This window comes from Harpegnathos saltator, unplaced genomic scaffold, assembly GCF_003227715.2.
Source record: "Harpegnathos saltator strain DR-91 unplaced genomic scaffold, Hsal_v8.6 scaffold845, whole genome shotgun sequence".
Lineage (NCBI taxonomy): Eukaryota > Metazoa > Arthropoda > Insecta > Hymenoptera > Formicidae > Harpegnathos > Harpegnathos saltator.
The window spans coordinates 182501-389565 of NW_020230699.1; the positions used below are offsets into that span (position 1 = coordinate 182501).

A 207065-nucleotide genomic window follows, 5' to 3' on the forward strand; every position below is an offset into this window, starting at 1 on the left:
ACTTTGCACGCGTTAACGTGAATTGTCGGCCGAAGGAGGATCGACATTCAGCACGGTTGCGCACTTTGAATTCAACGACGCAACGGCTAACCAGCCGAGTCATCCTGACGAATTTGTGATTTACGAAAGTGTAATTTAAGTTGCAATCGAAAATCGAGGCCTTACACGTTTTACAATTGGAGAGCACGGCGCGGCGAGATGAGCCAAGCCGAGCCGAGCCGAGCCGAGCCTTTCCTCGCGCGGGAGCGTCAGCGGCGATGTAATTCGGATATTCAGAAATAAACAGACCATCACACACGATGCAACAATGCGATTAAACGGCAATGACGCATGATACATTTTTCAGTTAGAAAGGGAAACGAATTATCGCGAACGCGGCGCGGTTTCGCGCTCGCGCGCTTGGAAAGCGCCAGGGTTGCGCATTGGCTCGCGATTTCTTCTTCAAAAGGTACACGATAGTACCCTAGACGCGTATTTTGCAATTAGAAAAGGAGGAAAAAGTATAAATTACATCCGAGCGCAAAGGGTTAATGGGATACGCCAGTGTCAAGAATAAAGAGGAAAACGAGGAAAGCGGAGAAAAGAGAACAAAGAAAGAGACTCCGGAGACTCGTTAAGAGTTTCGAATCCGTCGGGGATGACCCACGGATGAGATAAATATCCGGCAAAGAGAGAGAAGAGAGGGAGGGGGAAAGAGAGAGAGAGAGAGAGAGAGAGAGAGAGAGAGAGAGAGAGAGAGAGAGAGAGAGAGAGAGAGAGAGAGAGAGAGAGAGAGAGATGTAGAGGGAACAGCAGGTCGATAGGAAGGGAAGGGTGGGTGGAATAAAACAGAGCGAGAAGTACGAAAAGACAAGCTTTTTAGACAGCGCGCGGCCGCGAGTCGCGCGAGCGTACACGATTGTCGATTTAGGAAGGGTTTGCGAGGAGGACGCGGCGCGACAAACATTATTCGGTGTATTCATAGCTCGTTAATTTTTGTAATTAGCCGTTAAGAGGCGGATTCGTTACCGGCCGTGATCCACCGGCGCGACGAGTCGTTAGATTGAATTTTAAAGTGCTTTACAAGTGAACTAACACATATCAGTAGGCAGTACGCTATTACATATTATATATATATATATGTATATATACATATATACATACATATACGTATATATATACACATATATATATATATATATAGAGTGGTATTCATGTAAGGATATTAGAAATTAATATATATAAAATATGAAGAAGTATATATATATATATACACACACACACACATATATCTACAGATAGATAGATATATATGAAGAAAAAAAAATATATATATATATAAATCGCGTGACGTCGTTGCAAGAAAAAAAAAAAGAAGCGGGGCGAGAAGTACATGTCAATCAGATATTTTGTACCGTCTCTAGGGGGTTATTCTAGCGGGTCCGTTTGATTTCCTCTTTTTATATACGTATTATATATATATATATATACATTATACGTGTGCGGGCTTATACGCGGCTTCATGGAGGCCAATCGTGCGCGCATTTGTTCCTTCTTGCCGAAGGAGGGAAACGGATCAGCGAGTGGCGGTCTCGAGGAAGAGTCGTGTACAGTCGGCGTTCACGACAAACAAACGACGACATCCACTGTTGTGTATTGTTTTTAGCTTTTACTTATTGCAGCCCAGAGTTCATAATAATACGGATGATAATTTCGACGCTGATCAATCAGATACGTGCATAAAACGACACATATATCACAGACACAAGTATACTTGGGTTTTCCCGCCATATTTATGAACGTGGAGTTTACGGAACGACGAATTGGCGACTTGTCGGGAGTTTCGGCGCGAAATTTTCCAAAGTTCGGCCGCGTGTCGAAGAGCTTCGAGTCACAGGACTTTTCCTCCGAGGAAGCCGCTGTAACGACATCTCTCGAACCGCCGGCGCGCACGATTGATATCACCGTACGCTCCGGCAAACTACGAACCCGAACGGTGTATATGCGTAACCGGAAACAGGAGAAAATGTCACATTCACGAGCAGCGAGAGCTTCGCGCGCCGCTCGAAGCTTACCGAGTAGTAGACAGAGAGCACGACAGAGGCAGAACGGAAAACGAGATCGGAGAACGCGAAATCACCAAAGATATCAAAGACTATCGATCCAAAGACTACCACCAAGAGACCTCACGAGGAGACTACGTTCGCTGTGAAAGGAGAATGTACGCTGTTGAACAACGCGCGCCATTAACTCGACCGGCTCGCGGCAGTTCGCGATCACCGATGTCGGCCGGAAACACGACGCTACACAACATGGCAGAGAGAAAGAGAGAGAGAGAGAGAGAGAGAGAGAGGGGGGGGGACCGGAAGCGGGCGATGCGAATTGAATGGCGCGTGCGGTGACGCGCGATCTGCCTCTTGCTGTTCGCAAAAGAATTTCCTCTCGTAGACCCCGATTCCGTCCTGGAGGATCCTCGGGATCCTGGACTCCTCGCGCGTCGTCGCCAGACACTGTTCCAAAGTCCACACGAAATCGTTCAGCGTTCCACCTCGCTCGTTAGCCGGCATCGCGTTCGATCAATCGAATGAACCACTTATCCGGCGCTCCCAATTAACGCGCGCGCGCGCGCGATTTACGATCGAACCGGCCCAATCGCGGCAGCCATTAGTCTTTCCGGTGCGACGGGAACAAGAGGGATACCGGACGATCAGAATCAGTCCGCGCAATTCGGCGAACGCGAAGAGGGAGAGATTCGACGAGTCGCTTCTTGCTCGCGGTTTGCCGTCGGACTCGCCGGCACCGAAAGGGCTAAAGGACACGTGTACCACTTACATGCGTACGTACTTGCGAGCATGTGAGGCGGCCAGGATCAATACGAGCCTCCGAAAGTACAAGGATCATCGTGGGGACGAGACAAGAGCGAGAAGCGCGAGAGGGAGAGACAGATCGCGAGAGCGAGAGCGAGGGAGGAGGAGTGAGAGAGCACGAGGGTGTTCGTCGCGCGATGCGCTCGAGACAACGGCGGAGATCCCCGTCGCAACGATACATATCAATTTTCTAACGCGCGAGGTGCGAAGCGGATTTGCCGCGGCGGCGATGCACCGGGTGGTCGACGGGACCCGGCGAATCGTTCGCACCGCCCAGTGATAAGCGGTCGAGGGGAGTTTATACATTCCGCAGGAAGAAGAGCCTCCACACGAGAGAAGGGGAGCAGAGCGGTAGAAACAGAGCATGTGGAGAGGTGGAGGAGTACGTTAGTCTGAAAGGAAGAGAGGTGACGTTTTCCTATTATTTCAATACGATTTTGTCGACGAACTTAATTATATTAGTGGCCACCGGTCGGAACGGTCAGAGCGCGCTTTCTCGTATCCCAACGACGACGGCGCGAGCCCGAGCGCGCAGACGTCACACGGGGCGACACGTTCTTTCGGGGATTTTGTAAGAATTTGCGAAAGTACATAGGCTAATTCACACCGTAACCGTAGGACTGTTCTAACATAGCTGTTATAATTGTAATCGTCAGGCGCGCGCTTTCTGTGGTATTTTAGTTGATCTTCGTCGGTGTTTCACACGATCCGTCTGATACGATGACGACGCGCTACGTAATGATGCAGAGACGAGCGGAAAGGTTTAGAGGCCGAATGAGAAAGGGCAGGAGAGGGAGAAAGAGGAAGAATTTCGACTTTGATACTCGGTGTCGCGAGGAGCGCGCGCGCGAGAGAGAGAGAGAGAGAGAGAGAGAGAGATTGAACATTCGTATATTTTCGTCTCTCTTCGATTCGCGAGGACGATGCGCGTCGCTCTCTGCTAGGAAATTATCGCTACCGTTATCGTAATATTTTTTCTAGTTACAAGGGAGAGAGCGAGAGCGAGAGAGAGAGAGAGCGGAAGAGATGGAGGGGAGAGGAAGAAAGTACTACACGCGTAAGAGTATAATAAATATATACCTTAGGTAGATGTTCAGCTAAGAATATAAAGATACACGATGCGATGCGCGTCTACTCGAGGCCGGCGACCGAGATGATCGAGGATGGTCTCTGCGGTATCTCATAATCCGCGAGTAAATCGAGTGATCGGTCGCAAACACGCACGCGGAACGCGTGCCCAGGTCGAGAAGGTATAATAGGTCAATTTGTATATTTGCTATTGTCGCCTCGGCCGATGGCGAGTCTCATTCATTATTTAGCAAAGGAGCTATATATACATATATATATATATATATATGTATGTATGTATATATACGTATATACATACGGGGCGGCTTGCGAGTTTTTATTGAAAGCCGGCCGTGGTGAACTCCCGGGTGATCCAAGGTGTGTGTGCGCGCGCTTCGAGTGATATCGCGAGCGTGCCGTTCTTTTCGCCGCTCGAGCGCACCGCTCGTGTTAGTTTATTATTAATATACGCGAGATATTAACGACACCACACTTTCTCCGAGTGACGCGCGCCAGAGTGGTCGTAAAGATCGAGAGAGAGGGAGGGGGAGAAAGAGAGAGAGAGAGAGAGAGAGAGAGAGAGAGAGAGAGAGAGAGAGAGAGAGAGAATGAGAGAGAGCATGTGTGAGACAGGAAGGGAGGGAGGGGGGGGGGAGGAAGAGAAAAACAAATTATTAACGCGATCGGAATTCTAAAGACGAAGAGTAAAATTTTATCAAGTCCGGAGTTAATCGCGCGGGCGTGTAATCAGCACGAACGTGCTTTCTAAAACGCGCTGTAGAAAAGTCGGGAGAGGGGATGAGAAGCTGTAATCGCGTTCTACCGCGTGAAGTATTATCGTATTGCGAAGGGAAGTAAAGTAATATTATTTAACGCGCGAGCCAGAGAGTTATACGAGACGCGCGAGACAGCGTGGGTGTACGCATAATCTCCACTCCGCTCGATTCTTTTTGCCAGGGCATTGATTGATTTTTCTTCGTGATATCGTGACGATTGTAATCGCGTATGCTTGCCAGAAGGGGAAAAAAGGGGGAGGAGGAAAAAGGAGAGAAATTCTGCGGACGGCGAATCGATATTATACTACCCACGCGTCGCTTTTTGCCTTACGATCGACCTTTCGTGCGAATTCGAAACTAATTTCCGTAGAATACTCGAGAGTGGTGTGTGTGCGTGTGTATATGTGTGTGTATGTGTGTGCGCGCGCTTTTTGGGAGAAGAAAGGAATCGCGTCTCGCGTCTCGATCGTACAACGTCCTCGCGTTCGTCCTCCCTGAATTTCGAAAGTCCGCGCAGTATTTCGATGCATTCCCTCGAGACGAATATTCTTTGAGGTATAAGTACCTGAGGCAGTAAAGAGAGAGAGAGAGAGAGAGAGAGAGAGAGAGAGAGAGAGAGAGAGAGAGAGAGAGAGAGAGAGAGAGAGAGAAAGAGTGAAGTCCAACTATTTATTATTTACGCGCGAGCAATCCCAAAGAGCGAAAGATGCTGTACCCTTTATGCGCCTTCATACGAAAGTATCTCGCGAATATCGCGATTACCGTAACTTATCGTCCGAGGAGAAGAAAGGCAGGAAGGGGGAGAAGGAGAAAGAGAGACGAGAATCGGCGACCAGTGGTGAGGTACGGCCGCTTACATCAAGTCAATTGCTAATCTTACTTCTCTTTTCGCGCGTCCCGCCGCACAACTCGCACGCGACTCACCGGATAATCTTGCGCGATCTCATCGCGACGTTGTACTCGTCGTCGAGGTGGGATCGCGCAGCGGGTGATCCGAGAACGTCCCCCGTCAAGTCCGACACAATCATCGATAAGAAGGGAACACTGTCACGCGAATCTCAATAATTCGATGATGTCGATGGTCCCCGACACGCGTGAGGAGGATCCTCGTCGTCCGTCACGACGCCGCGGAGTGCACAGCGATTGCCGTGGAGAAAAGGAGAGGAGACAAGCAATCGCGAGACTCAACGATGATATACCTTACATATCCGACACGCAGCAGGCGCGTCGAGCGCTTTTGCTCTCCGTACACGCTGATATTCCGAGTAGGAGGGAAAAGAGAGATTAGGAAAAAAAATAAACTGTAGAAGAAGAACGACAATTGGACGAATCGCGCGCCACGTATGCCCGACTGCGTGCGAACCAGCTTGTGTTCGTGGTTTTTGCGAAACGAAGAAACCTCCTATAAGTTAGTATTCCGCCGATTTTATCGCGAGATCTTACAGAGTATCACGTCTCGTTCCCTTTTTTACCCGTCACAACTTCTTTCCCACTAAATCTAACTTCTCATTCAATTCGCAAAATTTAATTTGTAAAGTTTCATCAATTTTATTAATTAAATCTCCTGACTTTGTTAGTTTCATTTAATTAAACGCCAGGAAATTTTTCATCGTTTAGCGTTTAACGCAGGGCGCAGGAAGAGCCTCGGCGGCTTTGCTCGCGGCTTCGTCCACCGTGGCGCGATTTTCGTCAGTTGTCGACGGCAGCCTTTACACCCGTCCAAGCCGCGATCGCAAGATCGATTCACAACGACGACTACGTATTGAGACCGTAAATTCGAGGGGTCTAGGAGGGAAGGGTTGTGCACGCGAGTGAGGGGCCCGATTGAACAGAAGAGAAATATAAGAACGATAGTGGAGAGAGAGAGAGACAGAGAGAGAGAGAGAGAGAGAGAGAGAGAGAGAGAGAGAGAGAGAGAGAGAGAGAGAGAGAAATAATTCGGAGAACAGATATCGAAGTACTTATCTAGAGGATCGTTCGAGACGAGAAGAGTCGGGACTTATAGTTGCTTAGTTAATTTCTTGCGCGTCTGCGTATGCGTGTGTACGTGTGTCTGTGCGGCGTGCGTGTATGCGTGCGTGCGTGTATGCCTGCTGTGAATGAGGATGTCCGCGAGGTAAAGGTGTTTTTCCGCGCATGGTGGTAAAATACGCGAACGGATGTCTACGCGACGAACTGTGGTACTCCGTATATCCGGAATACCGTTCGCGACTTCCGGCCGTTCGCGCGGCCGGATATTCTCTCGACGGGAAATCACGCGAACGAGATCTAGTATGTACACACATACACGTGGCGAGAGTTCCTTTACCTTTATTTTGATCTTGAAGAGATGATAATATGTAATAAAAATATCTATATATATATATATATAATATATATAAATAATATCTCCCCACACACATTTTAAGAGAGCGTCGTAAGATCAAAGTAAACGCGAAGATCTCGTTTCTTTTCTCGACGGGAACGAACGAACGACCGTCAGTTCGCTCGCGTCTGTCTCTGTCTGTGTAAAAAAGAAAGAACGCAAAGACCTTCTTATCTATCTACCCGAACAAAAAGAGCAGAAGAATTCCGCTGATATTCTTGATGATCCTGTAAATCGATAAACAGACGGAACGGTTTATACGAGACACACATGCGAAAGTTTCTAGGATTATAAGCTTACTAATAGAGCGTGTTCATAGAGTGTGATCCGTGGAATCTCATGCTGTTGTTAGACCTCGCCGATTATTCGCGTATTCTGGGTAAATTCGCGAGCGAGAGAGATGGGGAAGAGCGGTGGAGGGGGGGTGGGGAGGGGGGGGGGTGGTGGTGAAAGACAGAGAGTTTGTCCACTTGTATGGTTTGTACCGAATTGCATTGCTGCGGGCGTCCCGGTTGCGTTCGGATCCGCGGAGGCGCGAGGTGTCTCGCGATTGTCTCGTTGCGCCCGGCGATCAGGCTCGCTGAAAGTCGTGGACATTTGTTGTTGGCTGTATGAGAAGTCGTCGGGGGAGCCGTGCGCCCTGTGGATCCGAATTTAGTCCACTCAGGTGGAAAAACACGCATCGCATGCGTGCTCGAAGCTTGCGTCTTTGCGGACACTTCGAACACGCGGAGTCGTGGGTGAAAGCGAGAGAGAGAGAGAGAGAGAGAGAGAGAGAGAGAGAGAGAGGACGAGATCGCGGAGATTCGCGTCGACGGGGTCATCGCTGAGCGGAAATATCGAGGGAATCGGCAGTTCAGACGCGATAAAGTGCGCTCGGCGTCCGGCCGCTCCGTCGGCCGGCTCCGGATTTTACCGTATCCGACGTGTACCGTAACATTCCACGTAGCCGAGGAATCACCGCAGGATGATATTCACAGTCTGTTCTCGGATTGAAGATCGTCTCAGGTTCAGCTACGGGCGCTGAGAGGCTTCCATCGGCCACGAGACGTCCCAAGGTGGACTTTGAAGAACGATCTTAAATGGCTCAGCTCAGATCCGATATAATGCGAGACATGAGAGATCTTGTGTGAAGTCATATCTCGTCTTAAATCAGACCTCACCCTAAATCAGACCTTACTTAAAATCCTTAGAAGTGATTTAAAATGATTAAAAATCAGCTAGATTTTATTTGATAGCTGAGGTCGGATCTTAAATGCAAGACCGGACTGCGAATGTTGTCTTTAAAATCAGCTGTGGCCGCGATCGACGCGATGAATTCGTACATCCCGAGAGGGCTCGATCGGAACACTTTCGGGGTGCGTGTCGCGCGATGCGGCTCCGATGCGTGCGTGAAGTTGCGTTTCTGCGATCGCGGGCACTTCAGCGCGTCATCGCGAATATGCCAAAGACGAGCCCGTGTGCGTGTGCGTGTGCGTGTGTGCGTGTGTGTGTGTGTGTGTGTGCAATCGACGGCGCAGCGGCACGCGCGATTAAACTCGGTCGGAACGGAAGGCAAGCGGCTAGCGAGGGGAAGGAACAAAGAGGAAAAAAAGACACGACAATCACACGAGTCACGAGATCGAACGGTAACTCGATTAACTAGGATCGTTTCGGCGTCGCTCAATTCCGCAGTGAGAATTCCCCGTGGGAACGCACGTAATTGCTTTTGATACTTATACACCGTGTACAGCGATGTACGGCGATTTTGAGAGTGATGAAGAAAAACAAAAAGAAAAAGAGAAAAAAGAACTAGAAGCAGAACGAACGCGCCCATAGACGTATCTCGACATATCAAGAACCCGCGAAACATCGAGTCTCGATCATTCGCCGCTCACTCACGCTGAGACGTGTCGTTTCTCGCGACGGATCATTTTCTTTCTTTCGTCCCGCTTTTACTTCGTTGACTCACCCAGCCGCTTGAATATTGGCGGAACGCAACGGAGGATACGGTGTTTCGCTCCGAGCGATCGCGCGCACGGAACATACACGCGTGGAAGTTGTTCGCAGCTCCTCCGCGAAATCCTGCGCAAAATCGTCCGCAGGATCAAGCGGACAGGCGCGCAGGCAAGCGTACGCGACGAATGATCGAGAGTGTTTCGCCGGGCGTGTAGCATCATCGCGCGCGACTATGAGGGCACACGCGTTGGACCACATTCGTCGTTCGTAGACAACCGCGAGCGTTCTGTGGCGATTTATTAATCGATAGATACACCCGTGTCTTACATTTGTATCCGTCTGTATGTATGTAAGGACGTCTCTTTGTGTAGCTATGTTGTCCGTGTATTTATTTGCGTGTTGTCTCTAGACTCATCTCGAGCGCGCGCGCGCGCGCGCGCGTGGGTGCGTGCATGCGTGTGTGCGTGAGCTTCGCTTGCGATCTGTCGCCGATTGTCGCATGGTCCGGCTGGAGAACGGACGGGGGTGTACCGGGCAGAGGGGGGGGGGGGGGAGAAAACGCGACAGGAAGCGGTACATGATGGGTCTGTTCTTATTCGAACAACTTTTCAACTAGTGCACACTGGTGCGATAAGTTAGAGCGAGAGAAAATATGTCTGTTTCACTCCAACTTGTTGCACTGGTTGCAGAAATTCTTCGGTTGCAGAACAGGCCTGATATCGCGTGCCGACGACGGAGAACCGGACCCGATGTCTTATACCGCGTGCGTCACACGCGTGCGTACGCGTGCGTGTGGCTTTCTTCTTTACATGTACATGTAGACACGCTCTATCGCGATTTATCGACCGGAGCGTGCTGCGGAGATTGTCCGGGTCTGATGCCTCACGTTTACGTGGAACGGACTCGATTTCATGGCCTGGAATTTTTCCATCCTCGGAAGCGCAGATATTTGTCGCTCTCGGGAATGGAGAACTTTTCGATTTTAATTTCCACGGAGTTTCTCATTTTGCGGTCTCGGTGCTCATGGGATTGTGAAATTTGGAAGTTGCTTCGTTCCGATTCGCTTCGTTTTTGTTACAGATTTTGTTACAGATTTTGTTACAGATACGAAACGAAATGTCGCTCGGCTCGGCGGCGAAAGTGCGCCGGGAAATTGCGAATTGTGATAATGCGCGTAGCGTGTGTTTAGCCGAGTTAATTACGACGGAGTATTTTCCAAGGATGACATTAATGTTTGCGGTAATAAATTCAGCCAGAAAAACTCGCCCCCTTGGCGTCGCGAAAAAATGATGATTATTAATAACTCGTTAGACTGGAAAACGCGCTAACGTCTAAATGCCATCTTTATATTTAACGCAAACTCGCCGGGGTTTTTGCTCTGGATTCTCTATCGATTCACGTGGTTTATGCAGAAAAATATATCGCCACCGAATTTCTTTTTCCTCGAAGCCACCAATCGCCTGCCTAGCCGCAACGGAACGTTACACACTCCGATCGGGACGAGCTGCATAAGCTTCCAGCTTTGCTTAACCCGAGCTTTGCGGTAAAAATCTGACGAATTGATTTTTTCACAACTAAAGTAGATCGGTGAGAAGACCAAGCAATCGTGAAAGTGAATTAAAAAATTATAGCAATATACGTGTTGTATTAAGTTAAATGCGTTGATTAAGTTAAATGATTTGATTCTATTGGAAAGCTTGAATATTTATTCGGACTTTTAATAGTGTTATATATTTTCCGAATTTGTGGAAAAATTCTTCTTTATAATATTTTTTTCAGGAGCGACTGAGATAGCACGACGACACGGCAGTTTAGCTTCGTTTCTCCATTGGCAGTTTAGCTTTTAGAGAAAAGTCCAGGATTAAGAGCGCATATCTAACAAGCAGACACTTGATATCAAGTACCGATTCTTAATGATGTCGGCAACAATTTTCGTAATATTGCACGAAGACTGCGATTGTCGCAAATTGGGCAAAACCCGCCCGATCCAGTTTATCGTCGGCGAATCTCCCTGAGGTCTGGCTTTCAGCTTTTACTCGTGATTACCCGCAGTCAGCCCCCTCGGGCGTGTAACGATACATGTACATGTGAGAAATCCGCGCGAGTGCACTTGCTGACTCGTTCGCGCGCGCGAGGAGAATTCCGCGCAGCCCGGCGGCGGCGCGCGTTTTCTCGGCGCTCCCGACTCGAGCCGGGGTTCCCGCGCGGCGGGACCTCGTAATCAGCCGTTACTTGTTCTTCACACTTGGTTATCGTACACTCGTTAGCCGCACGGATGGATGATCGGTCGGGAACGCGCGAGCGCTCGCCTCGTCCCGGCAATTCTCGCGCGGGCGTCCCGCTGGAGAGAACCGGTTGTCTCGTGATTACCGTAGCGACGTGATGACGGTAATCGCGGCCGCTCCCGTGCGCGATTATGGGACATCGCTTTCTTCTCCGACCTGCCTCGAGCGGTTCTTCCCCGTCGAACGCGTACGACGTTGCTGTACCGGTTCCCCGCGCGTGAAAATTGCTGTCGCGGAAATTGATCGATCGTTCAATCAGAAGAACGAGAGAGAGAGAGAGAGAGAGAGAGAGGGGGGGAGAGGGAGGATTCGAGCGAAATTCAGGACGACCGAAGGGCGGTTCTCGGACTGACGCTTTGCGGACGAAAGATGTGCGAATTGACGTCCTATACTTGGTCCGCTTCGGAGGAGGATAGGTGAATATTATTTTTAGCGACTGAGTACGACCACACATACACGTTCGCTTAGATATATATAATATATATAAATAAATAAATAAATAATTGCCGCTCTCTCTCTCTCTCTCTCTCTCTCTCTTTGTCGCTCTGTTGAGACCATAATTTTGTATCAATCTCTGGGATATCAAGCGCGTACAGCTGCAGAAACTAGTCCGTCCCCTGCGCACGCTAACGTATATATTCAAGCCACGGTCCGTCCGCAAAGTGTCGTCGCACGAGCTCTCCGGTGGAATTTCGCTCGAAGGAACGAAGGGGGTCACACGTCGATTCGACAGCGAACTCTCGATTTTACGCGATCGCCGCGGCAACTTGAGAACCTTGCGGAGCTTCACGCCCACCTCGGTGAATCCTCGTTCGATTAGTTCGCGCGCGAGGATTACCTCGAATTATCTCGATGTCTTCGGAACTCTCTCGTTAGATCCCTCCGACGAAAGAGCGCGATTTTCCAAGCACAGCTTGAACGTTCCACCGCTTAGGCGTGGTGCGCCGTGTGCACGCACGTACACGTGGCCACGTGATCGTAAATTTTATACAGCGAGCCGGAAATTTACGAGCGAACGGCGCGATCGCTCATTACGGTCGAATAGTTATTCTTAACGTATCCGCCGCGCGCTAGAAAACAGCTCGCGGAGGTTGCGCGAGCGCGCGCTGCTCGAAAAGCCGGGTATCTCTCGAAATAGACGTTTCGCGGTAAAACGCTCGGGACCGAGCCGATCGCGCGATCGTATCCAGAAATAATCCCGACTTAATGACCGTTTGCATAACGACTCCGCGATTGCTTTTTCTCTCCTCCGTGTGGCGGGCACACAAGGTTGCAACATCCTTTCACTCCGGCGGACGCGTCCGTCGGGAAGGAATATTTCAGTTCGCGCGCGCGCGGAAGCTCTCGGAGCTCTCGAGACCGCTCCAACTGCGGTGTTAACTTCGTGAAGAAACGACCATGTTGTAACCGTTCGCATTATTATCTTCCCCGCTTCAAAGCGTATTAATGGTACCGCAACGGGCAATTGTTTACAGCAATTATTTTATTCGCGCCAATTTTTCAATTCGTTACAAGTGAGAGCTGGCTGGCTCCTTCTTCCCGATCAGAGATCGCTCGGAAACAGCCACGGTCCATGAAGCAATGATACGCCGATTCTCGTTTTCTGGAAATATAACACTTGGAAGAGACAATTTTCCTGGCGGGTAAATATGGACGCGCGTCGTGGGGAACTCGTTGGGAAAAAAGAGAAAATGAAAAAATGTTCGCAACCTTTGCGCCGCGGACATTCGATAAAGTCGAGGGTTCGCCACTCCATAGCGGGGCGGGGGGGGGGGGCACTAAGGTAGAGAGCGTGTAATTGGCAATTCCGTATCAACGTTGTTTAATAATGATCGACTAACGCGCGCGGGGCGCACAGTAAAAGTAAGAAGATTGAGGGGGGGGGAATTGCGCACATACGCGTACGTTATCGACATTACGCATTACGATTTTCGTCTATCAATCGCGTGTTGCAAACACTAGCGCGAAATCGGTGTTCACGCACGCACACGCGCATATACGCACGCACGCACGCACGCACGCACGCACGCACGCACGCACGCACGACGACGATCAACTTGTGCGGCAGGAGGGATCGTGCGTGCGATAGAAGATAATAGAAAAAAAAAAAAGAAAAGAAAACAGCGACACTTTGATGAAGATAGTAATAATGATACTTTCGTATTCTCGTTGCAAAGAGGGGGGGAGGGGGGTGGGGCAAGGGGAAAGAGGACTACAATAGCCCGACGTATTATTTAATTAAGAGGATAAAGTTCGCGAGGTAAATTCGTAGATAACGACAACAATACCGATAGTAATAATAACGGATAATGATGAATAGTAATAATAATAATAATGATAATGATAACGATAATGATAAAATTAGCTGCAGCTTTCTGTGTAAGGTTATTGTGATATTTAAAGAATAATAACTTTACCGTAGCGAACATTAAACTATGTTCAGAGGTAAGAATCTGATATTTATAGTGAGCGAATAATAATAATAATAATAATGATATTATTATTATTATTAATATATTAATAATGAGATAATAGTAATAATAATGATAGTAATAATACTAATAATTATATATAATCAGTATGTCGACGGGGCTTGAGTGGACACGCCTCTCCGAGGATCGATCCACGGCGAGGTACAAAATCGGAGCCGTGGGCGGCCGCGACTCTCTCTCTCTCTCTCTCTCTCTCTCTCGTTTTCTCTGCTCCTTCTCTTTCCTTCTCCTTCTTCTGTGCTTTCCTCTTTTTATTCTTTTCTTATTCCATTTTTTTTTTTTTTTTAATGAAAGGCTATGCTACTTCTGTGTAGGAGCGCTCTACTTCTATTTCTATTAATATGCTACTGCTATTACTATTACTATTACTTCCTCTCTTCTTCTTCTTCTTCTTCTTCTTCTTCTTCTTCTTCTTCTTCTTCTTCTTCTTCTTCTTCTTCTTCTTCTTCTTCTTCTTCTTCTTCTTTTCTCATCATTACGGACGAGGTTTGAAACGACAATCTGAGGCCTCGTCAAGTACTGCCGGATGCGTAAGGGACGTTCCGAAAAATCGATCACGAGATATCTTCCTTTTTAGACGCGCACGTCGGGTATCACAAGGGAGGGGGGGGGGAAGTTGGGGAGAAAGAACTGACTACCAGCCACCGGGGTCTGTCAGGGAGATAGATTGAATTTGGCGCGGGGAATGATCAATTCGAGGGTTCGGAACGTCTATTTCGTGATCTGGATCAATCCGTCCATAACGTGTCTCACGCCGGAGACATTTGCACAAACGTGTGCGTATTAATCATTGGGACTACAAAAACATATCATTGTATGTAATAATACTATATATATATATATGTATATATACACGCATACAGGTATACATATATATATGTAATATATGTATTAACAAGAAAATATTAAGCAATAAGAATTTATTTATATGCCCGTAAAAAAGGTGGAGTAGGAGAAATGAAAAAGAAAGAAAAAACCAAGTAACACATTAAACATTGCATATCAATTCGTGTGTCTGGGCAAGGATTAGCTTATATATATATATATATATAAATATAAATATATATATCTATAATCTTTACTTCGTCGTTGTCAGGCGTTAATGTTAAACTTAATTATCATTAATTAATTATTAGATTGTGAAAGAATTTCTTCAGGTTCTAAGCAAGATTTGGAAATAATAAAATGAGCAAAATATATGTAAAGCTTGGTATTGAATTGCACCTGCCAAACATTTCTTCCTTCATTCCAAATTTCCTACCTTCAGATCTCGGCTTTTCACATTCATTTTCTCAGTTTGTCTAAAAAAGATCCCTCGATTCGGTTTCGAATCGAAATTACACGCTGAGTCGCGATATACAAATTTTTGTGCATGAAAATAGACGAGCGATAAGCTTCTACTGATAATCGATAAATGTTTTACATGCACTGCTTGATTCGTTTTAATCGTTATCATGGCGACATGGTTATTAATAATAATCGAAATATCGTGTCGGAAAAATTTATCAAAATGCCCGAATGATAAGGCCAGTAATTCTCCGCACGTGTCTCCTGCGTTGTAAATAAAGTAGCTACACCGCGTCCGCTGCGTAAGATCTTACACTGACTTTATACAGATGGCGCCGAGAGTGGTGAATGTGAGATAAATTTTCGTACAGAATGAAATATTGCAGCGATAGAGTCGCAAAATCTCGGACTCGAAAAATTTACGACTCCGTATCATACAAAGACGTAAGAAAAAGAATGACCACGTGAATCTCACGATGAAACACCGATTTCATTGTCCGCAATTTCACTACGATGGGAGAATGTATTGTTTATTACTTTCGGGCAGAATGGTCGAGTCAGTCTTCAAATCATTACCTGTCAAATGTTATCTTCTCGAGTAATATGTCTATAAAATTATTATGTCATACAGAAATAGAACCATACATTCTCCCTTCTCCCTCCCTCCCTCCCTCCCCCCTTCTTGCAGCAATGTTCGCCGACCGCAAATGACATGCTATAAAAATATACACGCGCTATGAAGCAAAATCTACTCATTTTTTTATTATTATTATATATACAATATACAATATCAAATATTGAGACTACAATCACGACGATATTATATATTGATATATCGCGATTTAACGCGATTTAATTTCGATTAAAACGGGCCGTGGAATATTTCCCAAACGTACTGATTGTGAGAAATTCGCGCGCACATTATTGTTATACAACAGAAACGAAAGGTCATTCTTCAAAGCGGCTGATGAAAACCAGATATTTTCGCGACTGTACAAAACTACAAACAGTACCTGCAGTACTTTTAATTTACTTTTAATCTTGAAGCGCCCGTGTTATCTCTCAGCGATCCAATATTTTAATCAGTTATCTCGCCGCGAGAAAGGGCTGTGGCGAACACAACTCGACGCGTTTCACCCCGGGCGCGTTTATTTGTGCATTAACTCTCTCATCTTGTATCGGCCGCATATGTGCACTCAAAATCGCCTACCCCCCTGTCGTCTGCATGAGGCATTATGTTTCTAATGTACGCGATAGCGCTGCTCTGCGGCCGCGGTTATCAATCGCTCTCACGAAATTGCATTTGATGCGATATCAGGTGCATATTTACCTTGCAAACAAGCGCGTTCCAATCCTCCATTAAGCTCGGGCATGTTGCACGTTCCGTAACCTTTCCCTTAATGCGATCGTTCGCGGCGCTACTTGAGACGCGTTTATACGATACGACGGTTTACGTATGTTGTTTAAGAAAACGAACGACCGGTGGTCGAAGCGCGAGACAGCGCGCTCCCCGTTTCTCAACGTTGGCGGAAACGTCACGAGGAAGTATATAAAACGAAGAGAGAGAGAGAGAGAGAGAGGAATTTAATACGCGACATTTTCACTACCACAGGGATCACTCGTCACTGCATTCTCATATATATTTTTATTTTTCGTTGACCTTTCGTTGCTCATCATCGTACAAGACGTGTATGTACGTGTGTGTGTGTGTGACCAAAATTGCATACCACTTAGAATTATATATGAATCCACTTGCATACGGCCAAAGAAACGAGCCGTATACTACACATTTATGTGAAACTGCATCGATCTCTGGCTATTGGAGCCTTAATTAAGCTTTGGAATAATTAGTGGAAATCAGTGCGACAGTTGACGTTTTAAAAGGTTAATTAGTTGTAACTAGTACACCGACGTTCGTCGAAATACGAATTCACGAGTCGTGCTTGACAAATTTGTATTTTGCTTGTGTAATAATAATAATAATAATAATAATACTAATAACATTCTATACGATAATCATCCCCGTAATAACAAACATCTACAGTTTCGCGATTCCAGGCCTCCCGGCCAAATGGCGGATTCTCGCGGATTTCCAGATCAGCAGATCTCGCAGTTTCTTGCGTACACGGAAAGATAAATTTCGATTTTACGTAGTGTAGCAGCCTCGAGTGGATTATCCGAGTAATCGTTAACATCGCGAAAAGAGAATGAACGGAGAGCCGTATCTCCGTGTCCCTAAACCCCCAAAGTATCTCTGCACCCCCATCGGCTCCACTACGTGATAGATAGGGGCGCGCACGTGTCATATCTCGCGTTTCAACGGGATTACAACGAGATTGGCAGGGGCACTGGCTATCCGCGAAAATTACCGGCTGTCTTTCCCGTACGAGAAGAAAAGCTGCCTACCGCAGCGCGATGATAAATGAGAGATTTCTGACACAGCGATAGCTTCGACATCGACCGCCGCCGCCGTCGTTGAAGCGGCCGTGTGTGAGCGCGTATTGCTTTTTCAGCGGGAGAATAAGAGAGGTCGCGCGGCTAATAATTAGCTAATAATCAGCGCGGAAAAGCGGCGATGAATTCTATCCGTCGTCGCCAGACAGCTCGCCGATTGATCTTTTAATTGAGAAAAAAGACGGGAATATCGATTCTCGCGATCGCCCGATGGAATGAATCTTATCGGCCGGCGATTCGTCGGCAGCATGTATGTATTGTTTCGTGAAACAAAACTTAATGAAATTATAAAAGTGGGGCAATTCCCCGGAATATTGGAATCTTGAATTCCGAGTACCGAGCGGACAACTTTCCCGTAATACTGGAAGCGGAAGTCTCGGAAAGTTGCGTTATTGAAAGTGATATAACGAGATTGAGAACCTATTGTTATTATATGACCATTAATGAAGAGAAATAATTGTAAAATAAACAGGTAAATAATTTTTATTATTTCCAAAAAGCTATATATTTCGATATCTTTCATTTCCGGTTTTACAGCATTTGTTTCTCTCTCTTTGGTTTTACTTACATTTCTATTTGGTGTATTGTATCAAAGGGATGATCTTCGTAAATCAATAAATAAAGAAATGAATAAGTGAGAAGTTAATAATTAATAATAATTTTCCGCGATGGTTGAGTATTCTCAACATCCCGGAAAAGGTGTTTCGCGAGATCTGTCTAGACACTGAAATTTCAAGATTATAAATTATCGAGAAATTCTCTCGCTTTTCGAATCTTGAAACTCGGATTTTCCGGGCGGATTATGCATGTCCGTTCACCGAACGGTTTCGCGTGGACGGGAATTCGACGTCGCGGTAGATCCTCGACTTGCGAAAATTCGACCGCGTCGTCTCGGCTCGCCGTTTTAAATCAGGGCGCGATCGAACGCGCGCGAATCTCGGAATTTACGGCGTTTGCCGTTATAATTTTAGCGCGGCGCATAGCGGGGCATATGCGGCCGCGCTGGTGTTCAGCTAGAGCTCATAGCGAAGTAAGCAATTCGAAGCGAACCGCAACGCGACGAATGGCATTTGCAATTAGTACCGTCTAATCCCAAATGTGGCGCACCACGATTGGATCGTGCGTGTCGAGTCTCTCGTACGTCACGCGTATGCAGATTATATTCCGCGCTGTGACCCGCAAAGGTCGGTCTTAGCCGAGGTCATGTGGGCCACGTGGGCCACCTACAGACTTTTAACAATTAATTAGACCGCTAACTTTCTACATAACGTATTCTAAGCGGAGAGGGTGCCATTTTGAGTCTGCTCATCTCTTGATTATTGATAAGGAGAGACGTGCCTGTCTCTCGAAATTTTTCTTACGGCAAGGATACGGCAAAGGGCCTTCGAATTCAAGAAGAAGAAGAAGAAACAGAAGAAGAGGAGAAAATAGGGTTCTTTTATTTTGGGAGCTTCTTTCGGAGCTCGTTGAAATGTTCGCATTATGGCGAATAAATATGCAAGACGAATGCAGCATGCCGAACGATGTAGCGTCCCATCGTTCAGCGAGTCAACAGCCGAGAGTCAGCGTACAGAAATCTGTGGGACCTTTGTGTGCACATGCACCCTCGCCACGCGTCTTCCCGCGCGGTTAGCGCGAACTTCTTCCCACGAATCTTATTTATATTCCCGCGGGTCACTCGCGGCTGATCCGCGAGCTGAACCGTAAGCTCGTGTTCCTTTCTTCCCGCCTTTCTTCCTTCCGCGCTTCGAAGTTTATTTCCGTGCGGAATTATTCGCGCAAAGCGCGGATATAGTCAGCAGCATCGAGAATCATCGTCGCTGCGGGAAAAAGCGTTTCCCGCGACGGAAAAGGAGAAAACCGCGGTGGAGAGGAGCCGCGGGGAAGGTGAGAGAGCAAGGAACCGGGGCCGCGCGCGGAAGGTTGATGCTTCTCGTCTTGAAATAGCTTTAAACCGCCACAAGTCAAAAATATACCGTGCGCCGTTTAGTCTAACGTCGGGCGGAACGGAGCGGCACGGGGTGAGACGGAGCAGAGAGAAAAAGAGAAGGAGAGATAACTAATGCGCGTTCCGCATTACGGACGAGTTTTATAGATTATTAGAAAGAAATCGCGGGACGGCAGCGCGGAACGCCTTCGTATTTCACGTCCGAGCGATCGCACTTTTACCGATGTTTTCCCACGTTTTCGCGACGTGCCGTCTCTCTCCCACGGTGTTTGATCAGTGCCGACGACTGTCAGTGTCGTTGACAAAGGACGCGGTTTGAGGACGCCCGACGTCTCGGATTGGTGTTGGCATTCGAGTATTCTGCTCGCGGTGAGTCGGAAATCGATTATTGCGGATAGCAACATGATGGTCTTAACGAATTCGGCGACAAGCCGAGTTAATTATTTGCATTTGGAGTGTGAGAGGTACAGCAACTCTTACGTGATTGCAATGATCATATATATATAATTATATATAATTATACATATTTATTATATATGACCCACATGTGAAGTTTATTGCTATATTGGATGAGTGCAAAAGTTTTGACGGCTCTCTCAAAGGCGTCGTGACTAATCTAGTTTTATGGCAGTTGCAAATATGTAAATGTACAATATACCGATGGATAACAAAAGAAAAGAATAATGGTTGTTATCAGGCGGAATGAATAAATCGTTTCGAACAGAATTACTTCGACCCATTTCTCTATCACGAAATCCATTTTTAAATTTTCACACTCATCCATTCGTACAATCGTACGTAATTATAGCACATTTTATCACAATTATATCAAGCTACATGTCGCTCTCACAGATTCGAGTTCCTAACTACTTGCGAAAACATTCACGCTGCTGAAGCTAATCCAAAGTGAACCGAAACGCTCGGTATTCCTGAAATTGTACTCGTCGGTCCGAGCGTTCGCGTGGTCGCACCTGCGTTCTAGCTTTCGTTAACTGTTCTCTTGCAATTTACTCCGAGATATTTTCCGTTATTTCTATCCGATTATCAAGATTCAGCGGAGAAGATAGAATTGATCAAAGAAAATACTGTGTGCGATCATTTGAGCGAACATGACGTCTCGCAGCATACCGAGCGCGAGTTCGGAGAGACCGATGATCGTAAAAATGCGCGGCGGATTTATTGAGACAAAATCTAGGAAGCGCTGCGATAGCGGTAGTAGGCTCACACATTTTTTTCCGGATCGTCGGAACACAGCCGATTCTGACGAAAAATTACGAAAGCGAATTCGCGCGAAGCTCGAAATCTTCAACCCATCGCCTGGGAAGATACGAACCAACCGATAATCGACGTCGTAGTTTGAAATTCTATTCTTATCTGCACGCGCCGAGGAAATCTTCCGAGAATCTTCTCGTTATGCCATCGCGAAACAATATAAGGTAAGGAGTCAAGCCACTCCCGTAACTCTCGCGAAATCTTCGGGAATTCTTTATTTCCTCGTTCGAGGTATTTTTTCCGCATTGAAAATATTCGTCAGTTAACGCGAATTGTCAACGGAACTTGCATTCAATCAGACATTAATGTGTTAAAATCGTAGTTGTCCAAAATAATCGGCGTGTCAATAGCCAAAACTGAACCGAATCATCACAATATCACTAATAAATAATTATGTAATCACTAATAATTAAATTGTTTGACAGAATTAATCAATATATAATCAGATCAATCTAACGGGATGAAATGTCCGTTATACGCAATCACGATTTACTTAATATGAATTTTTATTATTTTAGCAAAATCTCAACCGATCAACATCACCCAACGCCGTCGATTTTGCTTGATTGAATGGTGCGAAAAGAGGACGCAAGAGAGATAACCTACGAGCCATTTTCGCTCGGGAGAATCGATGAAAAATAAAGTAGCAATCTCCTTGCTTCGTGCTTAACACGTGTCGCAACATTCTAACGTGCGAGCTTCGAAATTGTTACGAAGTCGGCCAAAGTTTCCGTCTCACGGAGGACGCTGACTCATTACGTCTCGGAACAGTGACGCGTGGCGGCTTTTTATAATTAAGCGCGATGAGAGCGTGAAATAAACCGCCAACCACCGCGAGCCACGCGCGCGCAGGCTTAATTTGCAACGCGGACGGTTTGTTTGCACGCGCGGCCTGGCCGATAGATTTCCGCGGACAAGATACAGCGGCCGCAGCCAGGTGCGGCAAAGTGTGCCAGCGGGATGACGACTTTTCCCGAAACGTTTTAAAACTGTAATACGCCGCAACAGCCTTCCCGCGAACGGACATGAGCCACCCTTCCCCGTCGATGCGCTCGTCTATCGCTGGAATTTAAACAGGTTGCCGCTCAGCACGGACGTCATCGTAGCTTAGGCTTACCCCGCGAACGATGATGTTGCAAGTCCTGACGATGAGATCATCGCAGCTTTCCTCGACAGAGTCGGCTATCGATCGGTGAAAGAATCTCAGTCGACTGATCGTAATTGGCAAAACGATCGATAATTAAGAATTTGTCCTCTCTCGCGTTATTGAAATTTGCATTTTGTCACTCTCATGCGCATTCAGAGAGTGTTTCTTTTCAAATATAAAAAATGGATTGCTAATCGGTCTAGCAATGCAGTCGATTGAAACGATCATTGTGTGCGCTCGTGATTTACTCCATGTAAATTTTGATTATGACAGTTGAGCAAGATTTCAATCGACTAATAAATTCGACACTGCTCCGTACACAGAGAGAACGATTTAGCTGAATTTAACAAATGCTTATTTGGAATAGTCCAAATAAATTTTTTGATTGATCGAACGAAGTTCCGTTTGACGCAACAAAAATATTTTGTTGCAGCTTAGTTCCAACGAAATGTTTCTGTTGCCTCAAGCAAAATTTTGTTCGATCAATCAAAAAATTCGTTTCGACTATTCCAAATGAGCATTTGTTAGATTCGACTAAATCGTTCTCTCTGTGTACACGGCAGCGCGCGAGGTTACATTTCGCGTAAGTGAAAAATTGAGCGGAGCGTCGCGAGTCGATCGATGCTGACATCGAGGGCTCCCTGAACAATCCCGATAAGATAATCATTTTAACTAACGCGAGATAAGATAGATTCCGGGTAAGATAGCGAAGTAACGCGTAACGGTAGGTTACGCATCCTGATCGAGAACCGTGATTTACCGGGCCGATAGCTTTATTAAATTTCGGGGAATTGCGCGCGACACGCAGTACACACAGACGTGCGGCTTTGATAACAATGTTTCTCAGTTTCCACCCTCTCGGTAATTTCTCTCGAGTTCATTAGAAAGCGCTCAAGCCTCGCTGCGAGTATCTCTAGCATATCGTAGCGCGAGCTTGGTTGTAAACGCAAATGGCGTGCAAATATCATTTCAAATGTATTTGTGGGGCGCCGAAGAAGTTTCACGGCGACGAGAGATCATTTCATCGGCCGGAGGAAAGTGAAAAGTCGTGTAAAGGATTCAATGCGGCCGACTCGACGGAGATGAAATTCTCGCAAAGTCCGTCGCAACTCGCGTCACTCGCGACTTCATCATTTTCCGGCGCGTGGTAGTGTTCTCGGGTTGATAATTAACTCTTGCAATCTGGGGACAGTGGCACCATAGTGGCACGGTTGGGGTCTCATATTTTTCATCAGTCTACCGTTTGATGTATACAGCAAAGTCGTAGCTCAAAGACTGTAAAAGTCGCCCAGAGGATCGCCCAGATTGTAAGGATAAAATATTTTCCTGCCCCCGGGAAATTGAACCTTCGTCCGTCTCCCGCACGTGCACGCGCGCGTAAAAATCGTATTAATATTACACTTCTTTTCGCAACTTTTCTATAAAGCTAGATTTTATCTTGATATTATAGGAGAAATTCTTATGAAAATAATCAACACATGAGAACCAACAAGGTAATTGCATTCTTATGTAGCGAAAAACTTAATATGATCATCTTTTCCGACAAATATAAGTATTATATAATAGAAATTATTACGTAATATATAATAAAAAATGTGTCGGTCATACTCTTCCGCATGACCTCAGGATGACAACAATTTTTTGCAATTCTCGCTGCAATATTCTCCTCCACATACGCTCGTCCATCGCGACTTCATTCGCGTCGCGACTTCGCGAGATTGCCGGATTGCATCGCGAAGTCCCCGAGGTCCGAAAGTCCGGGGAAACACAGTGACTCTGTAGACCTCGTTATCGACGTCGGGGTTGCCGAGTGTAATCAAGATACCGGCCAGTTTCGCGGACGGTTTCCCTGGCGGAGTCCGAAGCTTACAATTTCCGATGATCCCCTCGCGCGAAGCGTGCGTACCTCTCGCGCTCGCGTTCGCGGCGGATCGCTGAAAAGCCGGGGAGCGCGCGCTGACTTGGAGGCGCGCCAACATCCTCACCGTCGACGTCGACGACGTCGTCGTCGGTGGCGGTGGCGGTGGCGGTGGCGGTGGCGGTGGCGGCGGTGGCGACGGCGGCGACGACGACGAGGACGAGGGTGTGCGAGAAGCTGACGCCGCCGACGCCTGGCGTCGCAGCGTCGCTTCACGCCAGCGGCCGCCGCGACGCCGGGATTGCCTTCAGTGTGCCGCACAACGTCGGACGTGCATCGTGTCGTACAGTCGCGCTCGTGTGCGAGCTGATCGAGACATGTGATTCGAGTTCGCCGAGTTTGCCGATCGCCGAGAGGGCAAGCGACAAAGAGATTTACGGGCTGGTAGAACATGAGGGGAGATCCCACGGTCGCCCCCACGGCCTAAAGCGGTAAGGATTGATCGTCGCCGTTTGAGCGCGCGCGGCCTATCGATCTCGAGGGATCCACAGCTCCGCAGGAGCAGCGGGTCCTGAGGACGCGCGATCGCGAAGGGGCAAGACAGCTTTCGAGATCCCCCGATGACGATCTGGCGAATCGTCTCGTCTCAAAGGTCAAGGGTCGCGGAGTATCAAAAAAGAGGAATAATTACGGCCGCGGCGGACGAGCTCTGTCGGGAGTGAGACTGACGGTTAAGCGGAGAGGGACACGGCTGAAGGGGGGTGGAATCGGAGAGAGATGTTTATACTTATCTTTATCTCTCCCTCCCCCCCCTCTCTCTCTCTCTCTCTCTCTCTTTCGCTCTCGCTCTCGCTCTTTCTCCTTTGGAAGATTTATGCTCTATAATTAGTCGACGGGAAAAATAAGTCGTCGAGGAGGTGGAAGAGATGAGCGGAGTGATGAGCGCGCGGGGGAGAAAAGCCGATGCTACGACTTTGAAATTCTCCAAGGGCGTGAGGGTGTCTCGTCACTTTGTCCCTTTGTGCCCTTAACCCTTCCGTGGTGAGTTGAAGAATATCGTGTGAGTTGGTCGGGCAAAATTGGCGTTATTAGTCGTGCGATGACTAATATCTCGGTTGTGTGGTGCGAATTTCGAGAATTATCGAGGGATGAAATATCGCTGAATGTACCAACTGCTCGGCAACGAGTATCACAGTAGCCATCGACGCGGTAATTTAATCACGAGATTGCCTTTGCCACGGTGAAACTTGTGCCGAAGGTAAAACCGAAAACTGACCGGACTTTTTGCAAAGCACGAGAGAAATGACGTCACTTGTTTCAAAAGTATAAATGTACTTCCGAAAATTTTGTTTCTCGCGCGGGCGATATATCGCGGACACGTTCGTGTCTAGCAGAATGTGTTCTCAGAGAGACTGAAACCGGTATCAGCTCCAAAATAAATGGCTTATTCATTGTGCAGAAACGAGATCTCTTTGATATTTGGAAGTAAAGAAACGGCTAAAAATACTTGAGACGAAAGGAGTTAAACTCCGCCACGGAAGTGTTAATAGAAAGCAGGTCGCCAATTATAGAGCGATATTTTGGGCACGCCGAGACATAATTCGCGCGCGGGATTTATTCTCTGACCGCCGTGTCCAAATTAGACTCGAATATGCGACAATTAAAGAAAATTACAGGGCTGAATAGGGCCGGACTCTGAAAGCGTCGAGCGATCCAATTAACGTTTCATGGCGCTACGCGTACGGATATAAAATGATTACCGCCAAATAATATGTACACATAGCTGAGTAAAGAGAGAGAGAGAGAGAGAGAGAGAGAGAGAGAGAGGAGAAGAACGAATGGGAGGTATGAGACAGTTATCATGAGTAATCAAGAAGACTCGTCACATGATGAAAACCTCCTCGAAGATCTATTTGGTTATCCAATACGCGGGATGATCCACTTATCTTCGCCGACATAAAACATCCCCTCGTTGCTCCATGGAGTGAAATAAAACATCGGAAAATTATTCAACATGTTACGCAATTACGCGCCCTTTCGAAACGGATGACAATCCCGTCGTCGGGTATCTCGTTCTATTCTTACAGATTATGGGGATATTTCAGGCTGCAAAGACAAATGGGCCGTCCTATCGCACGAAAAATAGCCAGTTAAATTATTTACGTTGTTTGCGTCTCACTATTTATGCCGAGGAGAAACCCTGTTGGATTATTTATGCCGTTTACTTAAGCGCGAGGCGAACGAAGTGGCGCATAACCGAGCCGATTTTTGCGCTAACTTTCTCGTGACGTCGACTCCGCGTAGTACTGCCGTTTACGCCGATAGTAATAAAACGGTTAAAGCAACAATAAAATAAGGACGATGAGATCTCTCATCGGAGTTTTATGAAGGTGAGCGAGCATGTCTTCGCGACGTTGCATTTTACCGCGGCTTTGCGGCTTCCGCGTTACTACGTGCAGGGTATTAACGTTACAGGTTACGTTAATACGCTGCACGAAGCACGAGCTATCATCGCCTTAACGCACAATATCGATAAGAGACTCATAAAAGCCGCTCCCTCTCTTTCTGTCTCTCTTTCTCCCCCTTTTCCCAGTAAGAAGAGGCAAAGCTCCAGCTCATCCTCTTAATCCCGCAATCTGCCTACGATAAACGCGTCCTTGCGTGCATACGTTATTTCACATAGAGGAGAAATACCTCTCATGAGGGAAGTACTTTAAATAGAGTCTTTTACAACATCACACGCACGTACTCGTTGAAGATGTTTCTTTGTCAGTTTTATTTTGTGCTTTGTGGTTGTGTGAGAGCTCGCGAGACTTGCGTCGTGTCGTGCGTCGTCGGAGGTCGCCGTCGTCGTCGTCGTCGTTGCCATCGCGATAATGGCATACGTGAAATTATCTTTTGCGTGTGGAATTTTTGCTTTTTCTCTCCGTAATAATTTATATCGGCGCAGTTGGCAAAAAAAAAAAAAAAACGCGCGTTGTGAGTTCTTCCGTCGAAGCTGAGCGGGCGAATCGCGACGGCGGAGTAACGGCGAATCGATCGCGTGTAATTTTTGTCGGGGTCTTCTCACGGTGATACGCAGCAAATTGTTATGTGCGACAGTCGTGGGCTGCACCGAGTGGAGAGAGGGGAAAGAGAAAGAGAGAGAAAGAGAAAGCGAGGGAGTACGTCAGTAAGACGGAGTTATATTGCTACACAGACTGAGTTTACGTTTGTCGATATTCGATTATAGCTGGTGAAACGTCTTCGCGTAACCGGTATCGCTCGTCCTGATGTATCGCGTTCAGCGCGCACCAACTTCGACAGCTTCGACAACCCACGCGTTGACTGCGCCGAGCTGTGCCGAGAAACTTCGGATGCTGCCAGCTACAGCGACTTGGCATTGTCATCGATCTCTATCCCGCTTAATCGCGCGCGCGCCAGTAGGCGAGGCGCGTTCGACTTCGATTGCTTCGACTTCGTGAAATCGGTCTCACTCCGATCAAATAATTGACCGAGTTCGCGCGCACTCAACCTTTTCGCTACTGTGGGAAACGCAGTGATGTCCCGGAGAAATTCCGAATCTACCGCTGAAGAATTAATTGAGATGAATTGTTCCTAATACCGTTGCCTTAGTCGTGAGGAGAATCGATGAGAAATTATTTCCAATTGTCATATATAATATTAGAAAAATATAATGAATAAAATATACTCAGGGTTGAAAGGGTTAAACGAGCGCGCTTAGCCGCGGGAGAAAGGCCGCGAGTGAGCGACGTTACAATTATCCAGCGCTTCTGATTTTTCCGAGGTAAATTCGTGTCGTTGTATGGTGTGTATCGTTTTATCGGAGAACGAAATCGTTCGGACGAAACGAGGTTCATTTCTTTCAGCCGCGAGATTCCTCGGGACGCGTACGATTTTTAATTTTAATAATATTTGCAGTGGATTTTCCTTTAAGAGCATTATTGCCGGATTTCGCGCTGAAGACGATTGAAAACGACGGGCTTTTCGCGAGTTAAGCTGCCGGCTGTTTTATTGAATAATAAATGACGCGATATTAAGTAACAAAACCTTCGCGTATTTCCTATTTAGATTCGAGTAGACTTCTATTCTTGTTTTCGTCATTTTAATTCAACACGCTTAAACTTCGAACACATCGAGGGACCGTGAATAGTTAACTACGAGAAACATGCCCCCCGAATAATCTCGGGGCGGAAGGGAAATCACAACGCGAGTCCGTTAATTGTGAAATATCACGTCATAACTTGTGTCGCGGGTAGTGAATATTCGAATCTGGCTTAAAGAAATGACGCGATATTTGCGCATTCGCACCTTTCAGAGTTACGATCGTGCGACGCGCGGAATAATTGAAGCGTTATTCGACGACGTTAAATTAACACCCAAGTTCACTTCTGGCGGAGGCAAAGAACGAGAGACGGAGAGTCTCACAACTATTTGCCGGAATAGAGAATATAAAAAGGGAAGAAAGAGAAAGAGGCGTCGTCGGTCTCAGCCGTTTTAGGGGAGGCACAATTCGTCGCGGCCGTAATTACTCCGACGGCCATTTGTGTGCTCACGAAAGAAGGGGGAAAGGAAAAGGGAGCAGAAGTATCAGACTCAAGGGAGGTAGAGAAAGAGAGAGATCAAACTTTCTATTTTATTTGTAGAATCGAGGAGGAAGAGCGCGAGATTTCTTCCGGGGCGAGGCAGGATACGTCGACGTGAGTGACGTCCTCACGTGTATCCTTCGGAGGACAAGATACGCGAGACTCTTCCCGAGCACGCGTTGCAGCTCCGAAGACTATCGAGTTTCACAAGCGGGAAAGAATCCCGCGTTCGCAGAGAGACATATTCCGCAGATCACGTGCGGTGTGTGACGATCCTTGCGCCATAAAAGAGAAGGAAAAAGGAGACGGACTCGGCGAGGAAAGTCTCGCGAGAGCACAAAACGTATCGCAGAAACGGTCGCGTCTGACTGTGCGTAGACCAGACTACGAGGCGGAAACAGTGGTCGTGACACACGCACCAACACACACACACACACACACACAAATCACACACACACACAGAGAGAGAGAGAGAGAGAGAGAGACGTCGAATAACACGAGAACATCGCGTTTGTGATCGATAAGTGAAACAAGGGGAGAAAGTCCGTCTTCGTAACCCGCGACAAAAGTAAAGCTCACCCGATCGGTTTGGCTTTTCTCTTCCGGGCTAGATAGACCAGAAGGGGAGACGAGAATCGCACATCACGGTAGGGTAGCGAGCCTTCGAATCGCGTTCCGTGAGGAAGAACAGCCGCGGTAATATCCGAAGGAATGGCGGACGACTCGCTTCGCCGGAAGACCAGATCGGCATCGATTTGCGCCCCGGGATTTTCCAGCATGGAGCAAATGTTGGAGGCTATGCCACCCTCGGGAGCCCGCGAGAGGGAGCGGGGCGAGCGGGAACGGGACAGCGGCAGCGGAACACCGGATAGCAGCACACCCACGAGAAGACGAAGGCCGGCCACGAGATCCCAGAGCGCTCGTGTCTCCGGTGGAAATAAGAGCATCCGTCGTCGTGCCGCCGCTCAAGGTAACGATAATAATGCCGACGAGACGTTAAGAGAGAGAGTCGCCCGAGTGACGTCTCTCTCGTGGAATCTCTCTCGCCGTCAATTAAGAATTTCGTCGCGAAACCGGACGGCGGGGGGTTCGACGGTCCGGAGATTCGGCGATTCGTCTATTAAACAGCTCTGAGGATGACTCTCAGCGGATCCTGATCAGACTGATCGACGATTAGCCGGAGCCGGAGCCGGAGCTGCCAAAGTGAAAGACGATTTGTGGTCGAAACGAGTGTGAGAAATCCCCGTGTTCTCTTTTTATGACGCGTACTTGAAATTATCGGTCACAAGTATGAGCTCTGCTCTATCTTTTGCTGACGCGCACATGGAATACATCGTTTGAGTATTGTCAGCCGGCTAATTACATAGTTAAAGATTGTTTTTTACCGGTAATTTTGCCGGGGTCAATCGTCGATACCAATTTTATCTGAAGTTTTGTGCAAGTCACCTTTACGCTTGGATTCTCACTGGTCGTTTAGGCGGCAGGCAGAGAATTACGTCAACCCTCCGTCGAAACATTCTTCAATGCTACTCGCTTCGCCATATTCCTAGCTTCCGTCGTTAACGATAATTAATACTACTGCACGAGATTCCGAGACCGTTCCGAGATTTTTTAGTCGTCATAGAAGCTCAAAGAAAATTCACCGGCTCGCTCAATCATATTTCTCACTCGGGGGTTGTTTTAATACGAGGATCCGTAGCCTCCTCGTGTACCCGAGGGGAATCCACGTACTCAACACTCCGGGATTGTCAAACGATCGTTTTGCGTGCTCGGCTCTTTTCGACGGTTAAGACACGAACATTGCCGGGGGAGAGATAAAATCTACAGGAACGTAAGGGTCTCTATTTTACGCGGCGGGGTTACGTGAACTAGCCACGGGCATAATTTCGACGGAGCCCGATAAACTCGTGAAAACGTCAACGTCGGTGACGTACGATCCTGCCGAGAAAGAGCAAAGTGTACTCCCGCGGCTTACGATATTGCACCGGGGGCGGCGAGGCGCGCTCTAATCTCGCGGGAGTTCTTGAAATCATTGCGGCTGCTATTCTCGTTCTCCGTGGGTTTGGCTAGTAGGTCACTGACAGCCCGAAACACGTCCCGCGTACCGCCGTTGCCGCCACCGCGCCGCGGAGTTTAGAAATCAGTTACGTCTGATAAATACTCCCTCGCGCCGTGCGGAACACGTCGATGTGTATTAACGAAAAACGGGAATATTTGGATTCGTAATTCGCGTTATTTATACGTGCAGACGCGATGCGCCAGCGAATCCGCCTCGATCGCGAGGAATAAACAGTTGCACAGACTCGGTGTGCGTTTACATGTACGCGTGTGTGTGTGTGTGTGTGTGTGTGTGTGTACGCGTATTTCGGTGTTGCAGAAATCAGCGGGCGTTAATTAGCAGATCGATAGAATAACGCGGATAAATAACGCGATCCCTCATTGAGTACCACAAACCATTTCGATGTTTGAGAAAGAGGAAAAAAATAATTTTGCACAACGACCGATGTACGACGGCGAAGAAATTATTTAAAATTTTCATTCAGATTGTTTTTTATATTAGCGTAATAGCGTGTTATTGAGTGCGATTTTGTGCCAAAGGGCGTGTCGCGGCGGAATTTCAGCGAGTGAATTTTTCCGATCAGCTGTCCTTGCCGGTATTATTTTGCTATGTAAAACTATTTGCTATATTGTAGTCCAACTATATTGACAATCTGTTATTATGTATTATAGTACAACTACATTGATAATTTGTTATAAACATATACTATCTTCCTGGCCGTATGTAAAATCAGTTTTGACCCGAAAGAATCGAACCGCGACAACGTCGGCACGATGACGGATTCGGATTTCTCTCGAATATCCGGCAGTATGATGGATTATCCGCTCGCCCGGATGAATTTCGCGATCAAATGAAGCAAACATTTCGTACATCTCGCGCGCGCTATTGTGTCCTCCACCCCTTTCTTCCGCGCGTTCTTTAATTTCGTTCCCCGCGACTCTCGAGAACCGTACTATATCACCCGGTACTCTCCACGCGCCGGCTTCGAGATGTAATAGATGTAGTACCTTTGAAAAATGCTGCGTCCTTTGCTTTGCTCTCGAGCGTTTTGTCGGAAAACCCGATTGGCGCGCGCAGTCGGAAAAAGGACGCATTCATTCCGTCCCATTGACCGCCGGTTGTTCCTCTCTTTCTTTTTTTAACCAGCCTTTTCAGCCGTTTAAACATCCGGGTCCTTTCGATCATAAAATTCGCACGCTCTCGCGGTCTCTCGCGTCGCGAATATATCGAAAATGCACTCTGCGCGCGAAGATGAAATCCTCTCTCCTCGGAGCGAGGTCCAAATCCGCATATTCCGCAAATATCATTGACATTATGTGCGATAAAACATACGTCGCGTTCCTTATTTCCAACGAAATCTGTGTAAATAAGATTTCAAAGTCGCGGACGGGTGTCGCGAGTTCGGACGTGCTCGTGAACGGCTAATGAGATTACACGCGAATTCATCGAGAGTTCGAGGAAGAGAGGAAACGAGAGAACGAGACCGAGAGAGAACTCGGGGTAGCTTTATAAATTGCCCGCGAATTAAATAGCGCCTTCTGCCCCGATATTCTCGTTTTTGCGGGAAGCGAGCCCTCATTAGCAATCGAACTTCGATACTCATTACACATCGCTCCGGCGCTCTGTGGACATTTAACGCGTCATTTAATTCCGTGCAAAGGCCGACGTGTTGTGAAGAGTCACCCACACGCGCTCACTCACGCGTCCACACGGCGGATTCATGTCTATCGCCATGAATATACATGGCTTTCCGGTCCGTATGTGCGAGATGCACACGTATTGTGCGCGATATACACGCGGCGTATCGTTATCGTAATTTACCGAAGACGACGGCCGAGAGCCGCTCGCCGGATATCGAACGTGACGTTAAACGGTAATCCCCGTCCACGTGTGTGTATGCGTGTTTGTGTCGGTTTCAGCCGCCGCCCATCATCATCATCATCATGAAGGCACCATGAAGTCGGCCCACTGCAGCAGTGAGCCCAGACTGACCGAGAATGACGTCAGTCCGGGCATCAGGAGAAGAGGGAGCCGCAGGGGGCAGAGTATGCATCATGCGCATCAGAGGAAGAGCAACGCCTTCCTGGACGTGCCCGACACCTCGTCGCAGATGCCGCCGCGGGAGGACGGCGAGGACGAAGATAGTTACAGGCTCCGTAGCTTCAGTCTCACCAGCAAAGGTCAGAAATAACTCTAACTCTCTCTCTCTCTCTCTCTCTCTTCTCGAACTCGCGTGAATTAGCAGCGCGAATGCGCGAGTCGGCGATTCACCGAATTCGATTTTATCGACTCTTCTCTTACACATCCTTAACACGTTAACGAGCCACGCTGGATCCTCGCTGATCATATCAACGCTCAATTCGCGAGTTTCAATCGCGCAACATTGCGGAGTAAAAGCGAAATATTCAACAGATTATCAAGACTCTAGCAGATTCTAAGAAGCGTTAAGATCCCACGCAAGATATCAGAGTTTCGCGGATAAAATAAGAAACGATGTATCAACCCTCAGGGAATCAACTGTATTTATTTAATTCCCCGAGGCTCTCCACGGCTCATTTCTTATTTTATTCGTGGCATTTGCAATTTATATATCTCGCGTGGATTCTTAGGAGCTTTTGGAACTCACTGTTGCAGTGAAAGTAATAAATTCACGAGGTATATACGTTCGCTCGGCTGGTTTCATTCGCTCTCTCCGTCAGCCGCATGTTTCATTTGTTACACGCAGTTGGTTACGTTTGTCACGTAAATCAATGAGACGTGGCGATAACACCGGTTACCGGTGACCATCGTGGCAGTCAACGTGTTAAACGACTATCTGTGTTTTAAAAGGAATATTTTATAATTCCTTTTTTGCTAGTCCTCTAACAATGTACATGGTCACATGGCCAATGTTGTGGACCCTCGGGTCTCAACTTGACCCGGTCTTCCTTCATGTTAAAATTCCGAAATCGCGGGACACACTGGCGGAGAGTCGCGGATACTTTTGGAGGTGGCGTTTTCAGGGAGCCGGGAACGCTCTCGGAAGTGGCCGTCTCCGAGAACCACTTCGGGTTTCTGAAATTTCGAGTAGGCGGCTTCTACGAGACGGACTTCGTCGAGTCTACGGGATCCCAGCTTGTTAGATGTACGCGCCACCTGGCACCCCCAGAGCATATTTTAGGCTTGTGTAATATTCAACGTTGCGAATTCATCGCGGCTTGTTAAATGAGTTATCCTTAAATGTTTGCCGGCGCGCTCGCACCGTTATCGGTGAGCGCGCTACACCGGTTCTCTCTCGCGTTTCACAAAACCATCGACATTTCGCGCTTGATATGACGGGCGGGGAAAAAAAGTTTTTCAGCATTTTGCGCTGTTCCAGAGCGCTCGCTTCGCTCTTTCGCGACGCGCAGCGCGGCGCGGCGCGAATTATTGACAGCTCGCGGCATTGTGCAAACATTCTCGATTTACCTCGAAAGTATCGGTAATTATGTAGGCGAGGTAGCTGTTGAATTTCTCGATAGTTCCGTAAAACGGTGTACGTACAATTTCGGACAAACCGATCGAATAGTTCTCGCGGCATCCGCGATTCGTCGGAACATGATCGGAGGAGCGTGTTTCTATTTTAAATTCCGATTCAGGTGCAATTCACCTGACTTTCGCGAGTGTCATACTATCGAGACGGATCGATGTTTACGTAACAAAAATTTACGACGCGATGATTATTATCATTTGATGATTATTATTTGCTGAGTATTACCTAAGGATTATTATTTGATAAGTATTATTTGAAGGGGCGACGTAATTGGACGCAAACAGCTCCCGGCAAAACGTCTAGAGCGAGATGTCTGAGAAATTGTGCATTTTCGCGGGTCTGCTTCGGAACTTTCGTATAATTGAAATCGGGATCGAGCCATCATCTTCGCTTCGCATAGTTTCGAAACTTCGAACGTTAACCAACCCCCCTCAAATTTTTGCTTTGTTTGAGTTGATTGATTTTTGAGTTGTTTGTGATTTCGACGAGATAAGGTCGCAATTTTCCCAAATCTAAAGATTGACCGAAGGTCTCGAGATTTTCCTGCCTGATGGTGGGGTGAGAAACCACCCTTACTATTTTTCTCGTTGGAGATCATCGCGATTCGCAACTACGCTTGCACTACGGATAATATAATGACGCTCTGTGGTCGTCTAGATTTCACACTCACCACTACGCCGAAATCCGACGTCCAATAGGGATTGATCGATGATCGCAGTCGTATCCCCTACTGCGTCGTTCCGGAGATTCGCAGCCTTCGTCCTCGATGTTCCGCTTAACCCCATGTTGCGATTGCAGCACTTCATTTCATTTCACTTCACTTCGCGACGACATTAAACGTTCACGTTTTCGGCGCGAGTGACGACCGCCTATCGGCGGAAAGTCCCGTGTCTCATTGTCTGTGAAATTAGCATTTTTTCAATATCGATCTTTTGATATTAAGAATACGGAACCTTTTTTTTATTTTTATCAGAAACTGTAGAACTATAAAAAATGCTACTAAAACTAACATTGCTTTTTAATCATTTTTAAAACGTCGTGCTAATTTCACAGACACCGTCTCATCGCGAAATCCGCGAATTTGTCCGAAGAATGATGAAATTGAAATCGACGAATTCGTTTTCGACGAACATATCCATTTCGCGCGCGGTACGATAAATCTCGTCCCGGTACGCTTTCCGGGCACATTCGTGATACGCGGAATTCGGCGAAATCCGACAGCGTATAAACTTGCGGGTTGAAAAAAAAGGCAACATCGCGAAGACCGAACGCGCCGAATGCGAGAGTATTTCCATTAGCCCCGGACGAAAGTACGCGGTGAACGAAATAATCATGGATGGCGTGAAATTGTGTCGCGAAAGCTCGTTGCGATATCCTCGCGAAAGCTTCAAATCCGTGCAGCCGTGTTTTTGCGCAGGCCGTATTACGTTTCGTGTGGATTTGATTTTCGCGGCACGATCCGCGGATTTAATTCGCCGAGACGCTCGCGTCTTACCTGAAAAAAAAAAAAAAGAAAAATGTAAATACCACATGAAAAAGGGAACAAGCATGAAAATTTGAAATCATAGTGAAAACATAATGGTAAAATCTATTTCAACGCGTTCTTTCTCTTTTTCATCTTTTTCACGAGTCGCGGTGCAAAAAAAGCTTTTCACGGAAAAGAACGTATATGTCGATGGCAGTACTTCTCGCGCGCGCGAAGTAATCTGTGCGTAAAATTGAAAAGCAATGTCGCAAAATCGACGTTAAATCGCAATCGCAAAGGCGAGCAAAGAATTGCTATAGGCGTGAGAGCTTGTCCCGTGCGACTGCTCCGTGAGCAGGTGCAGAGGCGCACCTCTGCAATGCTTTCGCGCAAATTTGATTTTAACAAATTTGTATCTACTTGCGAAATATAAGCGTGACGTGTAATATGTGAGCGAAATCTGAAGAATTAACGACGTTTACACACACGTACGAGTGGACTAACGCGTTGGCCACCGCCATCCAGCTAGAAAATTCAGCTCTTTTTTTTTATCATCTGTGTGTGAAAGTGTAAACAGACTTCATTTATTCATGTGAACGTAAAGTAAAAGATTATCGTTGCCACACATACGCGCGAAACATGGTGGTAAACGCGTTAGCTCTTTGATGTAATTCCGCAGTTATTCCAACGGCACCGCTTGCGACCGTAAGGTTAAACGGAAGAGAGAGAGAGAGAAAGAGAGATTGTACAAGGATTTTGCGAACTTACCTATGAGCCGACTTTGCTCAGCCCGAATCGGATCCTCCGATACGCGGTGTCCTCCGTGGAAACTGCACCCCCTCCGGGACTGTATTCGCTGTAGCAGCATTTGTTGCCACGAGCCCTGTTCGAAAGAAAACAAGAACGTTCTAAATTCATGACAATTCCGAATAAATTCAAGTTCGACTGCTTTCTCGAATTTGATAGAAAGAAAGTTGAAAGTTAACGGATTAAAGGTAAGAGACAATTGAAAGATAACAGATTCTTTATAATCCCGAAGTAAAACAATACAACGTTGAAAGACAACAGATTTGATAATACCGAAGAAAGCGTGAACTTTCTTCGAACGTTGCGATCTCGCCAATGTTAACCTCAAAAAATCCCCCCCGAGGGTCAGTCGTGATTAAATTTTACAGTGTACTTGTCAAAACGATCAGCAAATCGTGAAGTAAAGTTTTACTAGACAGTCACACATATTGACTCGAAAGATAGGCACAAAGATATAAAGATTGATATCGAATATAAAGACAGACCAAAATATCCTGCTCGAATAAACGTGGTCGCGGAAGATTGAAAGGTTATGTTCGTATACTCGCAACATTTCAGATATCTATCGAGTATTACTCGCGCGTTTGATCATCTTGTCATTCGCACAGTGTATTATTAGTTTGTTAGAATTTGGACGGCAATACTAACCATCACACTCGGCTCCGATCATGCTGGAGAAATCGAGAGAACGACGTGTCGATGCGTGCGTCTGCCGCCACGCCAAGGACTGTTATGAATTTCGAGAGCTCGCCGCGGCTCTGTGCGCGACTCTTTACCACTTCACCTTCGACTGACAAGGACGCTCGACCTTCGTTGTTTTGTTTACGTCGCTGTGATCTAATCGACACGACGCTCCTACCTCGGGCATATTTTACAGCATTTAACATGTATTATACGACGTGATAATATTGCACAATTTAATGGGAGCTTCGGCGGCAGTGTATTTCCACACACGCTGAGCGGCAATCGATTGTCAGAAAATACTAATTATTTCGCATAATTTATTAGCGTCAATTTGTTGGAAAATTATTATTAAATATTGCTTAAACGCGCGGCATGTAATATTATTGTCGGTGAGAATCATTAAAATATGTTTCCCATGTTGAAAACTGCTGGTGAAAAATATCCTCTTCATAGTTACAGTGTTTGTAGGACAAATTTTTCGAGCTCCTCGCATTAAAAATTGACGAGAAGTCTTCGTTTCTCAAGCGGGGAATATTAATTTTTAATTAATTTCCAAAAACGCCTCTCGATATATCGCCGATGAAGCAAGGTACGTCTCATTCGGTCCATCTTCTCGTGTTTATCGACGACGTAATAAACTGGGGAGCTGCTCGGAAGCCTGAGAACTCTCGCGGAAACCGTCCGTCGCGAGATTAATCAACGTACAATCGCGAGCTGCTTCGTGGAACCGCGGACAATCTTTGGGCGCGGGAAACGCGCGAAAGCGAAAATAAATTAAATCGAAGTACCGGCTTGCGCACGCACGTGAAAGAGAGAGAGAGAGAGAGAGAGAGAGAGAGAGAGAGAGAGAGAGAGAGAGAAGCCGTTCTTCGCAGTTCGGTCTCGCGCTCGTGTGCGTATGTGTACTTTGCGCGAGAAGTCGGGCCAGAAATACACGGGAAAAGAGAAAGGGAGTGCGCGATCGAAAGCTGGGAGAGGAAGAAGAACAGCCGGAGTCGAGATAAGCGAAAATAGAGCGGCTTACACGCTCGTGACGTCGACGCGACTCTCTACGACTCGTGGAAGCCGGCCTCTCGCCGACGAGCCAACGAACGCGCATACGAAGTCATCCGCGCTTCGTTCGTCTGGGGGTCCGTTCGTTTGACAATGGCGCGATTTGACGTGAATAGAGGGCGGATGCGCGGGAATCTCCGATCGCTACACAGCAGCAGCTCGAGCGGCTCGACCTGGTTACTACACGCCTCCTGGAAAAATCGATCGTTGACTTAACGAGCGCCGCTAACGAATTTTACCTCGAGGCTACTCGACGCCACCGTCGCCGCCGTCGCCGCCGCCGTCGCGTTACCGTAATAGAGCGATATCGATTAAGCGTCGATTAAACGCGAGTAATTAACCTTTCCGGTGCGAGCGTCGATTATAGTCAACAGTTGCCAAACGCCGTGTAACACAGCCGATCGTCGACTATACTCGATCGCCATCCAGCGCTCAGTTTTCTTTATCTTATTATGTTTTTATGTTTTACTGTATTAATAAAGCTCGAATAATACTCGAACTTTATATTTTATCGGACGTACGAATTTCGAATAAAATTAAAACTCGCGGAAGAACTGTTGGGACATCATAATTTGATACAAGCGCACAGCTGACAGCGGTAGTTTGAGCATTTATGATATTTCATGGCGCCGCCATGTTGGAAGTTGATAATTACTACCAGTTGTCTAGTCGTTAGGTGCTTCTAATATTCTAATATTTCATATTCTATTAAATGCATGCGTGCTAGCTATCGCATTCACCGATTTCCGTGTTTTCACGCCCACCACTTTCCCTCTGTCTCTCCTCTCTTCCGCTCGCTCTTGGGACACAAAGTGGAGCGCGCTGCGCACAAAGTTTGAATCTATACGTTAAAGCGAGACGTCGAAAGTTCCTCGGTACGGTCGGATCGAATCGGCCGCTCACTTGTTAATCATCCCTGAAAGTTCGAGTTACCGTTTAAACGTGGAGCGTGCTTTCCCGACGAAGACGGGCGTGTTCGGACGATTCAAGGCGTGTGTATCCGCGGCTCGAGATCGCCGATTGACCTGTGCGGCGCGCGGCGGGAAAACGCCCACGAAATTTGATAATTCCCACGCCGGATGCACACCGCGAGAAGTCGACTGCGTTGAATTTGCGTTGCATTCGTCGTGAACCAGGAATAGCTCGATAGGAAAGCGAACTTTGTATAATCCGACCGGTGCAATCGGCTAACGTTAACGAGTCGTTGGTCTGGACCGCCATAATTGGAAGCGGAGTTCCGTTAAACTGCGTCAGTATTTGAAACCTTCCTCCCTCTCTCTTTCTCTCCTCTTTGGTATCGCTGCTTCTCTCAACTCTTTCTCCGCGCGCGATTCCAGTCACTGTATTGACAAATTGCTAATTAAATTCCGAGCGTATTAAATTGCTCATTCGCTCACACTCGCTCATCGCAAAATATACATATCGATTCCTCGCTGATAAACCCTTTGTAAAATCGCGTTTACACCTTCTAATTATAAACCGCGCATCCCTTGCCTCGGTGACGATTATAATTTTTGAATATATAATGCGAACGTCGTCGAGAGATCAATTACGTGAGTGTATTTCCTAATGGGACGTTTGCGTTTTTCTTCACACGAAGCAGGGGGAGAGGAGTGAGAGCTTCAGTATTCACGCAAGACGATAATATAGCTGCTCCTCCTACGACTTGACGAATGCTAATTGAGTTTGTTTAATTGAGTTTCCGACTTTTGACAAAGCATACTCTCCGTTTTCGTGGAAATTATTCCACGAGAGAGAACACAACACACACACACACACACACATGAGAGCAGGGCAAAGAATGCTATTTCTGTTCGCGCGCGCGCGAATTCGAGAGCAACTTTGAGCAAGCGATCGAATTCGTCTCTTGTGTCAACCACATCTTCCGCAGACTCGTTTGTCTTTGTCTAATCAGAGGACGACCGCCGTCCCTCGTAAATCGAATTCGACCACCTGTTACATTCGCCTCGCGAAACGTTGATTTCTTGCCAGTTTTAATCACGGGCTCGAGACACCGGGAAATAGTCCCGGACTCTCGGGCGGAAGAATACTCGAGAATCACTACTCATTTCGCGTGCACGTTCCCGTCGTGCCAAATCCCGTGAGTCAAACGTGAAACATTGAAACTTGCCCGCTTTACCGGTGAAAAGTGACTGGGACATTTGCGGCTCGTGTCGAAGTCATTGAAAAATTAGGATACACGACAGCCTCCGACTTAATTAAAAAATATCAATGTTTTAATTTATTTTATAAAATAACTTCTTACTAAAATAACTACAGACATTTCTACCGTTCCATTTCGTGCGAAACATTTTTCGCATCTTTACTTTTCGATAATAATAATGTCAACTTAATTTTGTTAAATAGAAAGCCCAATTTTTTATTATGTCTTCCTTTTCTACCAATTAATTTGAACAACTTTTGTCTGAAACATTGTTTTATTTGCCTAATATTTTTTGAAATATTTAAGGAAAACTTGGTAATTTTTTCAACATTTAACTTACGATATCTCGCTAACTATTCGTCGAAAGAAAAAATAGTATTAGACTTTTTTTTTTACTTTATTTACTATCAAGAATATACTATAATAAATATCAAGAATTACTGTAATAGTGCCCTAACTTTTGTTAACTTATCGTTATATAACTTTGGAAATTTAAACATTATTAAATTAACAAAAGTTAGAGCACTATTATAGTAATATATTCTTGATAGTAAATAAAGTAAAAAGTCTAATACTATTTTTTCTTTCGACGAATAGTTAGCGAGATATCGTAAGTTAAATGTTGAAAAAGTTAGCAAGTTTTCCTTAAATATTCTAAAAAATATTGTGCAAATAAAAAAATATTTCAGACAAAAGTTGTTAAAATTAATTGGTAGAGGAAAAAAGATATAATAAAAAATTGGGCTTTTTATTTAAAAAAATTAAATTGACCTTCCACTGACCTTGAGAATGCCCTCCAAATAAAAAAACTGATAATGCCATCCTTTTTCCCCTTCGAAATCGTGCAACACATGTTTTAGCTTTTTTTAATATCTTTCATAATTTTCGGGATTTTTTACCTGTTACGTTTGAAATTTAGCACCCTGTATATTTCTTAATAGTAGCTAAATTTATTTATTTTTTTTAATTCGCACGTTAAATATTAAGATAACAGAACCCGCATATTTTACGTACTTTGTTGCATCACGAGGGACGGAAGTCTTTTCGTGAAAAGACGGAGTCACAAGACTCCCCGTGTCAACGAGCGGGACCTTAATTTAGGACACGAACGGAGGGAGCGAAAATAGACGGACGCGCGCGCGATTATGAGAATTAAAAAAATGACGTGCGATTATAAGAGCGCAAAGGCGTCAAGCTCGGCGGTGGCGGCGACGGCGGCGGCTGGCCGGCCGCCCTCGAAATGGCACGCACGCAAATACGAGCTCGGAAATACAAAAGAAGATGAAAAGGCTTCTCTCAGTGAAAATAAGCAGAACTTTCTTCGCCGTTTCGTTCGAGATGCGTAAATCCGAAACCGAGAAGCCGGTAACGCGATCTGGCACCGTGCTTCTTCTTCTTCTTCTTCTTCTTCTTCTTCTTCTTCTTCTTCTTCTTCTTCTTCTTCTTCTTCGATCGGTTACACAGTCCACGAGAGCCGTCGCGCTCGTCCTCGCGAGACCTTTCTTAAACGGATTCTCGGAAGGTTATTTGAGTTCTTATTGTTGTCGCGAAAGAGCACGGTTCGCGATAATGCTCGACGCTCGATGTACGGGAAGATTCCGATATGACGGCCCCATTTTATAAATGAGCAACTAAACGCAAATATCTCCTAAATAGTTGAGCTCAGGTAAGCAGAAGAGAAAAGTAGCTTTATTAGACATTTATTTAATTCTTAAATATAGTTAAAATTTACGTTAGGCTGACAATTTAAGTTAGGTGCATCAATTCGGTACGATTATATTCTGTATTTAAAATATTTCCAACACCTTAAGCGTCGAAGAAATTTCGATAAGCGATCTGTCGATTGTTTTGAGCGGCGTATCAATTTGATACGCGCACTTGTCCGCACAAGGACCGTACTATATTCGTGCTTTCGTGAATTAACACTCTCGACTAAAATTGGCAGAAAATCAATATTGCGACGCGCCCGGCGATTTCGCGAGTCAGTAGTCTCACATGCGCCGACGATCTCGCTCGACTCGTCTCGCCCACGAATTCATGTGGACACGTCGAATGAAAGACGGACGACACGCTTGCGGCTTCGTGAACCCCAGGATCCGAGGATCCGTGAGAATTCAGGCCATCAGGCACGGCGACTCGATGCACCTGTTGCCGCGGCGATCCGAGCCGAAGGATCGCTCGAATTACGAGTTTCCGTATCTGTCGATTTAACTGCCCGTTGTGTCGCCGGATTCCTATCAATACGCGACGCGTATTGCTTCGGTGACATTGCGGCTGGTAGAACGAGACACGTTTCAACGAGGATATCAATTGTGCATCACAGTCGTGTGACAGTCGTAGAAGGTCTCGAATTTATACCCGAAGCTTTCGACGAGCGAAATAAGAAGTTATGAAGACAACAGCAGTGTGTGTTCGATAATGTTATTTATCCATGACAGAGATACAAATTTCAGTTGGTTAACCGCGCAATAACAAGGCTAGACGCGTTACGTAAAAGAGAAAACATTGACAAATGAGGACAAAATCGTCCTTCGGTGACCTACGATCTCCGTCCTGGCACTTATGTACGTATAGATACGAGGGCGGTCTGAAAAGTTCTCGGCCTAACAATGAAAGAAAATCTTTCTTTTGCCGTGAAATATGTTTTATTTTTCCATATAATCTCCTGAAACTTCAATACATTTATTCCAACGTCTTTCCAATAATTCGCTACCATCGAATAAAATTTTACGTGGGTTTATGTCAGGGATGCCACTTTCCAATACAATCATAGTTTGACAGTTTCTAATGCTATGTATGTGTCAGGTCAGGAGAACTTTTCAGACTGCCTGCGTACGTCGATTTGGTCGGAAAAATATAGATTAAACAGAATAACACGGAGCATTCTTCAATTCGTTTGTACTGCAATATTCACAATACCCATCACATTTAAGTTATTTCAATTAAAAGAACAAAAAGAAGAAAATGACGAGGGACGAGCTGCTCGAATTCTGCTACCGAAAACGAAACTACCGTCAGCCACAATCCGATCCTAGTTATTTTTTCCCATGGGCACTTGAAACACTTTATCTTGTCGGTATCGAGTAATTTAACACGCGTTTCTCTGATCAAATCATATCCACGCGGTTGGCAGCGAGATCATAGAGTATCCGAATTAGTCGGAAACAGGATGCTACAACAGAAGATCTGGAGGGAAGAGCAAGACATTGGACACAGGCGGAGATGTATCGTATCTTTCCAGAAATGAGCGAGCTAATTTATTATTGAGCAAGTTCTCCATTGTTATGAATATTTGACGAGTTTATCGAGGGTAACGAAATACCTGAATCGAAATTTTTCCAATACTCATGTATTGGGATATTTACACAACATCTGTCACCGTCGCATTTTTCTTATTTCTATAGAAAAAATTTGAAGAAGGCTTGACGGGTTCCTGTCCGGGCAATAAAAGTCCAGCTTTAACGTGAAGTCTCTTGCCTCAGATTCTTCTCCGGAACGCAATATTGCTGTTTTCTCTCTCTTTCTCTCTCTCTCTCTCTCTCTCTCTCTCTCTTTCTGTTTTCACTAACGACTGTCGTTTGTTGCGACAATTCGCTCGCATTTCCGCGTTAAATCCGACGCTCGTCGCGTCGGATGCGCGAGGTTTGTTCGATCGCGCGTCGAGATTAATGAACGGTGAGCAGATGGACTTCCTTACTCGCGCGCACAGCAACAGGCATCTCGTAACTCTTCTCGGTGGGGACGCTTATTTCGCCCGTAAACTGCGCGATATTCGAGCGAGTGCGAATTTATGGGTACAATGCGAATTCGATTCGCGCTGGCAGGGGCGCATTATCCGACGCTCGCGCTTCGGAGACCGTCACGCGTTGCTGAGGCATATATAAGTCGCAGGCGTATTAACATCGTCGCCGATATTAACTACCCGCCGACCCATTATTCTTGTTTGCCGCTCATCCTTTTTTTCCCGAGGCACATCGCGCCGGGCTCTGTGTACGTTAACCCCCACTTGGGGGGAAAAAATGATCGATGCCGGAAAGAGGGGAAAATAACGCTGGGAAAAGCAGAGTGGTCGTCAAAAATATAACGTACCGGTATCGAGGATTAAAGGCTGATTCTCACTGCCTGTTGCCTGCCTAGGCTGCAGCAGACGAAGTCTGTCGTCAATTGATATGTTCTTCGGTATTTTTTCGTATCGGAATATTCACGGTCCTCGTTACCGTTAGTTCTCATTCGTTCGAATCCAAAAATATTGGAGAATATTTCGACGAAAGACCGACGGATTCCTGTATGTATGTAGCCGTCGGAATGGATCATGGGAATCAATTTTAACATGAAGCTCCTACTTTACTCGAGGCTTGACTTTGCGGATTTCCCGAATCTATTCCCGGATCTTGTCTGTTGCGCCGAAGCCTCGCCTATTGTTGGATCTTTCGTCCGTCGTCTCTCGAAGCCTCGAAGTATCTCCTTTTCTTTTTTCAAGCGGAAGCTAAAGGGCGAATTTTGTTTGTCGACTTTGTGGTAGATGTTGCTCGAAGATGAAGCTTCGATTTTTGCTCGCCAAAATAACCATCTTGAAGTTTATCTTTTCATCTTTTCTTTATTCTTATTATTATCTCTTCAGATAATTCTGACCTATTGCTTCAAAGTCTCCGGATCCTCAAGATAAATCGACCTTTCGGTTTATCTTGGAAACTTGACATTTTCTCAACAACTTCTTATTACTCCGAATTACCCGCTCAAAATGAAAGTCGGAAAATAAACTTCACTCACTGACTTGGCGATTTTATGTATCTCGTACATTCTAAACTTCTCGCGTCTGCGAATTGTCCGCTTGAATAAACACTCAGATACTCAAGCTTTTATAATTTCACACGTATGGAGAAGCAATTCCACCTTTTGTAAAAGCAGCAATACGACGAGCATAGGACGCGGCGCATACGCGTTCCGCTCATTTCTCTCACGTTGACCGTCTAACTTTTATCGAGGCTTTCTACTGGTTATAACCCTCGACATTTCGGCCAGCATCAACGACCTCACGTATAACACCGTTATACTTTTATCCGGAGGCGTTTTTCCTGAGACCCGTTTGCCTAGCCTTTATCGATGCCGTCCGTCAGGTTCTCACAGTCTCACGATTCCTTATCGGCAAACACATCACGGTATTTTTATGAAAAAGAATTAACCGCGGTGGAGCCGAAAATATCTTTGCCCGTATCGCAAAAGTGTGCCCTTTTCCTCTCTCTCTCTCTCTCTCTCTCTCTCGCGCTCTCTCTTTTTCTCTCATCCGTTCTTAACTAATTTAATTAAAAAAACACCACCGCGCGCGACACGTATTTACGTTAGCGTTTGCGGCGAAACGGCAGCGAGAGCAAATTAAACAAGAGAGCGCCACTCGCTCGAAACGCTCCGCGACGCGGTGTTCCCTTTAACGAGGGTTTGCAAATACCTTTTGAAGCCGTTCTGGATCTCTCCCCTTTCTGATGATACGGCTAATACCCGGCGCGATGAGCCGGCCGTCGGCGTAATTCGACACGAAACGAAGAAAGCCTCGAAGTTTTCCGTACACTTTCGGTTTTTAAGTAATGCCCTTCGTTTGGAGGACGCGTAACTTTCTCGTTCGTCGTAGCACGCGATGTATATCGTGCGTGCGCATTTTTATATAATATATATACGCCGTAAATTTTACGTATACATATAAACGCGAAGTGTTCTGCATGTCGTCGGCACTCATTAGTGTCGTTGAGACCCTTTATTGCGCAAGCGCATCCGCAATGTTATGAAATCCCTCGGGGTGTAATTCTTTTTATAAAGAGCCTCGCGCGAAGGATAATTCGGAGCATTCTGAGTTAATATTGGCAGCTTACAAAGGGCGCGCCGCCTGCCTTGCGATAAACATTGGCGGGTACAGCTGCTGCGATTTATTTATAAGCGCCTCGGATACCTCTCTCTATCTCGTTCTCTCTCTCTCTCTCTCTCTCTCCCCCTCCCTCCCTCTCTCTCTCTCTCCGTCCGTCCCTCTCTCTCTCTCTCTCTCTCTCTCTCTCTCTCTCCGGAGTGGCTATAAATAATTCCATCGGCGCTCCACCTTTCCACGATATTAGGCGCGCCGTTCCTGTCATCGCCGAAGGGGGAAAAGTTCGTTGTTGTGCTTTTGTTGCAGACCTTAACCCTCCGCTGCGGACGATTTTCCCTCGTATCTGCCACAGCCCCTCTCGTTCGACGGAGGAGATAAAACCGCCCTGATTTCTATCCCGAGCTCGCGTATTTCCGAGCACTGGGGGAATAATTACTTCGTGGAAAGTAGATTGCGCGACATTGTTGATTGTTACGCGTCAGTATATCTTTATTTGTCCAATTAAATCGGAGATTGAACTACTTCCCTCACTCTCTCTCTCTCTCTCTCTCTCTCTCTCTCGCGACGTCTTCTTACTACGTATATAAATGTACACAGACACACACACACACACACACACATAGGTATAAGTCCTGTGTTTACTAATTACAATTATGCTGGAGGACGTATCGACGTTCCGTCGGCACAGCGAGGCAGTTTTGACGAATTTCTCCTCAAGGTCTCAAATAGGTACACAGATAAAAATTGAGAAATTCGAGGGATCGTATTTTATTTTATATCCCTTTTCTTACAATGCGCAACGGCGCTCGACAGGAATTTAATGGGCAGGGAAAACAGACAGAGCTCGGCTCGCGCGCATTTTATTTCATCTAAGCGAGATGTGCTCGAACAATTGAGACACGCACATATACGCGCTAAACGTGCCGATCCTAACGTGCCGCCGACGGATTAGATACGATGAAACAGAAACATTATGGTATATCGCCGTTCACGTCATCATCGATCACTTCCGGTAACTTTCACGTTGCGTCCACTTTCACCCACGTCATTACGTCAGCTTCACCCCACGCCCAGCTTCACATTATGATGTCACATCTTTATGGCGCCCTATTATCGCTCTATTTGCCGCGTGGCGGTGTTAAAAAACTGGCAGTCCAGCGCCATTACTATTTTCCCGCGGAACTACAGCGTCACTTTGATCATCACGCCCAGGGTGATCGATACGCAGAGTTTCATGACGTGCCGCGTGAGAGTGCATAAACAAGTGCGGCTTTGTGCCCGGCAAAATGTCGTTTATTTTAAGATTTTTCTTGAGGAGACTTCCTGGGAAGTTTGTTTGATGGGATATTCACATCTCTCTCTTTTTGTGCTAACGAGCACCGTAGGGAACACGGGTGACGGTCTCCGACACGGAAAGTTATTAATTACAAGCTTGAGCGGACGCGAGAGTGCACGTCCACACACACACAAGCGAGAGAGAGAGAGAGAGGGAGAAAGAGATCCGATGAAAATTTCTTTCAAGGTTCAACAAGCATTTTGTCGTGCGACGTGCGTGGGCGTTTCTGTGCGTATTTACGCGTACGCGAGCTGCAGGATCGCGTATCCATCTGCCGATGTCTCTTCGCGATCCTGCAACTCTCACTTCCTCCCACTTTTCGTTTTCAGCCACTTCCGCTTCCCTTGCGCTTCCTCCAGAGCAGAGATTAAAAACCGTCTCGAAATATGCACGCGATATGCGCGGCTCGCGCGTTTCGCGTCGGCGCCGTCGCTCGCAAAATGAGTGTCGCCTGCAATTGAGGCCATTAAACGCAGATTAGCGCGGAAGGGCCGAGATCCGAAAATCCGGTTTGTATTTCGCGACGTGGCTGACGTGCCGTAAATATCCCCGTCGCTTTTTCCGCTATTCTCGTCGCGAAAATGAAAGAGGCGATTTTGCCCCGGCGCATATAATAAATTTAATGCTCCGTCGTCATTAATGACCGAACAGGCGCAAGAAGCGCGAGATAATGAGGCACAAGGCATTATCGAGGGATCGTCTTGCTCGCCGCCGCCGCCGCCGCCTCGTCATTCAATTCCGTCATGTGTCCACCCTTGTTCCATCAAGGACCGTCGCGCGCTCGTCCTCGCAGTAGATATAGCCGTCACTGGTCAGCCGTTCTATTGTGCCGACAGGCCGTGCGCGCGCTTGTATCACTCGCCGGGCAGATTTGCGGAATAAAGAGCTGTGTGACGTCATTAGGTGACAGGCGGAAAGTCGCGTGCGAACGGGAGATTTACCTTTCGCCGGTCAAATGAACCGCTAATTAAACAATCTCTAATGGAAGATGTGGGGCGAGCGATCGTGTCGGACGGAGGAAGGTGCAGTTACACGCAAACGTACGGGATATACACGAGTCGCTAACTTCAAAGGTCTCGAAAAATCGACGTACATTAACGGAAGAGATCCCTCAGCTCAGGAACCTCGCGATTCGAACGTATCTTGAGCGTATCGGGAGAATACTTTACTTTGAGTAGAATTTAAATTTATGAGATTTTTCGCGAGTACTTTTCTAGATGTATTCGCGGTTAAACTATGAAATATATGAGGAAGTTCAGAATGTCACCTTGATATATTTTATGTTTAATGTGCAGTTTAATATGCAGCCTCAATTTCATCTGATAGTTCAAGCTCTCTCGAGCTCTGAAACTTCGCGACATTATATTCGAACAACGAAATTCCGAAGACGTGAATATTCCGACGATAAGTAATTGCCTGCAAACATTATTGCACTCCCGAAAATTAGTTTCGTCAACAGCTTCGCGACAGACCTTTCGGACGCTTTGAATATACCAAAAACAACACTATCTCTAATTTAATAATCAAAACCTGGCCAGTGCATGCGCCTAACTATGTCGGGGGTTTAATATCTCGAAAGTCAAAGTGCACGAGTGGAGAGTCCGAATTCTCAGCGCGAGAATTCAACAGCTCGAACGCGAGTATCCGAAGAATTTCATCTCAAGAGGAATATAAGACAGACAAGAGGAAGATATTCACTGTTAAGAATACAAGTACACAACGAGGAGAGTCCAATATCACTTTCTACATAACCGGCGTGTATCTGAGAACTCATCGATGAACGCGCCTGAATTCTCAAAGCCGTGCTAAATCAATCGTCCGGACGCGCGGCCAGGACCTCGAAAACGGCTCATATCGAGCAACACGAAGCTGCGCGAAGTAGAGCGCGACAGGTGAGGTGACCTTGCGCGAACCTAGCCCGTGAAATCGAGGAACGCTGTTTGCCGTTTGCCGATCGTTCCGTGCCGGGCCAGTTTCGAAAATCGATCTCGCCTTCCTCCCCCCTCCCCCCCCCCGGTCGCTCGTAAAACGTGGGAAGCTCGCGTATGACGAGACGACGATGACGACGAATGCTCATAATATTTTACGATCTGTCGCCCCGCCTCGTTTCACCTAGCTTCGCCTTGCCTCGTCTTGTTTCATCACGCGCACGCGAGACGCTCTCTCAGCTTTGCCGTCGCGCGTGCAATTTTGCATAAATACATATCCGCCTTGCGACGTGCCTCGCCGTCGTCGTCGACGTTCTCGTCACGACCACAGCAACCTGAGTCGATTTCAGGTCGAAAATTTACGGGCGGCTTGATCCCTCGTCTTCGATGTAATCCGCTTCCCGAGGCGGATATCACCGCTGGTGGCTTAACGACCGACGCGAATAAGCCTCGGCCGACGGGCTCGCAATTTCTTCGTGGCGGCGTAATCATTAATCGATGTCTAGGAAAGTACTATTTATGGTGAACGTCGTGCAACTTTCTTATTCTGGGAATAAGAGGGCGCGCGATTAATTTTAAACGCCCTGTGCTTTCTTCGCGCGCGTGTGTGTGTGTGTTTGTGTAATCGCTACCTTCAAGTGCACCGCACGTGTCCTTTTGGAGGGCAAGTGAATAATCGCATTTCTTCCGTAAAACAATATCATAATTCCTGCGCTCTGTAGTAGCAAGTGTAATGAGGAAATTAATACAAAATTATTTCGTCGTAATCAAGCCGTCGGCTCTCGTAGACCCGCCGACGTTCCTCGTGATTGGAAATCAGAGTCTTGAAGTGATTCATATTGAAGAGCACAGTTGCAATCTCGGACGAACGAAGCGAGTAACAGACTTAAATTCGCGCCGGCGAGTAAATTACGACGTAAAACGAGCGTACACTAGCGCTACACTTTGCGTACACTTTGCGTCTAGATATCATGCGCAAGAGTGAGGCAAGATGTAAAACTGCTCCTAACCGTAAGAAATGATGATGATGCACTCTCTTCTTGTAAAAGGGGGATCATCGCAGTCGCTCCCGAGCTTGCGGAGAGTCGACAATCGGCGCAGAATTCGCAGCACGGCTGAAGCCCACGAGGGAGAAAGTCGCGAGACGCGAGAGACGCGGGCAAAGCTTGATTGCGAGAGAGAGAGAGCTCCAGTTAGCCTTTCAAAACCGCGGCTTTTCCTTCCTCGTCGCGAAACAACGGCCGAATGATTGGCGCTAAGCCGGTCAAGCCGCGAGGTAAATCAGCCTCGTCGCGCGCTCCGCTTCAAAGTGCGGCTCTATTTTTGAAGGGACCGCAAGCGGAGCGAGCAAGAAAGCGAAGAGGAGAGACACGCTTCGGCTTCAGCGCGGCGTGAAATATTAAACTGGTCTAACGAAGTGTTGTTAGCGGCCGGCTTTGCGCGCGCCCGCGGCTCCGTTTATCACCGGTAACCGTCGTAAACCGCTGTAACCTCGGAATGATTTGTTCGCACGTCGATCGATACGCAGACATTCCGCTGGTCGACGACGTCGACGGTGGTCGGAGCGGTGATGCTGTCGGTGGTTGCCGCTGCTGAGTCTCTCCGCGCTTCTGTTCTGTCTCTCCCATCTTCTCTAGAATATCTCTCCCGCGTATCGGCTGGCACTGAGCGGAGCGGTGATTATGCAATTGAGGGGAATCTACTATCTGACACGTGAAATGTTCAACGCATTTGAATAATTCGAATAGCTTAAGGAAATAAATAACGCGCTAAAACGAGGGCAGCGTTCACCTGCCTTGAGTTAAATTGTTTCAGCAGCCATGAAGACGCGTCACTTGACGTATGCAATTATCTGTCAGATTTATTGATATTGCGCTTGTCGACCTTTCGAGCGCCGGAGGGAGTAGAAGGCGTTTATTAAATGATGCTCTCTCTCTCTCTCTCTCTCTCTCTCTCTCTCTCTCTCTCTCTCTCTCTCTCTCTCTCTCTCTCTCTCTCTCTCTCTCTCTCTTTCTCTCTTTCTCTCACACTGAGAGAAAAGTATATGATATTTGGAACTATAAAACTATTAAAATTATAGTCCGAAATATCATATTTATAGTAAGTATTACCATATTATATTTATAGTAAGTATTACCATAATATCGGTAATAATTACGATATAGGCATAGTATAACCAACCATATAATATTTTTACTAAGAATTATAGTAAGTTAAACTAAAATTATTGTATGGATGCAAATATAAAATGATTGGTAAAAGTAACTCTTTCATATAGTCAATATTACCGGAATATTTGCTGAATGATGACAGATGTAACTATATGAAATGATTAAATCTCACTAAATTTGTGAATGAGAAATTACCGTATATGTGGTAAAAGTAACTAAACAATTATTTGAGAAAATCATTGACTATATATATATATATATATATATTTGTATTTATTCTACTATATTTCGCAGGTTTCCATCAACTATAAAAATATAGTTGACGCCAAAATGAACTATAATAATAAAATATAATGAGATTATAGTTAATTCAACTATATTTCTCTATCAGTGCAATCTTGTTTTCCAATGCGCATAATTCCGCATAGCCGACGCGCCGTGGGCAAATCCGCGTTGCGGTGCACCCCGGTGCCCTCGCACCTTCGCGTCTCCTCGTCCTCGCGGCACCCACACTGATAGAAAGATATAGTTGAATTAACTATAATCTCACTATATTTTGTAGTTCATTTTGGCAAATCCGCGTTGCGGTGCACCCCGGTGCCCTCGCACCTTCGCGTCTCCTCGTCCTCGCGGCACCCACACTGATAGAAAGATATAGTTGAATTAACTATAATCTCACTATATTTTATAGTTCATTTTGGCGTCAACCATATTTTTATAGTTCGTGGAACCTGCAAAATATAGTAGAATAAACACAAACATATAGTCAATGATTGTCTTAAATAATTGTTTAGTTACTTTCACCACATATATGGTAATTTCTCATTCACAAATATAGTGAGATTTAATATTCATATAGTTACGTCTGTCATCATTTAGCAAATATTCCGGTAACATTGACTAAATAAAAGAGTTACTTTACCTACCATTTTATATTTGTATCCATACAATAATTTTAGTTTACCTTACTATAGTTCTTAGTAAAAATATTATATGGTTGGTTATATTATGCCTCTATCGTAATTATTACCGATATTATGGTAATACTTACTATAAACATGATATTTCGGACTATAATTTAGTTACTATATCATTATAGTTCCAAATATCATATACTTTTCTCTCAGTGCACGCGGTCGCACATCTGTCCTCACGCAGCAGTCGCCACGCCTCGCCGTCGGGGACAACCGCGCGCGCGACTTGCGGTGCACGTAGATTGCGAAGCCCGCGGAGGCCTTCACATGCGCTTTCGCCGGCTCGCCGCGGCCGCTTAATGGAGTTTCACCGCGACGACGTCGTAGAAATTCCGCGTCGTGTCGCATCGGCGACGACGACGGCGGCGGCGGCGGCGGCGGTGGTGTGACTTGGAGCGAGCGGATTTCGGCTGAACAACCAGAGCGTGAGCGCGACGTAAATTGGGTGTCCTCGCGCGTGGTGATTGCGCGCGCGGAGGAAGTTTCCCGCTAATCGCGCGTGTGGCGGTCGGTTTTTCCGGTCCCGAGAGCGCCGGCGAGGCGAGCGCTCTCGGGATGAGAGCTGAAAGCTTCTAAAAATATATGCCACTTTGGGCCGGCAGAGGCTACGATGCGCTCGACGACGTCGACGTAGTGGACGTCGGAAGTGGAGTTCACGGTAAACGTTACGGTGGACGAGCGTTAAACGGTAACGAGAGCGGCTCGTTTCCCGATAGAGCTTCCCGAATCCAAACGATCGGGCGACGGAGAGAGAAAGGTCGCGCGCGCGCGCGCCTCTCTCGAGGAAGCCGTTCGGGGGGAAGCTTTTAGCCTTATGTGCCACGAAGGTTCCATCTGCGCTGGAACAGGATCTAAGAAGCGATGAAAGCCACGTGCAAGGCACGGGAGAAAGGTGTACACGTGTGTCTCACTCCCGAATCTCACTCTAGAATCCCGCTCGAGAAACTGCCTTGGCGAGAATACGGAGGACGTTTCCTTCGTGTTAATCTGGAAGTCCATCGAGCAATTTTTGTGCTAATTTTTGTGTTAACCTTTGCTCGGCTGTTATTATTATTATTATTATTAAAATTCCCCGCGGAGTTAAATATCGCAACGGAGCAACGGGCGCAATGTGTGCGGGAAGTGGACAACGCGGCGCGCTGGCGTGCGTCGGATGTGAAAACGCGCGCTGTCCCTTTGGCGGCATTACGACACAAAGAATATCAGAAATTCAATTTCACTATATTGTGCCCGTTATAAAATCGCGTAGTTCTCATATCTCGTATTTCGTACTTCACTGTGAGCGACTGCGACGACGGCGACTCGCGCGATTTCTCACGCGTGCCGAACGTGCCCCGCGCGTTCGGAGTCGCGCGAAAATATCGCTTGCGTATGCGCGTCACAAATGCCACCCGCAGAGTGCGTCGAAAAATGCGAGATGCGAGTCTCTGCGAGCGCGTTATTAGTTTTGCCGACCAAGACGGAGCGTTTCCGCTCGGCCGCGAGCGGACGGTCGGTCCCTCGTCGTCTCGGCGAATCGACCGGTCGTCGTCGTTTCATTGTGGAGGATATTTCAGAACATCCCTCTCTCTCTCTCTCTCTCTCTCTCTCTCATTTTCCTTCTTATTTTCATTATTTTCATTTTTATATTATTTTTTTCTTATATTTTTCTCCGATATCATTTAATTGTCAATCGCTTACGTTATTTGAAGTCCGTAAATGAATTTGTTTCTACAAGGTTTGCTTGTTAGGACTAAAATAAATGCTTTTTCTTCTTTTTTTCCCTCTCTCTCTCTCTCTCTCTCTCTCTCTTCCTTTGTCTTGCTCTATTGTCCAATTTCTCCTCGGCGGCAAGTACGTCGGAGACAAGTGAAGCGAAAGATTTTCCACCATTGAGGTTGGAGAAAAGAGGCCGGCTGTCACCGACCACCCTTCTCGCTTTCCACCGTATTCTTTCATCGTATTCCCTCCCCCTCCTCTCGTATTTCTCTCATCACGCAGAAACGATCTCTCTATTCAGCTAACCTCGTGTGTATGCGAGATATGGCAGATATTTTTCAATCTTCCAAATTACCTGTGCATTTTCCTGCGAAACGTCAGAACGCCGCAACGGGTCGCTGCGAACAATTTCGGAAACGCGATTTCCGCCGGGATGTTTCGAAAGGCGGGAAACAGGAAAGGAACAGATCGATACTCGCGGAGAGTAATTGCCTCCTTTGCTGAAGCACGAGGCTATTACTTTATTCGCCGCTCGTAAACATCTTTCATTATTGCTTTGTTGAATCCTCGGACGCGGACGCGTTTGATGAACGCGTCCTTTATGTTGCGTCTGTCGATGCGAAACATAGCCATCCACTTTCCTCCTGCAGGAGAGTGAACCTTCTTCATCTTAATAGAGCCATTTGGTTAATAAATATTTCTCGGAAATCTCGATTTACGTGGTAAAAGGCAGCTCCTTCCGCACGGTGCACGAAACTCCTGCAACTCGTTGCGTCAGCCTACTCGGATGTTAAGGTGCGAACGACAATAATCATTTGAGTATGTAGCTGTTAACAAAATTTGATATCAATTAAATTGCTCGTTAAGTCGACGTTGAATGTAACGTCGAATGAATTCTGAGACGAGCGACTCGAGCGACCGGTATCGTGTGAGGCTGAAGTCTTTTCGCTCTTTTACTTTCGCTCTCGCTTCGGCCGTGGGCATCCAAATTATTAATAGCGATATGCATGAGGAAAGGAGAGCAGGCCCTCTCGTGTCCCTTCCTTTTATTTACTCGAATCGAGATCGATCAGAGTGTAATTCGATTTTGTGAGCACGGGAGTGTGTAAAGGTACAGGGAGAGAGGAAGAGAGAGAGAGAGAGAGTTTTCCATAACACGCTCCATCTGCCGCAAAACTGACTTCAGCCTCTCTCTGCTCAGGCCGATAACCCAGTAGATAACCGACATCACAGAGGAGGAGCAGGTGAAGGCAGAAATGACGGGAGATTATCAGCGTTTACGATCGCCCGTCTAGCCACTGCCAAATGTGCGTCACCGGGAATTTCGGGACACGTCGCGCACAGAATCCAGATATAATCGAAACGGCAGTTGTACACCGCTATGATTAGAAACCGACAAGTTCCAGTCAAACCTTCCGGTTACGCCTGGATGAGAACACGTATTCGCGAACTTACAAATTCTTGAAGAAATAAATTTCAGAAAAATCAGGGAGAAGATTAAAGTATGCACGCACTCTCTCTCTCTCTCTCTCTCTCTCTCTCTCTCTCTCTCTCTCACTTTGGTGAAAGATTTCTGAAAATTTACGAAATTCGGACAGTCATCTTGCTCTTAAAAATTTCTCGCTACTTCACGATTACACGAGTCGTGAACTGGCCATCTTGACGGCGCAACAATGTTGACGAGATATTTTCCGATAATTCAAACTCCAGGTTCCTGCGATAAAGAGATTCTTCCACACTTTGTGACTTTGAAGTTACCGAAGCGTCCGAGAAACCGTCGAGAGACGTCGAGACGGCGCCCACAGACATCTCGGATCAATGAGCGTCGTGGTCCAAAAGCAACATAGGCCCAAACAAACACTTATACGTTGCAATAACACCAAATGGCGTCGCGATCAAGACGATGGAATTAATCGTGCCGCGAAATCTCCCCCTTCCTCTCCCTCGCTCTTCCGCGTCAATCATTTCCAACCGGCGAAACTAGCGCGGGCGCGTGTAAGTACGCGCAAAAAGCGATTTGGCAGCCGTTGTTGATCGCACACGTCGAACATTTAAGCCTTTATTAATAGAATCCACCTCACCTATTCCGATGGTCGAATCGGTGCACCTGTACCGCGTTTGTCGTCCGCGCCGGCCGTTTCCTCGTCCACGGGGAACTTGCTTGCCGCTTCGCCGCGGCGGAAGAGCTCCCGAGGATCCACGGAAAGATGATTCGTCCACTTTCTTCGCCGCGGTGGGATCGTTCATTTCTCTTTTCGGGAACGCGACGCGTCGCGTAGAAGATGTCTCCGTCGAGTGCGGTGTTTTCACCGAAAGCGCATGTCAATTGACGTGTGCGCTTTACGGTAACCGAGCCGCTGCGCTGCACCCGCCACGACGTTCCTAATCGGCGCTCATGTGATTATTTACATTAATAACAATGTGCGATTTGTACTTAGAAATTCGTGCTAGCGTGCTAGAATTATGTATGCGTCCCGGTAATCTGGTCGCGCGAGACAGCGGCGGGATAATATTGGCGCTTGAGTGTTCTCGTTGAATTTTTCCGGGTCGAAATGACAATCGAAATGTACACGGAAAAACAAGATCGGTTGGAACGACGTGACAACGTCTCGAGCCAAACGCGTTTTGCTGGCGAGAGAAACGGAATTTCCGGTTTTCGTGCGCTGAAAAGTTTCGATCGTGCAAGTCGGTGATTCTGTTACCCGTAAGTTCATTTCGTTTATTATTTGTTCCGCAAATTCAACCGATCTTTTTCTTCGCTGTTTCTCGTGTTTTTGGTTAATTTCTGAGGGGGGCGCCGTTGCGACAACTTCTCCCCCTTCATTTCTTATTTTGCTTGTGGATTTACTGGGTTTCGCTTTGCGTGGCTTCTTAACGGCTCTTCCATATTTTACTTGTTGAATATCATACTTTTCCTTCTTTCTTTTTTTCTCTATCTCTCTTTCGTTCTCCCGTGCAATCGTCGTAACAAACGGCACCGAGTCGCGATGTTGCAGCGCGCCGCAGTTTTCTGTCGTTTTTCTCGAGAAAATCGCGTCGCCGGGGTGATCAATCAAGCGCGAAAGCTCCGAGGGCCGCCGCGCGTTTTAGCGCTCGTAACTCCCTCACCGTCGCCGCTTGCATTCCATCCGCGACGATCGCGATTGCACTTTTCCCTTCGGCACACACACGTACTTCGGTCCGTGTACACACACACACACACACACACGTGTGCCCAGGGAATACCTCCCCGCCCTTGCTACGCGTTCCCTTATACCCCTCATTTATTTTTAAATAATCCTGATCATCACTCCGCGCGTAATCTCAGACTTTCACCAACGCCGTCGCATCGGTAAAAATAAGCGATGACACCCAAGAAGAGAGAGAAAGGGAGGAGAGACACAGGGCGGTGCCGCCATCGTCTGATCTAGCATTTGCCCGGCTAATGTTCGAATGTGACACGAGGAAGTCTCGGATTTCGCCAAGCCGGAACGAAAATCGGATTGTCCTTAGAGTCGCTCGACAATGTGCAATTCTCCCTCCCTCCCCCTCTCTCTCTTTCTCTCTCTCTCTCACTATCCCTTCGCCTCGTCCCTCTTTCTCTCTCTTCCTCTTCGGCACGATCGATTCTCCGGGCTTTCATTCATTCCGTATGTACGAGTATGCGCGCAAGTAGCGCACGTCGGGCTAAACTTCGCGCCAACAAAGCTGCGGAGACAAAGGGAGGGAACGGACAGACGAACGAACGGGCGGACGGACGGACGGATGGACGGAGGGACGGGATATCGGTGTTCTGAGTCGCTGAACAGGACGTGCGTTGTTCTCTCTCCCTCAACGGTTGACAGCCGCAACGTTGACATCGGCGCACGTGTGCGCCGCGTTCATGTGCACGCGGATGCGTCGGTATGCGTTATCGAGCGCGAGATTCGCACGTGTGCGCGTCATGTCGCGTCGCCGCTCTATCGCGGACGCGCGTGCCAACTTTTTGGCAGAGCAGAAACTCTCTCGTCGCGAGGCTTTAACGCGACGAGCTTCATCGCGTCTCTCTAACGACCGATCGTCCTCCTTCCGTGGCGGGTGGACGTCCTCTTTTCTCCTCTGTTCTTCTGTTCTCTTTCTTAGTCCTCTTCTTCAATCTCGCGATTGATCGTAGACAATAGGAGCAGTCGATTCTTCTATTCGCTCGCCGGGCGAGGAGGGATTTGGAGACTCTCGCAAGACGCGCGAATCGCGTTATTCGTGAGTCATCCGGAACGATGCGGAATGGATTCATGCGTCATCTCTGGCGGATGATTCGAAGTGGCCACTGTGAATCATCGTCTCGACGAGGTCCGTGAACTTCTGGATTTGTGAGCGTTGCTTGCGCGAATTTTTAGCTCCCACTTTCGCATACAACGAATCGCTCATCTCCGGAAATCGTCGATTTCATTGACACGTTGAGCGCCGTAATGGATACCGCTGGCCGGCCGCATAATGGTCCGATAATATTGCGTTACATTAAGTTACATGTAAAGAAGAATTAATTTCATCTGAAAAAATAGGTTGTTCGGCCGATAGAGAGGGAGAGAGGGAGAGAGAGAGAGAGAGAGAGAGAGAGAGAGAGAGAGAGAGCGAGCATTGAAGGGTACGTGCGTATCTCGAATTACGGTCATTAACTGTGTCGCACCGACAATTCAATTATCAATGAGGCAACTTTGTACAATCAACGGTAATTGATGCAGTCATTAGCCTGTTATTTCGTTCGCGGAATTTCACCGAAATAAAACGCGATAATGTGGCGTACGAAATATCGTGCAAGTGAAGAAGGAGAAGGAAGACGCCTTCTTTCGTTAACCCCGTTTTATTATCTCCGATTAGTCCTCGTATGATCCATTTCTTGAGTCAATATTCGCGCCGCGCGCTTTACGTAGGACAGATAATTCCCGGCGCGTGCACATCCAAGTTTAATGCATAAACAGCCAACGTCGAACGCACACAGGTGCGCGCGACTTTCGCGCCGTTGACTCTCTCTCTCTCTCTCTCTCTCTCTCTCTCTCTCTCGGTCCGACCTGACGTGCAATTACTAATGCAGCGCAAATGCATTAGCGCGACTGGTGGCGGCGGCGGTCGGGAGAGTTTACCTTTGAGGCGTCTAAGGATTATTTACATGTCGCTCGTGCACGCGTTGCCCATCCAATTTCCGGCCGCGGCCACCTGCGCTCGTCGACGACGACGTTCCCTAACGACGCGCGAATCGAATCCATTATTCCAACGGCCGTCCTATCTTCAACAACGCCGAATGTCCGCGCCTATTTAGGAGCAGACAGTGCTGATCGCTGTGGCTAGTACGGCGCGCCATCATTGTTTGGACCGTGCGCCGGTGAATGTTTGCACATGAAATCTGCAGTTTGGCTGATAAATCAATTGCTGCCGAAACGCATTCGCCGGCGAAGACTTTTCGCGGGCGGAATGATTAACAAATCATTCGCTTCTCTCCCACGCGTTTGCGCGTTCTTCTCATTTTGCCGGGGAACAACACGAATTGATCCCGCGAGGAGACAAATTCGCTCGTGTAAAATTCTACTTTTGCGGAGAAAGATACGTTCGTGAAGTGAGAACCTTTCTGTGGAGAATTTTACTCTCGCGTGTAAGTTTGCATTCGTGAAGAAAATTTTATGAACAATTCTGCCTGCGTGAGGAACCGTTTCCGTGAAAAAGATTTCCGTGAAAAAATTTGCTTCTATGAAGGTGTACCTTCGTGAAAAAAGTTTTCAAACAATGTTTACTTATGAAGTGATCGTTTAAGCGTAGATCCGCGTTTCTCTCGCGTGTTTAGGCGTGTTTATTCGAAAGAACGATAACCCGTGGAGAATTACTTCCGTGAAGAAAATTCCGTGAAAAACTTCACTCTTATGAAAATGTACCTTCGCGAGAAAAGCTTCCGAACAATATTTATTTATGAAGTGATCGTTTAAGAGTAGATCTACTTTCTCTCTCGCGTATATAAACGATATTTAAAAAACGATAACCCGTCTCTCGCGTTGATCGCGCCTGCGATAGATAGATATATATATATATATATATATATATCACGATCGCTTCAAATGAGTTTACGTACAACGTGCGTCGTGCTAGCGCGTTATCCTCTCGGGAGTGAAGGAAAGAGAGAGACAGGGAGATAGATAGAGAGAGAGAGACAGAGAGAGAGAGAGAGAGAGAGAGAGAGAGAGAGAGAGAGAGAGAGAGAGAGAGTGAGAGTGAGAAGACGGGAGAAAGAGAGGGGAAGGAGGGCAGGGAACCGCGGAAATTTCATATTTCATATTTCACGGGAATCGCTTCATTAGCCGGGAAATGAAATTCTACTGAGAATTCCGACCCATTCGTCCCATCTACACGCGCGTATCTCTTGCCAATCTAAAGCGCGCATTATAATGGTGCCCACGTAAAGGACGGTATTAGCGATATACCGCATCGACAGGGTCAGCGCGCTGTTATAAAGGACGCGGCGACATTCAGAATATTTATTTGATGCGTTTTAAATATCGACGGCGAACAATATGCAGGAATAAATGTACGTTTGACCGATGCGTGAGCGGCATGTGCCGCGTCCCCTGTATGAATATCGAGCGATAGGCATGGATCGTGAAATGTAAAACATGGAATCTCCCTCCCTCCCGCCGAGAGGATTCACACTTTTTCACGACGGGCGGCGTCGACGCGATTTCTTGGCGACGTGCCCGTAAAATTGTTTCTGTCGCTTTTATGCTGTTCAATCGATACTTCGTACGAATCCTCGTTGTTTTCCCGATAATTTACGTGAAAAGTTTAATCTCACAAATTCAATTGTACTTAATATTTCAGGACGGTCTTTTTAAACACGGCAGTTGCTGTATTCCTCTCCCATAACTCCTCCCATAATTCTTCCCGCTAAGATCCAATTGTGTCAGTTTCAGCCTTTATTGTATTCGGGCGATTTAAATTACGATAATTCGCCGCAGTATTCTTGCGAATGGGACATTTAGATGACTGTTTTATGTGCGACAGGCGTCGTCAACCGAGGAGATTCCTTCCGGAGAAGGAGATCGAGATCGAACTCCTTGGCGCCGGCCGAGCAGGAAAACGAGGTGCGGCGAGCGCCGCCCAAGGAAGTCGTCTCGCACAACGTCGCCATGTTGGGCTCCAGGGGAGTCGGAAAAACAGCCCTTATCAGCCAGTTTATGACCAGCGAGTGTATAAACGCCTACGACAGACAAAGAGGTGAGTTCCCGTAGATGTCGTTCTCGCACTATCGCATTTCACGATCGATGCGATAAGACCGCGAACAGGATACGGAGACAAAGAGTATGACTTCCGGCAGGATATTTTGTATCTTTTCCTTATCTTCGGTTAGCCGACGTCTTCAGGATACTCCAACGGATACTATCACGACCTACTCCTGACGGGATCTTTGCAAGTTCCACAAAATGAAAGCCACCTTCTTTTTCTCTCGTTTTCTTTCTCTCTCTCTCTCTCTCTCTCTCTCTCTCTCTCTCTCTCTCTCTCTCTCTCTCTCTGTCGCCATTCTACTTGACGAAGCTCTTGGATTATGAGCGAGCGGTGGAATATCTGGATTCGCACGAATCGAAACGTGAATAAACAGCAAAATCCCATTCTTAACGCTTAACACGAGATAAAATACTTCGCGCTTTAAACAAAGTGCCGTTTGCCTCGACAGAATGCGCTGACCAAGTACCGCGTTTACTTCGGCAAAGTTCCCACTGTTGATCACCGCGATTTTCCGACTCGCGTACATCGAAATGTCGTCTCGTCGGCAAGTTATTATTCAATGAAGATCGCGAAAAGATTGATTTCCAAATCGCGCGGCCGGCGGAAAATCGGCGAAATGTCAGGCTCGCTGAAACGGGGCCGGGCTTCTCTCCGTCGTCATCAGACTTTCTACGCGGGTTGGATACCTGAGCTCGCTAAATAAGTAAAGACGTAGCGCGATAAGAGGATTCGCAGACACAATTTGCTATTCACAAAGAGGCGAGGAATCTCCCGGAATGTTTCGCGCGTCTTTCGCGACCGGGCCTAGCAGGACGTCGCTCGCGATCAATTTTGAGGCGAATAATCCTCGCGGCTGTCCTCACGACGGTTTGCGCCTTGCATCGACGACACCCGCTATATCGGACACGAGTTCACGTGATGGCCTCCTGTGTATTTCGATTGCGGTCCGACTGGAAGACGACGCGTCTCGTGCTTCACTCCGATACGTAAAGCGCACTTTCCGGGCTCCCGTTGGGATACGCACCGCCGCCGTTAATGAGTCAAATTGAGCGACGGCGAAGTTAAGTCAATATCTACGAATCTAATCACTGTCACTTTACTTGACTTGGCGTTAACAAAATAACGCGAGGTTATTCTGCACGTCCGTTGTTAACGACTCTCGTCCTTCGCGTTCCTCCGAGTCCGTCCGAGTCGACGTTTCCTCTCGGCGATGCTGTTGCCGTTGTCGTCGTCGTCGTGCTTTACGACTTTTTCATTTTTATTATCTCATTATTCATTATCTGGACCATCTGAACGTGGGGAATATCTTTATCCGTTAAATTTCGCTTACGTTTCGACGCGGAAATAATTGCATTTTCCTCGTTGATTCCACAACGGTGCCTCTCAGACGATTAATCTCGTCAAGTCACTTGAACGATATTGTTCACTTCATTCGTTTACCTTATTCTCTTTCATCTTATTTGATGAACGCGACAAACATTTCGCAGCAACGTAACGCTCGCCGCAGCCGCGAGTCGATGCAAGGGGAATCTCTCCATCTGCTAAACCCCACGTAACGGAGGAATAATTGCCGCGCTTTTGCCGCTAATTCAACAACGCCGGTCTCTGAAACAATTAATCTTGCGGAGGCATCTGTTAAACGATCGGGGAATTTTCGCGATAGCACGCGATGCGCACGCCTCGCATGCGAGCGCGAAAGTCTCACCCGTCCGTCCGGCGCGCAACAATTGTCGCATTGTCGCAGCAATCGATCTGAAACTCGCATCATTATTTCACGCAACAGTGAGCGTGATTTAACGGGACATTAGCGTTTTATCGTGTTCGCGGCGCGCAATTATGGGCGAGGAGTTTCCCAGCCGAGTCGCGACGAGCGGCGAGGAAGATCCCGCGAGAGCGACGCCGCAGGCTCGGTTCTGTGAAAACGTCCGCCGCCCAATGTCGATTACCAAAGTGTCAGCGGTGGCTCGCGTAATATAGAAGTCGCGTGGGTATCTGGGTCGAGGCACCGTGCACCGTCTCGGCGATGTGAATTATCATCGTCCGGCTGCTAAAACATGCGCGCGAGGTTACTTTTGTGCCCGCTCCATCGCGTCGATCTCGATTGTTGTATATATATATATATATTTTTTTTTTTTTTTCATTAAATTCGCGGAGAAAGTCCATGTGTCTGTCTCACTTTGCTTGGATGTTACGGACTAGCGAGACGATTCTTGCCGAACTCGTTCGATTGGAAAAAAGGAGCTGATTCAATTATGGCTTGCCAGACACTTGAAGACTGAACGATATTTCACGACGAGACCATGAAGGATTTTCTCATTGTCAGAAAGGGACTCGACTGTTGCTTATGAACCATCTGACTCCCAAATGTGACAATTTGCCATTGCGAAGGTCTCTATGAAGAAGAAGAAGAAGAATATCATAATATCAAATGTGTCGTTAGAAAGTCCAATTAGGAATAATTACTTTTGCGCTTAACCGCTCGAAATGAGCGGCTTCAATTATCGAAATTGATCGAGCGCCTCCGTCGGCCGCGTTTCCACAGTTTGTTCCGGCGAGAGCTTCGCTGTTACTTCATCTCTTATAACCGCGTTACATCGAATATCGTCAGGACGAACCCGCTGACATCAACCACGACCACCGACTCGCACCACGTCTCGTGCCCCCTCCTTCTCATCTTCCCCCTTCACCGCCGAGAAAGAATAACACTTTCTCATTCGATTTAACATCGAGCGCTACTAATCGTAATTAATCACGCAATTCTCTCGACTCCGCGGTAGTTCCTCGCTGTTCCGCGTATCGCGGCGAAGAAAGAAAAGGGGCCGAAGAAAAGGAGAGGGAGAGCCTCCTCTCTCGTACTCTCATTGGCGCTGACATATGATAAGCGAGACGGGTGAGGTTTTGTTTTTCCAGTCGGACACATCCGCGACGTTCGGCGACGTCACTCGCCGCTATTAGGATCGATATTCTCGCGAGCTATCAGACAATGGGCCGTATTCGCGCACGTGTCGACCAGAGAAAAAAATCCGCGCCCTCTATTCTCTCTCTCTCTCTCTCGTGACTTCATCGTGTGTCCTCTCTTTTGATTCTTCCCGCTGCAAATATAACGGGGATATCGCATTTATATCTGCTGCTCGCCGGCGAACGACACATCGAAACGGAAATAACGCTTTTGAAACGGTATTATCGGGCGTTAGTTCCCGACACGGTAACTCGCGCGGTAATCGCGCTCTCGCTGCCAAACGTTGTAAAGTTCGGATATGAAGAGGCCCGCGTGGCAATGGCGGCGACGGCGGCGGTTTAATTACGGCGCGATAACAGACTTTCCGATTAGAGTTAGTGGGCCGAGAATTTTCCATGTATCGCGAAATCGCGAACGAGCTGCCGCAAATGCAAGTTTGATGATATTTTTCGGGATAGGCCGCAGCGGCAAAAGACGACGAGTGCAGGAAGAGCCACCGGCAGGCAAACGTGAGCCCGATGCCCTGCTTTGCAAAATTATTAACAATTTTAGGGCCTGATGCTCGGAAATATATCGCGTACGATATTCTACGAAAGCCTACACTTCATATATTTTATAGATTTTCATGAAATATCGTTCTTTTTCGGGAATCCGAGACTTTTGACCGCTTCCTCGCCTGATTCTGCCGGCGTCGATGACTTTTCGGTGACGCTCTTTCTTCTCTCGTACCTTCTTGCAACCTGATCTTCTTGTGCATTCGTTTGCGAAACGGCTCGAACGTGTCTTTTTTTGATCAAGAGACAAGCGCATCGAAGAGCTTGCGCGGTACGACGAAACCAACTTTGTGCACTTAGCTGAACATATACTTCGTCAATTTATGTTCACGGTAGAGTTACGTGGTCACTGAAATTGGGAATTAAAGATTGTGATACTTTCTTCCGGCGAGTTTCGTAATGCATTTCGTGATGCGGAGAATTTGCTCTGTAATAATTCTCAGGAGACGCATTTTTCTACCGGATACGAAATACGTTCCGAAACTCATCGGACGAAAGCTTCTTTAATCTTTAATCAGCGGACGTACTTATCTATTCTACATTCTCTTTCATTCGTGGATCTTTTGTGGTGAACTTTGCGCTTCAAGTCTCGAGAGAACGAATAACGTCTGTGATAAAACAAATCCTGAATTCTTCAACGCTCATTTCTACACCGCAAGGAAAGAAAAATATAATTACTTTATTTATCTGACGTTCGCCTTCTGTCTCCTATGTTTTTCTTTCATTTATTACGTATATAAAACTTTTGTTATACCTCGATTGGAAAAATAGTTGCGACGATATTTGTATCATGACACGAAGCGGCCGCTCGTTGAGGACCGATCAATAACGAACAAAAGCAATTGTGTACCCCGCTTATTTATTTATTCCTTTTTATTTGCTATACGGACAAAGCGAGAGTAGAGAAAAGACTTCGAGTGAAAAAAAAATGCATCGGCTGCGAAAAGTCAACGATCGATCTACCCGTCATTAATTACCATCGCGTGTACCAGCATTCATTCCATTAGCGTTCTTTAGTTGATTACTCTTGTGCACAATATACTTATATGCACACGTATACATATATGCAACGACGCTCCCGTAATTTAATTAATAATTTAATCAGAGCGCTCAATTATTTCCACATGACAGCGCATATTTATCGAATTCTATTAGAGCCTGCAACCGATTCTCGCTCGTCGACGCGACCTTCTCCTTAACAACACTCTCCTTCGGCGGTGCGTTTCTTCCGACCGCAAATTGACCAGCGAAAATGCGCTCTTCTTTTATCACCGAAGGAACGGCGTGTTCGCGCAGCTGATAAATCGAGCTTATCTCGCGCGCGTTTCGGAGCTCTCGAGTTTATTTTAATTACGGAGCTTATAATCGCATTCGAAGCGGCGAACCGTATCAGCGCGCGGATTAGGTTCGCATTATTATGGCATAGCTGCATAATAGCGACATAATGTACAGCCGGATGGACGCTCATCAGGTAGTCGCGCGCAATTAAACAGCAACATTTCAGTTAATCCTGCGCGGGCCATGCCATCAATCAAGACACTTCACGCACCGTCCGTCGCGAAGTCTCATGTTTGCCACGACATATTTTTAACAAAATCATCGATCTGTCTCTGATAATTACGCATCGATGTTTCTGAAATCTTATCAACGACGACAGCGGATTTTTCTATTTTTATTATAGGTAACGGGACAGTGAGGAAGATTTTTTCACGCAAACGCAATTCTCAAGCGACATTTAAAGTGTTGTATTATATGCGCGTCGATTTGATATTTTTCCTTTTTTTTCAGATTAGAGATTAACTTCTGTTGCTTGGAAATTATGTTCGCGTGAATGAATCTTCTTTATCATGCCATTATCGAAAATATGATAATTCGCCAATCGCTAGAGAGATTGTAGGAAAGAGCGATCCTCGAGTCGCTCTCGGGAGTCTATCGTGAACGAGCTTCGCTCTTGCTATTTTATCACCGCAGATTCGGTAATCCGAGAGGCCGAATGTGTTATCATTGTAGGCAGATGTGCACGAGAACTAATCAATTAGCAGTCTAATTGCTCACGGTGTTTACGCATGGCTTTCGATGTCGCGTGTTTGCGAGAGTAAACATGACCAGGGTCAAGTCATAGAAAGCTCGAGAGAACGCAAAAGCGAGACCGTGCAACATCGCGAGTGAAGATCCGCTCCATCGTTAGTTGTTGCAACAATTCCGAGTTGACGCGAAGGATTCGTCAACAGCGCGAAAGATTAATTGTACGGCTTAGTACATCGCTTGGCTAAGTGCCATAATCAATCTCTCGTAAAAGTCTCGTGAAAAAAATTTAATTTTTCTCAACACTGTTAATCTTCTCTTCCTAACTAAATAATGTCGAATTTAGCTGGAAAGTGGTTCAAACGTTAAATACACGAAAGAAAAAACGAACACTGGCAGTGAAAGGAATTAAATTTGATTTTTATACGAGAAATTAATTTAACAGGTCATGACGCGTTTGGTCGCGAGTAGCGTAGGAAAACATGTCGCTCGATTAATTTATCATTGTAATATTTGTGCGATTGCGTGCGACAATTGTGTCGAAGATACATTTGGTAAGCAAGTCGTGCTTACTCGAGGAAGAACGTCTTCGGCGGAAACGAACTTTGCAGACTTCGCGGGGAGAGAAAGTGACTTCGGTCGGAAACATCGTCGGAACGACTCGATCGGAATTATTCGCGAACGAATAATTTCAGAAGTCTCCGAAAATAACGCGTAATTGCAGGGCAGGCTGCCGGCGACTTTGAATCACAATGGCTGAATCACGGACTCGCCGATTTGCATTCGAGCAATCGGTTTTCGCGGTAAAATCGCGTGTTTCCCCTCTCTCCCTCTCTTTCTTTCGCTGAATTTACCCTGCAATTTTCGCGTCCCTCTGCGCATCTGCATATCGTTTTTGTGCCGTGTAAAGGCCATGTGAAGTTGACGAAGCGAGCTGAATTTCACGAGGCGCAGGAAGGATACCATTTTTCCGGAGAACCTTGGGAAGGTACGTGATATTCAGTACCAGAGCATACACTGGATATGCATATACGTGTAAACTTTCGGTCGGGCGATGTGCGACTCACACTTCGACACGACACGACGCGGTGCGACCACCGTAGGAGCCCTTTCGACGCTACAGTCGTGAGTTTTTAATCGCGTGGTATCCCGTTGTCCTCGTGGAAACGGTCGCGCGCGAGGCGACTCTCTCTCTCTCTCTCTCTCTCTCTCTCTCTGTTTTCCGAAATGAAACGGGCGGGAAACAGGCGGCGGGGGAGGCCGACGCGATTAAAGCGATAAATAACGGGGCGAAAATAGCGGCAAAAATAGTCCGCGAGACCGCCTACAGCCCGACGCCGAAGATTTCCGTACGGTATACGCGATCGCTATTCCAACCGCCACGTTCCATATCGCCGCGTCTCGCGCGAATTCAGATCAGTCGCGATCGAAATTATACATCGGAGGCCCGACCGACCGACCGACCGACCGATCGGCTGGCCGGCCGGCCGACGCGAGCAAAAAGAATTTAGGCTGATGTCAAGTTTCGCGCGATAATTCTGCTGCAAATCGGGATCGAGGCCAAGACGCCCAACGCCACCGTCACGGCCGGAAGGGAGCGGCAGAGGACGGATTCACAGAGCGGACGTTGTGCTCCGAAAGCGCGCGATCCTAATTGGCCGGAACCTCTCGGACGATTTTTCTCGCACGTCACGTTAATTATCCGCTCGGACGAATTGGCCGCGACACGGTGTGAAATTGACGCTGCGAGGGAGCCGCCTGTCGAGAGGAGTCACACATCTGTCAGCGGCATTTTCTCTGCGTCTCTTTCCTCGTTTCAGCTGCTGCTCCCAAAATTGTATTATTTTGTCATGTCCGAGAATGTGAATTTGAACTCGAACACGCACGAAGAAGTTGCGCAGATCCGATACATGTTGCTGCTATCAATAGAATCGCGATCGACAAACGTCAATTTTGACGACTAATTGACGAGAGAGAAGTTCGCTCGCACATTTGTCAGGACGATCTCGTTTCACTTCAGCTACTTGTCTGGGATTTGTATTATTTTTCTTATATTTAGAGGTATTTAAATATGTTCAACAATAGTCGCGCGAATTTGAGACATGTTGTCGCTTGTAATAACATTACGATTCAAGTGACGAACGTCAATTTTTCGAGACGGTAACGCGAGACAGAAGCTGACAGCTTTCAATCATCCAGAGAAATTATATTTCGAAAGGTTAGCTCCGTATTGAAAAATCGGGAAATCGCCTCACTTTTCAATCTCCAAATTCGATTTTTTTAATCGACGCGTGAAACGCGACCATCAGACACACTCGTCGCCGCGACGAGAAACTTCACGGCCGCGCAGATTCTCCAACGAATCTCGTTACTTCCCCTTGAAACCTCTTTGATCCACCTTCGCATCATTCGCAGCTTCCTCGCGGCTCCACTGCGTCATCCGGATTTACGATTCGCTACGTAGACACAAAGGACCCAGCGCGTTGCGTTTCGCGACGATGGCGACGGTTTTGCGACTTAGCGCGGAAAAGGGAGCAACGTGCTCGCGCGAGCGAGTCCGATGGAGTGCGTCCGCGTGTGGAAAGCGAGCGAGACGATTTCCACGAAGATATAAAAAAGAAAAGCGCAGGAACAAGCCGTTCGGAAATAGCCGCGGTTAATTTTGCGCCCGCTCCGCGCTATAAGCGTACATCATAGAGGCTTCGCGTCTGTTCATCGTCTGTTCTCCTTCTCGCTTTTCGTCGAGCTTCTCCTCTCCGTTTCTCACTTTCTTTCCTCTCTCTCTCTCTCTCTCTCTCTCTCTCTCCCCCCCCTCTCTCTCTTTCTCGGCTCTCCACCTTGCCAAAAAAAACATCCCTTCCGAGAGATTACGGCCGAGAAATTATAGATATCGCGATGCATCCATAAATAATAGCGAGAATGACGATTGTTTGGTAAATCGCGCGGTGCATTCGATGTTAAATTAAATTACCGCGTGCACGCATTGGTAAGTCACATCGATATATTTGCCGCCGATGCAGGCTGATCGAGCCTAAAATAGGCTCGTAACAATTGTTATTAATTAGATAGGGCACGTATGATTAAGCACGAATGAGCAACCCTCTGGAAAGCGGGTGTCTCAGATCGTTCGTACTCGGTGAAGTGGCAAGAAGCTGCCAAAGTTAATTGTTGAGGCGGGTAACTTTTGCGGGTAAATGCATCCTTGAATGATTTGAGGTTCGATCACCTGCGAGCGACGTTAATTGATGAGACTCGCCGCCGAGGCGAGGATAATTTTGTACCGGAGAAAAAATCGCGTAAGAAGAATCAAGTTTCAGAATTATGCAAATTTCGTTGCACAAACTGCAGTCGAGCGAGAGTGAAGAAAATTTAAGTCAACAATTCTAGCCTTGCCTGACACAAAGAGTTTGTCAGCTGGAAAATTTCCTCGGCGGTGTAAAAGTCCGTAAAACCGAATGGGGTCGCCTCAGTGAAGTAAATTTTTAACCTGTTTCACGCACAAACAGGAGATTCGAGGGACACGGAAAAATGCCTCGCTGACAAAAATTGGAGCAATTAGCTCGCCTCATTCAACCCTGCGATTGAGTCCGCTCAACTTTTGATCCGAGCTGTTTCGACCGATCGTTTTTTATGGCACGCGCACGTGCACGTCAAAACGCGTCGAGAAATCGGCAAGCTCAAAACCGCTTCCCGTGTGAAATTTCATGTAGCATTCCGAAAGCTCGCTCGCGTTCGCTATCAAATAGTTATTGTCTGTGAGAATTGCGGATGCACGAGCGGATACGCCAGATGTTACCGTCGATCGGCGCGCGCTCGTCTCGTGCGGAAACCCATAATAATTTAAAAAGCGAATATAAATCCCCGGCGGGAGCGGCGGAAAAATCAATAATCCGCTTGCGCCATTTCTCCGATTTCCGCCGATATTTATTCGCGCTATGGCGCTCATCTTGCAACCCCACAATGTCAGCATAACCCCTCTTGGCGGCGCGCGGCCGCCTGTCAATCGAACCTGTCTCCGACCTGCTGTTAATCTCCCGTTGTACCCCGTTAGCGCGCGCTCGTTTGCTCGCTTGCATCGAAATAATTATTTCGTATAAAATACACGGAAAATACCGCGTCCCGAAAACGATCAGCGGTGGCCTTTGAAATCGCGGCCACCGCGCTGTACCCTGCTGTAAAATATCTCGTTCACCGAGACGCGCGACAACACCACCCCGCTCGCGTTTCGTCGCGGCGGCCCCAGCGCCATTTTCGCGCTGGGGCCGCCGCGATTTCTCGTTAATTGTCCGCCTGGAATCGTCGCTGAATTCGCGGCCGCTGCGTATTTCACTTCCCGAGGCCACACTGACAGGAAAAAGAATGGATAATCCCGCCCCAAAGTTACGACTATATATTTTCGGCTTCAACTATATTTTCTTTGCTGTTCTAATAATAAAGAAAAAGAGAAATAAATTACAACAGCAACATGCGCGTAAAATTATTGTTTCTCTGAAACATATAATAGTGTGTAAGAGTAATGTATAGGATGTATAAATAATACGGGAGCGAGTCCCTATAGACATGACCTTCCCTCTTTTGTTTATTCGCCTTATGTATACACACTAAGAGCCGAATGAATAAACGAGCAGTTCGAGCTAGTAAACACAAAAGAAACAATAGATAGCATAACGATAATATAATTCAGACGCCCGTCGGTGGAGATCGAGCGGGATACGAAGACGCACCGAGTGCCAGGATACCTTGGAGTCAGGCTTTCGCGCAATTACCTCACGCGATAATTGATTAAAAATGGCGGTCACCCGATGAACATTAGAAAACAATGATTTGATTAACACTCACCAACCTTCTGCACGAGTGGCGATGGCACGTCTATTTCGGGCGTCCAACAGCGACTAACTGCCTATCTCTGTCGCGACATCGTTTTTATGATCCGCGTGTCTATCTTCCAAACGTAAACACATCGTTTTCCCCACCATTGACCTCACTGTGATCGTTATTGTTTTTCAACGCTCCGAATGCCCATTTCGGATTTTCACATGCAATACTCACACCTCGTACGATATAAATGGTTAGGTATTAGAAGTAAGAATAAATTCAATATTTTTATTATTGCTATATATTTATATTATTACTGTCATGTGTCAGTGGTAGCTTTATATTGTTACATCTTATATTACCTTTCGTTATTGTTAGTATTATTATTATATGCATATTGTTACTGCTACACTCTTATTAGAACAACAAGAAAATACAGTTGGTCCGCCAAAAATAATATCATCATTTTAGCAACCTTGCCAAATTGCAAATGGAATTTAATTCACTGCTGTTTACAATCCCGCGACAACGTCTTCTTTTTCTTCCGGGGTTCCTTCGCGGCTCGACGACGAAGGAGCAGCCGACGGCTTGTTTCGCATATCGTACCCTTCTTGTTCGTTGAGTCTCATCATTGTTCTTCTGTGCTCGGGCGAGCAATCGAAAGATATATCACACGGACGGCTGCTGCTGCTGCTGCTGCTGCTGCTACCGCCATTCTTTCTTGCGCGTTTCCGCGTGATATCGTCGCATACACATCCGTCGCGCCAGCCGCGTCTGACCGTTGACCTCTATTTTCTGGCAACCGCCGACCACACGAGACTCCGCGTCGCGAATTTACATCGGCGATTCGGGAAATATCTCTCGCGGCTGTCGACATTTATCGCGGGACACCGCGGGACGACAGAGTGTTGTCGTCTGCTAACGGCACTCTGATGCGATAACTCACAATTTCTCGCCGCAACACTGGAAACCTTGGATCGTTGACAATATAATAGGATTATTTTTGACAAGTGTAAAACCTCCATGTATTGTCGCGAACGTGTACCGCGCGGGAAATCGATACATAACGAATTGACGGGAGAGAGACGATTCCCCCTCTTGACGACAAGTCGTCAGGAAACAACAATGGATAACAAAAGAGTGGCACACGAGCCAGAGAGATCGACCTTTTAATACACCCCTTTATGTACTTTTTAATAAAGATGTAAAATTTTGTCATTCTCTTTTCCTGTCCTCTTTGTTTCCCATTTGCGCGATGGAAATACGTTGCTTTGCCGACGCGTGAACGCAACATTTTGATATGCGTGCTACTTCGGCATTCCCGTGCTATTTGCAAACTCGGAACCGTACGCGTTCTCGTCCCTTTATCCCGGGCGAACTTCCAAAATGATGCGCTCGCTCGTTAGTAAAAGCAACATGTTTTCAAGAGTTAAACTATGAACGTTTAATTAGAACTCGACTGTTACAAATGACGTAATGTTCATTTCGTTTGTGCAAACTCGCGCTCTCGATGCAAGATGCAACACGTCAGCCTGATCCGCCGGCTTGTGTGTGAAACTCTCTTGTTATCCGCTGTTATTTTTGACAGCTCGTTGTCAAGGGAGAATCATTCTTTTTCTGTCAACTCGTTATATATCGATTTTCCGCTGTGCATGGTCGCAACGATATTATTACTGGAATTTTTCTTCAATATGGTGTTGTGTCCTTTTCGATCTTTTTCTTCCTACAAGCCGACTCGAGCTTATCTCATTCGTTATTAATATATCTTCTCTTATATCTCTCAATAAAGATGTAAAATCTTCTTTTTCGTACTTTTGTTTCCTATTTATTCACAGAAAAAGGATTTCAGTTCGCGCAACTGTAGAGGGACTAGACGGTGAATTTGATGACTGGCAACGATATTTTTTTGTTATCGCGATCGAAAAAAATTCTCCCAAACGACTGACTGATCAGAAACTTCCTACAGGAATCTTTCCATTCCTACAATGAATTTTCCACTCGGTCCTTATTCTCTCCGGGCAACGGAAAATTCAATTATACCAGCGGATTTGTTTCTCCCCGGAGTGTATCGTCTCTCCAAAAATTACAAAGCAGCCGAAAGGAGAGGAAGGAACAGAATTCACCAAAATTCATGGCGGTGCAAGATACAACGATTTACAATTGTCAAGGTCTAGTTAAAGCTCTCTCGTTGTTTAAAATATTCCTCTTGTTATCTCAGGCAAGATGCTCGTTGCAATTTCGTGTCGTTAGCGGGAGGCTAAATTGTCTTGAGTTTTTCGTCTAATTCCGCGCACCGTAACATATACACTTCCGCCTCAGTTCATGCTGTATATTACGAGCGAGCGTATATTCCAGTTAATGCTCGAGGTGAGAATAAAAACGAAGCGGAATGGCGGTAGCTCAAAAGAACGAATAATGCACGGCTGGGGTGCGTGTCTCGCGCGCGAAATGCAGAGAAGCGCGCGGGTAACTATTGAAACTGAAGGGAACTAAGGGGCTCCCTTCAAGAGTGACCTTTTCAGGCTTGATTCTCGTTTTTCGCAATTAATTTACTCGTTTATCGTAATTAATTACATACCTTACAGCGTGAGAGACGACCGTTTGCGAGATTACTGTTTGTACATGAGAAGTAAAGAAAGAGGTTGTAATTAAAACTACCGTTTAAACGCGTTTTTATACAGAAAATTTATCAAATTGTTATTATCTATTTGTTAAGAGAAGATTTTTCCGCGATGTAAACTGCTAATACAAATAAAAGAGAACCTTTCTCGCCAATTTTCATAAAACCAGTTGTAAGATCGACTTCATATTTTTAACAGAGGATTTTACGCGTTCTACTCTTGACTGTATTTTGCGCTTAACTTCAATAATTTACTTTTAAATCAGCATCGTTGTCTCTAGAGGAGAAAAAAATTGAAATATGGCAGCGCTCGCTTGTTGCTTGAGCCATGCGTTCCGGCATGCACGCTCGAGACATTCATTATTCATGACAGCCGCAGTTGGCAACCGCGAAATTGCATCTCCGTCAGAAACGGCAGCCGTCTGGCGGAAAAAGATCCGTTAGGACAACGACACCCGGTCGAATATCTGACGTCACCAACGGCGTTTCGTCAGTGGCCAAAATCAATCGGCGATGCTCTTGACAGCTGTGCGGCGGTCTGCGCGACGCATTTAGACGCACGGGATTACGTCGGCCGGTTCTCCCTCCTCTCTTTCTCTCTCTCTCTCTCTCTCTCTCTCTCTCTCTCTCAGATTTTTTTCTCTTTCTCTCCCTCTATCTCTTTCAAGGAGGACTGCCCCGGTAGTTTCCCTTGAAACGCATTTTATTTGCGGCTTTGATTATTTTTCCACCATCCCGTTCTTTTCGCCGACGGGAGAGAAATAGAGAACAAAAAGAGAGAGAGAGAGAGAGAGAGAGAGAGAGAGAGAGAGAAAGAAGATAAAATAAATGAGTCGGTAAATCGTGGCGGTGTCTGTCCCATTCTTTTTTCGCCTCTGCCTATCTTTCTTTCGTCCGGAAGAAAAAGCGCAAGGTGCGAAGAGGGTAATGGCTAAGCGTAAGCCGTCACTCTGAAAGTGAAAAAAATGGGTCGGAAGAACGTTGACATCCGGTTAAAAGCGCGTATGAAAAACAAATGGAATCGAGTGTTTGCGAATAAAAAGCGTCCTGCGTGCTGATCCTCCATTGAAAAGTTGTGCGGCGAGAAAAGCGAAAAAGAATTAATTATTTTGTGGAAATGAAATATTTGTTGTTTGACTTGTTCGATGGAGAAGTTTTTTTGTTTTTTTTTTTACAAACGAGTGTCAGTGATTTATCATTTAATTCGAATTCGGATATGTATGTATTTTTATTTTGCCTGGAAATCGGTCCGAATGTTTTCAATAATAATTCCGTCAATAAAACTGGAACGAATTTAATTGATCATCTGTTTGCAGACGCGATAAACTCCCTTCGTTGAATCATTTATTTGCACTGTAAGAATTAATGTTGTTGCACACGAATATTTTTTTTCTTGGAATGCATGGCGCAGCGAGTTTGTGACGTGAGGAGATTTTCAGGGAATATATTCCGATATTTTTGTAACGATTTTTATATTCGCACACGTGCTGTGTGCCTATGTTATCTTTATTTCCCCTTAGACTTTTTACGATATTAAGTCGGCCATAAAAAGTTCCTTCGTGAAGGACGAGAGGATCGTCCGTAGAATTTACCGTCTTTTATTCTTATTGCAGATGTGCCGAGCGAGCAATCCGTTTTTGTGATGCTGAACGGAGAAGAGAGCGAGCTTAGATTTTTAAATATCGCCAACCCAAAGGTGAGAGCAATTATCGGAAAAATTACGAACATTGCGGCTTGTTGCGTATTAAATAGCAAGAGAAAAAGTCGAATTTTAAGATACAATGCGAGAAGATATACTATTATCGTACAAAACGTTCGATGTATTTTGCACAGAGTACTTCATCGAAAAAAGAAAAGCTATTTCGTAGGACAAATGTTGGAGCTAATTACAAAAAATTAATATAAATTATCAGCTATAATCGTGCACCATGAGTACAAACGGGCGTCCGAAAGAATTAGCATACACTGGATTAATTAGAGAGCGGAGTAATGAAGAGCAGGAAAGAATTAAATCTCGAAGTGACGGGGAAATTAAATCAAAATGATAAGAGAGGCCGCGGGGAGTTATTACAGGTTGTTTCATGTAATTTCCTCTCTCTCTCTCTCTCTCTCTCTCTCTCTGTCTCTCTCTTCAATCTCTTCTTAATTTTCAATTCAAATACGATTTCGAGGGACTTCGTTTGCTTATCCATTCCGCCGGGATAGGCAAACGAAGACGGAGGAGAAAGGAGCTTACGCTTCGCCTCCTCTCGAGCCGGCGAATGAATTTCGGAGTACTACGAGCGAATGAGAGAGCTGTTGAATCACAAACGTGAAACGTTCGCATTCGTGCAGAGCGAATTGGACAAGATGCCGCTGCCGGACGCCTTCGTTGTGATGTACTCGGTGATCGACAAGGCGTCCTTTCAAAGGGCTGAGGAATATCTCGCCCGGCTACACGATCAAGATCTTCTTCGTGGTAGACCGGCTATTCTGGTCGGCAACAAGGTCGATTTGGTTCGCTCGAGAGTGGTCTCGCCCCAAGGTAAGTGCCAGACCTTCCTTTCTTTTTCACGTGTACCTATATCTCTTTATGGTTAGGCGGTTTTATGACACTCTACGGAATCGATCGCTCGATTGAGACGATAGGGTGTATCTCGCAGGCGCTTCCCCGGATAAAAATAAATCCGCCGTATTTGATCTTCATCTTACGTCGAGTAACGTAAAATTCCCACGAATTCGCCGGAGAACGCCAAAATTCCGACCTCGGGTTATTTTTTCACATTTTACCAAAGGTTGCTCTTTATCGTACACGTCCGTCACACGCGCATGCGGAAAATCGCCACGAGAGTACTCGAGATTCTTTTTGTTAACTCTCTGTACAAATAACAACGGTGTTGTAATTTATAATTATTTCATTGTAATTTATTTAAAGAGAATTAATAGTTATTATATGAACAGACTGTTTCGTAGTATTATTTCACAATCACGAAATAGCGCACTGAAATGGTGCAGCGAAAAAGAAATGAAACCAGATTTAAAAATTGGATTTAAAAATACATACGTATATATGGAGCGCGTAACTTTAAAGTTACACGGTGCTTGAAATTTATGGAGGGTTGAAACACGGCTTTGAGTACCGAGTGGAGAGTTACGAAATACGGTTTCGAATATCCATATATTCCAAGCTTGGCCGCTTGTTATCGCGCTTTGCTGAACCCTGCGTTGCAGACGGGAAATGCCTGGCCTGCACGTATCGCGCCAAGTTCGTCGAGGTGTCGGTGGGCATCAACCACAACGTGGACGATCTCCTGGTCGGCATACTGAATCAGATCCGCCTGAAGGTGGTCCAGGGCCAGCTGGACAACCGGAACAGCGGTAGCGGCAGCGAGGGCAGCGGTCATTGGTACAAATCCAGAGGCGTGGTGCGCGCCAGCATGAAGGCCAGGCAGATGTTGACCTGGCTCTTCGGCAAGGAGGACAGCAAGTTCAAGAACTGCGAGAACCTTCACGTACTTTAAGTCGAAGGTCACCGACCACCGAGACCGGAAGTCTGTCGGGTGGTCTCCGACCTCTGTTCTTCTAAGTACGACTCGAGGAGCCTTCTCGCCCCCGTCGGAGGGAGCTCCGTCGTAAGACGTCTCCGGAGGAAGGAGGGAGGAAGGAACAAAGACATTTTCGCGTGTCGGTCAAGCAGGATCAGTCACACGGAAGGGAAAATCTCAGTTCGTGCAACTGAATAGGGACCAGTGGAAAATTCGGTAACGAGAAGTGACGCTTCTATCACCACCGAGAACATTCGTCTGTGAAACACTCGGCTGTATCGAGACTCGCTTGAGACGACCAAGAACAATCGACTAACAAAGAAAGCTCCTTTCCGCTCTTACGATCAAGTTTTCCACTTGGTTCTTATTATCCTATTCTTGCCGGTCCACGAAAAATTCAGTTACACTAACGGAATCGTCAGTTTCGTGAGTCATGAGGATGTAAAGGTTGGTTCTTACTATCCATCCAGATAGACATCCGTCGATCCTCTGTCGAGACATTCTCCAACGCTTTCGTATTGGAATATTCACAGTCTCCGTTACCGTCACGTCTCGATCATTCCAATCCAAGAGGAAAAATCCAACAGAAGATCCACGAACTCCTGTTTGTCATCGTCTGGACAGACGGTGAGAGTCAGCCTTAATTCGCAATCGGTTGCGCGACGGATAAGTCCGACGAGTGGACGAGTAGCATGTCAAGTCGAACCGGCGACCGAGTTATCGTAATCGAAGTCGTTTAAGGCTCAACGAGGATATCTCGTTATCCTGTCTGGAGGACGAGAACGGTCCGAGGACCAAAACGGACCACAAGTAGCGGCGTCGGGCAAACGAAGTGCCAATTAGTAAAAAACGCCGGTTAACGGGAGTCTAGGCGTGGAGAAAGAGCGAGAGAGAAAGAGAGAGAGAGAGAGAGAGAGAGAGAGAGAGGGAGAGCGAGAGAAGATATCAGGAATTCGATTCCACGCGCTTGTCCACCGAGGCTGGAATAATTACCCGGAGATAAACGAGAGTGATTAACTCCTTCGGCCCCGGAGCGCCATTTATCAGTAACTTCTTTCCGACGTAATTTTCCCGCGCGCGAAAGCGCCCAATTTTCCTCCCTCGTTTAGCACCTGAACTATAGCGTCGTTAAATTGTTCATTAAAATATTTGCCGACACGACATTGAATGTCCGTCGGAGACGTCGTGTTCGAACAACTTGACCTGTTGATTTTCCTTTCTCAAGCTACTCGAATCCGAAGCAATCGAGGAAGTTCTGATAAATCGGCGAATTTTATCCACCAACAGAGATCGGCGACGAGGTGTCGTCGTGCGTGTCTCTCTTCCTCTCTCTCTCTCTCTCTCTCTCTCTCTCTCTCTCTCTCTCTCTCGCCGATATTTCATATATGTTAAATCAAGAAACCCGAGTTCTCGGCGAAACGTCCGGCGTTTCATACGTCACTTCTTCACACACACGGCGCTGAATAATGCAATCAAAAAGTTCAAATTGATCGTGACGATAAGGGGGGGAATCAAACTGGACCATGGCATGAACCTAGTCGCCATTAAGCTGTATGACCTTATTATTGTATAATAAGACCAATTACTTAATCTTTTTATCTAGTATGTACATGTACATATATATACGCGAAAGAAGAAAAGAAAAAAAAAAAAGAAAAAAAAGAAACTTACGTGTAAGAGCGTGTTATTACTCACGTGCAATGCATGATCTATACACGTACGTACGCATATACACACACACACACGCACAAACATACTCACTTTCATATACAACCACTTATACATACATACAAACATATACATGTGTATTCCTCTAATCTTCGTTGACGAGTGTCGATTCCACCACGTGGCGGCATTATGCTGTCGCAAACAAAATACCGCCGCCATCCCGGTAAATTGGCTCGTAATCGCGAAACGCCATCAATTTCTCCCGCGTTCCAATGAACTTGTAGTGCGTTATTGCGTTACGGCCCGACTGCCGTGCCTGCAATAACGCCAGTGCTTACCTGTGACGTGAAGTTTCTCTCGTTCGTACGGGGAAAATCGCGTCACTCTGCCATTTATAACAGTCGTCACTCTTGAAATTCTGTGTCGCACGTGAGATACAAAGTACTTGAGTTCAAAGTCTTGGATGCGAGTTCCCCGGTTGGATCGCGATTGCGGACACAATGTCACGCGCGTTGTGCGATTCAACCGAAGAAATCAGATCAGACTCTATTAATAGTCGTTGCTCGAAGCTTGTCTCAGGCGAGAGATACTCAGATTTTAATGCAGAGTCAGATCGACGAGTCTCTCAGTTGAATCGCCCCTCACAAGTACAACGCCACGTGTCTCACACGTGTGTGTGTGTGTGTGTGATTCGACTGGAAAATTCAGGAATTCTTAACTCAGGAACCCTCACAACTCGGAAACTCTTAACCCTAAATTCCAAAGCGTGAATATTTCACGTGACACGAGTTTCGTGTAGCGGCCGTTAACAGAGGCCTAAATTCAGGTCTGGAAATCTCACGTGAGACAAGTTGAAGGTGACGACCGCGTAAATACGGGTCACTCGGGGACTTGCGCTAAAATCCAGTCTTTGAATACCGGAATACGTAGAAAGTTCTCGAGATTACTTTCCACCTGTACTCGGCGGTCCCGTTTTTTCTTTTTCTTACGTTAATCAAGCGTCGCTAGCGAGCAACGCGCGATTAATCGATGCGGCATTTTGTGTGCAACATCCCGCCGCAACGGAAATGAGACCCATCGCGTTTCGCGTGTTTCCGCGGCGCGAGCGAACGGACACCGTGCTGGATGACGTATGTGTCTAAAACTATAGTCTCTCGCGCAGAGATATATCCTTTTCGAGTCTTTAAGGAGAGTGTCTAGATAGAAAATTGTCTATTTTCTGCGATCTCTATGCCTGTGTACATCTCTCGTCGAATTATATATACACACATTACGGTTAGCGCAGTGAAATGGAACCTGAAGTATTGATAACCCGCGTACGTCCATGCGAACAGGAACACAACGCGCCGATGACATGCGACGACTCTGTCATTCCCTCCCTCGCGCGAGTATATCTTCGTTCTTCGACGAAGGAACTGTACACGTGTGTACGAGGGTAACGAAGTTGCACGAGATTTCCTAGCCTTTCTCGCTCGACGCCGACGCTCTGACTGAAAGGTGTCTCTCGGATCCTCCTGCGAGTCGGATAAGGGAGAGCAGGAGAAACGGAAAAGGAACACGGAGAAAAGGGACTCGGAGGTCTCTTCCCCATCCTTCGGCAGTCTTCGTGGTCGTTACCATGATCATGATCGACGATCAGCGTCGGAGCGCGAGGACCTCCGACTAGACAGCTGCGATCTTCTCTTTTGAGTTCCTCACGATTTATTCCCATATGAGAATGTCTCTCTCTCTCTCTCTCTCTCTCTCTCTCTCAACGAGAAATTCGAGGTTGTTACCAAGTGCCTTTGCGTATTTTTGTAATTTAAGGTAACTCGGTGTAGGAGTATCCTCTCTTATATGAGTATCGCACTCTGTAAAATAACCTATTACCATACATATATTATATTACCGACACACACGTTTGTATTCGTTATTGATTTCCGTCATGTTGACCCGCGAGATCGCCGCGTCGTCGTGTCATACACACGCACACACGCACACGCACACACACATACACACGCATATGCACGCATATACTCGCGGTGGCGTAACTTACGAGCAGGAAATCGCACGTGCTCTTCCGCTTCCCGAGCTCCATTAGAGAAAGAACAAGAGAGGGAAGAGAGAAAGAGAAAGAGGAGGAAAGGCGAGACGAGTAATGCGAGAGAGGTGTTGTAAGTATACATTTCCTCTGTGTCTGAGAAATTCGAGCCCCGAGGACTGTAAGTTTTCGCGAAGACTGTAATAAGAGTTACGCCGCCGATGAACCCACGGCCGTTCCATCCGTGTCGTTAGCGTCTCCCGAAAGAGAAAACAGCTGTGGATGTAACTTAGTGTTAAAGTGTCATTGTGTCTGCTCGCTGTAATACGTGACGTGACGATACTGCCAGTCCTTTGGTTAATAAAATGCTGAGAAAAATGCCTGCTGCTGCAATCCGACATCATCGACGATATCTTTGCGACGGCAGGTCTCGGCGTATCACGGGAGAAGAGAGGAGAGAAGAAGACAAGGAGGACGACGTCTTGTTTTGCGGCGAATCGCGAATTTCGCTCGCGAGGCCTCCGACGATCCGTGCAGCTCGTCGATGCGCGGATTTACGGGCCCGACGGGCTTGCTGATTTACACGTCTCCGCGGTTTGATTGATGAAGGAAGCATGATCAATCTCCTTCTCGTTTCTCCGAGCAAAACACGGTGGCGCCCCCGGAAAGGAACGAAGACACGGCCACGTGTTCCGCGATAAGCGTTCTTCTTCGAAACAGTCCTTCCGTCTATCTTCAGAAGTTTCATTCCTACTTTAGTCACTTTAATTATTTTAACTCCTATTTTAATCACAGATTCGCGCTAGATCGGCGTTGGGAAATTGGCGGGCACGTGCGGGCAGATTCTCTGGATTCTGTTTTTCAAGGGAAGATCGACTTGGACCGACTGCGTCCCAACGTCGACGGTTCCGCTGCGCTCTGTTTGCACGGGAGCTGTAGCATGCTGTATACACACACACACACACACACACACACACACACAAGTTATACACAAAGTAAAAATCAATCGCGTGCGCAGATTTGCCGCGGCCGCTTCCGCATTAATCACCGCTCGGATCGTCGCTCTCACGGCCGCTTCCGGCCACGGCCGGATAGAATTAGACATTAACACGCGTCATCGCTCATCGATCGCGCGCGCACGTGTGTAATTTTTCTCAGGGGGTTCTTTCTTGTTTCTCCCTCCTTTCCTGCTCTCCCTTCAGCTCCCCTTCCGAGCCGATATTCATCGTAAATCTATCATCGCCCGTCCGTTCATCCATCCACCCATCTATCGTTCGGCTCGGCTAATAAATATCCGCGTCGAACGCATGCGCTTTGCAAATCGATTATTTCGCCGGCTACCAGATATCGCCGGTCTTTCTCTTTCTCTTCGGTCGTGTGGCAGTTTGCCATGCGACCGAGCAAAACAGTCCGGCGCCGCCGGTCCTGGTAACCCCGGAGAGTGCGTGGCAACCACGAACACACGTGAACCTGGACGATCCTGCGGCGCTGTTCGGGGCTGCGACAAAAGATGCACCACCTGGAAGGTGTGCTCGATCCTGTTGTTCGGGCTTGCCGACTCGAGGATACGTAACATCGCAACGAAGCGCCACGCTGCATTAATGTGAAAGGAAGAAGAGGCGAAGCTGACCGTTGAGCGTTGTTTATACTTGTGATATACAAGGTGATTATATACAGAGAGTGAGCCAGTAACTATTACCGCCTTGCGTATCTCACTTCAGAGAGAAAAAGATGGCTGTCACGTGTTCGAAGACACATCACCTAGAAAAAGATCGCCGCAAGACGAGCGTTTTCTGTTTCGTATAATTTGTTACGTATCATTATTCTCTTGGCAGTTTTCTCTCTTTTAAAAATAATTATTATTTTAATATTAAAAGTAAAATAATTAAAAGTAATGTAATATAAAGATATATTTTTTCTCTTCAATCACATCTCGAAGATATCCTAACTGCACGGAGGAAAACATATTTACGATTTTTAATATTAAAATGTAGAGTAATCATTATTGTCTCACCTTATATAATATATATATATATATATATATATATGTATATATAATTTAAATATTTATACATATATAACGACATAACGCACACACGTGGCACGGAGGCGCACGTGTCGCTAGCCGCTTTTGAAACGCAGTTTTCGCGCTTCTTGAAGTCTCGCCAACGCGTTACGTAACGCGTTGCTCAATGCGACGTATAAAACATATTTAATTTTGCTAATTGCTGCGCACACGAGCGGCCGCGGAGCCTCGAGGGAAAATACTCTCTGAAATTGAGAGTACCGTTTTCGTTAATTGTTATCACAATCAGCGTCGCGATGCGTGCCACTTTGACCATCGATGCGCTCGACTAACGAAGCTTCCGGCGGTTATTAATTATGATACCGATTTTGCAGCTATCCGAATGCCTACCGAATAATGCCGAGATATTGGCGGCGAATCGTCCATACTTCTCTTTCACATCCATGCGAACGTTATCCATGTGCATGCAATAAAATATTCCCGATAATTTTCGGAGGTCTCTTTCCGATGTCGCGTGGAGAAACGTCGTCGTTGCGATCCGTCCATGTCGACTAAACCGACCACTTGCAAGGAAGCTGTTCGACGATGGGAGGAGGAGAATGAGCAGGAAGCAGCCAAGGCGACGGAGGTGATCCTGAGCTTCCAATGGCCGCCGGTCGAAAAGATGGACAATGCGTTGGCCACGTTGGCGAACTGCGAGAAGCTGTCTTTGTCGACGAACATGATCGAGAAAATCGCAGGTAGAAATTCGCGCATTACGGTTCCCTCCTCGCCGACAAGCTCGCGCTTCTTCAACGAGTGAACGCACACAGAGAAAATAATATCCTCTGCTGTCAAAATAAGCGATTGTTCGGTCACTCTCCTTTATTTGAGCGGGTTATTTTCAACAAAGAATGTTTTCTTGGTAGTAGACTTGAAGCAAACTCATTGCAAATTTTAGAAAAGCTCATTGTCATGTACTCACGATGGAAAATAATTTATTCTCTCTTCAAGATTGTTATTAACTTTTTGCTCTACGCAGCAGGATTAAACCGAATTTTCTGTAATTTAATATTCTTATTTTAACTTAATATTCCCGATTAAAATGTTGATCTTACTAGAATTCAGAACGTCTTTTAGATAAATTTGATGTTTACGACGAACCTGTGATAGATTTATGGATAAAAGATGCAGTATGTATTTTTCATCAAGCGCCGCGTTAATCGCCGCCAATCGAAACAGCGGAAGAAAACAACTAGTTTGCGTCATTACACTCGATTAAAGATTAATTATTTCCCCGCGTAGAGAACTCTCGTCTTCCGATGTAATCTGCATTTATCATCGCGAGTGTAAATCGGTTCTCCGATACATTTTATTTTAACACGCATGCATGTCGCCCATAAATGTCGCTCGTGTAATTTTCACTCCATCGTTGAACGATGTTAATTATGCTAATTGTAACTTTTTCGCATTAACGAAGGCGCGCTCGTGTAATTTCCCCTCGCAAAATTCAATCGCATTATTAATCGCAATCGCGGCGATCTCCTTCGTACCGTGTTTCCTCTCTTTTTCCTTTTTCTTTCTTTCTTTTCTCTCTTCCTGTCCCCACCGGCCTCGCGTCGATTAATCAGCGGTCACTCGCGAATCGATCGATTTATGCAAATTGCGCGATGTTTTAGACTGTGGCGTATCGGAACTACTGTACATTCGGCCTCGTGTCAACTGCTGGATGTATAATGCATATCGGGGCTGCTGGTTGTCTCAGCAACGCGGTGCAACCGCAGTGTGAATATGATTATAAATTTCACGTCATTACGAATGCATCGCGCTAGGGTACTAATGTCTTCAATTATTGTCGTCGATTTAGCTAGCGACTATTAATGTCGTTCGCTACAACGCTCGAGTAGTAGCATGTAATTTCGAATGGCTATTATTGGATTACTCACGTCGTGTTGTTGCTTGATAAATTCCACTCTGGTGCCAATACATTAAGATTCTCTGCAGACGTAATGTAATATTTGTTATGTAAATAATCGTACATCTAATTATAATGAGAAACGCTTGATCCGCTTCATCTGGAGAAAAACAGATTTGTTGAATTAATCTGACGATGAATGAACTAAACACATTTTGTTATTAATTATTATCTATCTACTTATGTACTTTTGAGGAAACATTTCTTTTTCAGAATAATACATTACTTTTAAACTTATATCATGTAGAAAAAAAGATCAAATATAAGAACAAAATTAATGAAACGAAAAGTTACCAAAATATTTACTAAGTAAATATAGCGAAAACATATTAAGAAAGATTATTATTGTTAATATCACACTATACCAGACTATATCAAGATTATTGAGTTGCTATAGTAAAATTATCATTATTACACTATACCTTATAGACTTGAGTTAATCTTCGGTCTAAAGAGCCTCTCTCCCCACAGGTATCGGGTCTCTGAAAAATTTGAAGATCCTGTCACTAGGTCGAAATTTAATCAAGGGCTTCACCGGGCTCGAGCCACTGGGTGACACTCTCGAGGAACTCTGGATCTCCTACAATTGCATCGAGAAGCTGAAGGGCGTCCAGGCAATGAGGAATCTCCGCGTGCTGTACATGTCGAACAACCTGGTGCGGGAGTGGAACGAATTAATGAGGCTGCAGGAGCTGCCGAATATCAGGGATCTGCTATTCGTCGGTAACCCGCTCTACGAGAATCTCGAGGTACCGAGTCGCGCGCGATCATCATCGATGGTCCTCTATAGAGACTTCGACGGACATTTAGGATGATGGAACTTGCAGGTGGAGCAATGGAGGAGCGAGGTCGCGCGACGTTTGCCGGCTTTAGAGAAGCTCGATGGTGAGCCCATCATACGGACGGAGGAGAATCCAGTCGCCATGCAAATGTCCAAGATCAACAATCCGTCGCACGATTCGCTCGAACAAGAACACGGCTGACCGACAGCGCGCGTATCTTACATATCTCAGCATTATAATTCTTATACGTCAAGTTTCCCTGTACTCTCGTCGTAGAGACATTCTGAATTCCCCCCGACGGAAGAAACATCGATCAAGATTTCTCTGTAAGAAAATTGAAGATAGTTACTTCAACCGCTCGGTTCAATAAATACCTGAATTAGGTGGGTGCCTGGAATTGACAGAAGCGCCTCAATCTTTTGCGTCTAATTGATTTTCTAGCCGTGACACATTTGCATCTCATAAGAAATTCGCGTTTCTCAATATGCTCATCTTCTCGAGAAAACTCGTTACATAATATAAATAAGTCATCGAATAGAGTGAAATTATAATATTTTTGGTCAACATATTGCATTATATTGTTACATCGCAATTTAACGAGCACAAGGCTTGACGATGAATGTTAGCACTGTTACCGGATAATAGAAGAAACATCTTCATTGACACGATTAACTTTCCTTCATCGACAGTCCATTGTTATTCTCCGTATATTGTTCAACTTCATCAACTGACTTGCGTTTCTCCACGCAACGATACGCCGGCGGCGGCCGGTTGGGCTTAAAGTTGGTAAAGACCGTTCGATAGTACATTTATATTAATTTATTCGTCTCACGATACAAGATAGATCGTACATACGTTTTGATGGTTGAAAAAGGTTGAAAAAGCAAATACAGTAGAGTTCGATTGGATTCGATGCACGAGATATATCGAGAATCGGACAGACGAATCTTCGAGGGTTGCTCCATCGTTAGTCGCTCGCTTCGTTTTCTTGCCTGCTCGCTACCTTCCTTCCGTCGTACAAGGCGTGCGAAATATAAAGGTGTGTTTCACGCCGGGCGCTCGTTTGTATAATTACCGTCTACATATACCTCCCCCTTGTAATTACGCAACGAAGTGCTCGCTCGCGCGCGCGCGCGTGTGATACGTGCATTAGAAAAATTGACATGTGTACGTTCGATCGCGCCTTTGTCTGTTTGCCTGCTCCGTCTGCTTCGTATTTTCTCCCCTTGATTTGTCTAGGTTGCCAATTTTCTTCCACATCGATTACAATTAATCGATATAATTAATTGTCTAATTAATCCGCGACCGCCCTGTCAATCGGGCGTAATGCGTCATCTACTTGACCATTTTCAATTATTCATGTAAATTACTACGAACGAACGAACGAACGAACGAATGAACGCAAAGATCTCGTTAAATTTAACAAGGTGGGAACGTTACTTTTTGCCGTCACCGGTTTGCCCCCTCGCGTGCCGAATCGCGATCGAAACGTGGCCCGAGATGGAGCCGATTAAAGGAATTGCACTTTGCGGAACGTCAGTTTCGCTCCTCAGCAGCGCTCGATTCTTCGATCAATCGTCACTTGGCCCGGACGACGTCAATTTCTTGACGTCAGTAGCGAAGAATTCGTCAGCGTCGCGCCGAAAAGTCGGAAAGTCTACACAGAACATCGCACACTGCGAGTAGTAGTACGAGCAAATAAAACTAATAGAAAAGTCGTGCGCCGAGGACGATATACAGAGGTACGCTCTCGTCGAGAGGGGGAGAGAGAGAGAGAGAGAGAGAGAGTGTGTGTGTGTGTGTGTGTATGTATGTGTGTGTGTGGGTGTGTGTGTAAGAGTGAAAGTGAAAATGAGAGTGAGAGCGCGAGAAATGAGAAACACCTGTCTGCGACTTCGCGGGATCGCAAAGATTGGCGAAAGACCCGAAAGACCGGACTACGGCCTGACGACGTTTCTGTTTCCTTATCGATGCTTCCAAAGAGATCACAGAACAGAGAGCATCCGGGAGGCCCGCGGCGCGAGGAGAGTCGCGCGCGAGTACGTCCAAGCGAGAAGAGACGCGCACGTCGATTATTCCGCAGCCTCCCGAGTAGCAGCGATAGTAGAACGTGATATCGGGTGGTGTTGAGAGATAGAAAGAGGCTTTAGCCGATCACGAGTAAGAAAAATATCATATATCCACCCTCTCGGCTCGACCTGTGCCGTCGAAGCGACGCCGGAGCGGCGCGGCGGCTCGCTCCTCGGGGAAGAACAGCGTTTTCTTTTATTTGGGTTATCAAGAAATATATATATATATATATGTATGTATATATATATATATATATTGCATTGCGGGGCATGTGATTAAAAAAATACGCGGTGAAAGTAATCTCGAGGATTCACCGTGAGCGACACTCCAATGAGAGAACGATTTTGCATAATCGTAAACGGAAAGACCGTCCGCTATTTTTTGCGTAAGTGTCTTGGAACGGATCCATTTTGACCAGTGAGGAAATTTGTCTTTCAGTAGGAGAATTCTCTCGAGAACTTACGTAAAAAATAGCGGATACGATTTCCGTACACGATTGTACCGTTGAGTCGATGCATCTTTATTTTCTCGTCGAACGGTTCGACTTGCCATCGTCACCTGAGTTTACTGCCTTGTTCATTAATAACATTTACTTGTTCGTTGTGCGTTGTATTTGCCCGACACGGAGAAAAAAAAAGATTGCTTGAGCAAACGCGACAATGAACGAGCCGAATGTACTTTGGGGTTGAAGGGAACGGGATTTCCGGTTTACTTCTCGCGCATAAATTCGCCCTAGCTTTTTAATTCGGGTTTTTCACGAACCAGATTCGCCTCCAAAGAGCAAAAGTTCTGTTTCCATCAACTCCAAAACTCGTTTGGCACGTTCACATTAATTCAGGCCCAGTTTTGTTCTCCGCAGAGGGAAACAGGAATTCGAATTATTCAAGTGCTGCGAACGTTGCATCGTCCGATGAGTGTTTCTCGCGAAGAACGATTGCTAATTTAGCTCAAACTAATTCAGTTCTGAAGAGACTCGTCTCTCCCTCTCCCATGTACCGCTGCGTGAATCTATTTCACGCGACCGAGGCGGGAGTCTCCTCGCGATGACTCGCTTTCCCACGGCTGCTACTCGTGATGAAAATAATTCGGCTCATGACGAAGAGAGCCATCGCGTATATATATAATCGTGTCTCACGCGAAGATCCTCCAATTTTTCCGTTCGCGACGGATGCTCCGCGAGAGAAGTGCTTCCACGATGAGAAGCTCAGGCTTTCTCCCGCAAAAGTCTCAAATGCCCATCTGCGACTTTCCCGTATAAAACGCAGAGCGAACAAATTTTTCTCGCGGTCGCTCCGGCGTCGCTTCGAGCATAGCGAGATGGCTCTTAGACATTTATCCTTAGCTACGTCACACACCGTAGATAGATTTTACTGTTTTTTTTTTCTTTGCATAGTTGCATCGCATCACACCTTCTTCTTCGACACAAAAATAGTTCTGATATATATATATATATATATATGTATGTATATATATATATATGTATGTATATATATATATATATATATATCTTCCTTGACCCTTTTTCTCTACGCCGTGCTTACCACTTTTTTCTCTTTTTTTTTCTTATTTTTTTTTTTAACCAACACCGATTATATTCAACACAATTTACATTGAAATAGATCTGACGGATCTTTGGGATGAAGGCTGGCAGAAGGATTGGCAGGATAGAGTGTGTGAGACAGAAAGAGAAAGAGAGAGAGAGGGAGAGACAGAGAGAGAAAGAGAGTGACAGTGAGAGAGGGAAGGGGAGGAAAGGGGAGGGAGAGAGTGAGATTCGACGATATATCGCAGGGATGGAATTCCTCCTCTTTCTCCTCCTCTTCTTCAGTTTCCATTGACTCTTAAAGTTTAGTGTGCAAGTCTTGATGGCGAACGCGATGTACCGTCGCGGCTTTTTTCTTCTACTTTTTCTTCTTCTTCTTCTTCTTTTTCATCTTCTTTTCTTTCGTCGGCGCCAGGTGCGTTTACGTCGTGGCGAATCGTTGTTTTTGCTTCTTCACAAAGTCGAGAGCCATTTTGTCGCCGATTCGAGTTTCCAAGATCTGAAGGATCGGTTGGTCTGCAAAGGATACGGTTGGAGTTACGAGATCGCTCGGATATCTTCTCAAATGTCGCGTTCAAAATTAATCAAATGTTGTGAATGTCTTTTGTAATCGTTAAATAATGAAAAATACAAATCTTTATCGATGAGGCGATTTAATTTCAAAGAGTTAAATTAAAATGTACCTTAGAACAGAAAACGTAGAAGCAATTTAGAACGCTTTCGTAAACTTGAATCTTTCTCCTAAGATGTGCAAGTTGCGACATCAAATTTAAATTCCTCGATCTCCATATTCATACTCGCGGATCCGCGAACTGGAAGATTTACGAAGACCGCGACGTTCTACCGTTTCGTGTAAAATTCGATCTGTTACTCACTCCGATTCTTCTGGTGCATAAGCGGTAACTCCTGATGTTTGAGGCCATGAAAATTATCTATGCTAGTGTTCGTGTCAGCGACGCCGGGTATGGTACTGAGTCCTAGGAAAGCCTCGCCGGCGAAGTCATTCGCCGTGAGAACGTCGTGATCCATCACCGTGAAGAGTACCATCGCGTTGACATCACGACACTGCTCCACGCTCACCGAGCTTCAAATAAAGGGAACGTACATACGTATTGTATATAAATATCTTTAACTCCAAATAAATTATCAAGGCTCTACAGGTGCGCGATCAACAATTGATCACAAAAGCCAATTGCGGAACCCGCTAAATCTACAAGTAAAGTAAAATCTAAAGTAAATGACAATGTGCTGCAATGATATATTAGATGATACAATAGACGATATACTGCGTGGACGCGCGTGTATAATATATATTTATTAAGATAGATATATTTCGTTGATTATGAATACATTAATATCGAATTAACTACAAAAATACTTCCCGAGTGTTACTTTTGACCAATGAAGGAATATCGCGGTAGCGCTAGAGGACATACTCACAATTCGAAACATTCGTCAAACATTGGATTCAAAGTCCTCTTCTTCACGTTTGTCTGTTGTTCAGCACAGTGCTCGAATACTCGCCGCGGCAACAATTCGATTATCACGAAAGGATCGCTGAACCCGTTTGGGTCCAGCGGTATGACGTCTCTGGCGTTTATCACCTCGAGGCAGAGAGAATCATGGTTCAAATAAGCCCGTACTGTCAGGACACCGTATTCGTAGGAAACTGTGTTCAACTGATCCTGAAAGACAGGGCGTAGAGACACTCTACTCCGTGGTTCTCTTCGACGTAAATTCAATTGATTAAACCGAGGAAATAATCGCGCGTGCTTTACATACCAGAAGGCGTTGCTGGTAATATCGATCGATCAAGAAGGTCGTGTCCATTTTATGATACTGAAGACGTTCCTCCGCGTTCATGAAGCTCTGCCGACGCAGCACTTCCATGGGTAAACCCCTGTCGTCGGCGTGGAAGAACTTCACCAGCAAGTCGAGCGCCTCATGAAGTCTCTCGTAAAACATCTTTGGTTTGTCCTGCGAAGAACAAGAATTTTTTTGTCTTTCTTCATCGTATGATTGTGTTTTGTGTCTCTTTTATAACTTTGATTATTCGCATACTCAAATATCATAATATGTTGAAAATTATTGAAAATTGTATTATAATATGGTGAAAATTATTTCATGCACGCATTTGAGGGGTCTAATAATTTCTCATTATCGGGGAGAGAATTAATATTCGCGTGTGATTGAAAGGGCTGTGCAATTACCTCGGCGTTACCGTCCATCTGGTTGCTCAATTCGCTGAGGACCACCTCCCAGATCTCGTGCAGAACGCGATTGAAACTCGCGGACAGCAAATCTCTATTGAGTGCCACCAAGTGAACGTCCAGGTATTCAATAAGAGGCGCAATAGCCTCCGTGGTCGGTAAGCTATCGGGCGACCAAGCCAAGTGGAACATTGCCTTCTTCAAAGGCGGTCTCATCTACAAAGAGCAAGGTGTTGGGTATATTGCCGACAAAATTATCGGCTACTTTTATCCCTCACAAGGCTTACGTTGCGATATAAATTATAGTCGCGGGGAGTTACATATGACAGAAAACATAAAATGAACTGAAGGAAGGACATAACATGAAAGAGAAAATATGAATATGGGAGAGAAAGTAAATAAGTAAATTTTGATATAAAGATAAAGAAATAAGACACAAACGTTTAGATACTGAACAATGCTACTAACAACATTAATAACAACAATATGAAAAATAATATGGAAATTAATATGATAAATGGACAAATGTGTAGGGAAAGTCATGAATGGCATTTGAAAATAGATTATGCATTTTGGAATATAAATGAAATTTCGTCGACGGTGGAATTCCCACTCAACTGTCAAAAAACCGAGACAGAGAGAGAGAGAGAGAGAGAGAGAGAGAGAGAGAGAAGGAAAGGGAAAAGGAGGGATTTTGCGAAGAGAAAAGTAGAAGAAAAAAGTAAATTACGCCGATTTAGTGAGAAGAATATCAAGGGGTGCCGTTTTGCAGCATAACAATAAAGAAATGAAATATCTACGAGCATTGTTGCAAATTACGAAACGAGAAGAATCGCATTATTGCGAAGATCCAATTTGAAAGTTGCGCAAGTAATCTCATATATCTCCCATCGCTTAGATCTGCGTTCTCATCTTCGTCGTCATATTTTATCTCGACTTCCGTACCTTCGCTCCGATTCTCGAGATTATCTGATTGATGTAGTGCATCATCTGTGCGGGAGTTTGCTCCAGCGGTGTCAGCAGAGCGTTTCGCCACTGCATTCGCACGGACTCGCCCGCTTGATTCTCCAGAGCAGCTAGGATCTGCTCCACGCGTAGCTCGTCCCCCAGATCCAACAGCCACCTTCGCACGTACTCGAGGCCGTTAATGGCCACGCACATCTGAAAGCGGCACGAGTCAAGTACGAGACGGCCATCGCTCTCTCTTCGCAAAAGAAGAAACGCGCTCTACTGCGTTTGCGTTCGGAATCGGGATGTATTATGTATTTAAAGCCGTTCGCAAAACGCTTACGTTACGTTAATAATATGCAATAATAAAATACTATGTAACACGATGCATCTTTATGTATAGAATATTATTATTGTTATTATTATTATTTCTTCTATCTCCAAACGCAATTACCTCGTCGGTGGTCTTGTATGGCGCATGGTCTTCGTAATATCCGCTGTCCGCCAACTTCTGGTGAGTTATCTCCGCGTAGTACGACGCGGAGCTGCAAATCGCCTGCGACGAAATTGCAAAGTTCCGTGTATTGTGTCTCGTTGTGCAATCGCGCGACAAGGTTATCGGTCGAGCAGAATTTTTTCACCGATTTGACGAAACGCCGTGTTATTACCACGTCGTGCAATCGCGATAAGTTAAGCGGAATCCTCCGCACAAGGCGGGCAGCTATATTCCGGCGAATTCACGTGAATACTTCCGCGGTGCGGAAGCGGTAAATTGAAAAACTTTCATTGGTAATTTTGCACGCGCATTTTTCCCGAGCAACTTTTCGCGATATGTCGCGACTGTCGGTGCGCTTAAGCGAACGATCTCACTTACATCGATGACCTTCAGTACGAAGTTATTAGATCCCAGCAAATCCGGCCACGCCAGTTTCTTCCAGAATTCCTTGATCTGCGCAAACGATCGCAGGAAAATGTGAGACATTATTGTCGTCGCAATTCCCGCAGTGTATTAATTAATCGCGGTTACTCGTGGCTCGCGACACATACACACATACATGCACACGAGTCGCCTGACTTAAGCTAATAAGGGTAGTCTCGGTAAAGTTACCTGATAAAAGCACACGGTGACGTCGTTCGCCGATGTGCCGTGCTTGACAATGTAGCTGAACGACGCAGGATCCCCGCTGCAGACCCGATCGAGCTCGCCCGCCCTCCGCACCCTCAGAACCGCCTTGAGCTTCGCCAGATCCAGCCATTTGTCGACAGCTGGTCTAAACCACTCGTAATACTTGCAGATCGCCAAAGTTTTATGATCCGATTGCGGCAGATTCTCCTTCATGCTGAAAGCGACGAGTTTTATGTGCGAGACATCACCCGCCATATCGCCTCTCGACGATATAATTTGCGTAATACGCCGGCAATTTTATCGCGCGATCGCGCGTTATATATCACGTTACAGTGCTGCCGATATAATCCGGGTATTTCTCCGACCGGATATTCTCGAATTCGAGAATATTGCCTAGTTATTACCCGAAAATATAATAAATGTTTAAATGGTTACGGTTCTACACACAACAAACGAGTGCACTCGTTTATTATTCGCTATCGTTAGAAACATTAATAATTTGCCATGTTTGAAATTAACTCGGTACACTGGGTTATTCCGTTGTTCAGATAACAAGGAGGATGTGGCTATCTGAGAACCCGGATATAGTCGAGATTTGTTTCTGCGCGAGGAGCTACTCGTCGCTAAGCGCGAGTAACCACAACAAGAGGTGTTTATACTTCACGAAATCTTGAAGCGCTAGGTAAAGCTCGAAGATCGGTGTTCCTATCTCGGCGCCCGGCGGCAAAACGTATTCTTCATCCCTGTCTTGGCCGTGCAGCTGCAGACAGGCGGTGGTGACCCTCGCGCCGAGCTCGTTGTGCATCTGCGAAAACGATCGTTTCAGTTACACGTGATGTTTGCCGATTGCAGATGCAGCCAAATGCACAAGCGGAGGAAATGTTGCTCCCTGCGTCAACACGTGTTGACATCTTTATCATCCTTCTCGCGGTAATATTCGCTAAATGTCCCGTCGGAATTTCTCGACAGACTTCTGACACTCAATCGGACACTAATTACGGAATCACCGTAATGCAAATTGAATTCTTGCTGAGGAGAGGGGATGGATAGCGAATATAAAAAAAGAATACTATAAGTATTTGTGCGAAATGGAGTGTAGTATTTTAAGTATTTACAAAATGGTACTCTTCATCGATGTCGCGGACTGTATCTCGCCATAAAATATTTTATTTATCGCCGGAATATTAGACTCTCGATTAATCAATACCTTCGTCGCGTGAAAAAGTTGCTTATCGTTTGTTTTCGCAGCTGACGCTTTCACGACTAGAGAATACTTGTAACGAAAGTTACATCAACAGCGAGTATAAAATCTAATATCACTCGCAATTTCTGAAAACATCACGCGCTTCATTATAATTCTCGTCGGATATCGGTCGAATTTTGCATCAGACTTTCATACAAGATAAATTACGGACACCCAAACCCGGGTAATTCAAAGTTACTGCACGAGCAGAAAACCCTGCCTCTCATGACATGATTCGCGTGTTCTTCGCTTCATAAAGGTGCGTTTACTTCATCGTAGGGCAAAGCTAATTTTCCAAGTCGCCGCGCGCGCATAGCCGGCGTTTGTCGTGCAACTTGTCGGATCATGCATGCTTCGTTTGAACATCACGGCGTAAACTCGAGCGGATTTACGCGTCTGCCCTTTCGCCGAAAATTCGCCAAGTTACGCCAAGTTATTAAAGTTCAATCCTGCGTGTTCGCGATAAATTGTCGCGCGTGTACGCCGATCGTTGTCGACTAACACGTTGAGACTATGCGTCGAGAACGGAGCTCGACAGGAAGAAAGAGAGAGAGAGAGAGAGAAGGAGAGGGAGAGAGAGAGAGAGAGAGAGAGAGAGAGAGAGAGAGAGAGAGAGAGAGAGAGAGAGAGAGAGAGACTGATGAGCTGTCGGATGTTAGAGTCGGCGATGTAGTTATCAGGAATAAATGGGAGTTGCAGCGAGCGGCTTGACGGCAATGCGAAACTTGTTGGGAGCGCTTCTCCACGGCGAAACTGCCTGGAGCTGGAGAAGCTAGCCGGACGAGATACGCACCGGACGCACGAGAAGTTTCGAGCATCTGTGCCGGTGTTGTTGTGTCGGTGCAATAACAACCAACTCGGTGTGGTTGTCACGATCAGCTTCCGGTTTCCATACGGCGGCGTGTTCGCTGACGAGACGACCACATGCGGACGAACGAAGTCGCGATTGTGGTGTCGGTAGCTCTCGGACGAATTTATATACGCTTGATTTCAGTTCCGCTTGATTCGGCTCGGACGTCAACTCGGCCCGGATGGAGTTTCAGTCTACGTTCGCGCGATCGGACGCCATCGGATCGGCAGGCATCAAGCCCTTTTTTCAAGCTTGAAATTTGTCGCGATGAGAAAAGAACAAGTTCGACTCCCCTTTCCCCTTTCCTCCCTATCGTTGTAAAATTTTCGCGGAGAAGAGAGTCGGGTTTTATGAGTTCTGTGAAAGAAATTTAATCAGAGTTCTCTCTCTCTCTCTCTCTCTCTCTCTCTCTCTCTCTCTCAAAGTTCGTCGAAATTGGGGCTACGCGAGAGAATTCTTACAAGTGCAAAAAATGCAAATCGCGCGTCTTTGATGTCATCATTCACCTTAGGAGATCAAGAAATGTAGATGGATTTAATGAGAAAATCGATTTTATAAAGAAGTCTTTTTATAAAAAATTTCCTCTCTTACAGAGAGAGAGAGAGAGAGAGAGAGAGAGAGAGAGAAAGAAATTAACGCTTAATGTTCGGAGCATAGGGAGACGGATTATGCAGTCGTTGAATGCCTTTTCACTTCTTCGCTTTCTATTTTATATTTTCTTCTTAACCTTTGTGAGAAATTATCAGGAAAGACGCGAGTCTCTCTCATTTATAATTATACACAGGACGTTCCATAGAATTATAAATGAAGGCTCAATTTGTTAATGGAGTTGAAGAAAGGCGGAGACAAGCTTAATCAGTATAAATCTGATTGTTTTCAAATCGCAATTTCTCATTCTATATTCTTCATACGATTACTGCGAGACAATTGATATTTCAGAGACTTCGGAGTGTAGACAACTTATACGCGACATAGATACGTGTTAATCTCATTTATATTGTTAACAATAGCACTCCGGATTCATTCATTGTGCGTTCCAAATGGTTGTAATATCAGGTGACCATTTGTCCTTTCCCACCGCTACCTCTGCGAATTAATTTCACTAACGGTCTCATACATTTTCTCTGTAAATCTTGCTGTTAATTTAAAGTGTTTCGCACATGTATTCAAATACGGAAACAATGGACGTTTATTTAACGTACAGATACACCAAGAACGGTTCTGTCTCGGGTAAGAGCACGCGCGGATTGCGTCCCGATTTTAATCATTATTTTTGCGACGTTTGGCCACGGCTGTGGCCTTGAATTAACGTACAAATTAATTGTGACGTACATAGGCGATGTTAATTGCAACGTACGAATTAATCGCACAGAAGGTCGAGTTTTCCCTGATATATCTCTGCATTAATTCTCTCTCCGATCGTTTAAAGTTTCGACCGCTCGGTACCGGCGAACGCTGCACGGGCGCAACGTGACTCACGCCACGTGTAGGGTAGTGGGAGCGGAGGGGAGAATGTCAACACGGCCCGCAGTGATCTGAGCGAGGAGTGGGGGCAAGGCCGCGATCGCGCGAATGGGTATCGACATACGATCTTTCGCGTTGCTACGTTACTACGACTGTGGAATGCGGTCAAGCTAGCCCCACGCGTGAGGTAGGTCAAGCGCGCCCCAGTACCTCCGCACGAGCCGACTGCGCCGAGCGGCCGAGAGAGGGCGGCTTGTTCCACTCTCATCGATATCTTTGCTTCTGGGCGTCGTAGCGATTTCAAGCGAAGACCTTCGGAACGTTGAAATCGCCGCGCTGCCGATGGACTTTCTCGGTCCTGCGGATGTTCATCCTCGAAACAAGGCTCGATTAGAAAGATTGGGTTATCAAGATAAAGAAATATTGTTTGTTTATAGATCAAAGGGGAAGTTGGCCCGCGATGGGAATGAGGAAGTCTCGGCTTACTGCGTTAATTATGAGACTTTGATTTTCTGGTTTTTAGTACATGTAAGATACGACTAGACGAACGAGCCAATGATGAAACTTGTTTTCTGGTTTTAATGTCTCTGCAAATTGATGTAATCCTTTTTGTGTATTACCTGTAAGTTGGGCAAGAATGTTGGTATAATTCTCCGAAATATCAGTCATGGCGTAATCACGTAAAAATAAACGAAATGGAAAGTTTGAAAAGAATTTGCTTGTAGACTTGTTGTATCTTATCAGTATCCAATTTGAGTTTTATCAGTCAAATAAACCTTCACCTATAATTTTCAAACATCTGTGTATATTAAAATGAGTATCTTTCCAGTCCAAGATGGGCATTTAGCTGTTTCGTTAAACGATATAATACCATAAAATCTCTTTAATCCTCTGAGGTTTATTTTAGTTCATCCATTTTGTACTATGCGGCGAACAAGTCCAGATGTGTTCCTCATAATACGCGATTACACACGACGTACAGAACATGTGTTACAAAATACGATATGTGCGTATAGTTCGATTAATTTTTACATTGTCTAAATTTGACGCGATCGATTTACCATGAAAACAAAAGATGCGAAATACTTGATGGATTGTGAGATATTAGAATTCGCAAATAGCCAAAAATATTCAATATCTCAAACTTCCTTAATTTTGCCGACACTTCAACTCGTTAAATTTATAACCCGTTAATACATTTCACTTTTCTATCGTGAGAACTTTTCTAGATTGAAGCAAGCTCACTAAAAGTATGAAAGCAATCTCAATCTTTCTAACCTTCCAAGCTGATTATACGCAAATCCTCCTGCGAGGCCGAAGAAAGTCTCTGGAGCCTCTGCTCGTCGAGCTCGCTTTCCGCGGCTCCGTGTAATCTATTGTTTCCGAGTAATCGCGTTTAATAAGGAATTCATCTGTATCTGCACGCGCCGTAGCTAAAAGGTAAGTGCACAAAGGCAAGTGGTGCGTCATTTGCTGAACTGGCGAGCGCATGCAATCGGTACGCGTCAAGTGCAGCTGTGTTCCACTAACGATCTGGGCGGCCGCATGCAACGTGCGATAGTTTTTACTCACGAGAATTAGTGTCGCGTAGAGGAGATGTGCGCTAACGAGTGGGAAATAAACTACTATTACTACCACTACGACAACTACTACAACTATTATGACTATTGCTGTTACTGCTACTTCTATTGTTACCACGAAGCAGTAGTGTGCGTTTACGTTTTATCCGGCAATAACGCGCGAGAGAACTCGATGTCGACTCGCGCACAATGAGCGGCGCAACAATAGAGAGAGAAGAGAGATAGATAGAGATGTGTATATATATATATATATATATATATATATACAGGGTGCTAAATTGTAAATGTAACAGATAAAAAATCTCGAAAACTATGAAAGATATTAAAAAAAGCTAAAACACGTGTTCCATGATTTCGAAGGGGAAAGAGAATGGCATTATCAGTTTTTTATTTGGAGGGCATTTTCAAGGTCAGTTGAAGGTCAACTTAATTTTTTAAAATAGAAAGCTCAATTTTTTATTGTATCTTTTTTTTCTACCAATTAATTTTAACAACTTTTGTCTGAAGCATTTTTTTATTTATCTAATATTTTTTGAAATATTTAAAGAAAACTTGGTAAGTCGTTAATTTAATAATTTAAAAATTTCTAAAGGTCCATAAGTTAACAAAAGTTAGGGCTATTATAATAATACATTCTTGATAGTAAATGAAGTAAAAAAGTCTGATACTATTTTTTCTTTCGACAAATAGTTAGTGAGATATCGTAAGTTAAATGTTGAAAAAGTTACCAAGTTTTCCTTAAATATTTCAAAAAAATATTAAGCAAATGTTTGAAATTTAGCACCCTGTATATATATATATATATATATATATATATAGAGAGAGAGAGAGAGAGAGAGAGAGAGACAAAGAGAAGCAGTAACGCAATTATCCGACGGCACAACGACTCGCTGGAACACGCGTGTCGCTCGTAACCGCTAACATCGAAACGAAATCGTGCGTGACAAATATTTGAGCATTCGAAGTGTCACGAGATATGCATTTTTCACATTCGCACACGCCGCTCACGTGCGGTAATGCGCGCGTCAACCGGATTGCTCACTCCGCTCGGCACACTATTGCTCGCTTCGGGTGCAGCTTGCGAGTATACTTTCTTGCTGTTGATATGTATGTTGAGCGAGTATGCTTCCCTGCGTCGAGAAATGATCGCTACATATATTTACATGGGAATCTCGGATCTCGTTACAAAGTGTCGCGCGAGCGTGTCACGCTCGATCGAAACGACGGGCTGCTCAGCTCAGAACTCACGTGTGTTTTAACGTACGTATAATTAAATGTACTCAGCGATTACTAAGTCGACCACGTCTGTTTAACTGCATACTCGCGCAGCTTCCTTTAGCGCATACTGTCGTCATTGTACTAATCTGGGTTCAATCGATAATAAGAAGAGAGATCTCGTGCGTTTGGTCAATAGCTTGACTTGCAGTTCGCCAAGTATGCAGGTAAAAATGCGACGTACACGACAATTTTGACAATTTTACATTATACAGGGAAATCGAAACAAAGAAAGAAAGGGAGAAAGAGAGCGAGAGAGTGATAGAGAGAGAGAGAGGTCAATAATAAAGAGAGAGAAAGAGTGAAGGAGAGAAAGAGAGAGAGAGAGAGAGAGAGGGGGAGAGAGAGAGAGAGAGAGGGGGAGAGAGAGAGAGAGAGAGAGAGAGAGAGAGAGAGAGAGGGAGAGAGAAAGAGAGAGAGAGAGAGAGGGTTTAATATCTTGTGGTGGCGTTTGAAAAAGTACCTCGGAAGTGTTCTCCATGTGTTTCGCCACGTGTTCCGCCAGCTATGGACAAACATCTCGTGTACAGTAAAATCGCGCTGACCTGATGGACATTTGTAATTCTCGTCGTCAAGCCCTTTCTCAACCTGGCCTTCAGGTCACTGCGACTCGTTTATTTACAGGGTGTCCGGCGCAACATTAAAACAGGCTTTGCAGCTTATCTGCGACAACTCGATTCACCTCTTTCCTCACTTGCTTTTTCTTCTCCATTTCTCCTTTGCAAATCATATCTTTTTTCTCTCTTTACATACGATACTTGTACAATCGATCTTTAGCCGCCCCGTACGTCTTTTTGCAAGGCTACACACGGTAAATATTTGGGACACCTTATATATAAACTGTAATATGTATTGTTATTTCGATGCAAGGACGTCGATCGGACTCATTGAAGTCAGTGGGTTCTGATATTTTCTCGAATCAAGTTACAGGATCGGACTTTGAAATTCGGCCGAATTTGAATCTCTTCGAAACGCATCTCGCGGTTAATATTCTCACGCTCTCCGACTCGGGCGGCTTACGGTGGCAATAATCGAAATGACTTTTGGACTCGAATCTCTCTGCTCTCGCAGACACGATCGACGTTTCGAATAAAGCGTTTAAGCCAAACATAGCACATCCAGCTCGACGACACAGTGAATAAAAAATAATGATGTGTTATGTGACAGTGTGTCTTTGACGCGACATCTCGTTGCCAGATATCACAAGTGGAAACCTATTTATGTATATATATATATATATATATATGTATATATAATATAAATATCACTTATTTGTCCGTTCACGAGGAACGTTTCCCTCACTTGCATCCTTACCAGCTTCTCCAGTTGCTTGTAAACTGCCGAAAAATATGGCACACCGTTCGTGCTGAAACACACAGATTTAACGTCCTGTGATCATGCAAATTGCTCATTATCCGAATATTGATGCGTCTATCTGACTTAATTAATGCACAAGTTACAAACATTGTTCGTATTAACTCTCGGCGGTACACCAACGATATATTAATTGCAAAACAGAAGAAGATAATTATTTATTTATTTATTTGGTTAAACAAGATACTCTTGTAATATGCAAGAAATTACGTATATTTTATTAAGAGACAAATTTTTGCTTTGATTAAAAGAAAAATCTCCGGAAATATAAAAAGATGTAAAATACAAATTTTCTCAGAGATAATTAGATTTGTTCAAAAATTCAAGAAATAAAAATGTGTCTATCAGACTTTGCCAGATGGTCGACAAAAAGAGAAAGCATTGTGCAAATACGCAAATTCACGAAGCAAACGTAACTGCTAATACCGCTCGCGTCTTTTAACGCGAAAATCCTCGCCGGAGCTCTTATTTTCTCAATAAGTTCCACGTTTCCCAACTTAAATTTTTGTTCCGTCTTCCAAAGCAAATTCGCGAGAGAAACTTACCTTTCAAAGAGACTGTTATAACATTCAAGTCCCTGCTCCAGATCGACCAATAATGCGGTTACCAAGTTCGTGAAGTCTTGCAGGACCCGGTCTGCGTCCTGATCGGGTTCCTGATCGTGGCACATTGTCTGCTGCCTGGTGTCTTCATACCTGTGAAATTAGAATTGAACTCGGTGAAAGTTTCGACGTGTCTCGTGCTACTATTTCCGTCTTTACTCCGCATTTCCTGGAATCGTACAGTCGCTCGTTTCTCCAGAGAGTTTCAACGACGACATTTTACACACACGCGCGTGTGAAATTAATTTCACATGTTATAATTGGACGGTTTTATTTTGCAAGAAGCAATTTACCATTCAAGTGTTCCCTTCCTGAGAGCGGTAATGATTTCTCCTCGAATTTCCTTGTTGAAGGGACAACAAGTGCGGAAAGCCTTCATGTTCGAGAGAAGTCCCAGGCACCTGGAAGACAAGCAGAACGACGATTCTTCGTATTACTGCACAGATCGCCAATTGCAACGTACAAAATCGTGAAAATTGGAGTCGGTAAAAGTCAGAGATTCGATTTTCTTCCTTCTTGCGCGCGTAGAAAAAAGATTGGTTGCAACGTGAGCGAATTCAGCGCTCGTTTTAATTGAGGAGAAACAAATTTCTAGTTCTTAGAATAGTCGCTTCAGAATCAAGCTTGACTCATAATTACAAACTTATTAGATTTCGAGATTAGAAATTTTATTTTCTTCAATCAAAATGAATTCAATCCATCTCTTTTTTCCATGCAGTTTGGTGTTATTCATGTATCTCGTTAAAGCTCACCTGAGCAGGTACTCCAGTTTCACTAACGTCGGTTCGTGCTGAGGCGGGTATAGCACTCGGTGTTGCCTGACCTTCTTCAGGGACACCTCCAAGAAATCGTTGAAGGAATCTGCCAGGCACTGCTCCGCGTCACGTGACAAGGTCTCCGTGTGCCATCGGTTGTTGAGCTCCTGAGTTCGCGGGACAATTAAAATCCGCAAACGTTACATCAGCTCAAAAATTAATCCCGACATTCGCCGTGCAACACGAAACACAAGTCGGCTCGCGCAACGCTCCTTACCTGGAGTAACCGATGAAGCGTTCGCGGATCCACGGCGGGCTGTCGAGAACTCGCCACCCACCTTATTAAAGCCTGCTGTAACTCGGTCACGTCACCTTGCACCGCATGTTGATGCAGGATCGTCAGCGCAGTTTGCGGCAGTTCTCCGGTGAAGTCTGCCTGAAGAACACGTATCAATCAATCGCGTATAAACACGCGTCCGGCCAACGATCCGTGGATCATGAATATGTGATGAAGAAAATACCCTTGCGACTTGTTCCGTTTTATTCCATTATTTCTTATTTTCCCTAGATAGACTTTCACGACGTGAAACAATCGGAGACGGAGAAAAATTTTACAATTTTTCAAATTTCACTTATAGAGCAAATATAATATGCTACATTTTTATTTTTTGAATTAATCGTCAAATCACATTGACAACGATGTGTATCTCTTATATTGCAGCGCGCAATAAATTTATTACAAATTTCTGTCAAATTTCCATAATATATTATTACTTTGATATTAATAATGATTATTAATATTCGCAGTAAATCTTTAATATATTTAAATTTTGTTGTTCCACATGATAGAGACACGAATGCCGTGTGAAGCGTTTGTAAGAGATATAGCCTTTGTTCATCGCGTGACCCAAGGGACGAGTGAAGCTGTTGTCAGCAGATTTACATCACATCTATTTTCGGCTGGTAGATAAAATCGGCGCGATGAAAAACAAATCACTCGCGATAAGAAAAGGATCTCCCGCGCGAGAACGTACGCGTTTTCGCGTTTGTTCATCTCGTTCATATTCCCTCGTTGCTTCCAAATAACCGGCTGAAATATTACGACTACACGCACATGTGGGTCGATTTATAACGCGATGATTCCATATTGCACGTCTAACAACGTAGGTGCACACGGCTTTACCGTGGCACAGTATTTCCAGAGGAAAATATACGACGCTGTTATGCGGAATATGTGATATAAACAACATTTTCCGCGCGGCGAATGCGCGCGAGCGTGTGCGTTATACGGTTATACGTACCCCTTGTTTGTTCATCTCGTGATTGAGGAATACTGTGTAGAGCCTTTCCTGTTGCCTCAGTTCGCCCCAATTATCCTCCTCGGACGTTCCCCGGTCCTCTCGCGTCGACAGCCATAATTTCAGTCTGATTCTGCCTTGGATATTACTCCTTTGTGTTCGTGCCTCAAGTTTGTACCATTGGTCGAGCCCGGTGCTCGGAATATCCTGCACAAAGAACGCGCGTATGTTCATGTACGTGCTCGGTCTGCAATTTTATTTTCGACACGAGTCATTAGAATGCACTTTAATATGGGGCATGCAAACGAGAGTCGCCGGAAAATAATCTGGAAATAATAATTTAGAATTTCGCGAACTTAATAACTATGTTTAATCGGCTCCTTTGTGCCAGAGACGTATTATTTTTTGAAATTAATATTTGAAATTTATATCTTGAAATTAATATTTAGTCCTATTGAAAGTGTTTCAGAACGGTTTAATCGTACGGTTTACGATGTATTAAGTAAGAAAGAAGTGAACTGATTAGATAATCACTTGTAAGGGAATGTTCACGCAACCCAAGAAGTCGTCCTGACTTCCAGATCTGGCGCTCTGCGCGATCTGCTTGAAGAACCGTCCGAGCCCTTTCACACCCCGCACTTCATTGAGTTTAATTACCGCGTCGAACACCGAGGACTCGTCGTCGTGGTCCCTGAAATCATTATTGCGATTCTAAGGTCTCGCTCGATCGAGAACTTTCGGTGTAATTCGCAGGAGACGTTCGTATCAAGATTGTATTAAAGTCATACAATTACATCGCAATTAATCATCTCTCATTGTCATATCGCTATTACTATCTCACTCATCTCCTCGACTCCAACGAATAAATTTTTCAAACTTTTTTCTAAATTCCAAGAGAGAGGTACACACACACACACGCACACACACAGAGTGCTCCATAATTCTTGCTCACTATTTACACATTGCTATTTTTCCTGAAAATTTGTCCTTTCTCGGGAAGAATTTCCAAGCTTTATTGCCGTCTGTGAAAATTGTCAAAACTTTTCATGGCAAGTAGCGCTGTGCAAATGATGAGCGCGGATCAGGGACATCCTGTACACACGAGGAACATGGCTCTGACTTTTGCAATGCCTTTAAGAGAAAAGATGCACACGCGAACTCACCATATGTCCAGATGGAGGTTGTCCGTGCTGACGTCGTCGATGTCGCTGAAAGAGGAATCGGAGCGCACGGTTATGCATGTACACGAATTACCGCTGCTTAAACTAATACAGAGAATCGCCATTGCGCGCCAATTTACGAGGGGACCAGGCCCCGAAGTTTTCGCTTACAAACGGAACTTCTCGTTCCATCGCGGGCTCAGCGTGTGCGGCTTCACCGAGGTGGCTCGAATAAACTTCGCGGGTAAAGCGCTGCTCAAGGACTCGCGGTGCTCCCGCCTGCTGCTGTGCTCCTTGCGCTTAAACGAGAGCCTGAAACTGATTTCGAATGGGACAGTTTACTAACCGCCAACACTCGTCGCTCCGACCGCTCGTCCTAATCTCCAAACGTTCGCCTCTCATCGCGCACTGTTCCCGACTTCCCGTTTCGATTTCTCGCCGCCCGACCGCAGTCTCGTTGAAGCGACTCGCCGGCGACTTACCCACTCGCCGTCGTCGCGGGACGGAAGTGCCTAGCGTTAAAATTCCAAAATCCCGAAACGCGGAAACAACGTCTGAACTTATCGTCCGATACCCGTAAATACTGCGTGACATCGAATCCTAATTCCTTCGAAGAGCGACATCGCGCAAGTTCTGTTCTGTGCTGACAACTTTTCAACTATGTCGCAATTATATGCTGCGCTGCGTCTCTCTCACGATTGTTCTCCTCTTAATTAGGTATTCGACAGTGCACGAGCACGGCGCGCTCGCTGCGCTAATTTCCGAAACTGGAATTTTGATGCTAATTGGCAAACTGTGTCGTCCTCGTTCTCCTCCTCGTCTCCGTCGTTCTTGTCGCCGTCGCCGTCGGCGCAGGACGTGTATCGTGTGTATATATATATATATATTCATACACGATATATATATATATATATTCCAAGTTTTTCTCACATGGCTTCCATCTCCTCTATGCCAAGATGCAGCATGGTATCGTCGGTTGTCGGCGCTGTCCAGCTGGGATTTCGTGCGGAAACGACGAAGAAGCGCAACGACGACTCGACGCTCGGCGCGTCGCGCGTCTCGCTGCGGCAGAGCTCGCGATGCACTGTTCCGCTTTCGTATTAATCACCTTATTTATACCGCTAGGTGGCGAACGGAACAATGCGCGGAAGATACACAGCAAAATGGACCTTGCTCTCTATGTGTGTTCCTCGCCTCTCCTCCTCCACCGTTCTTTGACCGAACGACAGGGAACGACGCTCGCCGTCAGAACTTGCCGCATCCGACGCGTCCATTGTGCGTCTCGCCGCATTGTCGCAAATGTCGGAGTTAACACGCGGTAAATGCGTGGCTATCACCGGCCGATGTGTGGATTCGTAACGCGCTAGCCGAGATTCGCCGGCCTATCCGATTGCGTGGCTCCGATCCTTCGTTCCTTGATTATACGATGCGCGCAACGTTGTGTACAGGGTGGTCTGAAAGTCGGTCGCAGATTTGGTAAAGTCATCGTTTTTGCCGGTGAGTAACGCAAGGGTGAAATTCCTTTGTTACGGTCGAGCAATTTTACCCTCCCGCCAAGATCTGAATGATCATCCAGCAACAGTTCCTATCCTAGCCCTCCACTCTTATCGACTATATTCACCTTCACTTTGATATCCCTGCTCGTTGGGATTTCTTTCTGCAGATCCTAGTGAAACCCTAGGAAACTGACTTGATCGAGCCACCCTGTATTTGCGGTCGCGATTCAACTGAGAAACTCGTGGCGAATTCTAAAGCTCGTGTTAAATAGACGTCACACGAAACTTGTCTTGTGCGACACACTCAGATGCTGATCGAGCGTCAGATCAGAGTTTTTAGGTCTGAATTATTTGATGTTTCTGATCTCAAAGCCTGAGTATCTCACTCGAGACGGCTGTAACGGCTGTTCAAATAACGGCTTTGGGTCCACAAAGTCTCACGAGGTTTGAGCTGCCACCAAGCCGAGCCGTGGATCGCGCTGGATTTCTCGCCAAAGGAATCGCGCGAATCGATACTTTTTAATCCTTTGAATGTGAGCGAGTCTCAGTTATGCATCATTTCCCACGCGATATTAATCGCCACGCTCAGGTGTGCACTTATCTTAAGTAGCGCGCGCTGCCATTGTCCCATCTCAGTCGCCGATAATGGTAGACGCGCCGCAATATTTCACAGCGAACAACGTTTTCGAAAATACAGTACCAACGCGATCGCGATCGCGTTGTCCTCGCGCCGTTAGCATCGACAATCGATAGCGGATTATTCGCGATTGTCCGAGGGGGAGGCGGAAGACAAATCGCCGCAGAGGGGAGAGAAAGTTTCACGTCTACGTCTACGGCTCTCGCGGCCTGTCCTGCGAGAAATAAAGAATGGAGCCTTTGGTGTGTCGTGGGCAGAAACAGCTTTATTGACGAATGCTTGACACAACATCTGTCGCCGGGCTAAATAGGGAATTCTGCCGGATGCTTTAATCTAGCAGATACTACACACACACACATATATGCATACGCACGCAATAGGGTTCAACCCTTTCGCTACGGCCACCCTTTGGCTGCGAACGCAGCCAGTTACTATGTAATTTAGTTCGTACGTCAAGGAAGAAAAAAGATAGCGAAAGAAAAAGAAAATTCAACTTCCATGGATTATTAAAGGAGAAAGAGTTCTGCTGTTGGATGTGCGCGAAACTCAGCGAGGAGTAATTGTCGCAACTTTGACTATATCTACGTCAGTTTAAAGTAAATTAATGACTAATGAGTGAAAGTTGTATCTGGGGCATCGAAGGTGTTGAGGAAATCGCTGCTCAACAACAACGCTGGCTACTCGTTGGCTCTCGATGCAAGTCATGGGCGGAGAAAAACGACGGAGGAAATTTCTCACGAATCGTATTCGCCTCTAAGAGCCAGAAATCCCGCTTTTCTTCAAAACAAAAACGCGTTCGGTCCATCCATCGTCACGTTGTTACAAGCAATCTTTTTTCTCCGCGTAGAAGAGAGTCACTGTGACGGTGTATCGTCCTAAAAAGTCGTTTAACGGGAAACCGCTGCAGCGACGCAAAATGGTAGCGAAAAGGTTAATCTCATGACCCATCAGTTCGCGTTGCGCAGTGGATCGAACTCTGTGGAAAAATGCGAATACGAGCAAACGTATATTCTCTCTCGATATTGAATCGCAGTTATTAAATTTATGTTGCCGTGGTGGATTGTGGGCGATCATAAATGATTTTTGCCGAAAATCACTCGAAAATCACTCCACGTCAAACGTTACTTTGAGCGTACAATCTGGAGGGACGCTTATTTTTCTCTTTCTCCCTTTTGGATCAACCCTTTCCGGGCGAATTTTTCCTTAACTCCAATCCCCAGCAAGTCGAGCCATACAAAACAAAATTATACACAAAGACTTAAATATTGGAGTAAAAAGATAAAGAAAAATATATATTGCTTTATGAAAATCTTCGCGAATAACTTCGCGATGCCTTAAAGCATCACACGGCTTTCTGAGGAGTACATGTAGCGACGACTACAGTCATCTCACGGACCTAGAAGGTTAATGATAAACAATTATTCCGACTACAATGATTCTATTACTTTTATATATCCCGAGAATTCCTTTCTCCGACAGCAGACACATGCGTCATTTTCGGTCTTTCCCATCTCGCGAGTTTCATGTTGCGCCGCTCCTGGCTTGTCCGACGAAAGCGTTCCTTCTTTTTTCTCCTTCGTACGTTCTCCTCGCGCGCGAATTAAACCAACCTCGCCCTGCCTGCTTTCGCGCATCGCCTGCCGGCTTACCTGTGATGCTTGCGGAGCTTCTCGTGATGCGAATTCTCGTTCTCGCCGCCATCAGACAAGGCGCGAGTCGTTTGCCGCGGGGATGCCGGGGGTGTGTGCGGCGAGTGCGCCGTTAAGTTCGTTTGCGGGCTCAACGGCGCACCTGCGTTGCCGGGCTGTATTCCCAGCATGCAGTAAGGATCGCTGAATCCTGGGGAAGGTAAGTGACAGCGTTCTTACGGTGAAAGCGACCTCGCGTATATACCTGCCTACGCGAATCGCGTGTCTGCGATGCCGCTCGCGCCCCATTTTCCTACTCCCCCAATCATTCTCGAATCCACCCTCTCGAACTCGCGAATTACGACGTATCTACGGCGTAAGAGAAAACGGCGAAACACCGGATAATTAAAGCATCTAATCTCGAAATCAATCACCGTTAGTCGATCGCGAATGTCTCTGGCTGGCTGCTTCGCCGGCGTCAGAGTGTTTCAGCCGACGAAAGCTTCCAGGAGAGAGCCGACACGCGAGTTTATCGCGGGGCGCTTTGAAATTTTCAGGATTAAACATTTCCCACGTAACTCAATTAGCCTGAAGTTGAAGTTAAAGCGCGGCTCGTTAAATTAACCAAAGAATACGATCTCGTCATGTATTCATTCGCGGTCGGAATTTGCTTTCGCCGGAGGACTCTTCTTTCTTCCCCGTCATCTTTCTCTTGTTTCTCTTTTTGGATTGTTCTTTCTCGGAATCATTTAGCAGTCGCGAGAGAGTTAAGCTCGGCGCGTTGCGACGCGACGGAATCCACTCACCGTTGACGTCCTTCGCCTCGAGCCCGTCGGCTTCGATCACCACCACGCTCAGCACGACGATAGGTGGCTGCAACAACGATAGATAAGTTACGTGCCGTTTATTTTCGCCAAGTCGCCGATAACGACCGAGAACGTCCAACGGCAACACATTTTTCGTCCGTGTTGCCGCCGCCTCCGCGAGAAAAGTCAATAAGCTGCCCGGCATACCTTCTCCTCCGAGGCAATATTGAGATATCGTCGGTGCTGATCCTGCGGGACGCCGAACGCTTCTTGCGCGTACCGATACAGATCCTCCTTGTAATGTGCGTATTGGCCCGTGCTGGCGCCCACTGTGTTCGCGATCGTGTAAAGGACTTCTATGTACAATTGCTCCATCTGGAAAAGGCGCGGTGCAATCTTTGATTTTGTTGTTTTTAATAATACACTTTGCTTTGCTTATTTCTTTCAGATGAGGCTTCGAAACAGTTCCTCCCTTCGTCTGTTGCTTGCAATAAGTTTAATGTAAGTAAAACACTAAATAAATGAATGAATGAATCAATTAATATTTGGCAGGTAGTAATTTCATTTTCTTGAAGAGAGGTGCAAGAATAAGGAAGGGAGAAAAGTGTGACATCGGAAAGAAATGATAAACTGAACGTAAGAATTCCTCAAAAAAAAAAAAAGTCTGATCGCAATTTGTTAAAATCTATTCGGTTATAAGATGATTCAAACAAAAATATGGTTTTATTTAAAAAATAATCTTAACCTTGAGATTTTTGACAAGAAAATAACTTTGAAAGAAAAAAAAGGTTCCTATCATCATAATTATCTCCTTGAATAGTGCAACTTTTTGTTTATATATTTTTTCATAACATCAAACACAATAGAAGTATTTTAGGTAATTAGGATAGACAAAACATTTATATAATTCTACTTATACATGAGGAATACGACGTCGTGCACGCTATTAAAAAAATGCGTCGGATTCTCTCTCTGCGAAAATTATATATATATATATATATATATCGACAGTCCCACTGAAAGACGATTAAATTGCGACTTAAGGATTTCCTTTGTCTCGTTGAACTTCCTCTCCGCTCCTTTTCGCAGGAATTTCAAGCAATACAGTGTTCATTATAGCTGCTAGATTACAAACTCATTTCATGGGAGATAGAGCGTAAAACCGATCCAAGAGGCTTCGCGCTTTCGCAACTTGGACGCAAGTTTGCGCTTTTCAACTCGTGAGGATATATACAAGCGCTTTCCTCGTTATTATATTTTTTATCGACGTGACGCACTCACAAAAGCAGGTGAATTTAACGAAGCGACAGCACATAAAGTTTGGAGAAATTTTCAGAAAAATAATTATACTTAAACATGGTAAAAGGTATGCCAATGCCAGGACATTAAATATTTTAAATACTTACATATGTTCCATGTTGAAAGTTTAAATATTCGAATTTAGAAACCGAACGAAAAAAAATGTCCAGAATAAAATACATGTCCCGACATTGGTATTTTTATTTCAAATCTCTCGTTGATAAGAAGCTACGGGGGTTGTGTCATGGTTACTTTGCGCCTTGTGCTGAATATTATTTCATATTCAAGGAAGTAAGAAGAAGCTTGTTTATTGGTTCGTCGGCATGATCATTGCAAATAAGTCGCAGGAGCGTAATCCTCGTTTCTCGTCGTCATTCCCCAATGCTGCGGAAAGAATTTCCTTCTCCTATCCCCTTCTCCTTTTAACAAAGAAACAACCCCGGCTTTTCGCCCATTATTCTCCCTCGAAGCGCGGCGCATTGCAACTTTCGCGCTACATCGAGGGTATCCCAGACAGGGGGCATGGATGAGCATTAAAGAGAGCCGCGACCGAGACGACTCAGCACGACGAAGGAGAATGCAAACGAGGAAAGGAAACATCGAAGCGCGCGAATACTCGCTGCGCTTGGTGCGAGCAAGCGCGAGAAAACTTCGTAGAAAGCCTCCGCGAACTCTCGCCTGAAACGCTATTTACTTAAAAGTGTTTTCCCGCGCGGTGGATATTTATTTTCTGCGCGACTCTCCCTCCTGCGCTCTTTATCTCTCTGCGAAGAGAGAGGGAAAGAGGGAGGCAAAGGAAAAGACAAGCGCGACAGAAACGCGAAAAATCGCACGCAGGCGCGCGCACACACGGAAAAAGAATACACAACTCTCTTCATCCATGACGGATGGATCTATAAATCTACGTGAACGCGCAAACGTGCACGGATCCGCAGAGATCCATATTAGATTTGCGGGTGCTCGCGTGCGCGAATGGCGAAATTCATTCGAATTTATACACGTCCGATCTGGCGGAGCGACGGAAATACGTGAGACGTGACTCTCGTCCTCTCTTTCTCTGCGCAGGCGGAGAGAGAGAGAGGGAGAGAGAGAGAGAGAGAGGGGGAGAGAGAGAGAGAGAGAGAGAGAGAGAGAGAGAGAGAGAGAGAGAGTCGGGCCGTAGATTTGTACACTTGGCGTTACGCACTCTGCGTTACATTTACGCGGGCGAATTTGCATTTTAGATTCGCGCCTCCACGGAAAATACGCGAGTTCTACGTCGCGCGAAAACGAAACGGCGCGGCGCGGCGCCTCGCATCCAGACAAACCGTCGCGTCGCGTTGTTAAGAAGCCGGTGTGAGATGTTGAAATCCAAGAAAATTCTCGTCTTCCGAATCGGACGCGGCAGTGAGAGCCGGGAATACGACGAGTTATTCTCCTCGTCCTCGTGCGAGCCGTACATGAAGACAACGGGTGCGATATAGCGTACTTTCATTACGCGTTCGCTGTTATTTCGATCCACGAGCGAGCGCGCCCGTCTGACCCTACTACGTGCGGTCGACTTTATCTACTTAAGATAATACTTCAAACTCGCCGTGCATGCGTGTGTGTGTGTGTGTGTGTGTGTGTGTGTGTGTGTTTGTGTGGGGAACAGACGTAACTACTCGTCCGCATGCAAGCCCTCGTCGCGAGCAGGATGACGCGTGCTGAATGTAGCGGCCTAGAGCTGCACGCGATTCGCCGTCGCGAAAGGCGCGGCGAGCTCGTCGACGTTCGTTATAACAGCGGCCGCGAAAATTTCACTTCGGCTACCGAACCAGCAGAAAGTAACGAGCGAGATGAGTTTCAATCCGCGGCTGTGAGCGCGCTGCGGGCACGAAAGGGGGAAAAAGGGGGAAAGGAAGTACACTCAAGAGCGTCCAAGCGCGCAAAACTTTCGTGATAAAAGAGTATATATCGCGCGTATTCGTTTGCGGAAGGGCATAGAGCTAAAGTCGTGGGGACAAGGTGAGGGTTAAGAAGCAAGAGGGAGAAGAAGAGGAAGAAGAAACTACAAAGAATCGCACGCTCAGTTCGCACAACGGAGACGGAGAGAGGCTGCATATACCGACCTCCTTTTTGCTAAGCCGATACGGTTGCGAAATCAAAGTCGAGTTTCTGGACGGCGGTTGCGGTTCCATCGCTCTCGCTTCCGCTTCCTGCAGGACAGCGCGCCTCCGATTCTCCTGCTTCCAGGATAACGCGGTGAAGCTCTCGAAGAAGGATCCATCTGTCTCTTGAACACTGTAATTAGAGTTCAGTTAGACACAACGATAGCATCGCGACTTTGGGACAGCCGGCCGGCTATGGATCCCTCCGTCTCGCCGCAGCGGCGGGGGTGAGACCGGGGGGTGAGGGGGTGGAATATCTCGACGATGTCGCGACTCAGCGACTTCGTCGATGCGCCATTCGTGCACCGACTTATTAGACCCGGCGATGTTTTTTACTTTCCTTTGCATCGCGTGCATGTGCGCTCGGCTTCGCAATCTCGCAAAACTATTGATCGTTATCGACGCTCGCCGCGTTGGAATTTTCGCGTGGCGTGACGTATGTGTGTTCGTACGTGCGCCACGAACGAGAGTGGCGAGCGAACGCGAGCGGACTCTCGAGTGACAAGCTCGATATCTCGCAAGATCACTTAATCGCCCGTCAATTAATCGTTATTATCATTTGTCTCTCGCGTGATCATTGTCCGCTCTCTCTCTCTCTCTCTCTCTCTCTCTCTCTCTCTCTCTCTCTCTCTCTCTCTCTCTCTCTTCAAACTGTCCCTGTTTCTTTTTGTGTGACGAGTATGACGATCGATGTATGTGACAAATATTTCACTTCGGTACGCGCGCGGCGCTGGGAAATTATCCACCTGCGGATCTTTTTGCTGGACGTTGCGCTTGTAGTTTTTCACAAACAGCGAGACGCACTATATTTTAAACACACACCTCCCGCAAATCGATACTTTTATACGTGCAGTAAGTAATCCCTGCAGCTTTGTTAACAACCCGCTCAATTTTTCGCTCAATTATTGCCCCGAGAAAAATACAAGGCTCTCGCTGTCTAATATGTTATTCGATGTCGAGATATCGCAGGTAAATATGATCTGAATCTTTGTAGGATACTGTGTAATATGTGCGAGAAGAGATTTAAGACCAAAGCGCGATTGACGGGAATGATAATTCCGCGTGACGCCAAGGAGATTCCGGAGTGCGCACGGGAATAGAGTAATTAGCGCGATCAGTTTATGACGTCACTTTGGCCGCCAGCCAGTCATGTCTTCAGGCTTTGTCGGGAAATAGCGTTCCCTATTAACGCGAGCACGATCGTTGGAATCAAGATTGGCCGGGCAGCCACGAAAACGCGCGCGGCATGGCGTTAACGGTGAGAGGCTGTTACGCAACGTGATGGTTCAAACCTATAATTGTTCCAAGGTGATAGCATCTCTCCCGTTGCCTCGATATCGCAAAAACATATTCCACGCGCGGTCGTTCGAATTAACTTGCGGAGTGGCGGCGACGGCGCGAAGCGCCGATTTCGTCGTAGCTTGCTGTCTCTCGCAGCTCGTAAAGCAGAACGTCGCGAATTTCGCGTCTCACGAGACAAACGCGCGAGGTACCGTCGATCTGCCTCCTTTAGCGCAGTTTAGCATCACGTTGGAATCTCTGATTGGAAATACGTTCCCGTTTTAAGCGCCGCGACGATGCAATTCTCCGTTTTAAGAGGTCGTACTTGAAAACTTCGCCGACCGAATACTTGCTTTCTTCCGCTAAGTTTACGTCGTTATTGGTCACACAAAATTACAGACATCACTCACGATTTTCTTTTCTTTTCTTTCTTTTCTTCTCTTTCTTTTCTTTTCTTTTTAATCGAATGATTCGTCCTTGCATCGAGTTCTCGGTAGTGTCTGTTAAAACGGATGCAGAATGGTAATAATTATTGCCTCTCCCTGTGTATTATTATTATTGCATTTACATAAAATAAAGGGAAGTAACGAGATCACATACACACACATGACGATAATAACAATAAAATTAATAATAATTATATGTAGCAGCGTATTAATATATATATATATATATTTTATAAAATACGGATCTTTCGCAACGGACCGCATATTGTGATTAGCGTTTAAATATATATTCAAATCTATTTTGTAATAAATATTTTATTCCGTGGACTGTTATTAACGTTACGCTGATTATGTTATTAACTATTACGCTGATTAGCGCAGCTAATCTCGATGCGAATCGTTTCATCGTTCCATTACCCATTAAAAGGAATCGCTCGAATGTCGCTGAATATCATGAGGGACGACCTTACTTAGAGCCGCGGAGCACGCAGCGAGCACGCCCGTCGAAGCATTTTCCTAACATCCAATTCTAACATTATCCGAACTAATCCGATAATGTTCTCGTTTCCCTCGCGTTCGCCTCGCGCCCTCCGCATGTGTGCCTGGCAGTCATCCAATTCGCAGACCTCTCGCTGCTCCTCCGCGCCGCAACAAGTCACGTTTTAAATCTCGTCACGGCGAAAAACGGCGCGACGATGTGAGAGAACCGAGAACGCGCAGGACACGTTCCCAGGATATTCCCTCATGTATGTGACGCGAGCTTAGGGCAAGTTTCTTAACTTGAGCCACGATCGTTATTCGCGAATAATGCAGAAAATTGGACACGTTCATCATATTATGCACAATATGGCGCGTACGTGGCGCCATATTGTGCATAATATGATAAATTAATGGATGAATTAATAAATTCGAACGATTTTAACGATTTACGTCTTAACTGTGTCTGTATAATTGAGGAGCGGCTTCGTCGGCGCCGACGGCTTGCCGGTTAATTCAATATTTGGTTAAGCAGACGTTTCCGCGTGACGTATCTAGGCGGCTCGCTTCACCTCGCCTCGCCTCGCCTTGCCTCGCCTCGCCTCGCGGTGCGAACTTAATTGCGACGTTAAAAAGTGTGCACTTTTAGTTCCATTTCTGTAATCATCGCGGTGAAACGCGCGGCGAGGAGAAATTACGTCCATACGTTAATAATTAACGCATGCGCGACTCGATCGCGGTAATTTGGTCTCGTTAGCTTTCCGCGGAAAAGTGTTCTCCACAAAAGTGTCGCACGACTTGAGCCGAGAACAGCGAATGCATGCGTTAACGAGGGAATTTTTTTCCATTTTCGTTCGTCGGAATCGCGGCGATACGTCCGATTTTCCGGATTTGATTCTCTCAACGCGGGAGATTCAGTCGAGTTACACGACAATTTACTGCAAAATAAAAATTGCACAATAATATAATAATAAAATTACAATCGCTTGTTGAAAGGACGTTTGAGATTTTTATATTCTCCGCCGATCGTAACGGCCGACTCTTTACAAAAATGAAAGATTAATCGTGATAACAATCCCGTGAGTTTTCCAGACACCTTCTTTGCTGAAACTGCCTCTCAGATGAAAGTTCCGTTCGAGTGAAGGGGATTTGCGAAGCGAGTCGACAAACAGCATTCTCGCTTTTCTATAACTTCCAGTGCTCAATAATTCCAATCGCTGCCTCGGCGTTGAGACGAAATCTGCCGGTTGGAATGATTTGTATCGTCCAACCCGATCGAAATCGTAACCGATTGTCTCCAAACGAGGTTCGGCACGAGAAGAAGCGCGATGTATCTCAGCAATTGCACGAGGACTTTCCGCTGCTCACGCGTGATTGTCGCGGAAATTCGTACTGGAAGCGCACAAACGACTTGGCAAAATTGAGAAACATTTACAACTCTGGAAGTGTTGATTCTTCGGCCCACGTTCACCGAGCACTTTTTGGTGCAATGAGTGTCAGACTGCTCTGTAAGTCTGGAATCTGTTTCTTCTGGACACCCTATGTACCTACACGACTTCAGGACAAGCCCAGAGGAGCGGGCTGAAGCGGCGGGTGTGGGACTAAATCAGGTAGACAAAGGCACGTCGTTGGGAAGACGCGGAAAGGACAATAATGCCGTCACCGTGGCTTTTTACAGGGACTGTTAAGCGAACGTAAAAAAGAACCGTCGGCGACGAGAGGGAGAAAATGCCGCGGAAGAACGCAACGAGCCGCGGGCATCCACGGTAATGGAAACCGAAAGCACACGACATTCTTCTCGTCGCGTCATTCTGACGCTGAGAGCACGTTCCTGCCCCACCGTGAATCGTAATTCGATCAGTGTGGACTTGCCTCTTAGGCCCGCGGCACTCAACTTTCAAAGCTCGTGCCACTCCTCCGCCCTACCCTGCGTCCGCCCTTCGTAGCTTATAATCCTCTAATTAAGGACAAAAAGGTAAACAATCTTAGTCACATAGTGCCTTCTTGCACATCTGCCTCTGCACCTTGACGAAGAAAGAGCCAATTTCTTCCCGAGCTTTTTCATCTCGCGTAAAGCTGGTCGCGCCGAAAACTTCCGTCAAGGGAGGCACTTTTTTTAAATCATTTTTAATAAGAATATTTAATTTAGACATGCACGACACGTGGACATCGATCTTTGCGAATGAACGAATCGAATAGAATTTCTGGCTCTTATGAGCCCAATTGAGTTCCTGAGAACCGGAAATTCCCTCTGTTCCTTCGGAAAAACATTTTTCAGAAACCGTTCACCGTTCATCGTCGCGTTCCAATCAACCGATCGTCGATCTCTCTCCCTCAGTTTCAAGCTTTGTATTTTTCATTTCATTTCCGGGATGATACCCACGTAAATTTAACGATTCTTCGTCTAGGAAAGATCAGTTCATTTATTGTCACATCCGTGTACCTTTCTATTCATTTATTTTTCATTCGTACACTCCTCGACATCCCTCGTGGAAGGTCGCCCGAGACTCACGACATCCCGCAAGTTTTCGACTCACCGATGAAACGGCAAACGACATTTCTTATCGTTCCGTATTTTCTATAGGTTTGTAAGCGGTCGGCTGTGCGTGATGGCCGATAAGGCATCCATTTGGAAAGTCTCCTCTCGCGCATTCGCCCCTCGCCGCCGGGCTCGCGCTTAGAATCGTACGCGGTAATTGGAGCTTACGTGTCGCACGGTATTATCCAAGGCTAACGTGATGCATCTGATTACCGACTTGTAACTTGTTTAATTGTTATTTAATGACTTCCTTGCCGCGGAGTTGCGTCGGTGGCCGCCAAGCCCCGGCCGTTTTTCCTCGGATTAGTCGCGCGCGGCGCGGGCGAGGGGATGCAACGAGAGCGGGCGATAAGATTCTCGCAGGTTCGCTGCAGAACTGTCGACGGGCGCGTTTGAAAGGAGAACGGACATCTCGTGCGAATAAACGTTTCCGCGCGCGTCGTTGGCGCACGATGATTTGTATTCCGGCGGAATACACGCGCGAACAAAACGCGCTGCGGCCGGTGAGCGCCTCCAAACGCGCAATCTCGCTTGATTGTGACACGCGCGCGTCGCTCGTACCTGCGGATTTGTCGTTTATTATTTCATAAATTTCGCGCGAGAATGTGTGCGCCAGAGGAATCCCGCGCGAGAAAGAGCGACGCGCCGCTCCTCTTTCCGCCGCGACAGCCGAGATGCGAGTATTTTCCGCGAGCGGCGGATCGGAGAAAATTATTCAATGCGCAGTTTATGCGAATAATTAACGAATTGATTATTAACGCGCCCGTACACGCGTACGCATGCCGTGCGCATTTATCGCGCACAATTTTAGAGTTGGATTTAACAAATATATGCAAATCGAACGCAGCGGGCGCTGCACGTTGCGCGAATCTCTCTGCCTTTCGACGGGATATTTCGCGCTCGAGGTGAATTTTCGCAAGTTATCGTTGTAATTTACTTCTGACTGGCGTCACTCCTCCCGCCGTCAGCCTGAGAAAAGTCAGTCGGTTCGTCCTCCTCGCAATTCTCTTCGATCGGGAGCCATTAAGTGTCAATGAAGCGGACCCTCTTCCTTAGCATCTTTATTATGTTAAATAAGGATTTCCTTAATGAATCTATACGAAGACGACGCTTCTCCTCCTCCTCGCTGTCCCTCTTTCTTTCCTTGACATCGGCGTAAGACGTTGAAGCGGTTCGCTTAAGCGAGATGCCGTCCCCGGGGACTCGTTTCGTAAACGAGAGCGTGAATATTTCACAAGTCTCTACAAGGGATTTTCCCAAAGCTTCGGAGTCGTACATTCGAGTGAATTGTATTGTTCTTGGCTTATCCTTGTGGTCCTTTTTCATTCGAATTTCAGAATTCGTTTGAACGAGCGAGCGAGTTTCACGCGTCGGTTCTCTCTTCAGCGGAGGAACCGAAATTTTTCGCTCGGAGGAGATATCAACCGTAGCGATCCGTAGCGCGGAAAACGAGAGTGTCTTATAAGAAGACCACTTAAAACTTTCACAAGAAGCCGCATTCTACGTGCACATATTCTCTTTGTCTAAAAGTCTAAATTAATAGTACATGCTGTGTCAGATATTTTTATGTGGATATTCGCCGGTTTTGCACCTCATTTTCATCTCAGGCTTCGCTCATTCTCGGAGAGGTTCGCGTATCCAAAACAATGACGAGCTCGCGTAATTGGAACGAACCGCAAAGCAGAATAGACGAGACCATCCGCCCGAAAGGCGGCTGGCTGACGACTAGCGCTCTTCCGTCCTGTTTGATATTCGCGCAATGGAATCTCCCGAGGTTGCGAGGTCTCTAAATTTCCGCGTTCATACCTTCGTGAAGTGAGATTCGGAGTGATTTATAAATCTAACAAAATCCTACGCGAAATGCTTGACCTTCTAGACTCATGAAACTTAAATGCACTTTGAGACAGTTTTCATAGAACAACTTATGGTAAAATTTTTCCTTCACGTAGCCTTGCACGCTCTCTTAGAACGGCCTTGGTGGAGTCGCGAAACTTTGTATAATCGCCGATTGCTCGCTTTAGACTAGACCCACGTAGTGTCTACATATAATAATCGCGACTGAATTCGAGTTTATAATTTTACGTTCCGCATAATATTAGAACTACTTGACGATTTATAGACATGCGAATTTGTGAATAAAATCCTGATCCTTAAATTTGGAAGTATTTTCTTACAAGTAACATTCCACTCCCAATTCGATTATTTCTTTCTTCACAAGATAAACTTTTTGGCAATAAAAGAGTAAAGTACATACGTATATATACATGAAATAATAGAATAAAATAATAAAAAAAATCAATACTAATACGTAAAAAGAAAGAGAAATAAAAGGAGAGAAAGGAAAGAAAATTTCACAGAAATGCTCGTACGTTTCCTTGCTGCAAGGAGCTGCAAGCAAATCTCAGTCTGAGAAAGTCTCAAAAAAGGAATCCTTATGCGAAAGATACGATCGACGACTAATCGATAGATCGTTTGAAGCAATCTTCAGTTCATCCCAGTAGTATTATTTGTTGCTTCTATCGTTCCATCTCTGATTCTATTACTTTTTTACATATATACATTATATTTTTGATATATACAGCCATACGTCCGTTGTCCCTTTTATTAAGCCGCGATCTATCGCGTCCATTTGAAGTCCTCTCCGGCGCCGGGCAAACGGATCCGACGGGATGTCGCTAATGCAGCGTACACCATCCCTCAACGCCTCCGAGGGAGTCTTGACCTTGTCCGCGCCGAGTCGGATCCGAGTCGACGAGAGGAAATAAGCGAGCACACGTCCTCGTTACAGCGGACGGTCAGCCTGATATCGTATTTCAGGAGCACGCTTCGTCCAGCTTGTTAAGCGCGCCCCACTGCGCTAATTTATACAAAGCGGCAGGGCCGTATATCCCGACGGTTACGGTATTAATAAACGGCTCCTGCGTATCTCGAGAGGCCATCGGGCAGGCGGCTTTAAATCGCCCGGTTGCCGGCGGCGTGCATGTGCGTCGCCGTAGATGACGTTCCTCGATGTCGTGGCGGATGTGGTGTCGGACTTAATCCCCGGCTATGTCCCCTTGAAATTAGCTCGCGGAGACCCGCGCGCGGATACGTTCTCAGCGACGTCGTTGAGAAAAATCAAAATTCTATCAGGTGACGTCCCGTTGGAAGCCGCGCAAGTTGATTTTTCCTCCTCCTTGCGGGTTTGGTGATTCAATTTATAATCGATAGATTTTGCGCCCCGTAAAATATTGTCCTTAGATAAAATCGTCTCTCTCGCTCGCTCTTTTGTTTCTTTCGCGACGATCATATGCATTTTGTTCGAGTTTTCTTCCTAAGTGATCATTTCTATTCAAAGCTGAGCATTGAGCGCTGCATTAGCGCTGAACATTTCGGTATTCTCTCGCGAATTAAGCGAAAATGTAGAACGGACGATATAATTTCGCATTACTGCGAGCGGACTCGACAAACACGCCATGTATTAAACGTTCGAGGGATTCTTCATGAGAGTGAAGACTGCAAACTATTATAATTGCTACTAATTTATTGAAGCCAAATCGTTTTGAATCGCGTCACGTTATTTAAGCTACTGCCGCAGCTGTCGACGGGAGCTATTTCCAGGATATTTTCAAGAGTGTCTGGCCGGCGGGCGTGTAAAGAGAAGAGAGCGAAAAGAAAGCCGATAATACCTATTAAGATAACGCGCGAAATAAAGCGCGTGTAATCCGCGCGCGTGCTTGTCGCTCGCTCTCGCTCGCGAAAAACGACACTCGCGTCGACATCCACTTCTCGGAGGGCAGTGGCAAGTGAAAGAATGAAGCGACAGCAAACAGGCAATTAACACTTCAATCTTTGGCGGATTATCGGAGAAAATATTATTGTCGATTCGTATCGGCATGTCGTATTATTCAACGGAAAGAACGGAGGTCGCCTCGAAATAATAAAACGCGCGTTGGATTAATCTCTCTCTCTCTCTCTCTCTCTCTCTCTCTCTCTCCCGCAATCTCTCTCTTGCGCGCGTGAACGATGGAAAATGGTGGAAGGTACGAAAATCCGTGTTAGCCGAGCGTGAGTACGGACGCGGGGATGTGAGAATTCTTGATTCTCATCTGATTCGTTGGGCAAACATTTGCTTGCTGCGCGAGAAAATGTTGTGGAACCGGAGACGGCACCTATCTGCTGCGTTTACATTTCCCCCAGTGCTCGCAGTTTTGAATTTACACGTTTTATGCATTACACTCCGGCCTTGGTGAAACGCATTAGCGATCGAGTGACGTCACATGAACATTCCGATCTGGCTCGCGAATGTCCGCGGGAGGCCTCTTCGTGTCGCGCCTCGTCGCTTTCAGAATCAAATAAAGTCGCGGCGCCGCCGGCGACAAGTGTTACGCGGGGAGATATTCCGCTCCTTTGAATGGCATTCTTCCTTTAATCCGAACTCTCTTATGGAATCGAAGACGCGGATCGTTATCGGGACATTCACGAAGGAGCTCTTCTATGCGTATATACAGCGCGAGCAAGATTAAAAGCTGCGACCGCATCGTTCGCACTTTAATTCCCCCGAGGATCCGACCGCGCGTCGCATCGAGGTTGCATGAGCTTGAGACTAATTCACGAGGATAATTGCACCGTTGAATTCCTCGTTTCGTCGTTGTGAATTTCACGAGAGACACTTCGCGCGGTTTCGATCTCTCGCTTACCTCTTTGCACCGTTATCGTTTCGCTTTCCCACGGTAAAGAAAGAAACAATGAAACTTTTATGTAATCACCCTTACGTGTCGCGGGGTCGTTAATGAACTGCGGAGATAAATTGCGAAATCGTGCGGGCACATCACAATCGCTCAAATTCAACTTCTACCGATATTGTTGCTGACTCGAATTCCTCTTGGGAATTCGACGCGTTTATCAGCAGTCCGTTTAATTAACGCTGCAATAAAGACAATACGTTAGACGTAAAGAGGATAATTTGTATAAACAGTAAATTGGGCGACTTCGTTCGGGCGGAATGGAGGGAGATTAAAACGAGCGGTTTAGCACCACGCGACCGAACGCGACCCGCCCTCGCGGCGAAAACCAGCGATAGCCGGTTCGCATCGCGCCGCACACCCCGGAGTTTCCGGAGTTCTATTAATAAATCGACCCCGCGCGGCGCTTTCTTTCCTTCTCTCTCGCTCCATCGCCGAAAACAGACGCCTTTAACGCCGCGTCTCTTTCACACATTCTTTATATATTTTATTCGCTCTCCTCGCAGCTAATCTGGTCGCCTCCGTTTTTCCCACCCACCCACCCACCCATCTACCTACCCTCCACTACCACCACCGCTACCGCCACCACCACCCCTTCTCCCTAGCCCTCCTCCCTCTCTCACCAGTTGTGATCGATCTAATATCCGCTCTCGCACCTGCCCGCGCTTCCTCCCTCCGTCACGCAGCGAATTTTCCGAACCCAATTTTCCGCCCTTCGCTTCGGGATACCGGGGAGAACAAGAAAGAAAAAGAGAAAGAAGGAGTAGTAGTATGAGGGTGAAGAAAGGACGAAATTTCACGTGACCGCGACCAACTATCCTCGCCAAGATATTAAAAGTATCACGGGGAAGCTACCTGGACGAATTCTGGAGATCGAGCTGTCGGAATGACGTCGGCGAAAAGTTTGTGCGCGCGACTTTTGTATGGAGCCTAACTACTTATCCCTCATCCGGAGAGAGCAAAAGTCTCGTCTTGAAATCGCGGAGAGCGAGTTTCCCCCGCCGGCGACACAATAAAGATGACATTTGTATCCCCCTGGGAATGATGGGGGATCACGAAATTTCATCCGCGAGGACCTGACAATGACTGAGATGGCGAGCGAACGTCTTCGTTTACTCCGCGAAAGTGTAGCTTCAGGATACGGTCGCTGATACGGTTGGGAGAATAACTCGTCGCGACGAGGACGGTTTTGTGCCGTCGTGAGAAATATTCGCGGCGGTTTCTCGCGGATAGATCGCAACGAATGACGATGAGTCGGATATAGATGCGCCCCGAGAACAAGAATTGAACAGGATCGCTGGCTATGCATACGTTGCTTCTTGGAGGATATTCGTGCGCGAATCGCAAATTCCAGCTGGAAGGTTCGAGAGTGCCGGGGGCCCGGAGTACTTTCCTCAGAGAGTGACCGTTTTCCTTTTTCACCTGGAAATCTCGTTATACGGAAGAGCCGTCTTCTTCCGCCATACGATTCCGAACATCCGTTCGCAAACTTTCCCCGAGGAAATCCCCTCGAGTCGGATAATCCACCGTGATACCGTCGATAAAGGACTGTTTTTTTCAACAGGATTTCATCCCGAAAATGGAAATTCACGAGATAGGGAGAGAGAGAGAGAGAGAGAGAGAGAGAGAGAGAGAGAGAGGAGAGAGAGAGAGAGAGAGAGAGGGAGAGAGACAGAGAGAGAGAGAGAGAGAGAGAAAGAGAGAGGGGGAGAGACAAGTATACATGTACACGCGCGGTCGAGAGGTCGAAGGGTCACGTTCATCGGATGTTGCCTTTCATACCGGTCCTTTTATCTCGGCCCGGACGTGCCGCCATATTTCTTAGGACCACCCTCGTCCACGTACCATTACCTCCATTAAGGTAGCTACATTCTCGTTTCCATCCCTCGTCCCTCGTCTCACTCGGGGTGGTCGGACGACATCGATCGAGAGTGATGTGTATCGTTGATGAACAATGAGGGGGGAGAGAACGGGGAGAGGGGATGATGGCAGGCGTAGATGCGTCATATCGGCGTCGACCGCTGGCTCTCTGCGACGAGAACTATACGACCTGGCGAACCTGTTAACGCAACTTCTCTCGTTCGTTCGTTCGCTCGCAGGACATTATACATGTACAGTACTCGTAGTAGTCAGACAGAGCCGACGTTGTCGGCTGCTGAAGCAAGAACTCTCGTCATCTAATACTGAGCTCCTGCTGAAAGATAATTAAATGTCCGTTCAAGCGACGTGGTCCGTAATTTTCAAAACTTATTTCTATCCGCGCGACAACTGGCCCGAAATTTATTCGGTAGGGCATCATCGTCGAGGACTCCTCTGCCATCATCGACACATTTTACAATCGCGCACAATTGTGTACGAAGCCTTGTGAGATGTATTTCATTAAATAGCTTTTTCAAACAATGAATATATAATGCTTTTCTTCCAGGCGTCACCATTTTCAATTTGCACCTCGAAGTTTAACGTTCTTCCAATTCACCGAAGTAAGCACGATAATAAAAAAGAATTTCATTCGGGAGCTCATTATACCGACAGACGGGAAATGAAAGAAAAAATATGCTTTATTGTGCAGTCTTTCAGATATATTTCTGCTTCTGTTACATATTTGAAATACTCTTCAATTTTCTATCATCAGCTTTATAAGGGTGCCCCCTGCAAATATAGCAACTGATCTTTTACACAGATACATCGGCAGTGTCGCAAGAAGGCTGACAAAGATGTTTATTTTATCCTTTTCATACACACGTACGCGTACACACACACACACACACACACATACACATATGCATGTCCACGACTCGTGTGTTAGATCCTGCAATACTCTCGTAATGCGGATTTGTGAAGCGCGCGGAAGTTACGCTTCACTGCTCGAAGATGATTTAAGAAGCCCGGCTGTGCTCTCTCTCTCTCTCTCTCTCTCTCTCTCTCTATATATATATATATATATATATCACATTTTCTGCCGTATCACATATATATATGTATCACATTTTCTGCCGTACAATGTGGGAGTCCACGAAAGTACCACGCGAAAGCAACTGGCTATCCTTTATTGCCGCACCAGGAAAGGTTTACGCTACTTTTCCCGACGAAACGTGCGCTCGTAAAAGGAACCGCTTCCCCTTCTAACTGGCGGCGACTAGTGCAAGCGAGCGCGCGTGTGCAACTCGCCTCGATGTCACGCTTTATTTCTATCGAGGTCTCTACTTTTAGCTCTCTCGATCGCTCTCAGGATACCACACGGTGCAATGATGCGACGCACGATGACATTGAATGCTCCAAGGTATCGTTTAAGCGACGCTGCGAGTGGATGGGATCGCAGAGTGATCGGATTTCTAATTAAAAAGTAAAAAAAAAATGGTTCGATACTGCTCCTCCCACTTGCATTTGTCTCGATATATTGTGTATTTCTGATGGCTGATTTCCTTCTCCCGAGAGTTTCTCTCCAGCTTTTCAATCTGTTATTGTATTTTTCAATTGTGATCCTCCGATTTTTATCGAGCTATCGCTAAATCGTTGCGACGTGTGCAAATGTATGTAATACGATAAAACTTTACTTAATATTCATTGAAACGTTTCTTCTGTAAATCAAGATTCGAAATTCGACTCGCACGCTTCGATTTCACGGTGCAATTCGTAGCATATAAACAAACAGCTGCATTTTCGAGAGCCGGCAAGCGACTGAAGATACACTGCCAAATGCTCCGTTTGTTTTTTTTCTTTCTTTCGTTAAGTAATAGGCCAATAAAGTGTAACGTCCGACTAAACCAAACGGCAATGCTGGGAGATAAACGAAGACCAATGCGAGGCGCAAAGTGCGCGCGAGTACACACATATCTGCCTAAGAATAAATGGAAAGAAATTACGTTTCGCGAGATGAAACGTCGCGAGGACGTGGGAAAAATACTCGGCGCGTGGGTGTCCATGTCCAGGTAGAAGAGGAAAAGGAAAAGATGCAAAAACAGGAAGAATCACATCCGGTTGCCGCGAGGACCCCCGGGGGATCGGGATCAAAGCGATGTTGCCGGAAGGCCCACGTGTATGACGCAGCGGGCGTAAATAGAACTCTATAAAGGATCATGCGCGGCCGCTGCTCTCTTCTCCCCGATATTTTCCTAGCGCGTTACACACGGCTACTTCTACGTTCTACCGGGGGCCACGCTCGCGCTCGCGACACTTGTTGACTCTGCTGGGTCGGGTCGCTGTAAGTGCTTGCACAGCCTAGCGCTACAGCACGAGGGCTGCGAACAGTGCAGGGGGAAGTACATTGTGAGTAATTAACTCACGATTACATGCGCAATATAATGCGGTGTGGTACTGAATGTTAATATTGTTCACGCCGTTTCCCATCCCCGTGACTCACCGGAGAGAAAGTCTGATGTCGCAAAGCTTTTTTCTATAAGTAATAATTGCGCCGAGATATTCTCAGTGCGATTTGCGTGGATTTTTTGATCTTCTTCTCTGGAAGAAATTAATGCCAAGCGGATATAAGTAATATCTGACGTGTACAGTTTTTCTGCAAATAATAATTGTACAGAGATATTTTCAGTGCATTTTGCTATAATTTTTGCTGATATCAGACGTACACAGTGATCGTGAAATGTTACCTTAAAGCCCTTAAATCCTCGCACCCCGGTGCGGTATGCAAATCTTCTCCTTCGAGTTTTCAAAATTTTAAGCATGCGAGTCTCGTAAGCTACTTTTGCCTCGTTTAAAGTTACACGTGATTCGTGTAACGTTCCGCTCTTTAGCGCAAGTCGCGTTAAACTCTTGATTTCTTTGCGAATAAAGCGATACAAGCGATATTACCGCTCTTCTCGCAGACAATCAGGATACGAGTATCAATTGCACGCTGAGAGGAAATTCCCGCGGGAGTTTCCGCAAGCCGCCGAGACATTTATTATTCGTAGAAATTATCTCCGACTTAACCGCCATTAAACCATCGCAATTTTCCTGTGTCTCGGAGATACTTCTGTGTCGCTATGAAAATACCTCTCATCAAAGGATCGTAGGAGGCGCGTCGAGCAGGAGCGAAAGAGGGAGAGAGCGCGCCGGTCTCGATATCTCGTGATCTTAATTGCCCGGCACGGCGGAGAGATTAGCGCGCGGAATAAAATTAGTATCTCCGTTAATGCTAATTGAGGAACCCAACTCTCTTACTTAAGATCCCCGCCGCCTGAAAGTTTAGATCGCGGCTGAGTTGCTCGCTCATGAAACGATGAGTTCGCTCGAAGGGGCTCTCGGCGGGGACGTCTCGCGCGCCGACGCTTTATTATTTGCGGTAAATGTTTTACGACGGCCGACAGGAAGTAATGTTTGCATTATGTCGGCCGTAAGGGCTCCTCCTCTAGACGGTCCCCTGTAATTTTTCCGCCAAACGTGTCGCGTGAGCCGACGTTTCGCTCTCGATAAAAAATGGAGCAGGTCGTTACGCGCGTTATACGTGGGGCGACTAAGGGAGGCTCCGAGAATTTAGGCTTATATTTAGACGCACAGGTGCTCGCCGAGGCGAGGAATAATCCAATCGCGAGACGAGAGACTAATTTTCACGGACGGTAGCGATTTTTGAAATATGACGTTGGACGGAGAACACATCGTCCTGCTGCTTCCTCATGCTCTGCATCCCCGTCGGAACTCCGCGTGTGCACGCATATTTAACGAGGAGTTCAGCGCGACGAGGATGTTGTCGCGACGACAACACAGTCCTGTAAATAACGCTAGTCGTCAATAATGTTGCAATAGGAACCGCCGCGGTATACTCTTCGCGTCATCTCGAGTATCCTTCATCGACACGTCGCTGGGCGTCGGTGACGAGCTTACCTGCTTTAATCGTCAACACAACGCTCGTATTTCTAAGAGACCTTTCAATAATCACTTCAAGCGCTGCACCTTTGTCGTCAGATTGCCGAAAGCGTTCGCGTGAGGGGAGCTGCTGTTGAATCGAGCCGAAACCGCTGAGAGTGCAGTGAAATTTTGCGACACCACGTCGCGCCTTCTAATCGAGTGGTACTTCTAATGAGTTTTCAATAACATTAGCAAACGAAGTTGTTTCGTTGCGCCCTTACAGTACCGCACAGTGTAACTCTGTTACACCAATATGTGAAACTTTCGTGTTGATTTCTTCTTTCAAAATAAGATTTAATGATGATCAGAGCAACTAAGCTATAATTCTACTAATTATTTTCTTGATAATATATAATATCTTTGCAACTACCGCATATATAATCGTGCACTTCGTTCGCTTGATCATCGGTGAGACTAGATTGCAAAATGGAGTTATGTTATATGAACGTATGATACTCGTACGTTCTCCGTTTCTCCGTTTCTCTTCCGAGAGGTTCACATCGTTTGCATAAAGCTCGCGACACTTTTCTTGGCACTTTCTCGGAGCTTTCCGAACTCTTCTGCTTGCAGATTATTTTCGTGTATTTCGTATTAAGAAACATGACATCTGCCGAATCTCTCAATGTGCACACTCGTACCTATCGATTCACGCCAACTTTGTGCGCTCAAAAATTCGTCGAAGAGGAAGAGAAAGGGCGTCGCAAACTATTGTACCACTCACGTGAGACATTCATCCCGATCCCACAGTGGGCACATGAGCATGTAAGAGACTCTCCTCGACGACTCACATCCGCTGAAAAGACCGTTTCTCCTCTCTAGGAAGGTGGTGGAGTGTCAGAGTCCGTTCGTCGTTTTCAAGGAGCGTTACGGACAGTGCGGATTTCCGTATCGGGGACGCTTTTTGTCTGGGTAACCCCGTGACGGTACGAGAACGTGTTCCTCCTCTGCCACAAAGCACCGCGGGGAGCCGTCCGGTATATAGACGATAAACGCGCCGTGAAAACGCGTCGGGGGGTTGACTTAGAAATCCTTTCAGAAAGTTTTTTACGACACCGTAGCTGACCGCGCCGCCGAAGTTAATCCGTCGTCCTGACGGCGTCGCCGACGACTATATTTCGGTCGTTGGCGTCGTCGTCGTCGTCGTCGTCATTGTCGGCGACGCTCGCTCGCTCTTCCGCCCGCCGAGCACTTCCGGGCGTTTTTCAGTTTTACGAACGGCAACCCTCTCGGCTATTTGTCCCGTTTTACTTCCCGTTTGTAATTTCATCCGCCATCCGTCCTTGTGACTCTCGTCGCTTTATTCACTCTGTTTCAAGGCTATATACGGCGCTGCCGACAGGAAAAGCGCGACGTTGCGGCTCGATACCGGTCGGAAATTACGACGTCGCAAAAGAACGGGAAGAAAGAGAGACGAAACGATCGGTCGGTTGAGAGTTTTGACAAACACGTACGACTCCCGAGATGCAAAGTTTCGCGCTGTTCCTCGCGCTGCATGGCAGCGTTGGGACTTAACTGATGAAAATTTTGACTGAAACAATTCGAAAAATAATATTGAAGAAGTCGATCGCCATATACGTAGCTCGCGCGCGTTGATGAATCTAATTATCAATTAATGTATAATCAATCAAGTAAAAGTAATCGATCGAAACGGTCAGTATTTAATCACTATTTCCTCGATGTCAATCAATATTTTCCAGTCGATTACTTCTCAATGCTGTCGTATGGTCGGCGGCTCCAATTACGTCAGCGTAAAGGACTCGTAAAAAAAAAAAAAGTTCAACATGTCGCTCGAACATTCAGTGTTGACGATAAGATCGATCGCGAGGAGGACAAAGATTCGAACACCCTGCCGAGTTTAACGAAGACACGGGCTTTCTCATGACAATGTCCAACTTTCGCAGAGGCGGGAGAAAGTCCTTCGACTCCTTTTTCAGACCCTCGATAAGTCGATTCCTTAACGGGATAACCCGGCAAACTTTTGATACGTATGGGAACACATTTCGTTCATATCTGTCTCCATCTCCTTTGGGCTTTTGGCGATTTACGAGCATGTCTGTAATTACAGCCGCAGTATGGCGCGCCCGATATGCCCCGCGGCTGCCTCTCCGCCTCGTCGTAAATCCTTATCCAGTCGCACTTGCAACTTTTACTGCAAACGCCGCAGACGAGCCCGAGTTGCCTAACGATTCGGCTTTGTAAGTGTGTCTCTTAAGAGCTCCCCCTCCTCTCCAAAAAAGGATTTGCGAAAGCCCGCCGCGAGAGAAATAGCGTGTCTGAATTAACTGGTGTTTCTTAATGAAAATGTACGTACACCGTCGGTTCTAAGCTCTCTCTCTCTCTCTCTCTCTCTCTCTCTCTCTCTCTCTCTCTCTCTCTCTCTCTCTCTCCCTCTCTCTCTCTCTTTCTTTCTTCTATGCCATTCGCTATTATCCGATTAGAAGGGAACTTGTCCAATAGCGAGCAACCACTCTGGTTCTTTTCCGTTCCTTTTCTTCCTTCAGCAGAGAGATAAGGAAGAAATAGCCGCATAAGGCGAAATCGCGTGCGCGCGATTTTAATTATAGCTCAACCGAAACTTTTTATTCTTAATTTCGCTAACAACATCCCGATACGTAGTTTTCAGATATACTTTCTCACTTCAGAGTTCAATTGGTTAATCGTTTCCGGCGCGAAGTTATTCCGACGGGAATAACCGGGTTGTCCAATAAGACACATCGGAATCAAGGTGGAATTGCGGAGAGAAATTATTCGTTCGTTTAACCCAGCGAGAGATACTGTTCTACCGATCAGAAGAAGCGGATGCATCGATGTACGTAGCGCGCCCATTTCCGCAGGTCTCGCGTCAATTATTACGAGAAACCGAATGGAGGGCCGCGAATTGGCGGCGATATATCGCGTTTGAATTCGCAACACGTCGTGGCCCTAATTGCAAATTAGGAGAGCGCCGATATTGCCTTGGCGGCTCGCCAGCTTCGAGCTATTAAAGCGGCGTTTGAGAAAACGAGGCTCATACGGGTCGCGTCAGAAGTCGCGCGTCCGGCACGGCGTTACGCGATGCGATGACGGAAACGCTCGATCCGAATCAATGGAGATTCGTCCTGTCTCGTCGGGATCCTTTAAAGCACATTGAACATGAAACAAGGGGGAAATACGACGTAATACGTATCGACTCGCGTTGCCGATTTGGACAACGCAGTTCAAAAAGTAATATCTGTCGGTCGTCAGCCGAACTCGAAGCGGAAACACGAATGACAGGGAAAAGCGGTCACTCGATGTTTATATGACGAGATATCTCGCGCTCAAGTTCACGCGATAAGAATGGACGCGCAGACCTTTGTGGCGTTCACGTCCGTTGGATTCGGAGTATATTATATTACGTTTACTGGGTTTAGATTGTATCATCGGCGAGTATTTTCTCCGCGATGGAAAGGAGGGAAAGATTTGACGAGAAAAGCGGTGCTCGAAGTTATTGGGTTGCCCGATAAGTTCTTTTTGTGAATTATTCTCAAAGCAGATATTTTTATAGTTGGATGGTAACTTTGTTCGATAATGTATTTTGACTGTTTTTCCGATGACAAGAGAACGCGAGAAAATAAACAAACTTGCGAAGTTCGAATAGAGAAATCCGTGCACAAATTTAATCCTGAAGAGCTAATATTTTTTACTCGCGTACTCCAACGCGACAATGGTAATTTTGATGACACTTTTCGATATCCACTCAGCGGACATTATCGATGTCAACGTAGAAAGACGTAATGGATAATTTACGAGCGAGGCCGGCTTGACATATTATTACAATTTGGTTACGTTAATGTTTAATTAATTGAATGTCATTTAGCCCATTGTCGAAATGATTTCGACTGTGTAATTCGCCGCTAATGCTTCACCTTCTCGGTTTGTATAGGCAATAAAAAGCATTTTAGGTTCTCTGTTGTTATCACGTTAATAGGGCTTGTATCGATAAACGCTTCGAAAATTGTTCGTTTCCAGCAGTTGAAGGATCTGCTGGCTCGCACAGATTTTTATCTGGATGCGTTTTGAAAGATTTTGTCTCTTTCTTTTCAAGTACGTACAGGGAACTTTAAAAATTCACGTTAAACAGGAACATGCGTATTACCGGATACAAATGTTCTACGTATACCCTGAGAGAAAAAAATGGTTACCTTCATTAAAATTATAATAATTTTCGGTACTAAACATTTTATTTTTTTGTTGCTCTAATAGCGGTTGTAGTAATAATAGCGAGTAATAGCAGTGGCGCAATGTGCGTATAAAATTATTTTTATTTATTATTATATATACTATAATATATATTATAGTAACATCTTAAAATACAAATATTAATAATATTAACATTATAATAGTACTCTCGCTGCAAGATCTTTATAGGTTTAAATTTCTCCTTGAAACACATTTTTACAACACATTTTATTTATTTATTTATATATCTTTTGTATACTGGAATTCATTTTAATTTTTATCTGTCCATCCGCATTATTGTTTATATACACTAAAAAGTTTTTCTATTAATAAAGTAGATTATCATTATTATAAAACTGGTTTTCTTGACTTAACTACTCCGCTTATGCATCTATAGTTACGGATATAGAATGTATTTTTCTTTCAATGTATCCGATGTAACGGAAACACTGGAACGTCAAACGGCTTCAATAATTCATGCGAAAAATTCTTCAATCGCAGCCGAAAAGCGCACACGTCCACGCGCACCTGTACGCTCTTGAACGGATCGATAGTCGCGCGTTCGAGCACAATTAGATAAAGCCCGATCTCTCGTAGAAACGTTTACAAGCTTGTTTACGATCGAGCGGCGGATAGAAAAGCGGTAAGAGCCGGCTCACACCTTCTCGTGCGAAAAACATTTGCGCTCCTACATCGGAGCTCTTGTAAATTTGCAATCTACGTCTTATCCCTCGAAATACCATCGCTTTATTAAAGGGTTCTCCCAGCAGCAATACTAAGCGATGCTATCGACTAAGTACAACGTAATGAAATTGTGTTTCGATAGGGAATTCCGGCTTAATCGATTTTCCTCTCCTTTTTTCCCTTTCCCAAATATTCTTTTACGCCGCGTAAAAATTATGCGAGTGGTATGTTAAATAAAGTGCATGTATCCTGCGGACGAGTATCTTTGAGAATTTTTTACCACGCGTTACCTGTAATGATCCGCGGAAATCTCTGTACGCTCGCTTGCAACCCTTCTCTCTCTCCTCCTCTCTCTCTCTCTCTCCTCCTCTCTCTCTCTCTCTCTTTCTTGGCTCGTTATTTCCTATTATTTTGTTCTCGACGAAAAGGGCGGAAATTTATGTTTATTAGTCCTAAGAAACTTTCACGGTGAAATATAATTAAAAGGTAAAAAAGTTTCAACCGACGAACCTTAACGTATATTGAGTTCTTTATTGCAATGTATTCGTCAATATCGCGTTTCACGCGACGAGTTTTACAAAATGACTGAGTCCAGCGGAGTGCCTATCTATATTCCAGCGGGGAGTTCCAAACTTATACTCTCCCTTTCACTGCCTCTTTCCTCCTCCTCTGTCTCTCTTTTTATCCCCTCGGAGAACTTTTATTTAGATGGCACATCAGTTTGGACTGTACGTAAAGGAAGAAAAAAGGAAACAAAAAGAAAAAAAAAAAGTCGATAGGACCGCCGCTTTATTTTCCGTAACGTCCCTCGAGGAAAGGTCTTGGTCCTCCTCCTTTGAGAAGAACAAGCCAGACTAACGTGGCCTGAGAGCGACTTCTCTGCAATAACAAGCAGATTTATTTATCCCCGAGCGCACATTCTGTTTGTAAGCCGTCGCGGCTGTACGGAGGAAAATATTCTGATTAGTGCAGCCTCATCTGTTCCGCCGGCGCTCGCTCGGACTTATCCAATGTCCGTTTCCTGTCGTGCGCGTTTGTCCGGATTTTTCCGGACGGTGAACGAATTCACCGAATATAAATCAGATTTTCCGTCGCAGCTCTTGCGACGGAAAATCTATACGCGCGCCGTCGACGATACTCGACGAGCACTGCGAAAACGGAAACGCCTCGTTCGAACTTCTCAGGAAACATTTATTAAATATTCAGCGAAGATATATCCGGCTCGGCTAGAGAATATCGAGAGTCTGCCGACTCAGCGACGATGAGGAATGCTGCAGTTCAAACATACTTATGCGACTTAGGATTTTATATCATTCGAATCCTTTGGGCAGAATTTCTTTTTTCTTTTCTCTTTCTCCTCTTGCTTCCCTTGGTGCTTTATTTCGTTTATTATCCATTGTACTAAAAGAGCATCTTTCCACTTAGCTAAATAAATAAACAAATAAATTTGTACAGGAATCAGCATTTCGCTAAAACATCCACGATTTTTATATTGTTCCTTTTTTCTTTCTTTTTCTTTTCCTTGTACTTTCATTTGTTTATATATATAAGTATCTTTCCGTACAAATAAAGGAATAAATTTTACAGGAATCAACGTTTTCCCATTTCGCGTTCAATTTACCAAATTGCGTGACCACAATTGCGAGATCATGCGGTTTGTCGCAGCATTGCGTGGGCGCGCTCATTGTGTAACCAATCGGTATCGATTGTCGCGATAGCGGTAGCGGTTGTCGCAGGATCGCGGCATAAATTTGGAGCATCCACTGCGCAGGATTTCTAACCGATACTTTTCTCATTAGGATTCCGATCCTTCTGTCGCGCCGGAGACTTCTCTTGTTGCGTCGTCGAGTGCTCGCGCATCCTGACTCCCGGCGTCGGATGCACGTCGTGCCCAAGCGTCGTGCAATAAACGTCGGGTGTAAAGCTCGACTGGATAAGGATTCACCGATCTCGGAGAAACTGAAATTAATGGCGACGGGAATTTAAAGTGCTTCGGCCGCGCGGCGAGCCGCGCGGATTGGATTTTCGGTCGAAGTGTCAAACGCGGAAAACGGGAGGTTGCGATCTCAACCATTGGCGAGTCTTCGAGACATTTCCACGAGATATTCTAACGCATGGCTGCTCGTCGCGAGTACCTTCTGCGTTTCGAGAATAAGGAGGAGGACGGAGAAAGTGTTTCTCTCCTGAGCAAGCACGAAACGTAATAACGTTGTATCGCTGAAGTGAGACTGATGTCGTCTTCCATTACGAAGTAATGCACTTTCCATTGTTTATTTCTCTCTACTCGTGCTCCATCGTCAGCGTCGTCAGCGCTGATTAAGTTACACCTGCTGTGTCTAACTTCGTCACCCGTCTCACTGGCGGCTTGTTGTTTCGCTGTGGGACGCGTCGTCATTTTATTCAGCACGACGGGTGATCTTCGTTAACGCTCAGCTGGGAGGTAAATAGTGACTGTTGAATTCGTTCATATCGTTGCTGCTTAATCAATAACGATCTCGTCGACTATTATTAGTGTGATTTTTGCGTACCGGTGGCGCTCGGAGCTCGAGAATACTCCATTCGTTTTCGATCAATTCGCTATTTCTCGCTGATTCGCTATCATATTTCACGAGTTATCAAGAGGCTATATTGATTAATTAATTATCCTCTGTCATATTGATTAAGTGAAAGAAGAAGAAAACTATATATAATCCGTCCTAGTAAAAGAAAAAAATAATTTTCCCCCTGTGCGCTTCTTGTAGGACCTGAGAAAGAAGAAAAATTATGAAATCTGACTTTGCGAATAGTTCACTTAACGAACTGGAAAACGACTTGCGAATCAAGTTGAGGTCAATGTATTATGAAAGGGTTGGTTATTGAACAGATATTTCACAATAACTGTATTCACACATTTATGTTAAACGTATTCGAGATTTTCTTGGATCTTTCACTCGCGGATCGTAATTTTAGCGGCTTTTTCAGCGGCTCACCAGTTTGATAATAGTTTGATAAAATTTGCAATTGAGAGGCACTTGGCGGGATTGCGTTGTGAAATCACATTATCGATTTCCGTGCTGGGCCTCGTTGTAGCGTATATTATCGGTGATTTCTTCCCAATGAGAGGACCGATCAGGGTGAAGCCACTGACACACATCGATAGGAGGACAGATATCGCCGTTCGTCGGACGAGCGCACTCTGGAATTCGGCGAATGACGGGCGGCTTTTGTTGATCTAAAGTCAGTTTCGTGGGATCCCGGGCCCCGAGAACGCTTGTACAAAGGATGTCATGCTGAAAGGGTAGCGGCCTTTGATTACGCGCTCCCAGCGAGCCCCGTCCGGCGAATTGAGGTCACCGAATGGCCGAGCTTGCTTCGATATGTCCCTTCTCCTTTGATGGAAGGGATGGTTCTGCGATTCGGGGCAAACATCTGGACAGGTTGTTCCCACATTCGCGCGAGTTGCTTGGAAAAAATCGCCGAAATTTTTTACCGTGCGCACGCGCACACACGCACATCAAGGCAAACGTTTATTTTCATACGACTCGCCCGCCGGAAAATATTTATTCAGTCAGATAAATACGATCTCTCTCCCTCTGCCTACATCTGTTTATTTATTTATTTCTCTCTTTTTACTCTCTGCCACGCATCGAGAGAACTTCGCCTTTGTAACTTGGAACATGCGCCGAACGTTTACGGTACAAGTGGGAAGAATAATTGACGTGAATTTAAAATAAAAAGTGGAAAAACAGGAAAGAAATGAGAGATCATTCGGACCAATTAGACTCGAAGGAACGAGCGTCTGGCGACGGCGAAACGCGGTTCTGACGGCGAAAGGGGACTATTTGGAAACTAAATGAAATCGGGAAACTGTCCCCGGGAAAGAGGAGCGATTCCTTTACTCCCTCCCTCTTCCTTGCTCGGAACGCCTGTCACCGGGGCTTTATGAAGCGCAATCGTATGAGTATTTTAATTTCCGCGGGATAGTTGGTAGCGCATCGCTGTGGCATAACAGCATCGATCGTCGATGTTATTTTATTCGTATTATTTATATATTCGCGATTTCGTGCCCAAGTATATCGCGATATAATTGGCGGCGATCGTGCCAAATCCCTTTCATGTATCGTATCTAGGCTGCGTTTGAAAACATCACTCGGATACTCTCTCTCTCTCTCTCTCTCTCTCTCTCTCTCTCTCTCTCTCTCTCTCTCTCTCTCTCTCTCTTTCTTTATCTCATTTTTATGTCTCTCTCACACCAACGCGGCAGATGCACCCGAGTGACGGTTTCCGAACACAGCTCTAGTCAGTTTTGATCAAAACAAACGCGTGTTAAATTGAAAAATACGCCTATGTGTCCACACACACACGCTCGTATATTTTTCGAGAATCTATTCGGACGATCGGAACGATGCTTTACATACATCGTTGAGTTAAAAAAAAATATATCTATTCTTTTTACACGTTTCGTTGGGCTTTTGGAAAAGTTACCTCGTGAAAACAACTTATTATCATTACTGTAGTTACAAAATCCCAACAGTCCGAGTCGTTACAATTTCCGTCATTTTGTCGCTAAATTTTGAAGAATTTCTTCGTGTTCTGCTGATCGAAACGACTCTCATCGTTGGATTAGAACAAAGTATTTATTCTTCGTACCTTCCTTGTCAGATTCGAGAAAGTTACTCTTTGCAAATTACTCTTTGAAAGCAACCCGTCACCATTATCGTTACCGTTACCACACTTTCAGAAGTAGCGAGTCGTTGCAATTTCCATTACCTTTCTCGCTATATTTTAAATTCTTTCATGTTTCCAGCAGAGCGCTGTTTCACGCGCGACGTAACAAACGTTCCAAATAACCGTTACATTCGCTGGCGTTATCAAAAAGTGTAACCCCGTTATCATTGTCGCTAACAAAAGATAATGTTACAACGTCCTCACTAGGTCGTTACTGAAGGAAAACAACTTGTTACACGGTGACAGGTAAACGCATTGTTTTCCAAGCCCGCGTAAGGCACATTCACTCCGCACAAAAGCTTCCATGCATTCGTCGCGAGTCTCGGCGCCGAATGTCAATTAAATTTAACGACTGGCAACCGTTATCGGCCAAATCGCGCGGCTGTTTTACGAATGAACGATTTCCGGGGCATTTTGCATTGTTCTCGACGACTCGTCTCGGCAACACGAACGAGGTCGGACGTAAGCTCTTGGCCGCGCGGCGTGCGCGGGCGGATCAGCGGGCTTTCGCGTTAGATGTCACACGATTGCGATTTTTCATACTCGCCGCGAATAAATCGCCTCAGTTATTCTCGCGGGGTGCGCGTCGCCGTGGCACGCGAGGCAGAGAAGACACGGGAAAGCGTACGCGACGCGCAGTGGCGCAGTTTGGAAACTCGCGCTGAAGAACGCGAGTAAATACGTCAACTTTACGCGATTGCGTTGCGCGAGAGGTCGGCAAAGCCGCTCCCCGGCTCCGTAATAAAGTTCAAAGAAACAGAAGCGGGGACGACGTCGGTACGTTTATTATTCTCGCCAGTCACATAAAAATGGCGAGGTTCTCCCGCGTAATCGTCCTGGATCATTCATCCGCGCGACGTATCCGTCGCGTTTGCTGATTTTCATGAATATTGCATCTTACGTGAAAGCAGTTCACTTTTATTACCACTCGACGTTACGAGGTGCGACGCGCGAATACGTTAGACTACTTCGTGTAATAAATATTTCAAGCGAAATCGTTTTCTGAAATAAATATATCTAGCCTCTCGTAACTCCGGGCATTAAGTATGCAGATGTATGTGTGTGTGTGTGCGCTTTTCTATATAAAGATATAAAATGCACATAAAATATTTTTAGATTTTAGAGACAGATAACGCTTGGTTGTTTGTTTTAGAAAATAGGTCGGCCAGATAAAACCTTTCATATAGCGTCCACTTCACCATTTTTCATGCGCCTCTTTAAACAAAACAGCACATTTTGAAACGGTATACAAAAACGATATTATCGTTTATTGTTCCCGCATGTAAATGATACCAGGTCCGCCGAGCGACTATCGGTTTACAGAGAGCACGTTGCAATAAAAATCACGCTATTGCACCGTTGGTGATATTGCATTTGCGTTGCAATCCCTCCTCCCTCCCCCCCCCTCTCTCTCTCTCTCTCTCTCTCTCTCTCTCCTTTTTTCTCTCTCTCACGGAGTTCCACAAGTTTACCGCGTATGGAAATGTCACGCGAGAGGAAACACCTAAGTCGGCGAAAGTGCTCGCCTCCGGCCAGATGGAAGAGTGAAAAAGGCAAAGAGAAAGAGAAAGGGAAAAGGCAAACGGGGGCAAACTTTAAAGAGGGAGATTAACAATTCGCGCTAAATGGCCAACCGCGCGCTTATGCATATGCAACGAACCGATTCGAGACCGGGGGAGTCGCGATGCATCGCGGCGGCCTTATTAAAAAAGTGCATTCGCATTTCGCGACGTACACGCGAAGTTCCTCGCGGAGGCAAGAAAACGTCCGGCGTATCGAAATGCGTTTTCGTCACGACACATCCCGCGCAACCAACCACCAGAGCGACCTTCGAGCGACGCACACAAGAACGTAGTTTACCGGAAAGCTTAGCGCATAGCGCCGTCATAACCGGATTAAAGCGCTGAATGGCCGGCTCGGGCGCTGTCTTAGCGGAGATCCGATGGTGAATGCTATTCGAGAACGCACCGAGGGCATCCGGGAGTACCCAGCCGCGATGATTCCAAAGGCGAAATTATTCGCTCCAGCTGGCGCGACGAAACGCCGCCGTGCACCGTCGACGAGCTCCTCGCGAGTCCTCGAGACGCTCGCCGCGACGAGACGCTTCGTCTGTAAAACTGCCCCGCGAATCTTAATAATTCGCCCCGACGCAACGCGCCGTATCGCGCGAATCGTCGCATTTGTCTTGGCACAGTGCGCCTCGTGAATTCTCGGGAACTTTGTTAAAATGACAGATCATATCGCCAGTGCGCTCTGTTATCGTAAATTAAACATCACCGCGTTTTCTAGCTTGACTTGAGCTACTTTGCAAATAATCGGATTAGACGTTAGACGCACCGTTGGGTCGCTTCGTCTCTCTCTCTCTCTCTCTCTCTCTCTCTCTCTCTCTCTCTCTCTCTCTCTCTCTCTGCGTGAAGTTTTATAAATAATATATTTTATAATATATTTTACGGTGCATTTTATAATAACATGCTGAATATCGCGGTGATCGCTAATGACCGGCATGATGATACTACCGTGTATAATAATAATACTAATAATAATAATAATTATTATTATTGTTATTATTATATAATTAAAATGTATAATTATTTCAATGTATTAATAATTATTATTATAATTACACGTGTAATTATACGTAATTTATGGATTATATTTTAAGTATAATTAAATGCATCTGAAAAATTGTGTTTGCACGGCCAGTAAAAGGCCACCGAAGCGAGACGAATGGCATCTCGAATGGCATTTGTTCGCCGTATTTATGATGATTCGACTATCAGTTAGGCTCTTGCACAATCAACGGTAATTTGCGCGACAATCAATGTGTCAACGCTACAACTACCGACGATTAATGACCTGTCGCTGTCAGAGTAGTCAAAATGACATGGTTCTGAAAAGCGATAAAAAGAATGCGAGGGAGAAAATGATGATTATTTATTACTCCTAGTCTCATTCAACATTAATTAAAAATATAAGATGCACCGACATGAATTTTCGTAATTTTTCGGAGAAATTATACACCGCTTACCGATCGTTTCGGTTTAATTCGACTGTGGGGCTCGTTATCGCTGTCACTTTATTATTAATCACGACTGCCTCCCACGATTTTCTTCCTTTCCTTCGCTTTCTTTTGAAGGAAGAATTAAATCTCTCCTCCGCAAACTTCGCTTTACAATAGACCGTAAATGATGGCGCCTCGTATTTTCCGCGGCGGTATATCTGGGACGCGGAGAATCGGCGGAAAACCGGAAGCGTGACTGCTCTGCACGGCGTAACGGTACCCGCGCTCGTTACCTAGCTACTTACCCAGAAGTGGCTTGTACGTCGAACTCCTGCCAAGATGGTCTGCGACGGCAGAACGACGGAAGAGGCGGTCGATCGTCGGATCCGCCGCTACGGCGAAAGGAGCCGACTCTTCTCGGCGACGTGGCGCCGCTTCCTGCCGCAGGATGCACCGTTAGTCCCGGAGTGGAAGTGCACTCGAGGGTGCGTCTACGTGTCGAGAGCGAGCGCGTGTGCGACGACGTGACGGTTCCTGGCGGCGGTACGACCTGCAAAGAAGCGGAACGCTTGAGAGACGTCTCGTCGCAACAAGACGACGACGATCACGACGACCACGACGATGGCGATGACCGCCAAGTGGCTGGAAAAAAATAACGGACCAGAGTCCGAAGGACTCCGTCGGGATTCCGACGAATTGATCAATGTTGTGAATTAGTTTTTTTCATAATTTCGACGACGCGCTTGGCCCTGGTAATAACTCGACGTATATCTCGCAAATAATAATAACCACGATAACAACAACAATAATAAATGTGACGTATGTATGCGAAAAAGTTAATTTGTGAATTCTACAATATGCAAATGAGCTGCAGTCAGTGGCAGGGAGATTGCGATATTTTTTCGTTGATGAGCTTCGCGACGCATTTGTATTCGCGGGAGGAATTTTGTTGCCTCGTAATTTCCGGAAGATTGATTATTTTCAACATCGGACAGCGGATGCGTTGCGGAGCTCATCGGGGAGAAGGATTGCGATCGCTTTGTTACTGACAATACTCCAGCTTTGATAAATTAACGGGCCAAGGGAAACGAGAGAAACGATTGTCTGCATCGCAGAGCACGAAAAGATAATCAGTTGTTGGGATCGAGAGAATGAGAATTTTTCTTTCCGACACGGTATACCGCGACCGTCCATTCGTTTCCGTGTGAAATTTAATACACGTTTTCATCCGCGAGTCGATACCGATAAATGCATTGTTTCGTGACAAAAAAGAAATGAAGAGAGGAAAAAATAACAAAAGCGCCCCTGCTCGTCGGCAATATCGACAGGCCATTTCTATGCATTGACGCGAGAATTAATAAATGTACATTTCAGACCAAAATGAGAGGCCCCCCTCGCCCCGTTGAAAATTGTAGCGACGGGTCATTACACGCGTATCCGCGGAGTGATGCATCGCCGATCACATCTGCCTTGATTTGTTTGCATAATAATGCGTGTCGCGCGTAAATTACAGCAGAGTGCCCGTCGCTGCATCGTGATGTATGAATTTCGATTAGAAAATTGCCAAGTCATAATTGATAATTTACTTCGTTAAAACTTCCCCACTATCCAACGCGGGGGGCACAAGGAGGGGGGGGGACCTCAGGTTAGCTCTCACTGCGCGAACGACGGCCCGTCGAGTAAAAATTGATAAGCGTCGCGACGCGGAGATGTCGCGCGAGACGATGAATGTTTCACGTCCGTGCGAATTAGCGCCAACATAACGGACGGTTAATTACGATCGACTCTGACGCGCAACTGCAATCAATAGATCAACTTTCTCGTAACTCGCGAACAAAAGCGACCGTGTCCATCTCAGCGCGGTGGCGTCGTGATACGTCCCCTTTAAAAAGACTCGACTTTCACACTTTCTTTAATCAAGAAAAAATACGGCCGTCCTTTGGTCGATTTCGTGCCGCTCGCGAGAAGTTAATCTTAGTCTCCGCGCAATTAGACCTTTGGCTGCGACCGCGGCGTTGTAATTTATCGCGCTGCCATTTTAGCGGGGAAAATTTGCGTATCCGTGCGCGTGCGCGAGCGCGGCTGAAAGACAAATGTCATCCCGAGCGTTCGAAACCGCTCGCTCCGATTATCGAACTGGCGCGACCGATGTGTGTGATCTAATTAAACAATGAGACACATTACGAGTCGTATTAATCGCACGAGCTTCCTGCCTCTCAATAGCGCGCGCCGCAGTTATCTGGAAATTGCCCGTTCGAGCGTGTAGTGGGTCAATATAATGAGAATAATCGCTCGAGCGCGCGAGAGAGAGGTCTCCATTTTCCTGTTGCCTTTTTTACTTTTTCAATAAAAATTCACGTCTATCTGCTGCACAGGCAGCGAATTTTTCGCCGGGAGACATTAATATTCGTACACTGAGAAAGCAAAGTAAAAGTATCAATGAATATTAATTGCATCGGTAAAAATGTATCAATACGAATATTTCAACTTCCGACATCACAAAATATACGTTCACATTCAATACGTACATATATATTCTGTGTGTCGAACTATGTCGAATATTCGATATTCGTTAAAAATATTCGTTAAATATTCGAATTTAAAGGCTAAAGGAATAAGAACGTCCTGAGTAACACGTCCCGGCACTGGTATTTTTATCTTACTTTTACATTTATTTTTTTATTCAGAACATTCGAAAATAATATGACAAATTTATGTATATGTATGCTAAAAATTTGTTATTTACGTATATTTTTTCATGTAATTTTTATTTATGTATGATAAAAATATCTTTACGCCGTCAAGTTATTTAGATAAGCTATTAATTAATTACTGCGGTATATAAATTTGTGCCTCGGTGTGAATAATATTCCACTTAGAGAGGCAGTGCAGTACGTCGTACCATTCGATAAAAATTTCCTCCGCGTACAGTCTCGTTCGTCTCCCGCTTGGTCTCTTTCTTCTGTGTCAATTCTCCATTCAACATTCCCGGACTCGCAATGTCGATTTGACACGTCGAAGCGTCGCGTGCAGTTTCCGCGCGTCACGCGACGAGAATAATAAATCCCATGTCGGAAAATAAATATGAAATTAGCCCACGATAACGCCGTCGTAATCACTCGCTTCACGGTGCCACCGGTTTAATCACATTACCTTGGGAAAGCCATGCGGCGTGGCTTGCTGGGAAACGGCGCCGCCGCCGGTGGTGGTGGTCGAGGTGACGCTTCCGGTGGAGCTGCTCCTCCCGGTCCCGCTGGTAGTCGAGTCCTCGCGACTAAACGAGAACCTCTTCACGCTGTTCGTCACGTACTCCTGCAGGGAGTTGAAGAAGCTCATTTTTACGGGCTGCTGTCCTCGTGGTGTTCCGTGCGAATGCTGACGCCGGCTGTTCAGACGGTCGCCGCTGTCATCGTACTCTTCCTTCTCTTCCTTGTCGTCGTCGTCGTCGTCGTCGTCGTCGTCGTCGTCGTCGTTGTCTTCGCGGGCTTTCTCCGCTCTTGATGGCACGTTCCTAGGGACCGAAATGCCGCGGTACGCTTCGAAATCTACAAGCATCGATCTCGCAGAAGGTCGACACGATGCCGCTCGCCTCTCGCCGCTTCCTGCTCGCGAACGTGGGTCCCCCGAGCTCGGGAATTTTCACCGTATTTCGCGTCGCAGTATCGATCTCCAGCCACGGCTATTTGCGACTTCTTTCCGTCAGATTCTTCCCGCAATTTCGAGGCTCGGCCCGTCGCACGAATCATCGCACCTTGAAGTCCCCGGGATGTTTATGACGCTGCGCTTCGTCGAGGCGAGCTGGAGCGCCGACGGAACGGTGCGAGCATCTGCAGGAAACCGAAGAGTCAACAATTAATATGCGTGCTGAGACGTGCCGCCGCTTCTTCTTGACGGCCGCTGATTTTTCACGACGAGTTGGAGGTTAATCAGTGGCGGTCGACGGAGCGCGAAAATAAACGTCGCGCGAACGGCAAAGGAAAAATTCCGAGGAGTTCATTACTCGGATTCAAAGCCGGACGCAAGGAAGCTATTCCGGCGCTAGCTCGTTTGTTGTAAAATGTTGCGCGAACACGTCGTTAATACGGCGTCGGAACTTTCCGATGCGAAACTTCTTGCAACTTTTCGAGAACCGTTCGAGAATTGCTCTCGAGCTCAAACACGTATCCCGAGTAAAGCCGTGATCGGCTGTCTCTCCTTAAACGTTCTCGAGGAATAATAATAACCATATTATCGATCATATCACTGGAGCCTGATTGGTCCTTGCACCCGGATAATTGCAATGTTACATTTTTAATGACGCGAGCGGCGGTAATAATTGTAAGATAAACGAGATATGATATCGATGTATTTAATGTGTAGAATATGTAGAATGTATGGAACAAGTTTTGTGCGATTATGGGATTTACCTTTCGAACGCACACACATCTGGCGCAGGACACCAAAGACACGCAGGTGCGAGTTTGTACCATCGACACTCGTAATTCAAATTGATCCACTTCAACCTAGTTCTTCTTCTAGTATAAAAAAAGAACTTTTGAAATCTTACGCGATGATATAAAAGTCGATAAAAAATAATGAAAAAGTAAACAGTTGATTTATAATCGTCTTTCAAAAGTACTTAAAAAATCAGTTCTCAGTGAAATATAAACGAAATAAAAAATTTAAATGCAAATTCGCGAGAGGAAAGTGATATTTCGGAGGTCCAATTGCAGTGCATATTTAAGGAAATACTGAATTGTTTATTAATAAATATAAGATTTTCAGGAAGATTTAGATGGATAATTAAAAGGGTGTGAATATTTAAATATTTGTTGTTTTTTATCGGCCTTCGTTCTTATAATATCATCATACAATATTTTATGTTCCTCTTCTATATTAAAACAAAAGCTAAATTAAAACTAATTAATTCGAAGTCGAGTTATAATTGGCAAAGATCGGTGATGCAAACTTGCACCCGTACCTGCCTTTGATATCCTCCGCCAGATGCGTGCGCTCGAAGGGTTGATATGTTTATTATACAAATTATATAGATTGCAATATAAATTAAAAATTATGTATTATTCACTTGTTATACAATAAATATAATTTATTATACAAATATACAACTATATATTGTAAATATAAATACATCCATTTCATATGTTTCTCTTAAAATTGCACAGATTATATTAATAATTATGATAATAAATACATAATAACGTAGATACAGATGCTGAATCACCTGACATCAGATTCCGAAATATCTCCGTTGTTTTTTGCATCAGAGGCAAACGTGCAGGGAATAAATTTTATGGTTGAAAAGGGATGAATATTGTAGTCAGCGATTCCTCCGAATCATACGATTTATTCCTTCCGCATTTTCCTCTAATACAAAGAAACAACAGGGGTGTTTTAAAATTTAACTGTGTGTGACTCACCCTGCATATCAATCCTGTCGTCTCCAAAAACAGTTTAATGTAAAAAAAAAAAAGTGAAAAAAAAAACAAATCGCACTTACGCGGACCGCAATTATTGTACGACTACCGTGATATACAATTATCTTAATTTAAGTTTCCAACATATTGTTGATAATAAGGTACCGTAAGGGAGGACTCGAGTGCCATAGGGACGCGAGTTCTGACATCGGGTTTTGCAGCGCGTGTTCGGAAGTATCCGGCATAATCTGCTGGATAAACGACGCAAAGTGGACTTGGAGGAGCGTAATTACGGACGGAGAGCGGGACGACTTGGGGTGAGCTCGCGAGTGCTTTCGGGTCAGGCATCTGTCCATTACCTCGTGAGCCGCACGTTAACCGAATCCCATTTGAAATGTCGGGTTCCCGCGATCGAGAGCCGAACCGGAGGAAGCCGGCGCAAAGGGTTGGATCGAGGGGTCGGGCAAATTAATCCGCAACCAGCTGCATTTCCGCTGCGGTGCTGCGTGGCGACGCAAAATACGTGCGCGAGAGATAAATCGGTCGGCCGGCACAATTAGGGCCGCGATTGCCCCCGGATAAACAATCGTCTCGCGCGGGTTCTCTCCTTCGTTTGAGAATTTCAACGGTCAAGCTCGACTGCTTCGAATTCTCCGGCTTCGGTGGCTAAGGAGAACAAAATCCGCAGATCGGTGGAATTGACGTACCTAGTGTGACACGCGTTGTTATTGCAAAATACAACGATATATAACAACGACAAGAGCCAAATTGCAGATACATTTGTCGTAAATATTCGACTATGATATTCGACTATGAATGAAAAGAACTTTCGACGAGATGTCGAGGGAAATGCAATTTCGTAGAATTTCCTTACTTTTTCTTTTTAACGCAAAGAAAAAGTATTTCCCGCCGTTATTTCAATCCCGTGAGGTGATCGTCTTTCTCACGCGATATTCTTCGCACGGCTGGTGTCGCCAAACGTACGATCGTTAATTGCGATCGATTCGGCCCGGGTCGCTCGTCCCGCCTCGCCCAGGCTCGCCCGCACATTCGGCGTTCGCTGTGGCGGCATTCGGCCGCATTTAAGCCCCGAAATTGTCCCCGGTAATCCGGGGACGCGGTGTTTACAAAACCGACGGCTGCGAGCGCCGAGCTTAAGAGAAGTAATGAGCCTCGCAGGAAAATAGGATGACACGGCTGGAAGGTAAACGCGCAAGGTAAACGCGACTTGGCGAGGTAATCCGTCAAGTTACACCGAGATCACGGAATCGCGCATCGCGGTGGGTTAACGCCGTGTTGTAAAATCACGTCTGCGCGCCGATCGAACGCGGGCCGCGTGCCCGCTCGAAAATGAAACGTCGCCCCGAGAGGTGTGACACTCGGCGAGCCCATTAAATCTTGACATACTCCAACCTCACCGGCGGCCCTCCCGTTGAAGCCCACCTACGCGCCTCTCACAGTTTTTCCTCGCCGCTGCGTAAAATATTGTACCACGTGAGAAGCGGCGTCAAATTCGACTGACGGCTCGGAGGACCGAAGCGAGCTTGTAATTGTATTCTCATCGGGGACATGCAAAATGCGTCGAGAAAAATCCGACAGTGGACATTTGTTCTCCTTTTTACCAAAGAATATTTAATTATTCTTTTTTGCTCTTTACACTTTATGCGCTTCGTTTGCTCAAAATAATGGAAAAAAAATTGAAAAAAGGATCTTATCAATAATTCGTACGAATGTAATTAATATAACGTATGAGATGTGTGTGTGTGCGCGCGCTATTGATAGAATATTGCATTGAAAAAGAGGGATTAATAATATATATGTGTATAATTTCCAGAGAGGCGCATGGCTATACGGGTGAAATCACGGAAATCTCTCGCGATCTTTTCCTTACGGCGGAACTCGAAATTGCCGTCGCGTGTCCAACGATATTTCGCAAGCATTACGTAGGTGTTCGTGTATTCGTACTAAAAGTAAACACACTGGAACTCGTTAAAAATAGTATGAACCTGTTAAACATAAAATACCTGAAATTATGTTACCGGGGATGTTTTTCTTTCTCTCTTTTTCTTTCCTATTTTTTTACGATCGCAAGTTGACAATGAATTTCTCGTCGCGGCGAATATGCAGAAATCGTTTTCGGTTGAGATTTAACACTCGCAAAAGAGATTAAATACTTGGAATTCTACGAGTTTTTTGCTGCTCAGGGAATATTATATTCGACGATGTCGTATATACGCTCCCGACATTAATAATATTAATCGCCACGGGAATGTATTCTGAGTGCTTCGAAGATGAAGGCTGCGTCTTCGCAATATCATATCTCGAAAGTTCACATCCGCGTGAAGTTTTAATGAAACTGTGTGGTTCCTGGGTAATATACCGTCATGGATAGTAGAAGAAGAAGAAGAAGAAGAGAGTAATAAATTTATGTAAGAGAGAATAACAGTTTCTGTTGGCGTATAACGACTTTCGGAGGAACCTCAGAGAGCGAGTCAACGACTCATCGCGACTTGCGAGATCGCTTAACGATCCACCCCGTTGTTTTGACTATCTTTCTATCTTTGCGACGTCTCGTGGGAATAATTACTGTCGGAGCTTTTATCGGCTGGCCAGGCAAGGCGACGCGATGCAATTCTCCCGGAGCGATGTAAACGCGAGCCGTGAGTTTGCTTCTTCTTTCATGTGTATCTGCAGCTTTACTTAGTTAGATTAATTTAATTAATTAGAATTTAAATCGGAACGTTAACGTTTAGTCTAACGAGACCGTACTTATATATTTAATTCCATTTTGATCATATATATAATATGCAGAGAAAGATGTTTCGTTGCAATTAAAAATTCTTTTAATTTTAATCATAATTTTATGTCAGATGTCAGATTATACGTACGGGTTTATAATAAGGATTTAATATTACGAGCGAACGAGTACGTATGTGTGATTTTTTCGAAAATTATGCAATTATATTATATTTTATTCGTCCGACGGTGATAAAATTAATAAAATTGCAGAGTATGTTCAGTAAAATTGGACATGCTTATTAATTTGTATCTGTATGACGAAATGTTGAGACATCGGAAGAAATAAACTTTGTTGACGAAGGAGAAAACGACTTTCAGTGCCTTGAAAAGCTCTTAATAAAAATGGAATCCCGTCGCTATTCGCGAGTGGCTATTCTTCCCGCTATTTTGATAGGTTCTTTCTCTTCACGGAGTAATAACCAACACTTTATCCTCACTGCGAATCTCGCAGCGATGTGCAAAAAACTCGCGGGCAGAAAAGGGCGTTTAATCTCGCCGAGTCACACGAAATAATCAGTGTTCGACATTGCAGTGATGATTTTCACTTGAAGGCCGATTCGAGATCCTAACTCCGTTGTAAAGTCCTAAGAACGAGATGAAAATTCAGCATTCGTATCGTCACGTACAACGAATTCACTGTACAATGTGTACAATTTCAGCGATTACTCAGACACAGAGAGAAAATAGACAGAAAAGACGAGAAAACGTCCCATTAAACTCTGCCCGACATTGTTTTTCGTTACACGGTTAAAGCGGGAGTCAATTTAATCGCGATTATTGACAGTCAGCCATTAATTAACGAGACATGCGAGGCCATCGCGCTGCCGCAGAACATGTAATTGATAAGCAGAACGGATTAAATTAAGTTAACCGATCTTCTCGTTAAAGCGTACAATTATTGGTTTGCTCTAGATTCGAAGTGTACTTGATTCAAACTTACCATAACTCGTTCGCGCGCGCACATACGAGTCATACGAAGTCATATATTTTATACGTATTGGGTGAGTTATATTTTAAACGCGAGGGTGAGCAAAAGTTTTGATTGGTTTCTCAAATATATAGTGACTGATGCAGTTTTATGAACAGAACCTGCACGGATATATAGGTATGTAATATGTCAAAGCCAATAGAAAATAATGACGATTACACGGTGGAGTGAACAAATCGTTTTAAATAAAATCGCTTAGTCCATTTTCCCGTCGCGAAATCCATCGAAACTTTTCCACTCACCCGATACATTTATCGGTATACTCCGATTCGTTACGTTAAATGTAGTGTAAAATAGAATTGCATGTTTTCAATATCACGCGTTATTTAATTTATTAAACGTAACTCTCTCTCTTCTCTCTTTTTCTTCCTCTCTCCACGGCTGTCTGTACTCATCGCGAGTTGGGAGTTGCAATTAAGTACACTTTCAATTGCGCGACTGGCGTATCGAGTTTGGTTTATTGCTTTTATGAAATTGTGAAATAAAAATGGATAAAAAACAATTAGTTACGCATGCTTACACACACATACACACACACATTCATTCACGACATAAACAATTCCTCTCGTTGCATTTGACGTGCCACGCGACAACGAAAAATTAACGCGAAAAAATCGAAGGTAAATTTGAGAAATGCGCAATGCAAGCTCGCGGTCTCTCGTTATACTCTCATTTCGCAAATCTGCTCATTGCCAATATACTCGCGGGGTGGAGCGGGGAAAAAAAGTACTCTCGATTGCAACTTTGTTTACGGAGAGCGAAGTGAAAAGCATGTTCGCACGTAACGCGCGCGGCACGTTCCCTCGAAAAGGCTGGCAACTCGAAACTGTTTTCGAACCTCTCTGTCTCTTTCACACACACGTGCATATTTTGTCAATCTGCAACTCAGATTTACGCGCCCGACAGACTGAACGTCGGGGAAGCACGAGCCGCTTTAACCTGAGAACGTTTAAACGTCTCGTTAAGGTGTGTCGAAATATTCTGCTTATTATACAAAGTATAACGCGTTATGAAACTTATTTTTAAAAGAATGATTTCTCGAGTCGAACGATTAAATATACGAAAGAGAAAAAGAAATGAGCAACACGGCACCTTCTCACGCAATCAGACGCTGGTATTTACCCCTCCCTGCTGTATTTAAAAATCGAAACCAATGGTCACTTCGAGCAATTCTCTCAACACGCGCGCGTTCTTATATTTATAATATCGTATTATTTTATCTTATTACGTATATAATTTTAACCTTTCCTTATGTAAGAGTAGCGTATAGGATGTATAAACAACATGGGAGCGAGTCCCTATAGACATGACCTTCCTTCTTTTGTTTATTCGCCTTATGCATACACACTAAGAGCCGAATGAATAAACGAGCAGTTCGAGCTAGTAAACACAAAAGAAACAATAGATAGCATAACGATAATATAATTCAGACGCCCGTCGGTGGAGATCGAGCGAGATACGGAGACGCACCGAGTGCTAGAACACCTTGGAGTCAGGCTTTCGCGCAATTACCTCACGCGATAATTGATTAAAAATGGCAGTTGGAGATCTCCAAGGGAAAACGCACGAGGAAATCACCAACGTATCCCAGCCTAAAGTTCACTATCCAGGACCAAGAGGTACAATGGACATCAAGGGAAAGCACACGAGATGTCCCTCTCAGCTGCTCAGATCATTTAGGTCACACCGGACCTCCGGGAAAACGCGGCGAGCCCGGTCTGGCGACCAAGAAAACATCTGAATCGGACCGGTGTCGAAGGGGAAACGCACGACGACACCGGTATTCGGAATTAAGAGAAATCAGCTAATTGTGTGAGGAAACAATGCTCGACCCCGGTCACCCGATGAACATTAGAGAACAATAATTTGATTGACACTCACCAACCTTCTGCACGAGTGGCGATGGCACGTCTATTTCGGGCGTCCAACAGCGACTAACTGCCTACCTCTATCGCGACATCGTTTTTATGATCCGCGTATTTTCCAAACGTAAACACATTGTTTCCCCTACCATTGATCTCACTGTGATCGTTATTGTTTTTCAACGCTACGAATGCCATCCATTTCGGATTTTCATGCGCAATACTCACACCTCGTACGATACTAATGGTTAGGTATTAGAAGCAAGAATAAATTCAATATTTTTATTACAATTGTGTGCTTTTCTTCAAAGGTATACGCAACAATAGATCGACGGCAGAAAAGGAAAAAGAAAAAGGGGCGAACAAGCAAAGGAAAAGAAAAAAAACGATATATGTTTCACACTTATATATTTCTTTTTCTTATTGTATGATTATGTATTTTCTGATATTTAATGTTATATCATGATATAGATATTATTGTAAATACATATTTATCTTACGTACATAATTATCTTTTCCCTCCGTGTGTAGCACGTTCAACGATACAACATCGCCTTAAAGAAAATATCATCAGACTCGGTGATTGTCATCTCGTTACGTCCAAGTTTCTTTACAAAATGAGCACAACACAACGTCTCATCCGTTACACGTCCGTTTACTTTTATTATCTCTATGTCTGACTTTCCGTAACGTGCACGAACAACGAGATTCGCCGCTCGTGATTCAACACGGTCGGAGTTAATCTACTTCGTGATATATAACACACGCGCACACAAACACACACACATACACACACACACACACACACACGTTTCCGACTCGAAGAGAAGCAACTTAATTAACTTGTGTGGGCGCTCGAAAATCCTTGCAGCGAATCCATGTCGCAGCTGCGTGTTGCACTTCAATGGCCGAATGCGTACGCATGTGCGCATGTGTGTAAATACGCACTGTGTAAGAAAAACATCCGATGTTTATTCCGCGAACGTATGAGAGCTCGTGTCCGCTGTGAATAGCGCCGACCGCAATCATAGCTCTCGCTTTTAGTCGCGCTAGTCAGCGTTTTGCCATTTCCATGTATATACGTGTGTGTATGTGTGTGTGTGGCTGCGCCTAAATAATTAATTGATCGACCTCGGCCCTTGCGATTCTCCCTAACATGATTAGCATCGTTCTATTTCTGTCGTCTCACCTCGCCGCTACACGACGCCCTTTCCCTCTTTTCCTTCATTTCCTTTCTTTCTTTCTCTTACATTCTCTTTCGCGCGCACATTACCCGCTCGGCCGTCGCAACCGGCGAGATTGTACGGCGAGCGAGTAGAAATGGAAAGAAATTCTCAGCACAAAATCGTACACGCGATGCTAATAATCGTTAATCGTCGCAACGTCAAGCTGGGGATCGATAAAGCTCCTCGGCGTCTCGCCGGCCACGCGACGGCTCTTAAATCTGAATAAAAAACAGCGACAGGCACAAGTCGTTACAACTTTCGGGTATCTCATCGCTTTCTCTCTTTATCTCCCTCCTGCTACCTCTCTTTCTCTCCTTTTTCTTCTTTCCTTCGCCTACCCTTCACCACGCACGATGAATATAAAATAGCGGAGCGTAAGTGAGAGTTACACGCGACAGTGACAAAAAGCAAATTCCCGTTCGAAACAACACGCGCTGTCGGAGGGTCGGAGGGTCGCTTCCGTTAATTAAAGATATTTTAGGGGGAGGAAGGCGGAAGAGGGTGGATATAGACGAATATCGTGCGATAAATCCAGTTGTTGTAACACGCGCCGAGTATCACGATCGCTTACGGCTCCGCTCAGTGCGTTCATACAAATTTTTATATCGACCTATTTAAAAATCGGGGCTGTGTTATAAATTTGACCGGCATAAAGTATTAATTAATATACAATGCGCACTGATTGTCTCGCTCGGCCAGATTTTTTAATCGACCATGGACTTTGGTCGACTCTGAGTTTACCTCAAGCGAGAAATTATGTTGCTGAGGGAAAGCTTAAATATCGCGTATTTATTTATTATATATTATAATATTTAATAAACTATTTTCCAGAGAGAGAGAGAGAGAGAGAGAGAGAAAGAGAACTTTGTTTTCCCTTCCCTTCGACGAAACTTTAATAATCGCGCGTGAAGAGATTAAATATCGAAGATACCGAAAAGCGATGGAAGGCAGGATCGATTCTCGTGTTCCTCGCAGACATTTAGCGTTATAGATACGCGGCTTTCTGAGTCTCATTACTTCGTCACATTCAGACCGGTCACATTTAGCATTGGATATACGACGAGAACACGAATCATTTTCAACCGCTGCATGCAGCGGAGCACGCTGTAATCCCTCTAACCTCGCGAGCTGGAGACCGTCTCTCCCTTCTACAATCAATCATATAAATTAGTTCAGCTTCCGCTTTAATCCAGGCAACGCCGCTACATCATTATGACACAGAAACGGACGTTCCTTATAGAATCCACGGCTGCTGGTTATAGCGCACATAAGAAAGAAAAAGAAGAAACGAAGGAAAGAAGAAAAAGATATGATGCACGACCCCAACTCCTTCGTGCGCTCATGCGGGACTGCTCATTTCGAAAAAAATACGCTGTCCAGCACCGGCCTATTAATCTTCTTTTGCCATCGTGATAAGCTTCAAGAGCTGAAGGAAGATTGAAAATGGTCTCGAGAATTTGAGCATAATACGAAAGGGCCTGTTATTTCACCGAGGGTGTGTATCGCGAGCGCGAGAGTCCTTCTCAAGAACGAACGAGCGAATTTCAAGACTCACATCGATCAGGGCAATTTTTACGACAAATTGAAAAGTTCGAGGACAGAAAGAGTGTTTTGTTGAATATATTCGCCCTTGGAAATCTGTGTGGGATCAGCACGCTCATGGGAGAATATCGCAGAAAGGAAATGAAACAGAGAGAGACGGGAGAAGGAAAAGGAGAGAATCTCCCCTGTGAAATTAAAAATCTCTTGGAAAATTCCGCGTGAAAGACGAACGCACGTCGTCGCTGGGGTGCTCTTCCGCGGCCGAGTCGGAAACGATTGGTCTCACGCTTTTGGACGACTCCCCGGAGCAACAGGCGCTTAAATATTCCATCGATTGTCCATCCCACTTTCTAGCGTAAGGAAACCGAGGCGGCCTCTCGTTGTCTCCCATGAGGCGAAGTTTCCAACGTCCGAGAAAGAGGAATGGTCCTTCCGCGATCCTCCGGCAAATTGATCGCGTATCTTGCGTGCGCGCGCGCCTATCGTCGACTCGCGAGTTACTTTAAACTTGGGCCGCTGACGAAAATTCGCGAGGGAGACGAAAGTCAGCCTCCCTCGAAACGGCGGAAGTGTTTGCGGAGCAATCGCAGGCGGGCGCCTTTGAAGTTCGTTCATTGAAGATTTTTCCGTGAAATGAAAATGGGCCGTCGCGAGGCGTGGTGAGGCGAGGCGAGGCGAGAGGCCGGGAGAGGCGGCGAGAGCTACGGCGCAACCTTGCTCGGGCCAATTTCATTAGCCGATCTGTCTGCAGCCCCTCTGGCGTCCCACTTTTTCACGCCATCGCCTGTTCTTCCACTTCAAAAGCACAGCCGCTAAAACGCTCCGCGGCAGTGATCTTTGATGGAGCAGCAGCCGGCAGCTCGCGAGATGATCGAAGCGAGCCTGAGCCGTGAGAACAATTTAGCACAAAGCACTCGCTCTCTACGAGCGAGAGTCTTGAGTGAAGTTCACGTCGCGGCGGCATGCGTGCACTTTGAGCGTTGCCCCCCTCAGCGAATGAATGTCCGCGCAAGCGAACTCACTTATCGGCCGCTCGTTACGGGGAGCCGCATGGGCGCGTGGCGCCATCGGTTAATCCGCGTCGGATTAACGCGTTTACGGTGTTATTATTGCTCGCGAAGTAGCGCGCGATAAGATCTCGAGCGGGACTTTGCTGATATAATCCTGATTACCCGGCGGATCTCATTAAAAGGAGGAAAAGGAGGACTCGGAGGAGCGTCTAAATAAAGTTTTATCCGCGCGAAGACCGAAATAACCCGCCGGACGGAGGAAAATACTGGCGACGAAGGCTGCGATCTGAAGGTGTGCGATCATCTCGAATGCAACGTATCTTCGGTCGCAACAATTCGCATCCCCATTTTCTTTGATGTGAAGCTGAACACAGATGGAATGCCTGTGGTACAGGTCAGCCTTCTCAGACGCATTCTTCGCAGTCTCTTGCGGAATGTTCAGTCTGTCACGCATTTAAGTCAACCATGATTGGAACCCTGATATTTGCAAGCAACTAAAGTTACGTCTTCTTCGGATAGTTTGCTGCATCAATTCGCTGTAAATTACACAGCGACAAAGCCAGTGTTGCTGTTGCTGAAGTATATGTACGATTGGTCGCGAGAGAGAGAGAGAGAGAGAGCACCTGTAGTACTCCGTAATTTTCCCCTTACCATAAATCGATACACTCTCCGGGCGGCTCCTAATTAGTGTCTAAATTAAGTACATGTTCTTTTTATATAAATAAAGATATTACGTCGAGTACAATCCTCTCCCGTTATATTTTCGACCGGTGACCAGAGGATCACTCTTGCTCTGTCAGATTTTGCCGTATTGATTCCTTGTCGATGTCGACGCAGCCGATATCGATATCGATATCGATTTGGCGCGACGGCACGAAAACAGTAATATGTAATATCGAGAATGAACGTAAGGAATGTCGCGTAAGATAAAGGGCGAGAGAACCTTTCCCGTGCGATAACGCGACCGGTGTTGTCGCGCTACTTCAGTGTTGTACGTGAAAACGTCATTGCACGTTGGATATTGGTTTGAAAGAATAAACTGGGCGGTTTACACGTGCACACATGCACGGGGCAACGTAAATGTTTTACCGCGCTACGTGGAACCTAAGAATACGCCGATGCACGCGGACAGTCGTTTGTGTAGAGCGAGCGCACTTTTCAAACGCGCTTTGCACACGAGCAATGTCCAGGTACGTATAGATATATAGCACTTGATAACACACCATTACACGGCATGCATTATGCAAGCCGGAAGAGCGTGGAGGAGCTAATTTTGCTGGACAATTTTTCGCGCGTTATTACGCCGTCGTAATTAATCCGTGACGTTCGTTTACCTACGTGATCCGGCTTTAAGTAATCCGTAACGTAATCCGTAATCCGCTAATCCGTCACCGTCATGTGTCTCAATCGTCCCAATTAAAGCGAGAAATCGACAGATGATTGACGGGCGCCTCTGTGTGGACGCGGATAACGCGAATTGTGTGAAACTTTACGGACGAACGACTGCGCGAATCCGTTCTCATGTCTGCGACGACGGAGCATCCGCGTCAGATGATTCTCGTTCGCCTTGGACGAGAATGTAACGATGTTTCGCTTTTTATAACGGTCAGCTGAGCGTCAATAAAAGCGGATGTTTGTTTAGCGTTGGTGATATACCGTTGCCACATTTACTTGCCTCCGTTACTTCATTCCGCGCTGCAATTTCAAATCCCGTTGCTCGCTCGCAGCGGCCAAATTAATTTCGATCGCAATTTCTAATAAGCCACAATTAACCAGCACGTTTATTACCGCGCGCCGAGCGCTGCGAAATTGTATCTCGCGCGCGATGCGGTTCTTAGTCGTTCGCCTCTCACCCCGCTCATCCATAAGAAGTAACACCCCTTTGTTACGTAGATAGCTCGCGGCTGTAAAGCCGGGGGAATCGTTTCGGTCAAGGCGCCATGTCGTGCCGCGCAACATGTAAAATTTGCACGTAGCAAGTTCCCCGAGCTCTCGCCGAGAGGAGAGTTACCGCAGTTACCGCGACGGTAAATCATTATGCGTCAAGATGTTTTCCCTCCTCCCTTTCATTCTTCGTCCAACCGCAATCCGCTTTTACGAGTCAAACGTGACAATTGCACAAATGAGATGAAACGGTGTTTTTAACTTTTTTCTCTCTCTCTCTCTCTCTCTCTCTCTCTCTCTTTCTTTATCTCATTCCTTCTCTTTGTCACCAGAAGTTATGCAACATTTACGAAAGTTTTACAACGAACGAGGTAGTTAAAGGTTGCAAAATACGAGCGAGCGGAAAGCGCTAATGTGCCGTGCGACAAATCTTTCGCCGAGCAGGAGCGACGCACTGCGTGCTCACGCCAAGTGACTAAATTAATTCGAGACTTCACGCGGCGGTAGCGTGAAGAACGTGAAACGTCGCGAAATAACACCTATGCAATTTTATTTATTTATTTTTTGCAGGCGCATGGCGCTCTAAAGTGGAACGAACAAATTGGTGCTTGTATCGACCGACTTTTGTTGCCATTTGTTCCGCTCTCTCTCTCTCTCTCTCTCTCTCTCTTTCTGTTTTCTTTTTCTCTTTTCTTTTGCCTTGCGTTGCGAGTGCGATGCAATTTGTCGAGGAACAACAACGAGAACTAGACGAGCTCGTGTCGGTGATGATGAGGACAGTACGACGTGTGGTGCTGATAAACGTTTCTCGCTCACGTCGCTGTCATTTCGCGCAATTATCGAACTGGCGGCAAGAGTACGAGGAAGCGCAAGCAAATAACCGATAAAATACGACAGTTGTTTACATTCGTTCTGACGTGCGTCATCGAAGAACAACATTGATCATCTGGGAAATTATATTTGACGCTGATTATAACAAAGTTGTGGATATTTCCCCGCGCGCGTCCAGATGTGTCCGGGTAACGATACTTTGTTCCCGATGCTCGATAACAAACGTGCGAGGAAGTGACAGAGAGGGCGAGCGAGAGGGGCGGGGCGGGGGGGGGGAGGAGCGCGCGCGTATGAAATCTCCGGGATTCGCGGCTCGTGTGACGGGGGCGGCCGAATATCAATTTCGCGCGCGTGTTCCGCGTGTCGAATTTTCCCTTTAACGCACGCACACACGGCTGATGGTGGGTTAATTACGCGCACAGTGGCGGCGACACACGCTTGTACGCGACGTGCGACGTTGCAGTGTCGCTGCAAACAACGAGTGTTTACGTTGTCACTGCTACGCTCTATCGATCGTGTTCTTTTACAAACCATACCGAACCTACTTCCCCCGTGAGCGCTCTACACCGATGCAATATGCGTGTATGAGCGACGGCAACAATAAGCGAAAGAATCGATAGTGACGCGTCCGGTAAATAGCTATTACACCATCAGAACCTTATCATCCTCGCCGCTCCTCTTCTCGTATACAGTCGCTTTTCCGCTCGTTTTCTCCTCGCGGACGAGGAAATTGCTGCGTTTATCGATAGAAGCCTGCGTACGGAAAAATACACGCTGCATTTCACTCGCTTCAAGGATTCCATACGCTTGTACGCCCACAAGTCCCCGCAAAAGTTGTTCATAAGCTTATATCAAGTCCAACTTCGAGGTACATTTCGAATCCTGCCAAGTTCGGTACTTCAAGGAAGAATATTAAATTTAAACAAGACAAGTTATATGAAGGAGAGTTTCAGTTCGCTTCTCACACAGAGTATAGATTTTGTAATATTCATGAATAGAGAGGGTAGGTTCTTCTTTAGAGCGCCTGATAATGAGCTTTCGTCAAATTTACGATGAGTATGCTTTCAAGAAAATATTCCGCAGCGAAGATAACCGCATTGCCCGCAGCGAGGAGAATAAGTCGAGCGTCCCGACTTTAGAAATTTTCTTGCGAAGAGTCCGATCGAGGGTCTCGCGCAAAATCACGCGAATCGTCACGGGGTAATCTTCACGTCGCGTGTCACGGCGGGAAAATCGTCGCGACAAGAACGTTGTTGCACGCGACGATCCTCCGGCGACGTGACACGCGATAAAGCACGACCGTGCGTCTCATTCGCGCTACGTTGGAAAAATTGGCTCACCGGACGAGTGGCGCTCGGAGAACTTTACGCTCAATACAACGGAAGTTACACATCCATATGGAGCGAAGTTATTAATGCGGGTCGCCGATGCACACGCAAAAGTGCTGAGTAGTGCGCGACATTCTGGCGACGTTGGATTATAGAGCGCAATAACTCGCAACGCCAATTTATACTTGGCGCGTGTGCGATTCAAGGTGAACAACTCGCACTTTCACGCGACCGACTATGAAACTATCGATTTTAACTTTCTAACGACAGATCTGCCCGCCAGCGAGCGTGTTTCGTCGGGGCGCGGAACACTCCCCCGGCTAGGGGTAGCCGACAGAGTCGGGCGTTTGTCGTTCTTCCTCTTTTCTTTTTCTTTTTTGTTTTTGTTATTTTGCGATGTATCTCCTCGAGTGCGGAACCAGAAGCGACATGCATATTACGGGGGAGGTCGCAGAGAGGATGGAGGAGGAGGAGAAGGAGGATGAAGAGAGGAGATACGCTGTCGGAAGTGTAGATAGTAGAACGGGCGTGCGCATAAAACGGATATATCTTATCGTCGAACTTGTTGCACGAGCTGTCGGCAAAGTGATAGACAAACAAAGGCGTTCGCGGAGGGCATAATATAGCTTCGACATCTCGGCGCGGCAAACATTTTAGCCGAGTGGTTCGCCCGGCGCGAGCGCCGCGTTGAAATCCGAAATAAATTACCCGACACGTTGACTCGCAACTCCGTTGCAGCAGACAATATTAGCGAGCGCGATATTAGCTCCATATAGGTAACATCTCCGACTCGCATGAGAGATTATAATCCCTCGGTACTAGGAATCCGGCGAGCGTAGCTCAACAAACATGCAGACATGCGGTTGCAAACGTTTACGGAAGCGGCTGGACGTCCAGCGCAGAGGGGGAGGAAGGTAATCAGCGTTATTAGCGGAAATTAAAGCTGACTGCGTAAAAACGATCACGACCGCGTGTAACGTAATCTTATTTTTTTGCCCGCTTCACGCTATATTTATTAGCTGATAATTCGAGGCGGAACAGTTAAACGAGGATAAAACGAGTAGAATTGTACGCGATATTTAGGGAAATCCTACGTCACGTTTCAAATATTTGAATTTGTTGCGCAAATCCTCTCTTGAGAATACCCTCTCTCACTTCTCGGCAGAAATGGAAGCGAGATAACGAATCAGCAATACCCTTTGGAGCATTCGCTTACGCTTAATGTTATTTAGGACATACCCTCGCGAACGCGTTCTCTCTTGCCCATTGTATCTCGCCCATTGAATAACGCGATTTTATTTTCCAATTTCGCGGCGTAATGCCGAAGTCTTGTCAGCACGCGGCAATTGGCCGGCTAAGAACGCGAGATAAAATCAACTCGCGATTATTTCACCCCGGCACGTTATTCCGTAGAGTGTGCACTCGCGCGCTTACGCATTCGATCTCATGTATCTGTTCTTCTCAATCCCTTCTTCCCCCTTCTCTCTCTTTCTCCTCCGAGTTTTGTTTCGTGATTTAAGGAAGTGTCTGAGGCACGACGATAATCTCGCGCTGTAAGACTGATAGCCGCCACTGATTCCCCGTACTGGCTCGCACGAATGCGTCACGCGGCTATATTTTCCCCTTTCTATTTCGAGAGGTGATAATTTTGTGTCTCTCGGAACGAAGGTAACAATCATCGATTCGCGAGGCTCGGGAAACGACGGCCGCTATTTCCGCTATAAATAACTCGATATAAAATAACGAGCGGTGAGCTATACGGAGATTGTTAATAGAGAAACCCAAGACGCATCGACGGTATTGACTCTCCGACTTATTTGTGTTAAATATTTTCTTTCTCCCTCTTAGCGTGCGCCGCGTCTTGCATGCCCTTAAAATCTTGAGTCTTGGATCAGAGACCCTCTTGAACATTCTGCACACACAATATTCAGAGTACTCGAGGGAGGAACAAATTTCAAGTAGTTTAGCTACCGTACGCGTCAGACCCGATAAGCGCGTCTGACTGATGAAAGTCATCGTCTACTTCCAGCATGTCCAGGCGCCTCGCATCAAATTAATATCACGCACGAAAGAAATGACGTCGCATTATTTATAGCTCTTCCGCGGACTCCCCGACCGTCGGGAGATAGTCGGCGAGAAAATAGAGTCGTGTGAAAGTCCATCGATCGCTCGAGCGCGCCCGCATGTCCGGGCTTAATCGGGCGTGTATTACGCACCGTATGACGGCCGAACAATACACACATACATACACACACACAGCGCGGCCACTGTAGAGCTCGCGCGCGCTCTGACGCACGCACCCAGTTTCGAGAACGCAATATTGCAGCCCTGTTGTACTATCGGCAATCGACGGTTAGCTCCTTCACAAGTGGATGGCCATGCGCCGCCGGGACCCTCGTCAAGGGCTACTTTCACCCAAGCAACAAAGTGTACTTTTGCGGCGTCTACCTCACGCAGCAAAGCTCTGGCGTTTCAAGGGACTGCGATTTTCCAGCCCACATTTTCAACGGCAATGAAAATGCGAATAATAACTAACAAATTATACGCACGATTAAGCACAATTTACATGTATACGTTTAGAGCAAACAATATCGTATTTTTCGTAAATATTTATTATACTTATTGTACGAAAATTTTCGAGAAAGTTTGCTCTATGAGTCGTAAAATTATAATAATATAAATATTTATTGTATTTTTTATTCCAGTTTTTTTTTTTTAATTGTTCTGCAGTGCCGAGGAAATATTCTAAAGGTATTATCATAAAAAAGGTATTGACATTTTCCACATTCCCCAAGATGTTTCGTAAAATACGCGATAAATTGTAAGGAATGCCTCAGAGACTCGACATTTAAGTCGACTCGACATTTAGTTCTGATTATTCTCCTTCCTCCTGCTTTCGCTCAACCTAAAGTATAATCGAAGAATAGCAAGGATCAAAGATGCAGAAGAGCTCCGGGTCCTCCTGCGGGAACGAGCTTAACGTATCTCTCAGCATTCAGCGAGGAAACGTTTCGGAACCGTCCGGGTTTTCTCGCCTTCTGAACGTATGATCTCCCCGGATGGAAATCAACGACAGTCTCGTCATCGCAAAACAGCCGACATCCCCTGAACGGCCGGGACGACGTTCAAGGGCGCCGGTGAGAAGAGCGAGTTCCATTGCCAGTCGATTCTCCCTGACCTAATTAAGCGACATTTAGCAGTTTCCGAGAAGCTCTTCGGGAATTCGCTTTCAGTCCCGACGCTGAAATCTCACGAAGCGCGCGCGGCGCCGAAGGCAAGGTAATATCGCCGGAACTTCATGGCGGTCGATGATGAATTCTTTGGCGCTGTTTTGTTTAGGGGGCCGATACGGAGCGTCAAAAAGGCTAATTCCCCGACAAAATAGCTCGCAATGAAAAGAAGTGATGAATGACGCGGGCCGTATAATTAGCCACTTTGCGAGCAGCTGAAACATCCCAAGCAAATTGTCAATTCAAAGGACGAAAAGCGTTCGGTGTTGGACTGGTAACTTTGCCGAGGATTTTCACAATTTGATACCTAAGATATTTTTTCTTCATGATTCGAGTCTCCAAATGCGACAGTGGTTGGAATTAATTGTGCTTCCACATGAAAAAATAATTTGTAGTCAGTTCACATGACAGAATCAGACAAAACTCGATACATTGAAATTTGGTTGAGGGATAACCAAAAATTATTAATTGAACAGAAGTCCTACACAGCATTGGAATCTCTCTCTGCAATTGAATTTTCGTCTAGCATTCAGACAAGAGAAAATTAGTTATACGAACCGAATATTTTTTCCCGTGCTTTGATAATTCGATGTCAAAAGAAACTCCATCGTCTCTTTGTGTGTCGTCGCTTTGTCAGCAGAATATTCTGATATTTATGTTAAAAATATTGATTACGTTTGGGATTTCACATACATATAGAGAAAACTCGCAGACTACAATGCATGATATCGCGTCGCACACCGCATTCAGCAACGAGCAATTTAAGCAGCTCGTTGCTAAGACGCTTTATTGCACGCCCTTAAAATCTTGAATCCTTTTCTGCATATTCTACATACAATACATTCGCATTCCGGATATCTCGGAGAGAAACAAATTGGAAGTAGTTCAGCCATCGCGCTGGTACGTCTGACTAATGAAGATCATTATCTACTTGCGCCAGGAAATGCGCAAAAAAGAAATATATATAAGACGTAATAAAAGTCGCTTTGAAACTCAACCACCTCCGAGCATCAAAATATGACTCCTTCCGAATTACTGGCACACAGCTAGAGATAATATTATTCGATATATCCGAAACTTTGTTGTAACTTGGAAGTTTGAAGCCTCGGGTCTTCGAACATTGTTCGAAGATTTGAGATACCGAAGCTATCTTGACGGAAGAAATTTTGGGAAGCGCGGCAAAATTCGAATATTCGGGTGTTCACGCTTCGAAACGTCGGTAGTTGAATCGATATTTGCCTCGAAGCTGCAGAAATTCGAAACTTGGAAGGACCGAAAGCTTCGAAAGCATTTACAGCTGTACTCGTAACTCTAAAGGAAGAAACTTTGTTAGGAAAGGAGAGGAAAATAGAGAGAAGAAAACAGGAATGTTGGAAATTGCAAGAGAGCGCGATGAAGAACGACGTTGTCCGCGCGACGAAAATCGGCATTACCCGTATTCAATCGTGCAATTAAAATCTCTCTCCTATATGTCGCGCTTAGAGCGTTGTCGCAGCACTTTCGAGATGACTGATGGAGGGCAAAATTGGGCCGAGACGAGCACCTGATGCTTTGACGCCATCTCCCTATTCCCGGGAATTGCATGAATGGCCACATTGCAGCTTTTCCCACCTTTCCCTCCTCCTCTTCTCTTCCTCACCGATACCTCTCGACGTCCATCTTTTCCGCATTGCTGCCACTCAAAGATGCTTCCTTCTTCCTCTCGCCATCTTTTTCTCCTACTCCTCTCGTGCACGATGTACCAAGAACGAAATCTCTCAGCTCGTTCGATCCTTTCTACTCGTCGATGCGTCATTCCGTCTCATGTGCTCGCCCTCTTTTCTTATTTTATCAGTCGGTACATCTTCTTAATAAATGCGACATTTTTGCACGTGAAAAAGAGAGGTAAAAGCAAGAGAGAGAGAGAGAGAGAGAGAGAGAGAGGAGAGAGAGAGAGAGAGAGAGAGGAGGAGAGGAGAGCGCAATTAGCCGCGCGAGTAAAGACATGAAACGTGCGTCAGCTTGCGCGTCGAACGTGATCCACTTTTGTCCGTTTATTTTTTGCCACCCCTTCATATTTCATTGCACCGCCGTCGAGACGTCGCAGACGCCGAGTTTTCTCTGTCTCTTTTCACTTTTTCCCGGTGTTCGTCTGCGCAATATGTAGCTTTAACCGGCGGCAGCGTGGTGCGTGTGATCACCGTTCAACATGCACCACATTCCCGCCGCATTTCCGCAACCGAATGTTTAAAAACAAAAGCATGCGCAGCCCCGCGGCAACACGTAACCATGTAATGTCCGCTTCGTTTATCGAAATCGCATCGTGCACCGTGATAATTGGTTCGATATACGCACTACGTTACGACTTTTGCATGAACATTCTGCGCGAAATTTTAGAAGACCGAAACAATAAAAAAAAGAGTTATCAACAGCCACCCCTCTCTCGCTGATTCTACCTTAATTGTTCGATTGTTTGGAAATGACACTTCGTATGCGCGATATTGTAAGCTTTCACGAGAGAAACAAAGAACTATTTCAAAAATTCACTTTAATCTGAAAACGATCGAATATTTCTGCACTTTTTTACTTTTTCTTTTTCAATTTAAAACAAAAATAAAACGACAAATTGAGGGGAAGAAATATTGAATTCATCAAACCGAAAATCCGAAAATGAATGTATTTGCCAATACAAGGTATTGCTTCTCAACCTTTTCGATAAAACAATAAAAGATAAATACTTGCGTGAAGTTCTTCGGCGGCCGAGAGCGATATTTGCGAGAGCACCTCTGCACGAAGCACTTTTATGTGTTGCGTCTTCTGACGGGGCAATTACACGTTGGCACGTATAAAAGTCGCTACCGGCGAAAAGCAAAGATTACTTTCGGATATAAATCACCTGATTAATAACAAGATAACGAACGGTTGTCGGCTGTAATTGACGCTCGTGCGGGGAAGGTTAACCATCTCTTTTAATCTCGCCAGTCTATATTACAGTTACGGCAGATACTTCGGCGCGCTCGATACGAGATCATCGGCTGTGGTTCAGTCGCCTAACCGGCTAGTTCCCGTCGAGTCTTCGGAAAAACCGCACTTTCTTCGATAACTAAAATTTCCACGTTATCTCCGATAAATTGCCGAGCCAGCTCCGCCATGATCACGTTCCGAAGCGGAGCTGAGCGCGACGGACCTGGTCGGATTTAACAAACGTGCCGTAAACGGTACACTCTCATTTCTCGTTATTTCACAGGAAAGATCTGTGGTGAATTTTAACGAGGGCTCAAGCGGAATTAAGCGCCATCTTCGGCGGCTCGGACGACGTCCGATGTGCGTGCGATGCCGGTCGGCAGCTCGCGGCGGAGAAACGAAACACGCGCAATATCGAACTGGAACTATCGCGCGCGCGTTCTTTTTATTCGCAAGAGAGACGCAAGCTGCGCACACGTGTCTCAGTGGCACGTGCGCGGGTTACGTTCCTTTTTCTTTCGGACTGTTTTTCACGCGAATAAGTATAGTATCGACATAGTTTCTCTCACGTGCCGCATAAGCGGATGGAAGCAAAGTGAGTGGAATCGAGACGCATATTATTTCGTGCATAGCGCCGACCTCACCACAAAGCGGAAACTTTGTTAATCAGATATCAGACGAGATGGCGGTGACGCAACGTCACCGGCGGCGCTTTTTCTACAAACGAAATCGATTCGCGGCAGATATCGTCGGGCGAGACCGCTCCGTTCTTCGCGAAGTGCCTCGGAACCGATGACACTGCTGGCGACACGTCCAGAATCAGCGGACTCGTAAACGAAAGTGACGTAATTCCGGGCTTTTGTTGCATCGCGGTTGCTGCGGTATTTGTTGCGTTTCAATATGATAGCACGAACAAAGTGCAAAAATATTATGTTGGGCGAATGCAAAAGTTTCGATGGATTTCGCAATGGAAAATTGTGTATAGACCGAGAAATATTATTAAAAACGATTTATTCATTCTATCAAGTAATATTGCCGATGTTTTCTATTATCTTTGATATATTATACATCTACATACTTGAGTGCTGCTCGTAAAACTGGATCTTCGAGTAAGCCGGCAAAACTTTTGCACTCACTCACAATACGCCGAGCGAAAGAAAAGCGTCCGCACCCTCTTTGGATTTAATTCACATCAAGGGAAAGATATATTCGCCGAGTTTCCAGCGGAATAAATTGTACTTTCTCGTATTAACATGTCTCGAATAAGAGAGCAATACTTGTAGAGAGTAACACTTTTCTTCTCCCCGCAGTGAGATTATCCCGAAAAAGATGGCGGGTGCAAATCCTCTTTTTTTTGCTCGCCGATAGATAGGATGCTTCCACACAACCCATGTAAATTTCGTATTCCTGGCGTTTCGATGAGGGTAACGCGATGGAGAGAATAAGTCGAGTATATTTTCGGCTCGAGCGTGGCGGGCGAATGAACCTCACCGGAACGGCGTGTAACGACCTATACGAATGTAAATTTTTTTCTTTTCTACTGCGGGAGAGTGAGACCTACCCAGCTATGCGAGTTTCTCTATCGGCCCATAAATAATGTATGCCCGTCGGTCATACCTCATAACATGGAAATCAAACGTGGACGCTGTCAAGCTCGATCCGAGTAAGTGAATTTAGACACGACGTTTTATATCGCGTCCTGTGACACTTTGACGATGATGAACGTTGTGCACGGTGAGAGAAAACGGAAGAAATTTCGCCGTGACATACAGAACAGTGCATACTGCATTCAAATAAATGTTACTTGTTTCTAAAGCATTTCATAAATTTATATATCCGTAAATCTAACACATAAGTCGTATCATAAGCCTACTACACGCTGAATCTCGCGTCACTTTAGCGTCTCAATCGAGAATATTAGAGTGTGAACTAAGAATATTAAATTAAAACAAATATTCGAAAAGAAAATAATGTGCGATAAGTATATATTTTAAAACTGTTGTCAGGAAAATATTCTTTGCTGAAGAATCATTAGTTGGAAGAAGAAAAGTAAATTGGACAACTGATTTTCTTATCAGTTGTCCTGTTGAATGCTATTGTGCAGTTTATGTAACCCGTATATAGTTTGAGAACAATCACGTGAAATCGTGAAATACGCACGATACCGCGATCTTGGCTCATCTAATTACGGTTCAATTAACGACTGATCGCGACACGTGGAAGAAACACGGCGAAGGGATATTAATATCGCATACAGCGCGGAGGGAAGTTAAATTATACGTTCATCGGAGGCGCGTTTTTAATAAACGCGCGGTGAATAGACGGGACGCGCGGAAAAACGTTGCAGTGTATTCGCACACACGTAGGCGCTTTTGCGCTTTCCGCGTGAAATAATATACCTAGTCGTTTGTGATCGAACATGATATAATTTTTCAGCGAATCCGCGTAACATCTGCGCCGCGGAATACTCTCCGTGATCATCATCGTGCGCGCATGAATTTCCACTACCTTGCATACGCACACACTTTCTCTTATATATATGCATGCGAAGTTATACAACTATATATATGCGAATTCTATCGGACATAGAATTATTCATTAATGTATTTATATTTAAACCGGATAATTTCAAAGTTAATGCCCGCAACACATCGCGACGCGGTGCGGATAAATATGGTAAATAAATTAAATGAAATATCGAGTGTGTATGTGTGTTTATGTTACTCTTTTCACCGACGATATCGAGAAACGTGTTATGGGCGCGAGTAACTACCTTATTCGTTACAATTGCAAAATATTAAATTTGTTCCCAGCTGCGATGGAGTATATGCACCAGTGAAAGCCGAGAAGCGGAAAGCCTCGGAACGGATTGAATGAGATCATTAAATCGCGTCTGATACGAATCTTCGACTGCGCAATCGTAATCGGCAAACTCAGCTATCTTATCCCATTTATTCAACCGTTCATCTTCTACCGCATATCTCGCGTTCGTCTCTCTCGTCCGTCGATCGAGTGACTGATAAATTCGTTATTGATTCGCGCTATTCGTCTTATCTTATTTATTCCACTCGTTCTTTATCGTCTCGTTTGTCTCCCCCCCCTCCCGTTCGTAGATCGAGTTATTGAAAAAGAGGCCGCTTTTGTCGAAGCCTGAAAGTGTTATATTATATTATCCGACTAGAGATTTTTCCTCCCTTTATCACTTCCTCCCTTTCTTTCTCTCTGTTTCTATGTGTACCGAGAATCAAGAAATAATATTGCATGCGATAATCAGAAAGACGTGACAATTGGAGTGGCTATATACATACAGAGTTCTTGTGAGATTATTTGCAAACTTCAAAGGAAGCTCGCATAAAGTAAAAGCATACGAAGCATTTTCTTTGAACATACCAGGCTTTGTTGAATTTTATATATTCCAAACTTGAACGATGTTGAATGGAGGGATTAGTTTGTCATTCCACGATTATTTTATTTTCGCGCGAATATTATAGCGACACGTTTCCACTCGCTTCGACATCCGCGTTCGACGGCACGCGTGTGCACAATAACATATAATATTTTATAATCCAAATAATGACGCGTCTCATTTAATGAATAAACAAAATTGTAAAATAATTATGAAAATTGCTAGAATTATATTTCACTTTATGTTACAGTAGAACGTGCTACCATAAATATATGTAATCGTGTGCATTGGCCGTGTATGAGGATTTATTATTTCCGTGCCGGTATAAAATATACTATGTTTCAAGTGGCGGAGGTACAAATTTTGTATTTCACAACGGAAGCGCGTGCTCGCGCATATTTTTAGCTGAAAATTTTTTGCATGGACAAATATGGACAGCCAGCGAATATTCGACGGTGGTCCAGCGTAATTTCTGAAATATTTCCATGTCTAGCCAAGAATGATTAACACGCCGCGAGAATAGAGAAAGTAATCCGTATAGCTGACCGAACTCCGAATAAATCGCCGGAGGCGAGCTGTAGAGTGTCTTAATTGTTAGCAGCAATCGGAGAGGCAATTTCTCAGTCGGCTAATCGCAAGAACTTCCACTAATGTCTGCTATTCTCTCGATTAATGTACCTTACCCGACAATTATCTATCGTCATGGAAGGACCTCGGCTTGATTTTCCACACGGAATTGCGACTGTAGAACGCACCTATGGCGGGACGCATGTAATTTCGAGCTAATTACTGCCGTTACTTTCGTTCTTTTTATCGATCTGTATGCGGGACAAATAACTGAGAAAAAACTTCGCTCTTGCATGTTCTCATACCTGTTCGCTGCAATAAAATATTTCTGAGGCTTACATAGTGCTTACAAGTGCATATAAATCTGGCATTTTTGTAGAACATATAATATTTATTATTCATATACACACACTATATATTATTTATTTCAAATAGGGTTATTTGTCCCCTCTTGGCTGCATATTTCGCGTGGATAAAAATATAAAAAGAAAATTATATATAGATATCTGAATTTTTATGTTTTTAATGACATTTTTATGTTTTCAGAAAAAAAGTTTTCAGCTGAAAACACTTTTAGTTTTATTTGATATGGAATGATAATTGAATGATGGAATGCAAATATGGAAGCAATTAGATTATTGAAATTCAGAAAATTTGTGTGTTGGAAAACAAAGAAAAAATAACTTCAATGTTCTATATGTATTCTATATGTATGCGTGGGATGTAAGTTATTATATATGAGATTTCTTTGTAATATCGCAACAGCGCCCATTATCTAATTAAATTGTATGTTATACGTCTATTTGCGCAACTCGCGAATGTTTTCAATTCGCTGTTAAGTCGACTGATTGAAGGAAATGAAATTTCTGATTTTTACAACCGGATTTGCTTCATTTTTTCATGTACATGTGTATATATGTGGTTATAAATATATCGTTTCGGATATGCTTACATAAATTTGTGAAATACCGTAATGGTAATGCATTTATAATTAGAAATCCAATAGATAGGAAATTTAAAGCTCCGTTTTTAATTGCGCAAATGAATGTACCATATATATGTACATATAGAATAAATGTTTCAAAAAGGACGAGCTAACTACGAGAATATGTATATTTTTCCCATCTTCTCATCAAGACGAACAAAAAATTTCCTATAAACGCTCAGTTAAAAAAATTAATATGAAGTCAAGATTGAAAGAATTATGTTAACGATGTTAACGTAATACACATACAATAATATTTATTTAAATTATTAAATTCACACACTTGTCTTTTATCTGGGACTCCATTTGGAAACGATCTTTTACTCGATTTCGGTTGACAGCGAACGACAACTTTTACAAAGAATAGAAGATGGATATCGATCGACGCGCAATTCTCCAGGAGTGTTTGAACGCGCAGGACAGTCCATAACGCGAGTAATACAGAATTGTATTGCTTCACGCGATGGACATTTCGCGATGAACATTTCCTTTCGTCTTTCTTTCTTTTAGTCTTGAAAATTCATTTAAATCAATATTATTATACGTTAACATCGAAATTCATTTCTTAAACTTGATTTGAGATTAATTTTTTAACTGAGCATTTTAGTCATTATATTCCTTGGGACTTTTCTCTTTGATTTGATGAGAAGAATATAATTACATACAGCTACACTTTTCGAAGCGTAAATTGCGTGTAGAATTTCCCCTGTGACACACCCACGCACGTATTGATGTCTGCACAAGCATCGCATTATTCGCACATTATTATTTGCGAACGTGACCGAGCGATTGTCCATCGAACGTTTCAGAATACCGCGCTGTATTAGAATACCGCGAATGTCAACGGTGACGATCGTTCGAGTTATGAGTGATATTTCATCGAGCACCTCGCGCACGATCCGAAGTATTCTATGTCGACTGTATTTTCGAGAATGCCCTCCTTAACATTCCGATCGCGCGGCAAGGGCGGATAAATCGGATTATGGCTGTGTCCAGGGGTCGCACACGTAAAGTGCACACTCCATGGTGCTTTAGTCGCTTTCGGCGCCATTTCTTCGGGCGACACATTCTAAAATGTGCGTTTTCCTTCGGCGGAACGAAGAGGCTCCGCTCGGGAGAAACGATATCCCGTTTATCGTTTGAGGCAAGGTGTCGTCAAACACGATAGTTGAGGAAAAAGGATAGGATTTCCGCCTTACTTTCAATGAGGAAAGAGAGGAAAAAAGATAGAGTATTGACTCTTCAGTAGCGACGTCGCATCGGGGGTTCCTTAAGAAATTGAGAAAACGCTGCGGCGACGCCTTTCGGCTTTTCAACCAGTTCTAAAAGTTAACGATACACGATCCCCGGTCAAAGAATAAACGTAACAAGAATCGAAATCGAGGTAAAATTGTGTCCGCTGCGAAAAATCCGGGCGAAACAGTTTGCTTACACAATGTGCATTTATCTTTAGAGCGCTAATGTCAATTTTTCACATTCGTCTTTAGTGCGACATCTCCCACAGAGACGTGCAATATATTAAAATGGATATTAAAAACTGTTAGTTGCAATATTCCGACGTCGAAGAGCTTACAAATGTATTATGTAACACATATAGTTAGTGTTATAAATATATTCTCCGACTTTTTTCACCATATCTACGTGAAAGGGAAAGAATTAACACAAGGATGAAAACTAGTTTCCTACGGTTCGATATTTATCCTAGAGATTAATATGATCTGTGTGATCTACAAACGGAAGCACGACAAGCACGTTTCATCTGATCTGATCTGCGTTTCCCTCTCGAAATCTTGAGTTAACGAGATGACGCATAAAGCGAAGAGAAAGAGAGGAGTGTGGGAGCCGGGGGAAATGTCGCGAGAGCCACACGAAGCAGTCGATATCGACACGGTGTGTAAACAGCCGCGCGAAGTCACCTCGCATTTCCGTCGGGAATTGGTCGTCTCGTTACGGAGATAATTTCCGTTTGAACGCGTCCGTAGAGTCGCAGTCGTCATCGCCGTCGTCGTAGTCGGAATGACGGGAACAGAGCGGCGCGGGGTTCGTTAAAACTTGGCTCGCGCGAGCCGACCGATTTATCCGACCTGAAAGTTTTAATGTTCCGGCACGCGGAGGAGCATCGAGACGTGGCAAGACGAATGAAAATTTTTAGTTGTCATGTGTGTTACTCAACAACTCGACGAGCAGCCGCTCGCGTCGCGGTGTATACGTGTGTGCGAATATTAATTCCAGCAGGAATTTTGGAATCTGTCGATCTGTCGATTAACCCGGCATGTGGCTTCTCAGTTGTCAAAGGGAAATTTGCGAAGTCAAAGCCAAGGAATCTTTTTTCACGACTGTCTTAATTAATTATATGGAAAAATGAGACCCATAAAGGCCATATTCTAAGGTGATGATAACGCTAACAATCGCTCACAGCGCGTGAAAGCTCTTATTATATATATATAATGCAAAGAAAATACTTCGTTGAAGAAAATTAATCATTTCGGTTTTTGCCTTGGACCTTTCGTCGGTTTCGTTCGATGAACCATTTGATTAATTATCCTTGGCAAGCTACTTGCTTGCATTACGATAAGACAGTTTTCCTCCTGTAAACATTTGTTATTGCTGTCGCTATCTTGAGAGAGCGTGTCTCTCATAGACCTTCAACTTAACTCGAATTCGATTGTTTCAATTAAGTATGCGACAAACGGGATATAAATCAACTTGTGTGAATGTAATGCTTCGAGGAATTCGGGAAAATCGAATCTTACGATAATTCTCACGACAATCGGAGTCTTTTACGAAACTTTCACAGTATCAAGCGCGCGGTGTGTTTACTTTTGTATCCATTCAACGCATCACATGCGTTTTATTCTTCGTCATTTCACATCGATGGTGTGTAATGAGGATCGCCACTAGCGATGCGCGAGAAAAGGTGCGCGCAATAACTTCGCGCACGACTGCGTCGGCTGGCCGCGATCGAACCTAATAACAACGATATCAAACGTAACGCTCGCCGTGTTATAATGCGCGAGCCGCGAGCAGATATTTAGAATTCAATTCGCATCGTGCCCGCCGTTTTGGGAAACGCGTTTGAAGTAGCCGTGTTTGTTTGCGCGTGCCCCGGAGCGCGCGAAACGCGCTCAAATATTCCGCACAAACACACACGTATGAGTTTGCAGGAGCAGCGGTGACGGCGGTCGCCTTCGGATAGAATCGCAAATTAATCTCGTCTATTTCAGATCGACTGATTCTGCAACTGTATATGCCGCACGTTTAATTTACATCCCGGTTACTTTGTTGCGGCCTTTGATCTCTCTCGCTCATTCCGGTAATAACAAAATCTATCCTCCGTCAATAACTAGCGATGTGTGTAAACGGACGAATGCTCTGCCCCCTCCTCCCTCGATTTTCCTGTCGGGCTCGTTCGAGAGAGTAAAGAAACGCCCGTATTAATTCGAATAACGCAATATTCGCCAATTAATTGCATGTAAATGCGCTTGCATCTGCCCGCGCGCGCGCGCGCGAGCGCGCGAAGCGATCGATTATTTATTTCCGCGCGGCTACGCGTGCGACTGTTAATCGCATACAATCCCTCCTCCCCCTCTCTCTCTCTCCCTCTACTCTGGTCTATTCTATTTCTCTTCTTCTCTTTCTCTCTTTCTCTTTCACGCGCGCGCGAAAAGCGGGATCACTCACGCGGACGACTCGCGCGCGGGGAAATAGGCGGAAGTAGTGTGTCCGAGGTAGCGCGATTAATTCGCGAAATGCAGTTCTCGTCGTCTCTCGGCGACGTGCGATAGAGAGAGAGAGAGAGAGAGAGAGGCGCTCGCTCGAAACGTGAGCGGTTTCAATTTTCCTACCGCGTGAAACCTTGCGTTCCGGTATCGTGTTCCGGTAGCGTGTCGGTGTGTCGCCGTCGCCGCGGAAGAAACGCAGGGGCGGGCGTTGGCGGGTGATAAATCGCGACGGTAGTCGGAGTCAACGTATAATCGGACAGTTATAGCGCGAGAAGCGCCCGAACGAACTGCGCCCGTTCGCGCTCGCGAATTAACGCCCCGTTATAACTGGTAATCTACGATGCGATCGTCTTTAATTCACGCCCGTTCACAGCGCGTTCGTTCGCGTCAGCTCGCCGCGCCGTTCGCTCGCCGGCGATGAGAAGAAGGAAAATGCCGACGCGCCGCGGCGGTGATATTTAATTTAAAAGCGGCTGAAAGTATACATATCGCGCTTCACTCTCGAATTTCGCTTAATTACGTTACACGTCCCCGGCCAAATAATTTAATTGCATCGTAGAATTTACGCTCGCGCGTGTCACTTAATTGGACGTGTAATCCGATGAGAGTCTATACGGGGAACAATACGGACGGTCGCTGCGGATCTGTGCTCCGCGTGCGATATTCAAACGCCGTTGCGCGCCTGCGAATCACGCAGACTCATATTCGCAGACCACGACTCATGAGAGAGACTTGAAGAGGCAGGATGTAAAGGACTATATTCCTTTATTCCGCTGTCTACAAGCGTGCTATCCTCGTCCAGCTTACTCCAACAGGAATGAACCTGGACAAAGATTGAATATGCGCAGGCTATACCTGTTCGGATGTAGTCCCCGCAGACTTTTGTAACGCGAATGTCACGACAATGCGTCTTCTTTCGCTACTGTCATTGCTACTATAATTTCATTTCGTCGGCCGGTGCGACCGGACGTCCATACCACGGTAAAAAGGAAGAAAGTATGATGTAACACATTTGCCGGGTACCATTGCAAAGCAGAATTACATTTTCCAGCTAAATCCTATGATATGTAACGAGGACACACTTAATACGTCGACGTACCGTCGACGGAATTAAACCGCAAGAAGTGGCACGTGCGCGCAGATATTCAAATTGGTCAAGCGCAAGGGAAAAAAGTTGCGAGTAGGGGAGCCCCGTTAGTGGGCAGGAAAACGTAACGACACTGCGGAGGCGAATGAAAAGGGGCGGCGGTTAGGCGGTGGAAAGTCGGCCGCTCCCGAATCCTCGATTCCTCGCAACGTGTATCGCGGCTGGAGTTTTATATTAAAAGCGTCGGAAGGATGGTTTCCCCGATAGCTCTCTTATGCCGCAACTGCCTCGAAACCGATGCAAATTAACCGATCCATTGGGGCGCGAACGGAAATGAAAGAAAAAAAGAGAAAAAAGAGAGAGAGAGAGAGAGAGAGAGAGAGAGAGTGAGAAACAGAGAGCGGGGGAGAAGGGGAGGCAAAACAATAGAAAGAAAGGGAATCAAGCGTATTGAACAAAGAAGGCCGCAGGACTTCCTCGCGACGTCCTCGCGAGAACGGAACGAATCAATTCTGCTTCAATTAAGCGCCGAGATTAATTACGCGCGATACGCGCGAATGGAATTTATGCATTATTCATTCGGTCGCGTTCATGGCGTTCGCGACGCGTCGTATCAGGCCACTTTTATTAGAGTAAATCCGTTTTCGCGCGCTCGCGCGCGTGGATTTCAGTTTCACGTGACGGGTCTGCGTTTATCCGGCTTGAATTCTCGAGTGAATCTTCCGACGCGAATTACCGAACGTTTCTCTCCTTCTCCGAATCGGATTCGCCGTTAATTTAGGAACGGCGATATTCACGATTCATTTCTCCCCGCATGCGAATATTCCGTTATTTTCTGCAAAATTTTTGACGGTCTAACTTTGGAGTTTTTAACGAATCCCGTCTTTCGCGGTTGAAGTAACTCCACACGAAAATGTGAGCGATTTTACAATAAAGGATATTAAAGAAAAATAAGGAACGCGGCGGAGTACGCCGCTGGCGCGGCGTTCCCCTGCGAAATGTTGTCGGATTTTACCAAGCCCGCGTCTGCTTTTTCCGTGTTCGTTCTACTTAAAAAAGTTTCAAAGAGGAAGCATGTTCGCCGGTAACGAACAAGCCGAGGGAGAGTATATTCATCATGGAGAGCAATGCGACGGAGAAACAGACGGAGCGTGTCCGATCTCTACTTAATCGTCCGCTTAATTCTAACGTCCATTTACCACGCGAATCGTTAATTCGCGATAATTCTTTCACGACCTCCCGGCGCGCGTGTCCCTGTTATTATTGGGACTGCAAATCTCACGTGACATCCGCGAATCCGAATTTGCGGAGGCTTCTGCGAGGCGAACTGTCGGCCGCGAGAGAGTAGACCGCGGCACGTATCCCTTAATTGCTCGAAAGGTCATCGAGAGCGGCGCGGAGCTCAGGTGAATTACGACCACCTCGCTAATCTGACGCTAATTTGTACGTATTTTGTAAACTCGATGTTTTGCTATTCATCGATATACGAGTGAACGTTGAAATATTCCCGGCGAGGACAATAAAAATTTTCCAGATGCAAGTACTTAGCGACGCATTAAACGTACGGAAGCATTGCTCGTGAATTTTCACGAACGGGGATTTGCATTCGAAAGAGGAGGAAAAGAGAAAGAGCGCGAGAAAGAGAGAGAGAGAGAGAGAGAGAGAGAGAGAGAGAGAGAGAGAGAGAGAGAGAGAGAGAGAGAGAGAGAGAGAGAGAGAGAGAAAATCGCGAACTCGAGGAACTTGATTCTCGCGCGATGCATACCAAAGATATTTCAAGATACGCACAGTAGACAAGAAAAGTATATACTTGCTCGCCTTTTTTATCTCTCTTTCCACAGACGATCTCACTACAAAGAAGGAAAAAATCATTGTTATCATGCATGTTGCAGTTAAATTATTAGTACAAATGAAAACAATATAATCGTGAGACGGGAATTCCCTCAGAGACGTTCTCTTCTCGCGAAGGGATTCTGAAAGCGCATAAATATTTTCGCCACATTAGCTACATATTCTCGCGTATTGATAACGAAATAACAACAATATTGCTCAAACTCATTGTTCGGCTCATTTGCGTTCGAAATAGCGAGGCTCCTCGAATAATTGCATACGCGAGAATTCGTCGCGTTTCGCAGGTGCAATTCGGCCGCATTGGGAACTGACTTCTGTCGATAGCCGCACCTGGCGTGGAATTTATCGTCAATCACGGATGTCAACGCCGTACGAGTCAATCGACACAAATAACGAACGCGGTTTGCCCCGTCTCCGACTGCGTTCGCCCGCATCATCGTATGCGTATATGCGTATACCCCAACCAGCCCCTCTCCAACCCTCCCACCTGTCAGAGATATGTGCATAGGCGCGTGCGTGCGTGCGATCGTGGTTACGATTATTATAATTATTGGCGTATCATTAATGCATCGGCGATGCAGGAGGAAGGTCGTGCGTGCATGTGTGTGTGTGTGTGTGTGTGTGTGTGGGGTGCATATGTGTTACACGGCGACGCGCGGAATTCACCCGCAACCCCTCGACCTCGCTGAGTAGCCTGTTAATTACATTATTAATTAATTTCACCAGATATTCGCCGTACGTGCATGCTTTAAATATGCGATTATCCGGCGGCCACGGTGAGCTAACCGGCAGACGTCCGCGTCGTCCTGTCGACTGAACGGAAGTTCAGTCCGTAATAAGCCACGGAATCGCCTAAGTATGATATAATTGGATACTTTTTGTGAGAGGAATGCGGCAAAAATTTCACCCCCCGCGATCTTTCCGAGAAGCGACCATCCGCCGACGTCGTCTGACGTCAATCTTTGTTTGTTTGTGTCGTTCGTCTCGTCGTTGAATCCGTTGGAGTTCGGTCGGTCGTGTGTTTTGTCTATCACGGAATTATTGGATCAAGATGCTGTCAAGATTAATTCTTACGGCGGTGTGTATGAGCGCGGGATTAATCTTCACGTGAGAATAAATAGAGCGTCGTTAATAATTCAAAGCGTGCTCAATCAAAGTTTGACGAACTGGGTCACTTCGATGAAGCCAGTGAACGTACGGCTGAATCCCAAATATGTCCGACATTGTTCCCCCCTTCTCTCTCTCTCTCTCTCTCTCTCTCTCTCTCTCTAATTAGGAATAAATTTATCGAGCACGGGATATTCATCGGTGAATCGAGAACCCGCGGTGCTCCCTTGCTGTCGATACACATTACTCTCTTGCGTCACTTTACGTAAGTCTCGACGCGAATTTTGAAAATTTTGGAAAATTCATTCCCGAGCTCTCCGCGCAGGATCATAAATCGTGATACGATCTATCAAACTTCATCGAATGCTTCGATTTTCATGATCTCCAGAAAGCACACTTCGTACCTCATGACTTTCTCAAGAGAGTAAAGTCGACTTTTTCCGCACCACTCAAAAGTGCGCTTCTCCTCTCCATGTTCCAGAGTGCGCTTTATTTTTACGGTCTGTAAACGTCAATTTCGTGCGAATAACAACGTGAAAATTTGTTCACGTTGAGGCAGAATGCGGCTTTTATCGAATTCCGACGAGACGGATGAGAAAAAGATTGATGCGCAATTCGACCGGAATAAACGCGACACAAATCAGCCGGCGCGACTCTCGTCGCTCAAACGCGCTGTATTAATTTCCCGGGACACGGCGAAACAGTTGGTTGGGCAACAAAACGACTTCCCATTAAAGAAACATTTCATCGACAGTGTCCTTAACGTCGAACAAGTCTTGCGTGCGCAATTCCCTAAGGACCTTCTTCACGAAGAGGTTCTAAAACATCGGATTGTTACGTCTACCACGAGCATTATTGCGACACGAGCATTCCCTAAGGGAACGATACAACGGTGGGAAAATATTGGAGGAAATTAACGCGCCACTCGGAGAGATTTCCATGCTTTTTTTACACATGGTGAGCTGCGCCTCTTTCTCTCGTTGCTTCCCATTATCCGACCATCGTGTTTGCAACATCGGAAACTCTCTCTCTCTCTCTCTCTTTCTCTCTTCCTCGTTTTATTCCTCTCACTCACACTCTCTCTCTCTCTCTCTTTCTCTTTCTCTTCCCCTTTTTCTTCCTCCCTCTATTTCGCCGCGGACGACCATAATAGAGGAGGAGGAACGAGCCACTGTTAAGCGCGCATCGTATACAGGAATTGTTTTCGATAAAAAGCTCGACAAACCGCTGAGAGACCGGATCCTCCGATTCTTTCGTGACGCACGCACAGCAGCGCCCATTGTTCGTCATTATGTTCCCTGGGAGGACGACAAGTCTCGACGCAGATTCATAATGCACTTCACGCAAATTGACTTCAATTTCGCAGTCTTCAAAGCCGACCATCGCCAAAAGGTGCCGATAGAGCGGAGCTTCTGACGGAATTCGGCGGAAATTAACTCGAGAAGATGAGAGAGAGAGAGAGAGAGAGAGAGGAGAGGAGAAAGAGAGGAAGAGAGAGATCACACTGATTGCGACACAATCGGTCAGAGAGTAATTTCTGACTGTAGTTTTCGACATTCCCAATTTAAATAGGAAAAAAAACGCGACAGAACACCGTCATCAGACGGTACCATCAGCACCGTGAAAGTTACGGGGATTTATTCGATGGCTGAAATAAACCATAGGGATAACTACAAGCTGACCAAAGTGCGGCGATTAGCATTTTCGTTCTCTCGCCTACGGTATTAGCACTGTGCCGACGTAATATACATATTTAATGGCATGCACGAATCCGGATGCGCATGTCATAAGCCACGAAGAGGGACTCTACAGATCTGATGCAATCAGATGCAAATTATAGTGCGCGATTGCAATCACATTGAAAGCTTACCGACCAATGTCAAACATATCTCACGGAACGCCGGAACCGCACGAGGCTCGACACCGAGGATATTTGGTGCGCGAGAAATATTTTCAGTCCGCCCGCGGAACATCGCAACGTGATGCATTTCGCACGAATAATTATCACATATTGTGATGTCGCGAGTCTTTATTAAAAAGGAATACTCGGACGGTCGGGTGAAAATTTCACGATACGACGGTATCACATGGTCGCCGCGTTAAACGTATGTCACGTACCGTGCGCGTACAAGAACACACCACTTCGAATAATACATCATCCTTCTTCGCAGACCTCCTACATCACCGTTTACGAGTTCACTCGATTTAGCTCGGCCAGATTTTATGTAACTACGAAGAAAACATCTCGATCACCGAGCCGTCGGAAATATCCTCGACGTGATAAGAAGGGGTTGCGCCGCGCCTTCCTCTCACGAACTCTCCCCCGATTTACCCCCCGACGCACGCGTCTCAGCAGACCGTAAATCAAACACCGCTTTCCCGAGGAACAAACGCAAATAAAGATTGGCAACGAGCACTTCGGAGTGAAGTTATGGCCGGCCGGGTTGAATCCGCATTCGATCCCGATTCGAATTTATATCACCCGTTTCGGCGCTTCCCTTTCTTCTTCTTCTTCTTCTTCTTTCTTTCTTCTTTTTATTCTTTTTCATCGTTCTTCTCCTCCTCCTCCTCCTCCTCCTCCTTCTATCCGGTGCTTTTATTCTTCACAACGGAACTGTGTGGAAATTCAACGAGCGAGTTTTTCAGGCAGCAAGAATGCTGGATCGACGGGGTGTGTTTTACTTATTCGGATCGAACGCTGGGAAATCCCTTTCTGTGGAAACGTCCATCAGTTTTCCGCCGTGCTTTAGTCGGCGATGATGGATCCCTCCAATATCAGCTTCGAAAGCTTCCACGTATTTTCGCTTGATAATCATCCACCGTCTATATCTACTGGTTATTTCGTAATTTATTTGTGCGATATATTCATCACGATATATCGACAAGTGACAGAGAGAGAGAGAGAGAGAGAGAGAGAGAGAGAGAGAGAGAGAGAGGGAGAGAGAGAGAGAGAGAGAGAGAGAGCAGACGAGCGGAAAACTGTTGAAAACCATTTTCAAATTTTCAATGCAAAATCTAAACCTCCTTGAAACTTCAAATCGGATTTATTCGGATTTTACATGAATAAAGTTATTCGGATAAATTATTTGAATCGGATAAAATTATTTGAATAAAGAGGAAGACCTCTTTGGCAACTTATTTATACAGGCTTTAACGTAATTTTAATTTTTACGTGACCGCTTTTAATAATTCCGCAAGCTCGCAAGCCCTTAAAGTTACAGCAATGAGAACCTATTTTGTCCTTATTAGTTCAGTTTTTAATATCCCAGCAAATGAAATAATAATTTCGCTCTTCGTCATAAGCGCACCTTGCTTCGCTAGGTGGCCGCGAGCGCGCATTACCGAGACACGAGATACACGGCTAAATCCGAAGCGCGGAATTACATCCTCCATTAAATGCGTTTTTATCCGGACCTTTTTCCCATTAATTTATGGTGCTGTTCGGTTTCTCGTCCGAGAGTTTGCTAGGCCGCGGGAAAGATTGCCGCTTGGCGGAGAAATCCCCTTGTATGGCGTATAGAGAAGAATGGACTCTTGCGATCTAACGAATGTCTTCGATCCCGCGAAAGCGCTTTCGTCATCAGCGAGCAAGCAAGGCCGATCGATATAGAGCGAAATAGAAGACCGCGCGGGTGGTGGTGGCGCGAGGGAGAAAGCGACAGTCCGCTATTTTGCACTCCGGAACGACGCGACGCACCGATCGTACACGACGCCCCATCGAGGCCAGGAATGATTATTCGTTTCGCCTGTCATTTAATTAACGGGCGCAACACGGCCTCGCGCTTTTAACGAAGACTGTGTGTGCGCGCGCGCCGTTGATTAATTTCAATCCCGCGCTCGCGTGTGGTAGCTCTTTGAAAACGAGTTAATAACTTTAACAGGCTCGCGCAAGGGTCCAGCCATAACAAACTCGATATATCTGTCGATTTATACCACGGCCGCCGGTAATTTTTGTCCATCGAGGTCAGGCGGCCGGACGAGAGAAGAAGAGAACAGCGGGAGAGAGAAGGAGAGGGACAGTGTGTTAATGTTGATTAGGTTTTCCGTCAATGCGTCGCTTATCTTATCGACGGCGGTACCTTTAGTGCTCGGCAAACGTTTCATCAATCTCGTCACAGCGGAAGGATAAGCGAAAAGTAAATGAGCCGAGAGTGCGAGTCGCGGAAATGCCGGCGTGCGAAAACAATGGTCACTTTAAAAATTGTTATTTCAAGAAACACACGCTATACCGACAAATAGGCGATTTTACGATGCATCGTCGAAACGGTGTAAGATTTGGGACATTTCAAATAAAAATTCAAGATACAAAATCCCCTGTAATCGTTATCGGCTATTATTCCATTTAACGCGCTCTTTTATGCAAATTCCGAAATAGAGTGCTTCAACAAGCTAAAGTGCTCTCACGCTGGGCGTCCCACTAGATAAATAATATCATATTTAATTATACGAACATGTATATCTCTCGGACAGAATGTCGTAAAATTATTCTACCTCCGCCTATGTTACATCTCGGCACTCCCAGCTATCAGGAGATATTACTCGTCCATCGACCTACGGACGACAATTCAGACAGGGTGATAATCCGCGACATGTCCGATAGTACGCTGACCCTCACCACTCGCTCTGTGCCGTACGATTGAATACGTGTCTCGTGCAGATAGGGTTCGCATTAAGGTGGTTGTTAACTGTCACGTTCAACTAGAGTCCACCCGTGCAATCACAATGCATGCAAGCGACATTAGCTTTTGCTACACGCACAGACTTATGGAGAGTCTGTGTGAGGGAATAAACATCGTCGTCGTCGTCGTCGTCGTAGGCGGAAAGTACGCAGTTGTCGTGTTCCGCGATTTTTACATCACTGTGTCGACGTCTTCTACGACGTACGTCTCTCGCCTGTCATTCGTTTCGTTCGAACGTGTCTTCGCGCAACTGGTTACGCTGAGACGCGGTAAGCTCGATCGCGGTTTCTATCATCGACTGTTTGTTCGACTCCGGTGAGACAATCGCGTGGGCGTTCTCCTTTGAGCGAGTAGTGAAAGCAACGGCTGATGTGTCAGCCATCAGCAGAGTGCGTGTGTTTCACGTAACTGCCAAAAGTCTTCTGTCACTGTTGTTCGCACATCGACGTTTTAAGGCCGAAGACGAAATAAAACGCGACGGCGTATCTATGCATATCTAGCGAATAATGACGACTACACCAAAGTGACACCAAATTGACAAAGCGCTCGCGCATCCCACCTGCCGAAAACGCTTCCATCCATTGCGTCAACTCCGTCAAATCCCGGAAAAAAATACGTCGAGGTCACGGCAATGAGCGGACGAGCGAGAGCCGAAAAGCGCAGGTGACAAGCAAGCTCGAAGTCGAGCGCAGCTGTCACGCAGGAATGTCATCGGACGTCGATTTCCCTCCGAGCAAAATTCCCACCCGACTCGCCACTCGTGCGACTGTCGCGGCACCGCGAAAGGAACCGCGAAACGGACGATTGCAGCAACCACCGGTGAATCCAGCCGAGCCAACACGAAGCAGAGATGCGCGGTCGCGCGCGTTCCTCGAATTCCGGACGGAGCTCTCGCCTCAGTGGAACCAGCCGGAGACCGGAAGCGACCGCGATTCACTGGTGTCACTGGTGACCCAGTTTCCCGCGCGTCAGGAGCCAACTCAGACACCGATTTACTCACCGTCGCGCTGACGCTTGCCGATGGCCGAGTGGAGTGCGGTCTCAGTCTCGAGGCAAAGTCCTTCGGCGTTCGGAGCAAATCGAATCACGATGTAACGCCCTTCGAGAACGTCACGAGACGTACGCGCGTACGTACCCGCGCGCGATCTACGAACGTTTCCGGCGTGCTCGCGGATCGCGACAAAGAGCCACAGGCGATCGAGCGCGCGCTCGTTCGAGAGTCGAAGTGGGATAGCCACTTGTAGCGCCGGCGGATGACCGGGCGCGTAAACCAGACTGGCGGGTTGGCGAACAGGTGAAATGCCGTCGCGTGCATCTCTCTCTCTCTCTCACTTACTCCTGCTCTCTCCCTCCTTCTCCAGCACCCTCTCTTTCTCCTTCTCTCTTACTCTCTATTCCTCTCTTTCCCCCCACAGCTGTATTCGCGTCCCTCTCCTTCCACCACTTTCACCAGTTACACCCTCTCTTTCATCCCTGCGCGTTTCGCACTCCTTGCCAGGTGGCTTCCCCTCTTCGTCTATCGTCCTTCTTGCTTTCGCGCAGGATCCGAGCTGCGTTCGTCTCTTTTCGATTCTCATCACGCATCTTACTTCTTTCCAGTCTTCTCTGGGACAGTCTTCTCCGTCTACTACCCCCGCTGTCTACCCCACTCTCTTTCTTTCTCTAGCATTCATTCTCTAGCATACTGTCTTGCTGTCTCTCCCTGTTTACCGTCTCGACGTACATCCCTTACCATTCTCTCTCTATCTTGTTCTCTCTCTCTCTCTCTCTCTCTCTCTCTCTCTCTCTCTCTCTCCCCCTTTTTCGGACGTCTCTCTTTTTCGCAAAACAACCCCGCTGGCGCGTTCGTTTCTCCTCCTTCTCTCTCTCTCTCTCTCTCTCTCTCTCTCTCTCTCTCTTTCTCTCTCCCTCTTCATCCTTCCAACCTCCTCTGTCCCACCAGAAGCACCACGTCATCTGTCTGTCTCCCTCTCGGATTCGCCCTCTCGCTTCCATCTTCGGATTCACCCTCCCGTTTTTTTCCAGCACGGTGTCTCCTTCCACTCTGCCACAACCCCTCCCTCCTCTTCCTCCTCTCTTCCTTCGGTGTCCCTCTGACCGTTCCACCCTCTTCAATGACTCCCACCCGGTTCTGCTCCTCGATGCTACCCTACCTACGAGGTTCGCGGCGCGCTCCCTACCCCCACAGGGGCACAACCGGAGGTACTTGCGTGCGCAGCACGTCCATCGATCTATTTCAGCTCACCTACGCCAGGCCGGGCCTATACCGTACCTGCTGATGTTTGCCTGCCTGGAGCGCGTACGGGTGCGTTCACACCGCCACGTCGACGGAAGCTGCGAGAGGTGGGTGCGAAAAAGGGTGCTGGGGTGGTAGGATGGGAGGTCTCCCGAGCGAAACTTCTACTCGAATTCGCGATTCTGGGCTACTACCAAGATCGAAAGCGTTTCAGACGACATCATGCGCGCCACCCTATCGATTCGCAGAACGAATGGGATGCTCGGTGGGATCGAGTAATCAGATTAATCAGCGGCGATCCGATCGTTTACTCCACGCGTTATCCACGCTCGCTCGCTCGTTGTTAAGTAATTAACTCGTCGTTAAGCAACTCGAGCTGCGCTGCGAACAAGTGAGCGAGGAACGAGCAAGCGAGTGCGCACGATTCTCTCGCTTGGGCTTCTCTTGCTGAGAAAACGAGTAGTTTTTGAATTACGTAATCATCATGAGCCGAGCGAGCGGGTTGTCCGACCAACCTCCGCGGAGCTGCCATCTTCTCTGAGAGGCCATGTAAAAGCCGCTCTCTGCTCAGTTGTTGTTAATATTGCATAATCTTTTTTCGTGCATTAATGGCCTTTGTGTACCGTAATATTAGATCTTCGTTATCCATTCCGGCCTCCCCATTAGGCTTCCCCATTAGAATGTCCCGCGCATAGTGCTCGATTTTCGCCTTTCGCACTTCGGGCGTGTTCCACGGCGAATTTGGGGCAACGATTTTTCTAGCGAGACCAATCCAAGAGAATCCACCCCGATGGAATTTACGCTTAAAGTCCCGGGGTACCGCCGTCCGTTAAAACATACTGCCGCCGTATTATTTCTCCGGCGACAAGCGAACGCTATCAAGTGCGACTCGGAAATCGCCCATGGAAAATTGCGACGCTTTCGAGGAGAATTTATCCGTCGCCCCGTGTCGAAGTTCGACTCGGTTTACACTGCAAGTCCAAGTGTGTTATTTTTCTACGTATAAATGTCTAAAAGCAACACATTTGGCTGAAGCTCTTCCCATCCATTCTCTCGCCACTTTGGATCGCGTTGCTTCAAAGATGTTCAAACGTATTAAATTACAAGTTAATACGTTCAAACGACGCCATTCGAAACGGCGAAGAAACGTATGAAAAGAATTTCCGTCTAAGTAACGCACTTAGGTTAAGCTCGTTCCCGCGAGTAGTTCGATAAAGCGAAGTGACACGTGTCACGTTGCCCGCGATATCGCGTGTCCGGTATAAACGCACACACATGTGTTCCGGCAGCGCCGGAAAAATGATTGTCGACCGCATAATATCCGACAACGTAGTTGCCCGTAATTTTCCGTGGGGTATTTGCGTAGCGCCGGTCCTTTTCATCCGGCGATATCGGCATTATCGCGACATATTCGTGCGGGTCCGGCTGAGTACAGACGGCACGATAATCACGTTAGCACCACACGTGGAATGTGATTTCGGTTTAATACCCGAAGCCATCTGTTGTGCAAGGGACTCTGGCGCGACCTACGCCACTCGCGTGATTGTAATTTCCATGGGAATTGCTCGCCGACACAAATGTCGCCGGTATACTTCAAACAGTTATTCGCGACGGTCACGCATCACGAGGTGTTCAGCTTTATCTCGCACGTGCGGGCGCGCGTTCGTATATTTTTCCACGATTAACGCCGGTTTCAGAGGAAGAGAGAGAGAGAGAGAGAGAGAGATACATCTTATCCCACTTGAGTTTATCCGGTGAGAGCCGAAACAACACGCGCGCGAATATAAACACACGAATGACACGAATTGCAGTGAAAACGGTGCGAGTGCCTGGCCGCGCTGCAATCGACTGTGAAATTCGTGACGTAGGTTATAAGAGGAAAGAGGTAGGTTACACAAGAGGGGCGAAGAAGGAAAGGGGAAGTCACAAAAATAAGTGATTATACTCCTTCCGCGTCTTCTCGTAACTATGGAAACGCAGCATTTCGCGCATGATATATTCCTGCTTATCTGCGCCATCGAGAATCGTGCCGACCAAAATTGATGTGTTTCGTAACTTGGTCTCCGTAGATTTATTACAGATTCACTTGTCGCGGACTTATGGAGTCATAGATCTGCGGATAAGCTGCGAATTCACGAACGTACAAATGGACTGACCGAACGCGTACGCCGCCGGACTTTTTCGATGAACGGCTTCGCATTTGAGAAACCACGTACATATATACACAAACATACATACATACATACACACACATACATAACATGCGAAATCGTACTTTTTTCTTTTGCCGAGATTTCTCGGTCTGACCCGCGAGATATTTCGTCGATTTCGCTGCAGCTTTTGTGGCACGGTGTTAAACGCTTGGATGATTCGGTCGGATATGAAAACGTACGGTAGGAGGGACCGCGAGCGTTGAAATTGTTTTCGCCTTTTGCGAAACAACAAAAGCACATTGCGATCTCGAGGCAGCCGAGCATCGAGTGCGCGATGCGGCTTGAAAATTATTCTCGATTCGTACGCGATCGATACACGTGCTAGTTACGACCTACTTGATAAACTCGATGACTAATAAGCATCTTGTCAAAATGTCGCCTTTTTGTATGTAAAAAAAATTTGTCGTTCGTTGTAGACGAGTTCGTTAGTAGTCGACCGTACGATAAGCCGATAAGATAAGGTGTACGCATATCACCGTATATTTAGTCTATTGATTAATGTTGCTTCATGACGAAGAAAATTAAATATGTAGATTAAATGTTTTAAATTAACTCAAACTTAAATTCGACCACGTAACGAGCAATTATACTTATAATTTATCGCTTGGATTTTCATTCAAAGTACAAGACTCTATTCCAACACTTTTTAATGACAATCAGATTTAACTGAACTCCAATTGGATTTAAATTATACCCCAAGGAACTTTCTGTGCAGAAAGGCACAGTGTGCGAGTTCATAAATACTAGTTGTTACAAACTCGCGTTATCGCGCGCTTTGTTTCCTTTCAAGGGATCTCGCGCTCTGTCAATTATATAAAATTCACGCGATAGCTTTTACCAGCGGCAATCAATGCGATTTGCATCTAAGCATGCACTACGTAATATGGCTTTTTACGAGCGTTCGAACTCAACTCACTCACCATTGCGCGTCAATTTTCAGCGACGTTCAGCAGCCTAGACTCGTATCAATGTCCATCCTCATTAACATCCGGTTTTGATGGCGTCTTCCCACGTTGATTGTGCTACTTACTTACTTCGTTGTACTCATGACTGCGTGGTAATACGGTGTTTAACAAACCGGCTTTAGCGGCGAATGAACGGAACGCGACATGGACGTGATAAATTAGAGCCCTACGAGAATAAACTCGCTAGTCGTGAATTGTGTGTAAAAAGCAAAAAACCGAAGACTACAAAAATGTAAAGTTGAAATGATATTGTAATCGGTTAAGAATAGAAATCTGCGAAATCTGATGACTGCGACGGTTGAAAAATTTGACACAAGTAAAATACATAATCGCGAGTGATGGTGCGCATTTTACTGCTCGATACAATCATAGGAAGCTGTATTGAATAAAAATCGTATTGAAATATTTATAAAAGGAAGCTTATTGAAGATTAAGAGATTAAAATGAAACATTGAGACTGCAGAAATTAGTTATCACGGCAGAAAAAGTGATCAATAGTTCGTGGATCTATTAATACACAAATATTGCACAAAATAATTCTCTCTAATTATTTTGAGCAATATATTTTACGGAACGACACAAACACATACATGCAAATATATAACGTGCAAAAACCTACATGCTGCATACTGAGAGAAAAAATTTCGTTATAAAAATTTCGTATACAAGTGCTTACGATAAAAATAGTTCTCCAGGCTATAATTATTTCACTATACCGTTATAATTATAAATACTAAATATGTTTCTCTCAGTGCGGATAAATCGCATTGACTTCATTAACATTTCGCAACCCACTACTGTCAAACCCATTATTTTTCATTTTTTGATTCACCGAAATACCGGGAACTTGGAGCCGGCCATGTTCCGCTACAGATTTGAAGCAAAAAATAAAATGTCAATTAGATACGAGACATTAATGATATTATGAAAGAAAACTCATAAATACGAACTTGTTAACTGTTTGCAACCATTTTAGATCAGTAATTTTTATTTTGATATAATTATGTCCTAATTTTTCTGTCGCTAAGAATTTGATGTGACAGCAAAGGAAGTTAGTAAACCTTACCTTCGTGCCGAACTCGCTTGGCCCGAATCGGATCCTCCGGTACGACATCCTCATCCACTGAAACCACACCCCCGGAAACCGCACCCATCATGTGGCCGCAAGTTCCTGTAGATCTGAAATCAAAAGTAAAGATCCTGATTAGTTATACCGATAAATGTCATACGAACTTATCGAGAATAAAGAGGCTCAAAACTGTATATAAGTGTTCCTCCTTAAAATTAAACAAAACGGACAAGCGGTAATTATCTTCAAATTACAGGATGCTGTCTTACTTAAAATTACTATAGCATTATAACGCGAATATAGTAGATAACAACACGTGACATAACACGTCATACGACATTTTTATCGAATCGGAAAATTTGGGAATTGCGCGCGACGTCTGCCGATCTATTTATCTGCAAGTCAAGAACAGTCACTGTTTCACAGCAGTCACGTACGTATATGTATTGTACCTAAAGCCATGTAACCTCCAGCTGGGAAGACACGTCTCAGAACATTGTTACGTTACTAACTCGTCGGTTTAATATTAATATATATGTCCAACATCCTTTTTATATATTATTTATTTCTTATAAATTATTTAAAGTGTATATGATTCTTTATATTATTTATATATTATTTCTTATATTACTTGTAAATTATATTTTATATTATTAATAATTACATTTTATATTTTATATGTTATTTATTTTATATAATATTTCTCTCCTCTCACACTACATTCGCGATAAACGATTGAAATAATCGAAAACTCGGACTGAGACCGATATAGCCAATCCATATCATGGAAAACGATAAAATTTATGTCTTTTATAAAATTTTCATTATAAGAAGGCAATCTACTTTACAGACGCAGAACACAAAAATGTACGATAGTCTAAAAAAAAGGTAAGAAAAATTGACACTCGCGTGATTTTGAGTTCTTAGCTTTAATGCGATCACGTGTCGTAAATAGCGTATAGAGACACGAGAAGCATGTTGTGTTCTGAAATCAAATTTTCAGCATAATCTTATGCTATTGTGTTTATCGCCATATATTCACGGAACTAACGCGCAGTACTTAATAAATTTGTAGCAGATCTCTATGATGTGATAATGAAATCGGATTATCGATTTTGTTCCCTGCGGCAAATAGCCATACACTAATGCGTATAAAGTTAATAGACGTCAGCTCTGCGGGTGATAGGGATAAGAGTGTGATAATAAATGTGCCTAATGGAAAGGTTTCATTAACTATCATGTATATGAAGCTGAGATCTAAAATTGCTGAGAAGCTCGCGTGTATTATCATTGCCGTATCATATTAATAACAGTATTACGAAACGAGTTTTCAACTACGCGCATGAAATATATCTTATCAGATTTGATCGATGGAAATCTTTGCCGATGCAATCATCGAACAAGATAAGACAATATATATTTTATTTTTGCTATTAATAATAGCTCTCTTACGATGGTCTTTTGGCAAAAATTAATTTCTCAAATTTAACAACAAATAAGCGAAAGTATTATTCTTTACAAACATATGTTTAAGTAAATGCAATATATTATATCGATCTTCTTGTAAAACGATTATATATGAGTTTTGGGAATTCATAATGTTAAAAGATAATATCTTGAATATTGAATATATTCCTGTGATTGATCAAAATCTAAATTCCGCGAAATTGTCCGAATGAGTTTCTAGTTTCAACGACTATCGTCGTTTTAGCGTCATCAAAACGGATACAAATTCCCTGACTTGCAATAGAAGGAGACATTTGAAAGTGGCAATGTCGTACCGCGAGTATCTTGATATTTTCCAGTAATGACTTTCGAAGTAGCTAGTGTTTGCCAAACCCAACGTAGCGATCGTGTTCTTTCCTTGCGGTTTTCTACTATTCATGCCAATATGGATGATATTAAAACCTTCGATTCCGTCTCCGTTACAACTGGAGGTAAAATTAAGAATCTGTCCTCAGTCTGTATTGTAACCTTAAGGGAAAGGTCTTTCTTTCTTTAGAGGAAAAACTTTGAATTCTACTTTCGACACGATTTATATTTTTCTTGATATCTCTACCTCATTAAAATGCGACATTGCGCATTACTATTTGTTTCCATTAATTCCTGGAACTTCGATCTCCATATTTTTCTTCCTCCAGTGGGGAACAAGAGAAAAACTCGAACTCCTCGTTCGAGTTTTTCTCTTGTTCCCCACTGCTGTCTCATTCTTTCATCCTTTTCGTGAGGTGGAAACGATACTTCTATAAGTCGCGAATGCATTTAAGGGGAATTCCGATCGTTAATATCGCACGATTAAAGCCGCACGGTTTCTGGAAAATTTTCCTTCCGCATAATACCTTCCTGTCGTCTCCTCCGGCTGGAGTTTCCAGGTCGAGAGATGCTCAGCCATTAACGGCGATTGTGGCTCAGCGGGACGAACAAGAGCATGGACGACTCTCGTCGACAATTCGAAGGAATCCTCGCAATCTTTCCTTGTCGACAATCTATTTCGTTGCGCGTTGTCTGTAACATAAGATGCAGATTCATCGTTGCCGGCTAAATCCGCGAAATTACAACGACGAGAAATAATCACCGATTAATCCGTTTGATGAATCTCCTTTATGGAAGGGAACGATGCGATAATATATCTGATAACTCTCCGATTTGATAACTGAGATTTTTACGAAAACTAATTTTTATTTGTAATACGAACTCGAGAAAAAATGTGTTCGTTGTCGTTCGGATCTAGAAATATGCTTTATCGCGAACTTAAATATACTAGCTCACACGTTGTTTATGTAAAACATTAACTTTCACGCGTTTAGAAAGTTTCAGGTGTGCAATTACGGAGATTTAAGAATTCAAAACGATCGCAGATCGCGATGACTATTTTGTGTTAAAGAGTTATTTGACAATGATATTAATCATTTAACAATGACTATATTTATAATTGCTTAGACATTTAGTAAGACCACACATGATTGCAGTTTTACGTTGAAATTTTTATAATGGAAATTTCCCACACGTAATATGATAATATATGATAATGCGTAACGTAATAAATAAATACCTGAAAAATTAGAGAGAAAGAGAGAAAGTTGCGCAAGTTGCCACGACGATAACTATCTGTTCTGATTCGCTGCATCCGCGCGGCTTGTATAAAACAGAATATTTTTCACTTTTACCAGTATGTATAAAAATTTGGTAGAGCGCGCAATTTATTGATTCCAGAGTGCAACTCTGACATTTTTCACGGCACAACGTTGCACGATGCGTCCTATGTATAATACTCCGTGGAAATTGCTAGCTACCAATTTAACCATGCCAGATTACGTCCGAATTAATTCTGCCGAACGGCAGAATAAACTTTTCATTCCGACCTTCGATTAAAATACGTTTCTAACTGACGTTATCGCCCACCAGTTTAAATAATACCATATAATAAAAGATATTGGTGAGAAAATATGTCGTATTTAACAATATGCTCGCGAGAGACTATTGCTTTTGCAATAATTGTACGTATAGTCTATGCATAATACCGTATTCGTATGCAGTCACAATTCGCTTCTCTCTCTCTCTCTCTCTCTCTCTCTCTCTCTTTCTCTCTCTCTCTCTCTCTCTTTCTCTCTCTCTCTCTCTCTCTCTTTCTCTCTCTCTCTCTCTCTCTCTCTCTCTTTTATAATAGCGTAATACATCGCGTTATACCATTCGTGTAACTGACTGTTACATCGATCGCGTATCACTTTGTTCCATCATAATTCATCTAATGTCTGTAATATCCTGTGACATGCGTCGGTGATTCGACAGCTCGTTCCATCCCGAGAAGTCGTACGAGAGCCATTATTCATTACCGGCAAAATTTAATCTCCCCTAACGATTTTCCATCGACTCGTACAAATACATTCTTCATTTATGGCGTTACATAATTAACACACTACGGAGCGCTTATAATAAAATACCGTCGATGTACGTTTCGTTGTTTGTCGCATCTGTGTCACTTATTTTAAAGATTCACTAAATATAAAGTTTTGTTTATAATATTTAATTCTTTTTTTTTTACAGGTGGCACACTTTCTTCATTTTCGCGGGCGAGACGTTCTATTTTCCCGGTAGTTTAGTTGAAATCACGGGCATGACGAGAATTAAAATAAAGAGGAATATTGAAACGAGGAAGCCATCAAAGAAAAAAATGGTCGAAAATCACGGCAGTTTTGTGCGATACATCGCAAAGCTGGAAATGAAATGGAGACAAAACCCAGCTGTGACTGGCGTGTTTTCTCACTGAGCGCGCGTTTGAATCTCTCTATCGCGATGTCAATATTTAAAATCTTCGCGAAAGTCTGTCCTATCTTTGGTATAAAATCCTCTGTTAATAACTTTCTTATTAGCTCCCGAATATCTAGATTTAAGTTTGTTATTCATCGGTATAAGTTTGATACAATTGCCATACAATGTTTATATCGTTTGTATTTTAATCTACTAGCGCATCGCTAGGAACTTGAAAGAATACATCGCTAGAAAAATGAGATTTAGCGAAATATTTATTGAAAGACATTATATATAAAATAAATAGTATACGAGAGGGAGGGGGAGGGGGAGGGGGAGAGAGAGAGAGAGAGAGAGAGAATTGGATTATAAACAATATTAATAGCTACTAAAATAACCATGTTAATTTAAGCATATTAGGTCTATTTTATATAAAAAATAAATAATATTTGAGAGATATAAATAAGAATATTAGCCGTTAAAAAAATAATTACATTCATGTGATCATAATTTTGTGTTCTCTGCTTTTATCTTCAGGGCCGTATCTCTTTGAAGAAAAGAATACATCATTTTCGCACGTGAATTCGTACATGCGTACGCGCGTCCGTGTGTGCATGACTTGAATTATTTATTCACCTGATCTTCGCGATCTGGAGTGCGCGCAGTTCGTTTTACACGTTAGCTCTCTTCAATTCTAACAACGCTGATCGATTAACGCGACAGTCCTATCAGCGTCGACATTGAAGATCGCAAAAAGTCGGGCAAGAAACCGTTGCCGCGTGTATGTAGGCTACGTTAATTCACCTCAAAATGCAAACAGCCGACTCCACCCTGCGCGTGCTCCTCGCGTTTCAAGGCAGATCCGAGATTAGATTCGGCGCAACAATGGCGCATTGCCGATTCAATAGCACCCCGGGCAAGCCCGGATCGGGACGAAACTTAAATTGAACTAAATTTCTAACGAAGCGTGATATCGGCAAACTCAGCCGGGGCCACTTTTGCTGTCAATAACAAATCGCGCCTCATGTGCACTTGTGAATTCCTACGTGCATATTTACAAGTTCACGCGCATGTTGTCAGGTATACTTGGTTGCAAAACTTTGGTCTAAACAGAATAAAGTAATAAGATACTTATCAAATTGTCGCAATTAAGGGTAACTGTCGTCAGTACATAGGCTCGCGCAGTAATCGGTCATGATAAGAGGAGGATAGCACATAAGACATTCAACAACGGGAAACAATTGGGAAAAACGTCAAATATTCCTATCATATTCTTATCTGGCAGAGAAAAGTATATGCATTTATTCATCAGATAAATAAATATCAAATTTTTTATATAGATACTTTTATTTGTCAGATAAGAATATTCCCGGGTCCGCAACAGATGTAGCAAGCTTTAAACTTAAGAAATTAAGTAAGAAATTGAGAAATCACAGTCGATTATTCTCAATTTGACAATTCGAGGCATGTAGTATCAAACACGGACTCTCTGCCTTAAGCGCGAGACGATCTCTTTTTTATACCTTCAGGGTTTCTTTAACAGACGCCAGCAACATTGCTCTTTTTGCTGCTTTCTCTTGGAAGAATGTTTCGATCTGGGATAAATCGCCGTGTTAACATGGAAATGATCAGCGAGGGTGGCGTAACAATCGCGTATACGGTTCGTGCGAATGCTCTTTCGGTTTATTCCTATGCGCGGTCGAAAAATCACGCAGAAGAGATTCCCAACGGAACGAATCGTTATAAAAGAAACGAAAGATCTGACAAGAGCTCGCGTTTTATTTACGTTCAATCGTGCCTCCGTCGAGTTCTTCTCGCAGCGTGTGCATTTTTCCAAAGCGACCGCTGCTCGATTCGCCGGGGTTTATACGGCAATTAACGATGTGACGCTTGATCAGTAAAGTTTACTCACCAACATATATGGCTGTCCTATTATCATCGATTAACTGGCGCGCTAAATAAAGTTTTGCTCGCATTAATAGACGATGCGGTGAGCTCGCTATAAAGTTCGTTAGCGTCCACCCGACGTATCTCACGGCGGGATAATGTTATCGGGCTTGCGATAAAAACACGGCAGAACGAGCCTGCGTATCCTAAATACGCTTCGGGATTCCGAAATGATGAGTGAACGGTCAATTTGATTATCGGAAATCGCGTCGCGTCTTGTAGCGTTTTATGATGTTACGTACAAGCTGTAATTACGCACGATTAATAGTACAGGACTTTAGTTAAAAAAAAAAAAGACCTAATTTCGGTGACGTTTATGTTTGGAGATTTTTAATAAATTTCCACTTGCGCAAATTTTTACACGAACAATCCTCCTCGAGTAAGTTAAGTGAAGTTCAGTGTTATGTTATCTTCAGGAATACTGAAATTTACGAAGATCCTTTGGGCAAAGGATAAATATGCTTAATACGTAGTTCTCGTGCCTAGCGATCGTTATACCGAGAGATATTTATGCCTTTTTATCTTCACCCGCGTGGAAATTATTACCGGCCCACGTGCAGGTGGGATCACGCGGGACAGTGGGTCGGCTGAAATGGAAAATATTGCGGGCTGGGCGAAGGATTTCGCTGGAAAATGAAAGTGAAAAATTTGCGATTAGGGAAGGGAAGGTCCGGGGGAGCGAGACCGCGGCGGAGAAATAGCCGGTACGACGTTGGCATCAATTTCGGGACACACGTACGCGGATATAAGCGCGAGTGAGTTAAGCTGCGGGTAGATTGTGGGCGCTAGCTCGAAGGCATGAATACGAAAAAGGGTTGTTCTTTCCGGCACGAAGCCTCGAGGCGTCGGGAGATGCTGGATAATCCCTTCGACCGACATTTCCACGTCCTCTGCGACGATTGAGGTATCGAGCGTCGACGACTACGACTACAACGACGGCGGCGGTGACGAGAAGTTTTGAGATCCTTAGAGAGAATCCGGAGCGCTTGTAATCGCGCGTGAAGTTGCTCACGAACCTGGAAAATCTCGCTCTACCGATTGTTCTCTCTACAGCTGAGGACGGAAAATGCGTTAATTTGATCGCCGTCGACTCTGGTAAACCGATTCAGACGAGGTGAGATTTTTACAAGCTTTCTCTCTCTCTCTCTCTCTCTCTCTCTCTCTCTCTCCGTGCTTCCGGCTTCCAGCGAAAACCCGCTTTCGAGGCGAATACGTGTCTCGCCTGCGATATCTCGTGTGCGCATCGCAAACTATAAACTCCCTCCGGTATCTTTATGATGTATTTTCAGGCGTCTTCTACCACCTATCACTAATCCACTACCACCACTGTCACCACTTTTCATTTATATCGAGGGAAGAATACGTGCCACGCGCCGTGTACTGTCTCGATCGTACGTCCGCTGTATAAAACGCGAGGTGCGTAAGAAAATGAAAACGCGAGGACAAATCGTGTTCCTTTGAGGAAGATCGCTTGATCTTTGGAGATCGACATATTTTTCTGAGAAATATAAAATACAAAATTCTACGAGAAGCAATTTTTCTCTTTGGCATATTTATCAGATTTACGGTTGGCGAGTGGATATTATTTCGAATCAACTTTAAAATGAAAGAAGAAGAGAGTAACGTATTGTTTAATTTTCCGATGTATCGAAGTGTTTGTTGTATCGTCAATCTCTCCCAAAACGAGGGAAAGATTCACTTTCAAAGTGTATGATTCGCGTAATGCGCACGTACGGCGGCACGCGAATTCACCCGTGAAACCGGTAACTTCCTGGCAGGCTTCCTGTCGATTACAGGTAATTCCTGCCGACGAATAAATCACGACGATGCGATGTCGCGGATGCGTTCCGTGCGTGATATTTCAGATAGTCCGGCGTACATGTTGACGGCAGCGCACGTTGCTGTTAATATAATATTTACACGACTGCCGCTGTTCCAATTAGGGAGATGAACTGTTATAATTGGTTCATCCTTCATGCCAGCGCTTAAGCGGGCGTGAAATACCTGCGGAAGCACTGTAGTATCGCCATTGCGCTGTAGAAACTGCAACGTGGAACGTTTATCGTGGAACGCGGAACGGATTCTAACCGAGCATTCTAAGATCCGGCCCTCAACGCCCCGCATGTCAGGGTTAACTTTGACCTTTTGGCTCGACTGACTCTTTGCCTCGCGTTGTAGTAAAGTAAAATTAATAAGAAAGTAGGATAAAAGTGAGTTTATGGGCACGCGCCAAGGCTGTGATATCCCCCTAGGAGTCGTTCAGGTAAGTAGATAATTACAATTGATCGCACTGTAAAAGCTCTCGATGAAGTATGGACTAAACATAATACGGTATAATGAACGAATTATAATTATAATTATAGACATCAAGATGAGCATTGTTACGTAAATCAAGAAACGCTTAAATATTATACCCTGTGACACGCGACGAGATTTGTGAACGTAAAATATAAGAATTATAATTAACAATGTATAAGCACGCAAAAACAAATGTAACCGATAATGTTGGTCGCGGAGAAATGTGAAATATCCAGATCATAAACTTGATATTTGTCGACATTTATCTCTCAGCGGAAACTGTCACGAATACCGAATGTGTTGACCGGATCGGACGAAGCCGATTGACCCCGAAAATGTTCGTGTATTTCAAAGGTCCAAATAGTTTTCTCGATTTACGGATCGCGCACAGCAGATGTGTGCGGGACGCTCCCGTTTCAAAGTTCAGAAATAGATGCATATACGTGCATTATTTGTCCCTTCAATCGGCAAATCGGTTTATCGCTCGAAACGATTAATTCAATCGTCGCTGCGCTAGTCGGAGCATCGAGTTTCCTCGAGAGTCAAAAGGCATCCGCGTATCACGAACTGCCGGGGCGATATCAAGTGGCCCGTATTAATGGAATCTCGCGGAACGCGATACCGGAATCGGCGAACGAAGAATCCGAACTATTCAAATAACGAAGTTAGGAAACTGATGCAATAACGGACCTCATAACGATTTCCTCGCGACTCTGTATTTCACGCTAGCCATTACGATTGTCGTCGGGGGGAGGGAGGGAATGGAGGGTGGGTCGTCATCTACAAGCTGTCGAACACATCTGTTAGTCAAACGTCGAACGGTGCATTTCCTCCTTCTCTCTTTCCTCCTCTACCCTCTCTCTCTCTCTCTCTCTCTCTCTCTCTCTCTCTCTCTCTTCCACCCTCTTTTCTAAAGTAGAACTCATCTTGCTCGAAGTGGCGGTGGCGCGAAAAGAAAAGAGGCGCGAAATAAGATGCGGACACGAGAGGTGTCTGTAAAGTGTGACGCGCTGTTAAACTTAATTAAAAATTCACGGATGTAATTAAATTCCGTCGAGTGCGATCGATCGGTCGAATTAGAAATGTCCTTCTGTAGTCTGCTGCTAGAACGCTCAAAATGTCGTGAAGATCGAGGAGTGCAATCAGAAGAGATATTTTTCGCGATGATATCTGAACGCGTCGCCGAGTCGGTCGAACGTTTATTCATTTATCTGTTTATCGAAAATCTTTACAACCGTTACGTGTTCGTTGATCGATGAACAGAGCTCTATTCTGGCTCTCGAAATGCATTCGTTGCCGATGGTGGGATTGCGGTGGAGATATAAAATAAGAATGCTCTCGCGCGGAGAACGTACAACAGAAGGAATATCGTTCCGCTTCGATTCTTCCGCGAGCTAGAGCGAGAGGTCGTGTTTCCTTGCTCGCTACTCGACATTCGGCGCATTTCCGTTTCTAATACTCGAGTTAAACTCACCCCCGCAAGCCAGACTTCTAATCCCTAGAGACTCGACTGCAACATAGTCGGTCTACGAGTGCTCGGTGAGAGAATTCGAGTCGCGAGTTTCATTCGAAATTGCGTATTCCTCGTGATGTGTCGCGGTACGAAAGGAATTACGCTTAATGTGCTGTAAAGCATCGAGCATCGTTAGCAGCGTGTCAAGCTACTTATTCAAACTAGACTTCCTCCAGCCCGATTGAAGAGCGTTAGTGCACATCTCTCGCGGAATAATATTGCGATGAAACCACGATCGTTATGAAGGAGTAACAGCTATTATGAGCATCGCGATAACTAATAGCGGTAACTTATTGCGCTGAAAAGTTCGCTCGTTTTCCCGCCGCGAAATTCCTTAATAACACCTCCAGATAAACCACTCGTTACGTGGCCTCATTAAGCCGTAAGTACGCGCGCGCGGCGGAACCGAGTATCTTCTATTTCTATTTTTTTTCCGATTGAAAAAATTACTCTATGAAATATACAGTAAGCGATATCATCATTAGTAAGTCTACTACCATCGGTAGGATATATGAAACCTTTAAAAAATTGAATTCAGCAGATTACGAGAGTCAATAAGAGCTTATACGAGTTTATCACGGAACCCGCTAAATCCATAATTAAAATAAGAAATATTATAATGATCCTTCAAAGAATTATCCAAGACAGTTTGTGATGTTCGCAATGGTTTCTTGATTATCTGGAAATTACTTAGAAATTTGATAATTTATTTAGAAATAAAAATTCTGTAGTATATATTAGCAAGGAACAGCTAACACTTAATTTTAATATAACACTGTTGTTATTATTTTCACATACAGTTGTCTTTATAGTGAAAGAAGTTTTAGAGAACTTTTCCTCGAAGGTTTTTATGTATTCTGCTAATGATAATAAAGCTTCCAATGATTGCATCGCTTACTCTAACGGTTGTTTTCGACGCTTTATTAACGTTGCGGTCGAGATATCCAGAAACAGTAACACTAATATTATATCAATGTTGCAACTTTCCACTCGAATGCAACTGTTACCATGTTACATTGCACGTACATTGTTAAATGGGGAATCACAACATTGATGTAATGTTATTTGGTATTTACCTGGTCGAGCTCTGGCTTGATTCGACGATCATTACCTACGAAGGCTTCCACTTCCGTTTTTCCGCTGACGAAAGTTTTTCTCTGCTGCGTCACGGTCGAAATCGCGAATCAAGGAAGAGGTCGCGAAATCTGAAGGAATGTTATTTTTGACTACAAAATGTCACGGGTCGACGAGTTTTGCGACGTATTTCTTCCCTCTTCTCCTTTTTCTTCTTCTTCTTCGTCTACCTCGTCTCCCCGAGCAAAACCTTATTTCGTCGAATGAAATTCCACGAGAGGCTTCTGGAACTCTTGTGGTTTGATCAGCCCGGACGCCGCTACCAGTGTCTGCCACCTTCATTTTTCGCGTTCGCCTCTTTTCTGTCGCGCATCGTTTTCGCGGCCCGGAAACGCCGGCGCGTCCATTAAAAAGCTCGCTGCTGCGATCTATGCGGCCGTGCTTTTAGAGCTAATTAATGCGCAAATAATGTGAAAGTAGGGGGATAAATTTCATTAACATTCCGCGACGAGAGACCGCCGATGTTTTCGACGCCGCGAGAGTCTGGTCTACAACGCCAGACCGCTTTTCCCGTCGAATGTTCAAGAGAGTGTATATCGATCGTGGCACGAAGAAGTGCACGCAGCACATTCCGGAAGAAAAAACATATTAAAATCTCCTCAGAGCAAAATACTCAAATTAAATTAATGTTAAATCAGTTTTCATGGAAATTTTCTTAACAGGCTCAATTTTGGTCCAAAGATGTGAAACCTATATTCTAAGTCTGAATGTTTCTTTACGTAGAATTAAACATGTATCAGCAAACGAACACGTCGACTGAAATTAATAGAATTATGTACGGAGAAAAAATAGGTCGAATTAACGTGTCAATAAACGAATGAAACGCATTTTAATTAAAAGAAGCGGAATTTCTGGATTTTAGAACCAAATTTGATTTGCAAAAACTAAAAATCTTTCCTTCCCAAAAGACGTTTGCGTTGTTCACTGCTACGTTCATCGAATCAATCTTTTTTTCCGCGTATAACCTATTTTTGTCAAGAGCAATGGTATCAATAATAATAAAAAATATTGCAGCGTCGTATTTTCAAGTAAAAATAACTATATCGAGAAGCAGTTGCATCGATTATTTGTAACACTCCTCAAATATCGAGAGGTAATCATAAAATAACATTTCCTCGGTATCTCTCTCCTTTCCTCTCGCTCGTGGCGCAGATCGCCGATCAAAGCGGGCATTTTTCGGACGCGACACGATAAATCACGGTAAATAAAACGCAAAAAGAAAACTTCGACTTTGGCTACTGCCCGCTACCGTCTCATCGTTCTCAGGAACATCATGCACATATATGAGTGTGTCCGCTAACGGTACACCGAATTCTTGACGGCGGGTGGTCAATATTGATCAGCCTCGTTGGTGAAGCGATGTGACTTACGATGAAGCGGAGGAAAATGCTGGAAATTCGTATCCGCCTTTCGCCATATTGGTCGAGCGTTCAACACGGCCGGAGAGGAAGGCGAGGACGAAGGATTGCGCGACTCGAGGTAGCCTCGCTGCATGGAAAGAGAGGGAGGGGAGGGAGGAGAGTAACGCGTGTGCACGGCAGTGCGTATCGGAAATCGATGCGTGCGCCCGCCTGTTGCCACATTGCACACGCATTTGTATGATTTCATGAATGTATGTATCGCGCGCGTCGCTTCTTCCTGTCACGAATGACCTATGAGACTTCACGCATAATGACTCGCACGGTGATTTCTTGTCGACGTTCGTGACCGAAAACGTCTGTCTTATTAAACGGTACACTGTGTTCCTCGGATCAACATGATATTCCCCTACGCGAAAAGATCCGTATTGGGATTATATGAATCGGCAAACTTTTATCGAGTATAGATCTTTTAAGTTATCCTTTAAGTTATTTCTTAAGCCGAGGCTTCTTTCACACCGTGGCGGAAAAATTGGGGGAGGGGGTGGGGGCGGAAGCACGATATGTGATGATTGTCGCGATGTCAGTATCGTAAAGTTTTATAAAATGTCAAAGGGAACAAGCAGAGAATTTTCCTCGAAGATATAAGTCGCGATATTTATAATCGAATTTTGTATTGAAGATCATTTGAATTCTATGGTCAGATGCTTCGTAGCCAATAAAACGATTCGTGCAGCATCCGAAGATGAACTTAAGAAAAAATTTTGCCACGGTTTGATCAACACATAAAATAATTATTGTAAGGAAACGCACAACTTCTGTGTCGACGGCTGTACAAGCTCCCGAGCAAGGAATTTTTGCTAAGCGTCAAGCCGCACGCATAAATTATAGTATAATTCGGAGTAATCTCCATATAATCATAGCCACATCCATTAGCGTTAACAATCGATAGATCGTTAATAGACATCGAGCATCGAATTCCTGATTAGACGCGTCTAGTTGAGCGAACCGCTTCAATGAAGGTATTACGCAGATGTATGCTGATTATATCAAGGAGGTACGTAAGAGAATTTCATGCTCTCTTCATTTTCATATAGAAGACGAAATTGGATCTTTCTTGCTATCATCATTGCTTCATCGATTCATATCGCTGTGTTACACCCGTCGCGATGATCAACATACTGAAATTCTGAACGATTTATCTAATTTACGCAACGGAGAATTACGTTCTTCGGCAATTAATCGAGCACGAATGGTCGATCGATAATCTCACGTATCAACATCGAGATACATCAAATGAAATTTCCACATTAATATATATATATATATATACTAGTGATTATCTTGTGATACTTGACTCTTGTATTCCTACGGAATAATAGGCACACGTGGCTTGTGGACGGCCACGATCAATCGATATCATTGTCTCCCGATCAAACCGGTGCTGCGGTTTCTCACACAGTAATTTGTATTCGAGCTATTCCCTTGGTTCCTATCCCGGGAAGTTTGACCTCTCTGGAGAGGATGAGCCTTCGATCTCTCGTACCTCACGGAGAGATACTCGAGGAAGCAAGATAAGACGGGCGTCTCAGGTTTCATCGTAATGATGAAATTCCTTTTTATGCTCGACTAACGAGTGACACTTCGTGTATTTTATTAAAGGAAAATTGTTAAGCAACAATTTAATTTGTCGCATAATGAATTTACGATAACTAAATACGAATGGTCTCGAACGAGTAAATGTCGGAATTATGAAGTCGTAGTTAGAATATGGAAAGAGGAAGGTTTTATATACGCTATTAAGACGGAATTATACAACAAGACTAATTACAACTGTGTGCTAATTGTTAGAAGAATTAAATAAATTATGAAGAATTATTTGTCTTAGATAAATAAATATACAGTTAGACAATTTTCATTGTACGTATAAAATATTTCGAGAAGAAATATTTTACTACATTACTTATTTATCGTAGACACTTCAAAATCTTTTTCATGATTTATTTAATTATACAAATATATAGAGGGAATATATATATGCTTTTAGCACTCGTTGATTTTCGGCGTTAACCGAATCTCCCATAAATTAAAATGGAATCAGACTATTAATATCAAGTTTCACAATATAACCAGTTTGAGCGCACAATACAGTGTTCGAGTTTTAGCATGATTAAAAGCAGCTGCTTAAACGTCCGACGGACAAACCATGTTCGGGGTTGCAAGATTTCGCGGTATCTGATACGTCTTTATCATTACTTAGACAATATAGAATTGTCTCACCTGTTAACTGGGTTACGTTTAATTACTAGATGCATTCGTGACGCGTCCCTAAGCGCAGTGACCCAGTTGAAGAAACAGTTTCAAAGCGGACTGTCCTTCCTTAATTAATGCCATTAAGGCGCACCTTTTTCAGTTTCGAAATGCTATCTCGTTGCGAAGTGACGTCGACAGACAGTATTTAGATAATTAAAGACGAGCGACGATGCGAGTAAAATAATCGAAGTAATCGCGAGCTTAGTCTCGCTATTCTTTAATTGTACTCGCGTAAATTGTGGAATTGACTTGTTGAAGAGATAAATGAAAAAAGAAATAGAAAATAACAAAAAACATTAAAATATAAAATAATACTTGCAACATAATATTGTCAACACACGCATAAGATAATTGATATGATCAAATTAAAAATAAAATTCAGAGGCAGATATGGCTGTATATGAAATACGAAACGTACAGTCGGCTCGTTTATCGAAGGATATGAGATCGTGTTGTGAAATTTTCTAAAGTTGCTCTTAAAGTTGCATAAATAGACATCTGTCTTTGATATACGTATTGTACATCGATAGGAAAAATAAAAGAGAATAAGACAAAACGGGAAACGAATCGAACGAGCGTACCACGAATGAGAGAATCTCATGTGCACTTTTCTCTCATATATCTTGTATGTAATTCCCGTATTACGTCGTCCCTGCAAAAAGATGGAGCGATCAATTTATGAAAGAGCACTGTGGTAAACACGCCAGTCAATTTCAGATGATCTGCAACTCCGCTCGTCTATCGGATTCCGTCTGTCGGGAAAGCACAAAAAAAGATACGCGTATCTTTTTTTGTGCTTTCCACCAAACGAACTGCAAGTGATAAAATCGCAGGGGGCAAGTCAAAGCAAAGAGTTAATTACATCCCCGCCGACCCGCGAGCAATAACGACCTACGGACTCGCCCCGACTGCCATTGCGCGGCTTAACACACGCGGCGAAACATTGGCGCTATCGCCGAAACGATCGAAAGAGCGCGATTTAATTGACACGAATTCTCGCGTTCGTACGATCACAATCGTCAAGCCAGAAAGATTAAACTATCCCCGGTGCTATATTGCGCTGGGAGGAAAAAACGAAGCTGTCTCGGAAGTTTAGCGCTGTTGAATTTTTTAATAAACTTGTACGTTCTTCTTACCTCGATCAGGTATACGTTTCGTATTTTTTAAGCAGTGAAGATCTTCTAGTTTACAGTGCGCACAGTGACAGCAGATCCGGATGTTGTAACAAAGCGTTGCGGTCATCGGCGGTGATAATGATGATAGTCGCTGTTGTCTTTATGTCGCTCGCGCTGACAGGAGCATAGTGTCTGTTATGAAAGGAGACGGCAGGTAAATATAATGAACGTGACGTGATACATGAGAAAGAGAGAGAGAGAGAGAGAGGGGGGGGAGTATTTATGATACAAGTAGATAAAAGACGTTTTAAATATACGATATAAAAGATAAATGAGATCAAAAAGGAGCTCGATGTCAAATAAAATATTCGAAAAAAGTAAAAAATAAACGAACAAGAGAGAACTCAATAGAAACTCATCTCAGGATAAAACTACAAAATTCGCGATTGTTGTTAAAATTTTTCATTTCGGCTTTCAGCTTTTAGCGAGATATTACTTGCGATAAGCTGAGCGAATTAAAAGAACCTGATATTGTATTTTATTTATTCCCTAAAATTGAATTTTTAATTACACACAGTTTAATTACATACAGTCAGAAATTAATT

At 45.4% G+C, this 207065-nt stretch overlaps 3 protein-coding genes across 4 annotated transcripts; 2 read left to right on the top strand and 1 right to left on the bottom strand.

The window, feature by feature from the left end:
• Window positions 1-23966: 23966 nt before the first annotated feature.
• Rgk3 (Rad, Gem/Kir family member 3) lies at window positions 23967-78582 on the top strand. The gene is made up of 7 exons (XM_011145174.2): window positions 23967-24227; window positions 28383-29292; window positions 32301-32561; window positions 61029-61241; window positions 75837-75919; window positions 76558-76747; window positions 77434-78582. Exons 2-7 carry the CDS (start codon window positions 29034-29036, stop codon window positions 77721-77723), a joined length of 1296 nt encoding a protein of 431 aa, XP_011143476.1. The 5' UTR covers window positions 23967-24227; window positions 28383-29033; the 3' UTR covers window positions 77724-78582.
• Window positions 78583-81459: 2877 nt separating this feature from the next.
• On the top strand, window positions 81460-87119 carry LOC105185568 (dynein light chain 1, axonemal). The gene is made up of 4 exons (XM_011145176.3): window positions 81460-83098; window positions 83958-84201; window positions 85887-86164; window positions 86243-87119. Exons 2-4 carry the CDS (start codon window positions 84006-84008, stop codon window positions 86396-86398), a joined length of 630 nt encoding a protein of 209 aa, XP_011143478.1. The 5' UTR covers window positions 81460-83098; window positions 83958-84005; the 3' UTR covers window positions 86399-87119.
• Window positions 87120-89757: 2638 nt separating this feature from the next.
• unc-13-4A (BAI1 associated protein 3) lies at window positions 89758-185357 on the bottom strand. Of its 2 annotated transcripts, XM_011145192.3 has the most exons (27): window positions 185052-185357; window positions 144744-145417; window positions 141896-142140; window positions 113652-113823; window positions 110470-110637; window positions 110263-110329; window positions 109478-109667; window positions 105867-106013; window positions 105699-105743; window positions 105070-105226; window positions 104539-104742; window positions 103515-103673; window positions 103235-103404; window positions 102776-102883; window positions 102426-102575; window positions 101821-101872; window positions 100970-101011; window positions 94754-94899; window positions 94077-94308; window positions 93843-93917; window positions 93423-93524; window positions 92966-93181; window positions 92021-92236; window positions 91593-91787; window positions 91251-91495; window positions 90686-90894; window positions 89758-90326 (listed from the first exon to the last, which is right to left on the bottom strand). In XM_011145192.3, exons 2-27 carry the CDS (start codon window positions 145143-145145, stop codon window positions 90232-90234), a joined length of 4209 nt encoding a protein of 1402 aa, XP_011143494.2. In that variant the 5' UTR covers window positions 145146-145417; window positions 185052-185357; the 3' UTR covers window positions 89758-90231. The 2 variants fall into 2 exon arrangements, with proteins under 2 accessions (XP_011143494.2, XP_025163092.1); XM_025307307.1 differs by lacking the exon at window positions 100970-101011 and having other exon boundaries at window positions 185052-185356.
• Window positions 185358-207065: the final 21708 nt, after the last annotated feature.

Excerpts from the sequence above, each read along its gene's own strand:
- LOC105185568 (XM_011145176.3), top strand. The coding sequence starts at position 84,006 with ATGTCGACTAAACCGACCACTTGCAAGGAAGCTGTTCGACGATGGGAG. Across the intron at positions 84,202-85,886 it reads CATGATCGAGAAAATCGCAG|GTATCGGGTCTCTGAAAAAT; the intron begins GTAGAAATTCGC and ends CTCTCCCCACAG. Across the intron at positions 86,165-86,242 it reads CGCTCTACGAGAATCTCGAG|GTGGAGCAATGGAGGAGCGA; the intron begins GTACCGAGTCGC and ends TGGAACTTGCAG.
- unc-13-4A (XM_011145192.3), bottom strand. The coding sequence starts at position 145,145 with ATGCTTGTAGATTTCGAAGCGTACCGCGGCATTTCGGTCCCTAGGAAC. Across the intron at positions 103,405-103,514 it reads CGCTTCATCGGTTACTCCAG|GAGCTCAACAACCGATGGCA; the intron begins GTAAGGAGCGTT and ends CCGCGAACTCAG. Across the intron at positions 92,237-92,965 it reads TCTCGAGAATCGGAGCGAAG|ATGAGACCGCCTTTGAAGAA; the intron begins GTACGGAAGTCG and ends TGCTCTTTGTAG.
- Rgk3 (XM_011145174.2), top strand. The coding sequence starts at position 29,034 with ATGGCGGACGACTCGCTTCGCCGGAAGACCAGATCGGCATCGATTTGC. Across the intron at positions 29,293-32,300 it reads TCGTCGTGCCGCCGCTCAAG|CCGCCGCCCATCATCATCAT; the intron begins GTAACGATAATA and ends TGTCGGTTTCAG. Across the intron at positions 61,242-75,836 it reads CGCCTACGACAGACAAAGAG|ATGTGCCGAGCGAGCAATCC; the intron begins GTGAGTTCCCGT and ends TTCTTATTGCAG.